This window comes from Podarcis cretensis (genome assembly GCF_951804945.1).
Source record: "Podarcis cretensis genome assembly, chromosome: 16".
Taxonomy (NCBI): domain Eukaryota; kingdom Metazoa; phylum Chordata; class Lepidosauria; order Squamata; family Lacertidae; genus Podarcis; species Podarcis cretensis.
In genome coordinates, this window is record NC_137186.1 from 12,684,676 (window position 1) to 12,910,251 (window position 225,576).

The 225,576-nt window shown below is 47.2% G+C and overlaps 10 protein-coding genes and 5 long non-coding RNA genes across 29 annotated transcripts; 12 read left to right on the top strand and 3 right to left on the bottom strand.

Annotated features, from left to right (window-relative positions):
- The first annotated feature begins 3,208 nt into the window (after positions 1-3,208).
- Positions 3,209-23,966, top strand: TUT1 (terminal uridylyl transferase 1, U6 snRNA-specific). Of its 2 annotated transcripts, none has more exons than XM_079958008.1 (10): positions 3,209-3,362; positions 5,441-5,631; positions 8,693-8,902; positions 9,463-9,577; positions 9,658-9,788; positions 13,173-13,405; positions 14,217-14,326; positions 21,398-21,520; positions 21,957-22,049; positions 22,791-23,966. In XM_079958008.1, the coding sequence occupies exons 1-10, from the start codon at positions 3,278-3,280 to the stop codon at positions 23,837-23,839; spliced, it is 2,340 nt and encodes a 779-aa protein (XP_079814134.1). In that variant the 5' UTR covers positions 3,209-3,277; the 3' UTR covers positions 23,840-23,966. The 2 variants fall into 2 exon arrangements, with proteins under 2 accessions (XP_079814134.1, XP_079814135.1); XM_079958009.1 differs by lacking the exon at positions 3,209-3,362 and adding an exon at positions 4,047-4,503.
- Positions 23,967-26,004: 2,038 nt separating this feature from the next.
- On the top strand, positions 26,005-32,066 carry LOC307205784. 5 transcript variants are annotated; one of them, XR_013834055.1, is made up of 11 exons: positions 26,005-26,135; positions 27,573-27,611; positions 28,334-28,368; positions 28,930-29,014; positions 29,217-29,245; positions 29,612-29,675; positions 29,970-30,043; positions 30,417-30,470; positions 30,870-30,969; positions 31,208-31,326; positions 31,753-32,066. It is a non-coding gene; the product is annotated as an uncharacterized lncRNA (long non-coding RNA). The 5 variants fall into 5 exon arrangements; XR_013834056.1 differs by having other exon boundaries at positions 29,217-29,241; XR_013834057.1 differs by having other exon boundaries at positions 28,930-28,977.
- A 4,721-nt stretch (positions 32,067-36,787) lies between these two features.
- LOC307205727 (uncharacterized protein) lies at positions 36,788-41,489 on the top strand. Its single transcript, XM_079958483.1, has 2 exons — positions 36,788-37,600; positions 39,760-41,489. The coding sequence occupies exons 1-2, from the start codon at positions 37,345-37,347 to the stop codon at positions 40,134-40,136; spliced, it is 633 nt and encodes a 210-aa protein (XP_079814609.1). The 5' UTR covers positions 36,788-37,344; the 3' UTR covers positions 40,137-41,489.
- Positions 41,490-43,049: 1,560 nt separating this feature from the next.
- Positions 43,050-50,872, top strand: WDR74 (WD repeat domain 74). The gene is made up of 11 exons (XM_079958282.1): positions 43,050-43,206; positions 44,305-44,414; positions 45,218-45,339; positions 46,052-46,115; positions 46,900-47,043; positions 47,500-47,601; positions 47,889-47,989; positions 48,596-48,651; positions 49,289-49,431; positions 49,701-49,757; positions 50,251-50,872. Exons 1-11 carry the CDS (start codon positions 43,146-43,148, stop codon positions 50,452-50,454), a joined length of 1,164 nt encoding a protein of 387 aa, XP_079814408.1. The 5' UTR covers positions 43,050-43,145; the 3' UTR covers positions 50,455-50,872.
- Positions 50,873-57,185: 6,313 nt separating this feature from the next.
- On the top strand, positions 57,186-60,633 carry LOC307205817. 2 transcript variants are annotated; one of them, XR_013834074.1, is made up of 3 exons: positions 57,186-57,460; positions 57,563-57,841; positions 60,288-60,633. It is a non-coding gene; the product is annotated as an uncharacterized lncRNA (long non-coding RNA). The 2 variants fall into 2 exon arrangements; XR_013834075.1 differs by having other exon boundaries at positions 57,187-57,390.
- Positions 60,634-62,275: 1,642 nt separating this feature from the next.
- On the bottom strand, positions 62,276-63,149 carry LOC307205882. Its single transcript, XR_013834151.1, has 2 exons — positions 62,979-63,149; positions 62,276-62,716 (listed from the first exon to the last, which is right to left on the bottom strand). It is a non-coding gene; the product is annotated as an uncharacterized lncRNA (long non-coding RNA).
- Positions 63,150-63,352: 203 nt separating this feature from the next.
- Positions 63,353-79,290, top strand: STX5 (syntaxin 5). Its single transcript, XM_079958348.1, has 11 exons — positions 63,353-63,508; positions 70,017-70,239; positions 71,861-71,931; positions 72,741-72,796; positions 73,449-73,519; positions 73,786-73,902; positions 74,398-74,454; positions 75,274-75,355; positions 75,491-75,591; positions 76,443-76,564; positions 77,445-79,290. Exons 2-11 carry the CDS (start codon positions 70,036-70,038, stop codon positions 77,602-77,604), a joined length of 1,041 nt encoding a protein of 346 aa, XP_079814474.1. The 5' UTR covers positions 63,353-63,508; positions 70,017-70,035; the 3' UTR covers positions 77,605-79,290.
- A 5,205-nt stretch (positions 79,291-84,495) lies between these two features.
- Positions 84,496-102,669, top strand: NXF1 (nuclear RNA export factor 1). The gene is made up of 21 exons (XM_079958085.1): positions 84,496-84,798; positions 86,139-86,352; positions 87,588-87,729; positions 90,755-90,838; positions 91,835-91,939; positions 92,350-92,430; positions 92,781-92,850; positions 93,002-93,090; positions 93,550-93,657; positions 93,760-93,869; positions 96,375-96,411; positions 96,504-96,572; positions 96,803-96,858; positions 97,637-97,744; positions 98,341-98,399; positions 98,861-98,976; positions 99,393-99,435; positions 99,544-99,616; positions 100,839-101,021; positions 101,179-101,239; positions 101,828-102,669. Exons 1-21 carry the CDS (start codon positions 84,768-84,770, stop codon positions 101,864-101,866), a joined length of 1,878 nt encoding a protein of 625 aa, XP_079814211.1. The 5' UTR covers positions 84,496-84,767; the 3' UTR covers positions 101,867-102,669.
- A 639-nt stretch (positions 102,670-103,308) lies between these two features.
- Positions 103,309-108,023, top strand: TMEM223 (transmembrane protein 223). The gene is made up of 2 exons (XM_079958455.1): positions 103,309-104,317; positions 106,952-108,023. The coding sequence occupies exons 1-2, from the start codon at positions 103,843-103,845 to the stop codon at positions 107,242-107,244; spliced, it is 768 nt and encodes a 255-aa protein (XP_079814581.1). The 5' UTR covers positions 103,309-103,842; the 3' UTR covers positions 107,245-108,023.
- A 139-nt stretch (positions 108,024-108,162) lies between these two features.
- SLC3A2 (solute carrier family 3 member 2) lies at positions 108,163-133,786 on the top strand. Of its 4 annotated transcripts, XM_079958120.1 has the most exons (11): positions 108,494-108,569; positions 119,394-119,448; positions 122,781-123,242; positions 126,682-126,855; positions 127,144-127,244; positions 128,055-128,123; positions 128,485-128,549; positions 129,096-129,300; positions 129,884-130,027; positions 131,595-131,705; positions 132,713-133,786. In XM_079958120.1, exons 3-11 carry the CDS (start codon positions 122,789-122,791, stop codon positions 133,058-133,060), a joined length of 1,671 nt encoding a protein of 556 aa, XP_079814246.1. In that variant the 5' UTR covers positions 108,494-108,569; positions 119,394-119,448; positions 122,781-122,788; the 3' UTR covers positions 133,061-133,786. The 4 variants fall into 4 exon arrangements, with proteins under 4 accessions (XP_079814244.1, XP_079814246.1, XP_079814245.1 ...); XM_079958118.1 differs by lacking the exon at positions 119,394-119,448 and having other exon boundaries at positions 108,163-108,569; XM_079958119.1 differs by lacking the exons at positions 108,494-108,569; positions 119,394-119,448 and adding an exon at positions 121,829-121,959.
- A 2,247-nt stretch (positions 133,787-136,033) lies between these two features.
- On the top strand, positions 136,034-144,944 carry LOC307205752 (calmodulin-1). Its single transcript, XM_079958530.1, has 6 exons — positions 136,034-136,281; positions 138,957-138,987; positions 139,643-139,786; positions 140,662-140,768; positions 142,248-142,383; positions 144,292-144,944. Exons 1-6 carry the CDS (start codon positions 136,279-136,281, stop codon positions 144,318-144,320), a joined length of 450 nt encoding a protein of 149 aa, XP_079814656.1. The 5' UTR covers positions 136,034-136,278; the 3' UTR covers positions 144,321-144,944.
- On the top strand, positions 136,290-138,826 carry LOC307205920. Its single transcript, XR_013834194.1, has 2 exons — positions 136,290-137,138; positions 137,255-138,826. It is a non-coding gene; the product is annotated as an uncharacterized lncRNA (long non-coding RNA).
- On the top strand, positions 142,391-144,192 carry LOC307205925. The gene is made up of 2 exons (XR_013834200.1): positions 142,391-143,321; positions 143,391-144,192. It is a non-coding gene; the product is annotated as an uncharacterized lncRNA (long non-coding RNA).
- Positions 144,945-145,769: 825 nt separating the features above from the next.
- RPS6KA4 (ribosomal protein S6 kinase A4) lies at positions 145,770-186,064 on the bottom strand. Of its 2 annotated transcripts, none has more exons than XM_079958010.1 (17): positions 185,655-186,064; positions 180,485-180,556; positions 178,597-178,815; positions 176,141-176,256; positions 170,787-170,894; positions 168,767-168,847; positions 164,707-164,810; positions 163,539-163,689; positions 161,761-161,922; positions 158,782-158,907; positions 155,957-156,090; positions 154,728-154,821; positions 154,278-154,448; positions 153,025-153,216; positions 151,459-151,618; positions 151,002-151,165; positions 145,770-149,911 (listed from the first exon to the last, which is right to left on the bottom strand). In XM_079958010.1, the coding sequence occupies exons 1-17, from the start codon at positions 185,704-185,706 to the stop codon at positions 149,699-149,701; spliced, it is 2,319 nt and encodes a 772-aa protein (XP_079814136.1). In that variant the 5' UTR covers positions 185,707-186,064; the 3' UTR covers positions 145,770-149,698. The 2 variants fall into 2 exon arrangements, with proteins under 2 accessions (XP_079814136.1, XP_079814137.1); XM_079958011.1 differs by lacking the exon at positions 185,655-186,064 and adding an exon at positions 185,216-185,236.
- Positions 186,065-189,967: 3,903 nt separating this feature from the next.
- On the bottom strand, positions 189,968-224,918 carry CCDC88B (coiled-coil domain containing 88B). Of its 5 annotated transcripts, none has more exons than XM_079957902.1 (26): positions 224,848-224,918; positions 221,566-221,705; positions 216,198-216,306; positions 213,915-213,984; positions 212,824-212,882; positions 211,593-211,676; positions 210,750-210,881; positions 210,276-210,400; positions 209,693-209,774; positions 207,593-207,751; positions 206,887-207,033; positions 205,775-205,913; positions 205,517-205,686; positions 203,885-204,772; positions 202,111-202,235; positions 201,449-201,572; positions 200,331-200,474; positions 199,990-200,151; positions 198,610-198,887; positions 197,691-197,834; positions 196,625-196,811; positions 194,796-194,941; positions 194,097-194,192; positions 192,725-192,870; positions 191,196-191,453; positions 189,968-190,449 (listed from the first exon to the last, which is right to left on the bottom strand). In XM_079957902.1, exons 1-26 carry the CDS (start codon positions 224,857-224,859, stop codon positions 190,403-190,405), a joined length of 4,173 nt encoding a protein of 1,390 aa, XP_079814028.1. In that variant the 5' UTR covers positions 224,860-224,918; the 3' UTR covers positions 189,968-190,402. The 5 variants fall into 5 exon arrangements, with proteins under 5 accessions (XP_079814028.1, XP_079814027.1, XP_079814026.1 ...); XM_079957901.1 differs by lacking the exon at positions 224,848-224,918 and adding an exon at positions 222,645-222,823 and having other exon boundaries at positions 205,793-205,913; XM_079957900.1 differs by lacking the exon at positions 224,848-224,918 and adding an exon at positions 222,645-222,823.
- Between the last annotated feature and the right edge of the window lie 658 nt (positions 224,919-225,576).

Below are 225,576 nucleotides of genomic sequence, written 5' to 3' on the forward strand. Positions count from 1 at the left end.
CCTGCCATGTTGTTGTGGGCCCTAAAAAAATTCAGTTATCTCATGCAAGAGGATGGTGGAAACGGCACTGCCTTTCCGCTCTTAGCCCAGACAGTCTTCTAAGGCAAATCCCTTCTCTGACAGGCCCTACAGCTCTCTGCTAATCTCCCATCTCAATCCTCATCTGGGATTAAACTATTCAGATTATAGAAATGCCCGTAGACTAACGTCCGTTCTGGTTGCAAAAGGCATAAAATGCACAGCGGCTTTTCAGGAACATTGGGAACCTTTCCTGCTGAAGACAGGCTGTAGCGATGGAAGGGGGGGCGGGAGTGAGATCTTCAGGAAATCAAGAGACGCAGCATGGGGCCGGTGTTGGAAGAACAGGAAGCCATGCAGAGCCAGGGGGTTGCGCCATCTCCCGCCCCCGCTTTCTTACCCAGCATAACCCACGTGTTTCCTACTCATAACTGTATTGGTCTCTGGAGTGAGGATTTGAAAGTTTCAGAATGAAGGGGGAGTTGGCTGTGATTGGTCACACAGTAACCCGAATCCCTCATGAATTGTCACAAGTTTGGCAACCTACAAGTTTGGGCTTTGTACTAAACCACATTCTGGGACCCTGAGGCCCCTTTCCTTTTCAGGGGCCTACATTATCTGGAGCAGGGATTTCTAAACTTATTTCCCCAACGAACCACTTGAAAATTGCTGAGGGTCTCTGTGGACCACCTAATGTTACTGTTGCGCCTTTTGTAGCAACTGTAATGTGCTGTGCTAGCTGCCTTGGGAATTTTATTTTGTATTTTTATTGATTTTATTTCTTATACGATAAAGTACAGTATTCCATACTATAGTACAGTAAAATGAAATATGAGCTTTTGCATACTTTCTCCCTTCTCTCACACTGAACCAACCTTGTAGGGCAATGGGAGCTTTGAGGATTAAGTGCAAGATTTAGTTCTAGGAAAGCTGAGAGGATTGAAGGTTGCTAAAACAAAAGTAGGTGCCAGTAAGAATATCAGAAGAGCACTGCTGGATCAGTCAAAATGGCCCATCTAGTCCAGCATCCTGTTCTCACAGTGGCCAACCTAATGCCTCAAAGGGAAGCCCACAAGTGGGACGCGAGTGCAAGAGTTCTGCAGTTTCCAATACAGCGGTACCTTGGGTTACATATGCTTCAGGTTACATACGCTTCAGGTTACAGACTCCGCTAACCCAGAAATAGTGCTTCAGGTTAAGAACTTTGCTTCAGGTTGAGAACAGAAATCGTGCTCCGGCGGCGCGGCAGCAGCGGGAGGCCCCATGAGCTAAAGTGGTGCTTCAGGTTAAGAACAGTTTCAGGTTAAGTACAGACCTCCGGAACGAATTAAGTACTTAACCCGAGGTACCACTGTAACTGGCATTCAGGACACTGCCTGCAGTTATCTATGATGGCAGTGGGTTTATTCACAGCGAGGGCCAGATTCTCTTCTGGTGTGGCAGGAATATACCAAAGGTGGGCCAGCAGCAGAGGCAAAAGTGAGCAGAGCCATGGAGGTTAATGGTACCTTTGTATAGGCAATAATGGGAGTAAAGGCCTCTACAGCCTTCCCAGGGCTTGAATTTCCTGTTTGCGACCCGGCGGCAGTAGTACCAAGAATTCTGTCTTAACTTGCCCAGGACAGAAAACCCCTCACATGCCTGAGGCTTCCTCAGCCTTTGGCTGCTTCGCTAAGCTACCTTAATGGTGTGGGTGTGCAGCTTGAAACTGCCATTGTGCTCCAAGTCGTTTTAAATGCCGGGAACTTATAAAGGGTATGGCCCCTTTCCCAAAAGAGCTGCCCCACTACGAAATCCGGGCCTCCGCAACTTCTGTAAAAGGAACCACCAACTATTACCCATGAGCAAGCAATGCCAGAGGCCTGCAGGTAGCAGGTAAAAAGGTAAAGGTGCCTCTGACCGTTAGGTCCAGTCGTGGATGACTCTGGGGTTGTGCGCTCATCTCGCTCTATAAGCCGAGGGAACCAGCGTTTGTCTGCAGACAGCTTCTGGGTCATGTGGCCAGCATGACAGCTGCTTCTGGTGAACCAGAGCAGTGCACGGAAACACCGTTTACCTTCCTGCCGGAGTGGTACCTATTTATCTACTTGCACTTGGACGTGCTTTCGAGCTGCTAGGTGGGCAGGAGCAGGGACCGAGCAACGGGAGCTCACCCCGTCGCGGGGATTTGAACTGCCGACCTTCTGATTGGCAAGCCCTAGGCTCTGTGGTTTAGACCACAGTGCCACCCGCGTTCCCACAGGTAGCAGGTAACAGCCAACTATTCAAAACATTTTTAAACTGGGCAATTCCTCACAACACACTGTTGGTACCTTTCATATCACCCTTTGCTGACCAACTGGCAATACCTATTTTAACTATCCTCCTGCACCACGGCTACTTTGTAACCCAGGATGGGGGAACCCAAGGACTTCTCTAGGTACACCTTGGGATGTCTCCCTAAGTCACAAACCTTCCCCCGCCTCAGTAGCTCCTGCTCTGCACCCTCCTTGGGCGTTTTTGCTTGCTTGGAATGTCATTGCACTGTGAAAATGCTTGCTTACCAGGACAGAGAGATGTTGGAATGGGAGGTCCCACCCATTTGTGTCTGGCACAGAGCTACTTCCTTTGTTACCTTAATGGCCCACACTTAGAAGGCTATTACCTCACCTGGAAGCTAGCCTGGCTATTCCTGGAATTGAAGCCCTGCTGGATCCAGAAGTTAGAATGGCGCTCAGGCATACAATTTACCCCGCCAAAACTCATAGCAATACATACACAAATATGTGAAGGGGAATAACATGTGTAAGGAATCTAATATGAGGTAGTTTTGTGGGGGCTACGTAGGTGCAGAAATGGAAGAGCTCAATGGAAGAAGTTCTCCTCCACCATCTTAGCTGTAGGTGAGGCGGTCCCTCCTTCCATCCTTTTTTGGGCGAGAGGGGAGAACCACAGTCGTATCGGTGGGGGGACTTCTCCCTATCCCTTTGGCAGGAATAAACTCGGTAACGCCACATGCGGCTTCTACCACGCATATGGCGACCGCCGAATCGCAACCGGAAGTTGATTCTCCAAGCGAATTGCCCTGCACCCGTAGGAGCAACGACGGCGCGTGGAGGAAGAGAGAATTGCGCCTAGACCGGCGGAACCACAGAGCTGGGGAAGTAGCGTGTAACACCCGAGCTCTTCCGGCGGAAGTTGCGGAGCCGAGCATGGGAACCGCCGGGGACCTATTTATTGGAAGAACCGGCCGCTGGCGGTGGGAGTGGCGAGCGCCGGAATGGCGGATTCGGGGCTGGGAGATGTGGAGTCTCTGCCCCGCGGGGGCTTTCGGTGTCGCCTCTGCCATGTGGCGGTGGCCAATAGTGAGTGGGGCCGAAGGTCGGGAGGTGGGGCCGGGTGTACAAAGGCTTTATATTGTCCTATGCACACGCACCAAAAGATAGAACTCGGCCTGGTACTCTGCACGTGGCCCGAGGCACTCTCTTCTCTCTTGCTCAAATGCTTCCAAGGCTGAACTTGGACTCGAGTTAAGTGTTCTGTCTCGGAAGCGCAGGAGGGCAGAGATGGGGAATCGATGGCCCTTCAGGCTCCCATATCTTGGCCAGCGCTGATGGGAATTAAGAGCCCAGCAACGTCTGAAGGGTTGCAGTTGCTCAGCCCCTGCTGCCGGGTTACTCTTCTCCCCACACCTTGCGAAATTCCTGTATATTTCAAAACTTTTCAGCTGAAGTGAAGGTTTTGGTGATATGAGGAAGTTGTGATGAAGGAAAACTTCGCCTGTTGCAGGGTTTTTTGGAGCCTCCTGAGAAGTAAAGTTACACACTTGAGGCAATCTTGCCTTACTTACGAACAGCAGCTAACGTACAAGAGTCTTAAACCATGGAAAGAAACTGCTTTCCTTGTGTTCTTAAGCAATGAATATATATGTATATTTTTTCTTCTGCAAGAGCAGCTGAGTTGACCTTTTCCCCTTTAGTAGACACATGGAACAGTGGTTTTGCGAAAGGGCCCCATGCAGTTAAAATCAGTTTCATATTCCTCTGTATACACTTTCCAAGCTGTTGACATCTAGAAAACAGGGAGGCAAAAGCGCTCATGGCGTTCCAAATTTGGCCTTAATCAGTTATTGAAAAGCATTATCCATAACAATTTTGAGTGATGGGGAAGACTATTGATATGTTCTTATTTATTAAATTTATATACTGTCTTTCATCTGAAGATCACATGGCAGTTTACAACATAAAAACATAGTCATATAATAGCAGAACAACAACACCCATGCACATTTAAATGTCATATATTGTTGTATCACTCAGAGGCCTGGTTGAAGAGGAATGTTTTCACCTGGCACCTAAAAATATGTAATGAAGGCACCAAGTGTGCCTTATATAAATAAATCCTTATTTTTGCAATGTAAACAGCTTACAAACAGATTTCAAAGTGATGGAAGACCACCCCTTTGCCCCCCTCACACCTGATGCCACATAAGACATCAGAAGTAGGGTAGGTGGGCTGTAGTTTTTGGGGAAATGCCCTTGTGAAGCCCACTACAGTGACCAGACACCGGTTCAAAATGGCTTTTATCTGATTTTTATGTCAGGTGTGTCATTTGGATGTTTTGGGTGACATCTGCATATTGGTGCTATCCAACTCCAAATCCCCTGATTTCACCCAGCTTCATATGGATGTTAACTATTTTTATTTGTGTGTGCGTGTTTTGTTAACAGATTCATTTGAAAGTGAAGGTTTCAGGTTACTTTAAGTGGCAAGTTACTTTAATGGCCCCCTGAGTCTTATATCTCAGCTCGATCATTGAGATACCGTAATCCACAGGAGCATTGTAATGGTGCCCTGTGTAACAGAGGCCTGACTGACCTCAGCTAAAAATCAGCCATTTAGTGTTGCTGGTCCCATGTGATGGAAAACTCAGGCAGAGATTTGGCAGGCACGCTCACTTTTGACTTTCAGACACCTCTTGAAGACTTAGTTTTATGTTGATAAGCCTATTCAGTTTTAAGAGTAGACAGGCATTTTAACAATGATTTTGCGTGTTAATGGCATTTTATGTTTTGCTGTATTTGTATTGTATATATATCATAGTAGACTGCCTTGATAGTTTACATCAGATGGCGGAATGTAAATACTTTTATATTATTACCATTTATTTATTCAACTTGTATCCAGCCCTTCCTCCCAAAGGAGCCCAGGGTGGCAAACATATCACTGCAAAAATCATTCTAAAACCAATATAAGTATCTTTGGAGTTCTGTGTTGGAGTAAGTGTGTTGGAGTTCTGGAACTGTTTTTATTATACTTGGTTTGCATCGTATTGCTTTTAAATGTTTATTGATGTAAACTGCTCTGGGGTCATCATGTCAAAAGGGCAGTATTAAAAGCTGATTAAAATAAGCAAACAAAAGCCTTGGTTTTTCTGCTGCAGAGCCCAGCCTGGATGACCACCTTCGTGGGAAGAAACACCAGCGCTTGGAAAACCTCCGCACTGTCCGGCAGGCCCAAGAGCTTCGCAGTGTGTTTGTCAGTGGTTTTCGGAAGGGGACACCAGCCTCTGAGCTGAGTGATTATTTCCAGGCCTATGGGGAGGTGGCCAATGTGGTAATGGACAAGGATAAGGTATAGCCTTTGGCATCAAATTAGTAAAACCTCGATAGCTGCTTCTTGGGGAGATAGGAAGCTGCCTTAAACTGAACCAGGGGGTCCATCTAGCTCAGTATTGTTTACTCTGATGGGCAGCAGCTCTCCAGGGCTTCAGGGGGGTTATTTCTCATTCCTACCTGGAGGAATACTCCGTTGAATAAGCTTTGCAGGGGAGCAGGAAAGTAAACTTTATGAGACAGATAAGAACATAAGGGGGACACAGGTGGTGCTGTGGGTTAAACCACAGAGCGTAGGACTTGCTGATCAGAAGGTCAGCGGTTTGAATCCCTGCGAAGGGGTGAGCTCCCATTGCTCGGTCCCTGCTCCTGCCAACCTAGCAGTTCGAAAGCACGTCAAAGTGCAAGTAGATAAATAGGTACCGCTCCAGCGGGAAGGTAAACGGCGTTTCCATGTGCTGCTCTGGTTCGCCAGAAGCGGCTTCGTCATGCTGGCCACATGACCTGGAAGCTGTACACCAGCTCCCTCGGCCAGTAAAGTGAGATGAGCGCCGCAACCCCAGAGTTGGCCACGACTGGACCTAATGGTCAGGGGTCCCTTTACCTTTACCTTTACCTTAAGAACATAAGGAGAGCCTGCTGGATCAGGCCAGTGGCCTATCTAGTTCAGCATCCTGTTCACACAGTGGCCCACCAGATGCCTCTGGGTGGCATGCAAGCAAGGCCTGAGCACAAGAGCCCTCCGCCCTCCTGTGCTTTCCAGCAGCCGATAATCATTTTTTGAATATTTTATTAATTTTCCAAAACTAACAGAGATAAAAAACAACAACAATACATCTTCATAATCAAACATAAAAAGAAAAAAGTTGACTTTCCCTTAGTCGCTTCCCTGGTTCTATTGTTTAGCATCATATCACATCTCCATTTTATATTGAAAAATCACTGAAATTACTTATTGTCTATTCCTAATGTCATTACAAGTACAGTTATACCTCGGGTTGAAGTAGCTTCAGGGTGAGCGTTTTCGAGTTGCGCTCTGCGGCGACCTGGAAGTAAAGGAGCGCGTTACTTCTGGGTTTCGCCGCATGCGCAGACGCGCAAGATGATGTCATGTGCGGAAGCGGCAAATCGAGACCCGCACAGTTGCGGGTTGCGTTCACTTCAGGATGCGAACGGGGCTCCGGAACGGATCCCGTTCGCATCCAGAGGTACCACTGTATTTCTAAAATCCTGCTAATGTACAGTGGTACCTCGGGTTAAGTACTTAATTCGTTCCGGAGGTCTGTACTTAACCTGAAACTGTTCTTAACCTGAAGCACCACTTTAGCTAATGGGGCCTCCTGCAGCTGCTGCACCGCCGGGGCGTGATTTCTGTTCTCATCCTGAAGCAAGTTCTTAACCTGAAGCACAATTTCTGGGTTAGCGGAGTCTGTAACCTGAAGTGTATGTAACCTGAAGCGTATGTAACCCGAGGTACCACTGTATTAACCTGTCTATCAGCCCAGCAGCTGATATTCAGAAGCCTGCTTCCTCTGACAGTGGAGGCACAGAGTGTAGCCATCCTGGCTAATAACTATTGATAGCCTTTATCTCCATGTATTTGTCTCCTCTTTCAAAACCATCCAAGTTGGTGACCATCCCTGCCTTCTTTGGGAGCAAGTTCCATAGCTGAACAATGCACTGCGTGAAGAAGAACTTTCTTTTATCTGTTCTGAATGTTCTAATATTCAGCTTAATTGGATGTTCCCAAGAGAGAGGGAGAACAACCTTTCTCTGTCCACTTTCTCCATGCCGTGCCTAATTTTTTCCACCTCTGTCACCTCACCTCTTGCCTGCTTTTTTCTGGAAACTACAAAACCCCAAATGCTGGAACCTTTCATCACAGGGTAGTTGCTCTCTCCTCTTGACCATTTTGGTTGCCCTTTCCTGAATATTTCCCAGCTCCTTTGTTCCCAAGACTTAAAGAGGCTTAACCTTCAAAAGCTTTTCACATGCAGCTTTATTGGCAGTAAATTCCATTGAGCACAGTGGAACTTCTGAGTAAACACTCGTAGGAGAGGGTTGCATGTTTTCAAAATAACATTCCATTGGGGAAAATCCAGCTGCAGCAGGTCTAGGGAGTTGCTCACAGTCATTTTAATGATCATTCTATTCTGCTTGTAATGGTCTTTTAGAAATGTTTTTATATTGCTGTACACTGCCCTGACATTTTCGTCGGAGGACAATACACAGAAATATTTCCTGCCCTCTGGACCACCTAGCTGAAGGAAGAATTACCGTATTTTTCGCTCTGTTGGACGCACCAGACCATAGGAGGGAGAGAACAGGGGGAATATTTTTTTTCTTGTTCTCCCCCTCTAAGTCAAGGTGCGTTCTGTGCGTTCAAGGTGCGTTCACCCGAAGCCTCCGGAGCCCAGCGGGAGTTCCCGCTGGGCTCTGGAGGCTTTGGGTTCCTTTCGACCTGCTCTTTGGGGCTGGCGGGGGGGGGGGGGAGCGCTGCTTTCCCCCACCGCCAGCCCCAAAGACCAGGTCAGGGAACAGCAGGAAGGCGGCGCTCCGCCTCCCCGCTGTCCCCCGAGCTTGTGGGGCTGGTGGTGGGGAGAAGCGCTGCTTTCCCCACCGCCAGCCTCCACACTAGGTCGGGTTTGGAGGCTGCTATCCGCAAGCCTGGGGAGCCCAGCGGGAACTCCTGCTGGGCTCCGCAGGCTTGCGGATATCTGCCCGAAGCCTGGAGAGTGCGCACCGACCCCTCTCGCTCTCCAGGCTTCAGCGAAAGCCTGCATTCGCTCCATAGGATGCACACACATTTCCCCTTCATTTTTGGAGGGGGAAAAGTGTGTCCTATAGAGGGGAAAATACGGTATTTGTTAAGTCAGAAAGCCTTCATCATGCATTTCAAGTGCTTGTTCATCCTAATAAAGGGTGTTGTTTCTCTTGATCTGTTCATTCTGTTTTAAAGACATTAATCTATTAAAGCTGAGCATGCATTATAGCTTCTTTTTTCTAGACAGGACAGGAGGATTGTGAGATGACCCAGAAACTGACATTCTTTTCTTTTCTCTTGCCTCACGCGCTGCTAGGGAGTCTATGCGATTGTGGAGCTACAGAATGAGACAGTGCTGGAAAAAGTATTGGCACAGCCCCAGCACAGCCTGGGGGGCCAGAAGCTGCGTGTCAAGCCTCGAGAGAAGAAGGACTTCAAATACACGCCCCCCAGGAAGCAGGGGTCAGCCAGACAAGGACAGCTGAGCCCTGAGAAGCTGGCACAAAAGTTGTGCCAAGCTGACAACGTGAGTGAACTCTGGTTTCTTTTTCTTGCCCTGTCTGTAACTTATTCCTGATCCCAAGTGCTGGAGGAGACTGAACGGATGTGGTTGCTTGATAGGACTAGCGACAGCTTTAAAAGTATTAAACCCAAAGCCTTGCTATTGGTCTTCTGCCTGCAGGTGGGCAAAGGGCTTTAGCTCATCAGCAGAGTATTTGCTTTGTGTGCAGAAGGTCCCAGGTTCAATCCCTGGCATGGGAAAGATTCCATGTCTGAAACCCTGCAGAGCTGCCAGCCAGTGCAGACAGTAGAGAGCTAGATGGATGTAATGGTCTGATTCTGTATGAGGCAATTTCCTGTGCTCCTTTTTAAACCAGCTGTTCAGTTAGGATCATGGGCACTGGAATATTCCTTTGTTTTTAGGGCAGAAACCATAGCTCTGTGGTGGAGTATCTGCATCTGCAATCAGACTTCTGTCTGAAATCCTGAACAGCTGCTGCCAGTCAGTGTAGACACTACAGGCCTAGACGACCCCAATAGTCTGACTTGGGTATAAGGCAGCTTCCTTTGTTCCTATGTTTCTAGGTGGATGCCCAGATGTCTTTGATGGTGCAGCTCTTTGAGTTCTCCGAGAGCGAACGACGCCTGCGGGACTTGCTGGTCACTCTCTTCCAGGAGGTGTTCCTGGAGTTTTTCCCCGGTAAGCTGCTGCCCTGGACCTCTGCTGATGGTCCAACCTTGGATCTTCATTTGACCTTTCACCCCCCTCTCCATGCCCAGGTTCTGCTGTTCTCCCCTTTGGTTCCTCGGTGAATGGCTTCGATGTCTCTGGCTGCGACCTGGATTTGTTCCTGGACCTCGAGAAGACAAAAAACTTCCAGGCCTCTGCCAAGCAACCTAGCGGGCCACAGGTGAGACCCAGAGCAGAGGACATTAACAGCAGACGGAGTTATTAATGTCTCCTTCAGTCTGTCTTAGACTAGGAGTGGGAAACCCTTTCAGTCTGACAGCCACCTTTCCTGCTAGGCAACCTTTCAGGCAGTGGGTCATGGCATGTGGGCCTTGGAAGCCTGCCCAAAAAGGAATCTGGCCCTGAGACTGAAAAAGATTTCCTGCTCCTGGTGCAGTAGTGATGCCGTCCTCCATTAATCAGCAGCCCTAGTTGTAGCTGCTGTTATTCGTGCATGGATCTGGCTGCCATGAGCCAAGGGTGATGGCTGCTACCTTGTCAAACTGATGGAGTTGAGTTACAGATAGGTAGCCATGTTGGTCTGCCATAGTCAAAACAAAATAAAAAAATTCCTTCCAGTAGCACCTTAAAGACCAACTAAGTTAGTTCTTGGTATGAGCTTTCGTGTGCATGCACACTTCTTCAGATACACTGAAACAGAAGTCACCAGACCCTTCTATATAGTGAGAAGGTGGGGAGGGGTATTACTCAGGAGGGTGGTGGGATTGGGTGATTGGCAGATAGCTGTGATGAGCCTGTTGACGACTCTTAACGACTGCAATAGGTCTTACAGGAAAAAGCAAGGGGTGAGAAGGTGAAAAATGGCTTTGTCATGTATAATGAGATAAGAATCCAATGTCTTTGTTCAGACCAGGTCTCTCCATGGTTTTAAGTTTGGTAATAAGTTGGTAATTAACTTGGGAGCTGTATGTGACCTCTAGTCATCACATACAGCTCCCAAGTTAAAACAGTACAGCGCATCATCAGAGATCTACAACCTCTCCTGGACAATGACAGTTCTCTTTCTCAAGCTCTGGGAGGAAGACCTTTCATTGTCTACAGACAGCCACCCAATCTTAAACAACTCCTAACCCACAATAATACTACAACCAGAGTTAACACGGACACTGGCACCAGAGCCTGCAATAAACCCAGATGTCAACTTTGCTGCCACATACACCCGGACAACACCATTACTGGCCCCAACAACATCACACATACCATCTCGGGACTATTTAATTGCTCATCGTCTAACATTGTGTATGCCATCAAATGCCAACAGTGTCCTTCAGCTCTCTATATTGGACAAACAGGCCAAACCTTACACCAAAGAATAAACGGACATAACTCCGACATCAGGAACCACAAGACAGAGAAACCAGTAGGAGAACACTTCAATCTCCCAGGACATTCTATACAAGATCTCAAAGTAGCTGTTCTATTACAAAGGAATTTCAGAAATAGACTGGAAAGAGAAGCTGCTGAATTGCAACTTATTACCAAACTTAAAACCATGGAGAGACCTGGTCTGAACAAAGACATTGGATTCTTATCTCATTATACATGACAAAGCCATTTTTCACCTTCTCACCCCTTGCTTTTTCCTGTAAGACCTATTGCAGTCGTTAAGAGTCGTCAACAGGCTCATCACAGCTATCTGCCAATCACCCAATCCCACCACCCTCCTGAGTAATACCCCTCCCCACCTTCTCACTATATAGAAGGGTCTGGTGACTTCTGTTTCAGTGTATCTGAAGAAGTGTGCATGCACACGAAAGCTCATACCAAGAACTAACTTAGTTGGTCTTTAAGGTGCTATTGGAAGGAATTTTTTTATTTTGTTTTGATGGAGTTGAGGTTAGTTGACTGTTCACCACCATGATGTTAAATGGAACATCCCTGTCCAGAGACAGTGTATTTCAGAATTCCAGAGGTCAATGGCATAGGAAGTTGCTTTAAGCTGAATCAGTGGAGTCCATAAGGGCCTGTCCTCAGCTGGCCCCTGCTTACCCACTTCCTTACTTCCTTTTTAAATATATATATATATATAATTTTTTATTAGTTTTTTTAACATATCATTTTCAACAGTAAGTAAACATACTTTTACATCTTATTCAAATTTTTGACTTCCATCAATCCTGTCTGAAAATTTTCCAATCTAATCTCTCAGTATACATCTCTTATCTTCCCTATTACATTTCAAACTCATAACCAATATCTCTATCTTTTATACTTTGTAACATTTTGCATATTTCTCCTTACAAAACTTCTTGTAGTCCTACTAACGTAATTTGTTGATTACAGTTGCTCTTCAAATATTTCATCTACTTCTTCCAATCTTCTGTAAATCTCTGGTCCCGCAGGTTTCGAATCCTTCCTGTCATTCTGCATAGTCCATTAATTTCGTCTGCCATTCTTCTTTCGTCGGAATTTCTTCTTGTTTCCATTTCTGGGCTAATAATACTCTTGCCGCAACCCACTTCCTTACTTCCAACCAGTCTAGGAGGTGGCACCTAGTCTAAGTGTTGCCTTTGTAGAATGCTGTAGGGAGGAGGATGGAGACAAGAGCAGATCTTCTTGGTTCCATCTATCCTTGGCTGTGGTTCCCCCTACTGCTGGTTTTCCTCTCTTCCCACCCTGCCGGTCCTAATGAGCACTAGCTCTCACAGCTTCCAAGGAGCCACATGCAAAAGTGGGTGGACTAATGCAGTGTTTCCCAACCTTGTGCCTCCAGCTGTTTTTGGACTACAATTCCCATCATCCCTTGCCACTGGTCTTGCTAGTCAGGGATGATGGGAGTTGTAGTTCAAAAACAGCTGGAGGCACAAGGTTGGGAAACACTGGACTAATGGATGTGACTCTCTTACCTTTGTACAGTGGGCACTTACAAGTCAGAGGTTGCTACATGCACAAAATTCTCTCCACCCCCCATCCTGGTAACCTAGACACATGCTTCCTGTTCACTGACAGATTCCAGCCAAGGAAAAGCACTCGAGGAGGGTGTGGAGCAGGGCTGGAGAAGGTGGAGTGGCCAGTTAGCAATGCCTAGAGGTCTCCATTCTCTCCACCCTTGTTTTAGGCCTCATGTCCACTATACATTTAAGGCAGTAGCCTCCTACTTTTAAACAGTCACGGCTTCCCCCCAAAGAATCCTGGGAAGTGTAGTTTGTTTAGGGTGCTGAGAGTGGTTAGGAGACACTCATTCTACCCCCACAGAGCTACAGTTTCTAGAGCGGTTTAACAATTGGGGAACTCTGGGAATTGTAGCGTGCAGGTGCCAGGTTTAATCCCCAGCATTTCCAGGCAAGGCTGGGAAAGATAGCCTGTCTGAAACCTACTGCTACGTGGACAATGCACAGTTAGACGTTCCATTGTTCCAACCTGGTATAAGGCAGATTCCTACACTGAAAAGAGGTCTGCAACGCACTAGAATCTACATGAAGTGCTGGGAGAGATCTGAAACCCAGGAGAGATGCTGCCAGTCAGAGTAGTCAGCACTGGGCCAGACAGAGAAACACTGATTCAGGATAAAAACAGCTTGTTCCAAATGCACCTTCTCCTCCAGGCTGAGGACGGAGCCAGCGTGGAGCTGGACTCGTGCTCGGAGGACTCGATCCTGAGCGATATTGACTTGGCTTCCGCCACAGTGCCTGAAGTGCTGGAGTTGGTTGCCGCCGTGATGCGGAAGTGCGTTCCAGGAGTCCACAATGTCCAGGCCGTGCTGACTGCCCGTCGGCCGGTTGTCAAGTTTTGGCACAAGGAATCGGGCCTGCGTGGTGACATCTCCATAAACAACAAGTACGGGGGCTGTGTGTGGGTGTGGGTGTGGGTGTGTGTGTGTGTGTGTGAATCCCTTTACTAAATTTCGCATTGTTGCATTACACCTTTGGCCCTGGATGTTGCTGAATTACAACTCCCATCACCCCTGGCTGTTGCCCATGCTTGCTAGGGCTAAGGGGCGTTTTTGTTTTGCAACATCTGGAGGGCCAAAGGTTCTTTCCATTTTATTAATTTATTGAATTTATAGCCTGCCTTTCCTCCTAAGGAGCCCAGGACGGCAAAAAGTTACACGATTTAAAAACCAAAAATAAAGCAAATGCATTCTACAATACATTAAAACATACTGAAACTAGTTACAGATAAAACGTTCTAAAACACAATTACAATGTAAAACATAGATTTTCTTCCAATGATCTCAAGGTTTCCAGGAACAGTATTCTTCAGCCACCAAATGTCTTGATAAACAGGAACATTTTCAGATTCCTCATAAAAGTTAAGAATGATGGAGACAGGCACGCAATGCTGGGGAGGACATTGCACAGTCAGGGAGCCACCACTGAAAAGGTCATGTCACAGATCAGTGCCAGTCAGGCAGCCCCCAGTGGTGGCACTACGAACACGACCATTTAAGTACAGGGAATTGTTTCTTAGGAATTGATTTCCTCTCTCATTTTGGTGCTTGATATTTTCAAAATGAGTCTGATGTTGCAAATGAGACACTTTTCCCACTTCCATTTTAGCTGTATGCTCAGGGGGTGCAGGGTAGCTGCCTCGTTGCGTCAGGGTCCTGCCTTACTGTCCTCTTACCTGGATTCTCTCTCCATGGTAGGCTGGCCATCTGCAACACGCGCTTCCTGCAGCTTTGCACCGAGATGGACGAGCGAGTGCGGCCTTTGGTCTATGTAGTGCGCTACTGGGCAAAGCAGCAGGCGCTGGCAGGTAAAGTGGAGAAACAAGGGGGGAGGGGACTCAACAGAACTTGTGAATGGTGAGGACCACCCATAGCAACTCAGTGCTGGAGCATCTGCTTTGCATGCAGAAGGTCTGGTTCAATCTTCAGCATGGGCTTGGAGAGACTCCTTGCTTGGGTCCCTGGAGGGTTGTCGCCCATCAGTGTAAACACCTGAAATGTACGTTTTTATGGTGAAAGAAGAGAATGTAAAATCACAATATATTAAGATAAACTATTAAGATAAAAACAAAGCTGGAAAGGATTTGCTGAAATATCTAACTGAATTAGAATACAAAAATGGGAGGTGTGAGGAGGTCAAGGAAGTAAGTGAATGAAAGCAAGTGATGTAAAGGTTGGATCTGGGGTTTTTTTCCAAATGTTTGTATTTTTTCTGTCCTTTCTAATTTTCTTTTTTTTCTTTTTCTTTTTTCTCTTTGTAATCTTTAAAATTTGAATAAATATCATTCAAAAAAAAAAGAGATGTACGTTTTTAGCACCCCTTTTATTCCTTTGACTGCAGTTTGTCGAAATACTGATTTTTTTTTTTTTTATAATAATTTTTATTAATTTCCACACATATAATAAAGAACAATATAAAACAGTATCACATCATACTCATCGGTTCTTACCCTTCTTTCTTTGACTTCCCCATACCTCCCCATCCCTGCATCCTTGTTTAATAATTCTTTAGCAACCCTTAAGTCCATTGTCTTAGTTCCCTTTCGTAAAAGTTTCTTAAGTTTTTTTGTTTACTGCTGCAATTCTTTACTTCTTACCCCCTGACATCCTAACATTCCTCAATTTTGCAATTATTTTTAAGATATATTTTGAAGTTCTTCCAGTCCTCTTCCATTGTCTCTTTCCCCTGGTCCCGGATTCTGCCCGTCATCTCGGCCAGTCCCATAAAGTCAATCACCTTTGTTTGCCATTCTTCCAGAGTAGGTAGTTCTTGCGTCTTCCAATACTTTGCCAGTAGAATTCTTGCTGCTGTAGTGGCATACATAAAGAAAGTCCTATCCTTCCTTGACACCGCTTGGCCCACCATGCCCAAGAGGAAAGCCTCTGGTTTCTTAGGAAAAGTCCACTTAAGGACCTTCTTAATTTCATTATAGATCATTTCCCAGAAAGCTTTAACCTTTGGGCAGGTCCACCAAAGGTGGTAGAAAGTGCCTTCAGTCTCATTACATTTCCAACACTTATTATTAGGCAAATGATAAATTTTTGCAAGCTTGACTGGGGTCATGTACCACCGGTAGATCATTTTCATAATATTTTCTCTTAATGCATTACATGCAGTAAATTTAATACCGGTGGTCCATAACTGTTCCCAGTCAGCAAACATAATATCATGACCGATATCTTGTGCCCATTTAATCATAGCTGATTTCACCGTTTCATCCTGTGTATTCCATTTTAGCAGCAAGTTATACATTTTTGATAAGTTCTTAGTATTGGGTTCCAACAATTCTGTTTCTAATTTTGACTTCTCTTTCTGAAATCCTATTTTCCTGTCCTGTTTAAACGTCTCATTTATTTGATGGTAATGCAACCAATCTCGGACCTTAGGCTTTAGTTTCTCATAACTCTGAAGTTTCACCCTTTCACCATCGTATTCTAAAATCTCATGATATTTTGGCCATTTAGAATCCATATTAAGCTTTTTTACTTCCCTAGCTTCCATTGGTGACACCCACCTAGGGGTTTTACTTTCCAACAAATCTTTGTATCTAATCCAAACGTTATACAATGCTTTCCTTACAATATGGTTTTTAAAGCTTTTATACACCTTTACCTTGTCGTACCATAAGTATGCATGCCAACCAAAACTATTATCGTACCCTTCCAGATCCAAAATGTCAGTGTTCTCAAGAAGTAGCCAGTGTTTCAACCAGCAGAAAGCTGCTGATTCATAATAAAGTCTTAAGTCCGGCAGGGCAAATCCCCCTCTATCCTTTGCGTCAGTTAAAATCTTAAATTTAATTCTGGGCTTTTTGCCCTGCCAGACAAATTTTGATATATCTTTCTGCCACTTCTTGAAGCATTCCATCTTGTCCACAATCTGCAACGTCTGGAATAAAAACAACATTCTAGGCAGTACGTTCATCTTAATAGTAGCGATTCGGCCTAGCAAGGAAAGTTTCAGCCTTGACCATATTTCCAGATCTTTTTTAACTTCTGACCAACATTTTTCATAATTGTCCTTAAATAAGTTCACATTCTTGGATGTTAAGTTTACCCCCAGGTATTTTACCCTTTTTGTTATCTCCAAGCCTGTTTCATTCTGAAAGCTCTCTCTTTCTTCCATTGTTAAATTTTTTTCCAACACTTTCGTTTTTTGTCTATTCAATTTAAAACCTGCTACTCGACCAAATATATCAATTAATTCTAATACTCTTTTAGTACTAGTATCTGGCTGTTGCAAAGTCAATACTAGATCATCTGCAAATGCTCTTAATTTATAATGTCTAACTCCGACCTGAACTCCTTTAACCAACTGGTCCTTTCTAATCATATTTAACAATACCTCCAGGACTGATATAAAAAGCAAAGGGGATATTGGGCAACCCTGTCGTGTACCTTTTTCTATAGGTATTTCTTCTGTTACCACATTATTTACAATTAATTTGGCCTTTTGTTGAGAATATATTGCACCTATACCGTTTTCAAAACCTTGGCCTACCCCCATCCCTTGGAGATTCTTTTTCATAAAAGTCCAACAAATGTTGTCAAAGGCTTTCTCCGCATCCACAAAAATCAAAACTGCTTTCCTATTAATGTCAACATCCAGCAGCTCCAAAATATCTATAATGTTTCTCACATTGTCTGACATATGTCTACCTGGGAGAAAGCCTGTTTGGTCCTTATGAATCTCTTCTGCTAAAACTCTTTTCAATCTTTTTGCCAAAATGTCTGCAAAAATTTTGTAATCCACATTGAGTAAAGATATAGGGCGGTAGTTTTTAACCTGGTTCTTCTCAGTCTCTGTTTTCGGTATAAGTGAGATGAAAGCCTCTTTCCACGATTCAGGTGCCTTTTTCCCCTTCAAAATTTCATTGCAAACTTCCTTCAATGGTTGTGTCAGCCATTCTTTCAACATTTTGTAGTATTTGGCCGTCAGGCCATCTGGTCCTGGTGATTTTCCCAATTTCATATTTTGAATGGCACCCTCTATTTCTTGTTCTGTTATTTCCTCATTTAAGATCCTTTTACTTTGTTCTGAGATTTTTGGTAAACCGTATTTTCTGATAAATTCTTCTATTTCTTGCTCGTTGATTGGCCCTTGTGCATACAATTTCTTAAAAAAACTTTGAAAACAATTGTTGATCTCATTGGGTTTATGGATAATTTTTCCATCCATTTCTAAACTTGTTACAGTGTTCATTTTCTGCCTTTTTTTCAATTGCCATGACAGAAGTTTCCCACATTTATCCGCTGATTCAAAAGTTCTTTGTCTCATTTGCCTTATCTTCCACTCTATTTGTTGGTTCATAAGCTCCATATACTGCATCTGATAGAACTTTATTTCTCTCAAAATCTCATGGGATTTTGGTTTAGACCTCAACTTCTTCTCTGCTTCTTTTATTTTTTCTAAAAATTTTTCCTTCTTCTCATTTTGTTGCTTCCTCTTAATAGAATTTTGTTGAATTAGGAAACCTCGCATCACGGCTTTACTTGCGTCCCAAATTATTCTTTTTTCCACATCTGTTTTCCTGTTGATCTCAAAGTAATCTTTTAATGTTTTAAGGGCCTTCTTGTGGATCTCTTCATCCTTAAATAGGGTGTCATTCATTCTCCATCTAAAGGATCCAGTTGTTGTTAGTTTCATCTCCATCTTCACCGCATTATGGTCGGAGCACGTTTTTGGACATATTTCTACTTTTTTTGTTCTTGGCGCCAGACTACTAGAAATCCAGATTTGGTCTATTCTTGTCCATGTCATTTTTGCTTCAGAGAAGAAGGTTCCCTCTCTCTCTAGAGGATTCTTTATTCTCCAAATATCAATCAAGTCCATTGTTTCAGTCATTTCGAAAAAGATCTTTGGTAGTCTCCCTTCTTTTGAAATCACTTGTCTCTGTGCTTTATCCATGTTTGTTGAGACAACTCCATTCATATCTCCCATCATTAGGATTTTATAGTCTAAAAAGTCAACTAATGTCTCATGCAACTTCCTAAAGAATTCGGCCTTCCCTTCATTTGGGGCATAAACTCCCACAATTAATATCTTTTCTCCTTGAATTTGTATTTCAATTGCCAGGTATCTTCCTTGTTCATCTTTAAATATCAATTTTGGAGCCAACTTTTCCTTTGCATAGATCACCACACCTCTTTTCTTTACTTTGTCTGATGAGATAAATTCTTGACCAAGTCTCTTATTTATCAGTAATTTCCTATGTATCCTGGCAATATGGGTTTCTTGCAAACATATTATGTCTAATTGTTCTTTCTTCAAAATGTGAAAAACCTGTCGTCTTTTCCGAGGAAGGTTCAGACCGTTACAGTTCCAACTAAGGAGTTGCAGAGACATTTTGTATTTAGGTAGCTGTTCCTCCAACTGCTCCAAGCTTCTGCTCTTCCTCCGATGGTGGTAGTGAAAGTCCAAATGACAAATTTGCTATATCAGGTGGTTCCCTCTCCTCCACGGTTCCTTTCTGCAGATCCTCCAGGTACTTCTCCAGAAATTGTTCTTTGTCCTGAATTGTTTTTATTTTAATCTTCCTTCCTTTGAAGTTAAAGGACAATCCTTGTGGAAACTCCCATCTGAATGGTATAGTGTTTTTCTTCAGCAGGTCTACTAAGCTTTTGTAATATGTTCTCACCTCTAAAATGTATTTAGGAATGTCCTTGAAAATCTGTATCTGACAATTTTGGATCACCAATGCCTTTTGATAATGCAAATTCAATATTCTATCTCTTTCTTCTTTTGATCTCAGTGTAATTAGACAGTCCCTTGGTTTTTTATCCTGCCTTCTACCCAGTCGAAAGGCTGATATTATCTCAAGTTCCTCATCTTCCTCCCATTCCTCCTGCCAAAAAGTTATGATGTTCTCTGTAAGAAATTTCACAAGGTTGTCCCCTTCCCCTTCAGGCACCAATCTAAATTTTAAATTCTTCTCTTTACGTTGAAGTTCCAGTAAGGAGAGGGCTGCATCATGCTCATTCACTTTTTTAATAATAGGCCCAAATTTTTCCCTTGTCTCTTCAGCCGTTGTTTTTGCACTTTCTGCAATCTTTCGTGTTTCTGAACTTTCCTGAATTAATCTATTTATAGAATCTGTGTTCGATGTAACAGTAGCTGTATTCACATCCAACCTTGTTGTCAACTCTGTTAATTTTTTAGAATTCTCTGTCGATAGCTTTGTCAATGCTTCCAGGGATTGATTTATTTTAAGTAGTGCCTGAGTCATAGGATCCATAGAAGCTGGTGTTTTTTCCTGCACAGCTGCAGTTCCTGATATAGAGGCCCTTTTCTTGTGAGATTGTTTTGCTTTCTGCCTTGTTACTATCTCTTCTGTAGGGGCACTCATATCCTCAAGGTCGTTTTCACAGAGTTGATTCCCAAGTGGAAAATCCCACTGTTACTTTTCCAAGTGCAACAGTTTCACATAGAACCCTCTAGAGGGAGCATTCAATTGTATCCAAATGGCAAAGATAGAAGAAAACAAAGAGGCAAGGAAGTATAACAGTAGCCAGAAGTTTCCAATATCCAAATTGTAATGTCTCTATTTTCTATGTGGCCAAAATGCAACAAAGTACGTCTAAGGTCCGGTAACTTTGTTACAAACAAGCCCCCACTTCTCAAAGTTTGACAGTCCACGTCCCGGTGTCTTGTTTGGGCAGCCCGACCCCGGGGGATTTGGCAATGGAAGGTCTTAATTTTCCATTAATTTTCCAGCAGGTTAACAACGTTCCAATCCCTTCCCCCCTTCTCCTGCCAATCTGGGGGGAGGTTTTAAGTCCGATGTCAGTTTGACAGCTTAAAAAAATTAGAAAGATTCCCTTTAAGTGCAGCTTGATTTTCGTTGCTTTATCTCTTCTGCAGTTCCGGGGAGGCAGACTTCCTTAATTTTTGCCTTTCCCGTTTTCAGCCAAATTTTTTTTTTTTTTAATGTCCCGTTACTTTTTCAATCTTACTCACGGGTGTTGTAGTCAAATTCCAATTGCAGGAAGGAATCGGCGCTCTCCGCTCATGGCGACGCGGCTTCACTCCGCTAGCTGGGTGACGACTCTCAGCACCGCGCTTACCCCGATGCCGCTCAGAAGCCTTTAAAAAGGCTCCCTCACAGTACCGGGGGGCGCAAAGGGTGCCCACCGAATCTCCTTTGTTCACAGGCTCCGCGCCTGTGATTTTAGGGGTCCCCCGCTTGCCGTAGCGGGTGAGACCCGAACTAACGGAGCAGTCCTGCCTCGGAGCTCGAGGCTCGGACCGCCATTAAGCGCTGGCGCCGACCGGAAGCGGTTCGAAATACTGAATTTTAAATTGTTGTAACCTGCTAGCGGGCAGGTACTAAATTTAATCATCGCCGTCATTTGGAGCTACAAAAATGTGCCATGGGTGTCGGCTACAAAATGGCTGCCATGGAATGGAATGGCCACCACATCTAAAAGAGCAGACTGAGAGATGAAGGCCTACAAAATAATGTGGGCATTCCCTGCCTCCCCACAACCAGCCACCCCATCAGTGAGGAAAGGGAGCCTGTGCCAGTCACTCCCTCACTGCATCTGTCCCCTGTTCAGAATGGAGGGGAGGGATAGGAGCCAATCAAATGTAGGTATGTTTAAGGGGGCATGTTCACTGTTGATTGGCTGAGCCAGTGCAAACAGGAACTGAACCACAAGAGCAAATGTCTACTGTGCACTTTGGGTTTTTAGAGGTATATTTACCGAGACCTTTCATAGGTACCATGAGGGTTTCTGGCGACCAAGGGCGCCACGTTGGTGATCCCTGCGATAAAGCTTCGGATTCTGCAGGCTGTGGCCCAGGGAGGGAGGGGTCTGGTGGTAGTGGGAAGCCAGAGCTTTATTTCCACTTAACAGCTGCCTCCTTTCCTTTCTGACAGGGAACCCATTTGGCGGAGGCCCCCTCCTCAATAACTATGCCCTGACCCTGCTGGTGCTTTTCTTCCTGCAGACACGCACCCCACCCATCCTACCTACGGTCGCTCACTTGAAAGAACTCTCAGGTACCTACCCTCCCACCCCAAAAAAGCAAGCTGGGGTTCTGTACAGCTTTATTCATCACTTAGCTAGATCCTGGTTTTGCCCTCCTTGTTGTTATTTATGTTGTACAAATTGTTAACACCCACTTTGGGCTTCCTTGTGGGAGGAAAAGCAAAGTGCAAATATTGAACGGTATTCCCAGTCCCTGCTGCCACTGGCTACACACAGACGTCTTTGGACCTGTCTGTTCTGGTGAGATCACCTGAAATGAGGACAGCGATTCATTTGATGCTGAAAGACACTTACCTGGGGAGGGGAGGGTTCAGGGTTCATTTTGTTGTTCATCTTTTGAAATGTAAAAGATTAATAAACCTAAAGATTAATGAATACACACACACAAATGTGATATTCCTGGCAATGCTTCTGGAAAGAGCGTTCTCACTCTCCTCTGCTCCCTAGTGGAAGAGGAACACACTGTGGTGGATGGCTGGGACTGCAGCTTCCCCAAGGATTCTGCGCGGCTGGAGCCCAGCGGGAACAAGGAAGATCTTTGTGAGTTCCTCTCAGGAGGTTAAAACCCAGATTAAAGTGCAAACTTTCCTGTTATTCTCCTTTAAATGTGCAGATGGGAGTCTAGGACATTGGCCATAGCTCAGTGGGACAGTATCTGCTTTACATGCAGAAGAAACCCCTCCCCTTCAATCTCCAGGTTGGGCTGGGAATGTCTTGTGCCCTAAAGTCCTGCTGCCAGTCCGTGTGGACAGGACTGAGTTAAACGGGTGGTCTGCCTCTGCATAAGGCAGCTCCCTTTTTAAATCTTCACTTTATTTAGAACAGCGGTTCCCAAACTCAGGTCTCCAGCTGCTTTTGGACTACAACTCCCATCATCCCTAGGTAGCAAGACCAGTGGTGAGGGATGATGGGAGTTGTAGTCCAAAAGCAGCTGGAGACCCAAGTTTGGGAAACACTTATTTGGAAACATTTTTAGGGGAAGGGGAGCAGCTTGGTGGTGAAGCACCTGCATTGACTGCAGAAGGTTCCAGGTTGAATCCCAGGCATCTCCAGGTAGGACTGGAGAAAGATTCCTGGTAGAGCTGGGATGAGATTCCCTGCTTTGAAACTGACTGCTGCCTGTCAGTGTAGACAAGACTGGTGCATGAGGGACCAGTGGTTTGACTTAGTATAAGGGAGCTTCCTATGTGATGGAAGCACTGAATTGCTGTTGGTAGTACTTTGTGCAAAACCTCCCTCGCACCTCCATGGCTCACTGGCTGCCGGCCTCTTACTTTCTAGGCTCTCTCCTGTCCGAGTTCTTCCGCGTCTTTGAGGATTACGACTTCGCTGGCTGCGTGATCTCGCTGTGGGAGGGCCGTCCGCTGCCTCTGCCCAGCTTCCTGTCCTCCTCTGAAGTGGGCAGCAAGCTCAAGCTGGGGCCCTTCAACCTCCAGGACCCCTTTGAGCAGAGCCACAACGTCGCCGCCAACGTCAACGAGAAGACGGCGCTGCGGTTCCAGCGCTGCTGTTGCAACGCAGCCAAGTACTGCCGCAGCCTGCAGTACCAGCGCAAGTCCAGCAAGGGCAAGATCTGGGGGCTCGTCCGCCTGTTTCAGCCGGGCGCCACCGAGGCTCCGGTTGCCGAGAGCCTTGTCATTGGCCTTCCCCTAACAATGGCGGTGCCGCCCACTCAAGCCCATGAGCTTCTGGACCAGGCCGGGGACTTCCACCTACTTTGGTTCCAGAAGGTCTGTGCTAGCGTAGCCTTCGTCTTAAGGGACGTGCTCAAATGTAGCTGTGTGGAGGTGGGGCAGGGGCTTGGGGAGGAGCAGGAAGTCTCTGAGGTGAAACAGGAAGAGGAGGAGTTAGAAGCAAAGACTCAGCAGCTGTCGGTAGGCTCCAAGCGCCCTCTAGACGAGGGAGGGAGCAATGTCTCTCTGCCCGCTAAAAGGCTGCGAGTTGATGATTTGCTCCCTGGTGAGGAGAGCATGACCTGGAACTGCGCCGTCTGGCATCGCGTGTGGCTGGGCCGTCGCCGCATCCGGCGGCAGCTGCAGGGGCCGTCGCCCGAAACCCAGCAGCAAAAGGCCAACTCCTTGGAGCTGGAAGCAAAAGTGTCTGAGGCCATTTCCCAGCCGGAGTGTGAAGCAAGGCCCACAGACCCTCTCTTCCAGTTCACAGTTTGTGCCCAGGTCAGCAGGGGTGGCACTTCTCGCGAGCAAGACGCACGCATCAGCCTGAGATTCTCGACAGACCCTGAGCAAGCGTCCGTCTTCCAGGAGTTCTTCCACTTCCTGCAAGGTTTTTTGCCCCAAATGGTGGAGCAGCACCTGGTTAGCAAGGCCTGAGTCCCCCGAGAGAGGGCATCAAGCTACGTATTTGTGAAAAGTTACAGATTTGTGTTTATTTATTTTTGCATATTTTTCTTACTGCCAATGTGAATATGAAAACATGGCCAAAACCCTTTCCCATGTCTCTCATTCTTTGTTTCATTTATTCTTATCCTGCCTCAAAGTCACAAGACAAGGAGCACAGATGTAACCTCTGTGTCTTCATTTGTGTCTGTACAGCCTGGTAGCCAAGGGTGGGGAACCGCTAGCCTGCAGACCAAATTTAGCCCAGCAGACATCCCCTAGTGGCCCACAAAGCTGTTTTCCTCAAGTCATGGCCACCCACCCCATACCTGATGCCATAAAAGGTAAAGGGACCCCTGACCATTAGGTCCAGTCATAGCCGACTCTGGGGTTGCAGCGCTCATCTCGCTTTATTGGCCGAGGGAGCCGGCATACAACTTCCAGGTCATGTGGCCAGCATGACTAAGCTGCTTCTGGCAAACCAGAGCAGCACAGGGAAACGCCATTTACCTTCCTGCCGGAGCGGTACCTATTTATCTACTTGCACTTTGACTGCTTTTGTACTGCTAGGTTGGCAGGAGCAGGGACCAAGCAACGGGAGCTCACCCCATCGCGGGGATTCGAACCGTCGACCCTCAGAGCGGCAAGTCCTAGGCTCTGTGGTTTAACCCACAGCGCCACCTGTGTCCCTGTTACCTGATGTCATATGTAGCTTCAAGGAAACAATTGGGAAATCAAGGTGTGCTCTGGTGGTTCCTTTGCTGCACTGAGGCATGCTCCCACCTTGGTGTGGGAGGGGAAAGTGGTTGGCATCAAAACTGCTAAAATAGGGACCATTCCATTTTAACAATTGTTTCAGTAGAAACGGCTTTCCTCCTCTGGAGCAAGAGTCAAAGAGCAGCACAGAGGTCCTGTCTGAAAGTCCTTATGCAAACTGTTCACTCAATCTGCAAATTAAGAACTGCAGTTCCGGTGAACCCACTGAGCCTTGGGTGGTGGCCATCTGGGGCCTTTTGCACCGCTGGCCCACTTCCAGCCAATACACTTACTTATGTAGCATGTCAGGTTCTAGTTGTGGAAGTCACCACCTTAATGACCAAACTCATTTCCTAGTGATTTTCAGTAGTAGAATGCCAGATCCTTTTTGGTGGGGGTCCTGGGCTTTAAAGGGCTCAGGGCTGCATCTAATTCAGTTCCATTTGTGATTGCGCAAGTAAACTGTGGTGGTGATTCTATTTCCACTGTCCCATCAGCTGTGTGATAAGCAGTTTCATCTCAAAAACTCTGAATTGTCCTGACTTGGTCAATTTCTTGATAGTTTACCTGATTGGACTGGCAGCCATTAGCAACATATTTGCATAAACATTTCTACTTTGCTATAATGCTGTGTGGTTCTGCCTTTGCACGGGAGATAAAAAGATGGGTTTCCTTGTATGAAACTTACTGTAAGCTTTGACTTGCTTCCCAATACAGTAATTCTTCCAGGGGAAGCAAAATGTTTTCAGATGAGTTTGGGGCGAAACAGCACACCAAAAAGAGGAGGGAAGAATTAGAATTCTGCACATGCTCGGGGCCGTTCTCGTTATCACTAGTACTATACGTGCTCCAGAGAGTGCCTGGAGGAGAAAGACTCGAGATTAATCTACAGCTCCATTCCATTCCGCACCCCGCCGATCGAGGCCAGTGCGCATGCGGAATCCCTGCGTCCTTCGTTTTACACGTGCTTGATGTTTGTCTATTGCGCTTGCGCTTTCCTTTTCCCGCCCTGCCCTTTCGTAAAATGTCCTAGAGACAATAAGGTCATCTGAAAAATTAGAGCGACACGCAAAGGCTATACTTCCGGTATCAACTGAAAAGGAGATGAAGATGGCCGCCATTAACCATTTTAAGGAGGGGCAGTAACACGGTTCTATACCGTCATATCTCCATGGTAAAAGCCCCTTAATTCTCCGCTCCAGAAGCAGCGTGCAGACAGGAACAGAGTACGAAAAATCCGTAATACTATTATCTCTCGAAAATAGTACTCACTATCGCAGGGATAGAAAGAAGGCCATAGAGCTCTCTCTTTTCTATCTCTATGGTCACGGTCGTCTTCAAGCAGTTGTAAAAGAGGGCGCATGCGTTCTAACGTCTCAATTCACGCGCTAAACGGGAGAATTTGTAAAAAGCGACGGCTATTGGGCAGAAAGGGAAGGCGGGGAAGAGTTCCCGGCATGCTCCGCGGCTACTGCCTATTTAACCCTTCAGCGGGTGGGCGCTGTTTCTCTATCTAAGGCAGTCCTGCAGCAAGGTAGGTAAAGGGCGTAGGAGGGAGAGTTATTGCTTTTTAATCCGGAGCCATCCGCGATTTGTGGCGAGTTTCAGGCCTGCAAATCCCACTAAAGGGCTTCTGTAGTCTTTCCCTTATCTTTGGGTGTGAATATTGAGTAGCCCTTGAACGTTTTTGTTGAGAAAGGATGCGGTCAACGGGCCGCGTATGATCTTGCAAGCTCGTGCAACGCTTAATTGGGCGCAAGGCCCTTGGATCTCTTGTGGGACTTACTTCTGAGTAAGCATTCGGCCAGTTCTATATAAGAGGTGGCTGAAATACAAATGAAGGTTACTTTATTTGCCATTTAACGGCTGGGTGTAGGTAATAGCTGATTTTTTAATTGCTTCCAGTAAAATATCTCGCAGCGATTCCTGATACCTGGAATAGGTAGACTTTTGTACGTGTCTGTGGACGCTTAAAAACGCTACCGACCCGGATGCCTATCAGAAAATGTGAATAAGGGCAAGTGTGCCCATCAAGCATTGTTGCATTATCCATAATCCTTTATTATGGTTTTATATTCCATTCATAGACCACAAGGCTCCCAGGCTACAGTGTTTATAAACTAATTTTTACAGATTTGTGCAACACATGCCATGAAGCATAAATACGATGAAGGCTTACAGCAGCCTAACTTCTTATGGATCTGATCCAGCTTGTGTAATACTTTATGTGCTGTTACTCTGTTCTCTATTGTTCAGAAAATAGTAATTGTTAGGAATCCAATGATTTTTCATGGTGTAGCTCTGTGCTGTGTTAAAGAAATCTGAGCTTGGTGCAATATGCTTTTGAGAAACAATGCATAGGTTACGGCTTCATTTCTCCATAACTTTTAAGGGTCTGCTGTAGATCTTTATGATTAAAGTTGGTCACTGGAAATCGAGACCCAAATTACCCTCACAGAGCTACCCTTCACCCAGTACTCTGGGGATTAATTGATAAACCACTTCAGAAATTGTAGCTCTGTGGGAGGAATAGGGGTCACCTAACAACTCTTAGCACCCTTAACAAACTACAGTTCCCAGGATTCTCTGGGGAAAACCAGGACTGTTTAAAGTGGTAGGATGCATAGAATTGGCATTATTGTAAGCCATCTGCTCCAACCCACCACATCAAATCCATAGTGAGCGCATTCCCTCACAGACTGCCTTTGCTTAAAAGCTTTTGAGATCAAGTATGGTTTTGGTATAAATTCCCCAGCCATAAGGGCGATATGTCTGGGGCTAGCCCTCCCTCTGTATACTTAATGTCTTTCTCTGATGAAACTACACAGACCTGTACTGAAAAGTTCTGTGAGGACATCCTTTTGTTTCTGAGAATGGACTCCTGGTTGCCATAGTCAGTTACTACTTTCTAAGATTATATCGCTTTTTAATGTCTAGCTTATAATCAGCTGTTGCCTTTTTCTCCTTCCAGACCTGAATTTGCAAGATCATGTGCAACTGTGCTTTCCAGGTGAGGTGGAAATCAAATGTGTTTAAGCTGTTCTTTGTACATTCTTGGAAAGATGGGCAGTTGTTGGGCAATTGACGTTTGGTACATGGGAGGTTTTTAAAATATAATACGTTGTGTATTTACATTGATGTCCAAATATACAACTTGAAAATGTACTATGAGGTGTACTCTGTTTGAATGCCATGTTTTAGAAGCTAGTTCTAACCATGATCTAGCATGTTGCAGAGTAGGATTGGGATAAAACTCTGCAATGATCCTTCATTTCTTGCTGGGTGGCTGTGTATGTGTTCCAACAGATCCATGAAGCCCACTTGCTCTTTCTGAAGACCTTAGAAAGCTGTACTTGGTATCATATTTTAAACTGTATGTCTGTTAAAAAGAGAACTTCCCTGGGTGCCCTTTCTAGCCATTGTTACAAGGGCATCAAGTGCTACAGAGATGAAATCCACGAACTCTCTCTTTCTGAGGCTTCAGTGGAGAAAACCTTTACCAGATTCTGAGTAGCACTAGCCCTGAGCATCAGTGTGGGAGATGGAAGTAGATTTTGCCAAAGTGCCCTGACAAAATTGTTCTGTGTCCAAGACACAAAGACCATGTGGTCAAGTTGTGTAGAATCTCCCCCTCATACGCACCTTTGGTATAGCAGCATTAGTGATTGAAGGCAGTGTGGTTTTTATTTTATTTTTTGATATATATTTTTTTCATATTCCCCCATTCTACAGCTGCAAGAGTCATCATCTATGTGTCTGTACCACATGTAAGTATTTTATTTATATTTATAAAGTCTGCCAACCCCATTTTTAAAGTGCATTGAGGACATCAAGGAGCAGTAATTAAAAACAAAACACTTCATTCACCACCACTTCTGTAACTGCCACTTTGGCTACAGTGCTCATTGAATAACATGACCAGCTGGATAATGTAGAAGCCAAAACATTTTCCTTAAACTTGAGATATTTCTGTTTATCTAGTCACTAATTTTTGGTGATTTGCTCTCAGATACTTGCATGCTATTTAGAGAACTAGTCCATTTGAGGAGAAGCAAAGTAGTCTTGTTGCATCCAGTGTAGCAAATTTCTAGTGGGAGGGGGCAGAAGTTCTCTGGACAAATCCTCTGGGTGTACCCTACCAGCTGTTTTGGGCTCCTTTTTGCTGCCTTACTGTGTTCAGTGATGTTAAAATTGACAAGCATATATCTGATGTCTAGTGATGTCAGCTTCCTGTCTGAGAACACAAGACCTTCCAGCTTGCTGAGGGAGGAATGAATGGGTATACAAAATAAAATAAAAAAAAATGCTTCCAATTTCCTTAATTACAGGATGTATATTCCTGAACGAGGAGCAGCTGTGTGGAAAGCCCTTAAGAGGTATGTTTGAAGACCAGTGCATCTGAATGATGGGGAGGTGAGACCTTTGTGCGCTGGGTGTGTTTCAATTGTTTGCGCTTGACTCTTTAGTTTGAAATGATGACCTACGTTGATGGACGACATTTAGTCTCATGGCAATAGAGTTACCAAAGCCCTGATCAAACTGCTGCTCCTCCGCGTAGCAAATGCATTCTGTCTTGAGCTTCCTTTTACTGAACAAGTTCTTATGTCCTACACAGGTGCAAGGACCCTGGCCAAAAAAAAGTGAGTATTGGAGGTACAGCTCATTTTAAAATTTATGCACTGTTTAATATAGGGGTGGGGGTGTTGTTTCCCAGCTTCCATCAGCCCTGGCCAGCATTAGCAAGGATTTGGGGAGTTGTGGTTGAGCAACATCTGGAGGACCTGACATGTTCCTAACCTCTGGGTTAGTGTATTGTTACTCTTGCTTCTGTATTGCCACCCAACTCGCACCTGCTGTCTCCCAGTGATGAGACTTTTACCGCCCCAGTCTGATTTCTTGTGACTGAGTGGTCCTTTCTGAGGCTTAAGAGCTCAGCAGGACTTGGGTGAGGTTGGATGGTCATAGCTGCAAATCGGGACTTAATAATAATCATTTTCTCTTGCTTTCCAGGATCTGCTGTTTCTTTCAAACAGCAGAATGGAGCAGTTCATTTAAAAGATGATTCTTCCAACAGGTATGGGTTTTTTTCTTCGCAATCAAACAGCCACATGCTAGCAAGAATAAGATCTAGGATTTTCAAACCTAAAGCATCACTCTGGTCCCAATGAAGAAATCCTATTGCGTCTTATCTTCTGTTTTGGCGCCAGAACCTGCAAAGGTTGAACCCACTGGGGCCAGCAGAGGGGAAAGATGAAACTCTGCTCCAGAAGGAACTGTCTGATGGGACTTGGGTCTGATGAGGAAGGGCTGTAGATCAAGTTCATTTTTGTATGTATTTATATACATAGATTACTTTTCTTTCCTTCAGAATGCATGACATACTCCAGAGAGCCAGCCTTTGTGGACTGGACTGCTTGTCCTCCTGTCTCCAAAGGAAGAAAAGTGAGTTTGCATATAGCGCTAATTTTTCTTTTATCTTATCTGCTAATAGTCAATTCACCCACCCTCCCTCAGTTCCCACTGACATGATGATCTCACTTGGAATCTCGTTCGGCTGAATTTTGCTGTTGAGAAGCGGAATCTGAGCATCAGTTGGGAGAGTGTCTAAATTGGAGGTGGTGGTAGTTGCTGTATCAAAACTTGCACCTCACTGCCTGGCTAAATAATGTCCCAGCCCTTACATTTTTGCTCCAATTTTTAAGTTGATGGGATTTCTTTAAATTTGAAGATTCCTACTTATGGACTAGAGGTCGTGCTTGACAATTTGTTTCTTCTGGTATTTTTCCCCTAAATGGCAAAACCATCTTTCTTGCAGAATGGTGAACCTGAATTGGGGCCCCTCCTTCTGTTCCTGGTGGAGATTTAGCAGGTAAAGTTTATCTGATAGGTAAAATGGTAGCATACGTGAAAAGCTTAAAATACAATTTTATTCATGTCTGCTTGGAATATATATATATAATCCTTATATAGGATTGAAACCTTCGACTATCTAGCTGTCCAGATTACAGCTCTCTCTGGGGGATTCCAGAAGCCCTGCACTCTGTAACTTTCCAGTATGCATAAAAAAGAGGACTCCCATAAAAGTTAGGAAAGATTGAGCAGTTAGTTGCCTGCAGTTTTAATGATGAGTTTCACTAGCTCACTTTGATCATTTATAAAACCATGAAAATGTTTGAACAGCTGAAAAACTGCAAAGAAACAAATTAGGTAGATTAAGAAGGATTTTTGGGCCTTGGGTCTGATTGTGTGTGTTTCCCCCTCCTTGCAGATGACTCCCTGAAGCCAACTGCATACCTAAGCTAGGTGCTAGACCACTGGTCCATCCATCTCTGCATTGTCTACATGGACTGGCAGCAGATGCAAAGAGGGTAAGTGCTTGCCCTCCACAGTTGGGGGGTTGGGGGGGTGAGAGAGAGAGAGGGCACTCCCTCCTCTTCCCAAGTTGGCTCCAGTGATGAGATTGTTACCGCCCCAGTCTGATTTCTGTGACTGAGTGGTTCCTTCTGAGCCTAGGAGCATGGCAGCAACATTTGTGTAAGAGATGGGAGATGACAGTTGCTCTTTGACTTCATTATACTTAACATCTCTGTTTTTTCCTTTTAATAGAAGAACTCAGATTGGGGCTCCTACTGGTCTCTCCAGTAACTGGTAGCTTCCTTAGTTGTGATCTCGCTGCAGCATTGATTCCTTCCAGCCCACATCACCCAGCCTTCTGCATCCAACAGGTGAGTTTTAAAAACTGGCTGCTGTAAGGCAAGTGGGGGGAGAACCAGGGTTGATGGGAGCTACAGTTGAGCGACATTTGAACAGGCCACAGGTTCTCCAACTCCTGAGGGTTAGGGGAAGGATTGGAGTATTACATAGTCCCAGAACATGAGCTTTTGGTATAGTGGTATGGGGAGGAGTCCCAATGAGGAGATAAGGCAACATGTCTTACCATCTGTCTTGGCTCCAGAACCTGCAAAGGTTGAACCCACTGGAGCTGGCAGAGCGGAGAAGAGGAAACGCTACTCCAGAAGGAGCTGTCTGATGGGATTCGTGGGAGGACAAGCACAGTGGCTGTGTATGGTTTTGATTTGTCACCTATAGTAACTCATCTTTGCTATCTTTGTTTTCTTTCTCCCTCCTGCCCCGCTCCCTTTCATACACAGGCATGCACAATTGCTGGAGACTGTTCTCAAGATGATCAGCAAGCTGTCAGTGCTCTCGATTGATTCCCCCCACCCCAAGTGCTAAAGCAATCGATCCAATGTTATTGTTTGTAGCCTATGGCCATTACAATACAATGTGAACACATCACACAGCTGCAAAATGACAGTTTCCTGAAAAACATATGTAGCTTATTGCTTTATGGTGGCTTTCAATTTGTGTGCAATCAACTTGTAAACTGCTTTGCTTTTTAGGCAAAAACTAAATTTCTTAGAAATGCATTGTGGGCAGTACTGAATAAATTACATATGTGTGACACATTGCTTTTTGTGGTTTTTTTTCCTGAGTCATGGGTAAAGGGTTGTATGTAGCAAAGTTGAGTGGATATTTCTTTACACCACAATATATGGGACTCTTCAGTATCCATTCCAGTAACCTGCAAATGGCAGAACTTGCCTTGTTTCTTCATATGTATTTTTCTGAAATTGGCACTTTTGCAAATGTGATGGAGGGAGAGCTGGGTATGATAATTGATACTTCGGTATACAGTTACATCTGGTAAAAGGTTTCTTTTCCTTCTACAAGCCAAGGGAACTCTTGACAGCTACACAGTGCCATCTACTGCATCTATAATTAATAACACCAATTCACAATGTCAAGCCACTCAATTCAGTGGATGATGAGAGCTCATAAGCTGTCAAGTTGTGTTTCCATACACCTATATTTGTTGACAAGCCTTAGCCTCTTGAGACATTTCTAAGAATGTTCCCCACTACTTGTTCCTGCAAAGAACAGCAAGTAATTGTTAGCATGTTGTTGAGATCAGGATGTAAGCAAAAAACAGGAACTGGCAGGAAGACATTTTGGGGAGACAGAAAATCATTCATGCCTGCATAACTTCCATTTCAGTGTATCTGAAGACGTGTGGATGTACACAAAAGCTTATACCTAGGACAAACTTTTGTTGTCGTTTAGTCGTTTAGTCGTGTCCGACTCTTCGTGACCCCATGGACCAGAGAACGCCAGGCACTCCTGTCCTCCACTGCCCCCCGCAGCTTGGTCAGACTCATGCTGGTAACCTCGAAAACACTATCCAACCATCTCGTCCTCTGACGCCCCCTTCTCCTTGTGCCCTCCATCTTTCCCAACATCAGGGTCTTCTCCAGGGAGTCTTCTCTTCTCATGAGGTGGCCAAAGTACTGGAGCCTCAGCTTCACAATCTGTCCTTCCAGTGAGCACTCAGGGCTGATTTCCTTCAGAATGGAGAGGTTTGATCTTCTTGCAGTCCATGGGACTCTCAAGAGTCTCCTCCAGCACCAGAATTCAAAAGCATCAATTCTTCGGCGATCAGCCTTCTTTATGGTCCAGCTCTCACTTCCATACATCACTACTGGGAAAACCATAGCTTTAACTATACGGACCTTTGTTGGCAAGGTGATGTCTCTACTTCTCAAGATGCTGTCTAGGCCTGTCATTGCCCTTCTCCCAAGAAGCAGGCGTCTTTTAATTTCGTGGCTGCTGTCACCATCTGCAGTGATCATGGAGCCCAAGAAAGTAAAATCTCTCACTGCCTCCATTTCTTCCCCTTCTATTTGCCAGGAGGTGATGGGACCAGTAGCCATGATCTTCGTTTTTTTGATGTTGAGCTTCAGACCATATTTTGCACTCTCCTCTTTCACCCTCAATAAAAGGTTCTTTAATTCCTCCTCACTTTCTGCCATCAAGGTTGTGTCATCTGCATATCTGAGGTTGTTGATATTTCTTCCGGCAATCTTAATTCCGGCTAGGGATTCATCCAGCCCAGCCTTTCGCATGATGAATTCTGCATATAAGTTAAATAAGCAGGGAGACAAAATGCAGCCTTGTCGTACTCCTTTCCCAATTTTGAACCAGTCAGTTGTTCCATATCCAGTTCTAACTGTAGCTTCTTGTCCCACATAGAGATTTCTCAGGAGACAGATGAGGTGATCAGGCACTCCCATTTCTTTAAGAACTTGCCATAGTTTGCCATGGTCGACACAGTCAAAGGCTTTTGCATAGTCAATGAAGCAGAAGTAAATGTCTTTCTGGAACTCTCTAGCTTTCTCCATAATCCAGCGCATGTTTGCAATTTGGTCTCTGGTTCCTCTGCCTCTTCTAAATCCAGCTTGCACTTCTGGGAGTTCTCGGTCCACATACTGCTTGAGCCTTCCTTGTAGAATTTTAAGCATAACCTTGCTAGCGTGAGAAATTAGTGCAATTGTGCGATAGTTGGAGCATTCTTTGGCACTGCCCTTCTTTGGGATTGGGATGTAGACTGATCTTCTCCAATCTTCTGGCCACTGCTGAGTTTTCCAAACTTGCTGGCATATTGAGTGTAGCACCTTAACAGCATCATCTTTTAAAATTTTAAATAGTTCAGCTGGAATACCATCACTTCCACTGGCCTTGTTATTTGCAGTGCTTTCTAAGGCCCGTTTGACTTCACTCTCCAGGATGTCTGGCTCAAGGTCAGCAACCACACTACCTGGGGTATATGAGACATCCGTTTCTTTCTGGTATAATTCCTCTGTGTATTCTTGCCACCTCTTCTTGATGTCTTCTGCTTCTGTTAGGTCCTTTCCACTTTTGTCCTTTATTATGGAAATCTTTGTACGAAATGTTCCTTTCATATCTCCAATTTTCTTGAACAGATCTCTGGTTCTTCCCATTCTATTGCTTTCCTCTATTTCTTTGCATTGCTTGTTTAAGAAGGGAGATTGTGCAACATACAGGAAATTGAATGCAGATTTCCAAAGAATAGCACGGAGAGAGAAGAAGACCTTCTTAAACAAGCAATGCAAAGAAATAGAGGACAAACTTAGTTGGTCTCTAAGGTGCTACTGTGAAACTTCCCTGTAAAACTGGTGCACGTCCTTTCTATGACTTATTTCTGATATATGACATGCTCTTGTTGGGAGGACTGCAGTGAAATCGCCTGTGGATCAAAAGGTGTTTTTTTAAAAAGTACTACATCCTATTCATAAAGATCAGGCTTACCAGCTGCCTTGCTTCTATATACAATACTCTGGTTGGCCTCTGCTTCTCTCAACCAATAAGAGGCCTTCCCGAGGGACTATATGGACTTCGAGAAATTTTTCTTCTAGCCTCTGTTGTACGATGCATTTGGTAGCTGGGTGATACATAAGCCTTTGAGTTGCTGAAGTTACTTGGCTAGAAGGCTCTTTCTGGTGGCTGTCACAGCCCAGTGGGTATCAACAAATGTCAAGTTGATTTCATGGAGTCATTGGCAGTATCAGGCCTCACTCATCTCTGCTTTTTGGTCTCCCTCCCCTGCTTCAGCTTCTGCCCTTGATTTCTTTCTGCCACAGACTCCCAGCTCACTAAGCCCTATTACCTCCTGACACCACTTCTCAGTCTTCTTCCTCTGGCCACTGAGCCTTCCCTTGGGGGTTCCCCAGTCCTTTGCATCCAACAAAGGTGCCAAGTTGCCTCCAAGATTGAAGGGGGGCTGGTGTATGTGTGAGCACTCTGGAGGAGCCAGCCGCTGAAACTACCACACTAGCTCCCTCAACACTGAGGGGCCTGGCCCCCTTCCAACAAATACTGAGGGGGCTGAAGACACCTCAGCCCCCTTGAGTTGGCACGCCTGGCGTCCAGCCTGTCTCTGGCAATTTACGTCTGCAAAATAAGCTTTCTACACGCACTATCCTTCTAGCCAAGCGAAAGCATGACCAGAGTTCGAGGTCACGTTGCAGCCCAACAAAAACAGGAAGGTGGGAAGCAGGGCCAGGGAGGGTTGTGGCTTGAGAAGAGTGTGTACCACTGGGGGAGGGATAAGACCTGATAATGAGTCCCAAGGCGTCATGTCTGGGTCTGGGTTGAGGTTCCCTATCTCCTTTCTGTGCTGAAAAGGACCGCATGAAAGATGTTTATTCTGTCTTTTTGCCACTGAGTCATGCGGATGAACAGCAAGGCCTGCAGCAGATTTGGGGTGAAAAGGCAGCAGCAGCAACAACAAAAATCATATACTGTTTGTAGTTTGTTGCTAATTGTATTATTACTGACAGAGCAAGGGAGAGTGTTTGTGGGGTTTTCACAAAGTCACTTGGCTGGCTTTGGGTGCCAGATGCTGTGACTTGCAAATTACAGTGGTACTTCTGGTTACGAACTTAATTTGTTCCGGAGGTCCGTTCTTAACCTGAAACTGTTCTTAACCTGAGGTACCACTTTAGCTATTGGGGCCCCGCGCCACAACCGCGCGATTTCTGTTCTCATCCTGAGGTAAAGTTCTTAACCTGAGGTACTGGGCTAGTAGAGTCTGTAACCCGAAGTGTTTGAAACCCGAGGTACCACTGTATGTAGCAATGGGATCTGGTGAGAATCATTTGCCAGACATCCCTGCTTGGGCTTTGTTGTTTAGTCGTATCTGACTCTTCGTGACCCCATGGACCAGAGCACGCCAGGCATTCCTGTCTTCCACTGCCTCCCACAGTTTGGTCAAACTCATGTTGGTAGCTTCGAGAACACTGTCCCACCATCTCGTCCTCTGTCGTCCCCTTCTCCTTGTGCCCTCCATCTTTCCCAACATCAGGGTCTTTTCCAGGGAGTCTTCTCTTCTCATGAGGTGGCCAAAGTATTGGAGCCTCAGCTTCAGGATCTGTCCTTCCAGTAAGCACTCAGGGCTGATTTCCTTCAGAATGGAGAGGTTTGATCTTCTTGTCCATGGGACTCTCAAGAGTCTCCTCCAGCACCATAATTCAAAAGCATCAATTCTTCAGTGATCAGAAATTATTCTGGTTTTACTACACTGACTGGCAGCAGCTCTCCTGAGTTTCAGACATGAAATATTTCACAGCGCTACCTGGATGTGCCAGGGATTGACATGCATGCCAGAAATCTGCTTGGTTTCACATGGGACATTTCCAGTCCTTAAGAACATGAGGAAAGCCTGCTGGATCAGGCCTAGGACCCATCTAGTCCAGCATTCTGTTCTCACAGCGACTGACCATATGCCTGTGGGAAACCCAAGCACAAGAGCGCTCTTCCCTTCCTGTGGTTTCCAGCAACTGGTTTTCAGAAGTATTACTGTATTACTGTGGGGCAAAGCACAACCATTGTGGCTGGTAGATACTGATAGCCCCCTCTTCTCAATGAATTTGGTGTCCATCAGAAATGAGTCACACAGTTTAACTCTGCGCTGCAGGCAGAAGCCTCTGCCTCCTTGCATGCAAGGTCGATTCTTTATCACCGTGTCTGGCTCCTCAAGGCCTTCATCAAGAAACATGCCTCCCGAGTTGTTGTTCTGGGCACCGTCCCAGAGATCAGCAGGGCAAAGGAAGCCGCTCAGCCTTCGGCGGCAAATCCAGACCTCGCCCCGGCCTCTGGCATTCCAAGGCCTCTTCTAAAAGCGTCCCTTGGCAGTTGTTATTCTGGGCACCCACCCAGCAGCTTCGCAGGGGCGAAGGAATCCACACAGCCTCCGGCAGCAAGTCCAGGCATGCCGCCGGATCCAGCCCCTCGTTAGCCTGCCCCCTTCCTCTCTGTCTCTCGGCAGCGGGAACCTTGGTCCTGGCACCGACCCACAGCAGGCCTCGGCCCCCCTGAAGCGTGCGATGGGTCATCAATGGCTGGCTTTGGCTCTGATACTGGCTGCCGCAACTGCTCCCAACCGCACGGCAGGCAACGTGCCTGAGTCAGAGGTCTTGGACGCACCCTGCCCTCAGGAAGACAACCCGGAAGCACCGTCGGGAGAGCCGCACGTGGCGCCCAGGTTCAGCACATGCATGCTGCAGTGCGCTGCGCAGGCAATGCTCGGGATGGTTGGCGCCAAGAGCTCCGTCTCCTTGAAGCTCAACGAAGGCAGGGAAGGTAAGGGAGGTGGACGGCCACCCAAAGCGAAGCTGCCATGCCTGCCTTGGAATCCCAGCTGCATAGCCAATCGAGCGGCAGCAGGGAGGGCTCCACAGGCTCCACCCCAGGGTGGCTTCCCTGCTCCGCTTGCAGCTGCTGGGCGTCACAGGAGCTGCAAGGCCTCCGAGTGCTGTGGGGAGGACGGGGGAAGAGGCAGGGGGGTCACTTTTGCATCCCACCCCACCCCCCGAAAAAATATATTGCGGGGAAAAGGTTGCTGATTTCCATAATATTTGTGTGTGTTGATTTGTATGTTGAAATGCAAAGGTGTAAATAATTATAGGAGACAACCAGGGCTTTTTTCCTAGCAGGAACTTGCCAGAACTCGGTTGGCGCCATTGCCATTCTAAGAGAATGAGGGAGGTGTTTGTGGTGAGTTCCAGCACCTCTTTTTCTAGAAAAACAGCACTGGCGACAACTATTTTGCGTGCGTTCAATATGTGCACGACCGCACACATGCGCATCGCCAATAACCTGGAAGTGGCATGCAAAAGGGGGGGGGGGAATGGCTGCTGAAAGAGCACGAAAATGGCATGAAAACAGCGCCTAGCAATCCCATAAGCCTTTGCAAATACAATCCCAGAAGCCTTTGCACCGACCGTTGAGGCCTGTGGAGAGTCGGTGTTTGAGCAAGGAGGTTTTGAGGGTGTTTTCAGGCTTTCAAGGGTGTTCCCAACACACGCAATTTCACTTAATTGTGCGGTGCCTTGGTACGTAACCCCCTGTTTAAATGGGGAGTTGCGTGTACAGTAATTTAAATATCATGGTTCCTCTTCCCCTGGGAACAGTAGTAGTTTGTTAAGGGTGCTAGGAATTGTGTAAACTACAGTTCCCAGGATTCTTTGGGGGGGGGATGTCAAATGCTTTAAACGTGCCTTAAATGTATGGTGTGTTCACAGCCATAGAGAGGAAGATGGAGATCAGTCTGTGTACCTCCTCCATCTGCTGTCCAGGTGCAAGTGCTGATGGGGGGCATAGGTAGGCTTTACCCTTCCCGCTACATGCAATATGGAGCTAATATGGGCCTACTTTACAGGGTTGTTGTAAGGATAGCATGGGGACTGTTTTGAAAGCAAGAATACACAGGAAGATGCTTTATACTGAATCAGACCATTGGCCTGCCTTTCTCAGTACGGTCTACACAGACTGTCTGCAGTACCTCCAGAGTTTTGAGCAGGGTTCTCTCTCAGCACTATCCAGAGGTGATACAGGTTGAACCTGGGACCTTCTGCATGCAAAGCAGATGCTCTACCACTTTTGCTGCCTTCTGGTTTTGCAAAAAAACAGAGCAACTGTTAAGATGAAGGACCTGGAAGTCCAAACTATATAGCCATTGAACTGTGCAGGGTTTGTGGGTTATTTTAAAAATATATGTTTGCAGGCCTGTCTTAAAGAGGCTTTGCTATTTTGCTCCTCTGACTGACAGCTACTGCCCTGATGGACTCAGGCCTGGGAGGACAGAAGTGTTGGCAATCTGATTTGAGGCAATTTGCCCGTGATTACCAGTTGATGGGAATCACAAGCAAGGAAAACATTATTGCACTCAAGCCCTGCTAGTGGGCTTCCCAAACGTACCTGTGAGATTGGGGCCTAATCCAGCAGGACCCTGAATACCAGCTGTTGGGACTTGCTAGCAGCGAGAGCATTGTTGCACCCAAGTCCTGCTTCCCACTGGGGCATCCAGTTGGCCACTGTGAGAAATGGATGCTGGACTCAATGAAACTTTGGTCTGATCCAGGGTCATGGGTTCAAGTCCCACATTGGGCAAAAGATTCCTGCATTGCAAGGGGTTGAACTAGATGACCCACATGGTTCTATGTAGTAGGGCTCTGCCTAGATTGTTGCTGTTCATATATTTGATTTCATATCCACCCCTTCACCTGAAGACACCAGGGAAGGTTACCCCAACTGAAAATTCAGTATTCAAAACCGTTTAAAACAAAGTACAATCACACGAATTACAATCACAGGCACAGGGCGGGTTGAAAGACCTGGGTAAATGTTGTTCCCAGAAGCACCTCATGGTCACTGACACACTCCTTCAACTGGTAAAGGATGCTGAGGCCTATTTTTCTGGAGGGATGCTAACAATGGCCCCCCTTTGTTCTCTGTAACAGGTGAGGACTACGAATTTTGCTGGATGCTGCATCTCCGCTGCCAGAAGGGAGAGAGACTCACCAAAGCCTTTGTCCTCCTGAACCTGGAGCAGCCCCCAGGAGGAGGCCAGCCACTTCCCTACAGGCTCCTCCTCACCACCCCTCCCTCCCTACGCCAGTACCTGCGAGCCCGCCAAGGGAACCGACGTGCACTGTTGAGCAGGGAAGCCTGCGGTGTCCGCTTCGACGTGACCGAGCCCTTCCTCAGTGCCGAGGGAGGCCAGGAGGCCAAGATGTGCGTCAAGGCTGTCTGTCCAGAAGACGATGCCTGTGGGGCCTTGCGTTGCCCGCCTTTCTTGGCCACTTTGTGGCGCAGCGTGCCCAGGCCGGATGGCTAGGCAACAGGAACGTGGATGGGCTCGCTCCACGGTGGAGTATGATGCCTAAGCAACTGTTGGGACTTGAGGGTGTGAGGGAAAGGGCGCACAGACTGATATACGCACAAACACACACTCCAGTTCTGCCATTAGCACGTCGGAGGTAGTTTCCTGACAAACTTTACTTCAGTGTTCATTTCTGCTTGGCAGTGTCAAAGTTACGTCAAACAACGGAAGCAGATCTTAATATATATCTATATTTGTATATGCTAAAGGGAACATCGAAGGAACCAAAGTATCAACCAAGAGTCTCCAGCATGGTACATATGGGTGCAATGATGCATTTTCATATCTTCCTCCAAGGCTCACAAAGCCTCTGAGCCCACACTCAGTCTCTTTGCCCCCCTTGTCAAGAGGGTGGTTATCTTTTTCTCCTTTGAAATGTACAAAGAGCTGAAGGAGGAAGTTGGAAGAATGATGCTCTTTCCTGCTTCCTCTTTCAGCTCTACGTGCTTTCCAAAACTCAGATGAATACTACTGGATCCAGCTTTCCCCCAGATCCCTCAGCAAAGCAAAGACTGTCTCTGCGCACGATCTGTCTTGGGTGGGATAGAGAGAAGTGACCAGAGTGACCATTGGTATAAGCCAACAAGTAGGGATATACATCTATAGTATGCAAAGTGTCACTACTCCCAGGTTGCAACTGCTGCAACGTAAGGGGCTCAGCTGGGTGCCAGAGTAGGGTAAATGGCTCTAGCAGAGCTCCAGGTCCACATGGTATGCTTAAACTTGCTGACACAACTACCTTAAATATGCTTCACCCACACTGCCATCTAGCAAGTGATGTGCTGTGGGCACCAGAAGCAAGTGGGAATGGAAGCTGCTGAAATAACAGCAGCTGTAGTCTGGAGGAAAGGCCATAGCTCATTGCTGGAACATCTGCTTTGCATGCAGAAGGTCCCAGATTCAATTCCTGGTATCTCCAGGTAGGGCAGGGAATACCCTCCACCTAAACCCCTGGAGAGCCACTGTCACTGTATGCAATACTGAGCTAGATGGACTAATGACCTAATTCAGTATAAGGCTTCTTCCTACAGTAAGACAATGTGAAGCAGGTTTCTCTCTCCCGTGGCACCGCCTGGATGTCTGTACCGCACACTCAATGCTTATAGATGTAAAGTTAAGATGTATCTTTTTCTTCAAGCTATGGGGATGACGGATGTTTTCTGCTGTTGGAATTTCTGTTTTATAATGTTTTTGGTTTTGTGATTTTTATATATTGATGTATTTTAATGGACTGTAGTTTACTGTCCTGGGAATTTTTGAATCGAAAGGTGGGTTACAAATCTAATAAAACATCATCATCATAAAAAATGATACAGCTCTCTCCCCTTTGACGGTAGATGCCAGAGTAAGAATGTGATGAGCTTGAATCCTGCGAAGGCAAACACACCTTAGATGAGTGGTTGCCATGCCAGAGAAACTGGTCAATTGCCTTCCCTGGATGGAGTTGCACTCCCCCTGAAAGCGTGGGTATGCAATCTGAGTGTGCCTCTGGATCTAGCATTGTCACCAGAGGCCCAGATAACCTCGTGGCCAGAAGCACCTTTTACCAGTTGCTACTGGTGTGACAATTACAGCCATTCCTGGACTAGGAGAGCATGACCATTGTAATTCAGGCACTGGTGACTTCAGTGTTAGTTACTGTAATGTACCGTATGCGAGGCTTCCTCTGCGATACATCCAGAAGCTGCAGTTAGTGCAGCATGCTGCAGAAGGTTGCAGACAGGAGTGGGACCCTGCCTGCATATAATATCTCTGCTCAGAGATTTGCACAGATTCCTCATCTGCTAAGGACCAAGTTCAAGGTGTTACTATCAGTATATAATACTACTAGCAGCTTGGGACCAGTTAAGGAGCAGGATCACCTTACTTCATATATGCACGCTCAACTGTTTGATCTGTGGAACTGGCACTGTAAAGGTGCCACATATATGTTTTCCACACTTGGAAGAAATTGATCTTTTAGCAGCTATGCTTTGGAACTCCCTGCCTATTGACACCAGGCTGTGTTCTTTTGGTACCCAAGGTCACCTCAGTGAGGGCTGAGTGCAGATTCAAACTCCGGTCTCCAAGGTCCTAGTCCGACACGCTAGTCTAGTCTCTTCTCGGTAATGGCACTCATCCTGTGCAACACCCTCCCATCAGATGTCAAAGAAATTAACAACTATCTGTTGTTTAGAAGACATCTGAAGGCAGCCCTGTTTAGGGGTTTTTAATTATTGATATTTTAATATATTTTTAATCTTTCGTTGGAAGCCGCTCAGAGTGGCTGGGAAAACCCAGCCAGATCGGCGGGGTATAAATATATTGTTGTTGTTGTTGTTGTTGTTACAGTGGTACCTCGGGTTAAGAACTTAATTCGTTCTGGAGGTCCGTTCTTAACCTGAAACTGTTCTTAACCTGAGTTACCACTTTATGTAATGGGGCCTCCCACTGCTGCCGCACCGCCGGAGCACGATTTCTGTTCTCATCCTGAAGCAAAGTTCTTAACCTGAGGTACTATTTCTGGGTTAGCGGAGTCTGTAACCTGAAGCATCTGTAACCTGAAGCGTCTGTAACCTGAGGTACCACTGTATTATTTTTATTATTATTATTAAGCACCACACTGGTTTCCTGTGCAGTTATTCCTGCAGGGCTCGCCTGACCCTATCCCCATTTCGGAGCTCTATTTGCCCGCAAAATAGTCTCCTTCCCCAGCTGAAGCTCACTCAGTAGGGTCTAGGTAGGAAGAAGGTCCATAAACACCCCCATCGCTTCGCTTTCAGGAAAACAAAGGGACCACCAGGAAAGGGGAACGGCGTACCAGTGGGATTGCTAAGAGTGCAACACCGAGGAAGCTGTGCTGGCGAATCAGCGCGGGGCCTTAGTAACATTCTCTTCCGGTGTTACACTCTAAAACGTCCGGCTCAACAGGGATTTCGGGACAGGACGAGCTTCGGGAAGTCCAGAGGCGGAGCGACAGTAGAAATGGCGTCTCCGGCGCGGGGTAACCACGTGTGGGTGGGGTCCGAGACGGGCATCCTGAAAGGTAATGGAGGGTACGGGGCTCGACCGCTACTTGGGGTGGGATGTCTATTATTCAGCGACTCTGGGGAAACGGAGAGCTTTGTGTGGCTTTCGGGGAAATAACTGAGGAGGAAGTGTGGGTAGATGCTGTTCCTAGTGGCAGGAGGGGGGTGAGGTTGCCCGCACCCTTACAACAAATTATGGTGCTTTGGGCTTTTGAGCATGTACAGAGTGCCTCTCCCCTTTCTGAGACACGATTTGAAAGAAGTACATTATAGGTAGTACATGTGAAGGAAGGGAAGGTGATGGGGAAAAGAGGGTGGTTTCTTGGGTGGGGAGCATATATGTGTAGACAATGAATGCTTGTTTGGAGGGCGGAAAAAGTGGGATAGGCAAATGAACAGAAGAGGCTAGGCTATTCAGTAGGCATTAGCCATAGTGGCTCAGTGGAACCTCCAGCTCTAGAGGGACTATACCTTGGAATTTGCTGAGGACAAGCGACAGGGGAGGGCAATTGTCTTCATGCCCTGCTTGTGAACTTCATGGAGGCATCAAGGTTCGCCAGTGTTGAAACTGTGATCCTGGAATAGGTGCACTGTTGGTTAGGTCCAGCCCAGTTCATGGTATGCTCTTAATGGGTAGGGGGAGATAGGGGCACTGTAAATAAGGCCAGAGGAGATATAGAGTGAGGCTTATGGGGGAGGGGAATGCAGCAAAAGGCTTTTACATAAATACCCATCACTTACCAGTCTAGTAGCTGGATGCTGTTGCTGTGCCTTTAAAAGGGGCTTGATCAGCTAAGTCTTGTAAAGGGGGTTCCTTTAAATAATTATTGGCTGGGACTGGTAGGAGTTGTAGTTAAGCAACATTTGGAGGGCCATAGGTTAGTCACCTCTGGTGTAGATCAAGTCCATGTTAAAGGTCACAGTGCCAGGAATGGTTGAGAAGTTGCCAGGAGGGAGCTAGATTAGAACACTGCAAGGAGCAGATAGAGGTCCACTAGCCCCTCAGCTTCCCCTTTCCTGGTGGTTAGTGACACAGGGAGAGTTTGCCATCGACCTGTTTCTCTTTTCCCCCTTCCCAATAATATCCCTTTCTTTCTCTTTTCTCCTCCTTCTAGGGATCAACCTGCAGAAGAAACAGGCCACAAACTATAAGTCAGGAGATGGGGTGCTCAGTCGACACGAAGCTGTTACTGCCATGTGTTGGGGCGATCCCTACGAGTCTGAGGTAATGGGGTTGCCAACTCCTAATGCATCTGGCAGTTTAGGGGACTGGATGCTGGGAAAGAAAAACAGGATACCTCATTGTATGGGAAGCTGCCTTATAGTGGGTTGGACTGTTGGTCCCTCTAGCTCAGTATTGTCAAAAACAAACGAACAAACAAAAAACCCTTCCCACAAACCCATTTAAAAGGGTGTAGAATATTAATCAGCCAAAGGCCTAGCTAAAAGGAAATATTTTCACCTGGAGCCTAAAGATGTATAATGAAAGACAAGCCTCCCTCACAGCTCCTTGTGCATAAGACCTATGCATCTAAGCCATGGGGGAACACTAACAGAAACTCTCCTGAAGACCTCAGAGTTTGAGCAGGGATCATGCAGTGCCTGAAGTATCCTGGACTCAAGTTGTTGAGGATCAGTACAAGAACGTTGAACCTGACCAAGAGCCATGTGGGCAGCCAGTGCAAGCATTTGGGCACTGGAGTTATGTGCTAGCGATAGTCTGTCACCACCAGCAGTCTAGCTGCAGTGTTTTGCACCACCCAGAGCCTCCGGAACAGGCCCAAGGGTAGCCTTTACAGAGTCTTCCTTGTATTGTCTTTTGTGACTGGCAGCGTCTCTCCAAAAGCTTTTCCTATCCCCTGCGCTTGAGGGCATTGTAACTTGCAATGGCAGAGGTTTGAACCTGGAACTTATTTTTGCATACATTCTCTCACTGAGGTGCAGTCGCCTCTCTGAAAGAATGCAGCCAGGGAGGTGCACGTTTGTTTCATAATAGTTTCTGTTTTCTTTCCTTTTGTTTCCTCCCAGATCTTTGTGGGATGCCTTGATGGATCAGTCAGATTGTTCAGTACTGAGAAGGGCAAGTTTACTGAGTCACGAGACTGTCTAGGAGGCGAGGGACCCTTTTGTGGCTTGGCTGTGCTTGACAAGTAAGTCTGAATCCCTTCAAATCCTTAGCCTTCATCTACCTCAAGGAAAGGACAGACTTCATGTCAATTGAGATGACGCCCATGGATTCAGCAGGGATGATCCTTGGGTGCTTGTACTTTAAAATGCACTCTCTTAGGCTGCCACACACATACGCACACCAAACTTCTGAGGTAGAACTACCAAAAGTACCCTCTGTGCCAGTCTCAGCACCCGAGAAGATCTGTAGTGAAGGAAGCAATCTTTCAGGTATTTTGGGGCCTAAACCTCAGGGATTCTAATTGGCTTGTAAGACCAATTCTCCCCTAGCCATGGCCACCTGCCCCAGATGTGAGGCAGATAAAGATGTAGCTATAAAGGAACAATCAGGAACCTTAATCTGTGCCAGCATGGTTCAAATTCAGAACCTTTTAAGTTTGGCACCCTGCAGGCCCCAGAGATTGCTTCCACTTGGAGGTCCTGAGTGGTGCCTGTCAGCTGATCAGTTGTGACTTCAAGCCCCCTTTCTGATTGAATATTGGCTGTTCAGCACACAAATGTGTGTTCTTTTCACTGAGTTGTAGGAGATAAGGCTTTGTGGGTTTTTTCCTTCCTTGGAAAGGATTGCTACCAGCTTGTCTTATGCATTCTCCACATTTATGGCAAATTAATTTCTCTCCACCTCCCTCCCCTCTTATCTCTCTTCCCTTTTCATGGTTCAACAAATCTGTACAGTTCCCTCATCACCTGTGTACAGTCTGGTTTGCTGAAGGTCTGGCGGGATGCTTCGTCGGAAAATGTGAGTCCTATCTTGGTGTCTGAGGGAGGTGGGGAGGGGGAGAGATGGGTTCCAGGCCACACAATAGCCTTTTAAGGAGCCACAACGCTTTTTATTGTGTGTTTTTAATTTTTCTAAATACCTTTGCAGTCTTAAGTGCTAGAAACTTGTTGGGTTTTGTTTGCTGAAAGAGCTGATATGTTCAGGAAGTTAAATTCTGCAGATTGTATCCCATACTTTTTCTACTCAGGGTAGACCCTTTGAAGCTAATGAGCTTAGGTTTGTTAATTTGAGTGGGACTCCACTGAATAGAACTTAATTGGATTCAACCTATGACTATATTCCTGTGGTACTGCACCTTTTGCACAAAGCTACTGTAAAATGACAACATTTTTTAAAAAAAACAAACAAAAACCCTACAACATAATTGTTGCTTTATCCATCCTTGCAGCAAAAGTGGATTTCTCGCCACCCTCTTCGATGCTGGCATATTTTGGGGAGGAGCTGAGAATGGAAGCGTCTTCCCCAAGGCCAGTCATAGCTACTTAGCTGAGGTTTATGAACCTGCATCTGGCAGGTCCTCATGTTAGGTAGCCTGTCTGCATACAGAACCATAGAATCATTGAGCTGGAAGGGACCCAAGGGCCATCTAGTCCAACCCCCTACAATGCAGGAATCTCAACTAAAGCATCCATGACAGATGGCCATCCAACCTCTGCTTAGAAACCGCTAGGGAAGGAGAGTCCACATGTATTTGTCTTGGCTTTGTACACCTCCACCACCAGCTCTATCTCTTGCATTGCAGCTGGAGGTCCAGGTGGGCCCCGGCGTGTGCCGCATGCGCCAGAACCCGGAACAGCCTCACCGCGTGGCCACAGGCGGGAAGGAGAACTGCCTCAAGGTGTGGGACCTCCACCAACCGCAGGAGCCCATCTTCCGAGCCAAAAATGTGAGTTTGCTATTCTGTGTAAACAGCCTGGGCTCCTTTCTCCTGTATTAGTGCATGGATAAGGGCGTAAGAAGAGCCCTGCTGGATCAGGCCAAAGGCCCATCTGGTCCATCATCCTGTGCCTGTAGTCCAACCAAAAGCTGGCCTTGAGCACCACAGCAGCTCTCCCCATTTGGAGTTCTCAGCAGCTGCCATTCAGAGGCACATTTTGCCTCCAACTGTGGTAGGAGAACAACATGGCTAGAATCCATAGACAGCCTTTCCTCCGTAAATTTGTCCAATCCTCTTTAAAGGCCATCCACGTTGGTGGTCACTACCACAACTGATGTAAGCAGATTCCATAGCGCAGTTCAGGAAGGATTTTTTTCCTTTTCAGATTCTTCAGGATGTGTCGTGTATTGGAGAATGGCACACTCTTGCCTTCGTTCACACCATGCCTTGCCCTCTTGTCAACAGGTGCGGAACGACTGGCTTGACCTGAGGGTGCCTATCTGGGACCGGGACATGCAGTTCCTGCCTGGATCAGAGAAAATTGTTACCTGCACTGGACACCACCAGGTAGAAGCTGGGGAAGACAGATATCTCCACTACATATTTCAGGAAGTTAGGCATTTGTTCTCTATGCATTTGGACATCTCTTGAGATATCCTAACCAAATTTTGCACAGTGCTTCTATGTGTCCCTCGGAACATTGTCCAGAAGGGGATGGAAAAGGTTCCCCATCACTGCATAATAGTATTTGGGAGTGTTACAGGGTGGTGGTTGCTGCTGCTGTTGTTGTTGGGTCTTTCATCTGAGGCTGAAGACTTCTGCTCTTCATCTTCTTGGTCTTCTTCTGCCTCCAGGTCCGGCTCTATGACCCCAGCTCCCCACAGCGGCGCCCTGTGTTGGAAGCCACCTTTGGGGAGTACCCGCTTACTGCCCTCTCCCTGACCCCTGACACAAAGTGAGTTTCTCTTCTCCCCAGTGCTTGGAATGAATGAGTTTGGTTTAACAAACTTCAATGGATTAGTTCAAAGATCTCCCCCCTACACCTGAAGGCAGTTCCCATAATTGCCAGGTGAATTAAATGTGAAGGAAGTTTGTTTCAGGGTGGAACTTGGAACGATTTCCAGTTCATCTTCAGGTTCATTCTATTACATGTGCTTTACTACTTCGTAGATTCCTTGGGCATTTTAAGTTTAAAGATCATAATTGTTGGGGTAAATAAGCTAAATCATTCACATTACACCATGTGGTTGTTGTTGTTTTTGTTAGTCTTCTTAAGCTTATTTAATTCTTTAGCATAGCAGTTTGTAACATTCTGAATGCTGGAAAAAATTGCGAGGATTATTTGTGTGAACCTGGACTGAATGCGAGCATTTGTCCCTTTTCATATTGTAAAGGGACAAATGTGAACTGGAACTAGTTCCTTTAAAAAAAATGAACTTCTCAAGCTCTGGATACAATCCCCAGCCTACAGTATCCTTGGCTGTTCACAGCTAAGGGCCTACATGGATGCTGTCCCTTTGCAAAATTGGAAAAATATAATTCCTCCTTCTTTCACTTACAGTGCTGTTGTTGTGGGCAGCTCGCGTGGGGATGTGGCAGTAATTGATTTACGGCAAGGTAAGTAAGAGCCAGAATGATGGAGTGGGGAGGGGGTTTTGGATCTGAGGAGCAAGGTGGGCTAAAAATGGAGGGCAGAAGGACATATTGATGTACAGCTGGAGAGACAACTCTTTGATGACGGGAAGGTTCTTTAAAGCAAGACAGACAGCAGCATTTGGCCAGGCAAAATTCTCCTCCTGTGTTTTTTAGTCAGAGGTTGTTGCCAGCCTTTGTGGTCACATTTTCAAGCTGGGGTTGCAGACACTCTCACTCTGAAACTACACACACCCTTGTTCTGTGAGGCCTATTCTGTTGGCTACAAAATGGTTCCGTACCCCAAGGCAGACCAAGTGGGGAAACATGAACAGTAGAAGACTACCTCCCTTTGGATCCTTTACTTGGAATCTTGTAGTCTATGAACCGCAGCCATATGCAACTGACTTAAAATTTCCTGTTTAATTCCACACAAGTGCAAAGAAAAACCTCATAGCTTTTTCTTCAAGTCTGCCTTTGCAACAATATCTTACTATATAATATATTTGTAAGGCTGTCGCCAAGCTGCACTTCACTACATTCCAAATTCCACACTTGAGTAGTGTAGCTACACCATACCTGCTGCCCTCGTAACTCAGCCATTGTTGTCGTCATGTGACAGGGCGGTTGCTGAAGTGCCTCAAAGGCTTCGCTGGGAGTGTCCGTGCCATCCAGTGCCATCCTGTGCTTCCGCTGGTGGCCTCATGCGGGCTGGACCGCTTCCTTCGTGTGCACAATCTCCAGCACAAGCGCTTGGAGCATAAGGTGAGGAGGAGCCCAATACGACAGTGTTGCTGGAGGTTGCATATAGATTGTGGGGGAACCTCCCATCAGTGCCAGCCAGAATGGCCAACATTCAGTATTAGTGGGTGGTATGATTTTGGATTCTCAACTCCCATCATCCCTGGCTGTTGGCCATGCCAGCTGGGGCTGATGAAGCTTGAGTTCAACAGCGGCTGGAAGACATCAAGATGGGGCAAGCTGGTGGCCTCCTCTCTGCTGTTTAACTGAACTATGTCTCTGTTTGGTTACAGGTGTATCTGAAATCTCGATTGAACTGCCTGCTGCTAACCAGCAGAGAAAAATGGGAGGTGAGTCGAAGGGACTGAGGAGGAGGTATTATAATAATTCCTGGTTGCCAGGAGGCTCTGAGCACGGAGCGGGAGAAGAGGGTGGGGGGATTGTTTTGTCTGACAAGTTGAATGCGTGCACAGATGGAAGATTGTGTAATAGCACATTTAATTTCACCCTCATACGTAAAATAGGCAATCAAATGTGACGGGTTGTATCATCTGTTAGTCTTACTGAGAGTATACCTATTAAATTAACCAACATTAGGGCCCATTAATGTCAGTGGACCTACTCTGAGAACATAGTTAGGTGCCACACACTTATTGTAACAGGAGACATGAGTCAAGAAATCACGGGCATGCCTGTGTTAAACAGGTGCCTCTTTAAAAGCCGGCAGCATGCCAATACAGATGGGCACTCTCATATTTCAGCAGGGAGCACATTGCATGCCACTGATGCCACTAGGGAAGCCTGTATTAAGGTGCAGATACATCCTTGATCTTCTTTCTCCAGGATGAAGGCGCCGACCCTTCAGTTGACCTCCAGAGTGACGTGAAAGAGGAGGAGGAGGAGGTGGATGAGATCTGGAACTCAATGGAAGTGGTTGCCGCCAAGCGGAAAGCAGAACGACAGCTGTGCTCTGACGTGGGGAGGGATGCACCCCGAAGGGACAAGGGCCTCAAAAAGCCGAAGAAGATTAAAAAAGCTGAATCTTGAGATCTGGGTGGGGGGAGGGGGTTGGAATGACATTTGCCATTTTAATACTGAAGGAGGCAGACATCACCAAAGTGCCTGAATCTCAGCCTTGGACATGGGTTTGCCACAAGCAAAGGCCTTGGCTGGCCATGGGAGAAAAAGAGACAGAAACATTGTGAGCTGCTTTCTGCTGCCTCGTAGGACCGGTTTGCTATGGGGGTGCTTTTAACCTCATAGCAGCCCCAGGTTATTTTTTGGATCTGGGGAGCTGGTGCGGCAGGAATGCGAAGTTTTATAGCAGGGGTTTCATTTCAAGAACCTTGTGGAGACAACAGATTTTCCCCCTACACGTTTGAAATTCTCCATTTTTCCTTCTCTCATTTTGGCTGCTGTGCAGTTAAGACCGCTTGAAGCTATTAAAAAGTACCTTCTTGCACAACATGTTCTGATTGTGGGCTATTTTTCCCCTGTGCGGGGTTTCGGGTAGGAGAAAGTGTCACCATTCCCTGTCCTGCTTAGGATTTCCATTTCCATTTTATTTTTAAGGAGTGCGTAGGAGTGATGTGTGGAAGCAACTTCTAACTCCCCAAGTTTGGGACCACTCAGGATATTATTGTTTTCATATCCCAACTCAGTGTGGCTTACACAAATTGAAACAACACAGATAAAAGTTGAAAAGTAATTAAACTATAATAGAATTTATACAAAAACAACTTATTAAAATACAGATAGTAAAAATAGCACAGCATTAATGGAATCCCTTTCCTTTAAAAAAAAAAAGTCCGTTCCCAAAAGCCTACTAGAACAAAACATTGTTTTCAACTGCTGGCAGAAGGATAGCAAGGAAGGAGCCAGCCTAGCTTCACTAGGAAGTGAATCCCCACATCTGGAAGGCCTCCTTCCACATTCCCACCAAATGTGCCTGTGAGGGTGGTAGGGCTGAGAGAAGGGAGAGAAGATCTCCCCCAAAGATCTCAGAGCCTGTTTGGAAGGATTTGATAATAACTTTGGTTGGCATGCATATATCTGGTATGACAAGGTTAAAGTGTATAAGGGTTTTAAAAATCACATTGTCAGGAAAGCACTATATAATGTTTGGATACGGTATAAAGATTTATTGGAAAATAAAACTCCCAGGTGGCTCTCACCTATGGAGGCCAAGGAGGTAAAGAAACTTAATATGAGAACCAATTGGCCGAAATATTCTGAAATTTTAGAACAAGAAGGTGGTGAATTTAAACTACAAAGTTATGAGAAAATAAAGTCCAAGGTACGAGATTGGCTCCATTATTTTCAAATAATGGAGGCCTTCAAACAAGACAGGAAAATTGGTTTCCAGGTGGAGAAATCGAAATTAGAAACAGAACTGTTAGAACCCAATACTAAGAATTTATCAAGAATGTACAACTTGCTGTTGAAGTGGAATACATTAGATGAGACAGTGAAGTCTGCTATGGTTAAATGGGCACAGGACATAGGTCATGACATTATGTTTGCTGACTGGGAGCAGTTATGGACCACAGGTATTAAATTTACGGCATGTAATGCCTTACGAGAAAACATTATGAAAATGATTTACAGGTGGTACATGACCCCAGTCAAGCTTGCGAAGATTTATCATCTGCCCAGTAACAAATGTTGGAAATGTAAAGAGACTGAAGGTACCTTTTTCCACCTTTGGTGGACCTGCCCAAAGATTAAGGCCTTCTGGGAAATGATTTATAATGAAATTAAGAAAGTGCTTAAGTGCACATTTAACAAGAAACCAGAGGCATTTCTCTTGGGTATGGTCGGCCAGTTGGTGCCGAAGAAGGATAAGAATTTCTTTTTGTACGCTACTACGGCAGCAAGGATTCTTCTAGCAAAGTATTGGAAGACACAAGAGCTACCCACGCTGGAGGAATGGCAGGCGAAAGTGATTGACTTTATGGGACTGGCAGAAATGACTGGCAGAATCCGCGACCAAGAGAAAGAGACTGTGGAAGAAGATTGGAAGAAATTTAAGATGTATCTTAAGAATTATTATAAAATTGAGGAGTGCTAAAATGCTAAGGGAAAAGAAGACGTAGAATTGCAGTGGAAAATTGTGTTTAATTTTAGGGTGGAATTGAAAAAGAGAATGAATTTACATTTAATTGGTTAAGAAGGCTTGCTGAATAATGGTTCAAAATTAAGGATGCAAAAAGGGAAAGGTATGGGGAAGTCCGGGAAAAGAGGGTTATGGAAATAAGGTTAAGAAAATATGAGTTTTTGTGTTTGTTTTTATGTTGTTTTTGTTTATGTTAAAAAATTGGAAATTAATAAAAATCTTTAATAATAATAAAAAAAAAAGATCTCAGAGCCTGGGCAGGTTTGTGTCGCAGAATATGGTCCTTCAGAGAGCCTGGGCATAAGCTGTATAATGCTCTATAGGTCATAACCAACACTTCGAACTGAGCCCAGAAACAGCCAGTGGAGCAGTCGAAAGAAGGGAGTAATAGGCTCCCTGCAACCAGCCCCAGTCAAGAGTTTGCCTGCAGCTCTTCGTTTGTTGGAGTTTTCAAGCACTTCAAATAAAGCCCTACATAGAGCATGTTGTTGTTGTTGTTGTTGTTTAGTCGTGTCCGACTCTTCGTGACCCCATGGACCAGAGCACGCCAGGCACTCCTGTCTTCCACTGCCTCCCGCAGTTTGGTCAGACTCATGTTCGTAGCTTCGAGAACACTGTCCCACCATCTCGTCCTCTGTCGTCCCCTTCTCCTTGTGCCCTCCATCTTTCCCAGCATCAGGGTCTTTTCCAGGGAGTCTTCTCTTCTCATGAGGTGGACAAAGTATTGGAGCCTCAGCTTCACGATCTGTCCTTCCAATGAGCACTCAGGGCTGATTTCCTTAAGAATGGATGGGTTTGATCTTCTTGCAGTCCATGCGACTCTCAAGAGTCTCCTCCAGCACCATAATTCAAAAGCATCAGTTCTTCAGCGATCAGCCTTCTTTATGGTCCAGCTCTCACTTCCATACATCACTACTGGGAAAACCATGGCTTTAACTATACGGACCATGTTACAGTAATCCAAATGGGATGTAACTAAACTAGATGAGAATTCTCCAGGAATGGACACAGCTGGCACACAAGATTTAACTGCGCAAATGCAGTTTTGGCTACCACATAAATCTGGGCATCCAGGCTCTGGGCCGAATCCAGTAAAATACCCAGACTGGGAACCTGCATTTTCAGGGGGAGTGTTGCCCCATCCACGATCGGATTTGCAGATTTATTAAAATGCATACTGCTATATACTAGAAAAGATCAAAACAGTTTCCAACAAGAACGTCAAGAGTTCTCATAAGAGACCGCTATTCCCCCTCACAGAGAGCGACAGTCTCCAGAGTGGATTAACCACGAGTGTCTTTTCCTAGGGAACTTTTGATATTGTACCTCTGTGAGGGGAGTGAGGGGGAAACTCCAGTTCCCAGGATTCTTTGGGGGAAGCCACAATAGTTCAAAGTGGTATAATACTCCTTTAAATGTACAGTGCGAATGCGGCCCAAGATTGAGGGGATGAGTGGAAAACCCACAGTCCCTGTGAGGAAAAGCTAAAAGCATTTGTGGTTATTTAGCTTAGAAAAAGAGATGGGTATGATAGATCTTTAAAATAATAGTAGGGTTAGAAAAATAATTCTAGAAACTCAGGGTCCTCCATGAAACTCCTTCATACAACATGGTAATTTTTGGACTTTTGCTGTGGCCATGGGGCTCATGACTACTGGCTTACAATATCATTGGGCAAATCCATGCAGGTCAGCTCTAGTAATCCCACTAACAAAAGTGGAGACTCCATTTCCAGCAGTAGTCAACCTCTGAAATGCAGGAAAAGGGGTATTAGAAGAGGAAGGTTATATCCAGGGGTCAGCAAAGTTTTCCAGCAGGGGGCTGGTCCACTGTCCCTCAGACTTTGTGGGGGGCTGGAATATATTGGGGGGGAGAATGAACCAATTCCTATGCCCCACAAATAACCCAGAGATGCATTTTAAATAAAAGGACACATTCTACTCATGTAAAAGCACACTGATTCTCGGACCGTCAGCAGACCAGATTTAGAAGGCAATTGGGCTGGATCCAGACCCATGGTTATATCCTTCATGAGCTTCCCAGAAGCCTCTGGGTTGTCCACTGTCAGAAATAACTGAATACAACCCCTTAGCTCCATTGTGAAGAGACCAGTGTAAGTCAAGAGACTTGTTAGTAACGGTCAGTGATTTTACTGGTTCTGAGCAGTAAGAGTGAGCTGGATATCACTAATTCCTGAGGGGAAGCCACTGTGGAGACTGGTCCATGAGGGCTAAATGTGGAACTCCCCCCACCAACCTCACTCTGCCTTCAGCCAGGGACCAGATGCCTAATTTCTTTTTTACTGCCAGTTGGGGTGAGTTTCTCCGCCATTGGCTGTGGCTCCACCAGAAGATAGGTTTCCCTGCCTTCCACCCCCCCATGTAGTCACATTGGTCTGTTGTAGTTAGAGTGCTGTGGCACCTTTAAGGCTAACAAATGTCATGGCCTCATCTTTCAAGGGCTAGAGCCTGCTTCATCAAACAGACCTTGAATATGATCCAGCAAGAGCTGCTCATATTATTCCACATCTTTTTTTTTTAATGTGCTATTCCTACAAAGAAACAGGGACGTGGGTGGCGCTGTGGGTTAAACCACAGAGCCTAGGACTTGCCGATCAGAAGGTCGGCGGTTCGAATCCCTGCGACCGGGTGAGCTCCCGTTGCTCGGTCCCTGCTCCTGCCAACCTAGCAGTTCCAAAGCATGTCAAAGTGCAAGTAGATAAATAGGTACAGCTCCGACGGGAAGGTAAACGGCGTTTCCATGCGCTGCTCTGGTTCGCCAGAAGTGCCTTAGTCATGCTGGCCACATGACCCGGAAGCTGTAGACCGGCTCCCTCAGCCAATAAAGCGAGATGAGCACCGCAACCCCAGAGTCGGCCATGACTGGACCTAATGGTCAGGGGTGCCTTTACTTTTACCTTTACTATAAAGAAAGCCCTTGAATGCCCCCCACCACAAAAGGACATATTATTATTATTATTCATATTCCCATAAAAAAAGCTTATTAAAAGTTAGACTTAAGATTCTACCCAAAACATTTCTCTTTAATTCTTACATTTTTATCCCACCGTTTTCTCCAACAAGCTAAGGCGGCATTCATGGTTCTCCCCCTTCTCATTTAATCTCCAAAACAACCCTGTGAGGTAGGTTAAGATGAGAATGAGTGGCCCAACTCATTGAGTTTCATGGCCGAGTCGGGATTTGAACCCTGCTATTTCCTGGGACGCAGGTGGCGCTGTGGGTTAAAGCCTCAGCGCCTAGGGCTTGCCGATCGAAAGGTCGGCGGTTCGAATCCCTGCGGCGGGGTGCGCTCCCGCTGCTCGGTCCCAGCGCCTGCCAACCTAGCAGTTCGAAAGCACCTCCGGGTGCAAGTAGATAAATAGGGACCGCTTACCAGCGGGAAGGTAAACGGCGTTTCCGTGTGCGGCTCTGGCTCGCCAGAGCAGCGATGTCACGCTGGCCACGTGACCCGGAAGTGTCTCCGGACAGCGCTGGCCCCTGGCCTCTTGAGTGAGATGGGCGCACAACCCCAGAGTCTGTCAAGACTGGCCCGTACGGGCAGGGGTACCTTTACCTTTACCTTTATTTCCTGGTCCTGGTCCAATGCTCTTACCACTGTACCACACTGGGTTTTTAATCATAACAGACTAACACAGCTTTCATACTATATATTGTATGTGGTGCAGTGTGTGGTTCAAGAGTGCTGGACTAGTACTGGGAAGACTGGAGCTCACAACCCAACTTGGTCACCATGCCGCTGTCTCTCAACCTAATCTAGGCATGGGGAACATTTAGTCATCCCGGTGTTGCTGAACTACACTTGCTATGTATGCTTGCTAGGGCTGATGGGAATTGTAGTTCATCAACAACTAGAAGGGCAAAGGTTCCCCACACCAGGCTTAATCTACCTCACAGGGCTGTTGTGGGGGAACCACTGAGGTCCAGCACCAAGGGCCTTCTGGTGGTTCCCTCGCTGCGAGAAGTGAGGTTACAGGGAACCAGGCAGAGGGCCTTCTCGGTAGTGGCACCTGCCCTGTGGAACACCCTCCCAGCAGATGTCAAGGCAATAAACAACTATCCGACTTTTAGAAGACATCTGAAGGCAGCCCTGTTTAGGGAAGTTTTTAATGTCTGACGCTGTATTGTTTTTAATATTCGGTTGGAAGCCGCCCAGAGTAGCTGGGGAAACCCAGCCAGATGGGCAGGGTATGTATGTATGTATGAATGTATGTATGTATGTATAAATAAATAAATTACCTGTATGTGATCTTGAGCTCCCCAGAGGACTGGTGGGATATAATGTAATAATAATCATTCTATTATTATTTAATGCTGCAATCTGCAGAACTGCCTTTGCTGATTTCTCCACCCAACATCTCTTATATGCCACAACTACCCTGTCTGCATTTTTGGATGCAGTTTGGGAAGCTTTCTGTGTCATTCTGCAAACTATCCCTACTACAAAACTCTCACCATTGACAGGGGCTTGGAGAGGAATTATGGAGCAGAAAAAAGGATGCCCATGTATTCTCTCCCTCCTCTCTTGGAGGCAATATGCTGGGAATCACAAGCAGGGAGAGTGGCTATTGCACCCATGCCCTGCTTTGGGACTGTCCATTGTGTCATCTCTTTGGCCATTGTGAGAAGAGGGTGTTGGACAAGCTATCCTGATCCTTTGGCCTGATGCAGCAGCCAGGCTGCTCTTACCTTCTCAAGGCAATGGGATTTGATTTTGAGGGGGAAATGTGGCTTTAATGCCCCTGGCAGCGCAATCGTATTTTTATTTTTTGTACCATATATTTGTAAACTTAGAGACTACTGTAGTTAAGCAGTATACTAAATTGCTTAAATCCATACATAAAACCAGAAGTAAGTCTCATTCAATCTGTATGGGATTTACTCCCTCCTAGGGAAACGTGCTAGGATCGCAGCCACCTTGGTAACGAAGGGAGTTGGGATCCGGGATCGGAAGGTGATATATTTTATAACAAACGCAAGTGATATAATATAAAAGAATAATCTTTTTTCTTATTTTTTTAAGGAAAACGGTGGATGATGGTGGGCAGAGTGAGGCGAGGCAACTTTCCTCCGCCAAAGTTGGAGCCGAGGCGAAAGCGTGACCTCACAAAAGCCGCCTAGGGAATAAGGCTGCGGCGGCGGCAGGCCCCTTTGGCGGGCCGGGACGGGCCCCGTCCAGGCGCCGCGCGGCGGGCGATGGGCTGTGTGGAATCCAATGAAGTGCTTTCCTCCGAAGGGCTAGACACAAACTCAGTAGCAGCACCATCCGCGCCCCAAACGACTGCTCCAGCCTCGGAAAAAGGTGACGCCTCCTCCGCATCCCCGATCGCAGGAGGGAATCCCGTGGAGGGGTTTCCCCTCACCGGAGCTGAGAAAATTCGGGGAATCCCCAGCGCCCTGCGCACGTGGGCGGGCAAGCCCTCGGATGGAACCTAAGGGGCGAGCGAGGTTCGAAGAGGGTGGGGCCTCGGAAAGGGGGCGGAGCTCGCGCATGCAAGTGGGAGGAGCTTGTTGAGGAATCGGCCCAGGCAACAGGAGGGAAGATTCCGATGGGAGGAACTTGACAGGAGTTAGGTGCATATTTTCCATTCCTGCTAAAAAGCTGAATGAGTAAATGCAGTTTCCAACTGCAATAAACCAGCTGTTAGCATGCTCCCCTATTATTATTATTATTATTATTATTATTAATTATCATTAATTCTGTTGGGAGCCACCCAGAGTGGCTGGGGAAACCCAGCCAGATGGGTGGGGTAATAATAATAATAATAATAATAATAATAATAATAATAATAATTTTTTGTTGTTGTTATTTCACATCATCACAGAGATGTGATGCTTTCACTTTTAAACAAAACACTGTTGTGTGATCAAGGTCCAGACCTGGTTAGTAAGAACAAGCCAGGATCAAGCTGAAATCTCAAATCCTAGCAAGTTCTAAAATCATCACTCAAGAAACCAAGGTTTTCTTAATCATATGTGTATAAAAGAGGAAAACAGGGTGCACAAGCCCAAATGCTCACTGTGGTTGTTCACACTGTAGGAAACCATCATTTTCGGGGTACTTTTATATTCATACATTTTTTCCTTGTAGATTTAATTTAAACCAGAAGCTGCCTTATACATTAGAGGATACACTTGCTGAAATTCCTTCTTCAGCACAATTATTAAGCCCTGTCCTTGTGCATCTGGCCACCCTGAGGAGAATATGCTTCTAAACAAGATCATGATAATCTAATTTACAACCTTTAAAATTAATCAGTAAATAGTGAAATAATAACCTAATATAAATAGCCTTTTCAGCTTCTTACCAATGTAGAAGAAACTGATATAGATTTTTTTTTTTAAGGCTGCAAATCTCTGCACATTTATCTGCAAATAAACCCAATTAAACAAAATGGGACAGCCTCTGGATGAACATGCATAGGATTGCTTTATAACAATGTAGACTGATGCTAGATTAGCTAACTGCAAATAATCCCAAACCTTGATAGCCCTGCAGAACAGGGGTGGGAACCTTCCAGATGCTGCTATCCTACAACTCCCATCATCCCATTGGCCACACTGGCTGGGGCAGGTAAGAGGGAGAGATTATTTACACAGAAGCATTCTGACCAGATAATGAGTAATAGCTCCACTCTATTCTCTGCTGGTCGGAATATATGTGGAGTAGTTCTGAGCACTACATTTTAAGAAGCATGATGATAAACTGCAGCATGTTCAGAAGAGGGCAACTGGGATGGCGAAGGATCTGGAAAGCATGTCCTATGAGAAACTGTTGTGGGGGACAAGGAAGAGGAGCAGGGTATGCTTACCCCGAAGAAGCAAATATTTAAGTAGACATGATAGTGGCCTTCAAATATCAGAAGGCCCGTCACACAGAAGACTGAAGCAGACCTCTTTTCAGTTGCTTCAGAGGACAGGATTATGTCCAGCAACAGTGGCTTGCAGTCAGTGGACTAGGGGGACTAGGTTAGTCCCCTAAATGTTCCTGGTAAATTAGAATGACGGGGTCCAAGAGCCCTCCCACCACCTTCCCAAAGCCCTCCCGGAGGCAGCAATGCTCCAATAATCTGTCAGAGGCCTGGCACCTCCTTCCCAAAGCCCAGTAAGTTTCTGACCTGCTTAAGATGCTCACACGTGCATCTCTCTCCCCCCATCACTCTTGCAAGCTGGTGCCTCTGGCCCTGTTCCCCTACAAAAAAATTCATTGCATGCCATGGACCAGCAAGTTGTATCTAACCAAGTTATACTGAGAGTAGACACATTAATGGATAGAAGTTCATCACATCTATTCATTTAAATAGGTCTGCTCCAGCTATGGCTACCATTACAACCCAATGTTTAGAAACTGGAACTTGGAGCCTCCATGCCTGAACATGCCGGTGTATCCATCTTAATTGCACCAGACCTCTTCTAACACATAGGGTCTGCTTGCGGGCTTTTTATAGGCACCTAGATGGCTCCTCTGAATAGAGGACTAGATGGGCCTTTGCCTTGAGCCAGCAGGGCTTTTCTTCTCAACACACTGCCACAGCAGCATGCAAGCTATCCCAGAACAGCAAGAGTTTCAGCGGCAGACAATGCCACCCAGCAAAATTGGTGCTTGTGGCATTGGTCTCTGGTGCCCAATTATGCCATGTGTTGGCACAGGGCCCTTTAGAGGGTTATGGAGACCAAAAGGGTAAAGCTGTCCTGGTTTTGCTGGTCCCCCCCCCCCATTGACATGATCTTATAATTTTTGTTTGCAGTGAAAAAAAAGAGAAGACATAGCTTAAGGGAAAGGTTGGCAACTGGGAAGAAGACATCTACCGAAGATCTGGGCCATCGGACTGAAAGCACAAAGATCCACGTGATCTGGAGACGTGTTTCTCTCTTCAGCACAAAGCGAGATTCCTTGAAGAGCATGAGCACAGAAGTGGCTGGGCCCAGTCATCTGAACAGCGATCAAGAACCTCAACCCGATACCTCTGAGAAATTTGGGGAAACTTACTGAGGAGAGAGAGAATGTGGACAGAGAATACAGAGCAGGCTATGGCAGCATTGCTGCAAAATACAGGCAGTCTTACAGCTAAGGGGAATAAACTTTAACTATCATGCATGGCTTTCTGTGAAATTCTTGGCTGCCCAAGATAGCAGATACCCATTTTGATAATGGTCAGGAAGAGAAAGGAGAGGACTAGTAATGGGAAGTGAGGAATTCAAACAGTTTTTTTGGGATCGTAATTAATTATGTGGGAAAGGCTTGGACTTTTGACCCATGAACACAGCGCAATATCCCATGCAGCAAGTAAAAGCCTGTCTTTTTATTCCTCACACCCCTTTCCATCAGATGTTTTGATGGATGGGCCAGAGAAAAAGTTAACATTTCCTACATCGGGGCCAGTTGCAGGTTTGAGGGACAAGAGATACCTTCAGTAAGCCTCACTGAGCTAGAGATGAGGAAACATCAGGCCTGGGGGCCAATTGTAACCCTCCAGGCCTCTCTACCTGGCCTCAGAACCCTCCCCAGGCCACTTCACTGGCTCTAGGTGCCTTTGCCAGGTTAGAATGTGCCTGTCCGTGCCTCTTGCTAGCCCTGATGGAGGAGAGGGAGGGATATGTGATTGTGCATAGAGACTAGCCTACTATGTTGTTGTTGTTTAGTCGTTTATTTGTGTCCGACTCTTCGTGACCCCATGGACCAGAGCACGCCACACTCCTGTCTTCCACTACCTCCCGCAGTTTGGTCAAACTCATGTTGGTAGGTATAATTTACATCTGTTGCTCCATCCATTTTACCTCTGGGCCCACCTGCCACTGAAATATGGCCCTCGGAAGGTTGCCCATAATTAAATGCCGCCCTCAGGCTGAAAGGTATTATCCACCCTTGATCCACTGTCATTGCAACTCCTTTGCCTCACCATTGCTTGACACAGCATGCCAATGAGGAAGCAGGCAGGGGTAGCAGCTCCTCATCACTCAATGCCACTGCAGCTGCTTCTCTCTGGGCCAGACCAAGAGGTACATGAGTAGGTGGTGGTTCTTTTGGCCTTGCAACACCATTAAAATGCAAGAAGAGGAAGGTGAACAAGCAGCCAACAATGGTGCAGAGGGTGAGAAGGTCCAGCAGGGTCTTTGAGCATGCCCCCAGGCGTGCCAACCATTGATGCCACCCCACCCTGCATGTGATAGAGAAATAAAGTCCCAGCTGACAGAACAGAAATATTCAGGGTCTTCCTTTCCTTTGAAGATTCTTAGTTTATGTGATTTTTTTCTTCAGTGGCCAAGGCCCACTTGTTTTCATTGATAGGGATGTTGCTGATGACTAGACTATTTAAAATGACAATTTGTTAAGATTTATTTTAGTTCCTCTTCTTCTAAGTTAGACCTCTGTTTGCTATCTCTGTATGTACTTGGCTTGTGTGGAAGTAGGATTTTAGTTGCTACATTCACGCAGAGCTTGCTACATTCATACTTGCTTGTTTAGGATATTCAGAAAAAGAAAAGTTTTTTTTCTTTCCAAGTGCCATCTGGCAGCCACAACAGATGGTGGGTGGGTTAGTTGGAAGACTGCCAACAGTGTTGGATCTGGCCTGCCCAATTTGTAGGTTCCAAACTCAAATTATGTTGTGGTTTATCGTGCACTTTACCTGCTAACACAGATACTCTGCTCCCAAGGAGTTTATTGCTGAAATATTGTCAGTGGGGTGGGGGGTAAAAACAAAGGGTAAAGAAAGGAAATGGATGCTAGAGCGTATCAAGGTAACATTTAATTTGACTACCAACATAAGAACACAAGAAGAGTGTGCTGGGTCAGGCCAATGACATATATAGTCCAGCAGCCTGTTCACTGTGAACAACTAGATGCTGGTGGGAAACCTGCAAGCAGCACCTAAGCACAAGAGCTGCTGTGGTTTTCAGCAACTGAAATTCAAAAGCCTTACTGCCCTGACAGTGGGGGAAGAGCACAGCCATTGTGACTAGTAGCCATTGACAGCCTTATCTTCCATTAAACTTTACTAAACAATGCATAAGGAAAGAATGGAGAATATGACCTCTTTGTAGTACTCTATTGTAGTGTTTCCGTACTACTTCATTTGATTTTGGGGGACGGACTGTAGTTGAGTGGCAGAACATCTGCTTTGCATGTAGGTCTTAGGTTCAGTCTCTGTTTACAGGAGGTAGCCGTGTTGGTCTGCTGTAGTTGAAAAATAATAATAATAATCCTTCCAATAGCACCTTAGAGACCAACTAAGTTAGTTATTGGTTTGAGCTTTCGTGTGCACATAAAAGCTCATACCAATAACTAACTTAGTTGTTCTCTAAGGTGCTACTGGAAGGAACTTTTATTTTATTTTATTTTGTTCAGTGTCTGGCATCTCCAGATAGAGCTGGAAACATCCACTGCCTGAAACCCTGAAGAACAGCTGCTAGAAAAGCCTCACCAGCCGAATCTCTACCTGTCACAACGTTTCTTCTTTCTTCTTCTTCTCCTCAGCTTGTTGGGTTAAGTTACGGCCCAATCCTACGCACATTTACTCAGAATCCAGCCCGACCCATTTCAATTACAGTTTACTCCCAGGTAAACCCTTTATTCTGGAATGCAAGGCCCCGCCGGCTCTTAGTTGCCTAGCAACAAAATCCCCACTCTACACTCCCTCCTCGTTTTCCAAGGATCCCGGAAAGCGCCCGCCTTTTGTCGCATAGCAACAGAGCCCCGCCTCCCTCAACCGCAACGTCAGCGAAAAGAAGCCGCGTCGCTCGAGGGGCGGGGAGGACGTACGCGAGCACGCGCGCTGGCGGAGGAGGCGCTGCTAACAGACGTCGCTCTCGGCGTCGTGCGTGTGACGTTGGCCGCCGAGGGGGTACGTGGCAGTGACGTCGGCGGCCCGCCCTCCTTTCGGCTTGTTTGGTCGTTCGATCCGGAGGCCGGTGTTCGGAACTGAGGAGGGAGGCAGCGCCTAGAGCTGGGTCCGGGTCCGCGAAGCCGGTGAGTCGGGGGTCCGCCTCTCATATACGCCTCAGGCTTCGCCGTCGCCCCCCCCCCCCCGCTACTCTTGCCGAGCGCGGTGCTCCTCCGTAAAAGTTCCCCCACCCGGTGTGGTCCCCCCTCCCGCTTCAAAGAGTTCCCCCCTTTTTCAGGGACAGCGGCCGGAGCCCTTTCCCCCCCCCCCTTTGTGTGTCCCCGTGAAATGTTTCCGCCTTCCCCACAGATGGTGGTCTCCAAACGCTTCTCTTTCGGGTCCTGCTCCAAATCCCCCCCCCAGCCTATTGGTCCAAGTCCTTCCCCTCGTGTGTCCTCCCCCTCCCCTTTCTGACAGGAATGAAAGCTTTTCTCCCTCCTCCTTTTCTGGGTATCATTACGAATTGAGGTCTCTCTCTCTCTCCCCGCCCGCCCCCCCAAACTCTCCACTTTCCTCTTCCACAGATAGTGGTTCAAAACCTTTCCCTTCTTTCAACCTCACCCGGATAGCTCAGTCGGTAAAGGTAAAGGTAAAGGTACCCCTGCCCGTACGGGCCAGTCTTGACAGACTCTGGGGTTGTGCGCCCATCTCACTCAAGAGGCCAGGGGCCAGCGCTGTCCGGAGACAATTCCGGGTCACGTGGCCAGCGTGACATCGCTGCTCTGGCCAGAGCCAGAGCCAGAGCCGCACACGGAAACGCCGTTTACCTTCCCGCTGGTAAGCGGTCCCTATTTATCTACTTGCACCCGGAGGTGCTTTCGAACTGCTAGGTTGGCAGGCGCTGGGACCGAGCAGTGGGAGCGCACCCCGCCGCGGGGATTCGAACCGCCAACCTTATTAGGACCTTGTGGGTTTGAGTCCCATGTAGGGCAATTTCTGCATTGCAGGGGGTTGGACTAGATGACCCCCGTAGTCCCTTCCAACTCTACAATTCCATGATTCTGTGTGTGTGGCAGCCCCTCAAGAAAGGGCCGTAGCTCAGTGGTGGACCCTGAGGACTAGAATCTTAATTTGAGGGGAAGGGTCGTAGCTCAGTGGTAGAGTATCTGCTTTGCATGCAGAAGGTCCCAGTTCCCAGCATCTCCAGGTTGGGCTGGGAGAGAGCACTTGTGTGAAACTTTGGACACCCACTGACAGTCAGTGTAAACAATGCTGAGTTTGGTAGGGCTGGCTCTGTAGAAGGCATAAGAACATCCTGCTGGATCAGGCTACTGGTCCATCTAGTCCAGCATCCTGTTCTCATGGTGGCTTAACGGATAAGTCCACAAACACAATTTGAGTGCACAGCACTCGCCCTTGCTGTGTTTTCCAGCAACTGATACTCAGAATAATCCTGCCTCCAACTGGAGGTAGAACATAGCCATTATGCTCGGTAACCATTGATAGCCTTATCAGCCATGAATTTGTCTAATCCTCTTTTAAAGCCATCCAACTTGGTGGCCATCCTTGCCTCTTGTGGGGGCGAATTCTATAGTTTAACCATGCACTGTATAAAGAAATACGCTCTTTTGCCTGAACCTTTTAACATCCAGCTTCCTTGACTATTTTCTAATTCTAGTGTTATGAGAGATGCAGCTTCCTATGTTACTTTGTGTTTTACTTTCTGTTTTGGCTTAGCTTCATCTATGTTTTCAGAAGGATCCCAAGCGGCCCCCAGTTTCCCTCGCCCTGACAAGCAACCCATGTTGTCCCTTTCTGAGGGTGATGGGGGAGCCCCACTCTACTCTCCTTCCTGCCACCCTTACCCTACAGATTAATTGAGCTTTGGAGGGTGCAGTGCAACTACAGTAGTGCTTCTGGCTTTAAGAAAGGAAAGGAGGGTTGGAGCTGGTTATCTGGGTAAGGGGTGGCCAAGGCTGTGTCGCCGAGGGTCCAAATATACCCCAGACTTTCCCCCCTTTACTGGAGAGGGGAAGGCTGGAGATGGATATTGGGAGACTCTGAGCCAATGCTGTTCACAGTTTGGTGCTGAAGGGGTCTGAGTCCCACACTTGCACTGGGGTTTCCGAGCCCCTCTGAACCCCCAACACTACCGTAGGGGCCCTGGCTTCCTTCCTCTCATAAAATTGGAGTTGCAGTCCTGTATGCCCTTCCCTGAGTGTAAACCCCATTGAATACAGTGAGGCTTATTTTCAGGTAAGCTTGATTGAAGGAGAGGTACAGAATCCCTGTGTTCCAAGGCTGGATGTTGGCTTCCTGGGTAGACTGTTGGCTTCCTGGGTAGACTGTGTTTGAACAGGAAGTTCATTTTTGACAGTTAGTAGAGCTCTTCCTCTTCCACAACCCTTTCTAATGCTTTCTTTTAAAGCTGTCCTAGCTAGTAGGCACTTCACCAAAACTTCAGGCAGTATGTTTGATAAGTTTTTAAAATACTGATTTTATACATATTTGTCATAGGATAAATAAATATGCTACATTCAGAAAAAAGTCAAAACGATTAACTATACAAAGGTTTCCGATTTGTTGGTCTTTTCAGGGTATCCACTTTTAGTGGCACATGTTTTACTAGCTGCTCATATCCACAGTGCAAGTTTGATTAAGTTAATTGTGCATTATACTGCATGAAATAGCATGCCTGTTCCAAAGCTGCTGACTCTGAGAAGGGGAAACAGTTTCTCTTTCTCCGCTCTTTGTTAGACAATTTGTAATAATAGAAGTTGCTGTAATATTTCCTCCCCTCTCCCAGACTGTGTTTTTTCCCCCTATAAAAAAGAAAGCCCCAATTGACTTCTCTTTTCCTTGGAGGAAATGTGCTCCAGCCCCTTGATAATTGTAGTCATTCTTTTCTGCACCTTTCCCCGTTTACTTAATATTGTTTCTGCACAGTATTTCAAATGCAGCTGCATTGTATGTTTATGTTAAGCAGGGTCAGGGGATTCCAGCTCCCATCAGCCCCAGCCAGTATGTCCACAATTAGTTTATTCCTGCCGATTGGATACCACTCTGGTATCTTTGAAGGTGAAGGATGATCTAAAAGTGCTTTTTATAAATATAGCGAATAATAAAGCTTATGCTACAATAAATCTGTCTCCTTATATCGCCACAAAACTCTTTGTTATTTGTGCCAGCAAGGTGGTGGTTTGGAAGACTGATAATCTTCTGTTATTGTTAAGCGATTCAGAACTTGTGGGGAGAGTAGATGTTAGTTCAGGGGTAGGCAACCTAAGGCCTGGGGGCCGGATGCTGCCCAATCGCCTTCTCAATCCGGCCCACGGACGGTCCAAGAATCAGCATGTTTTTACATGAGTAGAATGTGTCCTTTTATTTAAAATGTATCTCTGGGTTATTTGTGGGGCCTGCCTGGTGTTTTTGCATGAGTAAAATGTGTGCTTTTATTTAAAATGCATCTCTGGGTTATTTGTGGGGCATAGGAATACGTTCATTCCCCCCCCCCAAAAAAAAAAATAGTCTGGCCCACCACATGGTCTGAGGGATGGTGGACTGGCCCACGGCTGAAAAAGGTTGCTGACCCCTGTGTTAGTTCATACAACCACAAAGCAGCCAGATTCTCACCTGCCCAATTGGCATCACTACTTGGGCCTTTGTGAAATCTAAATTTCCTCCCACTGAATTAGGAGTGGCAGTTTTTCAAATCCAATAGGAAAGCAGTGGGACTTAGGAATCTCTTGGATTCGTATTGAGCACTGTGGGGGAAGAAGCCGTTGCTAGTAGTTCAGAGCAGTTTGCCCTAGGCCACCAGGTGCCTTCGTTTGTTTTTCAGCTTAGTTCTGGTGGAGATCTGAGTTAACATAAAAACGTAGAAGGAGCCTGGCTGCTGGCTCAGACCAAATGACCTATCTAGGCCAGCATGTGGCCACTCAGATGCTCCAGTGGGAAGCCTACAAACGGGACCTGCATGAAACAGCACTCTCCCCATCGATGGTTTCTAGAAACTAGTATTTAGACACTTACTGCTTCTGACAGTGGAGATAGTAGCCATTGACAGTGAGTTAGTAGCCATTGGTAGCCTTATCCTGGTAGCGAGGGTGTGTGTGTGTGTTGGGAGCCAAGTGGCAGGACAAAGTGGTCTTCTTCAGGAGTGGTGGGGATTGATATCTGAACAGTGCAGCAAATACTTTTTGTGTTGACCCTACTGGAGTAGTTGTGGTGCCATTTAGGCTTTGCTTCAGAAAGGAAGATGTTTTGGGCCAGCACTGCAATGTTCTTAAAAGCCACAATATATCAGTAAAAAATACTAAGAATTCTGTGACAAAAAATCAAAACTTAGTTTATGAACTAATAAGAAATTCTAGAAATATAACACGTGTATTCAAGGACAGGGAGGAAAACACCTTTATAAAGAAGAGGTGGGGGGGGGGGGAATGTAAAGGCTTCTACGATGAAATATATAAATATAAAGTAACATATAATATGCAAATTAGCAGTTATCTCAGTAAAGTAAATCTAAAAGCCCTGGACAGAGATCAACAAAGTTATCTCTGTGAATCTATAGCAGAAAATGAAATAGGAAAAATCCCCTTAAACTAAAACCTGCAAACACCCCAGGATTAGATGGCTTCATCTCCTTTTTTTTTTTTTACAAAATGTTTAAGGAGCAAGTTTCCTAAAATGGGGAGGCTCTTCAACTATCAGACTTAATGGACAGGACCCCCCAAGATTCAGTATGCAGAGTGGTACCCTTTGTCACCTCCTTTTTGCCATATCCCTGGACCCTTTGGCTACCAAAGTTAGGGGAGATGATTTGATTAAAGGAGTATCAGTGGAAGGAGTGGAACAAAAGCTTAACCTATTTGCAGATGATATCAGGGTTAGAAAAACCAAATATATCATTACCAAATGTTCTTGAAGATTTTTTGTTAAGGTGAAATCTCGGGAATGGGATCCAACTGCAAAAAGTCAGAGAAGTTGCCTTTCAATATCGTACAACTGGATAAATTGCGCCTTAATCAATCCAAAATTAAATTGTGCTGAAAGCAAATAAAGTATCTTGGAGCAATGATTACAAAAAGTTAGAAACAGTTAAAGAAAAAGAACAATAGGCCTTTCATCAAATACATATAATTAGATCCCTCAAACTGGCAACATAGTTGGGACGGGTGACTACTGTACAAATGATTAATTTACCTAAGTTAAAAATGTTATTCCAAGTCCTTCTTTTCTGTACTGATCTGCCAGTTTTTGAAAGATTTTAGAATCTCTTTATTTAATCATCTAAGCAAGCAAGCAAGACTGCCAACCTATACAAATCAACATACAGTGGTACCTCGGGTCACATACGTTTTAGGTTGCGTACGCTTCAGGTTACAGACTCTGCTAACCCAGAAATAGTGCTTCAGGTTAAGAGCTTTGCTTCAGGATGAGAACAGAAATCAGGCTCTGGCGGCGCAGCAGCAGCAGGAGGCCCCATTAGCTAAAGTGGTGCTTCAGGTTAAGAACAGTTTCAGGTTAAGAACGGACCTCCGGAACGAATTAAGTTCTTAACCCGAGGTACCACTGTATTGGCGGGGGTTGGGAGGATTCCACCAAATTTATGATGCAGCACATGCATGAAATGTAATTCTAATGATGAAACAGACCTCTCACATTTGTTGTCAATTTATTTTAAATCCCTTGGCTGCAACACATCTCTGACTTTGAAATTATGGTCACTCTCTGATCTCCCCAATTACTCCTTTCTGTTACAATCCCTTGTTCTACATCAAAACAAAAGAAATACAGCCCAATGGTTATAAACAGAAGGGATTGCACACGATAAGATACCTTTACAGAGATTTAAAAGCTCTAACAGGAGCCCAAGGAAAAGAAAAACTGGGGGAACTGGAAACAAGCTGGCTGCCCATACATCAAACTGCACGTTCCTTGGCTAATCACACAGTTCTTTCTCAAGCTGTTAAAGCCCATTGAACAATTAATTTTAAATTCAGTGTGCCCTCCCAAGAATTCCCCCACCCCTAGTATTTATATAATTATTTGTGACCTGATGAGAAGTTTAACCTGACTGAAAACAATATGGGAAATTGTGAAATTAATTATCAAGATTGGCAATATGTTTTTTATTTTTTGATGGGAGGGGTGGAGCTTTAAATCAGTAACTGCTAAAAGCAGATAATATTTTTTATGGTTTTCATGTTTGGAATAGTGTGTGTGTGTGTGTGTGTGTAATATTTGTATTCTAATATATTGATTCCTGCCCCCATAAAAATAATTGTATTGGTCACGGATGCTCCTTTCGGAGGAAGGGTGAGATATAAAATTAATTAATAAATGCAATAATAAACACCATACTTGAAAGGGTTGCAGGCTTTAAGTCAGTGGTGGAACTAGTGGCTCTCCAGATGTTGAACTACAGCTCCCATTATCCCTGTCCACTCAGCTGCTACCTGGATCATGGGAATTTGAGTCTAACAACTTTCAGATTGCCCCTTGTTGATTTAAGTGTTTTTACAATGGGGTGGGGAAGCCTGTCTGGTGCAATTTGAGAGCAAGGTTGAAATTTTCGTTGCTGGGCGCTGATGACCCCCCCCCTCTTTCTCTTTCTCTCTCTCTCTCTCTCTCTCTCTCTCTCTCTTTCAGCACCAGGTTATGAGCCTCCATGAATACGAGGAGACGCCACGGCTCTAGAAACACGGAGCAGGGCGTTTACCTGGGACCTTCCCAGACACAAGTTCTGCCCCCGCTCACTGCCACTCCTGCCGCAAGCCCAGTTGCGCCACCTCCTCCACAGTGGGACACCATGTCGTGTCAAGATCGCACCCAGGAATTTCTCTCCGCCTGCAAGTCCTTGCAGAGCAGACAGGTGAGTGCCACTTAAGGCTGAGTTGGAGGCAAGCGGATTTGGATAGACCTAACTCTTGTGGCCAGTGTGCAGAACTCCTGCAATTACACCTCTCTAGGCTGGGGGCCTGATAGAGACAGCTGTAAATCAAGGCATGGGAATGGGTGGAGAATGCACTGAGCCTGTCATATGTTCTGTTCCCGATGTTAACAAAGGGCCAAGTGAGATGAGACATTAACAGCAATTAATGTGCATGATTTGTGTGTGTGCATGAGAGTAATTGAATGAATGGGAGTGTGTGAGTGAAGTATGGTCTGGATCCCAGGAAAGGGGAGTTTCACTTTCCCTAACTTTCTTGGTGCTGATGAAAATCCACCAAGGGCGCCTCCACTGCCCACCAAGCTTCTATTAATTCCCAGGAAGGAAGTTTCCATTGCCACAAATGGAGACTTTCCTCTCAATGCCTTTTCTAGTGTTTAATGTCACGTTATGTAATTGTGATTTTAAAAAAACTGTTTTATTGTTAAATTTGTACACCTCATTGAGAAGGCTTATAACAGGATACTGGGATTATTTTAATGGGTATTTTAATTATGGGTGTTTCACATTGTAATGTTTTAAATGGGATTTTTTGTTGTGTATTTTAACGATCAATCTTTATATATGTTTTGTTTGCGTAACTGGCCTTTATACAGCAATAATATGTAGTATATACAGTGGTACCTTGGTACTTGAACAGCTTGGCTCCTGAACAAATCGGCTCTCGAACGCCGCAAACCCGGAAGTAAGTGTTCCGGTTTGCAAATGTTTTTCAGAAGCCGAACTTCCGACATGGCTTCTGCTTGAGTGCAGGAATCTCCTGCAGCCAATCAGAAACTGTGCCTTAGTTCTCGAACCGTTTCGGGAGTCGAACGGACTCCCAGAATGGATTAACTTCGAGAACCAAGGTACCACTGTAAGTAATTTTATAAGCTTAAGTGGCAGGTTGATTATTGTTAACGTTATCGTCACCATAATCAATTTATGATTGCGTTCTACACTTATTGTCAATGCAATGTATAAAAAAACCAGTAAAATAACCAGATAAAACACAAAACCCAGCAGATACACTTAAAACAAAACTGAAACTATACCCCCCAAAAAAGATACTTGTGGCATAGATCCATTTCTCCAGTGGAGAAAGCCTGTTGGAACAAAACTGTATGCTACTATTTCTGAAAGTGCAGATAGCAGGGCGTCTGTTGAATCCTGAAAGGAATGCCATTCCACCAACACGGGCAGCAACCCTAAAAGCCCTGCTCTGAGCTACTGTGGGGTGGGCATCTGAGATCTTTAGAACTTGCAGGAGAAATTCTCCCACAGGCTGCAGGAATTTCCTGGGTACGTAAGGTTGGCATCTAAAAATGCTGGAGACCCAAAAGAAATAAAGTTGCATCTTTTTTTACTGGACCATCTTGTTGTTTGTTGTGAGACAGGGAGCGAAGTGTGGCTGGTATTCTGACAGGTGTAGGTAGAAATTTTCCCACCTGGGAGAAGTTGGACCAGTAAAAAGAGAAGTGTCCAGGGGTTACTCTTTCTTTCACATTTTTCTTTATTCTTAACACAGTCTCAATTGTCTTTCATTTTCTTTTTTTTTTCTCAGAATGGGCTTCAGCCAAACAAGCCAGTGCTGAACGCCATTCGGCAAAGAAGCGAATTCACTGTCATGGCCAAGTGAGTTTATCAACCCATCGCTTCATGGGGACGTTTCAGGGACATGTAGCACTGCAGGGGGATCCAGAGAAATAGGTTTTCCCTATACAGTGTCGGGAGCCCAGCCCCACAGCCAGTAAGGTCCAGCACTCATGGCTGGTGAGATGGCATGTACTGGAAGCAGGGAGTGGGGGTTAAGTTGGTAAGCGGTTGGAAACATGGAGGACAAGCTTGGAGGAAGGCTGGGGAATCTGTGGACCTCCAGGTGTTGCTGAACTACAGCTCCCATCAGCCCTAGCTGCTGTGACCAACAGTTGAAGACAATTGGAGGTTCCCTAGCCCTTACAAGAGGTCCGTGAAATCTCAGCGGAACTTGGAAACCACAGCCGCTTCTCCTTGCTTCTCTTGCAGCAGTGGGGGGCAAGCGATATGCGTAGGGGCTCTGGAGAAGTGAGGAGAAGCAGTATTGAGAGGTCCATGAGATCTTGCTGTGGAATCCAGTAGCTGCAGCTGCTTCTCCTTGCTTTTCTGGTGGTGGCTCCAGAGAAGTGAGGAGAAGCAACGGGGAGATCTTGCAAGAGCTCTGTGATAACCTGCCTGAAGCCACTACCACTTTTCCGCCGGTGGGCAAGGCCTTTTGAAAATGTGGAATGTCGAAATCCAGCACACAGGGGTGGTCCAGCACTGTGCATAATAACTCCTTGCCCCTTCTAATTTTAAGATTTGTTAGTTTCATGTAACTTGAACATCTGATGATAAAATGAAAAATTAGGCAAGGCGGTTGAGTTCTGCATCCGTTGTTGTTAATTTCAACTCCTTGTGGTTCTCAGGCGGATTGGGAAGGACCTCAGCAACACTTTTGCCAAGCTGGAGAAGCTAACAATCTGTAAGTATTTGGAGTGTGGATGAAGCTGGAGCCTACTGTGGGGAGTGGGGGAAACCAATCCACATCACGCAGTTGCTGGCTGAGTTTTGACTTGTCATTTGAAGTCGATGAAAAGCTGGGGAGGTTTTGGGATGCCAGGGGAGTGGTGTACACAGTGGTTGACACTGAATGCTGTGCTTGGACGAAGGCAGGGAGCTGGGTTGAGAGCAACTGTGGCACCTTAGCTTGTCCTGTCTAGGACAAGCTTCCACTTCCATAATGTGGAAGTCACAAGTGAAGGGAGAGGGGCCGGGCTTGGTTGGTGAGAATGGGAGTTAATATAGAGGGTGGGGAGCCTCAGGGCCTCCTGATCTAACCCTCAGGACTGTCCAAAGTTCATCTCTTCCCTTATGGGCCTTAATTCAAACCTACCTTGTTTCTGCCTGGGCTGTGTCCTTTAGCTCTGATAACACCTCTTGCCTCCTTGAACCAAAGGCATAGGGAGGTGTGTGTGCAGAAACTATCCCACTCTACAAAGGTTACATTGATCTGCCTATGTTTGCTTCTGGTCCCACCCACCATGTGGCATGTGGCTCCTGGAAGGTTGCCCAGAGGGGAATGTGGCCCCCAGACTGAAAATGGGTTAATGCGCTACACTTTTCTGTATCTTCAGTGGCCAAGCGGAAATCTCTGTTTGATGACAAGGCGGTGGAGATTGAGGAGCTGACTTACATCATCAAGCAGGTGAGCTAGAGGGCCTCCTCTGTCCTGCTCCTCCTTTGGCTGCCTTTTCTCTTCATTCCGCTGCATCACTTGGAATGCCCAGTGGGTTGGGAAGGAAAGCTAAGCAAGTGCCAGAGAAGCTGGGAGGCACCACTGTGGTGTGTCATGCTTGCTGGTTGCCGCCTCCTCCTCCGAGCTCTCTTAAAGGGGCAGTCTCCTGATCTAGCGCCTCTTGGCAACCTTGCGTTGCCTCTTCAGACAGTTCCTCTTTCTCTCTCTGTCAACAGGACATCAACAGCCTGAACAAACAGATCGCACAGCTGCAAGAGTTTGTCAAAGCGAAAGGCAGCCAGAGTGGGAGGCACGTGCAAACTCACTCCAACACCGTGGTGGTGTCACTGCAGGTCAGCCCTGAGGCAGAGGATTGAAAAAATGCAAGCCTAAAAGTTTGCGGGCCTTAATGTCTTCAGAGCCAGAGGGTTTCCCCCATCCCAGAAGAACAGGACTTGGGTACTGTAGATAGCTCACTCCCCCCCCCCCAACTCACAAGCAATAGAATAAATTCTGACAGCTTGGAAAATAATATGCATAATTTATTCAGCTTGCAGAACCTTTTTTTTTTCTTGATGTAGAATTTTGAGGTACACTGTTCATGCATCACTGCTTGCCTTTTTGATGTTTTGGAACACAGCTCCTATCAGCCCCAGCCAGTACCCGAGGTTGAGGAAGGCTGTTGTAGTCTTATATGTATTGGACATAAAGAAATGTTCGTTCCCTAGCATGGGATTAGCAGCAGTGACAGGGTATGGATGTGGGAATAGGTTTTCTCTGGCCAGAGAGGGTGGCAGGAAGGTCAGATTTTGCCTTCCTCACTCTTTTTCCCTTCCCTTCTTTTCTAGTCCAAGTTAGCCTCCATGTCCAACGATTTCAAGTCTGTTCTGGAGGTGCGGACAGAGGTAAGTTGCTTGTAAGCCAGCAATCTCAGACTTTGCTAAAGTGAGCTTCCGTTGTTTTAGCTGCCTCACACAACATAAATAAGGCATCTCCTGACAACACACACACACTCTCTCTCTCTCTCTCACACACACACCTATAAACACAATAATAAAATGAATGCCTTATCAACCCTGATCAAAGGCAACAGCATGTGGAGACTGCCTAAATTTGAACCTTTATTTTCTATATTGTTATCCCTCTTGTTTGGAGAAAAATGGGCTAAAAAAAGTGGAAACGACAGTGTTAAGTTTCCATGAAAGGTAGTGAAAAGTCTGTGTAAATTGTACAACCTTATGGATCACCGTCACTAGATTTAAAGCAAGCTTGGGGGGAACCTTTGGGCCTCCAGATGTTGCTGAATACAACTCCCATCAGCCCCAGTGGCCATGGATGATGTAGTTCAAGCAACGTCTGGAGAGCCAATGTTTCCCCACACCTGGAGGAGCATTGATGTGTGGGCAATGGGATGAAAGGGAAATTTTAACTTGTGCACCAGCCTGAGCGCCTTGATTGCTTGGCTTGCCCTGACCCTCCCAGACCTTAAACTTTATTATGAATCAGCAGCATTCTGCTGGCTGAAAGACTGGCTGCTTCTTGAGAACACAGACATTTTGGATTTAGAAGGTTTTAATAACGCTTTTGGGTGGCATGCATACTTGTGGTATGACAAGGTTAAAGTACATAAAGCATTTAAAAACCATATTGTCAGGAAAGCATTGTTTAATGTCTGGATAAGATATAAAGACTTACTGGAAAATAAAACCAACTTCCTTCCCCAGAACCTTAAACAGCAGAAGACTCGGCGAGAACAGTTCTCCCGCCCCCCGGTCTCCGCCATTCCCCTCGCCGCAAGCAATCTAGGTGAGTCGGAGCAGGGAGTCCCCTGGTGCCAGAGGGAACTGGAAAGTGGTGCTGCAGGTACCCTATTGAAGGAGGGAAGGTGGGGTTGAAATGAGCTGGGGGAAGCAGTCTGACCTCGCTGGCTGATGTCCACAGGTGGCTCCGCTATGCTTCAGGACGAACGTCGGCACTCGGGGGACGTGGCTATTGACATGGACAACAGGGCCAGCCAGCAGCTGCAACTCATCAACGAGCAGGTACCTTGGCATGGGGCGTGGGTGGGCCTGCAGACATTTGCACTAAAAATAAGGGATGTGGAGCAATGGGAGAGGCTGACTGGCTTTATTTTGGGTGTTGTCATTCTTTAGCTTCCCATGGCTGAGCTATAGGATAAGAAACATCTGGCTACAAACAAAAGCACACATGAACATTTGTGTCCCTGGTGGAACTCCCTGTTTCTTCTGAGCAGCTTTGCTCTCTCTCCTTTGGCAGCCTTGCTAATTGTAGCCTATTGGTTTGGGGGGGGGCTGTCAGAATTGAGCTGTCTGTTACTTGCATAGCCCTGCTTTGCATTTTCACATCACACTAACACAGAGATGGGGAGCCTGGTGCCCGCAAGCTGTGGTTGGGACTCCAATCCCCATCCTCCCCAGTCATTATGGACAGTAGTAATGAGAGTTGTGCTTCCAACACCTCCTGGAGAGCCTGACAGGTTTCCAACCCCTGTCCTAGACACACATCCCAACCAGTCAGGGATCAAATATTAAATGCACTTACAGAGGCATGAAGCAAGGATAGAGAGCCTGTGGCCCTCCAGATGTTGTTTAACTTGAGTTCCCATTAGCCCCAGTCAGCATAGCCAGTGGTTAGGGATGATGGGAGTTGTAGATGGGAGTTGTCGCCAAAAACACCTGGAGGGTACCAAGCTGCCGAAGGCTGCTCTGTATCATCAGTATTGACCACCACATGGCTTACTTGCAGTTGTGCCATATCCACAGATCTGCCTGGTAACAGTGGTACAGAAAAGAGAGCAGGCAGTCATAGAATTGTAGAGTTGGAAGGGACCCTAAGGATCATCTTGCCCACATCACCCGTTCCTCTTTTGTAGGATACGTACATCCAGAGCCGGGCAGACACCATGCAGAACATCGAGTCTACTATCGTGGAGCTGGGCTCCATATTCCAGCAGTTGGCGCATATGGTTAAAGAACAAGAGGAGACCATCCAAAGGTAGTGGGCAGGGGAGAAAAGCTCTGTTCCTCTCGAGGAGGCCAGCGGATTGCAGCACAAGGGTTGTTTGGGAGGAGACTTGTGGGGAAGAGCCTGACTGCTGGATCAGGCCAAAGGCCCACCAAGTCCAGCTTCCTGTTCCCGCCTTGGCAAGCTGGACCTGAGCGCAGCAGCGGCTCTCCTTCCCACTTGTGATTCTTAGCAACTGGTACACAAGGGCAAACCACCCCCAACAGACAGAGATGACCCTTAGCGGGGCAACTCACAAATGTTGTGTTCATCGCTTGACAACTGCAGCCAGCAACCAGCTGCTGCAAATCAAAAGGGGTGGCATTACACTGGTCTGATACGTGCAAAATGCACTACTGTATGTTATTTCATTAAGAATCCTGGGAGGCAACTTAGTGTTGCTGTTTCCAAAGGTCTAGTTACAGGTAGGTAGCCGTGTTGGTCTGCCGTAGTCGAAACAAAATAAATTCCTTCCAGTAGCACCAGTGGCGTAGCGTGGGGGGTGCAGGGGGGGGCCGGCCGCACCGGGCGGAACATCTGGGGGTTAGGGGTAGGGTTAGGGGGCGCAAATCCACGGGTTAGGGGCCGCAAATTACTTGCCTTGCCCCAGGTGCTGACAGCCCACGCTACGCCACCTTAGAGACCAACTAAGTTTGGGCTTTCGTGTGCATGTGTGTGTATCTGAAGAAGTGTGCATGCACACAAAAGCTCATACTGATAACAAACTTAGCTGGTCTCTAAGGTGCTACTGGAAGGAATTTATTTTGTTTCCATAGGGTTATTCCTCCTCCCCTAGAGGCAAGAAGCAAGCTGGCAGCTCCTCCTGAAGGCTTCACCTGCCCTTTTCCCCCCTTTTTTGCCAATCCTGTAGAATTGACGCCAACGTGGAAGATGCTCAGCTTAATGTTGAAGGCGCCCACACGGAGATCCTGAAATATTTCCAGTCCGTCACATCCAATCGGTGGCTGATGGTGAAAATCTTCCTCATCCTTATTGTCTTCTTCATCATCTTCGTGGTGTTCCTGGCCTGATGGTGGAGGCGGCTCAACCGCCCACCACCAGCTCCTCCTCCTCCTGCAAGAGCCGCGTTGGGACGCTGGACTCTTCTGTTCTCTTTGTAGCCGGCCTGGGGGCAGAGTCATCACTGCTGCCCACCATGTGCCTGGTGCCGAAAAGGGGGCCCACCCTCGCTCATTTGTGACTCTCTCTTTTTTGGCTGCGGCTCTTGGCCTGGAGCGGGGGCCACCCCAATCGGAGTGCAATAGCATTTGGACTATGCTGTGAAGGGCTCTGCCCCAACAAACCCCCTTCTGCTCCCCAGATGGGATACAATCCAATGCGGGGGCATGTCTGTATGTAGCGGGACCAGGATCTTGCATCTCTTCCCCTCCTCTGTTCTATATATTTGCCCTTCCCCTTTGGGACTAAACAAAAAAACAACACACTAACAGAACCCCTCCCTTCCCCTTTTAAAATATTACTGATACCTTGGTGTGAGGTTTCAGCTTCCCAGCACAGGCTCCCTCTCACAATTTGTTGGGGAGGCAGCTGTATCTCTAAAGTTGCAAGGCTTCTCTTGTCTTTTCCGGAGGGCCGTGGGCCTGATAGGGGTTTCTCCCCACTCCCTGTTTTCCATATTTAAGTTTCTTCTTTGCTGCTGCCTAGGCATAGAGAGCTCCTGTGTGCAATGAAGGTTCTCTGAGTCTCCCATTTTAGACAGAAGCAGATCAAGGGGCAGCCTTCCTCGTTGCATCTCCTGCTCAAGGGAGAGATTTCTCACTGTGGCTGATTTACGCAGACCAAATATGTTTCCCCCTGTGGCTCCGATCCTCCTGGCTGACGGAAGTCAGCAGGGCTTGGGCAGAGACACTGACGCCTCTTTTAGTTGCCAGGCACCCTGTCTCTCCCTCTCTGAAAACATATATAACTCTCTAGTGCCTCCTCCATGCTGTCAAACGGTTCAGGCTCACCCCCCCAAAAAAAAAAGAAGTGGAGAAAGTGTCCTTGCTACCCCAACCTTACTAATCATTATAAGCTAGTTGATACTGATATAACTGCTAAGCTCTAATCCTTCTCTTCCCCTGCCCCAACCTCTTTTTCGTTACTAGCCTATGCTAAGGCCATTTCAACCCCCTGGCCTGGTTATGGTGGCTGAGCAGGAACCCACTTTAATGTCACCACCACACCTCCTTTTTTGTTTTTAGGTGGGTGGGATTTTGCCCCCACACCCACCCCGCCCCAGTTGCAATGGCCTTAACATTCCACTGTCAGTTTCTCCTGTGCTCTTTCAGATGAGCGGGGGGTGGGGTAGGGGGAACCTGCTTGTCTGTCATTAACCAGTGTGAGATGGTGGTGCTACCCTGTGATCTAGAGGAGAGAGTAGCACCGGCTCATGCCTGAAAGCTGTTTTTTAAAAAAGCTTTACTTTAAAAACAACAACAACGGAGTCTTCTGCCCATTCTGTTGCTGGCACACTAGCCTGGATTGCGAACACGTTTATCTGCTGATGCCAGCCTGGGCCAAGCTGGTACACGCCAGCGTATTGTGGGCCACAGCTCCCATCTTCCCCAGTCAGCTTGAGTGGCTGGGGCTGATGGCAGTTGTAGTCTTAAAAACCCCGGAGCGCATCAGCTCGTCCACGGCTAGCTTAACACTTTGCCAAGATTAGCTCCCCAGTCTGTGTTGCAATTAAAATCTACATGAAGATACAGCATAAATGAGTGGGGTGCAGTTTCTTCTGGGCCTTGGCCACTGGTTGTTCAGTCCATCTTCCCAGCTCTTCCTTCCAGAGGAATGTAGCAGAAAGAGCTGCGGCGGGAGGTTCTGCCTGAGATTTTTCCGGCCCCTAAGGAAGCTCCTTTGTGCAAGTCAGGTGATTTAACTTGGTACTGATTCTGCATCCGACACTGGCTTGCTTGGCTCTCAGGCAGAGGTCTGTCCTAGCAGAGGCATTAGAATTCAGCTCTCCCTTGCCAAACAAGTATAGTCAGCAGGTGTTCTTCCTGATTGAAAATGCCCAGAATAGCGCCTATCTTTCTTTTATTGGTTGAATTTGCTTAGATTGAATTCGACCCACCCTGCAGATATTGGGCTCCCCTCTGCCCCAGCCAGTAAGGCCAAAGATCAGAGATGATGGGAATTGTTGTCCATACAGCAACATCTGGAGGGCTGTTTGTTACCCTTGAACTACCAGGTGTGGCCAACTCCCAAGAGATTGTGATCTACTTTCAGAATTTAAAACTGGCAGTGATCTACCCCCGTTTTTGGAGGGTTCTGATCAAATTTGTTGAGCTTTTTTGGGGGAGAGCTGCCAGGATCTACCAGTGATCTTCCATCCGGTCATCTACCAGTAGATCACGATCTACCTGTTGGGCGTGCCTGAACTAGACAGTGTTGCTGCAGGCCAATCTACACAGGATCCTTGAGTTATATTGGTGGGCGGAAGCGGAGAGAGAAAGCATGACAGAACATCAACAGTAGGCAGGAAAATATTGCAGCTTTGACTGGGAGCTCCAGGTGGGTGCAAATTAGGTCATGATTTTATGAGTCTCCAACTTAGACTATGTAAGGTAAGGCCTTGGAAACATCAATTTGCCATCCTGCTGGGAGAAGCTATGTAATCCCTTCCTCACCCCGGGGTGTAGGGACCTAGATGCAGAGCCAGGGCTTGGCTTTGTGCCTGCAGTCACCACTGAGCGATGTGAAGTCATACCTTCTGAGCATGGGGCGAGTGCAATTCCTACAGGTACACCTCTAAATAACCACCCCATGCACAGCTCTTCCCTATTTAAGCGAAGGAGATTCTCACTTTAGAAACAAAGTACTGTATTTTTTTTTAAAGGCACAAAGATAAGCTCAGCATGGGAAGGAGAGAACATTTTCAGTTTTGTCCTTAGGCAGCAGGTGGGCACTACAAATTGCTCGTAGTCCTGATTGATGGGTGGCTCTTGTGAAAGACTCAAGAGGATGTGTGTTGGATAAACCTCACCACAGATGAAAGTACAGTGGTACCTCGGGTTACATATGCTTCAGGTTACAGACTCCGCTAACCCAGAAATAGTACCTCAGGTTAAGAACTTTGCTTCAGGATAAGAACAGAAATCATGCTCCGGCGGTGCGGCGGCAGCAGGAGGCCCCATTAGCTAAAGTGGTGCTTCAGGTTAAGAACGAACCTCTGGAATGAATTAAGTACTTAACCCGAGGTACCACTGTAATAGAGGGAAGCGGGCGACGCTGTGGGTTAAACCACAGAGCCTAGGGCTTGCCGACCAGAAGGTCGGCGGTCCAAATCACCGCAAAGGGGTGAGCTCCTGTTGCTCTGTCCCTGCTCCTGCCAACCTAGCAGTTCAAAAGCACGTCAAAGTGCAAGTAGAGAAATAGGTACCGCTCCGGCGGGAAGGTAAACGGCATTTCCGTGCACTTCTCTGGTTCGCCAGAAGTGGCTTAGTCATGCTGGCCACATGACCTGGAAGCTGTCTGCGGACAAAAGCCGGCTCCCTCGGCCAATAAAGTGAGATGAGCACCGCAACCCCAGAGTCAGCCACAACTGGACCTAATGGTCAGGGGTCCCTTTACCTTACCTTTACCACTGTAATAAGAGTTACACTCCACTGCAATCTTTATTGGCCTGCTTTGTATAAGGTGGTTTTTCACTTAAAATCTACAATGCAAAAATATAGGGAACTTTTGGCATTCTAGATGCTGCTGGATTACAAACTTCATCATCCCTGAGCATTGGCCATGCTGCCAGAGGCAGATTTACATTATTTTTATGCCTCTTTTACATGTTTCCTTTTAACTCAGAGGCCCCCAAAGCAGCAAACTGAATATGAATACAAAAGAAAATGCAATAAAAGTACAATAAATAAATAAAAAATCCTCTGCTGTAGTAGGCAATATTGGAACTAAATATAACTTTTAGGATCAGGCGTATACTATAAACTAGACAATAGCCTCAGCCAGCTATCCCACTGTATGGCTCTTGCTGCAATAATAATAATAATAATAATAATAATAATTTATTTATACCCCGCCCATCTGGCTGGGTTTCCCCAGCCACTCTGGGTGGCTTCCAACTGAATATTAAAAACAATACAGCATTAGACATTAAAAACTTCCCTAAAGAAGGCTGCCTTCAGTTGTCTTTTAAAATGAATCACAGATAATCAATTTTCCATGACACTGTCAATTTGCTTTTAATGTTTGCCAACCTAACAGAGTACCTAATGTTAACTCAAACTCACCATCTCTCCTCTTAAGTTTGTGCCATTCTTAGAGCTGTGGCAGATTTTGCCTATTGGTGTACATCCTCAGACTCAGTTAAGATTTCTTGCTACTTAAAAAGTTGACCCTACAGCTCATCCATGCTGCCAGATTCACTGGCCTATGAAGCTGCCCTCTTCATAATTTGTTCAAGGTCTGCTTGCAGTTTTTGCTGCTGTTCTTCAGAGACTTCAAGCTTACCCAGCAAATATTCATTCTGAGCTTCAGGTTCAGAAAAATGTGTAGTGTAGATTGCAGATCTCCCTTTTCTGGTTGTCTGGTCATGTAAGGCCATGAATACATCCGTTTTTCATTGATGTAGAATTTAAAGGTTCATTTTGCAAGCTGTCTGATTTGGATTTGGGCCAGCAGTAATCTTCACTGAGCTAAATGGAGATTACGTCCTTGAAAGTGTGTTTGGAAGTACAGTACAACCTTAGAACACACAGTAATAATAGAATAGGCTCCCTAGCAACCAGTTCAGAGGTATCCATGATGGCTAGATTAACACACAGGCCTCCACTTCTAGTTCCTTAGATCTCTCACTTTGCTGAGATGGAAGTGAGAGATACACAGAAAACAGTGAAGAACCCAAGATTTGGGCAAAGATACAAAATGCTTTGATAAGGGGCACTCCTTGAATTTCTGATTTGAGCAGACCCTATTTATTTGGAGATCCAATATTTTAATGGTATCTGGGATTAGGTAGCAGGTGCCTCCCTGTCCCTAAACAACAAAAAGTAGCAGCAAAGATTGAAATCCCTCCTCTTTCCTTTGTGCAAAAATGTATTATTTTTGCAAAACAGTGCATCTGCATGCAAGTCAGTGGAGCATGAGGCTTCTGTATGCAACTTGAGTGTGGATTTGGCTTGGGAAGGAGCCAGGGTGTGGGCATTTCAGTAAACTGAACTTTTTTGCAATTTTAGGAATTGTTTTGTGGGAAAATATGCAATACTCAAAGTGAGTATTACAGCAGGGGTTGGCATCATTTAAGCATGTGGGATTTATTTATTTATTTTGCTAAAGCCCAGAGGTCCATCAGCAGAAACAAAGAGCATAAAAAGTAGAAAAATTAGGCTGCTGATGTGGTCATGAGGCTCAGTTCCAGGATGGAGGCTTTAGACTGAACAAGTCCCACAGGCAAGGGGTGTGTGTGTGCAGATTCATTGTTCTTTTTAAGTCAGATATCCTTGTTGAGCTATATGCACTTTTATTTGTGTAGGTACCTATAGTTCTCCAGCTATTGTTGGACACCCAACCCTCAGGCTATATGGACAATGGCCAAAGTTGATGCAAGTTGTACTCCCAACATCATTTGTAGAGCCATAGGTTCCTCACTCCTGATACAAGCCATATACAGTGGTACGTCAAGTTACAAACTCCTCAGGTTACAAACTCCGCTAACCTGGAAGAGTTACCTCGAGTTGAGAACTTTGCCCCAGGATGAGAACGGAAATTGTGTGCCGGCGGCACAGTGGCAGCAAGAGGCCCCATTAGCGAAAGCACACCTCTAATTAACAAGTTTCAGGGTAAGAACGGACCTCCAGAATGAATTATGTTCGTAACTGGAGGAACCACTGTAAAGCCCTAAACTATCTGGGACTCTCGATACCTACAAAAACACCTTTCTATATATTGAGTAGCCAATGCAGTGTTCCCACCCAGATGTTGGAACTCTCAGGTCAACACTCAGGTCCCATCACCCTCAGCCAGTGTGGCCAATAGGGATGATAGGATTTATTTTATTTTGTTTGTTTATTGGATTTATATACTGCCTTTCTACCAAGGCAGCCAAGGTGGTTTACAATTTTAAAACAATAAAACAAATATATAAAATGTTCAGGGGCATATGACAGGGTATATTACCTGTAGTGGTCCTTTCCTTCCTTTTGGGAAATACAACCCCCACAGTGGGTAGTTTTAAGGAACAAGGAAAGTCCCACCACCACACCTTTTATTCACCATGTGTTTGGTGGAACTATTTTTTATTCTTCTATTTTACTCTGCACATCATGGAACTCTATGGGTGATTTTATAGTTTATCCGTATATCCTTTGATATATCGTACACAGAGACAATGCATGTCATCTCTGTAAGCTGCCTTGGGCTCCATATTGAAGGAAATGTGAGCTGTAAGTCTTAACTAATAAATCATATAAATAAATAAATAATAAACTAAGCACCCAGGGCAGCAGATCCCAAGCTGCTTTCTGCTTCCTCCTGGACTACACTGCTGTCCGAAGATATTCTCTTCCTCCAGCCTACATTTTACATTGGCATGCCTTTTACAATCTCGAAAAACTCAACAAAACAACCGCAGACGTTTCACAGGAGTGTAAAAGCGCAGGGGCCTCCTGTTTGTGTTTTATCTTGGCCCCAGCCTTGTTTGCTCGGTAGCTGCTGCCCAACCACAGCTGCGCGCCAAAAAAAGAGAGAGATTCATCCCTACTTCGAGCGCCGCTCCCTCTCTCCGCTAGTGTAGGTGAAAGGGTGAACCGAAGGAGGCGTCTTCCTTCTCCTTTTAAACGAGCCGGAAGTAGAACTCCGGATGCGGAAAGCTCTAGCCGTAGCACCTCTATGGTCACAAAGCCGGGCGTTGAGGGCGCGCCTGACGTGCCCGCGTACTATAATCACCGGAGGGCGGGAGCGCGTCCGTTTCGGGCATGCGCAGTGCGGCGCGTGGGGGCCCCCCTCAGTTGGATGAAAAATACTTCGTGAGGGAAAGAGCGGAGGGAGCAACTGGCTTGGCTTTCCAACCGACTCGAGAGCGGATTTATCATAACCGCCGTCATTCTTGCTGCTACTGCTGCTATTGTTTTTAATCTTTCGAGCGAGAGGCGAGGTGCCTGTACCTGTCCGAGTCCTTGCCTCTCTCTCGGCCTCATCCTGCGCTCGGGGAAGCGCCGACGCTCCCTCAGGGCCGCTTCCCTCGATGGCCGACGGAGGAAAAGGAGGCTACAGCGGTGAGGAAAGGAACGGGGGCGGTGGGGTGGTCAGGCCAGGGGATATTGGGGCGGGTGGGTGGGGGTCTTCGCTGGCGTGAGGGGTGGGAACCGGGCCGAAGCCGAGAGGGCACTTTAAAGACACGGGTAGCCCAACGTGTTGCGCCTCCGGGTCCCATCCGCCCCGGCCCGCGTCGCTAGCGAGGAGCCCGGCAGCGCCTGGAGAGCTGCTCTAGGGCACAGGAGCCAACTCCTAGGGGCCGAGGTCCCTTCGGCTCCCCCAATGAGATACTTGAAGGGTCCGCCTCCCGCTCCCCCCCCCCCACCGAAATTGATGGTCAGTGTCATTCACACGGCGCGTGGGCGCCTCGTGATCGATTGTGTGGGGCACGACTTACCTGTCCGTCCCCCTCCCCCCATATTTTATTCAAGTTGGCACCGCTGCTCTAGGGAGTCAGGAACCTTTTTTTTTTTTGCGGGGGGCGAATATGTGTGCTGTGGAAGGAGGGATGGAAGACGAGGAAGGGTGGGTCGGGTTTGTGGGCAGTGGGCCGGGATGGGTGGGGGCAATTAAGGCAGGGAATGCTCTAGGGCACAAGGAGAGAGGAGGTGAATATTAGGGGGGACGAGGGGGATATGGAGGAAGGTGTTATAGGGAACCTTAGGCGGGGCGGGGGGAGAGGTTCCTTTTTGAAAAAATGCTAATGGAGCTTGAAGGCTTGAGAGCTCTTTTTTGTGTCTATAGTATTGTCAATGTGACACACACACACATATGTATCACTGACAGGGGTAGGAGAACCTGCTTTTGTACAAAAATGAAGCAGGGTGGCAGGTGGCAGGGGCAGCTGCTTGGAGAGGGTTCCTTTCCAGGGATAGCTAAGAAGATTTGGATAGAGTTAAAGAGCACAGAGAGAGGAATCCCACTATTTCAGGTCCTTGGGGGAAGCTGAAGGGAGGCAATGGTGGTGGTGGATAGGGAATGGAGACTTGTTAAGAAGAAGTGAATGGGAAGGTGTGTCCTAGTTCATGATATTCTCTAGTTGTCTGTGGAGAACTCAGAAGCATGAAGGCACCTTGCTGAATTTTGTAGGGAGCACAGAGTGTAGAAGAAGGCAATTGATCGCCCAGGGGTGGTCAGTGTGGTGTTCTGTAGACATTGTTGGGAATGCAGCTCCCTTCAGCACCAGTCAGCATGGTCAGTGGTTCAGGGATGATGAGAACTGGAATCCAACAATGTCTGGAAGGTGTTGTGTTGGCTATCCCTGCTCTAGTTTGCTTTTTGAGACTTGCCTGGTGTGATTGTTTCTCTGAATACTTTGCTTGACAGCCTTCTGACACTTCAGCTTTTTGTCCTTACATAGAACATGATGACCGTGTGGGTGGAGGTGGTGGCAACAGGGGCTTCCCAGGGAGGAGGCGAAAAGGTCGAGGCCCCTTCCGAGGAAAGATGTACAGTGAGATGAACCATCACCCGCGGAACTGGAGCGGCGCAGGCCCCAGTCCTCGTAGCCGACTTGAAGAGGAGGATGGAGATGTTCTCATGAGTGACCCTCATGATGTGCTGCGATCCCGCTAGTAAGTAAAGTGTTCTCTTGGGTGGACATAAACATACTTTAGTTTGTAGGCATGCTGCTGTTGCTCAGCCTCGGTTACCCCATCTGTCAAATGGGAACAGCGACTTATATCAGAAGACTGGAATAAGATGGGCATTATTAGTTGTATCAGCTAAGTTCCACTCAGTGTAGGCCGAATGAAATCAATGGATACTGCTAATTTAAGTCCATTGGTTTCAGTGTGTCTACTCTGAGTGGAACTTAGTTGGATACAACCCGGGGCGGGGGCGGGGACAGGGGGAGGGAAGAACCGCCTTATGTGCAGAATGACACTTCACCACCATTTTCCTGTAAGGTCTGAAACACATTTGAATCCTGTACTGGTTATATAGTTTTTAGCAAAGAGAATACTCATTCCTTTTTCTTGGGAAGTACACTGGGGCAGAAAAGTAATTCTCAAAAAGAATAGATGTTCCCTATTAAGGACACTTTTTAAAAAGTTTTTGTTAATTTTTTTGCTAGTGAACCAAGTGTGTGAATTTCATAAGATCTCCAGCCAACCCCATAGAAAGGTTTTTGTAGAAAGTCTAGGAAAAATAAGGGGACCATTTCTTAGGGCATCACTTGGTTAAAGGCAGGATGTGAATAAGGTCAAGGAGCTGGTATTAACGAAGATCAGAATGGTAAAAGCCTGTGACCTGCTCTGTTTTAATGCTCTAGTTTACAGGCCCTCACACACCCTAGTTTTAAAAAAAGCATAGAAGGTGGAGCTCTTTGAAGGGAGGTGAACCTTTCTTGCCTAACCAGGTACAGGTTCTCTGCTGTGGGGAGGGACTCTGTGCACATTTCCTGCACCTACAAAGATGGAAAATTGAGGTCATCTGAATCATTCCTCAGCATAACACTTAACTGGCTGCAACCAGATGAAGAATCTGTGAAGTAAATAATAATAATAATCAGGGAACCGATAATTGAATGTATTCATCCTTTGGAAAAAGGGCTAGAATCACAAGTTACCTAGTTCATTGAGTAAAGTTAAGTTGCGGGTATAATTACCATTTAAATGTCTGATTAGTTCTGTGACATTTCTGGGGGGGGAAGAGAACCAAATGCTTTTTATTACTGCTTTGTCCACAGAAACAAACCAGTAGAATAATTTGAGTGTTTGATCCAGACTTCTTTCTGGGCAAGGTTTCTCATATCTTAATTTGACACTCTGCTACACTCCATACTGAAATCTTGTTTTCTACTCCTCAGCACTCCTTACGGTCGTCCAAACAGAGATCGGGAGCGGGGAGGTCTAAGCAATATAAGCCTCACAGTGAGACAGAATCTGAGTACCCTAGAACGGCTTGGCCCCAGAAGCAATGCCCCCAAGAGGACCTGGTTCAAGGTTGCAGTAAGTCACATGGGGGAGGGGAGGGATTTGGAAGCGGAGCTTGAAGGACCCCTGGCTGTTGTTGGCAGAGGTGCTCTGTTCCTGTAGAGTTGCTGTTTTGACGGACTCTTGCTTATTCAGTTCCTAAGCAATGCTGCGTGTCATTGGCTAAACTGTTTAGATTCTAAAGGGGAGGGTGGGGCTGGCAAAATGCCCTCCTAAGCAAAGAAGAACAGGCCAAGCAGGGGACTGAGAAAACAGCAGACCAGAGGCAGTGAGGCCAACGTAGGAGGTGAGGACTGAATATTGAATGTTCCAGAAGCATGAGGAGAAAGAAAAGGAGAAGGGGGCAGAAAAGAGCTGTAGAGGTGAGGTTAGCTCTCATGCACACTTTGATCTGAAACAATCAGCCCAATCTTTGTGTCAATTCATTGTTAATTGTTTAACAGAGCAGCTGGTTTACCTGAATAATTTTCAGACTTGAGTGTGCTAAAACACAAGGAGCTACCGCTTTTTGAGTTAGGCATGAGAACATTGTTATGCAGGGTAGAAAGGGAGCTTCCCAGTTTCAGTTCTGCTGGCAATCTGCAGGTCAGTCCTTCCCCACATGGTAGCTTTGCAGTCCCATGTGGTTTGGGAGGGGAAATAGCTAAACCTCACAGGATTGGAGTTGAGAGAATGCTGCCGCCTTTTATAACAGAAACAAGCAGCACTATGGTTTGACTTTGACAACCAAGCCTCTTAACACTGTGTATTTGGGGGTGGAGATTAAATGCATTTATTACTCCAATTTCTATCTTGCCTTTATGCATATAACACCCAAGAAAGCTAACAGTGGGCTGTATCAAATGTTATTCCTGCTCAGAGTAGACACATTGAAATTAACCAACATGACTAACTTAGGCCCATTCATTTCAGTAGGGTACAATAAATAGAACTTCAGTAGATTCCACCCAGTAATAATACTACAATAACACATTTTAAAACCAATAAGTAAATAGAGCAGATAAAACCTATCAAAGATACAAATTGAGGCCGCAAACATAATAAGACTAGTCATGATTTTTTTAAAAAAGAAAAGTCAGCTTGACGGGACAAAAGGATAGTTACATAAAAAAGATTGTGTGACTGTGATGACATTAGAGAAGGCCCTTAGGTCATGTCCTTGCATGTATTCCCAAACTGCAAGCCCAAGTCTTCAGAAGAAGTGCAATTCCATCCAAGACAGCATGAATCCCCATTCCCTGATTTTAAATGAACCAAGTTCTTCACCAGCATCCAGGCCATTAGCAACACTGCACACTGATTCTGAACTTGAACAGGTTTTGGGGGGATTTAGATGGAAATGAGAGAGTTAGTCTCATCAGCATGTTCATAGAATCATAGAGTTGCAAGGGACCCCAAGGGTCATCTAGTCCAGCCCCCTGCAATGCAGGAATCTCAGCTAAAACATCCATGACAGATAGCCATCCAACCTCTGCTTAAAAACCTCCATGGAAGAGGTGTTAGTGACACAGAACCTCCAAACTGCAGAATTCCTCCCCCAATGGTTCCATGTAGATGTTTAATAGCATGGGAAATGAGATGGAACCCCAAGTGATGCAATTGACCATCAACAAGGGCATCAGACAGGATTAACATGGCACCATTTTTTGAAACTGTTGCCCTAAGAAGGACTAGAGCCACCACAAACTTGTGTCTCCAAGTCCCATCACACCCAGATTGTTCAGGAGGTTGATGCTACTGAAAGATGCAGAGAGGCTCAGGAGAACAAACCAGGAGGGGTGAGCTCCCTCTTTTTGCCCAGAGACGTTTCCCAAGAATTGAAAGTTGGAAACTGGCCAGAAATTATCCAGTATGTGGGGGGTTAAGGAGGAGCCCCGCCTTTAAATATCTTAGCACTACCTGCTGTGCTTGGTGGAACAGTACTATCTTGTGACAAGGAATTTGCATCTCCTCACTGGCAGGTTTTATGAGCCAGGAGGAGCAGGGATTGAGCAGTCAGGTCTCACTTCTCCAACAGCCCACGTCCTTGAGTTGCACATATTGAAATGTATCCAGAGACTGTTTGTACTCACGGGTTTTGCCCTTGTGTACAGTTGATGCTAAATATAGCTATACCTAAGCTTAATGGGATTGGGAACTTCAGTGAAAGTCATCAACCATTGGATCTAGACATCTTTTCAAATCTTTTCCTGAGCTGATTCTCCAGCTGCAGGCTTTTACATCTGATTTATTTCTCCCAGCATGCCCAGTCCAGCCATTTAGTGTATATGCCTGGGTCAGCTGGTTTTGCTAGAGAGCCGATTTGAGGAGATGTCAGAGCGTGATAGGCCAGAGCTAGGAATGGAGGAGAAATTTGTGCAGTCTGCATTTTAAAGCGAACATACCTCATTTGCTGATCCCAGACTTAGCTGTCAATAAGATGACATATTTCTCCAAATTTTGCTCCACAGTTTTGGTTCAAACATGTGAATCTTTTTGTGGGGGATTATGCATACAAAATTCATTTTTGTTAAGCAGGAAAAAGCATTGAAAGTAATAAACAGATATATTTTAGGGGAAGAATGTACACACTTTATACACAATCTACATACAACGTTTTGCGTTACCTTTATCCACAAAAAATCAGTCAGGCATATGACTGAAATGGAAACAGACGCAGAATGGAAATAGGCTGATTTGTGCATCCCTAGCCAAAGCCCTTCAGTCATCCACAATGGACTTCCAGTTCCATAGCCTTTGCACTTTCCTAAACTGGAAGTCAAAATCTTGCTGCTCCCATTTCACCTATGCCTAGAAGCATCTCCCTTTGTTCTCCTTCCAACTGAATTGTAGCATTTTTAATCCCATAGTTTACAAAATGCGTGCCTCCCAGGTTTCACATTTCCAGATTAGCCAAAAGCTTTTCTTTCTTCCCCACTGATGCAGTGAAAAATGTCCCCAACCTACCAATTGGCAAATGGACTTTATTATTACCACATCAAAGCTTTGGTATGGTTCTGCTTCTTGCCTTGATTGGCTTTTTTGCTTTTCTCCCCCTCAGATTCCCTATGGAAGGAAATATGAAAAGGCCTGGCTGATTAATACCATTCAGAATTTGTGCAGCGTTCCCTTCACTCCTGTGGAGGTAAGAGAGGCATACACATGTTCCCTGGGCAAGAATTTTCCTTTCTGTTTTACAGAATTGACAGTCTTGTGATTCCCAAATTGTGTGCTGCAATAGGAGCTGGGGTGTTCCTTGAAACCGCCATGTCGGATGCATCCAGCACCCATTGCCATTTGGATCAGGAGGCTGTATGTGGCATTGATTTGATCTTGCCCCCACCCCAGTTAGTAAATTGCCAGTGGTATTCTGATAGAAGTTGCACCAGCAATACTCAGATTATAAGGTGCTGGGCAGGGGCTGCGTTTCCTTGGGTGTACCCAGTATTGATTCTACTCAGAAAAATTAGCTACTGTTTTTTAGAAATGCCAAGCAAGAATGTTTGGTTAGAACTGGGGAAAAGAGGAGTCAAGGAATGGAGCTTGCGTGAAGTTCCTCAACTTTCTCCCACAATTCAAGCTCTATACACTAGCATCCCATGCTGCAGCTGACGGGTACAGGGGGATCCCCGAGTCTCCACCATTGCTTAGAATACCCAGTTGCTTCTATAGGCCTTAACCACCTGAGCAGGATGCCAGGAGGCATTAATTGTACTTCTCTGCATTGGAAGGGAGAGATACTTCTCTCTCCCCCCCCCCCCGAACCAATCAATAAAATGTTAGTCATTTTTGAGCATCTGAGTGAATTGTGCCTTCAATTTTAATCTAGGAAAAAACTTACTGTGTCCTAGATAATTCAGCAGTTTTGGAAATGCTGGTGCTAGTGAAATAAAAATATCATGAAGGAATGCGGAGACTAGGGGTGGCGTGAGGTTGGCATTAGCAGAACGTGTTGGTGATGGGGAAGCTTAAAAGCTCCAAGCCCTGCACCTTCTGGTCACTCAAAGCTGTGCCCAGAGGCATTACAAGGCACCTTCCATGTTGTATAGTCTTTATTAATTATGAAGATCAGCTCCTTTTTGTCTAATTAAAGAAGAACGAGCTCTGTCTCACACCAACACCTTTCCCCCTCTTGCCGCAGCTACACTATGCCAATAATCGGGTAGTGTTCTATGTGGAAGATGCCTCTGCAGCCAACGCCCTCAAACAGGTGTCTCGAAAGATTGTTGCCCCAGATGGCTACAAGGTTGGTTTGTTCTTCCTCTGTGGGCCTGGGGCTAGTGGTGGGGGGGATACATGAGGTTGGAGGGCGATTAGCTATGTCCAGACTAGTGAGGTTGCTTGGTCAGTTATAGATCTGACCTGCCTCATGTGATCGTCCTTTGCTGACACAGCTTAGATTCAAGCAGTGCCTGCAAAGGAAGAAAGGAAAGAATCAGGAGTGCACTCTTAATTATTTCCTTTGAAGTTGTGAGGTCAGGTAATTGAGAGATGGTCAATCTCGCCCATTGGCCAGAGTGGCTCTAAGGGGAGTGGGGGAGCTTAGGATCCAGCCCACCTGCAAGATCTTGTTCCCCAGTCCTCTCTACATACATTAAGTAGCCTGGGCAGGGATTAACCTGCACCCATCCAATCTCCAACTGGCATTTCTTTCAGGTTGTGATACTTTTAAACCCATGCAGTCCACCAACATCTGTCCAGCGTGAATTGAAACCAGAGGAGATTGAGCAGCTGAAGGTGAGTGGAATGTGCCAGAACTTTAGTACTATTTTCTTGCCATCCACTTGCCAGTCTGCCCTGCATTCCCACAGGTGGTTTGTGTCTGGTGTTTTTCTCTTTGGGAACCTCACAATGATCCTTGATTTTAAACTGTCTCAAGAGGTTAGCGAGTTGGAATGGGAGATGCCATCTGTCTTTAGTGGGGAAACAAGTCCCTGTTCAGGTTGTGAGTATTGTACAATCTCTTCCTAACCTTTGTTTTTTTCTTTTGCTTGGGGTACTGAGAGTCTCTTCTTCCCCTCAAGCAGGCAGGAATAAGCCTGTCTGAGTCCTTATCTATCTAATGGAAATTTTCTCTCTCCTTCCAGCTTTGCATGAGTAAAAGATATGATGGTTCCCAGCAGGCCTTGGATCTAAAGAACCTTCACACAGATCCAGGTAGGATCCTGTACCCACCTTTTCACTGTTGGGACTGCTGTTCTTCTACACACCTAGAACTCTGGTTCCAGCTTCAGGGGCGGAGGTGGGTTTCTGTTGCAGATTCCAGCTGGCAGTGAAGTGAGATTCATTCTACTTTTTAACTCCCCAGATCTGGTAGCCCAGAACATTGACATGGTGTTGAGCCGCCGAAGCTGCATGCTAGCTGTGCTGCGGATCATCCAGGAGAACATTCCTGAGGTCATCCATTTCTCTCTCCCTTTCCCTCTCTTCAACCCAGCCTTTTTCTTGCCTTGGTGCCCTCGGGGATTGGTGATTTCTCTGAAATTTCATGCTGAAAAGATTTCAGCTTGCCCTCAAATGAATATGGACCCTTGTAAGTAAGTGGTCCATAATTACAAACCATACACCAAACATCCTAGAAGGGGTGGCAATATTGGGTTTGCGTTTTTTGTTTATTTGTTCTTGTATTTATCGTGTATTTTGTGTCTTATCTTCTATTTTTATGTTGTGAACTGTCCTACAGATGGAGGGCGGTATACGAATGTAAATAAAGAAATAAATCTTACTGTAGTTTAATTTATTTTTTAATGAGGTTTTTTTTAAAAATACAAAAACTGCCTTGAGGTCACTTGGTGGCAAAAAGCACATCTCTCACTCACACCTCACAAATCCCCCCCCCCCAATCTATCCTTGCAGCTCCTTTCTCTGAACTTGAGTGACAACAAGCTCTATCGGCTGGATGATATGGCTGAGCTGCCCCAGAAGGCTCCCAACCTGAAGATCCTCAATTTGTCTTCTAACCAGGTAGGGCTGGATGCTCACTAGCTCAGCCTGAATCTTTCATTGGGTAAAATCCTCACTCTCTTCACTGTGCTCTCTCTTTCTTTCCCTCCTGGCTCCCTTCAGTTGAAGACAGACCGTGACTTGGACAGGTTAAAAGACTTGAAGCTTGAGGAACTATGGCTGGATGGCAACCTGTTGTGTGATAGCTTCCGCGACCAGTCTACCTACATCAGGTGAGCAGTAGCCCTGGGGCTGCCTAAAATGTCCTGGAAGGGCGCACCTCCACCTACCCAGAGGGCATTCAGGGCATAATTAAGATGTTTCTTGCCAAAAGGCTTTTTTTGCCCTCCTAGTGGTGCCAGCTTGGTTATTTTGACCCCATAGCACCATCGGCCTCGGCTGCAGCCAAATCTCTGAAGATGCTGCATCCCATTCCTGGATCCTGAGTTGTGATTTTTGTGATGATGGTTTTATTTCAGCCAGATTGGAGCACTGCCCAGCCCCGTCTCCTCCCCCACCCCATATTGATATTACTACATTTATTAGCTGAAATTTGCTTTTGTGGATGATCTGCCATATCGCACCTCCCAGCCCCCCCCAGCCTTGCTTCTCTTCCTTGTGAAATCTTCCTTTCCCCCTCCCCCGCTTTTCTGTCTGCCTTCCACTCTCTGCTCTGCACACACCACTTGCTTTTCTCTGCCCCCGGGGCTCTAGGACCTCAGGATGCGCAGCCTTTTCCATCCTCTCAAGTTCCCCATGTGCACTGCCACCCTCCTTTGAGCCTGCCATGCTGAGCCACCTTGTTCGTGGCCTTGCCTGCTTCTGTATTTATATATTGTGGCTCCCCAGTGCTGTACCTGGAAGTACCATATTGCACAGAGGCACGTGGAAGTCTTTCTTTTGGAGAATTGAAGCCAAGCTGCTAAATCCTGGGGTGCCCCTGGTGCGTTTGGCTCGCACAGATGGCTGGTTAGCCAATGACGGGTAAGATTCCTTGCGGAAGGAACAACCTAAGACAGGCACAGTCGCACAGTGGCCAAACGGAGCCCTTCCGCCCGCCTCCGGGGAAGTTGGCAAACACAAGGCACCAGAACCCTCCTTCACAGGCTTGTCGTCGGCAAGTAGCTTTTGGACAGCCTCTGCGCCATTTCTAATGGGGAGACTTTTGCTTCTTGATGATCTGGGAGTGACGATGGTGCTGACTCTGGGTGGAGCAGCAGCAGCAGACTGAAGTGACAAGCTTCTTGCAAGTAAAACTCTTTCTCCCTCAGTTGTGCACTTGGAAGTCCTGTTTGTGTGGCCAAGGCATCTGTATCTCTGCAGGGTTGGAGCGTCAAGAAGGGGTAGTGTGGAGGATGGATGAGGCTGTGCATCAGTAGGGAGGAGTTTCCAGGCCTTTTTTTCTTTGTTTCCATCACTCTGGCGTCCCTCTGCTTCTCCCTCCCCCACCCGCATCTTCCATGGTCATTAATTAGATTTGGGCCTTGATGCAGGAACTCTCCCAAAGCTGTTTTAAGTTGGGTGCCAGGAAGTTGGCTCAGGCATCTCCATGACCAGTGGGAATTCTTGTCCATTCCCCTACTTTCCCTTCCCTGCCCCTGCCCTCTGGCCTCAGTGGAGCGCTCCTCCTATAAATTGGGCCATGCGGGTGAGTACACACTCAGGTAAGTGCAGAGGGAGACTTTGAGTAGCATGGCTTTCGAGACTTCTGCCTCTCGCACCTGTGTGCATGTGTAAAACTACCACGGGAAGAGTACCAGAGCATTTTACTTTAAAGACTGTGTTCTGCTACCTACTAATTTTTTGAACTTGGCTAACTGTCACTCACCCTTGTATGGTATCAAGTGACAGAACCATAATAGTGAAATTCATCAACTTTTCCCTTAAATTGTCTGGCAATATTAAAGGAAAGCTGACTCAGCATTTTCTCCTAGGTGAGACTTGAGTCAGATTTTAATACGCAGGGTGGGAAATGTCAAATATAATCAGATGTCTCTTTAAACTGGATTGCAATAGTTCTCTAATCCAGCATAAGCAGTACAATCCTTTTAACCCCATTCGTGTTGCTTCTTCCGTGGCTAACGGAAGATGCAGAGCCTAATACGGTTCCACGTGCAGCTTTAGCAACCCGTCCCTGATTTTGTACACGTTCTACCTTTGTTTAAAATGCTTGTACGTGTAAATTTCCTAGGCTTCCAAAGAAATATACAGTTTGAGAGCCTTGGGCGGGGGGCTCTGGTTAAAAGATTCTGGTAATGCCACCATTTTGTGGTGTTTCTCCACGCTCCTAAGAAAGCCCAGATGCGTGGAATGAAACTTGTGGGACCTGTCTCCTCAGTTCTTCCAGTTGGGGAGCTGGTTGTTGCTCTGTAATTCAGAATCCAGGAAGTGAGTTGTGGTGAGGGTTCTGAATCACCAGTGGGCAGCCTATATAATTCAGTGGGCATCTGTTTGGCCCAGGATAACAAATTGATAACTCTCCGCCTCCTGACAGCAGTTGAGGCAACTTCTTTTTGCAAGACTGCCCATCTTGGTTTTAAAGGATGCTTTAGAGAATGATGGCCAGTGGCCAGGGTAAGTAGAGGCCACAACAGGATGTAGTTCAGGTAGCACTGGCTGAGGTAGGAAGATGGTGGTAGCAGAAGGTGGGGACCACCCAGGTAGGCCACGGCTGGGGGGAGGGCAGTGCTCTTGGGGCACAAAGCTCTTTCATTCACTCCTTTTCCCCTTTCTGACAGCGCCATCCGCGAACGGTTTCCAAAGCTGCTGAGGCTGGTGAGTGAATTGTTCAAATTCCAGGTGGATTCTGAGCCAGCTTTTGTATCTGACAGTACTGTTGCCTTACCCTTCTGCCTCTCCCATCACAGGACGGCCATGAACTCCCCCCTCCTATTGCTTTTGATCTTGAAGCACCTACCACGCTTCCCCCTACTAAGGTACAGAAATGCTCGGAAGGGGCAGGGGAGAGGGCCTGTGTTGCTGTTGCCCTGAGAAAGCTGGCGCCTTTCGAGCCCTTGCTTCAGTCCCATTGCTCGGTGTGGGCTGTGGCATAGGATGCCTTAGGGCTGGTGCTGAGTGGGTACTGGGTAGATTTTGCTTGGTGTTTGGGAGGAATGGAGGGGAACAGATTAACAGCCAGCTTCTCTCTTTGACTCTCCCCACTCAGGGCAGCTATTTTTGCTCTGAAGACTTAAAAGCGTTGATCCTGCAATTTCTGCAACAGTAAGTACAGTTGCAAGGTCTTGTACGTTAAAGAAAACCAGAGCCACTGCCAACAAGTTTATAACCTGGGGGTTTTGGCACACACAAAAAGGGGAGCTGCAGAAAAAAAAGAGAGGGTAAAAATCTTAAGTTTTAAGTTAGTTCCTCGGAAGAGGGTAGTGGTAATGATGCTGGCTGGCATTTGAAAACCAGGGTTTGAAATTGCATTCCAATGTTTAAAACTTGGCTAGCAAAAAGGATCACTGACAGTACTGTAATTGAAAGAAGCAAAAGGGTTTATTGAGGCACAGTACCCCATAAAATAGGAACGCGAGTGGCGCTATGGTATAACCCACTGAGCCTAGGGCCTGCCGATCGGAAGGTCAGCGGTTCGAATCTCCGCAACGGGGTGAGCTCCCGTTGCTCAGTCCCAGCTCCTGCCAACCTAGCAGTTCAAAAGCACATCAAAGTGCAAGTAGATAAATAGGTGCTGCTCTGGCGGGAAGGTAAACGGTGTTTTTTTCTGTACGCTGCTCTGGTTTCGCCAGAAGCGGCTTAGTCATGCTGGCCACATGACCCGGAAAAACTGTCTGCAGACAAACGTCAGCTCCCTTGGCCAGTAAAGTGAGATGAGCGCCGCAACCCCAGAGTCATTCGCAACTGGACTTAACTGTCAGAGGTCCTTTACCTTTACCTTTTTACCCAATACAATGGAAATAACATAATAGAAATACTAAAGCGGCTAAAGCCTCTCTTCCATTCTGGCTGTTTCTTTAGCAATGTTTGTATTCTCCCACAGATATTACACTGTCTATGATTCTGGGGACCGGCAAGGGTTATTGGACGCCTACCACGATGGAGCCTGCTGCTCCCTGAGCATCCCCTTCTCACTACACAACCATTCTAGGTAAGTTTATGCTTCTGACATTTGTTCCCTTGCCATGGGAGAGGACTGCACGTTGCCCTACTACACTGTGCTTTTGGTGTGACATGGTGTGAGACAGGCTGTGTGACCCTTTCCAAAGTTTCTGTGCCAAGATGTGGGGTATTTTGCAACCTATACTAAACTAGCTAAACAAGAGTTGCTTGTAATTGTCACAAGGCGATTCAAAGAGCTGTGTGTGGATCTTGCACATGCCTCCCATTCAAGTATTTCACGCTTTGCAAGCATGAAGTCTTTTTGTAAGATGCCATACATTTGGTTGCATTGTGTTGATTGGGAAGAAGATTTGGGGTTAAATAAATCTAACTAAACTGTTAGAGGGCAGGGATTTGTGGTGCTTCCACAACTTACATTTTAAAAAATCCTCATACCAAGAGAGAGACTAGGTTGAAAGTACACGGAGCTGCTTGCTTTACTTTGGAGCCAGTTGGGGATTTAACCCTCAGCACACTGCCTTCAAACCCAACATTTTGCCCACTGCCGCCAAGTATACACCTCCTGCTATGTAAAGAAAGATCTGGGGAAATGGGTAGGCGTTTATGTTCTTGTTTTGTCTTCAGGAGCACTCTGGCTGAATACTTCAAGAACAGCAGGAATGTGAAGAAGCTTAAGGATCCCAGTAAGTAATGACCAGTGACTCTTTTAAGGACAGTGTGTAATCAGGAGTGTTTCATGGGAGACGGGCCCTGCACAGTGATTCTGCTGTGGAGGTTGGGACCCCAATGCGCAAAAGAGGGGAGCTGCAATGGTGAAAGGATTTGGGACAACGCTCAAATCCGCACTGAAGCCCCTCATTCGTAGCAGTCCAGTTGTAAAAGAGGATAACAGAAAAACCCCTGATTAAAGTGAATAAACTGTATTGGTTGGCTATTTTGGAACAAGAGGAGTGATTTTTTTTTTTATTTTTTAGGGTTGGGGCAGACGCTCCTACATTAGTGGACTGTCCCCCACCACATGCGTGCGCGCGCACACACACACACACACACACACGTGTACATGTATTTGCTACTGGTTTCTCCACTTTGGGTTTACTTCAGTGAAGGTAGTGATTGACCTTCCCTCTGCTCATTCTGCCCCCAGCCATGCGCTTCAGGCTCCTCAAGCACACAAAGCTAAACGTTGTGGCCTTCCTTAGCGAGCTCCCGAAGACTCAGCATGACATCAACTCCTTTATTGTGGACGTCTGTGCCCAAACGGTGAGTCAGGGGAGAAGGAACTGGCCAAGCACTTACCGCCTTTCAAGGAGTAGGTGAGGTCAATGGGCAACAAGAAAGATGAGGAATGGGTTGTTGGTTGGCTGGAAATTTGACTTGTCTCTGATAGCCGATGGGAATTGAGAAAAATTGCTGCCTCTATGCAGGGTCAAAATATATGTTGTTCAGCTGGAAATCTTGGAATATGGAACAAAGCATTACTCCCCCCCCCCCAATAAGTACATACCCCACTATTGCTGCTCACTTTTCGATAAAGGCAATTTATCTTGTAAGCGGCTCTGAGTATTTCATTACAGAAAGGTGGGGTATACATCTTGATGTTAAACGATGTATATAACATCTGTGTGGGTTGCTGCCACAATCTCTTTGGCTTTGAGACCCTTCTTTTCTCGTTGCAGAACACGCTGCTGTCTTTCACCGTCAATGGGATCTTCAAGGAAGGTGAGTGTGCTGTTAAAACCTGCTTTGTGACACATCCTGAACTGTGGGAAAGCACCCAGTGCCCCTTCTTGAAAACTCTAACTTGCACTTTCTTTCTAAATTCTACAGTGGATGGCAAGTGTCGCGACTCGGTGCGCGCCTTCACCCGTGTGTTCATCGTTGTGCCTGCTGGCAATAATGGGTAAGGGTTATGAGCTTCAGGGCATTGACAAATCCAGGGATTGCAAGACAGGTATGTCTCTGAAAGGGGCAGGTATTGGGAGGATGATGAAATATTTATAGGGGGATGAGAGACAGACCCTTAGCAGCCATGTCTGTCAGGAGCTGGGAATGTCAAAGGCTTTTAAAAATAGCCCATGTGCTGGAGGCATTGGGGGATTGGCCAGCTTACGGAGGAGCAATCTGATTTCTCCCAGTGATTTATATCTGTACTGGAGAACCATTGGCCAATTTCTAGGGGACAGCCTGGCGCTAGTTGGGGAAGGGCCCTAGCTCAGTGCTAGAGCATCTGCTTTGCATGCAGAAGGTCCTAAACGTAGTCCCCAGTATCTCCAGGTAGGGCTGGGGAAAACTCTCACCTGAAACCCTGGATTGCTGCTGCCAGTCAGTGCAGGCAATGCTGAGCTAGACCCAACAGTCTGACTTGGTGTGAGGCAGCTTCGTTTGTTACAATTCTTGCAAAAGATGTGGGGCTAGCATTGATTTTGGCATTTTCAGAAAGCATGTTAATGTTTAGAAGCAGGGGGGATGACAGGTTAGTCATGCCTTACTTAACAGTTACAGTGTTCAAAAGTATATATTCTCAGTAAATTTTAAAGTGGTTCCTTGCAGCACAGTTTTAAAAGCCAGGCCATCAAGACAGGTTGATTGCCACCTGATACCCACTCTGCTATCATAAATCGAATCTAGCGACAATTCCTTTTTGCTGTAGTTGACTTTCCACAAGAACAGTGGGAGCATGGTTCAAAGAACATCATGCTGGTGTGTCTCATTTTTTCTCTGACTTCAGGACCCATTTTACTGAACATTGGCTAGATGCACTTTTAATATTTGCTGCACTTTTTGCTACTGTTAGAATATGGCAACCTTCTCTCCTTGGTGAAGGCAGAAGCAAGTATAGTGTCTAGCTGTTGCTCCTTTATTTATGGGAGCATCCTGCAGTGCTTGGCAAGAGATGCAAGCAGGCAAGCAAGCAAGCTGTAGGAGGCTCTGTGTATGCATTAGCAGATCCTAACCTCTACTTGCCATCAAAGGGGTGGCCAGGAATAGTCAGGTCTCAGACTGAAAGGGTAGAAGGCAAAAGGGGGCATTCTGGCTACCCTACCCTCGATATTTCCTCCTTATGTTGGGTGTAGACTTGCAGCCCCTTCATTAACCGCTGCTGGCTCTTTTCCCCTCTGCAGGCTGTGCATTGTGAATGATCAGCTATTCATTCGTAAGGCCACCAACAAGGAAATCCGCAAAGCTTTTGTCATGCCAGCGCCCACGCCCTCCTCCAGCCCGGTGCCCACGCTCACGGCAGAGCAGCAGGAAATGCTGCAGAATTTCTCACTGCAGTCGGGCATGAATCTTGAGTGGTCTCAGAAGTGAGTCTGGAGTTGCTGGGGGCTGGCAGTTGGGGAAAAGGAGTGGGAGATGGTCTTGAGATCAGGGTGCGGGGCAGGGAGGGAAAAGCAGTTGCAAAATGAGATTAGGTTAGGCTGCTGTCTCATGACTTTATCATCTCTCCCTACCCTTGCCCAGGTGCCTCTTGGACAATGATTGGAACTACGCTCATGCGGCCCAGGTTTTTACCCAGCTCAAGGTGAGTGCCCTGGTGCCTTTCTAGAGTGAGACCACCAGAACCTGCTGCCAGGCTTAAGAACTGGAGACAGTAAGTGATGGCTGGGATGGATTTGCACTGCACTGCAGTTCTGTTACAGGGGAGAACCCTGAGTGGCTTTTCCTTCATTCTCAGGGTCTGATGTGCCGTATTTGAGGGTCATGTTTCCCCCCCAGAGGAAGTTTGCAAGGAAAGCCATCCCCTATGTAATATGTCTTGATGTGTGTATTCAGAGTTATTTGAAGCGAGAGCATCCAGAAACCATTGCTATTGGTTTCTGCTCTTTTGCTTTTCATCCATAGTGCAGTAATGAGAAGCTGATATATAGCAGACTTTGCCTTTGGACGGGTGACTGTCCTTAGAATATTTTGTCCCCTTACTGGCCTCTTAACTGACCTTTGGAAGAGGAGTCAAGTCTGGATTTGGGAAAACTTTTTTTATCACAACCCTGTGAGCCTGGGGAAAACCCCTGGGTTCTGTTGACAGCTTCATGTTTGTTTCAGTCTCCTTGTTAGAACCAGACATGGAGGAGAGGTGGTTGCTGTTAACTTCTTACTCTTTCTTTTCTAGGCTGAGGGGAAGATCCCAGAAGTGGCTTTCATCAACTGAGCGTTTGCCACCATTGCCCTTACCAAAGCCAGCCAGCCAAGCAGCGTTTTATCCTTTGGGTTCTTGTTTTGTAAATAAATGAAAGTTTCACTATGTAAATTAAAGAGACTCCTACCCTGTTGTGACTGTGAAGGCTGCACCTGTCCGTGTTGCCATTGGACTGTGGGCAAAAGCAGTGAAAACAGGCCCTTGTGGAAGAGGCAGCACCTCCTGCCTGCAGCGGCAGATGACGTGAAGAATTGCTGTGTACACTGATTTTCTAACAGACACTGACAACCATGGAAATTTGGAGGAAAGGCACTTGGATCGTTTTTGGGTTCTCCCACCTCCCTTTTAATTTGTAAAGCTGATTTTTAGCATACCTTTTCCCCCCGCTGCTACCAACTTGGGAGTTGAGTCTTGTATGTGCCTAGAGTAAGAAGTAGTCAGTAGTTCCCAACATGCAACAAGGGTTATATCCCTAGAGGGCAGGGGGAATGGTAAACCTCCAACCTGCAAAAGGCAGCAGCAGCAGCAGCACCCACCCCTGTGTCCTTTGAGGCACAATTGATCATCCTGATGGTGCCAGAGAGAGTGGGTTTCCTAGTTTTGGTTGCTTTAGAGGACTTTAGGTATGTGAGACCCTGTTTGCATGGATGGCCTCTGAAACACAGCCCTTGCAGGACGTCGGATTTGCTGTCACTCACTGCTTAAATGAGAAGAAGCTTTGGGGTCTGCACACCTAGCAAGCTGTAGCTTCCGTGTTTCTTTTCTGCCTGTAGTTCTTGAAAACACTGTGTTTAGTAAAATTGTTATCAAAACCATGGTGTGCATTCATGTGATGGTGTTCTAAACTAGAGATAAGATCACTTCCTTTTACTATGGATTTCTTTTTCTGTTTTGGCCATGCACGACTTATGATTGTGGAAGTTCTGTCAAATGTACAAATTATGTAAATAAGCATACCTTCCCATCTTTCACAATCTTCTATTACTTTAAAAATAAGTGTGTAGGGAGGTCCTAATGCTTTGGCCTCCTGACCTGAGTTTATCCTGCTTTCTCTGAAAAGGAGAGCAAGGTTATGTTATCATTAATTTTTTCCCTGTGGAAGGTGGCTCCTCTTGCAGCCCTGGATATCTGCAAGATCCCCTGCTCCGTGTTACATACAGAGACATCACTCAGTGACCCAGGAGCCTTGGACGAAGCTTTATTTTTTAAGACCGTGATGGAGAAGGGTGTTATCCCACACTGAATTGTGCTTAGGTAACCAGAATTAGTTGGAAGGGGACGCACAACTCAGGTCCAAACCCTTTATCAGTGCAGGGAATCCACTGCTACAACAACCCTGATAGATAGCTATCCACTTTTAGTCTAAATCCCTTTTTTAAAAAATTATTTTCATTGTTTAAACAAAACTTATATACAAATTTTTTTTAGTCTAAATCCTTTTGTAATTCAAACCTGTCTGTTTGGGTCCTACCCTCTGAGCAACAGAAAATAAATTGGCTCTGTGATTTATGCCAGTAGTGAATGTAGACTACCTCTTTACTCACCCTGGCCTCTACAATAGCTCTTCAGGTTTCATCAACTCTTAATCTGTCATCCAGGTTGAACAGACCTAATTTATTCAACCTTTCCTCTTATGGTCTCTAGATCCCTCTCCATCTTTGTCGCCTATCGTCTACACAACACATGTAGTCTCTTTTTAAAATGATTGTTGCAGCTTCTGGCGCTCCACAAACCGCACTCTTCACAATTTGACAATTCCCTGAGGGAATGTGCTTTCAAGGTATCCTGTGCGCTTCCTCAGCCTTGCCAGTTTTGGTAACTGACCGGAAGCTAAGGCTGCCCTCCCCAAAGATGGCGCCCGAAACGAGCATCCGCCCATGACTGTGTAGAGAAGGGGAAGTGGGTTAAAAAGAAAAGGGAGGGGAGAAATACTACAATTCCCATGAGCCTCTTGGGCTGCAGCTGACCTTGGCAAAAGCGGTTCAAGAATGTTGTACTGCACATGGCGAGCTGGGCTGCGGATCGGGGGGCTGGCAGGTGGGGGCTCTGGAGGTTGCGGGGTTTGGAGGCTCTGGGGCCGCTCGGATCCACAACACCCCGTGCGCTTTTGGAGCTGGGGCGCGCAAAGGGCTCCCGGCGCGGAGCTGCCTCGGCGATGGGGCGCCCGGGGCGCGCAGACCGCCTTCCCGTTGGATACTAATGTTCCCCGGGATGTCTTGCTTTTCCAGCACGATCGAGGCCGTTTTTTCCGTATTCTTGGGCTGTTCTGCGCCGGTCAGTTCGTGTTCTGGGCGTATCTGGCACACTTCGCTTTCCACGGCTTGCGGGATGTTAGGGCGAGCCGGCCAGAGCCGGATCCCCAGCATGGGGAGCGCCCTCTGCCAACTCTACCGGGAGGAGCCACGATACAGTTGAGCTCCAACAAGTGGCGCTTCGGTTTCACTGCGTCTTGCCTGACCGTGGGTAAGGAAGGGCTGGATTGCTCTGCCCGCTCCTCCTCCGGGGTTACTTATTAGCATTGGTTGCTCTTCGTTGTTATAGAATTGTGGAATTGGAAAGGACCACGAGGGTCATTGTTCCAACCCCCTGCAGTGCAGGAATCGTTTTGGCCAGCATGGGGCTTGAACTCACGACCCTAAGATTAACAGTTACAGATAGGTAGCCGTGTTGGTCTGCCATAGTCAAAACAAAATAAAAAAATTCCTTCTAGTAGCACCTTAAAGACCAACTAAGTTAGTTCTTGGTATGAGCTTTCGTGTGCATGCACACTTCTTCAGATACACTGAAACAGAAGTCACCAGACCCTTCTATATAGTGAGAAGGTGGGGAGGGGTATTACTCAGAAGGGTGGTGGGATTGGGTGATTGGCAGATAGATTAACAGTCTCATGCTCTAGCGATTGAGCTATGTGCCACGATGCGCATGGTGCTTTGCACATTTTTCTAAGCAAAACGAAAAAGGACTCCTAACCCCGAGGAGTTTACAATATAAATTGCAATCTTACTTTCATGAAATTGTAGGTTTGCTTCTTGTTGGTGACAGATAGTATGTGGGGCACAGCAGGAAGATGTATCCAAACGTAATATTATGGGTTTCAGATCCATGGGTTGTAGCCAATTAAGTTCTACCCCCAAATACATCCATCAAAATTAATTTATCTAAGTAAGGCCCCTATCTGCACTATACATTTAGAGCAGCCTCACTACCACTTTAAACAGGCATGGCTTCCCCCAAACAATGCTGGGAATTGTAGTTGTTAACAGGACAGTGGTACCTCGGGTTAAGTACTTAATTCGTTCCGGAGGTCCGTACTTAACCTGAAACTGTTCTTAACTTGAAGCACCACTTTAGCTAATGGGGCCTCCTGCTGCCGCTGCGCCACCGGAGCACGATTTCTGTTCTCATCCTGAAGCAAAGTTCTTAACCTGAAGCACTATTTCTAGGTTAGTGGAGTGTGTAACCTGAAGCGTATGTAACCTGAAGCGTATGTAACCAGAGGTACCACTGTACTGAGAGTTGTTAGGAGACCTCCCCTGCCATCTCCCCCACAGAACTACGATTCCCAGAGTTTGCTGGAAAGAAGGATTGATTGTTAAGCCACTCTGGAAAGTGTAGCTCTGTGGAGGGAATAGGGGTTTCCTAACAACTCTCAGCACCACTAACAAATGGCAGGCCCTGGAATTCTTTGGAGAAAGCCATGACTGTTAAAGTGGCATAATATTGCTTTAGATATAAGGTGCAGATGAGGCCTCAGCCATGCTCTTTTGTTTCAGGGGGTCTACTCTGAGTATAATTAACACAGATAAAAGGTAAAGGTAAAGGTACCCCTGCCCGTACGGGCCAGTCTTGACAGACTCTGGGGTTGTGCGCCCATCTCACTTAAGAGGCCAGGGGCCAGCGCTGTCCGGAGACACTTCCGGGTCATGTGGCCAGCGTGACATCGCTGCTCTGGCGAGCCAGAGCCGCACACGGAAACGCCGTTTACCTTCCCGCTGGTAAAAAGGTAAAGGTAAAGGTACCCCTGCCCGTACGGGCCAGTCTTGACAGACTCTGGGGTTGTGCGCCCATCTCACTTAAGAGGCCAGGGGCCAGCGCTGTCCGGAGACACTTCCGGGTCATGTGGCCAGCGTGACATCGCTGCTCTGGCGAGCCAGAGCCGCACACGGAAACGCCGTTTACCTTCCCGCTGGTAAAAAGGTAAAGGTAAAGGTACCCCTGCCCGTACGGGCCAGTCTTGACAGACTCTGGGGTTGTGCGCCCATCTCACTTAAGAGGCCAGGGGCCAGCGCTGTCCGGAGACACTTCCGGGTCACGTGGCCAGCGTGACATCGCTGCTCTGGCCAGAGCCAGAGCCAGAGCCAGAGCCGCACATGGAAACGCCGTTTACCTTCCCGCTGGTAAGCGGTCTCTATTTATCTACTTGCACCCGGAGGTGCTTACGAACTGCTAGGTTGGCAGGCGCTGGGACCGAGCAGCGGGAGCGCACCCCGCCACAGGGATTCGAACCGCCGACCTTTCGATCGGCAAGCCCTAGGCGCTGAGGCTTTAACCCACAGCGCCACCTGCATCCCAATTAACACAGATACAACCCAATAAAAATAAGACACTCCCTGCCCAACTCAGGCTTATAACCAGGACCAAGGATCAGAACCAACATCCATGGCTGGGGCAGGTGGGAACTGTAGTCTGAAACATCCATTAAGGCACCAGCTTGACACAGGCACCCAAATGTATCAAAGCAGGTGCAAGTCCAGTTTCAGTGGGAAATTGCACAGGTCGAGTGCTACCACAAAACAGGCTTTTCCTTGATATAGGTCTGTCACAGCTCAGCTGGCAGAAGCACCTGGGCCATGAAGGTCTTTGAAGGTCACAATCTCTTTGAATTGGGTCCAAAACCAGAGTAGGAGCATGTGCATTGGCGAAGCGCTAGTACATGATGATTAAATTTCCTAGTCAGAAACCCAGCAACTGAATTCTGAACCACCTGCCATTTCTGAACCATCTCCCAAGGCAGCCTTAGGATATATTAGGCATTGCAGTAGCCTGACCAGTAGGTTATCTCAGCTCGACTTGACATCCTGCTCTGTTCCTCTGCAGGTTCTCTGATCTTGGCGGCAGGTTTTGTCTTTTCCCGACGCTCTGTGAGCCGGATCTTGCTGCACCGAGGTGGGCAGGAGGTGACCTTTACCACCTATTACCCCTTGGGCTGGACCTCGTCCTTCACAGTCCCTCTTCGCCATGTTTCCTGTATGTCTCATCGTTCGGAGGTGCCGGCGATGATGCCACTCAAGGTTAAGGGGAGAGCCTTCTATTTCCTGTTGGACAAACAGGGACGGATCACCAACACAAAGCTTTTTGACATCACTGTTGGCGCCTATCGCAAGCTGTGAGGCACTGCACTGCTAGAGGGGAAAGGCGCAGGAGAGGGCCCATCCTGCATCCTGGGCTGTTGTGCAGATGGAGGAAGATGGACTGGCCACATCCGGCAGACAGATCCCAGGCCTAGAAGCAGCTCTTAAATGGCTTCTTAGCCCTTCTGTGCTTTGAAAAAGACAATTGATGCATGATGTTTTGGGGTAAATGGAAGCTTATCTGGAGAGAGAGAGAGAGAGAGAGAGAGAGAGAGAGAGAATGAGAGAGAGAATGAGAGAGAGCGAGAAAGAGAGACTGAGATTGCACAGAGTTGCCCTGGATCCTGAGTTGATTAGCTTGTTTGTTAAAAATCTAGAAAGCACCAACTGATTTTTGCAGGGTTTTTTCGTACCTCCCAACACACCCCAGCTGCATCCACAGTACATTTTTCTCTGTAATCTTTGGGATGACAGAGGGGGGTGGGAAATGTGTGCTTGTGTCTTGGTAGCAAGAATTATGGTGGTTGTGATGGCTGCTTGGTTGATCTCCAGGATCTCATCCTGCCTTAACTGGAGATCATTGAATTTCTCCTTTGTAGAGTTGCCACCTTTATTTCTGGAGAGGCTCCTGTGCTTTTTATAATAGGGAGAGCAAGGGAGGGGAACCGTTTTTCAGCTCAAGGGCCACATTTCCTTCTGGGCAGCCTTCTGAGGGCCACTTGCCAGTAGTGGCGGGGGGGGGGGCAGAGGCAAAAGTGAACAGACAATGAATGTAAACCTGACTTTTGTTAGAGTAAAATAGTTTCTACACACACCAATCTGTATCCTCCATCCATACAACCAGGAGGCATTATCAGAGTTCAAGGCTGCATTCCAGCCAGGCAGACACCTTCATGGGGCTGGTGAGGTGTGGCATAGGGAGAGTTCTGAGGGCCAGACAGAGAGGTCTGGAGGGCCACACTTGGCCCTTGGCCCTGAGATTCCCTATCTCTGAGGAAGTGTGATAGACACTGAACAGTCAAGTTCATGCACCCCCATTCCCTGTCACTGCCTTCCCATTCCATGATCATTTCACCTGCTGAATTTCTGTCTGCCCCCCCCTCCCAAGTGTTGTGGGGAGAGGGGACCAACCAAAGTTGACAACTGTCTCCTGTCTTCTTCCATTTCGGTGTGGTCCCACCAGCCACTGCTAAGTCTTGTTTTCCCGCTTGAGCAGAAGCTTCCTTGGCCGCTCTGGTTGCCATGGAAACATGTTGGTCTTAGTGGCATCAAGATGGCTGCCGTGTGGAAAGGGGAGCTAGGCGGCGGTGAGACTCCGGGCATGCGGCTGGGAAGGAGAGAGCTAGAGAAGGAGGGGAGACGAGGTAACTGTCTGCCGTTTCCGAAAGTAGCTTTTGAAGCCTACTAGCTGCCCCTGCTAACCTTGCGTTTCTCATTCTCAGCACAGCCTCCCCTTCCGCTCCCCACCCTGTTCTTTTGTAATTTCTAAAAGCAACGGCGATAGAATAAAGCCCCCCCCCCCGCTCTCAGAAGTGTGGCACTCTGTGCATGCTCAGAGGGAGGCAGTCGGTTAAGCCTCTTGTTCAAGGCATTTTATGGCTTGCGAAATAATAACCTTGTGGGCCTCTGTCCAATGGATTTCATGTTGGGTCCATTTTTAATCACCCAACCATCCTCTTCCTCTCTTAACATATATAAGAAACACAATTTGATAGTATTATTAATTATAAGGATTTTTCCTGCCCCTTCTAAAAAAAAAATCATAGAATAGTAGACAGGGGTCTTGTAGGTGCTCCCAGCAGCAAACAGCCCTCCCCCCTGAGTCTCTTTTTAGCTTCACAACACCCCTGTGAGGGAGGTTAGGGGGTGAGAGAAAGGGAGGGAGGGGCCAGCCCAAGACCACCCAGTAAGCCTCATGACTGAGTGAAGGATTTGAACCTGGGTCGTCTGTCAAGCAATCTAACCTTGTTGGTTTAGCACAGGGTTGGGGAACCTTTTTTTCAGGCCCAGGACCGCATTCCCTTCTGGGCATCTTTCCAAGGGCCACATGGCAGTGGTGACTGGGGCCAGAGGCAAAAATGGCTGGAGCATTTAATGTAGATGTTAGCTTTGTACAACAGGCTAGCTTCTTCAGGCATGCTCCCCTCTCCATCCAGAGCCATAGCTAGGTGATCTTGCGCCTCTGGCAGAACCTTCCAAATTGCACCCCCTAGCCATGGACAAATTAGCTCTTTCTGCCTCTCCTCCACCCACCCCCCCTCCACCCATTCAATTCACCCTCTATTTAAAACCATTTCTTATGAGGCAATAATCAATATTTATATTTATAGACATATTTTTAGCCGTTTTTGTGCCCCCCTCATTGCCTGTGCCCCTGGCAGGGCCCACCTCACCATCCCCAGCTATGGCCCTGCCTCCTTCCAGACAAGTGCAAGGCACCAGAGGCATATTTCAGCCAAGCAAAAACACTCAAGGGTGTTTGAAGCAGAGCTGGAGATGGGGTGAGGCATGAAGATAATTCTAAGGGCCAGATAGGGTTAGAGGGCCGCGTTTGGCCTTCAAACCCGAGGATCCCAACCCCAGATTAAACAGTATGCTTGTTAAGAACCATATGTTTTCTCTTTCCTCTCCCTGTCCTTTCCATTCTGGAAAATGGCAGCAACATTTCCCCCCTTCCTGCTACATCACATTCCCATTTTGGGTGGCTCAGTTGACTTGAGCCGGCCTTTCGGACCCCTCCTCTCCTTCCCCCACCCCACAAAATAAACCACCCTTTATTTTATTTTAAATTGTTCCAGGGTTTCAGTGCAGCCCCTCCCTAGGAAGCTGCGGAAGAATACTGCTGAATTAGCCTTAACACTAGGCCAAAGTCCGAAGTCTCTCTGACCTCGACCAAAGCATTTTGCTGAAAGCGTTTAGGTCCAGTCAAGGTGATGCAAGTCGCTCAGATTAGGGAGAAGAAACATAAGAAGCTGCCTTAAAGGTAAAGGGTAAAGGGACCCCTGACCATTAGGTCCAGTCATGGCCGACTCTGGGGTTGCGGTGCTCATCTTGCTTTATTGGCCGAGGGAGCCGGCGTACAGCTTCCGGGTCACGTGGCCAGCATGACTAAGCTGCTTCTGACAAACCAGAGCAGTGCATGGAAATGCCGTTTACCTTCCCACCGGAGTGGTACCTATTTATCTACTTGCACTTCGACGTGCTTTCGAACTGCTAGGTTGGCAGGAGCAGGGACCAAACAACGGGAGCTCACCCCGTCGTGGGGATTCGAACCGCCGACCTTCTGATCAGCAAGTCCTAGGCTCTGTGGTTTAACCCACAGTGCCACCCGCGTCCCACAGAAGCTGCCTTATTTTGTCTCAAATCCTTGGTCCATCTTGCTCAGTTCTGTCTTCACTGACTGGCAGCGGCTCTCCAGGGTTTCAGGAAGAGCATCTTTCCCAGCTTGACCTGGAGATGTCATTGTGGAAAGCAGATGCTCTACAAATGGAGCTAAATCCTTGCAAAGAGAAACCCAGTACACCAAGGAAAAGGGTTGTAAGCCTAGCTTCCTCCCTGATGTGCTAGGTTTTTTAATGTGCTAGGAATATTGCTTTTAGGATATGAGGGGGCATTTAGCAATGTGAGTTATGGAACTGGAACAGTCCAGACACAAATTTACCATTTGCAGGCACTGTGAATCTTGAACTCTGCCCCCACTCTGTTGTGCCTTCTCATTTTAAGATGTCAGGGACTAAACCAGGGATCTTTTCCTTGCAAAGCCCCTGAGCTATGGAGGGAAGAGACTCCCAGGCAAGTTTGAGAGGTTGCAGCTTAGTGGCAGAGCCACTGTTTTGCATGCAGAAGGTGTTTAAAATAGAGGGGGGCGGGTTTAAGATAACAATGGTGTAAAGAAAGTGGATTGGGAGAAGGTTTCTGTACCCCCAAACCTCATAATACCAGAACCAGGGGACAGACAACAAAAATAAGTACTTTCTTCACACAGCATGTACTTGGGACTGTAAAGTTTGCTCCAACAAGAGGCATTGATGGCTAACCAACTGGGATGGCTTTAAAGGAGGATTAGACAAAGTCATGGAATATAAGGCTATCAATGGACGCTAAGCCTGATGGTGATATTCTCTCGCCACTGTTGGGGGCAGTGATGTGTCTCTGAATACCAGTTGCTGGGAATCACAAATGGGGAGAGTTGCTGTTGCGTTTATGTGCTGCTGGTGGGCTTCCCATTGGGGCATCCCTTTGGCCACTGTGAGAACAGGATGCTGGACTAGATGGGCCTTTGGAAGGATCTAGCTGCCAGGCTCTTAACTGTGTGCAGAAGGTGCCAGATTCAGTCCCAGGTATCACAGGCAACAGGGTAAGAGAAGCCCCTTTATAGCTACCACCATATGGAATACACCCAGATAAGCCAAGATCTGACCCAGTACAGTGTGTCTGTACCAAGGAACTGAATATCCTGACATCCGAGACAGGCACCCAGATGGATGCCCTCGTTGAACTCTTGCCCATTCAGTATGTAATCCTAGCCTGTTCTGAGTTAAGTGTTTGTGTATGAGAAACACCACTCCGAAATCTTCCAATGAGAGCAGCTGCCTCACTTTTTATCTTGATGGGGTCACCTGGCTCAAGGATGTGATCTTGCGGTACATCGTTCCAAAGAATCATCGTTCCATTGATTTTTATTTTATTTTACACATGCTCAGTAATTGCCGTGGTATTTCCAGACCTCCATAGAAACCCCAAAGACTTGTAGATTTCATTTTAACATAGGGTTTCTGTTTGTCCAGTTTCAAACTTGCAGATCTTTCCATCTCTCTTTCCTTTCCAATTTATTTTGTTTACTCATTACAACAAGTGCAAATACTGTTAACCTGGACAGCTTTTTACTTAGTTTGACGTGTTTTTAATTGTCCAAGAGACCAGTGGAGCTTAATTGAGTCAAGAAAGACGACTCAGAAATCATTTTGAATGCTTTATTACAACATAAAATGTTATTGGGACATCCACCCCTAACGCCAGTAAATTAACATATTTTGAAAAGTTGTTCGTCAGTTTGCTATGCATTCAGACACTTCTTAAGATATTGCAGCAAAATTTTGTGTGATGGTTCCTGAGATTGAGGAGCCAGTTTTCATCTATGTTTTGATACAGTTGGGTGCCATTTTGAATCAAAATGGCAGACTGGACCTTAAAAACTTCACTGAGTGTAACCACTGATTGCAGAACTGTGCTATTTCTTTCTAAAAATTTGAAAGTTCAAAGGCTGATGTTGAGAAGATATGCTTATACATGTTCATATCTTAAAATACACTGGATGGTTGATCAGACCACCAAGTGGGAACAAGTCTTACCTAGTTAAGATGGATTTTAACTGAAGAAGGATCAGCTACAGATAGTGATAAGTTGGAACGCTGTCTCATAAATCCAACATTGTGTCAGTAAAGCACTTTTTTCGGGGCCGCAACCGTGCATGGTGCCCCCAAACATACATTTTTAGGCATTGTGAAAGCACAGCCCTGAAAAAAGTGTGTATTTTGGGCTCCGTGATCTCATGTGGGTCATGTGAATCACACAGGAGCATGGGCAGAAAGACGTGCATCCCAGTTTTGAGACTCAGCATGTTGGAGGATTTCGAAATACAATTCTCAACACGGTGGGAAAAGCTATGATAAAGCAACGTGTATGCCTGCTTGCTCAGCTCTTGAGGTGCTGCTGATGAGCTATTTCAAGGGCCCTCCAACACCTGCTCTCTTTCCTTTTACTATATATTCAATTTATTATTTATTCAATTTATATCCCACCCTCCTAACCCAAGGAGCCCAGGGTGGCAAACTCACAAACAAGAAAACAGTTCAAACACCTTGCAAACAATTCCAATGAGGCTACAGGCTGGGAAAGTCCTCTACTTAAAAGGCTTATTGGAAGAGGAAGGTCTTCAGCAGGTGTCTGTCTAATATTTAACAAGAGGGGCACCCATAGGGTGGTTGTCATGATACTAAAAGCCAGATTTTTACATTGTGTGGCATCAACCTTTTGATAAGACGGTATCTGCAGGAGGCCCTCACCTGCAGAGTGCAGTGGTTAGTTGGATAGGCAGTGAGACCAGTGCTTTTTTCCAAGAAAAATGGTACTAGAACTCACCATGAAGTTGTCACAACAAGTGGCTAGGTGACTCAGGGCAGCCCTGAACACATGCAGGTTTGACAACAACCATGTTCACCACTCACGGAATGCTAAAAACTACTGCAAGCTGTCTCCCCAGCTGGTTTGGGGGTCACCCCTAGTTCTGGTGCAGGTCAAATATGTTAAGTTGTGGGTGAACATATCAGACGACACAGCGATTCTTCAAACAGCTCTTGTTTATTCACAGGCCAGGACAGAACTGAACTGAAGGGTTCAGTCAGCCTGCTTATATAGAGCTCCAGTACAATGTAACTGTAACAATTTTCTAAAACTATCCAATCACTGAATGTCACTTTCAATCGCTTATTTGCATAGCTATCTACAGTATCCCCCTGCTGGCCCAGGGTGAGAACTTCAGTACATAACAAAATAAATGCGCCCCTGCCTCCCTCATTCTTTTAGATTCAGGCAGGTGGCTAGGGCAGCTTGGAAGGGCCCTCGTGCAAACATGCGCATGTGCAACAGTAGGGGACTGGCTGGAAAGCTTAAAGCCCGACACTGCTACTACATGGGGACAGAAAAGGAAATACAAATTGGCCCTGTGCTGTAGCTTGAGCAATCATGGCTAGGAGAGGCTAAGAGCTAGGTGGAGTCATATTTAAAAAAGTGTAGAGACTCATATGCGGGCCAACTTCCATTTTGGCTTTAAATGTTCATTTGCGGCTTCTCAGAAGTACATACAGTGGTACCTTGGGTTACATACACTTCAGGTTACAGACGCTTCAGGTTACACACTCCGCCAACCCAGAAATAGTGCTTCAGATTAAGAACTTTGCTTCAGGATAAGAACAGAAATTGTGCTCCGGCAGCACGGCAGCAGCAGGAGGCCCCATTAGCTAAAGTGGTGCTTCAGGTTAAGAACAGTTTCAGGTTAAGAACGGACCTCCGGAACGAATTAAGTACTTAACCCGAGGTACCACTCTAAAGGCAAGAAACATGGGGGGGGGGAGCACCAGCCTGCAATGGCACCCACCTGAGAAGTGCCTGGCATGCTCTGGCTGAAAAAGGTGAGACCATCCTTCCAGTATCCTGGTCCCAAGCTGTTTAGGGCTTTACACACCAAACCCAGCACCTTGAAGCTAGCTAGCCAGGTGGCTGATTGACTATTTGTGAATCAAGGGGGTGATCTTCAGATAGAGACCTGCACAAAGTGGGACCCATGATCAACCCCCAAATTTCCATTCCTTGGGTGTCTGCAACTGTATTTCTATGCCTTCACTGCACGGGGGGAGGAGGGAAATGTCACATCTGTTCTGGGTTTTTATTATTGTTTTGATTCTGAGAACTAGAGCATTTTGGCGGCACAGCCGGTTCTCGGATTGCTTGCTTCCCTGGCACTAGGCCCACCCTGCGTGTGATTCGCAGCCTCTACAGTCAGCACAGCTGACTTAGTGGTACACTAAGGCCTCATCTGCACAATACGTTTAAAGCAGTATCATACCACTTTATACAGGCACTTTCCCCCCCAAAGAATCCTGGGAACTGTTGTTTGATAAGAGTACTGAGAGTAGTCTTAGGAGACCCTTCCTCCCCTCAAAGAGCTGCCGGTAGTGGTTTAACTATCAATCTCTCTTCCCAGGGAACTCTGACAATTGTAGCTCTGTTGGTCTGCCATAGTCAGAACAAAATAAAAAGAAGTGTGCATGCACACGAAAGCTCATACCAAGAACTAACTTAGTTGGTCTTTAAGGTGCTACTGGAAGGAATTTTTTTATTTTGTTCTAATTGTAGCTCTGTGAGGAGAATAGGGGCTTCCTAACAGTACCCTTAACAGAATACAGTTCCCAGAATACTTTGGGGAAGCCATGACTGTTTAAATTGATATAATTCTGCCTTAAATGTATAGCACAGGCAAGATCGAAGTGATTGTGACAGATGTGATTCCAAGGGGGCATGCAGGACAGACTGAGGCTATGTACACACCATACGTGTAAAGCACACATCTCCCTCAAGAATCCTGGAAACTGTAGTTTGTTAAGGGTGCTGGGTATTGTAGCTCTGACAGATAAAATATCAAGTTCCTAGGATTATTGGGGGTGTGTGTGTGTGCTGTATGGTGTATATGCAACTTCAATGCAAAGTGGGCTGGAATTTGAACCAAAGCCTCTTGAGCTTGATTCGACTCATACACACTGCTGTTTAAGAGCAATTGGTACTCTTTCCCTTTCCTTCCAGTCCTGCAGTAACAGGGGCCAAAGTTTAAGCCCTGAATTGCTGCCAAACAAAGTTCTTCGCCCAAGGACCTTGAGTTCCGGGGTTGGCCCAAGAAGGGGGAAGAACGATGCTGGGAATTACTGCCCTGCTCTTTGACCATTAGAAATCGTACTCAGCGGTTTATCTGAACTCAGCATAGTTTCGGGCCTATCATTGTACCTATTCTTAAGGACTAGAATCTTGGAGTTTCTTAATTCAGGAGGTTGAATTCTGCAGTACTGATTCTCCGCACTTGGCAAGGTGTGGCTGTGGAAGCATGAGAACTGAAGTAGGTCTGATTTGAGAGCCTGATCTTACTGCCTGGGATTCTCTGCTGGATTCCTGTGCTGGAATAACCAGACACGGTGGTTACAAAACAGTGGGAGGCTGTGAGGTTTTCTAACTGCAATGTTGTTGCCAAGTGAGGGAGCTCATTTGCCTTTCTGGGGCAAACGCGGCTGGGAAGGTAACATCTCTGACACAGATAAAAAGTTCAAAGTTTGTTTACAACTGCAAGCATTTTTCAAACTGTTTCAGCTCAGTGGACTGGTCTGTGGCCAAAGCATTCAGCTCTTTTTGAACCGTAGGGGGTGGCGGAGGGGAGAGGGAGAGGGAGAGGGAGAGAGAGAGGACTTATGTTGCTCTCTGGCCAAGAGTGCCTTTATCTGTGTGAACTTGAGTGAGTCTCGGAGGGATCATGCAACAGGAGTGTGCACCACCGTCCATTAGAGAAGCAGATAAACATGCGGCAATAACATACCACTTTATTTTCCGCAGCCTGGCAAGGACCCAGCCTTTCTGCTTGTTCCGAATAACATTGAGCAGCACAAAAACAACAGCAGGAGGAGGAAGGATTCTGGGAATTCGGGGAGGAAGATTGTATGGTGTAAACACACTGGGGGAGGACAGCACTTAACGCAGGGAAAAATAGGGTCACCAGGAATTCTGTGCATCAGGTAGGATTACTGTCTCTTTTTGCAGAGTTCCTTCATCTGCTTTGTAAGATGACTGAAATTTCCCTAAGTCAGGCACAGGGAGTCTTCTTCAGCCTGAGGGCCGCATTCCCATCTAGGCAACCACTTGGGGGCCGCAGGCCAGTGGTAGAAAGCAAAAGTGAGCAGAGCAATGAATGTGAATTTGACCTTTGTATGGTGGGCTAGTTTCTGCACCCACACACAATTGTCCATCTTGGCAAGAAGCATTAATAGAGTTGCATTGCAGCCAGGCAAGAACACCCAAAAAGGGTGAAAGGCAGGGCTAGTGCGAGGCCTGCAGAGAGTCCCAAGGGCCAGATAGAGAGGTCTGGAGGGCCACCTCAGGTTTCCCTAAGTTCCTTTGGCCTTCCAGGAGTTGTAAACCTCAACTCCTAGCACTCCTAGCAAATGTGGCCAATGGCCGGGGACACAGAGAATTGTGGTTCAACATCTGGTGAGTCAAAGGTCCCCTAAACACCTGCCCTAAGTGTGGCTAACCACATAGCTTCCACGTACCAGTTTGCTGTAAAAGACACAGGGGCAGGAGCATCTTTAAAAAGGCGACCATCTTTTAGCTGTGTTTCCAACAAGTTCAGTGCCATAAACAAAATGGACACTCTTAGACCTTTAGTAAAATCCAGATATTTAAATCAAAGCAGTGCCCTGCCCCACACAATGAGGCCCCACATAGCATCATGGTTAATCCGGCTCTAATAGCTGCTAGGCCCTGACAAGGGCAACCAGAAAAAAGGACATTAATTGTTATGTGTGCCTTGCTTTATCCCTGCTTTGAGATGCCTGACTGCTCCGATGGGATTTCAGATCTGGGATTAAAAGCTGGCTCGGAGCCCAGGCCTTTATAGAGGCTACAAGATCTGGCCTGCAGGCCAGCCTCCTTCCCAGCAACGTGGGGTGAGAAGCACATGGATCCCTTACTTAGCTCTGGGGCAGCCTCACCCTTGTTGAGGCTTCCTTCCACCTCTCCTCCTCCTCCTGCTCCAGCCCTGGGCTGAACACAAGCCTGAACGTGATGGAAGCCTGACCCAAATGTTGGACAGGTATTTGATGGAAATCAAAAGAGGAACAAACGGTTGGAGTTTAAGAGCCTTGGGAGAGAGGGCGCTCAGGAATGAGTGCCCTTCAGGAGTTGGGAGAAAATTGCTAAGGAAAAAAGAGGATATTCCATTCTGCCAGCATTCTTTGCCCAGGTCCTCTAGAAATAAGACATTGAGGTCAGATGGTTTCTCCCTTGGGTTGACAAGCACAACTGGCCAGAATGTTTATATTTATTTAAGTAGTATAAGTAGTTAAGACTTATACCTTGATTTCCAACAATGTGGAGCTGACAAAAAAAAAAATCAGACATGTATCATTATTATTATTTATTTAGGGTTGCCATATTTCAAAAAGTAAAACCAGCTTTTTTTAGTTAGAAAAAACTCCAAAATTGTTGATTGCCGAAGATCCAGGATGAACTGGCGCCTTCCAGAAATCCACCCCCCCCCAGAAGTCCCTATTTTTTATTATTATTATCAGTCACTTTATACAAAAGAACGTTTTAAAGTGACACAGAAATTTAAAACAAGCAAACATTAAAAACATAAATACAAAATCCATAAAATGTGCATCCAGTAAGATATTCAGAAAGCCAATCCACTCTACTAAAAGATGAGCAATACTATAGGCGGAATGTGCGTACAAAATACAAATACAACTATTTTTTATAATATATAATGTTGGGGAGTGCTATTCCAGGCCAACTGATTACTACCCAGACATGCCTTGGTCCATGATGCCAGTCAGGAGTGCCATTTATGTGGGGCTGTGGGGGCCGAGGCCCCCAAATTTTCAGTGAAGGGGCTGGGGCCCACCAAAGTTCTGCGGCAGCATGTACACATGCCTTGGAGCATCAGCACAACATGTCAGCACGCCCCACAACACTCGTGAGTGACATCACACCATGGGAGACCAGGGTTCAAATCACCCACTTATCCATGATGAAACCGTCTGGGTGACCTTGGGCCAGTCATTTGTCTCTCAGCCTAAGCTACCTTCCAGGGTTACTGAATCCCCTCTTGCTGGGCTTTTTGGGTCCACCAACCCTTCACAAAGGGACACAGGTGGCGCTGTGGGTTAAACCACAAAGCCTAGGACTTGCCAACCAGAAGGTCGGAGGTTCAAATCCCTGCGACGGGGTGAGCTCCCGTTGCTCAGTCCCTGCTTCTGCCAACCTAGCAGTTCGAAAGCACCTCAAAGTGCAAGTAGATAAATAGGTACCGATCCGGCGGGAAGGTAAACGGCGTTTCCGCACGCTGCTCTGGTTTGCCAGAAGCGGCTTAGTCATGCTGGCCACATGACCCAGAAGCTGTACGCCGGCTCCCTCGGCCAGTAAAGCAAGATGAGCGCTGCAACCCCAGAGTCCTCCGCGCTTGGACCTAACAGTCAGGGGTCCCTTAACCTTTAACCCTTCACAAATATATGCAGGTCTGGTAGATGTACAAAATGTCTTGTGTGGGTGGAGGCACTGACACCCCCCCCCCCAGTTTAGGTGTTAGGATGTTTTGGCAGCAGGGACAAAATCCACTTAGCTTGAGGGGAGAGGGAGGTCAAGTTAAAAGAGCCAAAGTCTGCTTTCAGTCTTGGCTTGTCTGAGAGTTGTTTACTGCCCTAGCAATGAACATTGGAATGGGGGGAAGGGAGGGAAAGAGAAAAGAGAGAGAGAGGAGGACTGGAGCTTTGACAAGTTTTGCTGAGTCAGGAGATGCAGCTTAAGGTGGAAGACTCTGGAGCGGCTGGCTTCTTGCTGGGAAAAAAATCTATTTTTTCTTTCTACCAAAGGAATTCCAAGATCAGCTGAGGCCGCACTGAGCCTGCACAATTTATGACAAGCTAAGTAAGCACTGTAAAGAAATGATAAGATTTTGGGGCTTTCTTTTCTTATTTTAGGGAAGGGAGGAAAAGGCAATTGTGCTTGGGAGAGACAAGATAAAGAGATTATGCATGGATTATAGACGGTTGTTATTTTCAGGTGGGATTCAATCACATGTCACCAAATTAATGTTGCACAATTATAGTTGACTGGAAAGTCTTGCAACACAAAACCGCTTTTTGTGATAAGGAAAGGGGAAAATGCACTCAAAAGTCTGTGATATAAACTTTGCTTTGGCACAACAGTCGTCTAACCTTAGAGGGTTTTTAAATAGCTTTTTGTTGGCTTTAATTAGCAAGGATCATAGGAAAAATAAATGATACAAATAAAGAGACCAAGTCTTCTCATGCCGTTTGTATATCACAAAAATAGCATTCAAAATTTGTACTAATATCTGCAACATATGGGTCTCACCTTAGAGGTTTTTAAGAATATTCAGCAGTTTCTAAATGCTTTAACATAAAATGAATAAATAAAATAACCTCCCCACAAGCAAATCAGGATGAATGCTAATTAAACAGCTACCTTCATCTAATCTCCCCTAGGAATCTGACTGGTTTCTGTGACAACAGGATACTGGAATAAATGGGTTATTCGCTTGATCCAGCAGCCAGGCTTACATTCACCTGCAACAAATCAGGATAAATGCAGCAGGAGTCTTTTTTCAAGCCTAATTTCAGCATGGCAGATACTCCAGGAGAGGCCTCTGTGGGTGCATGTGTGCCCACAGGCCCCACATTGACAACCTCTGTGTTCTAGCCTCTGTGTTGTACAGGATCCCTGCACGATTTCATGCCTGCTGCCCACTCCTCAAAGGAACATTGTTTGCACTTGAAAGCACCCAATTTAAGCAGGGAATAATCAGTTGCTTCTTGCAGTTGTCCCAAGGCGGATGTCTACACCTTTGATCTCCCCACAGATGCCGCCACAGAGGCTCAAAGTCTGACACTGACTCCCGCCCTTTTCGTTTCTGGTACAGTTCTGTCTTGGAGCTGAAATTGTATAGCAAGGAAGGATCTGAAAATTGCCCCCACTTTCCTCTTCCCACTTTTGCCTTGCCTGAGCAGCACTTAAGAATGGAGCATTGAATGATGAGAAACTGGCTGGGAAATTATTTTCTTACTTTAATTGTTTAATTTTTGTTACTTATTGACTTCCTTCCTTTTAACAATTGATAGAAGGTCCTTGATCTGGGATAGGAAGCCTGCAGGCCCATGCAGCTCTCAGATGGAAAAAAAGTTCATAAAAGGACAAGAAAAGTGATCAAGGGGGTTGGAACAACCCCTCCTGGAGGAAACTTCCAGGGCATTTTAGTTGAGAAGGAAGGTTAATGTGCCAGTGGCACATGTTAGAGATATTATAAGTGGGTGCTTGGTGTGGAGAAAGTAAATGGAGGAAGTCTGTCTTTCTCTGTGTCACTTTTTTCCTCATAACTCTAAGGCTGCGTACACAGAATATCTTCACAGCACATTGAAAACTCATCTCTCCCCTCATGGAATTATAGGCAATGTAGTTTGTTAAGTGTTGCTGGGAATTTTAACTCCGTGAGGGGTGAACTACCATGCCCAGAATTCTTTGAGGGAAAGAATGTGCCCCGAATGTGCTTTAAAGGCTCAATGTGTACCCAGCTCAGGGATAGCCAATAAAGCTGAATAACAGATGAAAGGATTTCAGCTCATAGTTAATTTGGAATTTGATGCCATGAGAGGCAATCAGGGCCACCAACCATCCAAGAGTGACCTCCTAAACTTATAACCGTCTTTTTATTTCTTGCATATTGCATTTTGCTGTATTAAAGTTTGAATCTCATAGAAACATTGCGATACAGTGAAATAAATGGTATAAGAAACAAAAGAAGCAAAAAAACCCCACAAAATAAAAAATCAACATGGATATTGAACAGGATGGACCTCTCATCTTCAATTGGGAATCCACAGAAACGCTGTGGATCACCAGCATGAAGCTCACTGGTTGCTGGTTGTCCATGGACCACAGTTTGATAATCTCCAGCCTAGCAGCATCCCTGTTGGCTGTCTCCTCCTGCAAAGCAACCCTTCGGTTCTCATGAGCATGAAAGCTTAGATGGAACCTCCAGGTTCAAAGGCAGTATACCTCAGTTAGCAGTTGACTGGCTGGGACAAACAGTGAGGAGGGCTGCCATGCACTTCTATGCCTCTCGTGAGTCCCCAAAAGCATTTGGCTGGCTGCTCTTAGAGGCAAAGAGAGAGATGGACTTGTTGTCCCAATTTTTTGTTGCGGGGTGATGATGATGATGATGATAGTACTCAAACGCCTTCGCCGTCGTGAGGTTGGCGAGGCAAGCTCTGTTCCACCTTAAGCGCCGGCCTGGGGGAGCCGGGAGGGCGGGGCGGGGGCGGAGCCTCCGAGCCTATTTTAGCTGCCGGCCGGCGAGGCTTTGCTCAGAATCGGATCGAACCGGATTTCCACGAGGAGCCAAGTTCCAGATCGTTCCAGGTAGAGATTGGAGAGACCCCACCAGCCGGGCTCGCTCCCCATTCCCCTGATTTTACAACCCGCTTCTACGCACTAGATACACCTCCTAAAGTTGGTATCCAGAAAGCGGATAAAGGCAGAAGAGAAGATCTGGATTACGGGGAGGGGGGGGGGGAAATGGTGGATAGGGTCCGGGGGGGGGGGCAGCGCAACGCCTCGGTAAAAGGAGCTTTCTGTTCAAAATCCCCCTTCCCCTCTCCATAGGGTTGCCAATAGAGAGCGTGTGAATTTCACCTCTTATAATAGGGAGGGGAATGTATTTGGGGTTAATGGCCCCAGGGATCTAATAGGGGTGGCATAGTGACTGCTGCTGCTGAGGGTTTTTTTTGGGGGGGGGGTCTAGTCTCTGGCATACATATGGGGTATTCCTGAAGAGGGCTTTGTAAGGGGGGGTTTACTAGTATCCAGGAAGATAGGCAGTTTTTGGAGGGACGGAGGTTTAAAAATGGACTTTTTCTTAAATTTCTAAAATGAGAGGTTCTAGGGTTTGAGCCTGCTGAAAGGTTTTCTGTGCAGCTGTTCATTGTGGCTGCTGGGAAGCTAGACGGGCATTTGGTGCCCCCCCTGGGGGGGCACGGGCACCAAGGATAGGTTTGGAGGCCAAGCCTTTGATGAACCCTCAGTTGGATTCATCCAGGAAGGGTAGCCCAGAGGCAAGCTGGTCTCTGTGGAAGACGGGTGTGTTGGGTCAAGAAGAGCCTTCCCCCCCCCCCTTGTGAACTAAGGGGCTTCCCTCTGCTCCCCCTCTCTCGCTTCTAAACCGCCTGCTTCCTTTCCCCCAGGTGGCACCATGACCTCCCCGGGTGTAACCCCCGACACGGAGCTTGACATGAAAGACGTGGAACTCAACGAGATGGAGACCGAGAAGCAGCCCATGAACGCCTCTTCCCCGCTGGCCAGCTCGCCGGGCAGCCTGGGCGAGAAGAATGGGGTGGTGAAGGTGAAGGTGGCTGAGGAGGAGGAGGAGGAAGGCCCCATGGTGGCCAAGTTCACTGGGCTATCCAAGGAAGAGCTGCTCAAGGTGGCCGGCACCCCCACGTGGGTGCGCACCCGCTGGGCGCTCCTCATCCTCTTCTGGCTGGGCTGGCTGGGCATGCTGGCGGGGGCCGTCGTCATCATCGTCCAGGCCCCCCGCTGCAAGGACCTGCCCAAGCAGGAGTGGTGGCAGAAAGGCGGCATCTACCGCATCCAGGACGTGGCAGGGTTCCAGGACTCTGGGGACGACAACGTGGGTGACCTGGCAGGTGGGTGCTGCAAGGGGGGGGGGACGTGGGGGTCTCTCCTCCCCACAAGTCCTAGCTATTCCATTGCAGGAGAGGGCAGCGGCTCAAGAATAAAAGCCTTGCACTCAGAAGGTCTCTGGTTCAATCCCCAGCATCTCCAGGTAGGGCTGGAAGAGACCTCTGGGAAGCTGCTGCCAGTCAGTGTAGACAGCACTTAGCTGGATAGACCCAATGGTCTGACTCAGTAGCAGCCGGCTTCCTATGCTCTTAAGGACACTCTATTTGAAGGGTTGTGGCTCAGCATTGGAACAGCTCAGGTGGTTGAGATACCATCGTTTCCAAATTCCCAACTTTCCAAAAAAAGAGCAAGTATCTACCATTTGTAGAACCCGAGACTTGAGACAACAAGTATGAGCACTATTTTTGTGTGTTCAGAAACTAACCTGACCCCCCCCCCCCACCTTCTTGGAAAATTTATTGCGGACTTGCAGGTCCAGACTTCCTAAGTAGTAATGTGATGTAATTAGTGGGCACAGTGCTTGTGTGAATGCCAGTCAAGGACTCTTCCCTTTTCACTCAACAGCCTTGAATGCCTGGGAGTGGGGGGGGGGCATCATGAATATCTGCCCTCCCAGCTAGTTAACAGGGTGGTGTTGCTCAGAAGTAACTGATCTGCTGTAAACAAAACTTGAGAAGGTTCCTGGAATATAACCCAGGACCTATGCTTGCCTGCCCTTAATGCACCCTGCCTATTCCTCTCCACTGCAGTCAAAAGGACTATTTTCAATGCAGAGTTGCTGGCTAAGGTCATTGCAGGCAAGTCCCGCAATGAGGCTTCTATGGCTCTGAAAATCGCCTCCTGGGCAGTTCAAGATCTCCCTACTGGGCTTTTCTTGCTGCACTCAGCAGTGCTCTGAGTACATGTGATTAGCAGCTGCCCCCCCCAGCTGCTCCCCCCCTTTGCTGGCTGCCCATCTGCAGACTGGTACCAGCCAGACTTCCCTGTGCCAAGCAGCCGGTTCTATCCGGCTTTGAAGCAACCACTGGCCTTTGTTTCATCAGTTCCTGACGTCAGCGGGACGCTGACTCAGCACGGAGGCGGCTGGCTGGGTAAACGAGTTGCAGGGCTCCGCTTCCTTTCCTCCACTGTCTCACTCTGACCCTGCTTCCTCTGGAGATTAGGCAGATAGAGCCTCATGGCTGGTTGTGTGAACCTGTGTCCTTATTTGCTCGGCTCTAAGTGCATTTGGGGTTGGGGGGGCATCCAAAGCTCAGGAAGGGGTTATTTTCTCCCTCACAAACATCCCTTTGAGTTTGGAAGTTTGTTCCCGGGCCAGTTATTAATTAATATGATTTATAATAAATATAAAAGAATAAATAAGCAAAACTGGGCTGGGAGCGGACTTCTTATTACATTTAGATTCTTTATTATTATTATTATTATTATTATTATTATTATTATTATTTATTACCAAAGTTTATATATTGCCCTTCATCTGTAGATCTCAGGGCAGTTCACAACATAAAATTACAATATAAAAATAAGAACAAAAACGAACCAATTAAACCAAATAATGGTACCATTCTGCTGTGCCGTGGCCAGACCACACCTGGAGTACTGTGTCCAGTCCTGGCACCACAGTTTAAGGATATTATTAGCAAGCTGGAAAGTGTGCAGAGGAGGGCAACCAAGCAGTGGCGTAGCGTGGGTTGTCAGCACCCGGGGCAAGGCAAGTAATTTGCGCCCCCTAACCCGGGGCAAGGCAAGTAATTTGTGCCCCTAACCCCTAACCCCTAACCTGCAGCCGCTGCCAGCTTCTTCTTGCTGCTGCCTGGGCTGGGGTATTTACGGTAAGGTAGCCACAGCGGCAGCGGTGGGTCCGTGTCAGGTGATCTGAGGCGAGTTGCCGCTGGCGCTGCTGCCCAAACGACGCCGCTTGCCCGGAGGAGGAGGAGGGCAGAGAGGCGAGGAAAATGCAACATGGCCCAGCAGCTGCGGTGGCGGCGGGGCTGTGAGGAGGGGCTGCCTGGCGCGCCCTCTGCGGCCCTGACGCGCGAGGACCGCAGCGAGCGCTGAGAGCCGCTGCCTGCCGGATGCCTTCAGCTCGGACGCGCGCACAGCTTGTCGGTTCCGCGAGACATGGGGCTCTGCTACGGCCTGCGCCCGAGGCTCTTTGGCGACTCTGGAGGTGGCGAGCGCGCCCCCCCCAGATGTTGCGCCCGGTGCGGCCGGCCCCCCCTGCACCCCCCACGCTATGCCACTGCAACCAAGATGATCACGGGTCTGGAAACCAATCCCTATTAGGAACAGTTGAGGGAATTGGGCATGTTTAGTCTGGTAAAGAGGAGACTGAGAGGAGATATAGAGCCATTTTCAAGGCCCTCAGGGTGGCATGCATTGTTTCTCTGGTTTCTGTTTTTATCAACACAACAAATCTGTGAGGTAGCTTAGGCAGAGACACTGTGACTGACCCCTCAAGGTCACCCACTGAGTCCCATTCCTGAGTGGGAATTTACCCTGTTCTCCCAGGGTCTCAATCCATCACTCTTAAGGTAGCATACATGTCTTTTTCTCTTCCTCAAGTTTACTCTCACAGCTTCCCTGTGAGGTAGGTTAGACTGAGGGACTGCCTGGCCACCCACTAAACTCCATGGCACAGTAATAATTTGAACCCGGGTCTCCCAGTGGTCCTCTAAAGGTAAAGGGACCCCTGACCATTAGGTCCAGTCGTGGCCGACTCTGGGGTTGCGGCGCTCATCTCACTTTACTGACCGAGGGAGCCAGCGTATAGTCCTCTATAATGTCTTCTATAAATAGTCCTTCTCCTCAGCCCTGTTAAATTCTCTGGCCTTTTAAATCTTAACAACAGAAAGTTCCAAATTGACACTAAGGAGGACTTGGGAAACCATTGTATAAACTATTGGCTCATATAATTTTCAAGTTTGTCTCTACAGCACTGATGGCTGGAGGGCTCTGCTGGATTTATTTATTTACTCATTATGTTTCCGTCGCACACAACTGCTGTGCTCTGTTGCAGACTGGGAAGCAAACTGAGAAACTTCACTTAAGCATGGCTTCCTTGCTCTGTGCAAACTGGGAACTGTGGCTAGTGTCTTCCAAACAAGCTATGATTTGTGTAAGCCAATGTTTCCCAGTTTGGATGTAACAGGAAACTATGGTTCCTGGCTCGAGTCACTGCTCACACAAAAGGAGGGGCAAAATTTGTGCCAAGAAGCCACAGTGCGCGCACACATTCTGGCTTGTAAAGTCAGGATTTGATCCTCCAAACTCAGCTTGTTAACTCTGTGGCCATAGTTGGGCTTTTAACTCTGCTGGCTGAGTCCTACATCATCTCTGGAGCTAGAATTGAGCAGGGGATCAACTCTCTTGCTGCACTGGCAGCCCAACCTTTATCCCCCCCCCCCCAATAACACCTTTGCTTTCTTCCTGTCACTCCAGGTCTGAAGCAGCAAATGGATTATTTAAGTAAACTTAAAGTGAAAGGTTTGGTGATTGGGCCTCTCCACGTCAATCCTGAAAACGACCAGGCCGGAACCAACCTCAAGGACATTGACAAAAGATATGGAACGCTGGATGAGTTCCGGGAAGTCCTGCAGCTGGCAAAGAAAAAAAGTAAGGGCCAAGCATAACCACAGTGGCTACTAGCCATTGCTCTGCTTCTGAATACCAGTTTCTGGGAATCACAAGGGAGGAGAGGTGTTGTTGTGCTCAAATTCTGCTTGTGGCTTCCTGTTAAGGAATCTGTTTAGCCACTGTGAGAACAGGATTCTGGGCTTTAGCCTGATCCATCAGCCAGGATCTTGCTCTTATATCCCTGGCTGCAGTGCCAGCAAGAGGTCTCTGCAGAAGTTCTAGGCGTCACCTTCCTGACTTGTGATGTGCATTGCCTCTCTCTTTCAGGCTTGAAGGTGGTTTTGGATCTGACCCCCAACTATCGCAGCCAGTCGCCTTGGTTCAGCCAGGAGATCAGTCTTAATAGAGATTTGCAGGACAAAATGAAGGTGAGGGAGGAAAAGCACACAGTGGAGCATTGGGAAGATCTTAAGGTTGCCACCTTTATTGGGTGGCGGTGGGGAGGAATTTCTTTACACCTGTGCCTGGGTATCACAGGTGAGGAGAGTTGCTGCTTGCTTGCCCACCCCCCAGGTCTAAGGTTCCCCCCATCTGATTTATAGAAATTTTATTATTAATGTGCCACCCATCTAACTGGGTTGCCCCAGTCTGGGCGGCCGCCACTCTGGGTGGCTTCCAACAAATGATATAAAACTGCAGTAAAGCACCAAACATTAAACATCATAGAATTGTAGCGTTGGAAGGGACCCCAAGGGTCATCTAGTCCAACCCCCTGCAATGCAGAACTATGCAGGTGGCCCATAAAGGGTTTGAACCTGCGACCTTGGCATTATCAGCACCATGCTCTGACCAACAGAGCTAACTGGTTTGAGTCTAAATACTTTAGATTGAATTTAAAAACTAAACAAACCTGGAATTGGTCACATATACCCATCTCTCAAGCAACTTGGGGCAGTGCACATAGCCTTCCTGGCCTTGCAACAATCCTGTAAGGTAGGCTGAAATAGCAGCCTGCATGGTCTGAGCAATGGCCTCCTTAATGTGAATCAACACTCTCGTTCCTTATAACAGGTGGGCGTATTTCCTTATAACCTAAATAAAACTAAATTCACCAATGGCTAATTAGCAGGGGCTGAGAGGGAGGAATCAACCAGCACAACAGGATTTGGGATCTTTTTTAGTGACCCTTGAGGACTAATTGGTTGTCTGGTCCTGTTTTTTCCCTTTCCATCCCTCAGGAAGCAATTACGTTCTGGCTGGAGGAAGGTGTCTCTGGGATCCAGGTCGGAGGCGTGGAGCATTTAAATGTACGTGGTGAGCCCATCCCAACCAATCTCCATTGATTCATCCTTCCCCCCACCCACCCCAGTTCAGGGCACGAGCGCTTAAGGGACAAAGTGAATTCCCTTGTGAGCTGGTATTAAAGAGTGGTGGCCTCCTTTTGTCAGATATATGGAAGTTGTTTTCTCTTACAGGGGGAGGGACTTTTGGGTTGTACAGAGTGGAAGCTCAGTGGCAGGACATCTGCTTTGCATGCAGAAGGTCAGAGCAGTTATAAGACCACTTCCTGCCTTCCTTCCTGTTTGGGATAGTAGTTGTGGGGTGGAGCTTGAAGTTCCTGCCCTCAGCGTGCATCTATCTCACTCACCGAACATGTTATTTCCTCAGGACACCCAAATCCTGAGTGAGTGGAAGAACCTGACAGAAGAATACAGTGTGGACGACCACACCAGGTAGGTACCACCCCCTAAGATGCACAGCTTCCTGTTCTGATCCCCTCCTCCTCCTTTAAGCTCCCAAGCTGTGCTGCATTTACATAGTGACTTACCTAAGAAAACAAAATCAAGTGGATAAGTCTGTGCCAAAGCAAACTATTCTTCTGCCATTTCCACCCCTTACCCCCCATTTTCTCTTAACTTTTTAAAATTTTGCTTTTTGCTAATAATGAGTGAGAGCAGGGTTGCCAACTTGAATAAAATATTGGGGGGCCCATTGGCTGGTGGGGCAGAAGCAGGAGGCATAGCCAGAGCCAATCACAGGCAAAGCCACCTAATTCTAGTTTTGCCCTTCCTGCTGATTTCTACAAGGGCAACACTGAGACTGAGGAGGAGGAAGCTGAAAGGCAGGCCCCGCCCCCTGTCCCAGACTGGTTGTAGGCAGGAAAGCAGGCAGGTGAGGGTTGGGTGAGGGCAGACTGAGATCAATGGGGTAAGTGTGGCACTTGCCCTAATGGACCAGCCTCCACTGATCTCCATCTCTCTCTCTGCTCCTCCTTTCAGGGTGCTCATTGCAGTGACACGCAGGCAGGATGCCGAGGGCATCTTCTCCCTCCTCAACGAGACCACAGGCGTGGATCTGCTGAGCAGCCCGTACCTCCTGGGGCTGGTGAAAGGCGGCCAAGAAGACAGCACACGAGGGGAAGCAGCCGCCAAGATGATACGCCAGTACATCCAAGAAGCTGGAGACAAGTGGCCCAGTTGGAGTGTGAGTGGCAACTCGGTGGTTGCGTCTGCATACGTGTGTGTGGGTGAAAGAGAGCAAGGGGAGTGGTTGGCCGCCATTTGTGGCCTGTGTGTGGTTGGAAGCAGTCTTGTGCAGATGGTAGGGGCAGCTGGGTACACTGCCCCAGCCCTCAAAGGGCTAAGCTGGCTGGGGCCCCCCGCCAGGGAGTGGCTGCTTTTTTGTTTGAGTTTACAGTGTTATTATCACGAAACTCCCACCCCCGGGCCTCAGACAAGCTCTGCATAGGCCTGGATGAAGGGGTGTGTGAGTGTGAAGGGGGGGGGGATGAGATGTGGCTGGCCCCTGTTGGGAAAACCCAGTGGAAAAAAGAGTTTTTCAGTTGCCTGCCCTGCTTGCATTTGCCTCGCGGAATTTCAACCATCGGCCCTTCAGCCACGTATGGTTGAAATCCAAGGAGGCCACGGGTGAATTGAAGGTGAGCAGGCAGAGGAAGGAGGGACATTTGCAGGCATAGACCACGCTGCTGCTGCTGCTGCTGCTCCTCCAATGGCCCCATTCTAGCCCAAGCTTGATTGGATGCTGACTGTCTGTCCTCCTCCTGCAGGTGGGAAGACCCGACATTGGCCACTTGGCCTCTCCGATGGGCGAGCCTCTCCTTCGCCTCTTCCACCTGCTGCTCTACACACTGCCAGGGACGCCCTTCACAGACTACGGAGATGAGATCGGGCTGCGGGACCTGCCGGGACAGGTAGGGATGCGATGTCAGGGTCTGGGTGCTTTGCTGATGGGTGGAGGGGCAGATAGGGTGGGGTAGAGTGTGTACATCACAGTCAGGTTCGGTTCTCTGCGTCTGGGTAGGGCTGGCAATTTCACCCCACCTGAAACCCTGGAGAGCTGCTGCCAGTCATTGTAGATAATACTGAACTCAATGGACCCAACGGTTAGACTCTGTATAAGGCAACGCCCTGTCGTTCTAAGTAAGATGCAAGCACTAGTCTGTGCAAGGAACCTGCATGTCCTTTGCTTCAGGCAGCAAGGTCTGTTTGGTCTGTTGTTTTGCAAAGGGTGCGTGGGAGCAGGAAGGGTCAATGAGGCTGAGGAGATACAGCAGCGGAGGCAAGTTTTCGGTTCTTCTGTCTGGTGGTTTCAGGAAACTAGATGGGCCAATGGTCTGATTCTATACCAGGCAGCCCAGTGGAAAGACATCTGCCTTTTCGTCAGCCATAGGCATGTAAATGTGGGTACACTGTTTTTGAAGAGTGGAAAGAAACCAGAGAAAGTGCTTGTTGTGGCCCCTGCTGCTGGATAACCCAGTTCTTGCCAAAGGATTGTAGTTTTCACTTTATGAAAACAAAAATCTTGGCAGCACAACAAATGCATTGCGAAGGGGCCTGCTGTTTCCGGAGTTCCCATGGTTCCTAGCAGGAGGTGCACAAACAACAGCCAGCTGCTCTGTGGGCGGATGCTCAAGCAGCAATATCTATTTGTTGGACCATTTTAAGGCTTGCTCTGGGTGCAGGGAGCTGATCCTGAGTCTGTAACATGCTGGAGCTGCCAGGGCAGGGATGGGGAACTGTGGTCCTTCAGATGTTGCTGAACACCCAGCTCTCATCAGCCCCAAACAGCAGGGCCAATGGTCAGGGAGGGTGTGAGTTACAGTCCAGCATGTGGAAGGCCACAGGGTTCGCCTTCTGTTCTGGACAGATGTCTCAGCCAACCAGGGATCACATATTAAATGCACTTACAGAAGGGTAAATCAGAGATAAGGGTCCTGTGCCCATCAGCCCTGGTCAGCTTGGCTGATGGCCAGGGATTTTGGGAGTTGTAATCTGTGGGGCTCAGATTCCCCCTCTCTTTCTTAGGGGATCAGATCTGGCCCAGTAATATCCTCCCCACAACACAAGAAGAACCTTGCTGGATCATGCCAAATCCCATCTGGTCTAGCATTTTCAAGCAGCCCAACCAGATGCTCTTCTGGAAAGCTCTCAAGCAGTGTTTGATTCTCAGATACTGCCTTTCACAGTGCCTAGAGAACATAGCCATCATATTCCATCCCACATCACATGCAGAAATGCAAACTCTTGTGTTTTTATAATGTGTCAAGCCTCCGGGGGCAGCATGGAATCTGGGCAAATTTAATGGACAAAAACGTTAATTTGCATTGTGGTTTTTTGGACTTGGAAATTCAGATTTCTTCCTGCAAAACACTGGTGGTGATGGTGGTTTTTAAGGTGCTGCAATGGGTCATGTCTTTTTCTGACACCCCCCCCCCCAAATTGCAGCCATGCTAATAGTAAGTTCTTTTCTCCCTCCAGCCTGCAGCCTCCAGTGTCATTCGTATGCAGTGGGATAATTCAGCAAACCTTGGCTTCTCAAAAGCAAATCAGCAGCAGGTTAACACAGCAGCCAGCAATGTCACTGTGCAGGTGAGTTGCAGAACTGATGGAAGAAATGTGAGTGGCTCTTGCCAGTAATTTGCAAATGACATGAGGACACATGCCAGCATGTCACAAATAAATATATCCCCAAAATTATCAGCTTAATGCCAACCAAAACTCCATCTAGCTTAGCATCCTGCTTCTAACTGTGGTCAGCCGGATGCTCCCATGAAGCTCACCAGCAGGGCATGAAGGCAACAGCCCCCTCTTGTCATAGGAACATCAGAAAGAATGCCTTGCACTGAGTCAGGTCATTGGTCTATCTGGCTTTGTATTGCCCACACTGACTGGCAGCAGCTCTCCAGGTTTCAACGCATGTGGCATTCCCAGCCCTCCTGCAGGGACTGGGGGTTGAACCTGGGTGCAAGGCAGTCTCCTCTGTTCCCATTCTTCTCCAGACAAAGTCCAGCCAGATAACTCAGGAGCCAAGCCCCGTGTAGTATAGACCACTGGTGCCAGTTAGGTCATTTTTAGACTCTGGACTTAACGGTCCAGCATGGAGGGCCTCTGGTGCTGATGTCTGCCCATGCCTTCACTTACCTCAAAACAGGGAAAATCTGGTCCTGCTGTGTTTGGGGCTCCTTCTTGCTCATTCTGCTGAATTGGGGCTCTGGACTTCTGCCTGAAAGGCCTCCCTTACAGTCACCATCGTGCGGGAGAGCTTTCCCTTGCTGCTTGCCCCCAGTGTCTGGTAGGCAGAAGTTTAGGCTGCATACACACCATACATTTAAAGCGCATTCACCTTCCTCCCTGCAATAATCCTGGGAACTGTAGTTTAACGCACACAGAGCTACAATTCCCAGCAGTACCCCTAGCAAACTGCAGTTCCCAGGATTTCTGTTTGCTTGCACTTTAAGTTTATAGTGTGTATGCAGCCTTAATCGCTAAGCAGATTTTTAACGCCGGTAAAGCTAGAAGTGGTTAATGAATAACTTTCCCCTTGTCTCTCTCCTTTCTCTCTTTCTTCCCTTACCCCTTCTGCACAATCCCTGCAGTCACAGAACAGCGACCCGGCTTCGGTCTTGTCGTTCTTCAAGCAGCTGAGCGAGCTGCGGGGGAAGGAGCGCTCCCTCCTTCACGGCGAATACACAGAGGCTGAAACCAGCAACCCGAGTGTCTTTGCCTACTTGCGGGTCTGGGACCAGAACAAGCGCTACCTAGTGGTCCTCAACTTTGCTCCCAGGGACCAGACCATCTCCATAGTGACGTCCCCTCCCCTCCCAGACCAAGTCACAGTGGAGCTCAGCACACAGCCCACGGAGGAGAAGAAACAGCTGAGTGTACGGGAACTCAGGCTGGCTCCCTCGGAAGGGCTCCTGCTCAGTTTCCCGTATGTGGCCTAGTTTGACTTGTGGCTCCCCCAACTTGACAGGGAGGAGCAAAAGAGCAGAGTCTGTGCAACTGTCCTTGGAAAGGAGCAGCGTCTGAATTCTTGAAAGGGCGCAGTTTTCACAGCATTCTGATCTTACTCTGTCCTGTATCACCTGAATTTTTTTAACACCCGTCTCTTCTCTCCCTCTGCTCCCCTAATTCCTTCACTCCTTGTACATTCCTTGACCTGCCAGTATCTGGAAAAATGAAACTTTTTATAGTAGGAGGGGGGAATGGGTGGACCCTCAGGATGTTGTTGAACTCCGACTCCCATGATCCTTAGCCAGGGTGGCCAGTTGTTGGGAAGGATGGGAGTTGTAGTTCAATAACATCTGGAGGGCTGTGGGGTCCCTCACCCGTGGTGTAGAGCTTAATGTCCCCCCCCCCACCGGATACACTAACATGTCATGTGTGTGAACAGACTGTCCACAGCTCCAGTTTTGAATATCATTTCCACATGGTGTGTGTGCTTGTCATTTGGCTGGGCAGCTTTCATCCTTGAGAACTGACAAGTAAAGTTATATGTTTTTCTCCAAACTACATGCCCCAGCTCCTTCTAAGCCTCTGTACTTTGTGGAATGAATATTACTGCAGGCGCATAGTGTCCGTGCGAGCCTGTCCTGTTCGTGTGCCTGTCCTGTTTGCCAAAACTGTTGTGAACTGGTATGGAATGAGTTTAATAAATTTCTCTCTGCTGACTCTTGTGGTTTCTGTTCAGAATGGTAGTGTTTATGCATGTGCGCACAGCCTCTTTCAATTCCCCTGGTAAATCCCAACTCATTCAACAGCACAGTCGTCAGTGGCAGGGGTAGAAGTAGTGCAACTGGCCTAGACTTACCCCCCTCAACCAGTGGCGTAGCGTGGGTTGTCAGCACCCGGGGCAAGGCAAGTAATTTGCGCCCCCTAACCCGTGGATTTGCGCCCCCTAACCCTAACCCCCAGATGTTGCGCCCGGTGCGGCCGGCCCCCCCTGCACCCCCACGCTACGCCACTGCCCTCAACAGCTTGGGACCAGGTTACTTAAGGGTACATGTGCTCTTCAGATGGGTCACCACTGAGAGTAACACATGCTTAGATTGTACTAGAACCAGCAATCTGGAATCAATTATCAGCCAAAATTAGACAGGCACCTAAGTGTCTTGATGGCTAGTTGCCAACTGAATGTTTTGGTTTAAGAAGTCTTTCCTTGAGGAGTGACCCAGCCATTTATGGAATATTAATTTTATATCTTAAGATTTTTTTAAAAAAGTTTGTAGGAATGGTATTCATTGTTCGTTGTGCTTTGATGGCCTCAGGCTGTGACACGGTTTTATACATTTGTTAAAGAATACCTGTTAAACAAGGAGCATAATAACTCTAGCTGGAAATAGGTTTGAGTCTGATGGAGGAGAGCCAGCAGAGAGGGTGTTTTATAGGCTGGGTGACTTCCAGACATGTGTTTACCTTGATCACATTGCACAAGTGTGGAATTTGGGACTGGGACAAATAATTAAACAGCCTGAATATCTCTGGGCTTTCTTTTGCTTTTTCAAACTCATATTTACAGCTGTAAACATAGGTTAGGGTAGCTTTCAACCTTTTGTGACACAGGACTCGTCTTTAACCAAAACAAGCAGGCAGGAATTTTTCTTTTCACCATAGATATATGGGGGTAATACTGCTGATGCTCATTTATTTTATTGCGACCCACCTGAGACCAGCTTGTGAGCTGGTAGTGGGCTCTGACTCAGCGATTAAAGACTAATGAATAATCTGTGGATACTAGCAGGCTGGGGCTTGGGGGCCACAGACAATGCTGTATAGAGGATTGGGCTGTGGGTTTTGGGTACACTACATAGCTTACACTCTTCCACAAGAAGTGGGATGTGTATGAATTATTCCTGAAAAAGAAACTATTGAATGCGTGTGAAGAGTTGTTAACATGTTGAGTTTTGGTACTTGTCTCTACAGTGCCTGCCTATGTACCCTTCACACATGATACTCAAATGTGCTTCTTGTTACTGCCAACTCATTTGATTTTGTGAATTAGGTATTTAAAAATACAATCTGTGAAATCCCTTGGAATTTCAAAACCCTGCAAAAAGGATGGGGAGAACCTTTGCTGGGAGCCCTTCAGATGTTGGACTCCAACTCCCATGAACTCCCAAGACTAATGGGGAAGGATAATGGGAGTTGTAGTTCAGCAGCACCTGGAGGGCTACAAGGCCCCCAGCCCTGCAGTAAACTGACAAAGGAATACAGGACAGTTTAGTAGGCCTTCTGGCTTGCACTCTTTATAAAGACTTGAGGAATGAGGTGATCACCCCTCTTTTATTGTCCATTCTGGGTCGCCCAGCCACTGCCACAGTCCTTTCTCTTGTCAGATCAAGATGAGCAGGTGACAGCAAAGGTTGCAAGGCTTCTAGATGGGGCAATTAGAATAAGATCCAGTAGTTGACTATTGATTCAAAACCATAAAATGTATTTTATATAATCGACTTTTTATTTCTTTTCTTTGTATATTGCGTTGTTGTTTTATTGCTATGGCCGATGGCTGACGCAAATAAAGATTGGTTCATTCATTCATTCATATGCTCCCAGCAGTCCTAAACAGCAAAAGAAATAGGAATTATCACACCCAGCCATCCCTTTTAAGTAAAGCTCCCCTTGTGTGTGTGTGTGCCCCCCCCCCCGATTTCCAACTCCCCTTTAATCACCCTCTAAAAAATACCGCCGACAGCATCCCTTTCCCCTCCCCAACTTCCTCTTCCCCGTAACCCACTTATTTACATTCCCGCCCCCTCCTCCTTCCCGGCTCACAGCACGCCCTGTTTCCTCGCGGCTTCCCCTTTAAGCTGCCTCCCCTGACGCAATGCAGGTGAGGCTAGGCCAATGGGACGTCGGGCGGCGGCGCACGTGACTGCGGAGGGGGCGGGCCCGGGGTTATTTAAAGGGCCGCCTTTCCTACTGCTGCGGCCGCGGTTGCCGGGGGCTCGCGGGAGGGAGGGGAATGCGCGTGCGCGCGGGGCCCGGGAAGTAACGTCCGGCGCTTGCCGTTAGAGCAGAGGAAGAAGAAGAAGAGGAGGAAGAGGGCGAGCGAGAGCGCGTGCGCGAGCGGGGCAACGGCGACGACTCAGCCCCGGGTGGAGGGAGACGGACGCCAGCCAGGAGCCGAGAGGTCGCAGCGCCGCTTCCCCTCCCCCACGTCACCATGGTGAGCGAGGGAGGGGGGCTTAAATGGGGAGGGGGCGAAGCGTGAGGTCATGTGAGGAGGGGGGTCTCGACTCCCCCCCCCCCGCAGTGTGGCGTCTTAAGGAGGGAAGGGGTCAGGCCCCTTTTCTCAATGGAGGGCTATATGGGGAGAGGACCCTCTCCAAAATGAAGATCTGTGTGTTGGGGAGGGGTCTTCCATCATGGAGGTCTTAGGATGGTCAAGTTCAAGATAAATAAGGTTTTTTTAGGATTCACATTCCCCCCCCCCAATAGGATGTGCGTGGAGTTGGGTTAATAAAAGATGGGGGTGCTTCGATATCTGATGGGGACGGAAGATGGGGGCCTTTGTGGCTTTTATCATATTACTGGGTCACAGGGAGGGGGGCTGGGACATCCCACCAATGATGGCATATTATAGGGTGGAAGTTTATGAAGGTGAAGAAGTGGGAGGGGTTCAAAGTGTCTTTCCCCCTTCCACCCCTCATTTTTTATTTTTACCCATGTTGGGGGTTTGAGGAGCTGGAAGTGGATGGGTTAATAGGAGACGGGTGTAGAGGAAGAAAAACCTGTACATGGCCAGCTTTCCCTTTGCAAAGGATGTGGGGGTGATGAAGTCTAAGGGGAATCTTTTAACTTCTCCCCAAAAGCGGGACGAGCCAAGAAAGGAATCACCTCAAAAACAGCTGCACCTGTGGAACACCCTCCCCTTAAAAATGAAGGTGGAAGTCTTCTTGGAATGGGCTGGGGTGGAAGAGTCCCAAAAGGCCTCATAAAAGTATGCAGCACTGGCAGAGAGAGATTTATAAAGGTTGGGATGCTGAGAAGAGGATCCCTTAAATAAGGGCGGATTTGATAAAAGTGTGGATAATGGGATAGTTGGGGGGGGGGTTCCTCATATTCCCCCAAAAGTGGGGTGCTCAGCTAAGAGGCAGTTGATAAAAGATGGAGCATTGGCAAGAAAACTCCTGAAGAAGGAGGGTGATGTGACGAGATAATATGATAAAGGGGTTTGCGTGTCTTGAAATGGGAAGAACATAATAATTTGCAAAATTGAGAGCAGGTGGATAGGAAAGGGGGTGCCTTTAAAAGGAGATTCTGTTGTGTGACTAGAAAACCTCATTTTGAGGGCGCTTGAACTGCTGAGAAACAGAAATGATAGTGGACACCTCATGGGGGAGAAAAGAGGCTTGGGTTTGCAAGGGGGGGTGAGAGTAAGAAGTGGAGGACACACCCTTCAAGGAGTGTGCATGCTTGAGAGAATGACTGTGCTTAAGGCATCTCAAGTTTAAAAATGAGATAATGACAATATATAGACAAGGGTATATTTCAAAGAGAGGATGCATAGGAACGTTGGACTTGGTTGTGAGGAGTGGATAGTAAATCAAAGTTTTAAAAATGCAAAATAATGTGCTTTGTAGAGATCCAGATCATTGGTCCATCTTGCTCAGTGACTCTCTGGGTTTTCTGGCAGAAGTGCTCCCCAGCCCAGCCTGGAGATGCTGGAGCTCCAACCAGGGACCTTTTGCATGCAAAGGAGGTGCTCTTCCACTGAGCTACAGCCCTTACCTAAGGCCTTGCACAGATTGAGAATGGGAATATAAAGGGAGCAGGGGTGAGTCCCAAGACAGATGATGGGGTTGGGAGATGCAGAATGAGCAGACAGGAGGGAGGATCTGTGTTCGTTCTCCCTCTCCCTCATGTGATTCCCATTAAAGAAAGAATTAGGGGAAAGATACTGGAGAAACTGGAAAGAGGAGCTTCCCTGAGAGAGGATAAAAACTCCCCTTATGATTATAAAAGGAGAACATTGAAGGGGTTGGTGTGATGTTGGTCACCCACCTTCTGATGAAGAGGGGAGGGGTACATGTTCCCAGGCTGAAAACGTAGATTGTAGCCTTCTAAGGGCAGAGATCTCCCTCTCTCCTGTTTTTGTGCTTATGCTGTTTTGTAAACCACCATAAATGTTGGTTATAAATAGAAAAATGCTAACAATCTAAAGTGGGTTATTGACACAGGAACTTGGAGCATGTGAAAAGGCTACATAAGGAAGGGTTAGGAGAACTTGAAGTAGGTGAGGTGGGAACCACAGGGGGCAGGAGCCCATCCAAGTTTGGAAGCGGGCAGTACAGGGTGCGTGGAGAAGAGAGTCAGAGAGGAGCTGGTGGCCTCATGTTGCCCTTCTTGAAGGCTGAAGTTGATGGACTGTACCTTGGGAAGAGCACTTGCTTTGCATGCAGAAGGTCCCAGCTTCAATCTCCAGGAAGGGCCAGGAGAGACCCCAAGCTGAAATCCTGATGAACTGCTGACAATCAGTGTTGACAGTCCTGAGCTTGATGGACAAATGGTCCAAGTAAGCGTAAGGCAGGCCTGTGGGTGTGTTCTGTTCTTAGTCCATATCACTCCCTCTACTTGGGTTGAGTGCAGATGTGAGTCTTTGGGAGAGAGTGGAGGCAACAACTGCATTGAGTTCAGAAGTCAATGAGTGTGAGTGAGTGAGTGAGTGAGTGAGTGTGTGTGTGTGTGTGTGTGAGAGAGAGAGAGAGAGAGAGAGAGAGAGAGAGAAATAAATAAATAAATAAATAAATAAATAAATGGGGTGCGGCTGTCATGGACCAGGAAGGTGAGACCTGCAAAACTTAGTAACTTTCTCTCTTCTCCCTCACCATTCTCCTGCAGGCTGATCAGCTGACAGAGGAGCAAATAGCAGGTGAGAAATTATCTTGCTCCTGGGGACAGGAACATTGTCTAAAGGGTTGATGGTACCAGTTGTGTGGCATAAATGCCAAGAGAGCCAGCAATTGGTGCTGGACTTGGTCCTCTATCCAAACTCTTGCTTGGCCCTGAACGTCCTAGCTAAACTCACTGCCTCACAATCTCCCAGCCTTTGCTCCTTTCCTGTGTAAAACAGGAGCATGTGTAATGTCCTTCCTCAAAAGTACTTCTCTGAATACTGCTTGACCGCTACCCTACTGATTTAAACCCTTCAAGCCAGCTGAGTGTACCTTGGAGGGAGGGGAAGTGCATGCTGATGTAGCTGCGTCCTGAAAAAATGCTATTAAAACAGTACTGGGTGTTTGGGCCCAGGATCTTTTAAGGGCTGATGCATTAGGGCGGTTCTGTCCCCCAGCAAGACTTGGATAACCTGCATGGGAGAATACTTGCGTTCTTCCCCCATACACAGCCTGGGTACTCCTTCCCCTCTCCATACCTGCCACGGTGATAACTGGGTTTAGGAGGAGGTTACAAATGTATTCAGCTAGCCCCTTTCCTTTCTGGTTTCCTTTCTGAGTTTGGGGGCTGGGACTTGGGTTGGAGGGGTGAATATCTGGCCCTGAGCTATCTCTCTTCCCTGCCTCTTTCAGAGTTCAAAGAGGCCTTCTCCCTCTTTGACAAGGATGGCGATGGCACCATCACCACCAAGGAGCTTGGCACCGTCATGCGCTCCCTGGGGCAGAACCCCACCGAGGCGGAATTGCAAGACATGATCAATGAGGTGGATGCTGATGGTGAGCTGGGCACTCAAGACTCTGGGGACGAGTGGGAAATGGGGTAGTGCTGGAACAGGTATTGGATTGGAACAGTGCTGGAACTGGAGGATTGGCCCTCCAGTTAGAATTGTCTTGTTTCTTTGGTCCATTTACGTGGTGCAGGTGGGAAATTGACACATTTATTTTAGTCTTTGTAACTTGCCCTAGTGAAAAGTCTCAGGTTTGGGTAACAGTAGTTGTATCCTAGAAGATGCATAAGCCCCAATCCTCATTGGTCAGGGCCAAAGTAGAAGATGGAAGTGAATATTTGGAGGATGCTGGGTCCACAGCAGCCTTTTGGGTGAAAGCGACAGCAAGCTGTCCTTGGTGTGCTGTTGAAACCTGGGCAGGAAGGTGAGGAGTTGCCTTCTTGAACTCACAGGCTGATCCTAGTGGAAGTACAGCCTGGCTTGGCTGCAGGGGTTTGCCACCCTCTGGACTGATTATTCACCCACCACCCAACTGGGCTCCCGCCCAAGTTGTTTGTGGGTGAACTCCCTTAGCTGCCTTCCCAGCTTGAGGATAATCCAAGTTCAATCATGGAATGTTGTGGCTCCTTCCGAAAGAGAGCAGGGCCTATCTGGCACTTACATGGCCCTTTCCCCTTATTCCCCTCAGTTACTTGAACACACACCTGAAACTGGGTTTCTCCACCTACTCTGGTGTCTGGCAAAGCCATTGTTGCCCTGTCCAGGGGGAAGAGGAAAGCGTTTCCAGTAGCCATTGTTCCCTTGAAAAGTATTGACCCTGCTAGGCGGGAGGGCAGACCAGCGGACAAGACTTCCATGTTGCTACACAGGTGATCTCAGCAGCAGTTTTTTAGGCACAGCACTAAAGAGCTGACCCTTCTCCAGGGAATGGCACCATCGATTTCCCAGAATTCCTCACTATGATGGCTCGGAAGATGAAGGACACAGACAGCGAGGAAGAGATTCGTGAGGCCTTCCGAGTCTTTGACAAGGTAGGGGGGCTAATTTTGTGATGAAAAGACTTTTGCTAGGATTCTATACAACTTGTTCACTAGTGGAACTAGTGGCATTCTGCACATGCTCAGCATCCCTTTTCTCCAGTGGATGGCCTACAGCAGGAGAGATGTTTATCCCAGGTGTGGGGATCCTTTGGCCCTCCAGATGTTGCTGAACTACAACTCCCATCATTGGTAATGCTTACTGGGGCTGGTGGGATCAGCCAAAGGTTCTGCTGTCTCCCAGCAGATGAGACTCTAATTCCAAGGCCTCGGGATGGGCTTGGAAAGAGATTTCAAGGAGCCCAAGGGTAGGAATTTTTGAGCTGAACCAGAATGCCAAAAGTTCGTTAGGTCACATCAGTCCTATAGCTAGAACACTAAAACTAACACCAGCTTTCTTGCTGGCTAGCTGCTGTTCTTCCTGGTTGGGATCAACACTTTCACAGAGGTTTTCCAGTCTCTCTGCCCTTTTAGCTCTGCCGCCTTCTTTCTCTTTGAAGCAAAATTATTCCAATGACTGGGGAAAGGTGGTACAATAAAAACTGCTGCTTTTTAGCCAGAGATTGAAAATTGCTGAACACTTTTCCTAGGAACTACTGGCGGCAAGTCCCGTAGTGGTAAAAGCATTTCCCCTTGGTGTCGGCCATTATGATCCTCCCTCTTCTACTACAGAGGATGGTTTGGTGTCCTCCTAGAGATGCAGTTGGTTCACATGGGAGAACAGTGAAGCCAGCAGGCCTGGCTGATGCTCTGTGTGAACTGGGGATGGAGTATTAAGTGCTTCCTAGACTCCTTTGTGAAGTGCAGCTTTTTGGTGAGTGCAGTAACGTTCCTCACACGTTCAGTCTCATTGAGTCGCTTTGGGTTTTATTCTGGGCACCAAATAAGCCCTGGGGCAAGAACTCCACTTCCATCTGAATCCAGGCCACTTGGCCAACTGGCTAGGACATGAGGAATCTGTTCCCCAGGTATCACACATGTTCCCCCTCCCTTCTTTGCAATTTGAGAGAAAATTGTCTGGAGAAAATGTCAAAACAAAAGAAATCTGCAAATAGTTAAAGAATAATTTAGAATCAACTGTAAATTTGTAGAGAGGAGTGGAGAAAGGGTCTCTTTAAGGAAGAAAACATCTTTACAGAGGAATAAAAGTGGAAGGAGAGAGAAAACGGTTAGAAGCCATGTAGCTTGTTTTGTTCCATGGTCCACAGTGGAAAGGATCAGTGTCTGAAGTGTGGGGGTTAAGAAGAGCCTTTCTGTTGGATCAGGTCAGAGGTCCACCAGTTCCAGTATCCTGTTCTTACAGTGGCCAGCAAGAAGGACCACCGCACAGCCATAAATAGTCACATGCATCTGTGCTTCTTCTTGATGTTTCTTTCAAAGTGCATTCATTTGCTTTATGGGGAGGATGGAGTAATAGGTTATTATGGGTGTCGACGTCCTCTGCCTCTCTCCCTTTCCTGGTTCCACACACAGGATGGCAACGGCTACATCAGTGCTGCGGAGCTGCGTCATGTCATGACCAACTTAGGTGAAAAGCTGACGGATGAAGAAGTTGATGAAATGATCCGGGAAGCTGACATAGATGGGGATGGACAAGTCAATTATGAAGGTGAGGAGGGGAGTTGGATGCGGTGGCACGAGTGGCACCACAGAGCCGCCATCCTTTTGGGCAAGTTGTCTTTGTTTCAATGGGTCTTGCTCGGGAATTATGGCCCACATAATTTTCAGAGATTTGTTTAGAAAGATGGATGCTAGAAACTTGTGTAGATCTTTTAAAAAGCCCCAAGAACCTCAATTTTTTATAAAGTGATGGTTTTAACCTATAAAGCCTTACATGGCTCAGGATCTCAATACCTTAAGGACTGCCTCTCCCCATGCAAACCAACCTGGACCCTGCACTTGTCATCTGGGGCCCTTTTCTATATCCCCCTCCCCGAGACCTTCAGAAAGTGACAACACAAGAACGGGCCTTTTCTGTGGTGGCTCCCTGCCGGTGGAATGCTCTCCCCAGAGAGCATATCTTTAGGTGCCAGGTGAAAACATTCCCATTTACCCAGGCCATCGTCCATTAAATAATCTATGACCTGTTAAATGTGGGAGGATTGTTACTATGGTTATTTTATTATTAAGCTGTATGTTATGTTATGTTATGTTATGTTCTGCCCCAGGGTCTCTGGATAAAGGGCGGTATATAAATAGAAATAATAATAATAATGGATAATAATGATGATGATGAAAGGGCAGACTCTGGCCCTGGGACAAATAGTGCCCTGGGTGAGAAGAGCCTTCTTTGTGCCCCTCCCCCATGGTCAGTTTTGCAGGGCTGCTCACAGGGCTTATGGAGACTTGGGCAGGTGTGGTTTGCCTTTGCTACAAAGACCGATACATGTGTGTATGAAGTGAGGGGCCACCAGGGCCACAGGAAACCATTGTTGCATGCACCGACTACATGGGAGAATCCTTGCCCGCAACACCTCCTTGCCCTGGGATCAAATTGCCCGAGAGATGTGCTTCAGTTTGTGGGAATAATGGAATAGGGTTTGGCATGTGCTTCTCCAGAGAACCTCCTCCAAATTCCAAACCCCTTCCGGTGGAGCTTCTTTCTGCTTCCCAGAGCTACATCTCTTCTGGTTGTGATTTGCTGCTGGCCTCCTCTCCGCTGCTCTCGCAGGAAAGCCTTGTGGAGGTTTAGGCCTCTATTCTTCATCACATTCAGCACACACAATGGCTGGGGCTGCAAGTCCCCCTCCCTGAGCTCCCATCACTCTCTCCGCAGCTACCAGAAGTAGGCCATTTGTTGGAATGAGGTAACCAGGCCGGCAAAATCCCCCAGGCCCAGAGTAAGGGTAGATTGGTCTCTTATCTCATTATTGAGTATTTCATTCTGAATATGAGGGTTGGATTCATGATGAGTGCAGTAGCCCAAAAGGAATCTTCAAACGGGAGATCTGTACTTTTGTTGACCCTGCTCATGTATCAGCTGAAGAGTGACTTGAGCAGCTGGAATTTTGCAGGAGTCCATGGGGATACTTGTACATCCTTTACAAGCTACCAGAAGAGGCACTTACCGCCGGATCTACACAGAGTTCTCACTGATGGCAACCACTCCAACATCAGTGGTGCAGATATTTGTGCTAAGCTGGGTCATCTTTGTCAAATTCTATCTCCTGGTAGAGATGCCTTGCAAGTTCATCCATGGTACCAAAATGACTGATGTCTTCCCAAACATCTGAGTAGCACTATGAAGTCTCCTGACACTACTTGCTTTCTTTCCGTGCCAAAGTTGTTAAGCTTTTTGGGCAAAATCACAAAAAGCCGTTTTTGAGCACTGCACTGCCATACGTCTGGATATGTCTTGGAAAATCCAGACCTATGGCAACCCTAGGTAAGCACTTAAAAAAATAAATCCATTATTTTTATCTTTTAAAATTCATTGGTAGGAGGATATATTTGGAAAGGTGCCTGCCTCTTGACTGTCCTGACTTACTTCCTTTTCCTGTCTCCTTTGCTCCTGTAGAGTTTGTACAGATGATGACTGCCAAATAAGAGAAGCAGCGGCCACCCCTTTCCCTTTCCCTGTGCAGAATGGAAGGACTTGTCTGCTTACCATAGAAATCTTCTCCAGCTCCTCCTGTCTGTCTGGCACTCAACGCCTCCATTGATGCTTTAGCGGTTTGTGGCCATTCTCTGCTGTCTCTTCCCCTCCCTCTTGGTTTACATGCTTGTGCCCGCGGTGGGTACAGCTGGGATGGCAGGAAGCCAGCGGAGAGCCCTGGCCAGGAGAAGCGACGCAAGGCCCAACCCCTAGCATTGTGGGTGGCCCAGTGGTGGAGAGGGGCTGCTGTAGTGAAGGCGCCCCTCCACCTTTGGCTCCACCGCTGCCTTGTGCCTGCGCTCCCTCCCTCTCCAAAGGCCACACCCCAGTTAGTGTGTAACCCTTGCATCCATGGACTGTTTTGTTCAGCTGAGTGCCTCCTTCCGCCATCTGCAGTTGTCTTCCTGGGAATATCTGCATATCTTGGGTATATTGTAACTGTTAAACCTCTTAATAATTGCCGTGCCCTACCCCCTCTTCCCTTACCTTCCAGTGGCTTCAGGGAATGATTCTGTTCCATTCCAGTTGGTGTACGGTTTCTTTTTCTTCTTTTGAATAAAGTCTGTGTGTTTCAATAGGGTGGGCCCAGCGTGCTTTGTCTAAAGACAGTTTGCTCCTTCAAGGCAACAGGCTCATCATCTGTTCCTCTCACCGGCTTGGAAACAGATCTCTGTAGAGATCCCCTTCCCATGCAAAGAGCTCCACAGGTCCCTTTTCATTCTTGTCTTCCCAGAAACTAGAGAATAGCATTTTCTCACAAGCTTCCCACCTTGTGTGAATCATCACGGGGGCTGTTTCTGGTTCTCTTGGATGGGGGTGGCTTAAAAATGGGGCATTTTAGCCTGTAGGGAGGTTTTATTTGTGCATTAGGGGTGCTTTTGATGACCTCAGAGCAGCACCAGATTGGTGGAAGTCAGAAGCTACAGCACACTAGGTGTCCAACATGGGAAAGAGTCCAAAAAGTGGGCAAGGCAAGAGAAGGAAATTCTACACTGGCATCCAGAACTGCAGGTGTGGCCACAGGGGGATCCTTATGGGCAGAGGATGGGGGCTGCAGTTGGATTTCTGGGGCCCAATGAAAGCACAATCAAGGGATCATCTTGAGTTCTGCATGTTAACCTTGACACATACCCTGTTCCAGGCCTATTGCACCAAGCTGTGTAAATCAAACCAGAGGTCAACCGCACAATTTCCATTTTGCCTTTGAATTGTCCTGGGTCCAGTATATATCTATGAAATCCAGTTCAGTCTGGCCAGGTTTATCTCATGACTGGTAAGTGCTCCGGTTTTGGCTAAGTGGGCAATTGGACCTTGCTGTTGCATTTGGTGACAACCTCTGTTGCAATTGGAGAGGGAGGCATAGGCTTCCCTGTGCCAAGAGTAAGACAAAACACGTTGGCTTCAGAGGTGATTTTTATTTTCAAATAAAAAATACACAAGGTTTGGTTGCATGGATGAGATGCCCCTGATGGCTGGTTCTTGGCCTTTTGTGCTGCTTAGAGAAGGACTTAAGAATACATTCCCACTCAATCCTCCACCATCTCTTCAGCATAGAGTATGGGGGATATGGCAATTAAGACATACACGCACGCACACACATACATATAAACACAAACATACATGGATACCCAGTTCCCCAAGGAGGGGGAGCCCCCCTCCCCAAATGAAAAAAGCTGCCAAGTGCAAAAAACATGAACGAGGGGGAGCAGCTGGCAAGACTCTTTTCGGTAAGCATCTCTGCTACAAATCTAAACTTTTTAAACGGCAGTTATTGTCGTGCTATTCCCAAAAGGGGAAATGTAGTTTTGGTACAGGTGCTGAGAATTCCTTGTTTGAGATCTTTGCAGTTTATTTAAATAGAGTTCCTTAGCTGAGAGTCCACTTAAAACAAGTTAGATGGTTCAAATAAGTAGCATAGACATATGCCCAGAGTTTCTCTGTTAAACACTGGCCCATTCACACTGGTGATGAAGCAAGAATGAGTTCTCCTGGGAAGAACAGATACGTGTTTCACATTCGCTCACTCCCAAAGGGAATGGAAGCAGAAGAGCTGTTTTGGGACCCTCTCCCCATCATACTGTGACCAAAACAAACACATTTTCTCTCCTCTAGTCCATTTTCCTTAAATCAGCAAGAAGCATTTGGGAGCTGCCGAGGAAATCCAATTCATCTCCGAAAGAAATTGCACTTTGTCATGCCCAGGAAGGGGGGAAAAGGTTTTTTTTTTGGGGGGGGGAATATTATCTGCGGTTTCACTTTCTTGCCCCTCTATATCAGTTAAAAAGGGGTGGGTGGGTGGATACTTTGTGAAACACGGAAAAGAAAGCATTTGGTTAAATATTTTCCCTTAAGGTGAACACTTTATATTCTAACACCAAAGCTAGATTAGCTATAAATAGTGAGGTGAGAGCAGTTTTCTTCAGCTGTTGAGGATGTAAAGTGATTACTGAGGGAATTCAAGCTAGTTAAGAGGCTGACCTCACTGCATATCCTGGGTTGAATGGATACAGCTAGTCAATCCATGAAATAGATTCCAAAATTTCTACTTTTTGGGGTTGGCGAGGGAGGAACCTCCTATTTCCCTCTCTCTGGCTTCAAAGTTAGCAGGTAGTTTACATCTCTAATTGCACTTCCCTTTAAAGTGACTAACAATGCACTCCTATCTATGTCTACTCAGAAGCAAGTGCTATTGTTTCAGTGAGACTTCCTTCTATGTAAATGTGTAAAGGATTGCTGTCTAAACCTAATTCTCCCTTTTCCTGTATTATTTCAGGGCATTCTGGCATCTTATTATTATTTTACTACAATAACATTTTCATTCCAGATTTGATAATTCTAGACAGACACATACACATGGCTTTCTATTCATACACTTGCTATATACTAGAATTTCTTAGATCTGGGTCTCAATAATCTTTGAGAGCCTGCTGGGTCAGGCCAAAGTTCTATCTGGTCCAGCATTCTGTTCTCACAGTGGCCAGGCCTATGGGGAACACACAAGCAGGAAATGAGGACAGCCTCTTCCGCTGTTTTCCCTCCCATTATTCAGAAGCATGGTGCCTTTGAGCCGGGAGGTAGTACACAGGCACTAGGACTAATAGCCATTGATAGCCTTGTCCCCCTTTAAAGCCATCCAAATTGGCGGCCATCAACTATGGCTGTGAGTTCCATAGTTAATTACACACCTTTTAAATAATTCCTCCCTTTTATCTCTTCTGAATCTCCTACTAGCCTTTATTGACTGACCTCAGGTTTCAGTCATTCCCCCTTAATCAGATGAACAGATGCTAGGTAATTAGAATCCCTCAGTGCTCTATAAACACGTACAATTATTTGCTTTTAAAAGCTTAGACTTTTGACAAAATTTGAACATAACCTTTCTGCAACAGTAGTGTAAGCAAAAAGGGGTTACAAAAACCCCCCACAAAGTAATCATAGAATTGTAGAGTCGGAAGGGGCGCTCAGGGTCATCTCCAACCCACCTGCAATGCAGAAATCTCAACTAAAGCGTCAGTGACGTATGGACATCCAACCTCTGCTTAAAAACTTCAAATGTTGCAACATGACTTTCACATTCATTTATACAGTCACAGATGGGCTGGGTCTTAGTAGTAAAAAAATAAATCTGAATTTTGGAAATGGGATCTCTGTGCAAACTGCCAAGTTGTGATGAGCGAAATTCTAAATTTCTGTTTATTTTAATGATCCTATCCAAGCTAATGCAATCAGGATCCTGCTCTCAAATTAGAAGTGAGCAAAAGTCAACGCTTCCGTTTTGTCTGTCTTAAAAAGTGGGAAATAACTGGTTCTAACTAAAATCTGATTCCAAGTGCAGTTACAAGGTGTTAACAGAATTGGATTTAACAATGTGATTTAACAAAGTTCCTTCCCCATCTTTCAACATTTTATCTTGTTCTACCTCTTAAGTGAACAAGGAGATGGGACAGATTTCTGAAGCTGAGAGAATGATTTTCTCCCTTCCCACTGCTAAATTCAAGTGTGTTATCACACAAACTCCACCCCTCAAGCCTGCCTGCAGCATTTTATTTTATAAAAAACATACAGATATTTCTCTCTTTCTAAAAATATACTCACTCTCTCTCTCCTCCTCAACATTCCCACCCTCTCATCCCATTTTTGTTTCCTGAAGTGCCTGAGCTTTAATATACAAAATCTCCCAGCACAGTAGATTCTGCTGTCATTGTAAGGCAAAAACCAAAGATCCTTTTTGCCCCACATTATCAGAAATTTGGGGGAATCCCTCAGCAGACATCTCCTCCCACCCCCTACCCCGCTTTTCCGCAGAGGTTCCTATTTGGCTTGTTAACCCAATTGCATCCACGGTGCATCCTATATTAAATAAAGTGGTGAGTGATTCTGCCGCTTCCCCCCCCCCCACCCTGCCCCGTCCCTGTGATACACAGCCTTTGTTCCCTGCCTGGCCCTGCTCCTCTGGGTTGTATCCCCAAGTAGACCCATTGAAACAAATGATCCCAAGTTAGCATGCCCATTCATTTCAGTGGGTCTTCTCTGTGCATTACTAATGTTAGAGACCACCCTCTGTCGTTTAACAATAGCGGGAGGTGCCGAAAAGTTTCCTTGGCACTCGGCTGTCTGCCAGGATAAAAACCTGCCTGTTTTTTTGCTGTTTTTTAGCAGCCTTTCCCAGGAGAAAATGTCTACACACACCCTCCCGCAATACATGGTTTTGGACTCAAGGGAGGCAAATCCACATCTTAATGAAAATAGCTCAGCTGCTTTTGGCTGGGTTCCTCTCCAATTGTAACCCCTGACCTTAAATCACCTGACTCCAGTCCCTCAGGAAAAGGGACCAGCCCCTCTTGTGCTTTCAGGGGGGAGGGCTGGGACGGAGAGGCATCACCTCCACATGGCCTCCGCTTGATCAGTGTAAAATAACTCCACACCTACAACCCAACCTCTCCTGGCCCTGCCTTTGCAATGGGACGGCAGGCCCTGAACCATCAGAAAGAGAACACGGATTTGGTATTTAAAAAGGTGTGGTGCCTTCTTATGGGGCTGCCCCATGGTCTCCTTGTTCTCCCTACAGCAACTGAGCGCCCTGCAAGAATCACAAGGAGTCGTCCTCTGGGCAGGGGGTGGGGGCTGCAAATCTTTCCCCGCGGAGAGAGTTTTCCTCTGAAAGACGTGGGCCACTTTGAACAACAAAACAGACCCCATCATGAATGAAGGTGGGGGTGGAATCGGGGGAGTGGGGTGGAGGGAGGGGGCTTCCTCCCTCAACAGCAACATAGACAATAAATACCCACTTCCCTCCTGACCAAGCGATGCACCTCCTCTCCCCAGGGTGCTATGAGGGAGGGTCGTGGCAAACTCTGGGAACCTTGGCTTTGTGGGGGCGAGAAGAAGTCGCGGAGGAGGAGGACGAGGAAGAGGAGGAGCTGCTGCTGCTGCGACGGGCTTCGGCGCCAGTGCTCGACATCTTCAGTTTGCGTCGCTTGGCAAGGGGGGCGTGCTCCACGCTCTTCAGGAAAAAGCCTTCGCGCTTGCCCTTGTTAAAGGCCTGGGAGAGGAGAAAGAGTTGAAGCTTGAGGGTTTGTCCTTTTGTCTCGAAACCCTAGCCACCTTTTTTAGGTTTGTGGGCAAAATTTGGGTTTTTGAAGAAGTGCCAACCCATCTGGTCAATCTCTTCCCACTCCCCCAGATCAGCCAACAACCCTCCTCCAGAAAGCTGGAAAGAAAGTGCTTTTCCAAGTGATCTGGGATCAGATCCAGTAGAATTAAAACTATGTCTTTGAAAGCACACAGATGAAAGAGGAAGTAGGAAAGAGTGCTGTTTTCCCACTTTCCTCCTTCCACTCTGCATACTTTTCAAGGGAGAAGGTAACCACCCTCACCGGATGGTAAAGCTGCCATCCGACTGCCATTTACCGTATTTCTCGCTCCATAAGAAGCACTTTCCCCCTCTTAAAATTTAAAGGGAAATGTCTGTGCGTCTTATGGAGCGAATGTGTGGTCCCTGGGGCTGGGGAACCCGGGCTTCCCCCGCCAGCCCCACAAGCTCGGGGAGCAGCAGGAAGGCTGTGCGCAGTCTTTCTGCTGCTCCCCGACCTGCTTTTTGGGGCTGGCGGTGGGGGAAACCCGGGCTTTTGCGGGAGGTGGGGGATGGGACAGAGTGTGGCTGCCCTTCTCCCTCCTCAGGAAAAAGCCCCCAAGAGCCACACACACACTCCACACGGCTCATGAAATGGAGCGCTGAGCAGAGCCTGGGATGCATACAGGCTCTGCTCAGCACTCCCTTTAAATAATATTTTTTTTCTTGAATACCCCCCCCCCCAAAAAAAAAGTAGGTGCGCCTTATGGTCAGGTGCGCCTTATGGAGCAAAAAATACGGTATTCCTCTCAACACTCAGGCCCAACATAACACGAAAAGCAGTGTTCGGGAAACAAGATGGCCGTTGCTCCAGAGGAGCTGTGCCACGCCTTAAGGTTCGTAGGGTGAGTGTAACCTATGAACCTTGCAGGCTGCACCAGCACAGGAGTGCCCCCACCCCCGGCAGGATCCTCTGAACCCTGGTGCTCCCCAGCCATTATATTTCGTCTCATTCGGTTCCCCCAAAGAAACTTCCTGCTCGGGTTGTCCAGCTTCTTACCATAAAGGCAACGTTGACGCCAGTTCGCACGGCAGGCCCTGAGCTCTCCAGAATGTCCGGAGTCATGAGGGGTGTGGAAGAGAGGGCGCTTCCATCTTGGAGCCACTCGCTGTAGCGCAAGCTCGACATCTTCAGCCGCTTGACAGGATCCACTGTGAGGAGGCCTGAGAAGAAGAGAGCAAGCGAGGAAGAGGGAAGATGCTTACAGACCTTCTGAAATCCCCAAATCCACAGATAACCCTGATTCAACATTTTATTTGAGGGTTGTTTTTATGGATACAAAGGAGCTTCTTTCAGTCCTAAGCCGGGTTTTTCCAAAACCTTCAGAATCTCAAGTGCAAAATGTTTTTACCTCATTTCCCTAGCACCAACTGAGTCCCCTCAACCTTCCCATTCTCAGAAAGGAACACGCCATGTATGTTTCCCCAACTGGTGCCTAAGTGTATTCCCCCATCACCTCTAACCAGCTCCTTTGCCTCTTCAGAAACATTCTTCCAGGCCTCGCCCTCCAGAGAGAATTGCCCCTCCTTGATCTTGTGCATGATCTCGGCTGCATGGTTCGCTGCGCTCCCTTCCTGACTGCTGTGGAAGGGGACCTGCCCAGAGAGCATGGTGTACTGGAAGAGAGAGGGTGGGAGGAGAGAACAACAGAAAGGACAACGGTTTTCAAAATAAGTACAATTAAAAGCAATACAACTACAAACAGAAACACAGTGAGGAGTAAACTGCATTAAATAAAGGTAAAGGTAAAGGACCCCTGACAGTTTAGTCCAGTTGCGAACGACTCTGGGGTTGCGGCGCTCATCTCGCTGAGGGAGCCAACATTTGTAGCCAGTTTTTCCGGGTCATGTGGCCAGCATGACTCAGCTGCTTCTGGCGAACCAGAGCAGCGCACGGAAATGCTGTTTATCTTCCCGTCGGAGCGGTACCTATTTATCTACTTGCACTTTGATGTGCATACCTGAACTTAAATAAGCACCAGGTTAGCTATTGGCGGGGCTTTCTTCAGCTCGAACTCACCGAAACTCAGTTCTGGCATGTCTCAGGTGGGCCCCATTGCCATTATAAGAGAACAAGGTAAACGCTCAGGGTGATTTCTGGCACCTCTTTTTCTAGAAAAATGGCACTGGCTATTGGGCTGCAAGACATCCATCTCTTTGTGAGGGCTATTATGTATAAATCCTCTCCTCAAGGATACATGTGAAGTCGTGAGGCACAATAAGAGTTTTCTATTTACAGAGCTGATAAAGGGAAGCCAAACTTTCTCAAATTGGTCTTTCTTGACCAAGTCCCTACACACCCTGCTCGCTCTCTCTCTCTCTCTCTCTCTCTCTCTCTCTCTCTCTCTCTCTCTCTCACACACACACACACACACACACACACACACTCTCTCTCTCTCTCTCTCTCTCTCTTGTTGTTTTTTAATTGAAAACTAATTGTCACCTGTCCAGAGACTTAGGGATAGGGATAGGGAGGGATCAATATAATACAGAAAATCAGTAACTACAAGTAACAGAAAGAAAAGGAATCTGAGTTTGTTAAGAGTACAATGAAGCAAGTTACTAGCGCTCATGCTTTGCTGAAGGAAGCACCAGAAAGTGGTCAAGAAGTACTAGAAAGGGTGAAGGTGGTGCTGGACTTGGAGGGAGGTCGTGGCACTGCTAATCAGGAATGGGATGCAGGGTTTGGGGTGGGATGGAATGAGGGTGTGGGGAAGGAGAGAAGGAGACAGGATCGTTGTGTGGCAGGGGGCAGTGAAATCCGCAAAAGAAGTTTCTGCACACTCATTTTAAGTTGTGCCCTACCCTGCAACCTAGGATGATTTAAGGCAAAATATAGATGCTTTATTAAATATGTAAAGAGGCAGCAACGCTGCTTGTGAAAAGGGAGAAACCAGGAGAAGAGAAAGGAATGGAGGAGCTTGTGTTGTGGCCTGGATGGCGCCCCCCCCCCCCACCGGGTAACCACAGCCCTCAGGCCAGTCCCACTGACCTCTCTTCATTTGCACCGCGTCTCCACCTACCAAGATAACCCCCAAGCTCCAAAGGTCGCAGGACTCATCATAGCCCCCATCCTGCAAGAGTTCAGGTGCGGCATACTGCAGGGTGAAGCAGGGCGTCTGCATGGGCTGCGAGTTTTGGGGGCGCAGGCGGGCAAAGCCGAAGTCAATCACCTTCACGGGCGCTCCTTCTGACTCGTCCGCGTACAGGATATTCTAAGAGGGGTCGCACCAAAAATAACAGTCAGCCTGAGTCATCTCTCTTTTTTTTAAGGATAGCAATCAACAGCCGTGCCTAGACAGAGATCTTCTCAGAAGAGCACCCTCCCCATCCCTGCAGCAAACCATAGGTCCCATGCGCCAGCTCTTGTGAGTTCTCTGATAGCCTCTGAGCTCTCATTTGTGACCAGCCAGCAGCCAGGCATGTGCCAGCTGTACCCAGAGCCCTTTAGGGCCAGTGGCCACACCTGGAATATCGGAGTTCCGTGGGCACCAGTCACAAAATGGCTGCAGTGGGGGCGCAGCACAACACAAAAATAGATGTCACATCTAAAAGAGCAGGAAAAGAGCCAGCACCACAAAATGGTGTGGACATCCCTTCCCCACCCCCAGGGAAAAAAGGACACTTTCATGTTTGCTGTGCGCTAGCAAGAAACCTTTTAACATGGCAGCAGCTATGTTCTAGAATGCTCGGCCAATTTGTACTGTTTTCAACACCTGATGAAAATGCTTTGGTTTGGATGGCCCAATCTACTTAAACTCTACGAATTAGGAGTTGTATCCAGCTTACTCCTCTCACGAGTAGACCTGCTGATGGCAAGGAGTCTGTTCTGAGTAGGAGTCAGGTGGATCCAACCCTTTATTTATATTTTGATAATGCTATTATTGTATATCCAGTTGTTTTTAAAGTCAGTGTAAATATCTTATACTATTTTATGTAAACCGCTGAGAGATTTATGTATTCATTTGGTCTATAAATGTTGCTAAATCAATAAAAACTTCTTGTGGTCTTCACCAAGCCTTGTTTGCAGCTGAGTCCCAGAGAACTTAGGAGGAAAGTGTGTTTGTGTGTGTGTGTGTGTGTTGTGTGTGTGTGTGTGTGTGTGTGTGTGTGTGTGTTTGTGTAAGAGAAAGTTTGCTTTGCTGTTGCACTGTCATTTTCCAGGAGGCATCGGCAAGCTCTTGCTGCCTGTTCTCTATTATGGAGGCTGTGGGCTTCCTGTCACCCCTCCCTCCCTCCCTCCCCACCAGCTCCCCACCCTGCTCTCCCCCGTTACCTCAGGCTTGAGGTCACGGTGCACTACCCCGGTGTCGTGCATGAAGCTGATGGCGGAGACCAGGCTGCGCATGATCTGGCTGGCCTCCGACTCGCTAAAGTGCTGCTTCTTCTTGATGCGGTCAAGGAGCTCCCCGCCCCGCAGCAACTCCATCACCAGGTACGTGTGGTACTGTAGGGAAGGAAGAGAAGAGAGCAGCTCAATCCAAGAATCTCCAGGACACGGGGCCGGTACTTAAGCCCAGAGAACTACCTGGGAATAGGGGTGTGTGTCGCATCTGGCTCTGTGATTGGCAGGCAGCTTGCAGTGTCTGGATTGGCCAGCACGGGTTGAAGTTCTAGGAGTCTGGCCTTCTTTCCCTTCCTTGCCCAGCCAGTACAGCAGTCTCTTTAGCCCTCTCTACAGGGAGGGCAGAGAGAGCCTGGCGTGGAAAATTCACAGGACCATTACCTGGTCAGTATGGACGTCGTGCAACTTGACGATGTTCGGGTGGGCTTCGCAGATCTGCAAGGCAGCCACTTCGCGCTGTGTGTTCACTTCCATCCTGGATTAGGGGTTGGGGTGGGGTACAAAATGGGATAGCTTTTTTATTTCAACATCATACACAGCAGCTGTCAGACACATGGAAATACACTGCTATTTAATTTTTACTGTCTGGCAGAGAGAGAGGTGAAGAAGGAGCCAATGGCCAGGACCTATAAATCAAATCTCCAATCCATTAGGAACATAAGAAGTGCCTGCCTGCTGGACCAGGCCAAGGGCCTATCTAGTCCAACATCCTGATCTCACATTGGCCAACCAGATGCCTGCGGGACGCCTGCAAGCTGGACATCAGCACTACAGAAACTCTACCCTCCTGTAGTTTCCAGCTACTTTTTTGCTAAAGCTTTAAAAAAGATATACACAAATTAAGATCAACTACAAAGTAACTTTATAATACAAAAGGATTTTAAAAAACTAACCCAAACAAAAACAAAAACAAAGGAAGAGGAAAGAAAAAGAAAGAAAGAAAGAAAGAAAGAGAAGAAAGGAGGAAGGAAGGAAGGAAGGAAGGAAGGAAGGAAGGAAGGAAGGAGAAAAAGAAAAGAGAAAAAAAGAATACTAACTGGCATTCAGAAGCATTACTGCCTCCGACAGTGGGTGTGAAACACAAGCCATCAGGGCTAGAAGCCACTAACATTCAGAAAGTAATTAAGGCTCTGCTGGATCAGAGCCAAAGGCCCATGGAGTCTGGCATCATGCGTCCTTCTTGGAAGCCTAACAAGCAGGACATGAGCATCAGAGCACCCTTCTCCTGCTTCTGGCAAGTGAGATTCAGAGGTAGACTGCTTCTGAACCTGGAGGTTCTATTCAGCCTTAGTCAGTGATGGAACTCTCTTCTTCCTCCTCTGCCATGGATGTGACCAACACACTTTTAAAGCCACCTTAAGTTCTCAGAGTCACAGCCCCAAAACTAGTGGCAGTGAATTCCCTTGAACTGATTATGTATGGCGTGAAGCAGGTGTGGGGAAACCTTTGGCCCTCCTGGTGTTGCAGCAGCGCCATTCTGATGTTCTTATTGAAAAAGAAAATGTCCATTTTGACATTGTTCAATGTCAAAATGTCCTGCGAGTTTCTGGGTGGAAGAATTCCTTCAGGAGGGGGAAGGTGTGTGCATGGCAATGAAGAGGACCAAGTACCTTTTGCTGATTATCTTGACGGCGAATTCTGCCCCGTTCTGGCGCTGCCGACAGCGGCGGCACAAGGAGAAGCTGCCCTCACCCAGCGGCGTCTCTTTCAAGTCCATCTCATACTTTTGGAAGAACGAAGAATCCTGCACAGAGGAGGAGGAGCTTTAGAGCAGAACCCACAAAGAAAGAACTTCTCCCAATCACACACACACTCTGGGGTGAGGAAGATTTTTGGCCCAGTGGGGTGGAGCATTACCTCCCTACATCCCCATTGGCCAACACTGGCAGATGGGCAGGACTACCCACTTGTCAATCATCCGACACCATAACACTATCAGGTGACTGACAGGCGGGTGGTCTCACCTCACTGTCACAAGTTCACCCAAGGCAATGGGGGAGAAATAGGATTGTTTCCATCCCGCTAAGTTCTACTCAGAGCTGACCCACTGAAATTAATGAACCAAAGTTACTCATGTCAATCAACTGAGTGTGAATTTCATAAATTTAATCTGCCTACATGCTTGAGATTAAATAGCAATAATAATAATAATAATAATAATCTGTTACGAATACACAATAAACCTGAAAATGAAAGATTGTTTGGACTTTTAAATGCAAAATAATAATAATGATACGATGATATTGGTGATGCTAAGCAGCAGCCAGGTAGCTTTGACAAAGCCTGGATAATAAACAGTGAAGCCTTTTAGGCCACCATTTTTATTTTTATTTTTTAAAGCATCTCTGAAAGTGGATGGAAGCCTTCCAGCATTGCCTTCCTGGGGATACAGCTGCAGGATGAATGCCCAGGCCCACGGATGGCTGGTTCCAGAACGTGGGACAATCAGGCCTTGGCACCGAGTCCATGGGGCAGCTCAGCCAGAGGGGTGGAGGGAAGAAGTGTGTTTCTCTTGGGACAGCCCTCTGCTGACACAGCCCAGTGCCCTTCCTGCTTCACCATGGGCCTCCCGGCTGAAAACTGGTCATTATACAGCAGGCAATGAAGGTCTTTTGCCCAGGAGCCCACCAAAACTTATTGCTGCAGGTAAGCCACTCCTGCACACCTGGCTTCTCCTCCTAGGGAGCTTTTGCCCTAGATTTGGGACTGATACGAACTATCCACCCCCAAATGTGAAAATGTTGTGAGGGCATGCTTTGAAGTGGTTGTCTGGAGAAGCCCTGGGTAGCACCAAATCCAAGCAACTTTGGTACTGTTGTTTTCTGCCAATCAGGGCATATCGTGAGAAGGTTCAGAGAATGCTTCCCTCGGCAACTGCCCGGTTCTCCCTAAGGCACTAGCTCGTGGGCCAAATTTGGCCCGCCAGGCCTGCTCATGTGGCCTGTGAGGCCATTTCCTCCAAACTACATTCACCTGTGCCTGAGGTGGGGCAGGTAGAGAAACGGCTGGGAAACATGTTAATCCCTGCAATGACCCTGTGAGGTAGGTTCAGAGGCTGTGACTGACTCCAAGGTCACTCAGTGAGCTTCATGACCGAGTGGGGATTTGAACCCTGATCTCCCAGGTCCTAGTCCAACACTCTAACCATTACGCCACACTGGCTTCCTAGAGTACTTCTGCTATGGGGCAGTGGTATGGATGAAGTAGGTAAATAAATACAGTGGTACCTCGGGTTACATACGCTTCAGGTTACAGACTCCGCTAATCCAGAAATAGTGCTTCGAGTTAAAAACTTTGCTTCAGGATAAGAACCAAAATTGTGCTCCAGCGGCGGGGCAGCAGCAGGAGGCCCCATTAGCTAAAGTGGTGCTTCAGGTTAAGAACAGTTTCAGGTTAAGAACGGACCTCCAGAACGAATTAAGTACTTAACCTGAGGTACCACTGTATGGGGAAAGCAAAATGACACTTTGAGAAGGATCTGAAATATTTTCCTTGAAGCTTGAATTAGCTTTATTCTGGATTGTTTTCTTTTGAGATTTTTTTTCTTTAAAATATAAAGTGGTATACAAATGAAATTGACAACAACAACAACAGAGCTGAACTCCCTACATATCAGCTGATGAGTGGGGAGTTCAATCCTGCTTGGTCATTATTCTATCCCTGTGGGCCAACTTTGACCGATGGGCAGAACCGGATGTCAGGGACTGGCAGGACGAAGAGGAGTGGTGGGAGGTACCAGCTGGGGAACTCTCAAAGGAAAACCCAGAGGAGGAAGGCTCAGAGCCAGGGGATTGGTGGAGGGACAGAGAGGAGCGGTCGGAGGGAGAAGATTGGTGAGAGGAGGAAGCTGGAGGGGCAACAGGGGTTAGTGAGCAGGAAGAACCTGCGACAGGGAGCAGTTCAGACTCCAAAGCAGAAGCAGAGGTGGGGACTCAAGAGACTGCAGAAGAATCCAGGAAGTCTCCCCCTCCTGTTGCAAGAAGCTCCTCTCCCCCCAGACTCCAAGAACACACAAAGTCACAAAAAGAGCAGGTGTGCAGAGGAAGTTTGAGACTGCTTGGGGAATATTCAGGAGAGAAAGAGCCTTAAGGGTAGTAGGAGACGTGGACCTTCAGTCCTGGCAACTGCTACATAGGGGCAAGGCTGAGTTGTATTTCATTTCTTTGAATAAAGTGTTAATGTCACAGGCATCAGAAATTTGCTTCCCTTCTTGCTGACCTGCGTCTGACTCCACCCACCTGCCAATCACCTGATGGTGGGCCCCCCACCTGTCAAAGTTGGGCTGCAGGAGGGGAGAGATAAAGATCTGGCCTGCTAGGTCAAAAAAGCTTCTTCAGCCTTGCCCTAAGCTCAAATGCTTTCACCACCACGGCCTCAGCAGTTTCCCCCAACCTTCTGTGGCTCCCTGCATCTCCCTCCCAAGGGCAGACGTTACCTTCATCATTGCACTGCGGGCCACAGCAGCACTTCCTGGGCGCTCCCCGTCCAGTGCTGCTCCGAGCACGTCAGCTGTCACAGCGTTGCGGTTGAAGAGGATGGAAGGGGCAATGAAGGAGTATCCCTTTAAAAACAAATCCGTGCAGAGGTTGGGAGTCAGCAGGGTCCTCTAGAGCAGTGTTTCCCAACCTTGGGCTTCCAGCTGTTTTTGAACTACAACTCCCATCATCCCTGACTAGCAAGACCAGTGGCAAGGGATGATGGGAATTGTAATCCAAAAACAGCTGGAGGCCCAAGGCTGGGAAACACTGCTCTAGAGTGCTTTACTCTACCTAGTACATGCATCTTTATGCACATTCCTTGGGCTGGGGAACTGCACTATGGAATTCAGAGATGTGCAAACATTAAAGGATGGCCGTGTTATGGTTCGCATATTGTTTTGGAAAAGAGCACATTTGACTACTTTGCCTTTCAATGCAACCTGCATCGTATATCTCCCCAATCCCTAGTCTGGAAGGGCTTTCAGCCTGCAGTTCCGTGTCAGGCCACCTGCTCTGCATGCAGGAGGTCCAAAGTTCAAGTCTCTTTGCATGTCATTGTAAGTCAGAGTACAGCACAGCATCTCGTCTGATCCCAGGACTAAGGTTAAGGTCTCTCTTAAACTGTGACCTGCAGCCATAGGACATGCCATGGCTACAGACTGTGGTTAAGGAGAAGATAACCACGATCCTGCATTCAGAGGACATGCTATAAGATGCCCCCATGTATAAGACGCCTCCTATTTGTGGGGACTCAGATTTCAGAAAATGGGGGAGATATATCTGTGTACAAGACGCCCCCCTAATTTTTCACATTATTTTTTAGGGGAAAAAACCTAGTCTTATACACAGAAAAATACGGTAATATTTGGCTTAGCACTGACCTAAAAAGCTGATAGAGGAGTAAAACAGCTGCCATCTCCTCCTTGGGTTTGTGCTAAACCACGGTTTGGCTTAATGTGACATGTGTATGCAGCAGATTTATAGTTAGCTATGAGCTACATAGACCAATGGTTTGACTCAGCAGACGGCAGCTTCCTATGTTCCCGCAGAATATTTGCACATTTGGTTCTAGGCAACTGCAAATTAGAGAAGGAAAATGAGGAAGTTCAAGACTGCAGCTGAAAAAACGAGCAGCCGGGAGAAACCTGGAGGGTTTTTTTAAAAAAAAAAAACAACCCAACAAAGGGGAAAAACAGAAAAGCACTTTCATTCTAACGATGTGCTTCACATAATGCGGAAGTGTGTGCAAGATACTTCCTGAAAATTATCAGATTAGGAAAAATAGCTGCATTTGAGCTGGGGAACAATTCTCATCTGCAGCATGCCTCAAACAACATAAACATTTAAAAAAATGATTTTAATGTAGGGCTTTGGTAACACTGGAATCAGTTGTTAGCTGGGCAATTGATCAATTATACCTGCATATATTTGGGTAAGGGGGGAGGAATTCTAAAAGCAAATGAGCATGCTTTCGTTGCCAGATTTTGCATGCCTATATCACTGCAGGACTTGCCTTAGAACAGACACCCACCTTTCTCACACAGGAAGAAATGACGCTTTTGCCATAAAAAAAACCTGTGTGTTTTTTTAAAAAAAGGATTCTAATTTATTTGTCTTTGTAAAGTGGCGGGGGAAGGAACCACAAGCCTGGAAGGCCTGTCCGAAACCCCAGAAAGGTTCCTACTTAATATAATCCTTTAATTCAAAAATACGATGTCTTGTATCTTCCTGAGAGAATGGTCAGAGCTTAATGGCAGAGCTTCTGCTTTTGCAAGCAGTAGGTGGCAGGTTCAATCCTCAGCATTTCCAAGTAGGGCTGAGAATGACCCCATCTGAAATCCTGGAGAGCTGCTGCCAGCCAGAGTAGACAGTACTGAGTTAGATGGACCAATGGTCTCTTATGTTCCCAGTACAAAGTTTGCCCTGGCCTGCAAACTTGGAACGGAGTTGCTATCCTGAACAGCACCTTGAATGGCCAGTGATGCTGAGCTATAGCAATCATCTGACGCTTGTAGCCATCCTAGGACTGCACCAGCTTCACGTCTACCCGGAGGGAGAGAGGAGGTGGGGGAGGACAGGTTGCCATCACTTTGTGAAGTAGATGCTCCAGCCAATGTAAGGGATGATCTGAGCTATAACCTAACATCTGGAGGGGCCACAGGTTCCCCAGCCCTGCTTTAAAGCCAGGGAGGTTAGGCAGAAAGAATCCAATATACGGTGGTACCTCGGGTTACATACGCTTCAGGTTACAGACTCCGCTAACCCAGAAATAGTACCTCGTGTTAAGAACTTTGCTTCAGGATGAGAACAGAAATTGTGCGGTGGCAGCGGGAGGCCCCATTAGCTAAAGTGGTGTTTCAGGTTAAGAACAGTTTCAGGTTAAGAACGGACCTCCAGAACGAATTAAGTACTTAACCCGAGGCACCACTGTATTAGTGCATATAATCTGACACATTCCTATCTTCACTTTTCAGAGTTTGGATTTGGATTTGATATCCCGCTTTATCACTACCCGAAGGAGTCTCAAAGCAGCTAACATTCTCCTTTTCCTTCCTCCCCCACAACAAACACTCTGTGAGGTGAGTGGGGCTGAGAGACTTCAGAGAAGTGTGACAAGCCCAAGGTCACCCAGCAGCTGCATGTGGAGGAGCGGAGACGCGAACCCGGTTTACCAAATTACAAATCCACCGCTCTTAACCACTACACCACACTGGCTCCAGAGTATATCTCCCCTCAGTCCTCTTCCCCCCTCCCACTCCCCCCAAAAGCATGTTATATGCCCTACGATTTCCCTCACAGGGACCCCCCCCCCCAGTCTGCAATTCTGTCATCTTCTCTCACCTGCACCTTTTGGAAACAGGCGTCAGGAATTTATACCCAGCATGGTGACAACTGCAAGCCACACTACAGGTTGAGATCCCCCTTCTGGCACTCACCTGGAAGAAACGTTCGAGGCTGGGAGGAGTCCCAGCGGGGGAGTAGATGGGCTCCAAGCTGGTGAATTCTTCGGCAAAGTTTCGCACGTCTAGCTCACTGCGGATGAGGGGTTTGAAGGGGGGCTTCACTGTGCGCGCCGCTAGCTCTGTCCAGTCCAGACCCTGGGGGAAGAGGATGCCAGGTGAAGGAGATGGCGAACATTGTGGACACAGGCTGCCGTGGCTTTCCCCCATGGAATCCTGGGAGTTTCAGTTGTTGTTGGTTTTTTTAAGCTCTGGGCTCTTGTGGGATGCGGGTGGCGCTGTGGGTTAAACCACAGAGCCGCAACTGGGTGAGCTCCTGTTGCTCAGTCCCTGCTCCTGCCAACCTAGCAGTTTGAAAGCACGTTAAAGTGCAAGTAGATAAATAGGTACCGCTCCGGCGGGAAGGTAAACAGCGTTTCCGTGCGCTGCTCTGGTTCGCCAGAAGCGGCTTAGTCATGCTGGCCACATGACCCAGAAGATGTACGCCGGCTCCCTCGGCCAATAAAGCGAGATGAGCGCCACAACCCCAGAGTCGGCCATGACGGTCAGGGGTCCCTTTACCTTTACTGGGCTCTTAACAGAGAAATATTCAACAGGTTTCCTACAAGCCAACTGGTTCCTTGCACGATGCAGTGACAGCTAAAAGCATTTGAAAACCAGCTTGTATCAGAGATTTATAAGAGCAATGAGTGGAAGGGCCGGGGAGTGGCCCATCTAAGTCAGGGTTTCCCAAACTGAACTACAACTCCCACCATCCCTTACTAGCAGGACCAGTGGTCAGGGATGATGGGAACTGTAGTCCAACAAGAAGTTTGGGAAACACTGATCCAAGTCTAAGGCCTTTTCAGTCTCAGTTCCACATTGTGAGGCTGCTTGGCACCTTTGCTGACGTTTTTTGACACCAGGTTAAAACATACTTCTTTTCCCAGGCTTTTGATGGGCTATGATTTATTTGATTTCTTATCCACTCTTCTCCATAAGGTGCCAGCGCAGTTTACAGCAATTTAAAATGGAATATTAAAGGAAGTTTAAAGCAAACTAATGTCACAGGGATAGGGTGGGTCCTGAAAATAAATATATCAGTTGTGGAAGGCCATGGAAAAGAGGTGCACCTTCAGCATACCGTGGAAACTATATAATGAAAGTATCAGATGCACCTCTGAATTCCACAACCTGGGAGCTGCCACAGGGAAGGCCCTCTCCTTTCGGAAGGTGGTGGAACTAGTGGCTACGGCAGGGGGGTTGTTTGGGGTTTTTTAATGAGCTGTATACAGGAAGCGCTGTGGGTTAAACCACAGAGCCTAGGACTTGCTGATCATAAGGTCAGCGGTTCGAATCCCCGTGACGGGGTGAGCTCCCATTGCTCGGTCTCAGCTCCTGCCAACCTAGCAGTTCGAAAGCATGTCAAAGTGCAAGTAGATAAATAGGTACTGCTCCGGCGGAAAGGTAAACGGCATTTCCGTGCGCTGCTCTGGTTTGCCAGAACTGGCTTAGTCATGCTGGCCACCTGACCTGGAAGATGTATGCTGGCTCCCTCGGCCAATAAAGCGAGATGAGCGCCGCAACCCCAGAGTCGGCCACGACTGGACCTAATGGTCAGGGGTCCCTTTACCTTTATATGTTATATATTTAAGCAATGCTTATGCTCCTCCAAATATTGTAAGTGACTCGGATGTGGGGGACAGAAGGAGCTGGGGAATGGTGATAAGGCTGGCTCAGATGGTGCACTTTGCAACTTGGGTGCAGAACCTCACCTTGAAAAAGGGGTGCTCTTTGATCTCCTGCGCTCCAGTGGGCCCTGAGCCCAGGCGCTTCTTGGGCTCCTTGCACAACAGCTTTTGGAGCAGGTCGCGAGCCACGGGGCCAATGAGCGACGGGAACGGAGGGTTGCATTTCAGGATCCGCCTAGAAACCAAGCACAGATTCATCACTGAGGAAAGTCTTGCCCTAAATCCATCAAGCCACACACACACACACACACACACACACACACACACACTTTGTCTTACTTCACCTTTCTCTTACAAATAAATTCATGGAGGATAAGGCTACCCATGCCTATCAGCCATGATGGCCAGAGGCTCCCTTCAAGTTCAGAGCCCCGATGACAGTGAAAGTGAGGGGTAATCACAGGACAAACAATGAGATCGGGCAATTGCCTTCCTGTCCTGTTTGTGGGCTTCCCAGCCACATCTAGTTGGTCACTGGGGAAGCAGGAGGCTGGGCTAGATGGAATTTGGATCAGAATATCACCATCATCAGTTAAATTTCTATACTGTCCTTTGTCCGAGGATCACAGGGCAGTTCACAATATAAAAACGCAATACATACTATAGTAACACTCAAAAAGAGTCGTCCCCACAACACGATCTAGCAGGACTGTTATTAAGTTTTTTATGTCTTGTTCTCTTTATCTAGGGATAGCCAATGAGGTGCCGCCCAGATGCTACTGAACTCCAACTCCCACCAACCCCAGCTAACATAGCCATTGGTCAGCGATGATGTGAGTTGTAGTTGATGGAGGGTGCCATATTGGTGACCTCTGTTCTAGCCCCTGACCCACCAATCAGCTCCTGCCACTCTTGGTAAGCCCCATCCTATCACAGTCCAGGCCCTGCTACTCATGTCAACCCCCTCCTTTTGCCCTATCAACTTTGGCGTCTCCCACTAAATCTTTTCCTGCTACCCATCAGCTTCTGCCTGTGTCTGCTCTCTCACAATATCCATCAACTCACACTTCTGACGCTAATCCATTACCCATCAGCCCAAGCAAACTCCCCTCTGTTACCCAGCAGCCCTGGCAGCTCACACCAATCATTTGCATGTTACCCAGCAGCCCTTGTTTCTTCAGTATAGTTAGTCCATCCTGCCCACCAAGACCCTGTTTTCCTTAACCAGTCCCAAATCCCACGACCGCCTCACCTGGACACCTCGGCCTGTGAGTTCTTTTCCCCCTCCAGCGTGAAGGGTGAGGCACCTGTTAGCAGCTCAAACATCAGGATGCCCAAACTCCACCAGTCCACCGACTACAAGAAAGGAGCAAAAAGCATTTGGGGTAACAACAGGGGGTGGCAGCAGCAGCAGCAACAACACATATCCTTTCCCCCCTTCCCTTCCTATTGAACACGTCAAGGTTTCATTGTCCTTTTACCTCTAAGGTCACGTCTACACCATGCATCTGTGTGGATTCCCCTATGCTATCCCTGGAAACTGTATTGTGAACAGTGCTGGGAGTTGTAGACACAGTTCCCAGGATTCTTTGGAGGAAGACATGACTGTGAAAGCGGTACAAGTTTGTTTCAAAGGTACGGGGGGATGTACCCTAAGAAACAATCCCAATACCCAGCCCCTAGATTTGTCAATTAAGCCACATGGGTCAAGCCGGTAAAACAATGCTCTATATCAGGAATGGGGGAAATCTGTTGGAGGTGTTGGACTCCTCCTCCCATCAACCCCTGTCAGCACAGTGAAGACTGATGGGAGTTGTAGTCCAATGACATCTGCTATGCCGCAGGTTCTCCATCCGTGCTCTGCATTAAAGTGGCATAAGTACAATAGAAGTTTGCATTGTAAATCCATAGAGATAAATGGGCATTTGGAGAGGGCACTACTGTCCATACAGGTGATTTTTGGCTTTTCCTATGAGGTGGATACCCTAGCGGATTACAGCAGCTGATTGCACTGCCCACAGCTAACAAGTTCAAATACTTTATGCCCTTTAATTCTTTGTTTAATTCCTTCTTGCCTCTAAAATGATCTTTCTGAACAGTTTGCCCAGGGCGCTTGAGTAAGGTGGGCACAGCAGCTTGGGAGAGATGAGTGGCTGTCCATTGGTAGGATTCTTAACCCCCATTCTTGACTTTATTTCTGTACTGCCTTTTATCAAGGCATGCTTGTCTCAAATTGGGGCCTCTGGAATGGAGGAGGCGTTTCCAGCAGCTGAGAGCGCCTATGCTGGATAAGGACTTCGACTGCAAAGCCAGCAGCTGCAAGTTTTAAAATCCCTTGCATGGTACTTTTGCTCTGTAAACCTGCTGGAGTCCAGTCCTCAGACATAGGAATCAAATGCAGTCCAACAAGCCTATATTTTCCCCTACCCACACCCCTAGTGCGTTGTTGTTTTTTAAACTTACAATATAAAATCAGCACAATAAATAAAAATAAATAAAATAGTTAAATATGGACAAAGCATATAAATCACTTACATGACCTGCTTATTTGTCAACTGTTATTTTATCAAATCTTTAATGGCAAACAATTTCCCCCCACATTCAAATAAACACAAACAAATGTGTGTGTGTCTGTGTGCGTGTACAGATCTGCAGATGCTCCAAATCCCAAGCAGTTAAAAAAGAAATTAGATTAAAATTAAAATTAAAATTAAGACAACCTTTTGGGCCTTGAACTCCCACCTGTTGGCTCCCCAGCCCACCTCTCTTCCTCACTGGGCTATTCCAGCGGATTAGCAAAGACCTGCAGAAGTCATTCTTGAGGCTCAAGTTTCAAGGAGCCTTTTTGAACAAAAAGACAGATGCACCCAAGCTTACAAGTAGACCCATAATAAGGGACTCTATAGGGCAATGGCTTTGCCTGCGGGACTAAGGGCACTTACAAACTGCATCCTGAAGAAAGGTCCTAAAAGCTACAACCCCAGGCTGGCTCCACATCAGGGGTGGGAATTCTCCAGCCTGGGGGTGAATCTTGGCCTGCTAGGAGATTCAGTTTGGCTTGCAAGGCCACTTTCTCGAAACCATGACCCCCTCTCAATCAGCTGACACCCACGGTTGGTGTCAACTGATGGGTGGGGTTCATCCTGCTGGTCGCTGCTTCATGAGTGTATTCCCACGGTGAGTGCATTGGCAAAGCAGATCCCTGCAGAGAATAGGATTAAACTGGAGCTGCTTCGTCAGTTTGTTTCCTGTGGGGAACGTGACGGCAAAGCAGACCCCTCCCCCCACATGGGTCAACTTTGACAGGTGGGTGAGACCACCAGTCACCTAGCGCCAGATGTGTGGCAGGTGGGTGGCTCTGTTCACCTGCTGAAGTTGGCCCACAGGGGTAAATATCTGGCCCGCTAGGTCAGAACAGCTCCCCACTCCTGCTTCAACAGAAAGAAGAGAGAGTGAGTTTAAGCTGTCCAGGGGATCTGAACTCTCAACAGCTGGCTCTTGAAGACAACAACTGTTGGGAAATGTGCATCAGAAAGTCATTCTTAAAGTTTCCATTCTGGGTGGCCTCGGGTGCAAAAAAAGAAAAACAGAAATGAAAGTCACCAGTTGGGACTTGAACTTTTCAGAAATGGCCTAAAGCAGCTGCTGAACAGTAGGTCTTGCATGGTCTAGGGCAGAGGTGGGGAACCTTCCCCCCCCCCACACAATGTTGTGGGTCTTCAGTTCCCATCAGCCCCCCTCCCCCCATTTCAGGGGCTCCAGGAAAAATGAGTTTTTCTAAGTTAAGAGATGGAAGTCAACAAAGAGGGGATTTGGACATGTAACTGTTTGGTTCTACAGTCAGCTTACTTTGCCAAGAAGGCTCAGAGCCAACTTTTAAAGGGATACGAGTGTCTCCCTAGAATACCATTCGAGAATCTAGAGTCTGCAGTTTCCAAACAAAAACGAAAATGCAGCCAAGCACAAACAGAACTTCTTGTTCTTACTTTTGGGGTAAGCCACTCTTGGGAACTGGCTGAAGGCTTTGCTTAGAAGGGTGTTCAGCGGGCTTCCTTGACCAGAAAGAAACATTAAATAGGGATTCAAACTCACGGGGGGGGGGGGGGGGTTGGGACCTAGCCCCTGAACTATAATTTTCATCAAGATGGCTCATTGTAGGTGTTCCAATTCTATGTGGCCTCTGCAGTACAAAAGACTGAACGAAATGAAGAACAAGGAGGATTTGAAGTCACAACTGCTTGCTTTGTAAGCCACTGGTGCCTCGCTTGGAGCTAGCAGATACAAGCAAGAAAGCAACCATGGTTTGCAAGAATTGGAGAGGAAATGAAACATGCCAGTTTCCACGCCTTGCTGGGAGGCACTACTGGGACTGCTAAACTGGGAGCAGGGGTGGGTGGGAGGAAGGGACGGGTTAAAGCTAATTCCATAAAGGCATGACCAAACTGTACACTTTGGTGGTATTTGGGTCCCCCCCCCCTTACAGACCAATATGGCTGTCTTATTTTTTGTTTATGTTGAGACTCTCCAATTTCCAAATTCCAAACAGCATACAAATAATTAAAATTTCTGCCATGAAGCCCCGTCATTACCAGAACCCTGTCTTTCTGAAACTAACCCCACTCCTTTTGCAACTTGCCCATCTTTCGCTTGCTTGCTTGCATATACTGCTTAATTACTATATGGTACAACTTCCACAGCAATTTCTGTCTGACATGCTGTTTACAAATGAAGCTCTGGTCAGTTGGTTCTATGTACTTAGCTTGTTAAATTTCCCTTGGAAAAATATGGGCCATCCTCCTCCTAATGCAGGTGTGGGGAAACCCCTGGCCCTCCAGATGTTGCTGAGCTACAACTCCCATCACTCTGGGCCATTAGCCATGCTTGCTGGAACGGGTGGGAATGGTAGTTCAGTAACATTCGGAGGACCAGAGGTTGCCCACACATATTTTCATGCAAAGTCTTTTGTATTCATTTCCAGATTTCCTTGCAAATATTGATCTGTTCCCTGACCTGCCAGAGTCTGCAAGGCTTTGCCCAGAACCCAACTAGGTTCTATCCTGGCTCCATCCTAATCTGCCAGATTTGCCTTGCCCAACCCATAATTCAGTGGGTTCCACACTGGCTCTGCCCTTGACCTCTTGGATTCCACCCTATCTCTGTTCCTAATCTGCCTGTGGATGAGTGAGGTGGGTGTAACCATATTTTTGAGATATGAAATTAGCCGCTTTCCTTTTCTTTGCCTGCTGGATTTGCACTGTCAGAATGATTGCCCCAGTTTCCAACCCCTCCCCCATCTACGCCACACAACTCACCTTGCCGTGTCCACTTTTGCTTCGGACAATCTCTGGGGCCATGTATTCAATGGTGCCACAAAAGGAGAAGGTCCGTTCTTTCTGTAGTGGTGGAGAGTGGACGACAAGAGAGAGAGAGAAAGGTACAGAGAGTCAGAGGGAAGGGGAACACTGAACATATCCAACTCCAAATCAGAATGGGGGCCTACCCTTCTTGAGTCTCCCAATTTTTAAAGCTAGGTGCTGCTGCTGTGCTTTTAGCACCACTTTTATGAGCTGGTGACAAGGCTGATCTCTCCACCATGAAAGCTTCACCTGCCAATGTTGGAAATAGCACGCAGCTGTTAAAGCCGTAAGAACAGGGCTGTTTTCTGATTTCCTGGTCAGTTGGCAATGTGATCCATCTCAGAGGACTGAGTTTATATGAACATGAGATTATGCGGCACCAAAGAAAATAGGGATGCGCTTGCATCAACTCTCAAGGATCACTTTTTATGAGCCCATCTTTTCACCTACATACACCCCCCCCCCCAATATACACTGTTGAAGGCTCTTCATTCCTAGGCTGTATGCTGTCTTTAGCTGTGCACACACCATACATTTAAAGGATATTTAAAGCACATGGCTTCCTCCAAAGAATCATGGGAACTGTAGTTTTCAAGGGAGATTGTAGTTCTGTGCAGGACAAATTACAGTCCCCAGGATTATTTGGCGGAAAGGCAGGTGCTTTAAACATATGGTTTGTACGCAGCCTTCATTTACTCTGCAATAGCACTGACCCAAAAGCCAAGAGGCAGATGCTTCTTTTTTCCGATAAAGATGCAAAAACACAACTGTCCTCTGCAATGGTATCAACAGTTCCAAATATAGCTTGGCAGCTGCAGTGTGTAAAATGGGCAGGCTGTGCACACCATGGTGCCTTAGGCTCCATGCACGTGTGCCGACCTACATGTGAGCCAGAGACAAAAGGAATCCATCTCCTTTCCCATCAACCCACCCTCTGCACACACACACACACACACACACACACACACACAACACACACTCAGAGGTTTGATTTCTGAGATGCTGGGGAGGGAGCTGGACGCTGAGGAATGACAACATGAGCAGATCATTGCTCACACAATTCTAACAACACACCAAGAATAGGGGCAAGAAAGCAAGGCTGTCCGCAGTAAGTCCAGGAGGTGTACACACCATACGCTGAAAACACATGATCCCCCCCCCCAAATTCTGGGAACTGTAGTTTCATAAAGTGCTAGGAATTGCAGCTCTCTGTGTGGGTAAACTACAGTTCCCATGAGTCTTTGGGGAAAGCCATGCTTTCTTGCTTTCTTTCTTTAATAAATAGACCGTATCTACTGCTTTGATTGCAAAAAAACCTCCAATGTGCTTTAAATGTATGGTGAATATGCAGCTATATGGTTCTAACCTCACACTAGGTTCAGAGAAATGTGAGTGTATGTGTGTGTGTGTTTGGGTATGAGTAGATGCTCACACAGGTTAAATAGTTTGTGCATATTCTGCTATGTAAATTTACCTTTTTTAAAAATGTTTTTGTTTAGTCCCCACCTTTTGCCTTGACTTGGGAACCTTCCCCCCAATATATTCCTAAGCTTCCTACCACATCAATGCAAAAAAATAATTCCAGCTTGAGGATGACATGTGTTGATTGCAGCTTGTTCTCCAGTGACAGCTGGCTTTAACCCTCTAAACCAGGCATGGCCAAACTTGGTCCTCCAGATGTTTTGGGACTACAATTCCCATAATCCCTGACCACTGGTCCTGTTAGCTAGGGATGATGGGAGTTGTAGTCCCAAAACATCTGGAGGGCCAAGTTTGGCCATGCCTGCTCTAAAGCATCATGGCTGTGCTAGCTGGCTGTGCTAGCCCAAAATATCTGGTTAGTGAAGGCTGCTCTTAACTGTCAGCCCACAATTCCATGGCTCCCTAGATCTTGACGTATCTCATAGGCCTTAACACTGATAAATCTCTTGGGATGAGGAAAGGAGGATGCAGAGCCAGGGGAAACAAGACTCACATCCTCAGTCACAAATTCCTTGCTCAGCCCGAAGTCCGTAAGCACCACATGTCCTTCGCTGTCCAGTAAGATGTTCTCCAGCTTCACATCGCGGTAGATGATGCCGAGCTATGGACAAGAAAGGGTCAGTGTTGAAAAGCTTATTGTGCAAATTCAGAGATCCGGGCTAGGCTGGCTTCCTGCTTTACAACTTTCCATCTCAACGATCATTGCTAGATATATCGCAGTGTTGAACACCAGAAATTGCTCAGCCCTAATGAAGAAGCACGCAAGCAGGATCTGAGTGCAACAGCACTCTTTCCCCACTTGTGATTCATTCCCAGCAACTAATATTCAGATGCACACTGCCTCCAACTGTGGAAGTGCATGCAACATAGCAAAACTGAGCTCAGAAGTGTTTCACTAAGCAGCAGTCATGAAGCTCCTTACATACACACAATATTTGTTGCAAAGGTTTGGCATGATCTGCTTCTTAGCTCTTGAAGGAAATGCCACCCTCCATGAGGGGTGGAAGGGATGTTAAAGGTAAAGGTAAAGGTACCCCTGCCCGTACAGACTCTGGGGTTGTGCGCCCATCTCACTTAAGAAGCCAGGGGCCAGCGCTGTCCGGAGACACTTCCGGGTCACGTGGCCAGCGTGACATTGCTGCTCTGGCGAGCCAGAGCCGCACACGGAAACGCCGTTTTACCTTCCCGCTGGTAAGCGGTCCCTATTTATCTACTTGCACCCGGAGGTGCTTTCGAACTGCTAGGTTGGCAGGCGCTGGGACCGAGCAGCGGGAGCGCACCCTGCCGCAGGGATTCGAACTGCCGACCTTTCGATCGGCAAGTCCTAGGCGCTGAGGCTTTAACCCACAGCGCCACCTGCGTCCCGGAAGGGATGTTAGGGGAGGGGTAATGCCTCTGGTGGGGGGGACACATAATGCTCTTTCTGGGGCAGTTGGTCCACCTTTGGTCCCCGCCCTGCACTCAGCTCTCACCTGTAGCTCCTAGAAGCTGCCAGCATGCAACAACGGCCACACCCTGGAACAGCTTAGACTGGCTGGCTAAACCAGGTGAGGGTAGCCAATGGGTCTTAAACCCTGAGTGAGTTAGGGACTTCCCTTGCATGTGAAGACAGGCTCTGGAGGATTGAGCAAATGAAAGCAGTACAGTGGTACCTCTAGTTGCAGACACGTTCCGTTCCGGGGTGCTGTTCGCACCTCGAAAAGTCCGCAACTAGAGCGGTGCTTCTGCACAAGCACGGAGAGCAATACAGTAGTACCTCGGGTTACAGATGCTTCAGGTTACATACGCTTCAGGTTACAGACTCCGCTAACCCAGAAATAGTACCTCGGGTTAAGAACTTTGCTTCAGGATGAGAACAGAAATTGCGTGGTGGCAGCGCAGCAGCAGCAGCAGGAGGCCCCATTAGCTAAAGTGGTGCTTCAGGTTAAGAACAGTTTCAGGTTAAGAACGGACCTCCGGAACGAATTAAGTTCTTAACGTGAGGTACCACTGTAGAGCGCTTCTGCACCTGAGCGTAGCACGCAGAACGCTTCTGTGCACGCGGTGAAACCCGGGTTTGCCACATTCACAAGCCGAAAAGACGCAACATGAACCTAATGCAACACGAGGTATGACTGTAGCTGGGTCCAACAGTTAAGAAGGCGGTTTTTGCACATGCTGTAGAGGGAAGTGAGGGGCAGATGAGGTTCATCAATCTGGGAAGGTAGCCCATCTAGGAGAAGGAAAACTCTGATTCTAAACCTCCGCTGCCTTGCAGATATCTTTGGGAGAAGAAAAGGCTAAGGAGTAAACCCTACAGGAATCTGGGAAAACTGGGTCTTCCCAATAGGATGCCTGGTGCAAACTAATGACTTCCTAAAAATCACTGCAACCCCCCCTCCCCGCCCACATGACCTGGGTTGCTGTGCGTAAGAGAAACTTGGTGGGCAGGCAGCGGCAAGGACAGGCCCATCTGCCTCATCCAACCAGGTCTCTGTCACACATGCCAGGTCAAGTCCTCCATCCATGATCAAGTCATGGATGGTAGTGGTCTTATGAATCATTGACCTGGCATTGCACAGCAGCACCTTCAGGTCATGTGGATATCCCTTGCTGATTCTAGTATCCATCCGGTCAGGACCAGACTCGGAGGCAGGGATAGTCCTCAGACAACGACTAAACGACTAATACCATAATAATGGTATTATCATTGTTGTTATACTGTACTGTATCACATCATTATTTTAAAGAACATCATCAAAGTACATAGCTCTCTGCAGAATAGCTCATGCAGAGCTGACCTTACGATGCACACAGATCTACTCTAATCCACTCACTTTAATACAACACATCCTCAAATATATAATAAAGCCTATTCAATCAAATTTTTAAAAAAGAAAAGACTACGAACAGTTGAAATATATTGCTGAAATATTAGTATTTCTAACAGCCTCATATGCATTTACTAATGTATTGGGTTGCAGCCAACTCAGTTAGTCATGGCCATTATTTTCAGTGGGTCTACTCTGAGCAGGAATGGCACTGGCGACAACCCATTTGATCCGGTGAAACTTCTTGTCGCAACAGTTTACAGGCCAAATACTCTCAAGCTTCATGAGATCAAGCCTCTGAGTGCAGTGTCAGGTCCACTGTGCGGAATGTTTGATGGATCGTTGCAGAGTAATACAAGCAAAATAAATGCAAATCCCTGTCCCAAGTAATTTACAATCTAAGGTGAGGAGCCTCTTTCTCTGTTAAGAGTTGCATGCCCTTGGGACATACCGTATTTTTCACTCTATAAGACGCACCAGACCACAAGACACACCTAGTTTTTGGAAGAGGAAAACAAGAAAAAAAATATTCTGAATCTCAGAAGCCAGAACAGCAAGAGGGATCGCTGCGCAGTGAAAGCAGCAATCCCTCTTGCTGTTCTGGCTTCTGGGATAGCTGCGCAGCCTGCACTCACTCCATAAGAGGCACGCACATTTCCCCTTACTTTTTAGGAAGGAAAAAGTGAGACTTATACAGCAAAAAATATGGTAATTTGTCAGGGGCCCACATACAGCTAATGGGCAAGGCCAGAGTGAAAAGAGGGTGGGCAATGCTCCTTCTCTCTCTCTTCTTCCTGTCCCACCTTTTTCTTTCTCTCTATGCCAACTCCTTTCCTTCGTTTCATAGACTCATGGAACTGTAGAGTTGGAAGGGACCCCTGAGGGTCATCTAGTCCAACCCCCTGCAATGCAGAACTCTCAACTAGAACATACATGGCAGGTGGCCATCCAAACTCTTGAGGGCTAAATTAAGTTAGGCCCAGGGCTGCAAATCCCCCCTTCCAATCTGTAGTTTTGATTAGCAGGTAGGTGGAGAGAGGCAAAGCTATTGATCTAAGAGAGAAAAGGAAAGAAGTGGGGAGGAGAAATAGCTGTGGCCTTGAGTTTCAGCTGGGAGACAAGAGTAAGAAGTGAAGATGCTCTCTGAAATAAAAAACTGCCTTATATGGTCAGGTTATTTGTCCATTCAATTCACTGTGATTTACTCTGACTGGTAACAGATCTTCAGGGTCTCAGGTGGGAAGGCTTTAAGACCCGGGTGGCTGGTGCCCATTGGGAAGGCAGGGAGCCCAGCAGGAGGAAGAGCCGGAGCCAATGGCAGGCAGAGCCAACTCATTCCAGTTTTTTGCCTCTCCTCCTCCTCCTTGCTGAGCTCTACTAGGGGCAACAGGAGGAGGAGGAAGGAAGCAATGCTACCCACGGGGCTGGATATAAGTAAGAAAGCAGGCAGATGAGGACTGGCTGAGGGGCAGACTGAGGTTGGTGGCTCCACTGCCTTGATGGACCAGCCTCTGTCGCTTTCATATCCACACTAGACAATATTATTATTATTATTATTATTATTATTATTATTATTATTATTTTGTACCCCACCCATCTGGCTGAATTTCCCCAGCCACTCTGGGCAGCTTACAGCACATAAAAAATTGTAAAACGTTAGACATTAAAGATTCCCTGATACAGGGCTGCCTTCAGATGTTTCCTAAAAGTCGTGTAGTTGTTTATGTCCTTGACATCTGATGGGAGGGCATTCCACAGGGCAGGTGCCACTACCAAGAAGGCCCTCCACCTGGTTCCTTGTAACATCACTTCTTGCAGTGAAGGAACCACCAGAAGGCCCTCAGAGCTGGACCTCAGTGTCTGGGCTGAATGATATGAGTGGAGATGCTCCTTCAGGTATACTGGGCCGAGGCCGTTTAGGGCTTTAAAGGTTGGCACCAACACTTTGAATTGTGCTTGGAAACGTACTGGGAGCCTATGTCTCCAAACAATGACTAAACCTTACTCCTCAGTAATGACATGGTCTGGTCCTAGCGTAACTCCACCTACCTACCTACCTACCTACCTACCTACCTACCTACCTACCTACCTGTGATCACTGTGATTGGGTGTCCTATATATAATTATATAATTTAGTACTCAGCTAAGATATACTCACAAATAGCTGTAAACCATTTGCCTATCTTTTGAATTGACACTCGTGTTTATTAAGGCATCTACTTTATCAAACTTACTTTACCGGAATGCAAACAAAATATCTTACAGATCTCAGGAAGTTATGAATCATCACAGCATCTTATAAGCATTATTTGCAAAAAAAAAAAAAAACCCTACAATTAAGAGTACAGATAATCAAATAGTTGCAAAGTTCAAGCAAACTGTGCTGTATTATTCAATAACTAATGAACCATATAATCGTTAATCTGCTAGCCTTCTTGAACAACTTCTTCCTTGCTTTCTTGTTGGTGAAAAGACATTTGCCTAGCAGGTTTTCTGCTGGGAGCTTAAGGTGGCTAGGCTGCTCTTGCCCTGTGGTAGGTGATCCTTTGCCAATAACCCACAATCTGTGGGATGGATCCGGTTCTGTGATCAGAGCCCACCCATCCTGCAGCATCTGGTGCACAGCCCTGTCCCAGCCCATCTCACACTGGCCAACCAGATGCCTCAAAGGGAAAGTCACAAGCAGAAACTGCGGGCAACAGCACACTCCCTATTTGTGGCAGGTATACAGATGCACACTGCCTCTGATAACTGAGCACCAATCACAATGGCTTCTTTGTCTGCATAGGATAACTGCTTCCAACCTGGTGGAGTCCCTGGGGCCCTTCGGTGACAGCAGTTTGCATGCGGCACAGCGGTTGCCACTAAGAGTATCCCTCCTGAAATGGAGGGAATCTGGATGAGGATGGCAGTGGGGCAAAGCCCTTCATCCCCAATCCAGATGTGTTATTTACTTTTTCAAGAGCATCCATGCAACTATACTAACAGCACAACCCTGCCTCGTTTGGTCACACCTCCCTCCCTTCCCACTTCTCACCTTATGCAAGTGTTCAAGCGCCAAAATGATCTCCCCACTGTAAAACCGCACCTCCTCTTCGGAGAAGTGGTCCCGTTGGTACAAGTGGGTGAAGAGCTCCCCACCGCTCACGTAGTCTGGAAGGGAAGAGGGAGGCAAAAAGGTTAATTAATTCCCAGGGTCCAACCTGAAAACAATCCCCCGGCCCCCCACCTTCAAAATATTATGCCCTCCTCCTGATTCATGGCATTTTTTCATCTCCGCCAAGCTAAGCAGTTGGCTCCTTATCTCTCTCGCCCTGACCTAGCCACTGTGATCCATGCGACGGTCATCTCCAGACTGGATTACTGTAACTCGCTCTACGTGGGGCTGCCCTTGAGACTGACCCAGAAACTCCAGCAGGTGCAGAATGCCGCGGCGAGACTCCTTATGGGGTCTTCACTGCGAGATCACATTCATCCGGTACTATACCAGCTGCACTGGCTCCCGGTGGAGTACAGGATCAGGTTTAAGGTGCTGGTTTTAACCTTTAAAGCCCTATACGGCCTAGGACCCTCGTACCTATGGGACCGCCTCTCCTGGTATGCCCCACAGAGAAACCTACGGTCTGCAAATAATAACATCCTCAAGGTCCCAGGCCTCAGAGAGGTTAGGCTGGCCTCAACTAGAGCCAGGGCCTTCTCGGCTGTGGCTCCAATCTGGTGGAACGCTCTGTCACAAGAAACTAGGGCCCTGTGGGACCTGACATCTTTCCGCAGGGCCTGCAAGACAGAGTTGTTCCACCAGGCCTTTGGTCAGGGCGCAGCCTGACTCCCTCCTCTGGCAACCTGCACAGAATTTTGCTTAATCGGTTGCCATTAATTTGATTTTAATTAATTTTTATAATGAAATATTTTTAGAATGTGTGATTATTTGATTGTTTGATTATTCGATTATTGTTAGCCGCCCTGAGCCCGGCTTCGGCTGGGGAGGGCGGGATATAAATAAAATTTATTATTATTTATTATTATTATTTCAACAGATTCTCAAAGGGGTTCATGACCAAAAATGGTTAGGAATTCCTGTTCCAGATGACTTAGGACCAGGATACTTCAAGGACAGCCTTTTTCCAAATGAAACTGCAGTGTTATTTATTTATTCCTCTTGGGCCTTTCTAGGGGTCTCTACATCATCTGAGATGAGGTATGTTATGATCCGCCTTTGGAACTCACTTGCAAGGGAGATATCTCTCTCACGCAGCATCCTCTTTGTTAACTTTTTTTGTACCAGAGGGAAGCCTTCGTTTTAAATTCACCCAGGCTTTGGGGGGTGTTCAGTTTCTGGACTAAAGACTTTCCCTGACTTTTTTTTTCAAAGTTCTCCCATTGCCATCTCCTCCTGTTTTAAACTATTCATTATTACTGATGTTATTTTGTCTTTATGAATAAAGAGCTCCCCCCCTCCGAAATTGATATGATTGTCGTCTTTTAAACAAATTGTCAAATTCATTAGAGAGGTTGTATACGAAAAGTGATATACAGATGCTTAAAACAAATATTTATCCCCCCCAACCTTTCAGAGACCATGTTTATTTTACTTCCCTGCCCTCCAACCTCTAGTCCTCTGTGTTTTATGCTGATTGTTATTATTTCATTGCTGGGATTTTAATTGTATTCTTATTTGGGGTTTGTTTTGTTCCTATTGCTATGCTTAATTTTGATGAGTCCCAGTTTAGGAGAAAAGAGGGATATAAATACATTAAATCAGTGGTTCCCAATTAGTGATCCGTGGACCCCAAGGGGTCCACACAACCCACCCAGGGGGTCTGTGGCACCAGTCACATAACAAAAACTACCATAGAGATATCAAAATTTTCAAAAGTAGGGGGTCCACGGCTTGGCTTTTAAAAAACGGTGGGTCTGCAGTACTTAGCTAATTGGGAACCACTGCATTTAGCAGTAGAAGTACAGTGGTGCCCTGCAAGACGAACGCCTCGCAAGACGGAAAACCCGCTAGACGAAAGGGTTTTCCGTTTTGGAGGCGCTTCGCAAAACGAATTTCCCTATGGGCTTGCTTCGCAAGACGAAAATGTCTTGCGAGTTCCTGCGGGTTCCCCCCCCCTTTTCCTAAGCCCTAAGCTGCTTATCAGCTGATCCGCTAAAAGCCGCTAAACCGCTAATAGCGCTAATCCGCTAAGCTGTCAATGGGCTTGCTTCGCAAGACGAAAAAACCGCTATACGAAGAGCCTCACGGAACGGATTAATTTTGTCTTGCGAGGCACCACTGTAGTAGTACTGTAGTAGTAATAATAATAATAAGTATAAACCACTGTGTAGTCATTCCACCCCACTGAAAACGAGCATACAAAACCACAAAATAAATACATAAGTAAGACCATAACAAATGTTATTTGAAACAGAATCATTGCCTCCCCTCATCTATCCTCCCAGTTCCATGTCCCCCCGTCCCCCCGGTTTGCACCCCCATGATGCTCATACCTAGGATAAGGTGAAGCTTGGAGTCTGTTTGGAAGGCGTAGTGGAGCGTCACAAGGAAGGGCGACTGGCGCACATGTTCCAGAACCATCCGCTCAGTGCGTGTGTGCTCTGTTGTTTTGGCCTTGGTCACAATGGCCGCTTTGCGCAGCACCTTCATAGCATACAGCTTGCCGGCATCGTGACCGCTGAGCTTGCGAACCAGGAACACTTTTCCATAGGCTGGAGTTGAAATGGCAGATGGGTTAGGATGGCCATCCTCAGAGTCCCCACCCCCCTACTCAACCCCTACGCCTGCTATCTTGTGGGCATTAGGGGACAGGCCTTTTAATCCAATCAGGCCTTTTAAAACACACACACACACACACACACACACACACACACACACACCACCTTTGTTGTAATAGGCTGCAATCTAAATCTCTGGTCTCCCCTGCTGGCTGGGGTGGGGTGCAAGATGGGGTGGAGGTCTTTTTCCACCCAGCCTAAAACAGTTCTACCAGCCTCCATCTGCTGCATGACACCAGTTTCACTCCTCAGGTGCAGATTGCACTAGCTGTAGCATATAAAAACCCCTGATGGCATTAGGTCCCAATCCCAGATCTTGGAGGTCTGAGGTTCCCCACTCCTACCCAGTGGCTGCCTCTATTTCCTATATTCTTAGTTCCGTTGCTTCTTTTAATTGCAGCGTGTGGAAAGCATTCGATTTGTGTCATTTGATGAATGTCTTTAAAGTATTTATACTGTGCCTTTCCATAAAAAGTATTCAAGGCAGCTAACAAAAACAGCACAATATTATTTAAATAAATAAATAAAATTATAATTATAAGACAGGAACATCAAATAAGGCAGGAGCAAAGCAGTGCCCTTAGAAGGCTTCAAACTTCCAAAAATACCAGACAGAATTGAACTGTTTAAATTTGCCACTGAATGGAGAGAAAGGTGAACATATCTAGGGGGGCGGATTCCATAAGCCTGGGTGCCACCACTGAGAAGGCCCTGTCTCCAATGATGGGGACACCCAGCGAGGGCCTGCATAAGAACAAAACAGCTCTGCCAGATCATATCCAAGACCCATCTACTCCAGCATCCTCTTTCCAATAGTGGCCCATCAGATGCTCCAAAGAAGTCCAAACGCAAGCTGAAGCAACAAATAGCTTTTTTCTGTTGTTATGTTCCCAGCATCGGGTATTCAGAGGTAAAGTGCTCTTGAACATGAGGGCTCTGTTTAGGTATCATGATGAATAGCCATGGTTAGACCTAAGCAAGGAAGCAGGTCTATACGGCGAAAGCATGCTTAACTCAATGATATTGCTTTAGAAAAGGGGTGGGGAATTCTCAGGCTCAGAGGTTAAGTATGGCCTTCCAGAACTACCCCCCAGGTCACACCCCTCACTGACCTCCCCCCAATTTCCCCCAGATGTTTTTGCATGGCTGGAATGTGCTCTTGAGCTCCAAAAATGCCTTCTGCTAGTCAGGATGAAGGGTAAAGAGGGAGGATGAGTGCAGAAACTAGCCTAATGTACAAACGTAATATTTACATCTGTTGACCCACCCACCCCATGTATGGCCCTCAGAAGGTTACCCAGAAAGGAATATGGCCCTTGAGTTAAAAAAGGTTTCCCATCCCTGCCTTGAAGAATATCAGCAAGTAACTCCAAATAATTTCATTTTTCCACATTCAGTTTCTGACCACAAAATTTGGCCTAAATGTATGCCATCTTTCGTTTCAAGCTCTCTGTCAATCATCAAAATATATTTTTGCAACACTGCTTTGTTTTCGACTTCTGCTTTACAACTTTGGTTTTCTTATTGATTGTTATGCATTTGTGTGCAGTATTACCTCTCCCCCAATAAAACAGATTCTATTATTCAGCTGCTTTCGACTTACCTCCAGTGCCCAGGACCTTGAGTAGTTCAAAATTCTCCATGCCAACTTTCTCTTCATGGCCTGTCAAGTTTGCTGTTGAGGGGAAATCCAAAAACATACACTTTTCAGATGGGAAGAACAAGGTAGAGCTGGGTTTGTGTGGAAGGAGAGTGCAAACTTAACCTTGTCTACTCAGAAGTAAGTCCTATTCAATTCAGTGGGGTGCGCTCCCAAGTAAGTGGGGTTAGGATTACAGCCTAAAACCCCAGTCCAACTAACACTGGTCATGATTTGATTCCCATTGAAACTAATGGAACAAGTTCATTGCCAACCTCCTTGCTTTCAGTGGGATCCACATCATAAACCTATACAGTACATGTTTACTCGAAGGAAAGCCCTGCTGAGTTCAATGGGACTTACTCCCAGGTAAGTGCAGAAAGATTGTGAGCTTAGGACTGGATCCAGTGTTGCATTGGTCCTAATCAAAGACCCAGTGAAATTAACTAACATGACTGAGGTCCATTCATTTCAATGGATGGACTTATGCGACACCACCCCTAGTCGTCACAAACTTTAGTTGGATTGGGGTCCACATATTTTACTTAATGGAGATAGAAGGGCCAGGCATGGGAGTGGGCTGTGTGAGCCATAATCTTCTCATTTACTCATAAAGAAGCTAAATTTGATTCTGCCTTCTGGCATTCTGGGGCCTATTGCTATTACAAGTATTAATAATAAATATAATATTATTAGATACTATATCTTAACCAGCCTTCAGCATATGGTCCTAGGGCAGGTTACAGCAATGTACCATTACAATACTGAAACAAGCTAAAACAATTTACGTTCAGAAGATTTACAAAGTGTTACAAGAGACTGGTGCTTATTATTTTTGGAACAGTATTGAAGTGATTTAAGAGGAATGAAATAACTTTTAAATTAAACATGTTGGCCCGTTTTTTAATGAAGGTGGTCACTATTTATGTATTTATGTATTTATTTATTTAACAACTTTCTAGAAAAGAAAATTAGAAAAACTGACAGAAAGCATTTACCCTGGGTATATATTATAGTGTGTTGAAAAAATACCTTGGGCTGTATCCAATGTTAGTCCTGCTCGGAGCAGACACATTGAAATTAATGGACCCGGCTAACTTCAGCCTACTATTTTCAATAGGTCTACTCTTGAGTGGAATTTAGCTGGATACGGCCCTTCGGATCTTGCGAATGATGCGTTTTGCTACACCCGTTTTCCCGAGTGTCTACACTTAGGCCCAACCACCAGGACCCACCACAAAATCTCTGGCTATGGGGCACGGGGGCGGGCATTGTGCCAATGGTGCTGAGCCACTTCTGGCCCTCCTTCTCGTCATGGCACACTCCCTTTGCTCTCGCACGGCACCCGTCCCCACCCTCTTCCCTGGGGTTCTCGGGTGCAGAGGGGAGGAGGCCCCATTTCCGGCCCATGAGTCACAACTTGGCCAACTCTGAGAGGGGAAAGAAACGGGCCCGCACTTGCCCACAGGAACACCTAGCCCAAGAAGGCCTGCCACAAAAACGCAGCCACTACAAAACCCCCTCTGTGGGGCTGCCGCCCGGTGGCTTATAGCTTACAGTGGTACCTCGGGTTACATACAGTTCAGGTTACAGACTCCGCTAACCCAGAAATAGTGCTTCAGATTAAGAACTTCGCTTCAGGATTAGAACAGAAATCGTGCTCCGGCGGTGTGGCAGCAGCAGCAGGCCCTATTAGCTAAAGTGGTGCTTCAGGTTAAGAACAGTTTCAGGTTAAGAACGGACCTCCGGAACGAATTAAATACTTAACCCGAGGTACCACTGTACAGTGTTTTCTAATTTATTGCTAATTGCACATTTATGGCCACATCCTCACTTTAAAACAGGGTGCTGAGGGGAATAGTTCCCAGGAATATTTGGGGGGAAGCCATGACAGTTGCAGTGGAATCTTGGTGCTTTAAATACATGTGGATGTGACCTATACATGGGTATCAATATTTTCTTAGTCTTATATGTCATGCTTTAAAAAGCAGTGTGTGTGTGTGTGTGTGTGTGTGTGTGTGTGTTTGCCTTTAATTGTTACCCTCCTTATTTTCATCCCCTCGCAAATAGCTAGTTTTGTTTTATTTATTGGCTAAAAGCATCTCACTAAATAAGAGACCCAAGTCTATTGAGTGCATTTAAAATACAGTTGTCTCCCCATAGGTCTCCTTAAGAACCTGCTTTTAATGCCAGCAGCCTCAGCCCTGTTACCCTGGTGGGAGGAAGGGTGGGCTATAAGCTGAAATAGTAACAACAACAACAACAACAACAACATATGCCACAACAGTAACATTCACTTTGAGCATGTGCAGAGTACATCTGCCATCAAGGAGTTTCTAGCAAATACAGTTTGCAAGCAGACAGGTCCCCTGTTTTCTTGTTATATAAAGCTCCCTCTCTCTCTCTCTCTTTTTTTTTTACAAGAAAATATTCAGGGGAAGATCAGGTGCTGTACAAATCGCCTTGCTGGATCAGACCAAAGTCCATCTAATCTGGCATTCTGTCTGCAAGAGAGGCTTCTGGGAAACTCAGCAGCAAGGCATGAAAGTATACCGCCTTCCTCACAAGCAAGGCCTGCTCTGTTCTCAGCATCTAGCACTCAAAGGTTTGGTACTTCTCAACATGGAAGTTCCACATTTGAGTCAATACCTTTGCCCAACCAGGTGCCCACCAAATATTTCAGACTACAGCTGTGCTAGCTGGGACTGATGGGAGTTGTAGTCCAAAGAGTCTGGAGAGCATCAAATTGGCAAAAGCTGCTATAGACAACTCCACTTTAAAACCCACCTGGCTTGCCCTAAACTGGGGTGCATGGAGGAGGAGGGAGGGCAGCAGTTAACTATAGCTTATGCTGCCTGGTGCAGTTACCTGTATATGACTGAGATATTCAAGTGCATTTGAAGGAGAAACGAGAGGGGATGGAGTGCATTTCAGGTCATGCATAAGGAAGTGACATGGCCCGACAGACAGTCAGATTGAGCAACTCCTAACCTTCGCCCAAATTAAGACATTTGCCCCAGCCTGGCATGCAAGGTACAGTTAGGATCCTGCTGCCAGACTCTCACATTCTGCTTCTCATATGCCAAAAGGATTGAGAAACATGTGCCTCTTGTGTGCGGTGTGTGTAAATCAGGTGTGGGGAACCCTTGGCCCATCCAATGTCCATAGAATCATAGAATTGTACTACAACTCCCATCCGCCCTAGCAAGCATTGCCAATGGCAAGGAATGGTGGGAGTTGAAGTTCAGCCACATCTGGGGTAAACAGCCAAGGTTCCCCACGATTGATGTAAATGGTTTTTGGTCTGTCAGGGTCTCTGTCTCTCATCTGAACAGAAAAAAAGTTTTACACACAAACACACACACACAAAAATTACTCCAAGAGTGGTATCGGATACCATGTTTTATTTATGCCAAGGCTCAACCTTTTTTTTTTTAATGGTAGGGGCTTTGCCCTGGGATTATGCAAATCAACAAACAGCAACCAAAAAATCAACAAAGGTGCTACGGAACCTGTGTCCCTCCCCCAAGATGCTGTTGGACTGCAACTTCCATCATCCCTGACCACTGACCATGCTGGAGGGGGTTCATAGGAGTTGGGGCCCAACCACACCTGCGGGACTCAGAGCTGTCCCACCCTTGCCTTAAGAGCAAAGATCTTTGCCTCATCATCACCACAGCACCCACCAACACAAAGTTGTATCTGGAAGTGAAAGGTCAAGATGTTTGGATCAGAAATAGTGGCTTCCCTGCAAGTTTGCATGCAATCATTGGTACCAACTACCCTTTATTATTCGCTATTTCCCCACCCCTTTTTAAATGGAGGGTGCACGGATGCTGAAGATGGCCAGATCGTTTGAAGAGCCCCTCTCTTGCAGCGAGCCTACTTTTTTTTCAGTGGGGGGAGGAGGAGAAGGAGCAGATCTCTTACTCCAGACAGCCTTCGCCAGTACACTGTTCTCACAAACACACACACACCACTTCCCACCACCCACCTGCCAACCGCCTCCAGCCGCCCCTACGGCTCCCTCCCCTTGCCCCCACCTGCCAATCCAGGCGGGGGCGGGCTGGTGATTCAGCAACACCCACCCCCACTCCAGCTGGGTCGGGAGGCGGGGCGTGCATAAATTAGGGGCGGAGCTCCGCCACTTTGAAAGATAACACTCTCCCAGGCCCTCGGGTGGGATAGGAAAGGGTTCTCTTTCTCTTTCTCGACTCCCGACGTCTCTCCGCAACCCCAGGCGGGTCTAAGCGTTGCCCAATCGCGTCCTCTGTCTCTCGGCAAAGGTCTCCGGGCACAGCCGAGCCGGGATATCCGCTCTCTTTGCAAAGCTGGCTGTTTTAGCAAGGGCAGAAAGCAACTGGTGTCTCTCCTCCTCCTCCTTCTCCTGCGCCCAGGTCACGTTTATCCGCCCTCCCCGAAATCCTGTGCATCACCGCCAAGATGACTCTCGCTCTCCTCCCTTCCACCGACCCAGTTTATGCACCGAGATCTGCAGTCACCCCCAATCTCCTTTATCACGGACGAGAAGCGGGACCTGCGTGCCGTTGTCCCCACCGCGGACAAAACCCCTATTCCAGTTTACGCGCTCCAGTTTGATCTCACTCCAAATATGAACGCCGCGCGCTCCCGATCGTGTTTACACACCGCGATCGGCGCCCATAAGAAGCCGTGCAACCAGCCGACACCCCCCACCTCCTTGTCTCTCAACGTGCGCCTTCCTCGGATCAGGTCGATACGCCCCCCGATGCGTTCCCTGCGCTCCAGCAGCGCCCTCTCCTCCACGCGCCTCCAACCGGGTCCTGAGCCGAAACCCAAGGTCCCACCCCGCCGCTGCCACTACGGTGCGCCCTGAGGGGTCATCTTGTCATTCCCGGAGGAGGAGGAGGCGCCGCCTGGAGGGTCGGGCGTCCTCCTGACCCCCTTCCGCAGATTCTCATCTGCGGGACCCTCAATGAGCCAACCCCAGCCCCTACCCCGCGCGCCCCGCCGGAGATCCCATCCCGGGGCGCCCGGGCCAGCGGCTCCACGTCTCCAAGGACCGCCCGCGCGCGCGCCAAGGGGGACCCACCCAGCTGCCCCCTCCCTCCACACACACATGCCCGGCTCTCCTCCCCCTCGATCGCCTGGTTACCGTCAGTGAGAGGCAGCTCCACCATCTCCTCCTCGGCTCCGCCGTCCCCCATGGCCAGGCCGGCTACTCCTTGCTCCCTTCCTTGCCCTCCTCTCGCGCTCTTCTCCTCCTCCTTCCTCCGCTTTGGTTACATGGTGCGGGCCCTGCGCTTCCTGGTGCAGCAAGCAGCCCGCCGCCGCCGCCGCCGCCGCTGCCTCCGCCGCCTCCAGGCCTGACTCAAGCGGCAGGAATGTGACAGCGAGCAAGAGGAGGAGGAAAAAGCCCAGGGAAATCAGGGGACCCGCCCCAGGGAGGGACAGGGGACCCCCTTCCTGCTTAACGCGCCCCCTGCCCGAAGTTCCGTGTCACCCGCGTGCCTGGATTCCCACCACACACGCACACACGCTCGGACTTCCTGCGGGGCCCGTCTCGGCCAATCCCAGGGACACGCTGCTTCTTGGGGAGGCGCGCGGTGTTTTTTCTCGCTGTCCAGCGCCTTGCAACCCTGCAGGAGTGCGATTGCTCCCGGGGATCTTCGCCACCTAAGCTTTACTCTGAGTAGACCCATTGGAATGAATGGGTCCAAATTAGGGGCTGTACCTGCAGCCAATGCTCGTCCTACAGACCCATTACAGTAGAGTGATTGTACTGGACTCCCTTAGGACCCTTAATTTCAGTGGGGCTACTGGAGAAAAACTTAGATGCAATATTTAGGTATGTCCATTTGTTTCAATGGGTCACAGGACTCCTCCAGAATAGATAGATAGATGATAGAACATTGTGCAAGTGAATTCTTGGTGTGGTGTAGAGGTTAGAGTGGAGGACTAGGACCTGGGAGACGAGGGTTTAAATCCCTGCTCAGCCATGAAGCTCGCTGGATGATCTTGGTAGCCAGTCACTGCCTCTCAGCCTAACCTACCTCACAGGGTTGCTGTGAGGATGAAATGGGGAGGGAAAGAACCATGTTGGAGGAATGGTAGAAGAAAAATGTGATAGTTAAATAAATAAATGGGGAGGTTATACATGGCACATGGAAATGATGGTATGGTGACTGCACAGGACCCAGAATATGGGAAGCACAATAATATGCCCCCTGCTACATGGAGATTGGCATAACTCTATTTATATATTATTTTGGAATTTATTTAATTCTTTATTTATTAAACGTGCATACCGTCCTTCATCCGAAGATCACAGGGGGGTTCACAGCATAAAAGTGGGAACACAAAATAAATAATAAAACAAACAAATCAATAAATCGCTCCCAGATTCTGCTGTGGATTCTGCTAAGTGGACTCTGCCAGTTGTGGATTGTTGGGATGGGAGATGGGAATCAGCCTGGGCAGGTCAGCTTACTCACAAAAACATTTTTTTTTTTGGTCACAATTGAGTAGAATGTTTTTGCTCCATCTTTGATTTTTTGTTTGTTTATTGCACTTATATTCCACCTTTTACTCCAAGAAGCTTAATGTGGCACACACGGTTCTCCCCCCCCCCGCCCCCATGTAAGTAAAACCTCTAAGTGGCTTACAAAAAACAATAAAATATACAATAAAATTTAAGAACGATACATTTTTAAAAAATCAAAATGCAATTAAAGCCAGCAGTTAAGCTAAAATGACAGGTTAAAACCTATGCCAGTTTTTGTCTGAGTGCAGGCTTGTCTAAACCAAAAAAGATTTTAGCAGCCTCGGAAAACATTTTGTACAGTGAAAGCCAAGATGATCTATATAGCCCAAATGTCAAGTGGCGGCGAGGTCCGGAGGGTAAGTGTCACCGCGCTAAAATATTTCTTCCTTACAAGTGTAAAACAAATAGTATGTGGCCCTTTTAATAGTGCCAGTTCTGCAAAATCAAAGTGGTCAATGAGGCATATCTGAGGCAAGGTGTTGCCTGGTGCAAGGTGCACAGAGCATTGGCTGGAATGGACAGAGAGGGATGGTGGAACAATAGTTAGGCTAGCTTGATTGTGTCAGCCGTAGCATTTTGAAACAGGAAGGAAGGGATTGTGCAAGGGAAGAGAAAAATTGGCAACTAGGCCATGAAATAGCCTGTCTTTGGCCTCTGCTGGTAGGAAATCAAAACTATGCTAAGGGGGGAGAGCTAGTGGAGTGTAGGAACTTAAAGCAGACATTGCAGAAGTGGCTAGTGTATGTGTGTTTTGGAAGTGCTGCACACTCAGTTTGCATCCTCACTGGGAACCAGATTTATTTGAAGCTCGCACCTCTCCCAGTTATGCTGTACAGTGGTACCTCAGGTTAAGTACTTAATTTGTTCTTGAGGTTTGTTCTTAACCTGAAACGGTTCTTAACCTGAAGCACCACTTTAGCTAATGGGGCCTCCTGCTGCTGCCACGCCGCCGGAGCACAATTTCTGTTCTCATCCTGAAGCAAAGTTCTTAACCTGAAGCGCTATTTCTGGGTTAGCGGAGTCTGTAACCTGAAGTGTATGTAACCTGAAGCATATATAACCCGAGGTACCACTGTATTGTTTTTAACACTCAATTGGGAGCCGCCTAGAGTGGCCAGGAAAACTCAGCCAGATGGGGGGTAACAACAACAACAACAACAACAACAACAACAACAACAACAACAACATTTTGCCTATGATAGCGGTGTCTGCAGCTTCTTTGGTCTGGTGGGGCCGAAGGCAGGGGAGCCCAACAGTAGGTGGCGCCAGAGCCAGTTACAGGCAGAGACAGAACCATGGGATTTGTAGAATTGGAAGGGACCACAAGGGTCAATGTGGGGCTCAAACCCGTGACCCTGAAATTAAGTCTCCACATGCTCTACCAACTGAGCTATAGATGGCTCAGTGTCTAGTTTTGCCGCTATCCCCCCCCCCACTCCCTGCTCAGTTTTACAAGGGGCAACATGGAGGTCTAGGGAGAGAAGACAAGAGCCTGTGCCACCCCCTGGACTAGATGTAAGAAGAAAGGGAAGGTGGGGGCTAAGTAAGGGCAGCTCAGGTTGGTGGGGTGCAAGCTTAAAACTGTGTACCTAGGTAGATAGATCAGGATCTACTGCAGTGGAGATGAGGGTATATGGGGCACTGCCCCACCATTGTCTGCCGTTAGCTATCCCCTCCCTCCCCTCTCCCGGCTGCCTTCTTTCTTGCAGTCAATCCAGTGGGTGGTCCTGTCTGGCAACTTCCTCCTCTGTAGTCTCAGTACTGCCCCATGTAGAACTCACCAGAGAGGGGGAGGAGGATGGGGGCAAAACTAGGATTATTTGGCTCTGCCTGTCATTGGCTCTAAGGGATGTGGGTGGCGCTGTGGGTTAAACCACAGAGCCTAGGACTTGCTGATCAGAAGCAGTGAGCTCCTGTTGCTCGGTCCCTGCTCCTGTCAACCTAGCAGTTCGAAAGCACATCAAAGCGCAAGTAGATAAATAGGTACCGCTCTGGCGGGAAGGTAAACAGCGTTTCCATGCGCTGCTCTGGTTCACCAGAAGCGGCTTAGTCATGCTGGCCACATGACCTGGAAGCTGTACGCCGGCTCCCTCGGCCAATAAAGCGAGATGAGCGCCGCAACCCCAGAGTCGGCCACAACTGGACCTAATGGTCAGGGGTCCCTTTACCTTTACCTATCATTGGCTCTGGTGCCCCCTGCTGTTGGCGTTGCCTTCCACACCACCAGACTCGATGAGCACCAGCCCAGACTGATCTCTGGGTTATGTGCCACAGGGCAGGAAGGGCTTCCAACTCTCAGTTGTTTTAAAAGCACATTTTACCTTTATACAGTAGGCTAGTTTCTATACATACTCTCTCTCACACACCATTTCTATCCTCTCCATGCAGGAAAGCAAGAAGCATTAGCAAATGTTCAAGGACACATTCCTGCCAAGCTGATTTGTAGCAGCCATCCAGGATTTTCAACTGGATTCCCCCCCCCCCCCGACTGACCTGAAGATGCCAGGGACTGAGACTGGGACCTTCTGCATGCAAAACAGATGCTCTGCCACTGAGCTACGGGCATTCCCTGAAGACATGGAAACATAGGAACAGCTCTTCCCTGTCGAAGTGATATAATGCTACTTTAAATGTGAAGCGTAGAAGGGACATCAGCCAAGGTGTTATGTTACCAAAGGCAAAATAAGTTGGCACCTTTGTGAGCTCCTCTCCCATTCCCTGGCAGTAAAAATGCACTACTAATAATAAATAACAGTTTGCTGCTCTTTTGTGGCACGCTAAACCAGCCTCCTCACTCTCCCAAATGCTTGGGCCGGCCCTGCTTCTTTTGTGGGAAAATGATCTCACGCACTTCCTGCAACATCATGGTGCTAAACCAATGTGATGTTCTGTGCTGTTCACATTCAACTCCCAGAAAGACTGGATTGATAAATAACCATAAACTTTATTTTTAAATACATTACTTAACTGCAACAATTCGGGCCCATCACCCTTCATACATATTGCATACATCTATGGTTGCATATGCTCAGACTCAGCCCTTCCCCACACCTGCTGTTCAAACTGGGTCACCTTCTTTAGAGGGTATTACATCACTTGCTTCAAAATGCAGCGATCCAGTAGCCTTGCTGCAGTTGAGGGGAGGGAGAGTGCTCCTGCTCATCTGGCTGAGTGGGGACCTGGATGTCTGCCCCAAAGTCCTGTCCTGACAGCCCCACTGCCCATAGGCATCTGTGCACCCACCGAAATGACACCCTGTGCTTTGCGTTCATTTAATGCCTCCCCATCGTTCCAATAGAATGTTCACATCAGTTCAGGTTTGGAGAATCTGAGAGGGTGAGCCCTCTTCCTCCACAAAATCACGATGGACGCTCGGGGGTTTGTTCCTCCTCACCCAGTGGCAGTCCTGAGAAAACCAAAACAGAAAACACACAATGAATTGCAGAAGCTTTGTGGGGCAATGGGTCTGTCCATCTGGTGTTAACCAGAAGGTTGGTGGTTTGAGCCCACACAGGGATGGCTGTGAGCAAGATTCCCTTCCAACTCTACAGTTCTAGGATTCTGTGAAAATATTTATTACAGCCTCGTATCCTTCCTTTTTTCTTTTCTTGCTTTGATCTCTTCTTTTTCTCCTTTATTGTTGTTATTATTATTGCTTTTTGTGTATTAGAAAATCTATCTATCTTCTCATCATTTTGATCCCCACCCCCTGCTCTAGGGTGCAGGGGCCTAATTTTGGTAAAGAATAAGGATTTATTTGTTATGAGCATCTCCCAACATTCAGAAAACAGCAGTTGTGAAGGAACCACAAATTTCTTGCCATAGGACCTGCTTTTCATGCTGGAGGTCCTAGGTTCCACCACCAGCACCACCACTTAAAAAGATCCGGGCCTTTCCAGATTGTCACTATTCCCAAGTGAGAGATTCCATCACCTAACAGCGAATTCAGGTTACGGAACCAAAGCTGATTTGGAGGTCCTGAGCAAAAATAAGGCCCACTTCCCCAAAAGGCAGACCTACCCATTCCTTTGCATAGCCAATATTTTTTTTTTTGGGGGGGGGGAGGTTTTGTATTGTTTTAGGGGGCAGGTGCCCCCTGCCCCCCCCCAAGGCTATGCCCACGGGCTCTCCCCACCCCACCTCTCATCTCACCTCTCTCCTTGTCGCTCTTGGAAGTCTGGCTCGGAACTTCCCACTCCGCCGCCGCTTCTTCAACGGAACCCCCCAGCATTCCAAGACGGCGCTGGCGGAAGCGCTGGCGAGGGGTGTCCTGCTCTTCTCCTGGGCATTCCACCGCAGGCAGCCGTGAGCTCAGCCTATGGCGGCGGAAGGGCGTCTGTTGGCCATCCAAAACACTGAGGGTGCTGCTTGCTTTGCGGAGAGGGGCTGGTGAGCTGGGGGTGCTGGAAACTTTGAGGGCAGCGGGGTTAAGAGGAGAAAAGAGGCAAGTCAGGAGACAGTAGAGCTGGGCAGGTGGTGCCCGAGACAGAGAAGCCCCAAACCTCTCTGCAAGGCTCCATAATTAAAAACAATTTGATTACTCACCCACCCTTCACAAGAAATTGAAATACAACACTAAAAGGCTTTTAAAAAACAACATTAAACACTTTGCTCCACAAATAAATCCTGCATCAAGAAAATTCTACAGCCTTGTTTACATTATGCCAATCTATGTTTTGTTAATCTGCATCATTTATTCTGCATTTCATATGATTTATTTTAAATTTTATTTAAATATTCATAAACTGCACTCCTATATAAAATTTCACAAGGCGGCATACAGCATACGGACTAAAAGCATAGTATTACAATAAAAAAGGTCAAGAATTATTTATTTATTTAATTGCCGTAAAGGAGGAGCACCAAAACTCTTAGCTTCCTGGGCTAGAAACTTGCACCATCTGTTTAAAATAACTGAAAGCTACAATTTTTGGGAGAGTGAATTCTGATCACAACATAAAATTCCATGCTTATGATCCTGGAATAAAAGTATCTCTGTTTGTGGTCCTAATTTCTTTCTTCCATTCATTTATTGCCCTTTGGTGTAAAAACATCGCCAGGAGAGCATACACAATTATAAAAAGGAAACAAAAATACCTTAAAACAGGCACAGGAAACCTGTGGGCCCTCCAGATGTTGCTGGACTCCAGCTCCCACCAGCCCCAGCCAACATGGCAAATGTCAGGGATGCTTGGAGTTGTAGTCCAACACCATTCTAGAGCAGGAGGGGGGGATCTTTTTCAGCCTGAAGGCTGTATTCCCTTCCAGCAACCTGCTTGGAGTGGTGGGGGTCATGCCAGTGGTGTTTGGGGCCAAAATCAAAAGTGGGGAGAGCAATAGATGTCAATCTTCCTTTAATACATTAGGCTGCTTTACACACACACACACATCCACACACCCTTCTCTGTCCTCCAGCCAGGCAAGCAGTAAGCATTATCAGAGTTCAAGGATACATTCCAGCCAAGCAGAACCATTCAAGGAGGGTTGTGGCCTGGAGAGAGTTGTTGAGAGCCAGACAGAGAGGCCTGGAGAGCTGTGTTTGGCCCCTGGGACTGAGGTTCCCCCTCCCTGGTTCCAGAGAGCCACCACTTCTGCCCCCATGCCTTCCAATATACTAGTGAAAGCCGAGAGTGAAAACCTCTCCACTGCCCCTGCCACGGCTTTCTCCTCCCTTCCTTCACCTGTCCCATCAGGCCCACGTCCTTCCTGCCCTGTTAGGCTCTCGCTGCTCCCGGCCCCCTCAGCCATGGGGCGCAGCTGCTCATGGGGGGCTTCCCGTCGGTGTTTCACCAGCTTCCGTATTTTCTCAGCAATCCAGTTACTCTTCCTGTTAGGTAAAAAGCGGGTGAGATAAAAGAGTTGTGAAGAGGAAAGGAAAAGGGAAGCTAAAGGATGGGGTGTTCCCGGACAGTTAACAGGAAGGACCTTCTACACTCAGTGCATCCCTGGACTATGGAACTGGCTCTCTCAAGAAGTGGTAAGTGACAGTTACTAGTTTGGATGACTTTAAAATACAGCTACGTCTACTAGTCATGATAGCTATATTATCTCTGGCATAATCAGAAGCTGTATCAGAGCTCCACAAGATTATCCTTGGAATAAGAGAGTATAAAGAATGGCCCTGTTTTAATCTGGTACGTGTTGGGAGGGTGAAGAATTAGCCAATTGGTGCATGCTTGTCACAAGCTCTGCTAGTGATACAAGAAAACATTGGGGTTAGCTTTTACAGCCCAACTCCTCATCAAGGGACCCAGTATCATTGTAGGTCAGAGAAGAAAGAGTAGAGGCAAGAACCAATTGAAAAATGCAAGGCTGATCTTTGCTTTCTGTTGAAATAGAGCCCCCACCACCACCCTGCCTTGCAAGGAGGCGAGAATCCAGAACAAAGGTATGTGGTAACTTTTAAAGACGTTAGAAATTACCCAACCCTCAGCCTAAAACCACTCAAAAGCATCATACGAGTGTCATAGAAAGAGGCGGGTCTACAACAGAAATTTGAGTGTGTCACTTGTCTCCTGTCTGTCAAGACACCTGATAATGCTTGCTGATTGCCTTTTCCTAGCCAGCCCGGCCCATTCTTTTGTTCTTGAATCCATTGCCACAGGCCTACCCATTCTAGTGATAAGTTTATCTATTTGAAGGATTTGTAGGATTTTTAAGTGAAAAGAACTATTGGGAAATGTTTTTCCAAGATACTTCCTTCTACTCCATAGAAAATATTTGGGTTCATTAAGAGTCAAGATGGCTTCAGGATTGCTCTATGAACTCAAATAAAGTATCTATTTCCCCCCCCCGGAAATATTTCCTAATTTTTGAAGGGTGAAGGATTCGTTTTCTGTGTGTGGGATGGGGGGTGTCCGCTATGTGTGCACCTTAAAAAATTGTGTAACACTAGGATTTAGAACAGAAGATTGGGGAACCGGTCAACCCCTCCAGATGCTGATAGAACTGCCATCATGCCTGACCATTAGCTGTGCTGGAGGGGGCTGATGCATTAAGGCTTCTTATGAAGACCCCAGGGACTACAAGTTGCCAAATTACTGTTGGACTTACTTGCCACGAGGAAGTGCTGGCTCCAGCACCCGGTACTGGTCCATGATCTTCTCCACCAGCTTCTGCTTCTCCCGACGCAGCTCGCCCAGTTTGTCTCTAAGGAATAAACCGAGTGGGATTTAATGCCAAGGTCCTCCAGGCTGCAGAGCGTGCTGGAGGTGTTCAGGACAGCGCAGAAAACTTCAGAGGAGGCCCTTATGGAGTTCTTGTCTTGGATGTGCAGGCATCTACTAGAGCCACACAGCTATCAGCTACCCGATGTCACACACTTGCATCTGGCACTCAATTTAATCAGCACTGAAGGCAACCCACACTTGCAAAAGAAACAATCAGGAACAACTCTAAGGGCTGTTCTTTTGCAGCGACACTTTTAAATGACAAACGTGGAGGAAAATGGTCTTGTGGGCTAAATCAGGACCCCTGGTGGGCCAAATCTGGCCATTGGCCTACTGGTTTCCCATGCCTGCTTGGCAGATTGAATTTATTCATCAACTGATCAGCTACTATTCCTTTCATCAATAACTACCGTAGCTTTAGGTCTATTTCCACTTGTTTTAGTGTCATGCATTAATTCGGCCTGTGGGCAAGAGGTTCCCCACAGATTTCATTCATACATCAATCAGTCAATCAGCTACAATTTATTTATTCTACTTAGCATCTGTCTCTACTTGTTTCACAGGTGGGTTGTCTCCCACTCACAGGTACTGGCGCTGCTCCTCTTGGAAATGCTCCCGGCTCTCCATGCTGTGCTCCAGCAGGCGTCTGTTCTCCCTGCTTAGCACCTGAATCTCTTGAAGAAGGTGTCGGTTCTCCTCCTCCTGGTTCCCTTTCAGCTGGGCCAGCAGCTACGGGTTGTGGGAGGTGGGGAGAAAGAGCGTCCCATTAACGGGCGGAATTAACACCCACCTGTTAACAAACACACAATGCACGACACCCCGCATGCTACCAACTCCACAAGCTGACTCAATTTGCTACGCTGGCACAGGGATTCTGCTGAAAAGGGAACTGCTGCATTCAGGGCTCCCCTTCTCTCCTGTCATGTGTGAGGATGCTCACCTTTGTCGTGATGTCAGCACACCATACAATTTCCTTGCCTCAGCTAGGAATGATGTGATGCAGGAACGCACCATGCGATGACAATGTGGGGGGTTTCTACACTATTGAGGTGTGAACATGTCCTCTCCATCTCTCCATGTCTTTATTAAGGTAAAGGGACCCCTGACCATTAGGTCCAGTTGTGACCGACTCGGGTTGCAGAGCTCATCTCGCTTTATTGGCCGAGGGAGCCGGCGTTTGTCTGCAGACAGCTTCCGGGTCATGTGGCCAGCATGACTAAGCCGCTTCTGGCAAACCAGAGCAGCGCACGGAAACGCTGTTTACCTTTCCGCCAGAGCAGTATCTATTTATCTACTTGCACTTTGACATGCTTTCGAACTGCTAGGTTGGCAGGAGCTGGGACTGAGCAACGGGAACTCACCCGTTGTGGGGATTCGAACCGCCGACCTTCTGATCGGCAAGTCCTAGGCTCTGTGGTTTAACCCACAGCGCCACCCACATCCCATGTCTTGATTAGCAGTATCCATATTGGATGTAAGCCCTCAAAAACCTAAATATTCAGACACATGCAATTTCATGTGGCCATCCAGACTCCTTTATATGGCCCTTGCAACTAGGCCCAGAGGCAAATTTAGGGCAGTGCGACAAGTTCCACTGCACTGGGCGTTGAACCCAGGGGGCGTTGCAGGGCATTGCAACTATGACATAGTTAACTGGGCAGAATGGAAGGCAAGAGGCAATGGGGGTGCCGAATTTTGGCCTTGAATTTGAAAGACCAAAGCCTGCCCCTGCTAGTCCACGCCCACTCTCCAGGCCACACCCCTTGCTGGTTCTGCTCTGCTCCTTCCTCAGTTTCATTTTTATCTGCCTGGAATGTGCTCTTGCGCTGTGACAGTGCTTCTTGCTTGCCTGTCTGCACGGAGGCTGGAGAGATGGGTGGCTGTAGAAACCGCTGACTTCTGCATGGCTGGAATTGAGGCTACTGTACAAAGGGCAATAGCCCCGTCCATTAGTCCACCCACGTTTGCCCCAGCCCCACCCACGCTGGGAATTCTAAGAAACCCCTAAATCAGTGCAGTTTTGAAAGTTTCAGTCCTCCATCTTGATTCAAAATGGCACCCACCCAGCTGTATCCAAACACAGGAAAACCTGTTCCTTGATCTCAGAAACCATCATTCGAGATTTGGTTACGATCTAAGAGGTGTCCAAATGCAGAGAATGAACTACTTTTGAATAGAGGCATTCCCTCCTGTGGGTGAAACATTGGGGGATGCCTCTTTTCAAGAAGATGCTGGCTGCAACATATGCCTGCTTCACGTGAAAGTAGCAAAAGGTATTCCCACATATTATAACCAGCATTCTCAGTGGTTAGAGCCAACGAACAGCTTTCCCACTTGATCTGCTGCAGACATGGACTAGGCCAGAAGATGTGTGTGATGTGTAAGGGGAGGGGATGGGGAGGGTATCCTTACTTCACACTGGGTGCTCAGGCGTCCTAGCGCCGTGTCCAGTTGCTGGTTCTGCTCCTTCAGGGCGTTGCTCTCAGCCTCCAGCCTCGCATGCTCCAGCTGAAGGCTGGTCACCCGGTTCTTCATTCCTTGGAGCTCCCCCTGGAGGTCGTCCCTTTCGCGTTCTGTCTGGCCCAATGCCTGCTTCACCCTGGGGAATAACAGAATCATGCAACTGTAGTTAGAAGGGACCTCAAGAGTCATCTAGTCCAACCCCAGCAATGCAGGACTCCTTTGCCCTACGTAGGGCTTGAACCCACCACCCTGAGATTGAATCTCATGCTCTACCAACTGAGCTATCCCAGAGTAGATGGCTGGGAGTGTCACAGAATGCTTGCCATGTACAAAGGAAGTCCTTGTCCCCTTGGCCTCCCCAGTGGTAAGGAAACTCAGGTCTGGGGGCTAAATGTGGCCACCCAGGCCTCTCTATCTGGCCCTTGGAACTCTCCCCAGGCCACGGCCTGTGCTGGCCCCGCTTCCCACCTTCCATGAGTGTTTTTGCCTGCCTGGAATGTGTCCTTGAACTCTAATAATGCTCCTGTCTCTCCTGGATGGAAGACAGAAAGGAATGTGAGAAAGTAACAGTAAAATTTACATCCATTGCCCTGCCCACTTTTGCTGCTGCCCTGCCCACCACTGGAATAAGGCCCTCAGAAAGTTCTCCAGCAGGAAATGCGGTCCTCAAGCTGAAAAAGTCCCTTGCCCCATGCCTAACCTCTACCCCAGTGCTATTCTCCATAAATAAACTGCAATGACTGATAGTGCCCTAGTGCCAAGCTCACCCCATTTCCTCAGTACTGCGCAGGTGTAAATAAAAGATGGTGGTCAAACAGGTCACCTGATGACATTGGGAGATTCGGCAATTGAAAGGTGGGTGGCTACACTTGGCCAATGAGGGTGAAGGGGGAAAGAGCTTGGCCTGCCAGCCAGATCCAGTTGTCCACCGCTACATAGTAAGTATCGGCAGGTTTGGGGCGTGCCCACAAGGGCTGGCTCCCACCTCCACCCCTAGCAGACACACCCTCCTTACCGCTCATGCTCCTCCTTGAGGTGGCCATGCAGTGCTGCCAGCTCCCGGTGCTGTCGCTCAGCTTCCTCCAGCCGCTCCTTTTGCCCCCGAAGTGCTTCCTCCCGCTGCTCAAGGCCAGTTTTCTGCCCCAGCAGCTCGCTGTGCCTGTGGGAGGAGAAGGCTGGGTTTGACAGGCAGTTTAGGAAAAGGCCTTGTGCTCCCCACAAAATGAAAAACCACAAGAGGTTATGTTGCTTCTTGTTATTTCTGCTCAGCACATTGGTTCCAAAGAAATCGTTCTCTCACGTTCTCCCAAGCCAGGGATCAGGGGAATCTGTGGCCCTACAGATGCTGTTAGGACTACAACTCCCATCATGCCCTGCTGGCTGAAGGGGGCCGATGGGAGTCCAACAGGTTCTCCATCTCTGTTCTCAGGGGATTAGATAAATTCATGGAGGATAAGGCTATCAGCAGCTACCTGTTATTCATAATGATAGGTTATAAATATAAGGAACACGTAGTGTTGCCTGTGGTTTAGAGCAAGGATGAGGAACTTCAGGACCAGGGGCCCCATGCGGCCCTCCACACATCTGTACCTGGCCCTCAGGACTCTACACAAGCCACACTCCAGTATTGCTCCACCCCCTCCTCAAGGATATTTCCCCAGCTGGAACGTCTCCTCAAACTGTGATAAATTGGCACATCTAGAATATAGCTGACTATATGGAGGTAAAAGTCACATAGTTCAATCCACTTTTGGCCTATCACTGGCCCTAACCTGCCTCACAGGGCTATGGTGAGGATAAAATGGGGAGAGGAAGAACCACATACATCACCTCAAACTCCTTGGATGAAAGGTGGGATATAAATGTAATAGAGAAATAAATAGAAATAGACCGCCCCCCACCAACAACTTACAGATTCTCTGTCCCAGATTTACCTGCCCTGCAGGTCACGGTGTTCTTGCTCCAGGCTACGCAGCGCCCCCTTGAGGCTAGCATGTTTCCCCAGCAACCCCTCCAGGTCAGATCCCTGCCTCTCGTGCAGCACCGTCAGGCGGTCGTGATCACGCAGGAGGGCATCATAGCGCCCCCGCCACTCCTCCCTCTCCCGCTGGGCACCCCGGGCTTCTGCCTCCAGGACAGACAGCCTCTGCCGCAGCTCCAGGAGCTGGGATTCCAGTAGCGTCTTCTGGGAACGCAGAGATGCTGCCTCCACCTGCCAGGATTGCAACAGGGATATGAGAGCGAGACGGACACACTGTAAGCTCCTTGGGGCAGGGAGATTTAATCAATCCAATGACAATTGCTTATACAAGTAAATTTAGCTGATTCACTCTCTGTTAAGTATATATAGAATAGCAACCTTAGGCTACTTACACAACATACATTTAAAGCACATTTCCCTCCCCAAAGAATCATAGGAACTACAGTTTGCCCCATCAGCTAGCAGAGGGAGGAAGAAGAGGATGCCATTCGGGATTCTCATGGAGACGCTTTCAGTTACAACCGACAAATGGATAGTTGGAAGTCAATTTAATCATATTTCTTCTCTTTTGATTTTAGCTTTTATTATACTCATACCCCACTCCTCCTTTTAGCCTGAGAGTGAAAGACATGTTGGATTTTCTGCTTGAATCCAAGCCTGTGGCTATGGGAGAAGCAATACTTTCTGAGGTGTTAATGCTGTGAGCCCCTCCTTCGTAGGCTCAGGCTGTATATATGTGTAAATAAACCATATATAATAAAGATATGTCTCCAATATACATAATTCCAAAGGAAATACAAACCCTGGGTAAGTGCCTGGTCCCCCTGGAATCTTGCACCGCTTGAAGACAGGGGTGGTGTCTTATTACCATTGATTTTTTAATCGTCTTCTAAACAACTGGCTCACACCAATTTTCACATGAAGTAATTAAGAACAATTTAAAATGCAAAAAAGCGAATACATTCAGAACAAAACCCTGTCTAAGTAGACGCTTGTGGTGAAGACCCATTTATTCCACTGGGAAAGCCTGTTGGAACCAAATTGTATTCAGTTGCTTACAGAAAGTGCAGGTAGTGTCTTACCTCTTTTATCACAACAGGGATGCTATTCCACAGAACCAAGGCAGCCACCCTAAAAGCCCCGCTCCAAGTTACTACAGCGGGAGCTTCTGAGATCTTTGCAGCAGAAATAATCCCACAGACAGCAGCATCTACTAGGTATATAAGTCAAGGGTCCTCCTGTGCTCCATGGACTTGAGAAGGTGGGAAGACCTGGATCCGTGTTCCCAGGAATCGGCTCCCATCCCAGGGGCAGAAGAGGCAGGGGTGCTTACCTGCAGCTCGCTGTTCTGAGCCTGCCACCTCCCACTTTCCTCCTTCGCATCGGAGCTTTGGCCCCGCAGCCCCAGCAGCGCCACCTGCAGGCTGCTGACTTGCGAGTCCAGCTGGGCAAGACGCTCGGTTAGCGCCGATTTCTCGGCCTGCAGAACAGCGTTCTGTAAAGGCAGCACCCGGGTGAAATTGGTATGGGGTAGCAAAGTTGGAAGGCCTTCCAGAGCTGGCTGGGGAGGTGATCTCCGCAAAGACATACAGCACTGGACCAGGACCAGCCTTCACCGATCTGGAGCCCTCCAGAGGTTTTGTACCACAACTCCCGTCGTAGCCGTCTGCTCACCTTGCGTTCCACTTCAATGAGTCTCGCACTCAGGGCCTCGTTTCTGGCATTAGCCTGGAGTGGCAGCGGGCCTGAGTTATGTTCACTCTGTCCCTCCTGGTTCACAGACGGCTCCTCCAAAGGAACAATAAAGCCACTCTTTGCCTGGGGAGAGAGAACAAAAGTCTAGTTTTGGGGAACACCAACCTCTGTGCCTGAGGGGAATTGCACTGCAGTGGTTGAGGCCTGGGCTCAGGCCCAGCCGATACCCACACACAACATCCTCAGGAGCTGCCAGGGCTCCATAACTGGGCCATCAATTGGCCGCAGGTAGACTATCTGAACTTGGCAGCTGCATATCATTTCAATTTCCTACAATGATCCCATGACAAGGGCGTTGTGGGATATTGAAATGGTGGCTCCAAGCCACCCAGCACACTAAAACCACAGAATGCCGTCTCTCCTTAGGGTAAGGGTGGGCAAACTTTTTCAGCCTGAGGGCCACATTCTCTTCTGGGCAACCTTCTAAAGGCCGCACACCTTTGGTGGGAGGGGCCAGGAGCAAAAGTGGGCAGAGCAATGAATGTAAAATTTCCCTTTGTACAGTAGGCTAGTTGCTACACACTCTCTCAGACACACACCCAGGGAAGCTAAGAAGCATTATCAGAGTTCAAGGACACATTCCAGCCAGGCAAAAGAACTCAAGGAAGTCATGAAATAAGGCCAGTGAGGGGTGTGGCCTGGGAGAATGGATGCGGCTGAGGAGATGGTGTTGCAGACAGGGAAAGCCCTGAGGGCCAAATATAGGGGCCCGGAGGGCCACATTTATCTCCTGGGACTGACATTCCTCACCCCAGCTGTAGGGCCCCCTCAAACCTAGAATGAGCCTTGCCTGGGCTACATGTGAGACAAAATAACGTGGTAACAAGAGGTAAAATAGATTGCACCACTTCACACTGTAGGTGGCAGGCTCACATTTTTTTAATGCTAACCTGCACTGAAGACATATTCAAAAGTAGCTTTCCCCTCTTGCGGTGGTACAGTCTACGCTTCTAAACTCAGGACACTACCACCTCATTCTGTTGCTGGGCATGAGCCCAGAAGTGCCCTGATAAAAGGACACCTTTGCAAGTTCTCACCTGATGGTTGTTTATGTGTTGCTGATTGAGGGCACGCAGTTCCTCAAGCTGCCTCTTGAGTGCGCTGTTTTCCTCCTCCAGTTCCATCTTCTTCCCATTAGTAGGTCTCTTTTGGTTTTCCTCACTATAATGCCAGGAAGACAGGAAACATACATTAATCTCAGGGCTTGCCAACATGGTACCCTCCAGACATGGGGTATACTATACATTTCCCATCGTCCCCAGCCAACATGGTCAATAGCCAGAGATGATGGAAGTTGTAGTCCAAAATTCCCTTCAGCCCAGTCAGGACAGCCAATAGCTAGGGATAATGGGAGTTTTAGTCTAAAACATCTGGAAGGCACCCTGCATTAATTATTATTATTGTTGTTGTTATTATTATTAGGGCTTTTTTTTTTCAACAAGCAGGGAGCCACCGCAGAAAAGGCCCATTCTCATGTTGCCACACTCTTGTCCAGAGGGCCTCAGAGGATCATCACAGCGTCCAGGTTGGTTCATATGGGGAGAGGCATATGAGGCATACTAGTTTCACTTATTCAGACAAGGGATAATCCACAACTGTATTCTTCATGAACTGGCTGGGAGAATTCTGGCCCAGTACGTTAAGAATTCTGGACAGTTGAAAACCCTAGCTTAAATTGTGGCATCACTTGGTAACCTACCTGTGGTGCTGCTGCCTGCTTTGCATCCCAGCCTGTGGGCTCTCTTCCTTCTTCAGCAGCTGCTCCCTCAGCTGAGCCATGACGGCTTCCCTCTCCTTCCCCTTTGCCTTCTCCCTCTGGAGCTCCTGCAACAATTGGCATCATTTGAAGGGTCAGAAATCGAGGGGGTTTGGGGTCTTTGAAACAGTTTCTTTGCACTGTTCACCGATCCCTTACAATGCATACCTGTCACCTTATGTCTACGGTTCAAATGTATTGTTATTTTAATATGTTGCAGTTTTTACATCAACATTACCGTTGTTATTATTATTAAATGGACTAGGGGCAAGTGAGGTTAGGACTAAGGCCTAAAAAACATCCTCACTTTGTCGATTAGGTTTATTCAATCCGGCCCTGAACCCTGGATTAGCCACAGAGAACAAGGGTGTGGAGTTCCATCCACCCAAATTGTTGTGAAGCTGGTTTGTGAAATAGGACAGCTCATAGTTATACGGAACTCACTCCCACAGGAAACAGTGATGGCCACTAATTTAGACGGCTTTGAAAGAGGATTAGACAAATTAGCAGAGAAGACAATTTATCGATGGCTACTAGCCATGATGAGTATGCTGTGCCTCTACAGTCAGAAGCAGTGATGCTTCTCAATACCACTTGCTGGAAACAGCAGGTGGGGAGAATACTCTTGTCCTAGGAACCTGCTTGTGAGTTGGCCACTGTGGGAACAGAATGCTAGACTAGATGGGCCATGGGCATGATCCAGCTGGTTCCACTCACATATCTATGTTCTTAACAATGAGTCAAGCAGTGGTATTTCATAACAAAGTGCAGGATATACATATGCATTTTGGACAACAGTTGTGCGAACACAGATTAAAAAGCCAGGACTGGAAGCAAAGCGAGCGCACGGTAAACACAGCCCTATTTGCCCACATTATTTTGCAAAAGGATCAGCAACAAGCAAAGGCTCAGTCTGTGGTCCACCAGAAAGTGGTACAATTAATCTACTTGGCTTTATTTTATAAAGCCTCTGCGGCTGTTCTTGTCCTGTAGTGCCCTCTAGCGGGCAAAGCCAAACGATAAAACACTTAACATATGCAAGCAAAGTATTTTAAACTGGCAGGAAACAATGCCAGGGAAATTTGGAGAAAGGTTGTGCATATGGTGTGCACAACAATAAGGTGGCTACTTACACATCGCCAGAGAAGAGGAGCACACAGATCTCCATGCAGTTTGCATGTGCTAACTTGCTTGTATCAATAGATGCATATTGAGAAATAATCTCACCGTAGCAGGGAACATGACTGACCAGAGTACACACCATCTATTTAAAGCATTGTTATCCCACTTTGAACACGTGTGCCTTTGCCCTAAAGAATCCTGGGAACTGTAGTTTGTTATTAGTCCTGGGAATTGTGGCTTTGTGAGGGTAAAACACAGTTTCCAGGATTCTAGAGGGGAGGGGGAGCCGTTTGTTGTGCGGATGTGACCATTGGTGGCAGAGGCAAGCACCAGAATAGTCTCAGTGGAAGTCTGGGAGCTGCCATTTTAATTTTCCCACAGGGCCCCAGACCAAGTATTACTCCTGGATATTGTAGGGTACTTAAAAGGCAGCCTGGTGTGGCAGGTATTTTATTATTATTATTTTTTTACTTACTTACTTATGACATTTACACCTGTCCCTTTAACTTTTGAGAAGCTTCAGGGACAGGCTTGATCCCAGCTCTTATGCTTATACTTGGCTGGACCCACAAAACATATCCAGTTTCTCTTTTACCTCCTCCAGGAGGGCTGAAGCCTTTTGCTTGGCGTCCATTTCCTTCCTCAGGTTTGCTTCCTTCTGCTCCAGCTCCCCGAAACGCTGGGCGGCCTCCCTCAGGCTGCTGACCTCCGCCGCCTGCTGCCGGCTCTGGGCCTCGAGGTGGACGAGGCGCAGGCTCTGAGCCGCCAGGGCCTCCTCCTGGGCCTGGGCCTGGGCCTGGAGGCGCCGGTTGTCTTTCTCCAGCTGCCGCCGCAGGTTCTCAGCCTGGCTCAGCATTTCCTCCAGAGCCGCCTTCTCGGCCTCCACCTGAGCCAGAGTCACCTTGTGCTGCTCCAGGCTGCGCTGCAGGGCCTCCAGCTCCCGCCGGGCCTCACCCAGCTCCTCCTCCGCCTGCCGGGCCTTCTGGGCCAGCTGGGCCCCCTGCAGCCGCTCGCCTTGGAGGCTCTGCCGGGCTTCCCTCAGCTCCAGCTCGGCTTGGGTGGCTGCGGCTTGCAAGGCCTGGGATCCGGCCCGCAGCGCCTCCTGCTCTCGCTCCAGGGCCTGGGCCTCCTCCACCAGGCGCTCCGTCTCCGAGCGCCACCCCTCACGCTCTCGCTCTCGCTTCTCCAGGATGTCGGCGTGGGCCTCCTGCAGGCTCCTCAGCCTCTCTTCCAAGCCCAACGCCCGCTGGGACTCCGCTTCCCGCAGCTTTTCGGCCTCCCTCAGAGAAGTCCGAGCTTCCAACAAGGCCGCCTCCATCCCTGACACCAGAGCCTCGGTCTCTTGCTTCAGGCCCTGGCTTTCCTGCCTTTCTGGGCCCAAGGCCTCGCTCTCTCGCCGCTTCTGGGCTTCTGGCAAATGTTCTCCAGGGTCTGAGGCCTGCTCGCTTGCCTCTGACCGCACCTCGCTTTGCAGCGCTTTTAGCTAGACAGGGCACATAAAAGGACAGAATTTATTAGCACAGTGGGATTGCCAACCATTTTGGGCCAGTGGGCACGCTTGGCATTTTGCTAAAGGGCCATGGGTGCCTGCCACAAAACGACTGCCGTTAAGGTGCGGCACAGAACAAAGTGGCAGCTCTGGTTTTTTTATGAGAGGCCAAGCTGGTGCACACAGGAACTGAGCAGGAACAGCAAACAGTCTATTGTGCATTGTGTATTTCTGAGATACTGGAGGGCATATCAGTGCCCATGAGAGCTGCAATGGCAACCACTGTTAGTGTGCCACCTGGAAATTGTCCCCCGCTTTCTCCCCGATCCTTTCCTTAAGAAACAACTTTCCCCATATTCCACCCCTCTTGCCCCACCATGCCTGAAGATCAGCTAGGGGAGGCCCCATTTTGTGGGCCTCTTTTATCAGAAACTCAGTTGATGGGCGGGGACTTTTCTGCTGTGGCGCCTTCTGTACTTATGTCTCTGTCAGTGAAAGACCACTGCTATTGATTTGCATCAACTTCCCAGGAAACAACGCGTTCAGGATGTTGGTTGTCCAAATTATCAGAGAGAAGAGGAAACTGTCAATGTGTCTGGGGTTAAATGTCATGTTCTCTAGGGACAGGAGGAGCTTTCTGAAGGAGCAGGGACCGTTTTCTTTTAGTTGATTATAGGTACGGTGCTCTGGGAGGCTTTTCGGCTGAAGAGCAGGGTACCAAATGCTCTAAATAAATACCTCTCCATCAAGGACTGCATTCTTTGGTTCCAAACTCCTAGACTTGCTGGGATCCTCCAGGGCCTGCTGAAGCCTCCTGCGCAGATTCTGGTTCTCCCTCTCGAGGGTCAGCAACCTTCCAATGTCCTCTTTCACCTCATCACTCAAGAGAATAGGCCTTTCAGAAGGACCTACAAAAGCAGATGAAGGGGGGAATACATTTCTGCCTCTAGAATGACTCTATCTTGCTAGAAAATGGAAAGGCAAGGCCACACTCACCACCTGGGGCCCAGCCACCTTCTAGTTCTTCCGCACGGAGAATGTTGATGGGCTCCGCTAAACTTCGCCTCAGCTGCCTCTCAAGAGCCATGTTTTCTCTTAGAAGCTCCTCTGTCTGCTGGTAAAGCTGGTCCCGTTCCTGTGTACAGAGTCTATGCTTAAATTTCATGGTGCTGTACAGTATTTCATGGATATCAATTCATTGTTAAATTTCATGTTGCAGTTCCGGTCACCTCACCACAAAGAGTTGGAAAAGGTTCAGGAAAGGGCAACAAAAAATGATCAAGGAGACCGAGTGACATCCTCATGAGGAAAAGTTATGACATTTGGTGCATTTTAGTTTAGCCCTCCCTGCTGAGTTCCACAAGGGGCAACACAAGGAGATCTACGGATGGAGGGCGGTGTACATTTTCAATTAGCAACAACAACAACAACAACACTGAAATTAAGGAGGAGGAAGCTGACAGGCAGTGCCACCCTCCAGACTGGATGTAAGCAAGAAGGCAGGCAGGTGGAAGATGACTGAGGGCAGAGCGAAATAATAATAATCTTATTATTTATACCCCACCCATCTGGCTGCATTTCCGCAGCCCCTCTGGCCTGCTTACAGCACATAAAAAATTGTAAAACATTAGACATAAAAAAATTCCCGATACAGGGTTGCCTTCAGACGTCTTCTAAAAGTCAGATACCGTATTTTTCTGTGTATTAGACGAGGTTTTTTGACTCAAAAATCATGTCAAAAAACTGGGGTCATCCAATACATGGATAGTGGCATGGGGGGGGGGGGAGAGAAGCAGTGCACCCGACAGCCAGCTGTTTGGCGGGAGTGCAACTTTCCCCGATGCTGCTGCGCATGGGAAACGATCTAGGGAGTGTTTCCTGCCCGCAAATGCATGGGGGGAGAAACTTAATAACTTTGGGCTATCTCCCCTCATTATCTTAAAATTGAGTCCCCCAAAATGGGGTGGAGGGTCTCTTATAGACGGAAAAATACGGTAGTAGTTTATTTCCTTGACATCTGATGGGAGGGCATTCCACAGGGTGGTTGAAAGTTGGGGGGGGCATTGCTCCATTTGCCCATATGGAGCAGCTTCCCCTGGGTCTCTCACCTCTTGGGCCTCGTTCAGGTAGCTTTGCAGGTGCAACTTCTCCTTCTCCAGCTGGCTCAGGTGCTTCCCCCGGGCGCGAGCAGCCTCCAGCTGTCCTTCCATCATGGCCTTTGTCTCCAGCAAGGCCTGGGAAAACTCGCGCTCCTCCTGCCCATCCAAACACCACAACCAGGTTTGAGGACCCTTCTTCTGCCCTGTGTCAGTGCCTCCCCCCGCTGCCCATGCCACTCAGGTTGACTTAGCTGGCAGGGGCAAGCGACAATAAAGCTCCAGGCGGCTCCCAGTGAGAGTCTGGGAGCCACCATTTTAAATACCCGCAATGCCCTTGGCAGAGCTTTACTCCTGGGCAGGGGTGAGGAATTTGTTCAGCATCAGGGCTGCATCCTCTTTGGGGCAACTTTTTGGGGCCAAAGGTTAAGTGGTCAGAGCACTGAATGCAAATGTTGCCTTCATAGAGTAGGTTAGTTTCTCTGCACATGCATAGTCCCTCTTCCTGGGAAGCTCTGGGAATTGTCATTCCACGAAGGGAATAGGGGATTGCCTACCAATTCTCCACACCCTTAACAAACTACACTTCTCAGAATTCTTTGGGGGAAGCCATGTTGAAAGTGGCATTGTAGCGATTTAAATGTGTGGTGTAAGTGTGGCTGAAAGGACACACACACTCCCCTTTGATAACTGATCAGTGGCCAGTTGTCAACCTTACCTTCAGCTGGGCACGGCACTGCTCCAAGGCAGGCAGCCGCTCTCTCAGGGCTGCCAGCTCCGCCTGAAGCCGCTCTGTCCGCAAGGCCTTCTCTCGCAAGGCGTCCAGCTCATCCCGGTACAGCCCAGCCAGGCGGGCCTCGCCTACCAGTGCCCGGTTCTGGTGAAAGCAGGAGAACAAGTTAGAAATAAGTGGCATGGTGAGTGGCAGGTGAATTAGGCACAAGGAGGCAAAGGTGTATGGATAAGTCACCTGGGGTTGCTTGGACTCAGGGTCCCAAGAAATGCTATTTTGTCCCTGCCAGAGCTGCAGCCTCGCAGGGAAAGGACTGGGGAGGGGGCTGGTCCCCTCAGGTCTATTCTAGGCTGTGGGTTGTCTATGTGGCACCCACAGCTGCCAGTACCTCCTATGGCACCCACAAAACGTCTCACCAAATATCCCCTTAAAAATCCACAATACATATTCTTCCTGCTCAGTTTGCACTGACTCAGCCTCTCCTTCATTGAACACATCCCCTTAAGCATGCCCACATTTCATTGGACACCAGGACTGGATCCTCCACCCTCCTTTCCATTCTGAAGAGAGGTGCAAAGAAAGCTTCTCTCTCTACAAGTGGTGGTGGCAGATGCAGGTGCCTTTTCTACCATCGATGGGGCAGCCGATGGAGGAGCACGCTTACACCATTTTGTTCTCCTCACCCTCTTTTTTCTGTCCTGTAAGACATACCATCCAACTTTCCCCATGTCACAATCTTGCCCCCCCAAAACCGCTTTTTCGTAGCCCGAGAGTGAGCAAAATTGCAGCACCCAAAATGGCCACTGCGATCTTGCGCGAAAAAACAGGATGTCCCATTTTTTTCAGGACGCTTGGTGGGTACGTTAAGATGGGGCAGTCATTATGCCATGCCCCCACAGCAGCCTTTTTACGTTATGCTGCACCATGCCCCCACAACAGCCATTTTGTGACTGGTGCTCACAGCGCTTTCTTCAATGTTTAATATGTGCCCAGTGCTCTCCACTCATCCTGCCCTCAATAAGGTTGCCAACTTTTCCAGGCCTCGTCCCTAAATGGTCAGCTTTTGTTTATTTAAAAAAGGGGAAGAAGGCACCAGGGGTTATTCCCGCTGGGCTTTTTCCACTGCCCTTTCCATAACAAGGCCAGCTATCACCAGCTGCCCTGAGGGAAGGATGCCACCATCACAAGGCCCCCCAGCTGAGTTGCCCCCTTCACATCTCCCACCAGCTGCCCAGTGTGAAGGACCCCAGTGACCTGTTTTATTTTGGTATCATTTACTACAAGCTGTTTTATTTTGGTATCATTTACTACAAGTCTTTCGATGTAAGCCACCTCGGAAGGATGTGGTTTTGGAAAGGCAGGAAGTTATTTATGGAAAGTATTTATAACCCTCTCTGCAGCAGGGAAAGGAGGGGGGGAAAGGTTCTTAGAAGTGGCTTGCAGTGACCAATAATCAGCAGTTTTCAAGCTTGTGATCTAAAAGACACGACACACAAGACAAAGGGGAGGGGAGGGAGGAGGAGGAGGAAAATCAAACCCAGGCACCAATTCCTCGCAAGACGAAATTAATCCGTTCCGTGAGGCTCTTCGTATAGCGGTATTTTCGTCTTGCGAAGCAAGCCCATTGACAGCTTAGCGGATTAGCGCTATTAGCAGTTTAGCGGCTTTTAGCGATCAGCTGTTAAGCGGCTTAGGAAAAGGGGGGGGGGGAAAGGGGAAAAAACCAGCAGGAACTCGCAAGACATTTTTGTCTTGCGAAGCAAGCCCATAGGGAAATTCGTTTTGCGAAGTGCCTCCAAAACGGAAAACCCTTTCATCTAGCGGGTTTTCTGTCTTGAGAGGTGTTCGTCTTGCGGGGCACCACTGTACAAAATTCCGGCTTCCTGCAGTTGTTCTGGACTGGATGTTGGATGGGGCCAGGCTGCTCCCCCCCCCCCCTTGCCATGAAGCTCTTTCTGGGAGGCAGGGGGTGCAGCCTCCCAGTGGCCCTTGATTCTGTGGCCAATAGCATAGGCCAGAGTGTGCACCTTCAGCTCCTCATTGCCAGGACAACTCCAGCCTTCTCCGTGGCTTTTTTAGCAGTACCTCCTGCCGCATCTTTTGAAGCTGCCCCTCCAAATCCTTCCGTTCATCCTCTTGATCTAACAGTTCCTCCATCTTCTCTTCCCTGGGGTTGGGGAAACAGCACAGTTTTGTTTTATTTATTAATAAATAAAAATATGAGTTTTTATTTTGCAAACGCTCTAAGAGGAAAACCATATGTCAGATTTTTGGGTGAGTTAATGAGCTGGATTGCGTATTACTGCTCCAATACCACCGTGACCACAAATCATCATAAATGCACAATTGAATTGATAGACGTCTGGAAGGAGCTCAAAGTAATCAACTAAACGCTGTGCCCCCAGCATAGAAATAGGAGTCAGCCATATTTTTTCAAAAAAAGAAAACATTGTTTGGAACTTACATCAGATACCCCAAAATGTTCATAGGAGATAAAAGTGTTCTGTTGATGCCCTTGCAGAGTTAGGTGGGGAAATTGAAGTGGGAGAATAAAATCCAACCCCCCTATCTTCTCTAGAACTGCTGTGGCCCCCATTGTTTTTTATGCCCCACAGATGCCCACCCCCATGCTTGATTTTTTTTAGATGTCTGCCCCACTTCCACTCACAGCTCGTGCTGCAGACGCCGCACCTGGGCCCGAGATTCAGCAAGCTGCACCCCAAGATGTTGACGGTGGCCCTCCAGGGGGGTGACTAGGGGGTGTTCCTGTTCTTGCTGCAGTTCCCACAATTTCTGTAGAGGGAGACAGAGTAAAGGATGAATCCATGTGGGTAGAGTGTGGCAGGCAAATGTGGCCCTCCAGGCCTGTTCATCAGGCCCTTGGGACTCTCCCCAATCAACATCACTCCATGCGTGTTTTTGCCTGGCTGGAATGTGTCCTTGAACTCTGATCGTGCCTTCTGCATAAGTGGATAGAAGTTAGAGAGGGGTGTGCCCCCAATCATGGCTAGATTCAGGGTGTCATGATGCTCAAACAGATCCCAGGGCATCTCTGGGCTCAGGTGCCATGTTTCTCTGAAAAGCCAGCACTTTGAGAAGAGGGCGGGAATTAGAACCACACACAGCCCTTTGCATCCCTCACCTCCAAGCCTGCGTCTCGCTCGTGCACCAGCTCTTGAATCCGAGACACCACGTTTTGGAGCAACTGTTCCATTTCGGAGGCTCCCAGTTCCTTCCACTGCAGCCTCACCATGTTCTTGGGCTCCTGAGTCACCTGGGAAGGAGAGGAAGTTGTGCATGAGAACATGCTGTGGCACTGACCTCCTATATGAGACACACAAGAGTTGCCTCAGGGGATAAACTAAATCAGGTTATGGGCATCTGATGAAGACATCCCTGCCCTGTCGTTGGTGTAAAAAAATCAGCTTGAAATGCAGCAGGACAGCTGAAGTATAGGTGGATTCCCACGAGACAAGACACAGCAAGAACAGCAAGAACCTTTATTGAACTACATAACTGGGAATCAGGCAAAGCAACTCCTTATATACATTCCTGAAAGCCTGGGCCACTCCCACTCCCAACGTGACTGGCTGTCTAAACTTCCAAGCTGCAAATCACGACTCAGAGTTCAAGGGCCAATGGCAGAGGCCCAAATCCTGAAATGTTCTGTGATTGGACATCATGTATTGAATGAGAACACAGGAGCTCAGAATCCTTAGTCCAGACTCAAGCTCAGGCAAACACAGACCACTGAATACATAACAGCGGTGAAGGAGGGAATGGTGACAACCTCACTCACTGCGTTTCAACCAATGGGTGTATACATATAGCCAGTGCTTACCTGACAAGTTCTCCTCACAACATTCCTTCCATTTTGCCTGGGGATCTGCCCTATTCACACAAGGCTTGAAGTGCAAAGCATGATGGGAGAGGAAAAGTAATACAACCCACACTCCTCCGCCTCAAAACCCAGGCCCAGCCTTACCTCTTGGATGAAAGAAGCCAGGGCAGCCTGGGTGCTGATGTCGAGGGTCTGGATTAGGCCAATGATCTCGTCCCGCCTTTCACACTGTTGGGATGTTCAAGGAGGGCGATCAGGTTCTCTTACACATTTAAATCACATGGCTTCCCCACCAAAGAATGCCCTGGGAACTGTAGTTTGTTAAAGGGTGCTGGGAACTGTAGCTCTGTGAGGGATAAATGACAGTGTCCGGGGGTGTGTGGAATGCTTTGAATGTGCTTTAAAGTGTGTGCAACCAGTGGCGGACTTGGGGCTCTCAAATTTCTGTGCTCCCTGCCTCTCACGCTTCCGTTCTACAGCATGTTTTGGCACCCCCTGCAGGGCAGTGCCCAGTGCAACCGCACTATTTCTGCTACCCTAAAACCACCTCTGGTAAAATGCCCCAGACACACTTAGGTCACACCCCCACACCATACATTCAAAGCACATGGCTTCCTAAAGGATCCTGGGAACAGTAATTTGTTAAGAGGGGTTCTGTGAGGGGTAAACTACAGTACCCAGGATTCTTTGGGGAAAGTTATCGGTATATGTTTTAGATAAACGTGTAGTGTGGATGTGACCAAACACACACTCGCTCTGGACATAAAATCAGTTTAGTAGGTAATTTCCCCTCGCTCCAGGGAACCCTGAGTGTTTTACTTCTTGCTGAGGGTCAAAAGTGTTAGTAAGGGGTGGAAGCCCAGTGGGCCGAGTCCCCCAAATATTTTCCAAAGTGCCTTGAGTATTTCTGGGTAGGTAATGAATTTGGGGAGGATACTGAATTGGGGGGTAATCTAGGTTACGAGGCAGGATATTAATTTGGGGAAATCCATTTGCTTTATTTTTATTTTAGTTGTGACTCGCTTAATACAAAAGGGGGGGGGGGAATCTAAGCAACTTACAAAAGGCACAGCATAAAAACAGACAATAATGCAATAAGATCATTACCAAACCCATAAAACAGACCAAGCAACAGCCAAAAACATCACCAGCAACAGAGCAGTTAACAGCATCTGCCAAATGCCTGGGAGAAGAGCTACACTTTTACCTGATGCTGAAAAGGATATTCATGACAGGGTCAGGTGGGTCTCCCTGGGGATAGCATTCCACAGACAGATTACAGGAGCCACAACCAAAAAGGCCCCTTTCCCTTGTCACCACCCTCCAGCAGCCAAATTTGCACCCCCCCGCCCACCCATTCCACATTCCAAAGTACCTGGACAGCACTCCCAAGCAACAGCAGCAACAACTTCTTCATCTCCCCAACAGCCTGTGCTGGATCACACCATTGCAGGAAAAAGGGGGAGAAAGTGTTAATGTGATATTTGAAGGCAAATGCACCCCCATGCCTGGTCTACGAGGTCCAAGTTTCAAAGCCAAATTTTATCCCAACTGGGGTTGTGGCTTGCAAGGATTTTTCTCGCCAGATTTGAAAGAGCACAAAGCTTGAGGGAAGCCTTCTGATGGCATGGGTCATATTTGGTAAAAAGGAGATCAGGCAGGATTCCACAGGAACAACAACAATTATTTTTACAGTGGTACCTCAGTTTACAAACTTAATCCGTTCTGGAAGTCTGTTCTTAAACCAAAAGCGTTCTTAAACTGAGGTGCGCTTTCCCTAATGAGGCCTCCCACCGCCGGTGCCCTTCTTCCGTTCTTAGACTGAGGTAAAGTTCTCAAACCAAGACACTATTTCTGGTTTTGCAGAGTTTGTAAACAAAATTGTTCTTAAACCAGACTGTTCTTAAACCGGACTCTTCTTAAACCAAGGTACCACTGTATGTTATTTATATGCCGCACATCTGACTGGGTTGCCCCAGCCACTTTGGGCAGCTCCCAACAAAATATTTCTTTTTTATATATGTATAAAAATTTATTAGATTTTCCACAATAATAACAAAAACCACAAAGCAGAATGACACACAAAAACAAAACAAAAAAAGAAAAATACATCAATGAATGAAAGGGGGGAAAAGGAACAATAAACAGATAAACAATAACAAACTTAATTCTTTACAAATCCAACCTTTTAAACATCTTGGTTGACTTCCCCTAGTCCCTCCCTTCTGAGTTTCCTTGTAGTTGAAAGTAACAGCTTTCTAATATCATTATTAAACTAAAACAATTTCCAATTATAGTCCATCTTATTCACATTCCTTAATATTCTAAATCCCATTTATTCCCAACAAAATATTTCTTAAAAAACACAATAAAAGATCAACCGTTAAAAACTTCCCTGAACAGGAAAGTTCGGATCCATCTGTTTTGGTGGTTTCAGCATCACATTTTTTCTCCCAATAGGCCTACCTGTGAGAGGATCTTGGGCCAGAAGATGTAAATTAGGAGGCAATGAAAGAATCAGTTGTTGCAAATCGTTCTGGGGAAAAGAAGAGAGAAAGAGCATGGAAGGGGAGAATAATAACAGATAATAGAGTGATGTTGTTGTAATAGGAATTTTGAGGTCTTAGATATATGTTCATAAGTGTACCAACCAAACACATACATAGATCAGCATAGGAAGGCCAACCTGGAACCATTTTGATTCCTAAACTGAGCAAATGTTTTCTCTGCAAGGTCAAACTGGAAAAGCCTCCCCATTGTCTTTTCCTTCACAAATCCTGTCTTAAGGGTAAGTCTATGTTTGAATAGGGTGTGAACCTGTGAGTGGCCCAGGATTTATCATTACAAAAGACTGGCCAGGCTCCCCAGGAAATCCAATCAAGTAACCTGCCAGACAGGAGATAAACAAGGACAAGAGATAAACAACATTTAAATTTCTGTTTAGACCGCCTTTTCTGTGATGTAGGTGTAATGGGTGGTCTTAGGTTACACCCCTTCTGTGATGTATGTATGATGTTTCTGGGGGTGGTCCTGATCTACAGGATGGGAATTTCAAAAGTCTTTATAAGCCCTTGCACAGCATTTTTCTGGGTCCTTCTCCTTTCCTGCATGTGAGGGGAGCACCCTGTTGCAACAGATCAATAAAGATCAAGCTTACTAGCTGCTTTGCTTCTCAATAGTCTCTGGTTGGCCTCTGTTATTTTCTCCTACCAATAGGGAACCTATGTAAGGACTCTATATGGGCTCTTGGATACCCCATAAAGTAAAAGGGCAATTTTTGTTTACAACATTGTACTTATTCCTCAGCGTGGAGTAGAGTAGAGTGTGTTGTAGTGGTTCGAGGGTCAGACGAGGACATGGGAGACCAGGGTTCAAATCCCCACTTGGCCATGAAGCTCACTGACTTCAGGCCTGTCACTGCCTCTAAGCCTAACCTACCTCGCAGGGTTGTTGTGTCGGTGAAATGGTTGTGGGGTGGGGGGAAGAAGCATGTATGTCAATGTTACAGAAAAATCTATGTGTGAGGCTGCTCAGTTACCCAGCTAGTTGGGCAGAGCCCGCAGGTCCCTGCGGAATAAAGGAAGGATTCTAGCCACCAACCGGAGCAAATAGCTGTAGACCAAAGTTTATTGCGCAATAGGTTCAAAGAGGAAATTTGAACCCTGAGGATGGGGATACAAAGGCTTTTAAAACTTTCCCACCATATCCCAGAATACAGTTCGTACAGCATCATTGCTACATCATTGCTACATCACTGACATGTCACAAAAGGGGAGGGGTAGACCGGGGTTACACTAATTTAACCCTGGCAAACATGTCCAGACAAGTCCTTGGTACAAGATTAGCATAGACAAATATGTCTTAAGTACCCACCACCCAAAAGTACAATAGAACTTCCTTTGCATGTCTGGAGCCTGAGGCAAGTCAGGTGATGAGATTTGGCTTCCCTTGGCTGACAATGAGCCCAGCAATTGTCACCTCTGGGAACTTCCTGGAGTCCTTTTTCAAAGGGAAAATAGCTTTGGAATGGAGGAAACTTTATTTTTAAAGCTAGGTAACTTCCCTGAGCTGTCAAGTTGAAAGGATACATTCAGGCATAATATTTGTAACATTTAACTTTAAATATGTGCCCCCCCCCCCGTAATTTCCGTAACAGTCACCACAACCCTTCCTCTTATAGACCTACAATTTACAGAGTGGTTTTAACAGTCAATCCCTCCCTTCCCAGGAAATTCTAGTAATTGCTGAGCACATTGAAGAAATCACAACTCCCATAGTTCTTTGGGAGAAGCCATGAATGTTTAAGGTGATTTCATAGCGCTTTAAATGTATGGTATGAATATGTCATCAAATTACACCAGTTTAGCCCTGGCTAAATCGGGTTGAAGGACGTACAGTGGCATATATCTGGCTCAGCTGGGGTGGGGGATTTACATCAGTGTAGTCCTGGATGAGCCACAATTCAGCCGGGAAAGCCCAAGTTGTGCTAAATCCATACTCTCTCATTTGGTGGTTGGTTGGTTTTGCTCTGTTAGTGACCAAACTATATAATGACATAATCCATACACTGAACATTGCTATTTCTAATAAAATACTATAACAACAACATATTAGAACAATTATTTTGTAAAGCACTGAAACCCCAATCAGCTTCCAGCCTTTTTGTGAGATGGGTTGTGTCAGGAATGTGTGCAGACACCAGAGCAGAAGCCATGGGTTAAGATCCAAAGTGTGTTAAATCCTTCTCACCTGGTAGAACCTGTGCAGCCGCTGCAGAAGGCCCTGGAGCATTTGCAAGCTGTGTGCCTCGTCGTTTTGCTCACTCCACGGAGGTTGTGCTCCCCCAGGAATCAGGTCTCTAGGAAAGGTAACCAGGCACACTGGAAGAATGAGTGGAGGGAAATCCTGTCCCCAAAGATTTATCTCTCTACCAGCAGCTGAGAAAATATACAATCGTTTTACTGGCCTAGCCAGGTTTAAACAGGGAACAGTTATACAGCAGACTGGTTCTGTGATACGAATTTTATGGTCTTAGATATATGGTAATGTTCATAAGCGTACCAACCAAGCACACACATAGATCAGCACAGGAAGACCAACCTGGATCCATTTTGATTCCTAAACTGAGCAAATGTTTTCTCTGCAAGGTCAAACTGGAAAAGCCTCCCCATTGTCTCTTTCCTCACAAATCCTGTCTTAAGGATATGTCTGTTTGAATAAGGTGTGAGCCTGTGACCTGGCCCAGGAACCAAGTACTGTATTTTTTGCTCTATAAGACTCACTTTTCCCCTCCTAAAAAGTAAGGGGAAATTTGTGTGCGTCTTATGGAGCGAATGCAGGCTGCACATCTATCACAGAAGCCAGAACAGCAGGAGGGATTGCTGCTTTCACTGCGCAGCGATCCCTCTTGCTGTTCTGGCTTCTGAGATTCAGAATTTCCTCCTCCAAAAACTAGGTGCGTCTTGTGGTCTGGTGCGTCTTATAGAGTGAAAAATACGGTATTTATCATTACAAAAGACTGGCCAGGCTACTCAGGAAATCCAATCAAATAACCTGCCAGACAGGAGATAAACAAGGACAAGAGAAAAATAACATTTAAATTTCTGTGATGTAGGTATGATGTATCTGAGGGGTGGTCTTAGGTTACACCCCTTCTGTGATGTATGTATGATGTTTCTGGGGGTGGTCTTGATCTACAGGAGGGGAATTTCAAAAGTCTTTACAAGCCCTTGCACAGCATTTTTCTGGGTCCTCCTCCTTTCCTGCATGTGAGGGGAGCACCCTGTTGCAACAGATCAATAAACATCAAACTTACTAGCTGCTTTGCTTCTCAATATTCTCTGGTTGGCCTCTGTTATTTTCTCCTACCAATAGGGAACCTATGTAAGGACTCTATATGGGCTCTTGGATACCCCATAAGGGAAAAGGGCAATTTTTATTTACAACAGTTCAGCAAGTTATCTCTCTCCACAATAGATTTTGGGAACTGTAATTCTACCAGGATGATCCTGGGATCTCTAACATATAATGGGAACTGTAGTGTACGCCTCACAGGGCTAACCATGGGTTGCAGAATCACAACAAATAGATAGATAGATAGATAGATAGATAGATAGATAGATGATAGATAGATGATAGATAGATGAGCAGTAGAAGTGCAGTGGAGTATGAGAAGAGGCAATTGCAACATTTTGGACAGAGCCCGGCGGGTTAGGATTTGTAAATAAAACATTCCAAAGCAGAACATTATGCTACTTGTTTCATTTGTTATTCTGAACCAAAAGTATTCTCCGCCAGAGGGGAGGTGCAATCCCAGGCTGATGCAGAGGTTTTGGATGCAGTTTGGACTAGCGTACATCTTTGCAAGCAAATTCTCCTGATATAAGGTGTCATTTTCACCTGTGCGTTCATTTTCACAGATGCTTTCCCCAAATAAAAGGTATTTTTGTAAACGTTGTTAGGTCAGGAGAGCTACAGAGAACATTTTCTATAAGTGGTGAATTTTGAAAGTGGTTGTGTTTCAGTTTTCCTGTTGTTTCGGAAAGAGCATATTTGATAAATTAAAGTTTTGTTCTATTATTATTTAATATGATTTTTATTAAATTTTCTGATTTACAATTTCAGATAAGCATTTTATATAGTTAAGATATCATTGCGTTCCCTTCTTCTCTTTCCATGGTTTATTTTACATATATTATATCCCTGCATAGTTGACAAAAATTATGCATGCCAGTCAGTTTTCCATTATTACATCCATCAAAACCTATTTACACTGTTGAATTTATCTTAATGCTGGCAGCGTTTTTAGCTGTAAGGTAAAGGTAAAGGTACCCCTGCCTGTACGGGCCAGTCTTGACAGACTCTGGGGTTGTGCGCCCATCTCACTTAAGAGGCCGGGGGCCAGCGCTGTCCGGAGACACTTCCGGGTCACGTGGCCAGCGTGACATCGCTGCTCTGGCCAGAGCCAGAGCCAGAGCCAGAGCCAGAGCCACACACGGAAATGCCATTTACCTTCCCGCTGGTAAGCGGTCCCTATTTATCTACTTGCACCCGGAGGTGCTTTCGAACTGCTAGGTTGGCAGGCGCTGGGACCGAGCAGCGGGAGCGCATCCCGCCGCAGGGATTCGAACCGCCGACCTTTCGATCGGCAAGCCCTAGGCGCTGAAGCTTTAACCCACAGCGCCACCTGCGTCCCCTGTACTTAGCTGTATTTACTGGTAATTATTTCCCCTATACTGTATTCAATAAACCTTTTCCGGTAAAAGAGAGTGGAATCAAATCACTTTCCACACAGATATTTTTTTTTGATAACGCTTAGTTTTCCTCTACAAAAAGCCAATACAGTATGTGAAAAATACTACAAGCTCTCATCTATTTTTTGCACCAGCAATATTCCCCCCAGAGGGAGGTGCACCGTTCCTGGAGGTACTGCAATACCAGGTCGATGCATGGAGTGGATGGAGCAAGCCCCTATTCCATCTCCCAATTCCAAAAATCCATTTAATATATAGTCCTCAAATAGAGGACATATCAGATATTAAACTGATAAGAACAGATACTACACTTGATCTTAGCCAAAAGGCCGAGAAGCGATACCCAAGTCAAGAAAAATTAAGCGAGTCTCCTTTCCCGATGCCTTTTGAGGTGATAGTGGGTACATGGCGCCGCCAAGCTCTCATCGCCCCATCAGAATCAGCACCGTTTCCAATTCCACAAAATACACTCTGACAACGTTTCTGCTTCTGTTGTCCAGCTAAGCAGCCTCTTGATCGACAATTTAACCTCAAAAATAGTGGATTTTGTCGATCTTGTGAATTTCTCAGCCGTCTACCTGGTTGCTCTGATGGCTATTGGTGCTAAATCTGCATAAACCCGCCCATTTACCCGCCATGCACTGCGCCACTGTTAACTCGCTACGTGCCAGCAGAAGTCCCAAAAGTTTCCCTTTGATTCTGTTCCCTTGAGAGCATCCTGCAAAAACACAGCTGTACAAGCTGAACTTTCCTGCTGACATTAATATCCGTGCTCCTTAGCAGAGGATTGTTTGCTGGAAAAATGTTCCCTGCAAAACACTGAAATGCTGAAAAATAAAGTCCTGTTATGCCACAACAGCAGAAAATCTATCTGGTTTCATAGACGGTTTGAAAGGATTGGCCAGTGAAGCCAGATTCTTTTCGTTTACCTGAAGATGTGCTTGCTTCTGCCCTTTCAACTTTGATTTGAGCATGAAATATACAGCTGAATCCTGAATGATTCATACGATCTTTTTTTCTTTTTATTGATTTTCCTTAATTGAATGCATTGGAAATATCTCTATTTGCAAATTAACATGCTTCAAGCACGTTGAAATGAACCACAACTATATTTGAGACTGGGATGCAAGTTTCTGTCAATTTCGGTTCCCCCAGTTTCTCATTTTTAGAATCTTAAATTCAGTTCTCCACATTTTGCAGCAATTTGCAAATGTTTGGTTTTTTTAAAAAAATCCTCAGGAAAATTCATCAGCATTTTGATACAATTTTTTCCTCATTTTGGTTTTCATATTGTTTTGGAGAGTGTTGATTTGATAGATTCAGCATTAAATGTGCAGGGAGTCAAATATCACTTCCATCCCTAATTAGAGCTTGGTTGGCTGGTCAGTTGGTTGCAGCTGTAACAAAAAGGAGGCTTGTGACATGTCAAAGACTCCGGAATTAATTTTGGCATACAGTTCCATGGACATATTACTTCTGAATGTTTAGTTTTTATTACTGATGTCCTTTTATTAATAATATTAAAAGCATCCAAAACAACCTGATGTCTTCAATTTAAAAATAATCTGAGCAGGATTTAATCTGATAATTAGCTTTCATCTACAGTTACCGGGTTGCAGGGGATATAAATTCTGGGAGCCACCAAAAAAAAAAACAACAAGAAAAGCAGTAGTGGTGGTTAAATAACTTAAGAAAGCTATTAACTTAATAATACCTAAGCAATTGAAAGAGTGCTTACTTCCCTGGGCAAATTTTCAGTTCATAATAATTTAAGGTTTCCCCTTAAGTCCATGAAGCCTGATGTTCTGTACTGTCAGTGGCTATCCAGATGCAGGTCACAAAATGGGGGACCAGACTTTGCTGCTTGCCCCCCCCCAACCACTGGTATCGAGTGCCATGCTGCCTCTGAATATGAGGTTCCATTTAACTACACTATGTAACAACAGTGGGGAATGTGTGGCGTATCAGGTGAAGACATCCATGCCCCCACCCTGTGAACAACAGTGTGAGCAATCCCGTGTAAATGCAGCTTCAAACACAGTGTAATGTAATATAATATACCAGTAATATAAATGCATTTGTTCTGATTTGCTTGCAAAGAGGTTATATAGCAATGAGCATTCATTCTGATGTCATCCTGATTTGCTTGCGCAACGTTTGCATGTGCATTAATCCATCCCACAGTACATTTCCCCATCTCTCTCTCTCTCTCTCTCTCTCTCACACACACACACACACACACAAATAAAAATAAAATATATGTTGTTACAGGACACCAGAACATTGTGAACTAAATTGTGCAAACCTAAATTTCTCAGTACTGTATCTGCTTTTCATTATTGCTACTATTATGTTTATATTTCACTTTTCCTCTGAGGAACTCAAGGTGTCATATACAGTGGTACCTCGGGTTAAGTACTTAATTCGTTCCGGAGGTCCGTACTTAACCCGAAACTGTTCTTAACCTGAAGCACCACTTTAGCTAACGGGGCCTCCTGCTGCTGCCGTGCTGCCAGAGCACAATTTCTGTTCTCATCCTGAAGCAAAGTTCTTAACCTGAAGCACTATTTCTGGGTTAGCGGAGTCTGTAACTTGAAGCATATGTAACCTGAAGCGTATGTAACCCGAGGTACCACTGTATGGTTCTCCATCTCTCCATTTTATCCTCACAACAATATTGGGAGGTAAGTCAGGATAAGAGATACTGACTGGCCCAAGGTCACCCAGTGGGTGGTTTTAATTCTGGTCTCCCAGTTATTATTACTCTAACCACTGCACCACACTGTCTCTCACTTGAATCCCTCCCAGAAAATACTGACCCTCTGGAGGTGCCCCAGTGATCCGCACAGTACACTGTGACTCACATTATCTCCATGATATGGATGAGGGTGTCCCCACTGACCAGCTTGAGGAAATATTCTTGTGCTCCCTCGTGTCTCTTCTTCCTATGGGGAGAAGGGGGCTGGTCAGATCTCGAGTAAGTCAGCGTCTCCAAGGTTCGCACCTGTAGGGAGAAGAGAAATTTGATTCAGTTCACGTTTGTAGGTGAACCTATCTAATCCACACTTTCATACCCTCCAGCATTTCTCTGAAGAAAATAGGGATGTCCTATTTAATAATAAGAATACCCCCATCTGTCTGGGTTGCTACAGCCACTCTGAGTGGCTTCCAACATATATAAAATATATAAAACATATATAAAAACATAATAAAACGTTAAACTTTGAAAAAACTTCAATATACAGGGCTGCCTTCAGATGTCTTCTAAAGGTTGTATCTTGACTTGGAGGTCACATAAGTCCACACCCTCCAACATTTGTCCGATGAAAATAAGGAAATCCCAAGGAAAAGTGGGACATTCCAAGATCAAATCAAAAACTTATGTAAATCTGGGACTATCCCTGGAAAATAGGGACACTTGGAGGGTCTGTGATCCGGCTGGAAGGTTTTTCATAAGTTCTTAAGTTCAGTGTCCAGTTCAGCAGAACAAACCGCCAGGCCCCCAAACACTGCTGGGCTGGCTTACCACATTTCAAAGGAAGTGAAGCAATACAGATTACCATGTAAATAACCCCAATTTATCAAGTCTACGTTTACCTAACTGCAACAAGAAGCTTAATATTTGGTGGGTTCAGTAATAAAGCTTCCCAAAATCTTACCTAGTTGGAAACCAGGGTCAAAGTGTTTTCTGCTCGGTATATGTGTACCAATTATGTGTGCGTGTGTGCACCTGTATGTACACACAAACAAAAACAAAACCAAATAGGCGATCTGCCCAACTTGCCATAAAATTACGCAGCAGACCACCGGTGTCAGGCAACATATTGCCAAAACTCCCAGGCTCAGCATGACTTCAAAACCAGAGATATAAGGCCCTTATTTAGGGCAACCCAGAATAGCAACACCCCTCCTCAAAACCTGCTGCCCCCCCATAGATGCTCACCCAGGTGACCAGCGGCCCTGAGACAAAATCTTCCAGCATCTCAGTGACATCTCCATCCATGGTGCCACCAAAGGGGCGCCCTCTCCTTGTTGGTTGCGCCTTCTGTTCTGTGCTATGTGCTTAAAGCTTACGGTAAACTTCCTTCCGTAATCTTGGGCTGATGAGACTGATCGGTGGGTGGGGGGTGGGGGGAGGGAGGGAAGCAAGAGAGGAAGCCACATAGGATGAAGGGACTGATTTCTTAATTTCCGCCATGCAGGAAGCCGCCAATAGGAAACATGTCCTCGACGAAAGATTTCCAGTTCTCAGCGCACCAGCCTGAGTGAGGCATTGCAGGCTTGCTTTGCAGGAGAGGGCAAAGCTGACTTCATTTCCCGTTCTCGCTGCAGAAAAACCACACTCAAGAGGTTGCAATGGAGGAACAGAGAGGGCAGAAGTCATCTGTCGCCGCCTCAAAGTGCCCCATCAGGTTTGTGGTCCGAACTGTCGGTTGGTGGAAGTGAGAGGCCTGCCTTTCGCACATCCGTTATGCCAGAATCCTAATAGCGAGTCAGGCTTCGAGGCAATGGGACCATGAGGCAGGAAGTTCCACTGACTCCTGTCCTGACACATCAAGGGCAAAGACCTTCAGGTTTGGGGGCCAAATGTGGCTTATTGGGGCTCTCCCCAGACCACATCGCCATGGCCGTATCCCTCACTGGCCCTGCTGAGTGTTTTTGCCTGACTGGAATGTGTCATCGAACCCTGATCCTGCCTCTTGCTGGCCTGATTGAGGGAAAAGGGTAGGTGAGTGTGTAGACCACAACTAGCCTGTGGTTCAAAGTTGCAATTTTTATATTAATGGCTCCACCCACGCTTGCCTCTGGCCCCACCCACAACTAGCATGTGGCCCTTGGGAAGTTGCCCTGAGGGGAAGGCGGCCCTCGGGTTGAAAAACATTCCAGTCCCTTGACCACTGTGGCTACATCCACAATTATGCCACTTTATATGCTCATGGCTTCCACCAAAGATTCCCAAGAACTGTAGTTTGTTAAGGGTGCTGAGAGACCTGTATCCCCCCTCACACAGCGCTACAATTCACAGAATTCCCTGGGAAGAAGGGTTGGCGATTACAGCCCTCTGGCAGTTGTAGCTCACCAGACAGGGCATTCTGCAAATGGGGTACTACTACCATGAAGGCCCTGTCACAGGCCAGCGCCAATAGATTGCAATTCCAATTTTGTGATTAGACACGAGATGAAGCAAAACAGGAAAAATGCATTGGGTGCTGAAAGCCGACTCTATTGGGACATGACGCAGTTGGGGCACCAGCTGGCCACGAGAGGAAACTGAATTTGTGGCAATATTCTAATGGCCCCTTCAAACTGAGTGTGAGAACATTAGCGCCTGAGAAAAACACGAAAGAGGGCTTCATCCACGGGCCTGTTCAGTCTACTCTCTTAAGAGAGACTCGGCTAAAAATAAATCTCTTGTGAGGAAACCTTTTTTTTTTTAGCTTCTGCTTCAGATTGAGCTAGTGACACACTGGGGAAACTATGAACCCATCGTTAGTTTCAGAAGGGCTGGAAAAGCATCATGGACATGGAAAAAGTGGCGCCTTTTGTTCCTGTGGCAGCAAAATAGCTTCCACTCATACATGATCAGAGGATGACAACCCAGCGCCCACAGGCGCCTGGGCGCCCACCAGCAGCTATGGCACCTGCGAAAAGTCCCAGTGAATACCTCCACTCAGAAATCCACAGGAGCCAAAATGAGGGGGAGCATGCCTGTCGCATTTTGGTTCCTGTCTTTTGCTGCTTTTAGATGCGGCAGCTATTTTGTGCAATTACCATCAACTTATTAATCACCTCCTGAACAACTGCGAGGTGATTCATATATACAGTGGTACCTCGGTTTAAGAACAGCCCTGTTTACAAACCATTCGGTTTATGAACTCCGCAAAACCGGAAGTAGTGTCCCGGTTTGCGAACTTTACCTTGGTCTATGAATGGAAACCGAACGGTGGAAGGGAGGCGGGGGTGGGAGGCCTCATTAGGGAAAGCGCACCTCGGTTTAAGAACGGACTTCCAGAACGGATTAAGTTCATAAACTGAGGTACCACTGTAAATGCAATTTATTATTATTATTATTATTATTATTATTATTATTATTATTATTATTATTATTTCTTGTCCATCTGACTGGGTTTCCCCAGCCACCATACCTTTACCAACATGCTGATGGATGGCCACACCGACTCGGCCCCGGACACACTGACCAGATGCTAGGAGGTTGTGGCTGGATGGTTTAATGGGAGCTGATTGAAACTAAATCCTTCGAAGACAGAGGTCCTCTGACTGGGTCGGGATGGTATGGGGATGAGGGACCAACTCCCTTCTCTTGCAGGGGCCCTAATAGTGCCAGTGCCTTCAGTTAAGAGTTTGGGTGTAATCCTTGATTTAATTTACTTCCACAGGACCTGTAAGACAGAGCTATTCCGCCTGGCTTTCAACTTGAACTTAGCCTGATCTTTTATTCCCCTTCCTTCCTTCCTTCCTTCCTTCCTTCCTTCCTCCCCCTTCCCCTTTTTATGAAGATTACCTGCCCTGGGATTCCACAGCTAATTCTCCCCTGGTCTCCTCACTGGCCCAAATAGGACTAATTTTGCCAGCTAACCCTGGTGATCATCTAATGTTTATTGGATAGATCCCCCCCTAAATTGATTTTTGAATTCTGAATTTATTGTTATTCACGTTTTATACTGTATTTTATGCTGTTTTTTGTTGCATCAATTAAGCGTTTTAAATTTGTTGTTAGCCGTCCTGAGTCCGGTTTTCTGAACCTGGAAGGGCGGGGTATAAATAAAAATGTATTATTATTATTATTATTATTAAAACACTCTTATACCACTTTACCAGCTATGGCTTCCCCCAAAGAATCCTGGGAACTGTAG

Coding starts and splice junctions, on each gene's coding strand:
- STX5 (XM_079958348.1), top strand. CDS start 70,036: ATGAATACGAGGAGACGCCACGGCTCTAGAAACACGGAGCAGGGCGTT. Junction 71,932..72,740: donor GAATTCACTGTCATGGCCAA/GTGAGTTTATCA, acceptor TGTGGTTCTCAG/GCGGATTGGGAAGGACCTCA. Junction 75,592..76,442: donor TGCAACTCATCAACGAGCAG/GTACCTTGGCAT, acceptor CCTCTTTTGTAG/GATACGTACATCCAGAGCCG.
- TMEM223 (XM_079958455.1), top strand. CDS start 103,843: ATGTTGTACTGCACATGGCGAGCTGGGCTGCGGATCGGGGGGCTGGCA. Junction 104,318..106,951: donor TGCGTCTTGCCTGACCGTGG/GTAAGGAAGGGC, acceptor GTTCCTCTGCAG/GTTCTCTGATCTTGGCGGCA.
- NXF1 (XM_079958085.1), top strand. CDS start 84,768: ATGGCCGACGGAGGAAAAGGAGGCTACAGCG. Junction 87,730..90,754: donor GGACCTGGTTCAAGGTTGCA/GTAAGTCACATG, acceptor TCTCCCCCTCAG/ATTCCCTATGGAAGGAAATA. Junction 98,400..98,860: donor GAAGAAGCTTAAGGATCCCA/GTAAGTAATGAC, acceptor TTCTGCCCCCAG/CCATGCGCTTCAGGCTCCTC.
- SLC3A2 (XM_079958118.1), top strand. CDS start 108,479: ATGGCTGCCGTGTGGAAAGGGGAGCTAGGCGGCGGTGAGACTCCGGGC. Junction 123,243..126,681: donor CAACGTGGGTGACCTGGCAG/GTGGGTGCTGCA, acceptor CTGTCACTCCAG/GTCTGAAGCAGCAAATGGAT. Junction 126,856..127,143: donor GCAGCTGGCAAAGAAAAAAA/GTAAGGGCCAAG, acceptor TCTCTCTTTCAG/GCTTGAAGGTGGTTTTGGAT.
- LOC307205752 (XM_079958530.1), top strand. Junction 138,988..139,642: donor GACAGAGGAGCAAATAGCAG/GTGAGAAATTAT, acceptor TGCCTCTTTCAG/AGTTCAAAGAGGCCTTCTCC. Junction 142,384..144,291: donor TGGACAAGTCAATTATGAAG/GTGAGGAGGGGA, acceptor TTGCTCCTGTAG/AGTTTGTACAGATGATGACT.
- RPS6KA4 (XM_079958010.1), bottom strand. CDS start 185,706: ATGGGGGACGGCGGAGCCGAGGAGGAGATGGTGGAGCTGCCTCTCACT. Junction 170,895..176,140: donor CGCTTGAACACTTGCATAAG/GTGAGAAGTGGG, acceptor TCTTGTCCATAG/CTCGGCATCATCTACCGCGA. Junction 151,619..153,024: donor GGAGCTTGGGGGTTATCTTG/GTAGGTGGAGAC, acceptor TCTCTCTTCCAG/TACACCATGCTCTCTGGGCA.
- LOC307205727 (XM_079958483.1), top strand. CDS start 37,345: ATGGGTCATCAATGGCTGGCTTTGGCTCTGATACTGGCTGCCGCAACT. Junction 37,601..39,759: donor GCTCAACGAAGGCAGGGAAG/GTAAGGGAGGTG, acceptor TCTCTGTAACAG/GTGAGGACTACGAATTTTGC.
- TUT1 (XM_079958008.1), top strand. CDS start 3,278: ATGGCGGATTCGGGGCTGGGAGATGTGGAGTCTCTGCCCCGCGGGGGC. Junction 3,363..5,440: donor CCATGTGGCGGTGGCCAATA/GTGAGTGGGGCC, acceptor TTTCTGCTGCAG/AGCCCAGCCTGGATGACCAC. Junction 9,578..9,657: donor GTTCCTGGAGTTTTTCCCCG/GTAAGCTGCTGC, acceptor CTCCATGCCCAG/GTTCTGCTGTTCTCCCCTTT.
- WDR74 (XM_079958282.1), top strand. CDS start 43,146: ATGGCGTCTCCGGCGCGGGGTAACCACGTGTGGGTGGGGTCCGAGACG. Junction 43,207..44,304: donor CGAGACGGGCATCCTGAAAG/GTAATGGAGGGT, acceptor TCCTCCTTCTAG/GGATCAACCTGCAGAAGAAA. Junction 44,415..45,217: donor GCGATCCCTACGAGTCTGAG/GTAATGGGGTTG, acceptor GTTTCCTCCCAG/ATCTTTGTGGGATGCCTTGA.
- CCDC88B (XM_079957900.1), bottom strand. CDS start 222,704: ATGGATGGAGATGTCACTGAGATGCTGGAAGATTTTGTCTCAGGGCCG. Junction 204,773..205,516: donor ATGCAGTCCTTGATGGAGAG/GTATTTATTTAG, acceptor TGCCCTGTCTAG/CTAAAAGCGCTGCAAAGCGA. Junction 194,193..194,795: donor GAGGAGCAGCGCCAGTACCT/GTGAGTGGGAGA, acceptor TTTATTCCTTAG/AGACAAACTGGGCGAGCTGC.